Raw genomic sequence first — 236,451 nt, 5'->3', positions numbered from 1 at the left:
CACCCAGCTACTCCCAAGGGCCACACGCTCACTCTACTCAAGTGCCACAGGACTCTCCATTGTTACAAGAAAGGGTCACCTGCTGTTACAAAACGACAGTCCCTTTGGTCTTCTGTACCTTCCCTGCAGCAAGGCAAACTGCTGGCAGTTTTCCCTATACCTGTGAGGAACCAAAGGAACTTGGAAGCCCTCAGTCATTTTCTCTTCAGTTCCTTCAGAGCTCCAATGGGAAAGGGATGTCTCAGACCACAATCCTGCAGGTTTCTGAGCTGGCTCACTCTAGGGCAGGGTTGGCCTTTGGACTGGAAGATATGGAGCAGTAATTAGTTCTTGAAGGCTGGGCTGCTATCCCAAAATATCTGTTATCAACTGCCTAGCAGGCATCCAGGCAGGACTAGCAGAACCTGCAGAACCTCCTCAGCCTGCGACCAATGTTGTACGAACACAGTTCTGCGGAGCTGGCTTTCATAAGTGCTGTTATCTTGATCCCAGCCAAACAACTATAAAGTCACTTTTGGCTTCTTTTACTGCAGCTTCTACTTACAAGAAGTATAGGGACTTGTGTCAAGTGACAAATCTCTACTCATTTTAATTCCCCTGAACGCTAAAATGCTCCTTTCTACATCATCAGGTTACAGATTATCCTTAGTCTTTTTATTACCTTGAGGAGGCTGCTGGTCCTTATTTTCATAGCGAAGGTGCTGACTCCCCAAAGAGAGCAACTGCGTAGTGTACAAACATCTGTATAACTTATTGTTATTATTTTTGGCAAATGGATCTTAAGAGTTCTGCTAGTGGGAGCCATGTTGGTGTGTCTGAACTCTTTGTCTCTAACTTCTTGTAGCAGCAGAGCAGAATAGGAAGGTCCTATCCCTTCCTGCTTCACTCCCTGCAAAAGCCCAGGGACTTTAGTATGAGCAGGTTTTCGTCCCATTGGCAACATCACTTGATTTTAAAGATGGTATTTCTGAATCAAAGTTTAGCAGGCGGTTTTTCAAAAAACCACCAAATGAATAATACATAGAAATAGAAAGAGGCATCTTAAGAAATGTAGATAAAATTAAGCTAGCAGCTGTTAAATATTGCAGCAGTCATTACATCCAGAAGTCATCTGCCATCTAGCCAGGATACTTATACATTCTATGTATAATGGAAATGACATTTGATTTAACCTTGCCACAGCATGATCAGTTTGTGTCTCAGCAAGCCCAGCATTTGACACCATCTTTTGGCTGTGACATTTGCCTCAATAAAATGCAATTAATGAACCAGCAGTGTGTAAAGATGTAATTTGTAGCTCAGATGGTGAAAATGTCTTAAAATCTGTAAAGAAACTGGGTAACAGATGTATCAGTGGATGCTAAAACCTGAGATCTATTTTTTAGAACATCGTCATATGTCGTGTATTCTTCTTTCCCATCTAACAGCTTGCTGGTGCATTCATTCATTGATAGAATATAAATGTGGTAAAAATAAAGCCATACAGGTAGGCTATTTTATACTTATACATTTTTATATTTGTATATAAACATAAATATGTTTGTATTATATATGTAGTATATAAGTATGATGCTTATATTTATACTTATGTATATATAATATTATGTAAGGACTAGGGATGGAAATATCCTGGGCACAAGGGATATATTTATCTCCTTGGGATGGGATTTTGTCCCATCTGTGATGCAGAAACTTGTTAAGGTAGTCAGATTTAAAATAAGAAAGCTTGTAGAAAAACAGCAATTTCTTTTTCTAACATCCTGAAGAAAGGCATTTTGCCTTTGGTTGCAAGGAAGGCTTGGCAGGTTTCTCTGGGCAGGCAATGGCACTATTATTCCCAGATGTGACTGGAGAGGCTGCTTCCAGGTCACATGTTAAATGCAGCTAACTCAAGGGACTTGTCACTTGATTAACAGAGCAGATTCCTGTGTGATTTCTCTCCATCTATGTCCTTCCTGCCTGGTCAGATCTATGAAATATGTTGGCATCAGAATTGGACAATAAGAAAAATCCCAGCCATTTTGATTTTAAAATATTTCCTCAAGTTTATGGTGGGGGAGAGTCTTCACGTTTATCTAGTAGAAAGGATAGTTAAGAACCTGTACTTAGAATACTGGGGAGAGGCAGGGGAAGTTGTATAAAATAGTGGAAAGTTAAAATCAATCTTGTACAGTTTGGTCAAGTAAATTTCTAATTTTTCTAATGTTAATGAGAAAATACTTGGGAAGAATCATTGGATTTTGTAGTCAGATATCTATCAAAGTCTTTCATGCAATTGGGAAAAGAAAAAAACAAAACAAAACAAAACTTCCTGCAGGGCCTTGTCCATGCTAGAGACATTTGTGGTTTTTTTTTTTTAGGTATGTAACAGATGTACAGGAGGTGTTAATGCTTGAACTTTTGTTAGACATTCTAACACCAGTTCCCTTAGTTTCCTCCAGGAAGCTTGTTTAGTGGGCTCAGACTAACACTGTAGTGTAAGCTGTAATGTTCTTCCCTATCTACGTAGGCCAGAAACAGGGGCTCCAGAGGGACTGTGGTCATGTCTGGTTGTGGTAGCACCCACAGGTTCTAGACTGGTTATTAGCCACTTTTAAATAAAGGTGACTGTTAGCATTTTTGTTGGTCAGAGAGAGAGTTAAATTCTTGAACAGTGGCATCACTGGTGGAATAGAGGAGGGCTCAGACTATTCCATGAGAACAAATAAGCAAGAGGAGAGACAGAGCTTAGAAGTGGCTCTCAAGTCAAACTTGAAAATTGTTCAAGGAAGCAATTTGCTAGTAAGCAGAAAATGGTAGGATTTTGTGATGTCTGATTATACCAACTATATTTTGAGTGAACAGGAGGTTGAAATGTAGGTTTTAGGAAACAAAACCTACATCCATTTTTAGATGGAGGGGGGTTGAGTAAAATTTTTGTTGTATTAATACAAAGAAAAATATCAGACATGCAGTCACGACTTATGGAAGTGGACTGATGTCGGGCAGGGGTGCAATAGGAGTTATCAATGGCGCAGTTGTGCTGACTTAAGTTGTACATGCACTCGGTTCTTGCGCAGGAGGGGATGATGGAAAGGGAAGGCAATTTGCTGTCAGTAAGGCACCACAACCCTTTTGTCAGTATACCACAGAGACATTCCTGCAGCAGCCAAGTATTCCTGATGTACACAAAATCCAAAGATGGATGGGAATACTTCTGAGAGGTGTACATAAGGTGATAAGGGGAAAGACATGGAGAGTAAGATAGCAGAGAAACCTGTGTGACCTGCACAGCTGCAGAGATCTGGGAGGGAAGGTATTGATGTGAATTCTGTAACCTCAGCAGGAAGTTAATAGATAGTAATTGTCTTTTCCTGACTCTTTAGTCCAGCAAACATACTTTTGGTACAACCCAACGGCCTTGACATTTGCTTTGATTTGCTGTGATTTTTTCTGGTTCACAACTTTCTCCTCCAGCCCCCTGTCTCTCCCTGTGCCTGGTGCTTGTAAGAGAGAAGGCCCAGGAGAAAGCAGCGCCTGCCTCAAGCTGACCCTGGAGCGCGGTGCTCAGTCCGGAGAGGAGCAAGCTCAGGGGATCCCTTCAGCCCGTGGATCTGCTGCTTGAAAAGGAATGAAAAGAGGAAGGGGGGCGGGAGCAGCGGCACCCCCTCTGCCCCCAGCGGCCGGGGGGGCCGGTCCCTGCGCGCTCCCCCGGGGGTGCATTCCCCAGCGCCGTTTGAGGCCGCTCAGCGCCATAAATGCCATTTGCATCGGGATAGGATGTAACAAGAGCTGTAAATCACTGACGGCGGAGGGAGCTCCTCTGGGGGCAGACACGGCGGAGCCGAGCCTCCTCGAGCCGCGGCAACGTGTGAACGGTATCTTTTGTCGGGGGGCAGGACCGATGGCAATTAGATGATACTTATCTGGCTCTTTGATGTGTATTTACACAAACAACGTTTTCCTGGGGGGCTTGCGGTATAAAGCAGTCGTGCTCCCCGGCACCCTCCTTCCCGGCAGCCCCGAAACAAGGCAGGATGACCAAGGCCCCGTTCTCCGTGGAGTGGCTGTCCCAGAGCAGCCAGGCCCCCAAGAGCCCCACACAGGGCACCCCACGCCGAGCACCCTCCTCGGCCGCGGTCCGCCAGCCCTCCTCGGGCTCCGGCCCCGGCCTGAGCGAGGGGAGCAAGGAGAAAAGCTCCGGGAAAGGCGGCAGGAGCAGGGAGCGTTTGGCAGCATCCCCGGCTGCAGGTAACCGCTGCCGTCGGGGCTTCCGCGCTGGGTGGGGAGGAACGGAGGCGGGCAGACCCCCCCCCCCTCGGGCCCTGGGCCTGGCTGACCCCTTTCTCCCTCTCCCCCGTCCCCAGGAGCAGGCGAGCGGCCGCGGGCAGCGGGGCGGCCCCAGCCGGAGGGGGGACCCGAGAGCGCCGAGGAGGCGGCGGGCAGGGGGGGCCGGCGGCTGCGGACGGCGTTCAGCGCCGAGCAGATCGGCACCCTGGAGAGCTCCTTCCAGCGGCACCGCTACCTGGGCGCCGCCGAGCGCCGCAAGCTGGCGGGCAGGATGCGGCTCTCCGAGGTGCAGGTGAGCGCGGCGGGGACGATGCTGCGGGCTGCGGGCAGCGGCTCTCGGGGTGGGTGGGTGCCGCCGAGACCTCACCTCTCCTTCTCGCCCCTTCCCCTTGCCCTCAGATCAAGACCTGGTTTCAGAACCGCCGGATGAAGCTCAAGAGGCAGCTGCAGGAGCTAAGGCCGGAGGCTTTCTGCGGCGCCCCCCTGCCCTACGGACCCCAGAGCGGCGTGGTGTCCTTGCCGCTCACCTGCGCGGCCCCGCCGCCAGCTCTGCCCCGGCAAGAGGCTGCCCCCGGGGGCTTCGCCTTGGCAGCGCTGCCGGCACCCACCCTGGACCTCAGCAGCACCTGCAGAGCGCAGCCCGTCTGCTTTTGGGCAGCGCCCTGCTTTGTAGGGTATAGGGATCCCAGAGCTTTCTTGCTGGGGGTCTGACCCGCTGGTACAGACTGTGACTAAGGAGGATTTGCACTAACGATAGCTCTCTGGGCTGCCACTGCCTGTAACTGCCTGCTGGATTTACAATGCAGCTCTGAGCCAGGTATAGAGACACGCTGGACAATCCGGATCATCGACCTCAGACCCACCAAATACAAACATAGTGGGCAAATACCAGTATAAATGTAATCTCTTCACAAACATAAACACTTTACAGCTTTCTTCTGAATCCATCACATGGATTGCAGAACTATTTATCCTGCCCTAAAAGAGAGTTTCTCCCCATTAAAGGAAGCACAGACTCCTTATTCTCTAGATCTGTTTCAGCCCTGGTAGGGAATCAGAATAATCTTGCATGGGCTGAAGCTTACAATTAACTGAGGATAAATGCAAAAAGTGTGAATTTATCCCATCCCCTAAAGCAGGTATCCAGTCTCTCTGCTGCTTACCATGTGGCACTTCCTGTGATGGGGCTGTGATTTTAACCAGATATGTGGATGCATCTGGAACTAGCTACTAGTAGTTAATACTGGGTCTGCTATGAAATTGTGTTGGAGTCCTTTAAATAACATATAGAATATGATTTTAAGATGAAAAAAGTTACTTTTAAATAAATATGAAAATATTTTGTCACTCTTACATGGGTGGCCTCAGTAGATTAAGAGCCTCTTGCCTAAATAGATCTTGGAAAGGATCTGGCCTTGCAACTTCTTGTCTGTTGTAGAGTCTCAGAAAAAGAGTATTTCAGCATCACATGTGCTCCTAATGGGGTTTGGGATGGTTATCAAAAGAAATGCAATATTCCAAACCTATTTTTTCCTTAAGTGGCAGTGAAGTTTGTTACCCTGGTGCTATGCACTTTTTATTTGAATAATGCTCTAGAAAACATGATCAAAATGGCCGGATTTCAGGCTGAAGAAAGGGCTCTCTTGAATGATCTTTGGCTGATGTAAGTTGTCATAAATCTTTCAAAGTCGATTGTGAACTAACATGAAAAGAGCAATAAAAATTTCCATCACTTTAGAGTTGATCTCTGGGGTTATTAGAAGATTTCCGGGGCACTTGTAATCGGGGCTCATATAATGAATAGTCTGAAGGTTCTGTCAGTCATCCTTAAACACACTTATTTTCTTTTTTATACAGGGCCCACTCAGTCACTTGAGTACACTTGCCTGGTAAAAGGCAGCATTATGTGCCTCTGAAGGCTGTTGCCTTTGATTTTCCTGAATAGCTCCCACATTTGGAAGACTCCTTAATTATTATGTAATCCATGCTGCAATTGTCTACTCTTTTGAGATTACTAATTGTTTACAATTGCACTATTAAAGTGGCTCTAATGCAAGATTTTCAGAAAACTGAAAAGTTTTCAGAAACTAGTAAGGTTCAAGTGCCATAAATCTTCCTGAGACTTTTTCAGCAAGATGTTGGAGTTAGGGATTAAGGAAATTATTACTAAACAGTTATACTAATTCAAAGAAGAAGAAAAAAAAACCATCCGAAATTCTACCTCTGTCTCTCATGTCATTAGGTAATTGGGGTGCCTCCAAAAAGCTGTGCCCTGGTGAATATTTTCTCTGCTCTAAAGTGGTGACATTTTAAGGAGAGCAAAACAATAAATACACAAGTTACCTGGAAAAAAATACCTAAGACTTTTAAAGTGGGCAGTGGTATAGCGGTTAAGAGGAATGCTCCTATAATCTTGTACAGCAGAGGAGGACCCGACCCCTCCTCCAGATGCCCACTCCGTTCAACGCAGTTTTAACAGCTCTGCGAGGCCAGGCCGGGGGGAAGCGGGGGGGGGGGGGGGGGGGCACAACAAGCCGAGGGGCCGCCGGCCCCTGGACCGAAATGGGGGGAGGAGACGGGGGGACACAACCACAGCTGTGCCTAAGGGAAGCGAGCGGGAGATGAAAGGTCTCGGGGCGAGCAATGCCGAGCAGCTGGGCCGGGCTGGGAGATGGGACGGGACGGGACCGGACGGGGTCACAGACCCAGCTCTGCACCTGGCCGCAGCCAAGCACGGCTCTGGGGGTCACTTTCCCCCCCGTGCAAAAGCGGGCTCCTCGCTAGGGGCTCGGACTGGTCAGCGGGGCTGGCTTGCGTGTATGAGCTGCTCAGCCACTGGCGAGGGAGACGCCGGGCTCTCTTTGAAAAGGTGCTAATGATCACTTAACGTAATGACTCCTTCGCCATATGTACACTTAGCAAGCACGCGAAATGTCTTCTCACTGTTTTGGCAGCCCCAGCTTACAAATATTGACCCGTTCCCCGACAGCTGCTCGAGTGAACGCGAGAGGTGATGCTCGCTTATGTCCCTACTAAAGTTAGCCTGTTCCTCCATGATAATACCTCTATTAGCCGCAAAAATCGGCTTTCTCTAGAAGTTACCAACTACATTCCAGTGGTCTAAAATACCATGTTATGAAATCATTTCATTTTGACTAAAGCGGCACAATTCTACTAAAACGCGGTTTCAAGGTTTTCCTTTGATCTGGGAGAAAAAGTAAATGAAAAGAAGGCATACTTTCATGTTTTATTCTGGCACGCCTGGATTTCCCAACAGCTGTGTTTTACTCCCGGCAGCGAGGGACGTGCGCCAGAGCCAGCGCAGGACCCCCACACAGGCTGCGCCCCCCGGGGCTGGCATCGGTCCCCAAGCAGCGGTCCTGCACATAAACTGGGCTTCTCCTTCATCATTTCTAACACCCCCCTTCTTGTCTTTAATCGCATCACGGCCACCATCAGAGGAGGAATGCTCCCCGGCAGGACAAAGCGCAGTCTGCAAGACAAACGGACCAGCCGAGCCGATTAGCTAGGGAGGAGCAGCCTAATGCTTGTGCGCTGAAAGCTGCCGGCTCTCGAGGAAGGGGCTGTAAAACCTGGAAACTGCACTCCCTGGGGAGGAAAAGGGGGCGGGAGGGGAAAATGGCCGGAGCACCGACTTCAAAGCCGCCTTCCCCTGCAGCGTGTGCGTGCAGGGGGCGAGCCGTGATTGAATTAGCACCGCGGTAATGGCAGGGAGACGTCTGCAGCCCGTGCTCGTTCACGCCTGCCCCACTTTGGGGGGAGCACCCAACAGGGGACTGGGAACAGGGCCGGGGGGATCCCCCTGCAGCTCCCAGACACGGTGGAGCCACTCCAGGCACCTGTTTGCAAACCAGGTGAAGTTATTCGGCGTTGGGTGCTAATCGGGAGAGATCTCTCACTGCCAGGCCATTTCATCTAATTGCGACCCATTATCTCTTTCTTTGATACGCAATTAGATGCCAATTAACTTGATAAATCCCACTGAAGCGGATGGGGAAGAGAGAAAAAGAAGGGTTGTTTCGGTCTCAACTTATCCCTTGTGCAGACTTCACTTCTTTTACTTGATAGTTGTCCTTTAAATTCCTAACCTCGACTTAATGTTATCTTGTAATGGTATTTATTGGGAACTAACCCTGGTAGTGCTTTGGTATTCAGGTAGGTGAAGTGCTTTAATTCTTATTTCAGCGCTTAGTTACTATTCCTGGGCAATTCTGAGCAACTGCGGAGGTGTCACAAGTCCTCAGGCAATGCGGCTATGGTGTGCATGGGAATTCAAGCGCTACTCCGGTTTCATCTAACTTGCATTTACCTTATCTAGGCGCTTTGTCCATTAGTTGCGCAAAGAGCTGAATGAGATTTCCTTGATAAATCGCTTTCATTGCAAAGCGTGTGTTTGTTCCCCCAGTGACTGAATAAGAATATCTGGGCGTGCAGCGTGTGAGCCAGGCGCAGCACGGCCGGGTGAGTCAGTAGCGTTTGCCATTTTGCTATTTATTGGGTGTCAGCCCGCATTGTTCCCGTGGGCAAAGAAGCGACTGGGTGATGGCCCTGTTAGTGTTCACGGGTACTTCAAACAGAACGCATCCATTCCGAAACAATCGATCTCGCTGATGCCTAATTGACTATCTAATAGCACCTATCAGGACATCAAAGGACGCGCTGAATAACCTAGTTAGCATTTCCAAAGGGGAGCAGTGAAGGCTACAAACACCGATCAATTGTCTCACCGGGCAGGGCAGAGCCCCCCGCACCGCCGGGGTTGTCCTGTGGCCCCAGCTGGAGCACAGTATCTGGTCTTCCCGTGCTTCCAGCCGTGTCACCCTCCTTCCTTTCAGCAAACCGCCTTACTCGCCTCTAAAAGGCGAACACGCTGCCCCTGACTCTCCTAGAAAATTGCTGCCTATTTATGCAGCTAAATGCCAATAGAAGGAAAGCTTGGAATCCGAAAATTTGCCCGATTATGCTACAAAACATTTTGTTTGAGAGGGATTGCTTTCATATTTTCCAGTTTCTGGCCATTTTTTTCTTATGCTATTACACAAAATCAGGTGGGACAGTATGTTGATGGACTTAGTATGCCAACACTGTTCTTGGAGAACACAAATAAATACCTCTGCTTCTAATAAGGTGTGAGCTTCTAGTAACTGGGGCAGGAAAAGTGCCAGTGATATATTTTTGATCATGGATATAACTTCAGCGTATCAAGTGACACAAAAGGATTGGGTGAAAGAAAATGTCGCCTATAAGCACCATATTTCGGGGAGGGGGTGGGGGTGGTGTTAACTGGCTGCAGAGGCTCTACCCTCCCAGGACCATCAAAGTTTTTGAGTTTCTCAAGTCGCCACCTCTTCTGATGGGAGCTGCAACACCTCCACCACTTCCCCATCTGTTCAGAGGTTTGTGTTCCACAGATGTATCTGTGGGAGAAAGGAGGGGGATCCTGGAGATTTAAACATCTCATTTAATAGGAAATTCATTTTAAAAACAAAAGTTGCAGTTCTCACTGACTTTCGGCAAACACTGGGACAAGTCAGCTATTTCCCTGTATCCACAGTCAAATGACAAGGGAAACAGCAGCAGGCACAGTTTCTATAAGATGCATAATGTATAAATGCAAAGGCAAGCACTGGTCTCTGGGTATAGCATTGAATAGCTGTCTCATTCGTGGTTTAGTTTTGGCATCAAAGATGAAGTGTCCCTCCCTCGATAATATGTCCTTGGACATTACTGTGTGCCCTAGTGGGGGTGATGTTGGGCACAGGGGTCCAAGGACTGTCCAGCCTGGCAGAGACCCCATCCTGCTGGTGGGGAGGGCCCCTTGAGGGGAGCACACTGCTGGCTGGACAGGGGTGTGCTCAGCTCAGGAGCTGCTGCATCCCTGTGGCTTCCAGGTACTGCTTCCAGACTTGGCTTGCATGAGGCAGTCAAGCTCTGCAGCTATACGTGATGTGTTACTAGCAACAACGTTTAGTGGGTGGATTAGTGGAGCCTGAGCTTCTCTGTTGTGGTTTGTCCATGTGCGGGCCTATTCAGAAATGGCTGCTCTGAAAAAAGGCTGAGATAATGAGGTCAGTGTTTCATTTGTTTATAAAAATAAACACCCACATGGACTTGTTCAGGAATAGTTTCTAAACCTGAAAATGATCAAAATCAAGGTACAGATGCTGAACTCTTTTGGGGAGCTTTGGACCTGTGAAGCAGAGACTCACCTGTCTAACTGATGTGTCTAGGAGGTGCTGTGGGGTTTAAACACCCCCTGGAACAGCAATGTTGGATCAGTGGCACTTGCAGGTATGTATTTCTGTGCCAGGGACGGAGTCTGGTCTCCGACTCAGTGTTCAACTGCTTGGGCAATTGCACTGGCTTAGGCAAGTCAGCCAAAATGAGTCTTTGTGCCAGAGGTAACTCAGCATTCATGGGTGGCTGACCCCAGAGAAAAAAAGGCGATCTTACTGCCAGAGCTGTGCTGCAACAAGTAGAACCTCCCCCAGCCCTGCCCTTAGGGGCTGATGTTGTAAGGGAAGCATAGGGGCAATGTTGACGGAGGGAAGACACAAACGCTCAATATGAGTGTTAAGTATGCTTCAGCTTTAATGGATAGCTCAATTGTCTTTTATCGTGTACAGAATAATTAGCTCATACATATTGCAAAAGCCAAGCTCCTTATTGGTAAGCGTCATCTACTGCCCTATCTGTTAGTTCCGCATTCTTCTATCCGCTAGTTCCCATTTCTAATCTAACTATAACTCCCAGGGCAGTATGCCCTCTACTATCATTGTTTCTAATTGCCTGGGATTTCTCACAAGAGTTCCCAGACAAGCCTTGCGTACGTGTCTTTGCTCTTGTTTCTCTAGACCAGCTGGGTGCGGTAATCCGCCATTTCCTTATCTTGCAGCTGCATGATATCAATGTGATTACGCGCAGCGAGCCAGTCCCCAACAATTCCCCCGTTTTTATTTTGAACCAAAAGCTTTCTATAGATTTTTCTATCAATCACCGCACACACTGCAATAAGCAAGGTACAATAAGCAACAGGGTCAAAAAATCTCATGCAGAACTACGATTGTAAAGTAGTGTGCCTACTAGAATCTACATCAGTCAACAAGCCACTAAGCGCTAGGAATGTTGCTTCGCAGCGATACTGCTTCTTACTCGCACAGCACAATCACACAATCACACAATCATGCAGAGAGGCCTCTTGCACTTCTCATTCATACCACAAGACAATATCACTTAAAATAATTTGTGTGCAGCTTCAGGAGGTCCTTGTCTGCTCCCGTGGTGAGCGGCTGAGAGTGGAGACCCCTCCGAGGAAAAAATGCTCGGGGTGCACCTAGGGGCGTCCGTTCCACAGTCGATCCCACAGCCGAGCAGAGCGGCTCCTGGCGCAAGGAAGGATGCTATTATAGTTTATATAATGACAGCAAAGAGATGCATTGCAACGTGTGGCATTGACCCCCTTTTTTTTTTTTTCTGATGCTCTACCGACTGAGCTATCCGGGCAATTACACCTTACACATGCTATACCGACTGAGCTATCCGGGCAATTACACCTTACACATGCTATTACTGTTGCTAGAAAAACCCTACTAGTTAACTGCTCGAGCCTTTTTATTAGGCAACTAAATACTACTCGCGCCGCTACTATAATTAGGACAATTATTAGCAGTAAGCGTAGCCCTTCTTTTATCAGACCCAATATCCAACCCCCCATGTTCCCAAACCAATTTGCAAACAGTCTATCAAGCCAATTATCTTGGACCACTATCTTCTTGGTGTGGTCTCTCAGCCATTTCAGCTGCTCGTGGATTGATTCGCCATGGTCCGAGAGATTAAAACAGCACATTCCTTCGAGCTCTTCACACCCGTGGCCCTGTGCCAGCAGTAGAAAATCAATCGCCGCTCTGTTCTGTAACACAGCGTGTCGCAAGCTATCCAGGTCCTGGGCCATTTCTGTGAGTACCTGCGTAGTCACATTTGCTTGTTTTACAGCCCAACAAGCTAGTTTCCCAAGACTAGCCATAGCATGAGCCACAGCCACTCCAGGCACAAGTGCCGCCGAAAAGAACCTTTCAGCAGGACCCCAGAGTTCGACCTGGTCATCGCAGTCACTCCCCAAGGTTTTTAGACTGCGTCTCGTCCGGCGTTTCCATTGTCGAGTAATGTTTCGCAGCTCTTGACTATGTAGATCAGGGGCAAACAGGGTCAGGCGTCCCAAATAGCACGGCCCACCGTGTGCATTTGCTGGAATCCCCTGCCAGGCTCGATCTCCACAGATCAGGAATATACCAGGTGGTAAGGCCTTAGCAGTTTGCCTTGGCCATGTGCTTGACTCGTTCCCGTATGCCCCCATGGTGGTGTTGGTGGTGTCGTTGTACCCGCAATAGCTGCTATTAGCTTCGAACCCCCTTGTGTGAGAGGTCACATTAGTCCATTGAATCATATTTTGTTTTCCTTTATTCCACATAAAGCACGTCTGTGTCCAGTTATTACTGGTGTTCCCTACCGCCACTGATCCCAACAAATCCAGTTCCTGGGGATCCCATGGCAAGCTCGTGTTCAGAGCCACTAGCGCCGCCACAACGGCGTCGGAGAGGTTGGACGAAAGATCGAACAAATCAGTACTTGCGGAATATGGTGCTAACAGTTGTTTCAGCTCCTCCTTGTTCCCTATTGGGACCCCGAACAAACAGGTGCGGAAGGGATCAGTCGCTTTGGCAAGAGACAGGCAAAATTGAGCCAATCGAGTTCCCTTCGGTATATGTAGCGGAGGGAACATGGCTGATACCATAATTTGTATCTCCTCAGTAAAGTCCTTATCAATAAGTCCTGTTAACACTAAAGCCCCATTTAATGTCGCCGATGACCTTCCGATCAGAAGTGCTCCAACAGGCTCATTATTAATTTTTACAGGTCCCATAACGCCTGTTTTCACCCCAACAGGCTTATTGTCCATCAAAGTCACATTTACTGCGGTTGCCAAGTCCAATCCCCAGGCTCCCTCTGGTGGCTGGTTGGAGGTGAAAGGATTCGTCTCGGTTGGAGTCTCCGCAGCTGCCGCCGCTGTTGAGGGGAAAGCCGCTTTTTGTGTCATCACGGGGCGGCGGTTCCCGCTGGTCTTCCCGTTTCCCTGGGTCTTCCGCCGGCAAGCGGTTTCATTATGCGTATCAGATCGGCAAGAGGGACACCACACATTAGCCGTCCCACATTGCCTCTTCATATGACCCGCGATGCCACACCGATAGCAGCGTAGTGCAGGTCTTCTCGACGAGTGAGGTCTTTTTCCACTTTGCAGGGGGGCAAGGGCGGCGAGTACCTGCGACTGACTAGCCTGCAGTCCCTGAGTAATACTTTCCCCTACCTTTCGAATAGCGTCAATCAATAGCGCCTGCGAGCCTATCGGTATCCGCGACAGTCGATCAAGAGCCTCTTCTATAGTCCAGGTACTGGGCAGCGTATTTAGAACATTTCGAGAGGTTTGATTACAATTTTGAAGGGCGCATTGTTTAAGAATAGGGCCTTTGAGATATTCGGGTAACCCAGCTACCTGTATAGCTGCGGCAACCCTATCAATAAATGTTCCAAACGCTTCGTCTCGCCCTTGCTTGATGGACATATAGGAGGGCATTCCTCCAGGCTCCCTAATTTGGTCCAGTGCTCTCCTAGCTAGCGTCATGGTCGCTTTTGCCTTATCCGGCCCCATTAGGGCCTGGGCCTCCAAGCGATTGTATGCACCGACCCCCAAAAGCTCCTCCAGCGTGACCCCGTATAATGGATCTCCGGGCTGACGCTGCACCGCAACTGCCTCCTGACAAGCTGAATGCCAGTGGGCATTAAACAGCAGAATCTGATGCTGCGTCAGTATTAGCTTCATGATATTACGAATGTCACCGGGGAGCAGTATATTAGTGGACCACAGATAGTCTAACATCTGTTTCGTTGGCTCCCCACGTATTCCTGACTCATTTACCGTGGCACGCAATTGGGTCAGTATTTTCCAGTCCAGATTCGTCATAGTAACAGTTGTCTGGCCCTGGGCGTTGGGCGGAGAGTACACTACGGGGAAGGCGCCTACAAGCTCTGTCGCTGCCCCCACATCACCTTCACGTAACGCCTCCCCTGCTATTTTCGCCCAGAGTCCTGCTCTCTCCGACCCCCCTGATTCGAGTCGCATATCTTTCAAAAATGGATTCTTATTTCTCCCCTCGCCTGCCGCCTCTCCCTCGGGAGTTTCCAGGGGTAGAGGAGGTGCACTGGGTCGTGCCCCCCCTCCCCATCCCCCGGGGGCCGGGGGTAGAGGAGGCGCACTGGGTTGTGCTCCCTCCTCCCCTCCCCCGGGGGCCGGGGGTAGAGGAGGCGCACTGGGTTGTGCTCCCTCCTCCCCTCCCCCGGGGGCCGGGGGTAGAGGAGGCACACTGGGTTGTGCTCCCTCCTCCCCTCCCCCGGGGGCCTTCATAGTGAATTGCCGGACTGATGGAGGGAGGGGGTACGGATTGGTCTCTTCATCTGCCCTCATCGTTTTGCGCAGCCGTTGTGTCGCAGCGGCTGCCACTTTCTGCTCTACCCGATATATCGTTAAAGCGTTCGTAACAGCCCGCCATGGTTTTGCCAGCTTCTTAGCCGTCTTATTCTCATTAATCATTTCCTCAAACAATATATCACCAAACTTACGCCACTCATCCTCCTCAAACAATGTGTCAGGGTTAACAAAGCAGCCCTTCGCCACCCCATAGGCCACTAACCCCTGTAATTCTTTATGACAATCTATATCTGGCGTCTTACGCTTTTCTAAAAAGCACTTAAGTAAATCAGTTGCCGCCTGTTTCTCCATGCTTACTCACGGTGCCGTTGCCCCCGTGCAAAGCGTGTCTTACGCTTTTCTAAAAAGCACTTAAGTAAATTAATTGCCGCTTGTTTCTCCATGCTTACTCACGGTGCCGTTGCCCCCGTAGAAAGCTTCCATTCGCGGCGTTCCGGCGGGACCCGCTATGGGTTCGTCCCGGGCGCTCTTCCCGAGTCGCCTTCTGCTCGCCCCAATCTTATGTTCCGCGGATTCCAGGTTACGTAGTCAGAACCGGCTTTCCCCTTGTACTCCGTCGCCTAATACCGGCTTACTCGTTCAGGGTTCTCGTCCAGCAAGGCCTGTTCGGGCGCCATTTGTTGACGGAGGGAAGACACAAACGCTCAATATGAGTGTTAAGTATGCTTCAGCTTTAATGGATAGCTCAATTGTCTTTTATCGTGTACAGAATAATTAGCTCATACATATTGCAAAAGCCAAGCTCCTTATTGGTAAGCGTCATCTACTGCCCTATCTGTTAGTTCCGCATTCTTCTATCCGCTAGTTCCCATTTCTAATCTAACTATAACTCCCAGGGCAGTATGCCCTCTACTATCATTGTTTCTAATTGCCTGGGATTTCTCACAAGAGTTCCCAGACAAGCCTTGCGTACGTGTCTTTGCTCTTGTTTCTCTAGACCAGCTGGGTGCGGTAATCCGCCATTTCCTTATCTTGCAGCTGCATGATATCAATGTGATTACGCGCAGCGAGCCAGTCCCCAACAGGGCAATCCAGCTCCTGGGCCCTGTGGGCTTGGTAAGGTGCCTGCATTGCTCCAGTGCCTAGGCTTTATCGCTCCCCTGGGGCCAGAGCCAAGCGAGGTGGCAGGGGCTGGAGGAGTTGATAATGTGCTGCTCATTCTGATGGCCACCCAGTTACAGGAATGCCTGAAAGGATGAAAAGGGGTAGCACAAACATGATTTTCTCCTCCGATCTCTCATTGTAAAATGGGGAGTTCTGGGGGGAGCTGGTTTGTTTAGGGTGTGTGACTTATTTACGGACTTATTTTTATAGATAGAGAGCTGACATCAGCTCTTATGTCTGGGAGCTGAGTGTTGCTCTGGTTGTAGAAAGACGCAGGATCCTACTCTATTCCACCCCTGATGCCCACTGCTTTCAGCTGCACATCCCAGTGGGAACCCCGAAGAGCTCAGAGGAAAATGAGGTCCTGCGAGTGCTTTTGCCCAGGTACACAGGTGGTGACCGCTTCCCCGGTCTGTAGGAGCCTGGTCTTATCCCAGTATCTCTGCTGCCAGTTGGGTCGTGGTTAGTGCGGTCTTTCTGAGCGGCGTGGGTGAAAACGGGACATGGGACAGGACTGGCTGAGCTGTGGAGACACTGCTTTTCCCAGCCGGGCCTTTCTTTTCACCGAGGGGAAAGCTCGGATGGGGACGGAGGGGGGCTTTGCGGTGTCCTCCCTGTGTTACAAAGGCATTGCCCTCCTTGGCTAGCGACGTGTGGATTGGGGACAGCTCGAGGCTGATGAGGTGCGAGCTTCACTGCTCACTGGGTGCTTTGATCGAGAAAGCCCGTGGGAGATCTGGGACATTTTCTGGCTAGACGAGTGGCGCCAAGTCCAAGCTGCGAGGGCCTGCAGCCCTGCTGATCCTACAGCCCAGGTGAGGGTTCAGCCCCGGGGATAGGGACTTCTGGTCAGCGGCCCCCCACAGCTTTTCCCAGGGAGCCCGGCCTCCACGGCTCCCCCAGGGTGACTTTCCTGACGGCGGGGCTGCTGGCCCGTGGGGAGTTGCGGTAGCCCCCGACTCACCGGCCCTGGGCTCGCCCCGGGCCCCGACGGTGCGGGCCGGGCCATCTTGTGGCTGGCTTCGGGTACCTCCGCGCCATGCAGGACCCCGCGGCTGGAAAAGGGAGTGGGTAAAACCCGCTGTTACCGACACCTTCGGTATCTTTAAACGCCCCTTCGTGGGGCTGGGCCTGCCCGTGCCCTGCCCTCCGGGGGAGAGGGGCAGGTTTGCACTTCAAGGGGGTCTCCCCGGCCCCCCCCAGACACGCTGGAGCCAGGGGCTTGCAGACATTTGCCAGACGTGTGAACTTTCCTCCTAGCTGGCAGGCAGCTGTTATCTCTGCTCGATTCCCACTTTGATGTGGGTTCACACTTGCAAACGAGCCCGCCCGGGACCGGAGCGCCCATATAAGAGCGGGCCGAGCCCGGCAGTCCCCTAGCCCCTCTCCGCCATGAGCCAGACTGAGCTTCCTTTGGCAGAGACCAAGCCCCACGGGGTCAGGCCCCACATTTGCTGCGCGCCGCCTCCCCGCGCCCCGACCTCGCTGGGCAGCAGTCCCCTCCTGGCCAGAGCCGAGCCCCGACGGGGGGGACCGCGGCCGAGCCAGCCCGCGGACAGCGAGCCCTGCGCGGCGGAGCGGGGCGCAGCCAGCCTCCGGGAGCCCAGCGACCCCTGCCCGTCGGAGCCAGGTTGGGGGGGGGGGGGGGGGGGGCAGAAGCCGGGAGCAGGGGTGGGATGTGGGGACGGGACTTCTGCTTCCGTTGCTGTGACGGCTCTGCAAGGCAGGGGACGGCGGTGGGGGGACAGAGGCCTCACCTCCGCCCCTCCTTTCCTCTCCGGCAGCCCCCGACGGCGGCTGGCTGAGCGCCGACGAGTCCTCGGGCTACGAGAGCGAGAGCGCGGGTGCGGAGCGCAGCGGCGGGGCGGCGGCACCGGGCGCGACCCGCGGACGGCAGCGGCGGGCGAGGACGGCCTTCACGGCGGAGCAGGTCTGCCGGCTGGAGAAGACCTTCCAGCGCCAGAAGTACCTGGGGGCCTCGGAGCGGAGGAAGCTGGCAGCTGCCCTGCAGCTCTCGGAGATCCAGGTGGGTGTCGGGTTCTCCCCCGCCCCGTCGGGCAGCGCTCGCAGCAGATCCACCTAGGGGTCTTCAGCTGGGTGCGGTCGGGTGGGGCTTCTCGGCAAGGCAAACAGCCGGGCCTCAGTGCACAGCCATCGGAGTGTTTTGTACGTTCTTAAAGCCTCAAAATGATTCCCCTGAAACTGCTCGACACGGTCGTGTGTCTCCCCCCACGCCCTCTCCCCGCAGTGCTGTGCCCTCAGTTAACAAGGACATCAGTCCAACCCCGTCAATTAACGCAAAGTAAACATTGCAAAGGCCCACGAGCTACGGTTTTTCATAATTTGTTTGTCTTTTTATTAAGCGAGGTTACTGATCTGTCTCTTCTGCCCCGTGCCTCTTCCCTTCTGTTACTCAGATCAAGACCTGGTTTCAGAACCGGAGGATGAAACTGAAGAGGCAAATCCAGGACCACCAGCACAGCCTCGTGTCTCCTGCTCCGCTCTACAGTTACCCACCGGGAACCCCGCCAGCCCTCCTTCACGAGGAGGGCTTTCCGCTGTCTTTCCACTATCCCTTTGCTCCACAGCACCAGAGACTCCTGCCCCTTACCCCGGTGCCTGCTGTGCAGTTCAGCTTCTCCTTTCCCAGATACGATGTATTGCAAAGCACCTACCACTTTATGGCAAATGAGCTGCCATACTACCATCAGCACTGGCTTCCTCCTCATCCTTCTTTCCATCCAGTTATTCAGAATAAAATGGACAAGAAATGCCATCCTGCATATGCATTATAGTGAAAACAAAAGGGGGCAGACAAAGGGGGAAATTGATGTATGCTCTAATGTATTATGTCCTGCTCAGAATTTCTTGTCTAACTTGGAATCATATGCTTATTATTTTCTAAGTTAAATGTGAAGAGTAATAATTTTATATTTGTACTGAATAGTATTAAAATTTATTGGATGTGGTGCCACACAGTCATTTTTGGTTTGATATCCCCCCTTTGAAAAAGGCCTATTTTTTAAATGCAGGTAGTCTACCATCTTCTTTTGATTTCTAGATGTGCTGAAGGATTAGGCACTGTTGAAATGAGTAATTATGCTACAGCCATGATGCACTTGCAGTTCCTGTGCCCACAGCCTTTTTTTTTTTTTTTTTGTGCCTACAGCTGCTGTAAGGGAACTGGAGGGAGAAAAACCATGGCAAAAACTCAAAAACTTGCAATTGTCAAATTTCTCACAGTGTAGGATAAACTTATTAAGTTTAGTCTGCAATTGAATGTTAAGAAAGTAGTTTCAATTGCACACCCCCGGTTTCTCATATATATATAAACTGATAAGAGTTACATGTGCAAACTGTTTAAAGGTTGCATTTGTGCAGTGCTCTTTTGTGTAATGGGGAAGAATTTAGATATTTTAATGTATATTACCTGACTTTCCTACACTGATGCTGAGAGGTACATTCTGAGTATTGTGTATTTGGGAGCCTGGACATTGCCGGTTGTATTGTACTGTGCATTTGGTTAAGTGCACCCTGTGAGGCACAACACAGGAGGAAGATGTAGGTGAGTTTCTCTTCTGAATATTAACTTATTGCTTTGCACTTCCACTCCATTTTCCACATGAGAACTTCAATTGTGTTAACCACAAATGGTAATTAAGCCTATGCGTCTTTAAACAGTGATTAAACAGTTCAAATCTTCACTACAGAGTTTTAAAGTGTTAGAGTTACCAAAACCAGTATCTTGTAAGAGATTTAAGAGCATAATTAGTGTTCTGTTAACAGCCATATTATCTCAATGAGATTTTAATCTGCAAATGTGGCCTTTGATTCACCACTAAATGCTCATTGTAATTGCATATTGAACTTTAAAAAAAATACTTTTTACTTAAAAAAAAAATAAATTGATCCTTTTAGGACAAGCAGCATTTAAAGGAAACATCTTTGGTTTTCACTCTAGCAATCCTGAAACTTTTTTTCCTCCCGTGAGGAAAAAGGGGGGTAGTTCTCAGGATCACAGTTTTCGCTTCTCTCTTCAAAGGGGTTAGTTAGCACTCGATCTTTAGACTTTAATTATGTTTCTTTAATTCATTAAACGTTCTTCTAAACGCATTAACTAGGTTGATTGCTGCATTGTAGTCGAAATTTTCCCTTTTCACCTTCTAATTCATTGAGCCTTGAGAGTTTCGATTTAATAGCCTAGGGGCTTCTCACCTGTGAAAGGATGATTTAGAAAGAGAAAAGTTTTCTCAGATTAAACTGCTCTAAATCTTAAAGTTAGACCAGGTTAAGACCTGCAGATTTAACTCCAGCAGGAACCAGGTTGGAGGCAAACCTCTTGGTCATTGGGGAAGTGGTGTCTGGAATTACAGGGTGACAGTGCAGGAATTGTCAGGCTGTTTTCTCTGGCGTGTACAGTCTGCATAGGAAGAGACTGAGAAATTAACACTTTGTCCCTTCAGCAACCTGTATCTCAGCAGAGTTTTGGCGTGGCAGGGAGAAGGAGAGGTGTGGGTGTGTTGGGAGGGGGAATTCCTTTGAATGTCCCCTGCTGCCCCCTTACATCATGGTTAAGGTATGGGTGCTTCTTGACAGCAGGTAGAGAGATAACCCAGCTATGGAATGCTTGGAGATTAGTTTTTACATCAGAGGTTATAAGCAGAACAGGAGCTGTAACAGAAGGTAGGAATGTAGATGTAATTCCTTGTGGTCTCTTATACCACATTATCCCTTGTTGCTACCAAAGATTTGGAATTCAACTTGACTTCCCTCACTCCCAAAACTGGAAGGGGGGGGGGGGGTGGCAGGGGGGATTACCAAGGTATTGCACAAGGTGTTTGTAGGCCATGTTTGTCAACTTTGCACGGTCTCTACCTGAAGGTGGTTTTTTTTTTTGTTTGCTTGTTTGGTTTTTTAAATAACCGCAAAGTAATTTATTTTTCTCCTGACAAGCAGGTAAGGATGGTCGGGGCAGGGAAGATGTAATCACACCTGCTACAGTTTACACTCAAGCTTTATGTTGATGCAAGGTCTGTTTCTCATTATTCTCTATATGCTCGTTTTTTTCATTCTCGATAAAGCTTGCTGTAGGATTTTTAGGAACAGTCCTGACAGCAAGCCTAACAGAAAGCTGCAGCTTAAAATTAGTGAGGCTGCCACATTACACCTGAAGCCGTAGAAGTAACAACTGAAGCAGTTTTCTTTGAGCATTCCCAGAGACCTGAATATGTGTACAAGCACTTTTGTCAGATTTAAGTTAAATTGTTTCACACATATGAAAAAAAGATTATTGCCAATTATTACCTTTAAATATTTTTTAAATGCATAAATGGAGTATTCACAGCCACATAAAGGGGAGACTTTTAGGGAAGGTGTAAAACATACAAATAGAAGACAGTATTGGACAACTTGTTCAGCTTTGTTTATAGAGCCATCACCTTTTTATATCATTTTCATTTTAATGCATTTGCTGCAGTTTACAAGTCTTTCCTTAAAGACTCACAGATCATTAGAATAGTTACATTCTCAAATTATTATTACATTACTTAATTACTGTGTAAACTTCAGCGTAATCAATGCTTCCAATTTTTCATTGGAGAGCCCCACCTGATTACAGGTTGTTTTCTGAAAACAAACTTTTGGATAGGAAAAGTTTCAATACAGTAGAGCAAAGACCATAGGAATAAGGAAAGTTCCAATTCCTTCACTTCCACTCTCAGTATTATTCCTCTAACATTATTCCTCTAACAGATTGTTTTCTCCTCGCAACATTAGAAAAAAATCTAAGTCATCCATATATTTAGTATAAATAAATAAGTATTCTTTAGATATTTGGCAGTTGTTAATGCAGATGGTCTTTGTCATTTTTTAAAAGGAAGGAAGATATGGCTGGAACCTCAGTCTTTTATGGTCGTTGGTTAAAGTCATTGCTGGCATTGCGGTAGGATAAGAGAGTCCTGGGCTGGGAGGCAACAGTAAGGCTGGACTTGGCAGAACTGTCTGAGCAGACTGAGACGGAACCGTGGGTAGCAGCAAGGCAGGGCTCGGCACCGCCGGGTGAAGGGGGACACCACGGGTAGCAGAGACGCTGGAGTCCATCCCGTGAGAAGGGCTGGGTGTGACGACATCTGGGTAACAACGATAGGGCAGAAACAAGCCAGAGACCAGAGCTTCCACCCTCGCATCTTGCGTCTCGCGTTTAAACTTCATCCGGCGATTCTGAAACCAGGTTTTTATCTGGGGATTACAAAGAAAGAGTGAAGAACAAACTCGGTCGCCTCTTTGGGTGATGCGCTCTGAGGCCAGCCCCAGCGGCCGCTTAACGGGATGCCCGGTCCCGGTCCCCCTCGGTGCGGCGCTCACCTGGCTCTGGGAGAGGTTGAGCAGGGCGGCCAGGCGCCGCTTCTCGCTGGCGCCGATGTAGCGCTGCTCGCGGAAACTCCGCTCCAGCTCCTGCAGCTGCGCCGCCGAGAACTTGGTGCGGGGCCGCCCGGGCGCGGCAACGCCGCCGCCTCCTCCTCCTCCTCCTTCCTCCGCTTCGGAGCTGCTCCGCTCCGGACCTCCGGGGGCTGCGGGACGGGAGCGGGAGCGGCCCGTCAGGGGGCGGGCACGCAGGCAGCGGCCGCACGTGCAGCAGAGCTTCCCCGACGGCCTCGCGCGCGGCGGCTGTTAGCCCAACGGTCGTTACCTCGGCGGCCGTTACCCCCAACGGTCGTTACCTCAGCGGCCCCTAGCCCGGCAGTCCCCGCCCGTCGGGGCGGCCGGCACTCACCGAGGTCCCTTGGGCGGCTGTCCTGGGCGTCGCGGAGGTGGCGGTGAGCAGTCCGGGCCCCGCCGCAGCTGCTCTGTGCCAGCCACTCCACCGAGAAGCGGCCCTTGTCCATGGGCGCCTCTGCCACCGCCCGCCCGCTCGCAGCCTGTTGGGGGGGGGGTGGTTTGACTCTGGGGGCAAATATTTAAAGCACCTTCCGCGGCGCGGTTTGAAAAGGCCGCGAAGCATCAAATGAGGCCGAGAACAAAGGAGCCCCCGGAGAGGCGCTTTAATGTCCCCTTTCAGGTGATTGTTACATCCGCCTAATCTCGGAGCGCGGCGGTTAGCGGAGCTCAAGGCTGCCTGACCTGGCGCCAAGTTCAGCGCTGAGTCACCCGCCGGCCACGTAGCCGCGGGTAATCGCATCACGCCCTGCGCTCTTTATTCTGCCCCGGCCGGCCTCTCCTCTCTCGGCCAGCCGTGATTTTCCATCTTTATCTCCCTGGTATGAAGGACAATGATGCAGAAGGGGCTGGTAACAAAAGAGGACATAGAGAGACCTCTTTTGGGAGAGCAAACCCCAGGTGTGGAGTTCTGGAGTGTTTGGTCCAAGGTCTGAAAGAATCCCATTGCCTTTCTAGTGACTCGAGGAAGGAATAAGTATTCCTCGAGCTTAGAAATAGGTGAAAATTACGGACAACCACTGGTACTAATACCTTCCACTTAGTCTATAAACACCATACTGCCCTTTGTGAGGTCAGGGTGCGCAGATGTTGTTTGAACTAAGAGTATTTCACTACTGTCCATGAGGCTGAGTGCCGTGATTAGGGCGTTCTTCTGCCTCTGAAGTGTGCGGTACAACTGCTGGTGACATCCCTTGATGTAGTATCGCCTTCTTAAAGAACTTTCCGTGGAGAGAAGGTTTGAAACTAGATTACAGGGCCATTAGCACGGCAATTTGTTAGGTCTTTTGTTAGAAAGCAGGGTAGGAAGTTCTGAATTACCTAATAGGCAGTAGTGTGAGTTAATTCTTATGAATTCATTTAAGACTGGGCAACGAAGTTATGCTTCGTTGCTTCATTCAGGATGTTGGACAGGATGAGAAACAACGAGAAAATGACTAGTTGGCTCGAAATAGATCTGTTCTTGTCTTAAAACATCTTCTCGTTTCCCCACACCCCAAGAAAGAAGTGTGTGCATTTCAAAGTAAACAATTTGATGTTTTTATAAAGTAGATCAAAGAAGAGGAGTGCAAACTCTGCTCAGAGGCAGCCTGTTCAAGGATGATTCAGATAAGAGTGAGAAAAGAATCACGTTTAGGGTCTGAAGTGGGCCTGGGATGGCACAGTCCTTATCCTCTACAAACACAGGCTAACACATTTACAGGTAGTTTCAGTAAACAGTCGCCACTGCTTGAGTTTATACAGCCACAGATAATGAACTAGCTTTCACGCAGAGCTGAACGTGTTTGAGACATCATGTTAATTCTCAGACTTCAAAGAAAACCATGTCGCGGTGGTGTATTTGCAGTGAGACGGCAAAAGTCAAATAATACTGTCCTTCCAGCTTGTTTTCCTCTGAGGTTGTCTATATTTTCTGAGGCAATAATGGTTTTTCTTTGTTTTTTCGTCTCATAAAATGTAATAGGATTTACCTGCTCTTTTGTTCAGAGTTCTGAAGCTTGACACACCATGTTAGATGCTGCCTTGAGTATGCTTCATACATAGTCTACGGTTATGAAATCTTTTCTCCTTGTAATAAGTTATCCTGAATGTCCAGCTGAGCAGATTGTTTCTCTTTTTCTAAATCAGCATCAAACTTATAAGAGGTTCCTATGTATTCTGAAGAAATCACTTTGCATAGCTGACACATTTTACTGAAAATCCTATCTGAATAGAGTGACAGGGATGGTATTTGCATTGTATTCATAGCTTCTAATTCCACCTACAGCAATCTACTACTTTTAAAAACTACTGAGATGCAACTTACTAGTTACATCTGTCCTTCTCAATGAAGAAAAAAAACCACGCAAAGCAAAAAACTCTGAGAAATCTGAACACCTCTTTTCTATATTTACTAGCTAAAAGCAATCTTAAGAAAATAAAGAAAAATAAAGAGAGAAACAGGGAGGAGACTGTTGCTTTGACGACAATCAGTTGTAATTCAATATTCAGAGTGATTTTTCTGTAATGTACCATTTCATATATTTTCATGTAGCTTGGTTCCTAGTCCTACAAACAATTCTATAATTGTAAGCATGGAATAACTCCACCCCCTGAATTAATCATAAGTATAATAACTTACATGGTTGAATCAATTGATCAGAGAGCTTACTGTCCTGATTAGAATTCTGCACATTAGCCCGGAAAAAATAAACTTTGAAAAAAGGATAAAAGCATAGACAACTTCTTAAGTGAATGGTTACAATGTATTTAGTGTTACAGATAACATCTAATCAGAAAGACCAGTAAAGCATCATTCTTTTATTATGTTATTGTTTCTACTCGTTAATTATTATTGCGTTTATTTTAGTAGAAGAACAGCAAAGGGAGTGCCACTATGATGACAGTTTTTAAATTTGCGTTTTAGTGTTAATATGGGGTTTAGCGTTTTCTTTTTGCTCTTGTTGTTTTAATCCTTCAGTCATTGATCTTCTTATCACCTGACTAGATTGGAACAATTGGTTTTATAGCATTCAGGAGAAAAGCTTTAGTTTCAAAACTCACAGGAAATCAATACGGTGTTTTTTGTAGTAGAGTGATATTTCAGATTCATGCGATGGTAAGGCTGCTGCTGATTCCCCACATTTCTTTTCCATGGTACTGAACCACCTAAGAAAACCTTTCTATAATTTCTCTTTAGGTCCTCTGATGTAGTTTATGTAGTTTGCCTTACTGCTTAAGAGACTAGGAATAGGTGTTTTGACATTGTCCAGCTCTTAATGAACATGTTTTCAGAAGGGGTGGGGGAAATCTCATTTGTTTAATCTGCTGCGAATAAAGGCTTTCATTTAAGTCAGAATTGCTCCTCTTTTTTTTTTTTTTTTCCCCGCTGATGATATTTTTTTGCATTTAATGCAATTTATTTTAAAACAATACTAATATTTTTACTTTATACTTGTAAACAGGACAGCATAGATATACCGTGCTGCTTTTTGGATAAAATAAAATAAATTGGCAACAATATTTTTGTGTTGGTATAACTGTTAGCAGAAAGCCATGAGCTGACATAAAATCAAAGTGGCTGTTGTGGCTTGCCTATGTTTTAAATGCTGATATATTTATTGTAAACAGAAGTAGATGTCACAATGAGCAAACTTTCCTGTATTGTCGTCTAACTGCACTATAAAAATTGCATAGTGTTCTCCTATGCTATAATTTAGATGTTTAAAACAAAATATTTTCTGTGACAAGATTGTCTGTAAGACATTTCTGCTGTGTTTCCTTCAGCTGTTATTATAGCTTTAGTGTTCTTTTTTATAACTTTTTTTTTTTTTTTTTAGACCATTCACCTCTACAGTATTAGAGCAAAACTGAACAGGGACTTCAACAAATGTAGAAGACAGCATATCTGTGGTAAACCCAAGAAAAGTATGTCTAAAATTAATTACATTTTTAAAGGCTAATGTTCATGCATTGAATGTTATTGTGATGGTTTAACAAAGCTACAGAACCTTACTTGAGGCAAACAAAGGATTTCTTCCTTCCATGCTTTTTCCCATGTGTTTCCCCTGTCGAGGAGACCATTTAGGTTTCCAAACTAAGAGTAAACAAAGAGGAGAGTAAAAAAAATCAAGTGGTTTTTTAACAGCCATGAGAGCTAGACCCACTCACTAAAAAGCTGGATGAGCTCTATGACTTGAACAGAGAAAGAAATGGGATGATTCCTTTTAGTACTGAGTACTGTTGTTGCTTTCTATAGATAAATGCTAGTGTCTTTAGAGTCAAAACTATTATTTTTTTCCAGATGGAGACACTAAGGTAAGAAGCATAAATACTTTTTTTAGGTCCTTATTGGTGATACTCAGAGTTGAATTACAGTAGAAATTCAAGTAAATAGTTGTTTTAAAAAGTTGATATCTGTTAAATATCTATGTTCATGTTCCTGTAGAAAGATTTTATGATAACATGTGATAAAATTGTAGATGCAATTCAATATTAATGACTATAAAGTCCTTCTTAGATGGAGAAAAAAAAAAACCACAACTATTTAGACACCCATCCATTAATTAGCTGTTAGCATTCAGTTTTTCAATCAAGTTAAATGTATCTGGTTGCCACTGATCAGTGAAAGATGATCCTTTCCATCTCAATCCAGCTGCTTCCTATGCTCTGAATTTTGTTCATTTTACACTGTTTTGTTATTTCAGGAAACAAAGCTGGCAAAAACCTAATACTTTAGGGAATACAAATATAGCAATAGGGAAGGGAATTTTTCCCTTTTTGCCAGTGGATAACCATCATATCAACTCGTGTCTGTCAGAGCACCTGTTAAATGTTTCGTGAATCACATAGGAAAGCTCTCTGAAACATCCGCTCCATATTTAGGTATGTTCAAAAAAACAAATAAAAATATTACAGATTATTTATGAGAAGAGAACGTGTACATATGGTATTTTTGTGTATCGCAGAAAGGTGTTTTGAATCTGTGCTTGTTAAAATACTGTTTTAAAAGCAATGTTTATATTTCTCAACTACTTCAAAGTAAAAGCCTGTCTGTTGCAATGGTATAAATATAGAATATTTTTCTTTAGCAAAGCTCTAGAAAGAGGAAATTACAATACTTCATGGATTGATATCTCAGTTTCCAGAGTGACTGTATTTTGTAGGAGGGACATGCAGCTGCATGTGTAACTCACTGGTAAATAAGGCACAATTTTTGAAGATTATTTTCACTTTCATGGCTTCCTCTTTGCCAGCTCTTTTGTATATGCTCTGATTAGGTTAGTTTGGCCCTGCAATATATCACCTACTCTTTGCTCTTGTACTTTATCGAAATGAAGGCCACTTGCTCACACTGTGCAAGACCTTTTATGATGGTGTTGAATTATGTCACCTTGTTGCATTTCACAGTACTCAAAGTACAATATGCTAATGGCTTAAAAGCATGCACTTCCATTTGTTACGTAGTCTCTATATATCTGTGATTTAGAAATAGTTAGGTAACAGTTTAGTTTTAATAGTGCATTTTGCTCCTGAAAGGGGATAGTTTATTATCATTTTCAAGATCCCTGTCGTAGTGGGTAATGTTTTTCTTGTGTAAATGAGTACCGGGAAAAGTACTTCTAATGGAAAAACACTACTTATTTAGAATTAAAATTCAAATAGTGCTTAATCTGAATCTCACCCCCCGCCCCCCCCCCCCCCCAAGTTACTGGGGAAACACACACACACACACAGGACAAAAATGCAAGGATATTTATCTTAAAACTGACCCATCAGAAAATCTGAGCCTGACAGAAGAAATAAGTTGATATGTAATTAACATTTCTTTTTCTCTTTCTGCTTTCCCTTCACTTGCTGTATAGTTTTTCATATCCACACTGGTAAAGCTTGATCCTACAGAAAGGAGGAGGAGTCCTATGGGGGATTTTTCCCCAAATAATTCGTAGTACTATGAAGGTTAAACTCAGACTGTATTGTAGTGTATGTGTCTTATGAGGTGGAATTAAGATTTAAATTTTTTTTGTCTGTTTGTTTTAAAAACAAAACAAAACAAAAAAACAAACCGCGAGAATGCATATGTGTATCAAAGCTCATTACATTTTGCTAATAGGAGTAATTAGTCATTCCAAGTTCTGAAGAAGGTTATGTTATAGAAACAGGTTGCTTACAAAAACAGGAGAAGACAGAAACGACTAAATGGCCTAAAAGTTTTCCCTCCCAGCAGCAGCTCTCGTCTTTTCATATGCTTCATAAAATTCCAGCCTTCTTTTTTTTTTTTTTTTTTACTCCATTTCTGCTTTTGCAAGCCGAGTCTCTCCTGGTTCGCCATGCTGTTTCTAATGGCATTCTCTCTCTGTCTGCATTTCTTAATACATCTGCTTCAACTGTCAGCAGGGGGAGCGCTGAGAACGCGGGAGAAACTTGTTCTGGTCTGGGAAGCAATGGTGGGAAAAGTACTGCCCAGCCCGTGCAGTTTCCAGCTGTAGCATACAGTAGCAGAAGGAAAGTCTTTGGAGAACGCTGAATTCTCAACAGGTTGTCTCTGGACTCTGTGTGAAGTCTGATTATTTTGACCTGGCTTTCTGGGGGGAGTACACTTGGGACTTTTGAAAGTGTGAACAATTTTCAAGAGGAAAAGGGCAGATATAAACCTAATATTTCCATGCAGACACATACTTTTATGCTGCATGTCAACTCCAGCTGTTGAAAGTTGGAAGAGCTCATTAATTAAATTACTACAGCATTTGTTTGATACAGTAAAAAAAACAGATTAGTTCCAAACTGAGATTTTTTTAGGTAGGATGTAGGGGTAAGCTTTTTTCCCTGTGCGAACACACACACATATAATGATTCTTATTTAACTGCACTTATTTGGTGAAAAAGTAAAATTGTCAGAGACAAAATATTTGAAGATTTTTTTATTCTTTTAAACCAAGAATTTTCATCTTTCTGGGTGTCTTTGGTAAGAGTTCACTAAGTGTCAGAAAACTGTCCTGAATTGGTGCAAGGTAAGCAGGAGGAGGGAGAGGAAAGAGGAGGAAGGGCTATGGGACTTCATTTTCACCAGTGATCTGCTCAGTTCTTCATATAGAACCTTTCTTGTTTAGAGGTAGTAATGATTTCTTGGTACCTTTAAACAACAAAGGAAAAAAGTTTTATGTGGATGCTAGAATGTAAATTTGAGGTCTTAGCTTTGGTTTCAGTTAAAAATGAAACTAAAAGTTCATGGTACAGTATGTTAGTGATTTTTTTTTTCTTTTCTTAATAGCAAATTACAATACAATACAATAGAAAATTACAAAATACAATACAATAAAATACAGAGCATGATTCCTTATTGTTTTCCCACTGTCACTTATGCCAGTACTGACAGGTAGTCTCACGACCTGTAATCACTATCTGTCACTACCCTTATCACTGTAGGTAAATTAGATCTATACATGCCAGTGAGTTTTTGGAAACAGCTAAGATAAACATATTTCCCTCTTGCTAAGTCTTGGCACTTTTCTCTAGGGCAAATCTTTCATGGGCAATAGTGTGTTAGAGAAAGTGAGTACAGAGAAAATGCAAGCATGTTTTTTCCCCTCAAATTGCAATTTCAAAGATGTTCCTAAGCATTCTTCCAATGTAAGTAGCTTCTTCCTCCATTACATTGATGCAGCTGGTTTTGCAGGTACGAAACAAATCAGATCAGTTAATTGATTTGCTTGGAAAAAAATAGTGTTTTTTTTTTTTTTTGTCTGTTACTTTTTTTCTGCGCAGGTTGGTTCTCTGATCTACTTTAAAGGACAGATACGGTAAAGCAAAGGCAGGAATAGGGAGTCAAGGGAATTGCAGAACAGTGGTCACATGATGCTCATTTTTACCACATATGACAGCATGATTTCTGAAAAAGAGATTGATTCCTGTATCTTGTAAGACTGTTGCATGCAGTGATAATGAAAAATTTTGTAATGAGTTTAATTTAGCCTGACCTCTGAAAGGGCTTTTGTTGTATTGTTTTTGATATATTAAAATGCTTCAAATATAAATAAACCACAAAATATTAATCAGTATCTCTCAATCCAGTTATACATAAGCTAAAGAAGGGATGATTAAAAAAAGTTAATTGTAAGTGGCAAAATGTACTAAAGAGCTAAAGATTAGCTTTTTTTCTACCACCTGAAAACTTGACAAGATTAATTGAGAAGTCATACTCTGTCAGATCCCAGAGACTTGTTTTGAAGTGGTATTATCACCACCATTGTATTTGTCTAGCAACATTCCTTCTTCAGAAAATCTAGTTTCTGCTTCCAGTTGATTTGTCTGAAGTATTTGTGCTCCTTACTTACAGAACGGTTTCACAACTGTAAACAACCTTACCTAATTGCTTATAGTGCTGCTGCACTTCACTTCACTTTCCAGCTCCTGGTTGCACATTCCAGCTCTTTAACTGTTGTTAGGACTGATGCTTTCTGGATTCCTCTGTTGGAGGAAGTCTGAATCATGCTTAACCCACCAAAATAATGGAAAACAGTCCTGGCAGTCTAGGTTTTCTTTTTATTTATTTATTTTTTTTAAAAAACTTCTGCATTACTAGGCTAAAGTCACCCATGGAAGTGTTTCAAAACTGCTGTAGGCAGTGCAAATTCAGGAAGAGACTATAAGGGCAGAAAAAGGGGGACTGAGAGGTTCCCCTTTTATCCTTTTCACAGCTTTTAAGCTGTGAGTGGTAGAAGAGTGTAACATCATAACAAATAGAAAATTTTAGTTGGCCATGAATTATTAAAAGTATAGGTATTGTAACTTAGATTAAATTCTTTATTTGGAGACAGTGGAATAGTTTCGTAATATTTATATTTACTGTGCTAATAAACTATAGCTTTAAAAAAATATTTTTAAGCACTTTTTTTTTTTTTTAAGTGAGAGTATTTGTTCCTGGGGGTGTCTTAGCATTTAGAAAAAAAAAAAATACTCAGAAACTACTAAAGGTTGCTGTTATTTTATTTTTAAAGACGTGTTTTTTTACCAGGTGTTCCTACAGATACCGTGCTATATAGAGTTACTTTAACAACAATATTATGTTTTATTAATATTAGAGACTTAATACTGCCGAAACATTCTTCTGCTTGGCAAAACAAAACTAAGGTTGTTTGGTATAATGAAATGCATATTTTTTTTTCAAATTGAAAATTTATTCTAACAAAGCTTGGAATTAAATTATTATTCTAAGTGTTCATGACTTAACTTTTGTGTGTGTGTGTGCGCGCGCGCGCACTGTGTTTGGTGTCATCTTCTATGTCATGTATTTATTGCCAGAAATGATGAATAGCACATACTCTTGCACATACAGCAGTACATCTGTCCTTACTGTGATTTCTCTCGATATCAGGGATGTGCATACATTGATGTTGTTTATTGAACTGATAATTTTGGTAACTCATATTTATAATTTTATTGCTATTTATAAATAGTTTCGAATTTCAAACTCTTTGCTTCTGTAAAGTCATTTGCTTGTACATCTGATTTTAGAGTTGGGACCTCCAGTATTTTAAATTAGCTTCAAGTATCAAATGTACGTACAAACTGATACTATCAATTTGTGTATAAAATATATACTATTTTCCTAGTTCAAAATCACAACATAGAATCTTGAAACAAATCTTGGTTCAGATGAGTTAAAATGGGGAAAAAAATAATCTATTGCCTATTACAGAATACAGAGGAGCAGTTTTACAGCATGTTAGAGTGAAGCCTGGCATGGTTACACTCTAGTCATTGTATGAAAAAAGTTGTCTTTATTGTAATACAACCAAAGCCTTTTATTTTTAGCGATTTCTTTAATATAGAATTATAATATTTTGATGTTTCTGCTGATAGAAAGGATAACCCATCTTTGAGGAAAAAAATCTGAACATAAAGTTACTTCAAAACCATAAGCTGGTGAATTTTATTAGCTTGCTTCTTTTATTGGAGGTACATTGGAAATTATCTAGAATAATAAATAATCAAAAGGCTGGGAGTCTTTTGGGATTTAGTGTTTCACTCTTCATGTAACTGGTATAGTGGCAGTGCTCATTAGTGTCTTGATTCATACCTGACTTTATTTTAGTAGTAGAGATTTTTTTATCCTTATCTGCAGGTGGAGGTAGTGTGTACCTTCCCCTCCCCACCTCCCCACACACCCTCCCCTGGTGTTCTATTCTTCCCATTTCCCAAAACTTACATGAGAAAAGAAAAACATAATGAAAGTATATTTGTTCAAAGGAGTTTTGTTAAAGCAAACACCCCTTTAACCCAAACCCCTTTACCAAAAACCTTGATATGAAGTCACTGAATAAAGAAACAGTTGTGTATGCTCTTTTTATTGTCTTTTAATTTAAGCAAGAAAAAGTGACATGTAAATAGAATTGTGCTCTGATAGTAGTGTTAGAGACAATGAAATGAAATGAAACAGTAGCTTGTTAAAATAGCAATTTAGGCTGGAATAGTACGGAATAATAACAACAACCCAGAAATATGGTTTGTAATGCACCCAATGTTGCTTTTTCTAAGCATATAGTTTTACAAACCTTGATATAATTTGGGATGTAGGATAACACAAACTTTTGATCTGTGTCTGAAATATTAGATTTTTATTTGACATGTGGTATGTACAGTTACATTGTTTCATAACAATATTTTTCCCAGAGCTGATATGATTAATTTCTATTTAGGCTAAACAAAAGTAGTTGGACAGAAATATAAAAAAATGTTTAATGTTAATGGGGGGGAGGGGGAGTAAATAATTTCTACAGTTCCTCTTCAAAGACACCTGTGGATAAAAGAAAAAGAAGAAAAAAATTAGCATGTTTATTATTTGATTTACTGTTTACTAAACGTCCGTTTTTACGAGATAAGAATTTGTAATTCAACACAAGCTAACAATCATGAAGAGGTACTTAGAATCTTATAAGATCAGGTCCTAAGAATAACTAGTGCATTGCGGACATCTCACTGGGGTGATATTTGGATGACTGGGCCTTGCATGCCTGAGTCAGCACTGAGTTCAGTGAAGACTGACTCCCAGCGACTGAGAGATAGGTTCGGAGCTGCACTTTTGTAATCTCTGTGACTACTTTCCCTGTACTTTCAATTGGAAGTTTATAGGGATGAGGACTACAGAAGTAGCTTCTCAGCAATGCATATGCTTTAGATGGAACTTTTCACCAGGCAATATATTAAATATTATAGTTGAATAGATGATTAAAATACTTTTCCCATAAAAATTAAATCACAATGAAGTAAGAAACATTCAAACATTACTACACAAACAGAGTAAATAACACTATTATCTTTTGTTCAGTTTTTGATGGTTAAGCGAGAGTTTCATAAATTAACCTTTCAGTTCTTCATATGTCTGTGTTCTCTATACCTTTCTGTAGTCATCTTGACAATGCTGTTCGGAATGAATGGTGAAGTACCTCAGTCGCCCCATTTTCCCATGCCTTATGCTTCTTTAGATCCAATTCTCAAAGAAGTATATGCATAGGAAAAAGGAACAACGAGCTGAATCAAGATCAACTCTGCTTGTGTCAAGAGTATAAAGAGTAAACCTGCAATATAAATGTATAGATTAAAAAGTAATATATATATATATATTTTGCACAATGCTTTTTCTTTCAACTCAATATTATAAGCCTGTTAAAAACTAGTTCAGTCTAGAAGAAAAGAAGTTAAAGCATGAAACAACCAGAATGAATGCCTATGATTAAGCAGGGACTTAAACTGTTTAGCATGGTAAAAATTCATCAGTGTAATTTCCTATTTTGAAATATATACAAAAAACCACAGAGCTCTCAGAAAGAAAAAATGAAGTCATCTCTGTATAAGTGATCTGAAGATGAATTACAAGTCAGTAACAATACAGTGTCTTTGCTTTAAGAAATCAGAATTACAGCACAATCCTTAAGGGTATGTGATTTAAAAGTTGCAAAAATACCTATTAGAATTACCCAAAAAATGCATGAGAGAAAAAAAGATTAATAAATTGCAAATATTATAAAATCATTTCTGCAAGCAACAGTAAGACTTACCTGGTTAGCTGTCTGATGCTTGAACTGCAATAACTTCATTTTCATGTGAATTTATGCTTTGCTCAAGACCTTGAAGAAGTATGAACAATACGGTGTAACTGTTTTCACAAGTGATAATCAGTTTGCCCCTTGCCAAGGTCTTTGCTGCACCTGCAGATTGAGTGCACAAAAAAGCACTGCTTTGTAAAACTGCTGAAAACTTGGAAAGTATCATTCATAAGTTGGGGGAGGTAAAAATGGGAGTGCAGTGGACTACAGGACTGATAGTAATAACTGAAGTGTTGGCTTTAAATGTACGCTGAGAATGAAAATTTATCGCCTGTTTTCTTTCACATACGTCAATGGTTTGGAAAATGTAAATCTGGGAGAGGACTTCTTGTTCTGAAAGGCTGTGCTGTGTTTTCTGTCTACCTCCCCTAACCTCCCCCCCATTCTTCCCCAGCACACTTTTTTTTGAGAATCTCTATCAATGTCCTTCACTACAAATATGACTTTACTGGGGAGATATCAAGGTCTGTGTACAAGGCTTTTCTCTGCTTATCCAGGCACCAGTGAGGCTCCCTGCTGGATGCCAAGGCTGGGAAATAACTTTTACCATATTTAATCCTATTTCCTAACAAATTCTTTAACCATTTTCTTTCAAGTTACTTTCTTTCTGTTAGGATCTCTATTACGATAAAACACTTGATCACCTATGTAAAAAGTTGTAGTTTTGAATGAATGAACTTTTCACCTTCTATTTTACGTATTAGAAGAAGTCTGGAGAGATCAATTTAAATTGTTTGGAATTAGTTCAAATTAATTCATAGTACAACAGTGTCAGTAGTACCCACCATGCTAATTTTTATATGCTGGTGATTATACACAATTTTGGGTATGCCTGAAGTTCATTAAGAATACTCTTTCAGAGTTAGAAGATTGGTCAAATTTTTCTTAGATTCTTATTTTTCATCTTCTAATCTCAGGTTCATTTTGTTCCTTTTTATCACAACAAATAGTCATTCCATTCTAATTCATGTACAGTGCCTTGAAATAAATAGATATTATTTTTAGTTTGGAATGAACCTTTCCTTGGATTTTTACAAAAGGTACAGCTGATTCTTTTAGTTTTTCTTCAAAGATGTTCTGTGCTTCTGTGCAGAAACCATCTTTGTTGTGTCCCAAAGCAAGTGTTGTGTGCTTTGTGATTTTTAGTACACAATGCTCACTTCAGCTTTTCTAGGCTTTCTATTTTCAGTCAGTCGCTTACATCACCAGGAAAGAAAACCTATTCTGCACCCAAAAAAAAAAAAAAAAAGACTGTTCAGAGCAGTGCTGAACAGCTTCTCATAGAACAGGCGTGCTAGAGGAATTGTCAGTTTTGGTATCTGTAGTTCTGGTAAATATGTATCTGTAGAGAAAGGGATTTATTTTTCTCAGGAGATTGAAGGCTAAATTGATGGTTATCAGTTGGGATATAGGAAGTATTTATGCTTTAGTCATGAGTCCTAGGCCATCTAATACACAGTGAAAACGTCACGAAACTTGGAAATGTTACGTTTTGATATAATCTGGTGTGTGAAATTTTGTTTAAGGGCTGTATCCACAGAAGACCTTAACAACATCTGGAGTGAGGTCTGACAGTTCCTACTTTGAACAGGAGAGGCTGTTCAGATGTGTTCTCTCTGAGTGTAGTAAGTTTCCTTACTTGTGTGTGAAGGAGCAGTCTCATGTTTTTTCTAATTTTTAATTAGTATTTTAATTTTAATTAATATCTGATATGCAATTTATCTATTTCTCAAGAACAGACTTGGATTGCAGAATTAGACCTTTGTTAAGTGATATATTTTGTTCAGACAGATAAATAGAGCAGGCAACTTTGAAATTTTAGAAAAAAAATAATGACATGAACATACTTGTCAATCTTTTGCCTTTGATGTTGAATACAAAAGGTGATCTGATCCCTTTTAGCCTTGAGGCATGATTTCTTAAATGTACTCCATTAAGGCTTTCCTCTGAAAGCCACATGAAGTCTGTAGTTACTGTTAGATATACTAGTATATCTAACTAGATATTTTATCCATTTTATGTGTAATTTGGTATAATAAATATTTATATTTAAAAACTGTTCCAATAAAAGACCCATGCAAGTTTCACTTCGTGCATGAGTAGAGCTGTGGATCATGGCTGTAAGATTTTTTTTAATTATTATTTCATTTTAAAGGCAGGCAAATGAATTAATGAATTACGTAGCACTGCTGTATCTCGGAGGATATTTATTGTTTCAACGAATTCTGAGTTAACTCCATATACCAACAATCTTTTGATACATTTTCAAAGCAGCAGATTATAGTGCTTGTGAAGCCCTGGGACACTTTGTTTCCACCAGTTTACACCAGAGTTCTCTCAGCTGGTGTCTTAAACAGCGTGAAAGGAACTTTCTATTTCATTTATAAGTGGTTGAGTATAGATCGTTTTGCAAAGGTGCTTCAAGATGCTTTTTGTTGCTTGTTTTATTTTGGGAATGTTTTATTTTTATTGTGACACATAGAGCTTTTTATAGCACCTTTATTTTTAATGTTTTGGGCTTTGTGGGAGCAAGGATGAGGTATGTTGGAAAAAAAGGCCTCATTTAGGGAAAGGGGAGTTTTGGTTACAAACTTTGAGTACTGCTGAATCTACTTTTTTCAATCACATTTTACGCTGATTAAGACTGCCTGCAGGGGTGTAGGGCTATTTGGATTTGAGTTGCTGCTTATAGATCCCTAAAAATATGGAAGTACTGTATTATTATAACTGTCATTTGTAACTTCTAATGTGAATATCTGGATGTACAATGCCTTGTTGAAGCTGAAAGCTGGCACAAGTTTCAGTTTGCAACATAAAATTTCAGTGGAACTTGCAAGTGAAGGCTGAAGAAGGTTTCTGTGCTGTTTCCTTCATGTTAATTTTAAATAAAAGGGTAAGATGCATGGTACCTCAAGTAGGCAGGCAACATTGTGCAGAAATTTGCCTTTACACTGAGTGACTAATAGAGGAAGAACATATCCAGGAGAGTGGATTACTAGAACATATGGCTTGTATGTTCTCTGTATGTGAATTCTGACCTTCCAATATCCAGCTTCACTACAAGCCCCATATATTTGGTTGGAAAGGATAAATCAAGGTCACATCAATTTAAGTGTTTCTCTTCAAAAATAAAAATAAAATAAAAATGTATCAGCTCTCCACTTATTATTGAGAGGTGATTCAATAACTCACTCTCCCCAAAGAAACAGTTAAAAAAAAAGATTTTATTATTGATTTACATATTATTATTTATTAATATTTATATCATACTATATATATTATATTATTATTTATTATATACAATTTTATTATTTATTATTAAAAATAATGATAGCATTACTTTTGAATAGTCTAATGCTGTAATTAGTGAAAATATGGCAGTTACACCTTGGTATGTAAACCCTCCCTTTTCATGTGTGTATAGCAACTGCTATATTTCTAATGAATCTGGATAGCATTACATATGGCAGAATGCTGGCTATTTCAAATGTCTGAGAAGTTCATTTGTGTATTCTTATGCAACTCAAAAGATGGGTGATCACAGGATTGGGAGTACTGTTATTAAAGTCAGTGATCACATTCCCCTTACCTTAAGCATCAGCATGTTTGGCAAACATGTCCAAATTGATAACCATACTGACAGGACAACAGCCTGGATAAATCTGTGCATCTTTTCCATTCAAACCTCAGCAGTTCTATATGGTGCATTTTGTTATTTTTAAGAGGAATTAGCAATTACTTTTTATCACTAAAAGTGGTGTTTGAAAAGAATATTTGGAGTTCTCTTGGTGATGGAATATAAAGATGGGATAATCTGCTGGAGCTGGAATGGATTTGTCAAGGCTAATGAATCTGACAGAAGCCATCTTCGTGTTCTTGGTGTTATTAATTGCCTTGGGGAAGAGGGAAAGTTTGACATTTTTAAACTGATGAAAATCTAATGGCCTATGTAAAGAATATTCTTAATTTTACTTGGCTGCCAGTCTTTGAGCATTCTGTTTGAACAGGCCCTTTCTAATGCTAAAAGCTATTCTAGATTGCTCATCTAAAACAAACACTTGGAACCTGTTCCTCCATGGATGATTGTTAAACAGTAGCTGCAGCCAGAAGAGAAAGCTAACTGGGCTGTAACACACAGATGTGAGGGAAAGCACTAGATTTATCTTCTGTCAGCCACAAATAAAGCTTGAATTGTAGCTTTGGAACAAAGCAGATCAGAGTGGAATTCAATGGGACTGTAGAGAAAGTTGGAAAAGTATGATTGGACTGGGAGCATAGAAGTTGAAGATATATTGAGAGTTTGAGTGGTTAGCTCAAGATAAGGTAATATCAAGGGTAATATCTTTCAAAAAACTTTGGATATGACAGAGATGGTTCTTTTCTAATAAATATTTTACAGATTTTAAAAATAGAAATATTTAATAGACCTTTTGTCACAGCACCTGAATTAAAACGGATTTGATTTAAAAGATGGAATGTTCATAATTGCACATTCTGTGTGACGTCCAAGAGAAAAAGAATCAGAAATAAACCCCTGGGTTTTATGTGAGTCACTCGTTATATTCCAAACATGTACTGAAGATAAATGTTAACTGGAATGGGATCTGCCCACCTGTGGTGCTGGCTTTCACAGTTGAACGTACACACACGTATGTATAGATTCTTCTTTCTTTTATCTTTACTTCCATACTTTTATATTTTTTAAGTTAATTTTATTGGACTATTTCGACCTTAATTGTACTAGTTCTGATTATACCTATGATGATTATGTTGCTAATTTCAGACAGTTGACATGTAACGATGTTTAGTATCTACAACAAATTTGACTTTCTTGATGAACATGTGGTTGTTGTGTGCATATTTGTATACATATGTATGTGTGGTTTCAATTACTTTCTGTCTTTTCTGTTCAGCAGCTATGAATGAGTATAATAAAAATGCACATTCTGAAGACACTTTAAAAAACATTCTGAAGGAAGTATTGTTGCTATATTCTAAAAATACTTTGGACTGAAGTGGCCTAAATTGGGAGTTTTTTTAGGACTAATGTTTTAAGACTAATGCACTTTATGATGTTGGCATGTGATGGCTTACTTTTCTGACCCTAATAAATATTTTTACTTCTTTCTAGTTTCACTTTTTCTGTGAGCTCCTAAGACAGCAACACTCCTTTTTGAATATTATATATTGTTTTAATGTTTCTTCATATGTTGCCTTTATGGAGGGTAAGATATCTGACATCAGGTATAGCAACATTTTTAGAAGAGTTGCTCAAGGTCTTTCATACGTAATTGGCACCTATATCAGTCTCCTTTCATTCACTTCTGAGAAGTTGATTTGTGCCTCTGATTAACCAAGGATGACAACGTTCATTGTTTCTTTTTCAAACAAGAATCTTTGGCTTTCTACTTTAAGACAGGGCTTTACTTAAACATTTATAAAACTTTTTGATAGACTGTCTAGAAATGTGTTAAAATTCACTGTTTGTCATGTTGTCTACAAGAATTTTCTTGATAAGTTTCTTTGGGGATGATCACATTTCTCATTGTGCTGAATATTTTCTCAGCACAAATTTGTGATGCTGCTTGTCTCATTGTTTTCACCCACTCCCTGTCTTCTGCTTTTCCTTAACTGTATGGAGCAAGAAATATCTTTTGTTTTGTTTTGTTCTCTAATGTGCTTATCAGAATACAGCCAGGGTCTGTTATTATGGCTGTAATAATGATGATGAACTTCTTTCAGTGAAACAACAGCTCTGTATTTCCCTGTGTATTTCACACACACACAAAATAATAATAATAAAAAAAATCCATAGATAGACTCTTCACAGATGTTCAGGGGGAGCTGAACTTTTTTCTTTACAGACAAAAGTACTGAATTTAAATTATGGCCCAGTAGAGTTATAAATTCTTAATTTATTTTGTAATATGATACAGTAGCCCAGACAAATAAATGTAATTTAGTTACTGTTATTAGCAGTATTTAGGTAAACATAATGGAAAGCATAACTCAAAGGTATCATTGAGGTATGTGTTACTTATATCTGAGGTTAAGCTTATTTGTAAGTTTCATATAATAACATTCTTCTCATGTTGAGATTTTTAATGAATGCAAAATATTTCATTATTCAGTGCCTAAAGTCTTGGGTACTTTGCTAAAAGTAGGACCTATGTGAGTTCATTTCAGGAAAAATTTACTGAAAGCATAAAAGCAGATGGTGAGTTACTCTGCAAAAAATGCTAATTCGCTTAAACTCTGATTGCATAAGCATTATATAAGCAAGAGAGAATGAGCATTCTTAATTGCAAATATCAAGTAGTAATTGTGTAACAAGATGTATTATTGTTTTCTGCTTTTTTATTAATTTGTCTTAAAATGAAGGTCCATGAACTGTGCTCAGATAGTTGAAGCATAAATGTGAAAAAAAATATTACTGACATGAATGGTGATGGTCAAAGATGTTGGAAAGAAAGCTTGCATATTTTGTGTCTGAAAGAATGAAGTTGGCAAGCATCTTTACTAAAAGAATGCAAGATACAGTAGTTGGCCTTCAAACCTGGGCCAAATAGGGTGAACAAAGTTGATTGTATGCAAACTGCAGGAAAGAGTTCATGAAACTAAACTGAAATAAACTCATATTCAGAGATCTGATTCAGTATTCTCTGAAGTCAGTAAAATATTTGCAGTGAAAACACTGGGCTTTAGAGGACCCTTAGTCTTCAATAATTTTTCTTTCCATTTTGTCTCAGTAGTATAAGAAATGCCAGAATTTTTCAAATCAAAGCTGAAACCTAGCCTGACCATATAGATTAAGTAGAAATTCAGCACAACTAACACAATTACTGTTTTATAGTTCAGGTTTTCCATTTGAGTATTTACAAGTTTTACTCAATGTTTATTAACCAATTCAAGCATTTTTTGAAACTGCGCAAAGTTTTTCTACCTCCCAAGTGCTCCCTGCTGTTGTTTTTGAGGAGAAAAGTGTCCCATTCTTTTAAATATTTTATTTGGTATCTTCTCTCCCTTCCCTCCACCCCCGCACCCATGTGGCTTTTACGTTTTTCCTAAATATTTTTAACCCATGCTTAGCTATATGTTTGCATTGGTGGTCTGTAGTTAGAGTTTGAACATACACAGTTATACTTTCACTTACATGAAGCAGAGCTGTTTTGCAGAAAACAAAAATAATTGGTTACAGTTTTGCACATTATGGCAAGCTGAATTTGAACTGTAATCGTTTGAACTGTAAACGTTGATATTGGCCACTACTTCCTTCACAGGTGCAGTCTCTGTGGTGTTCCATTATTCGTGTGTAAATTGAATTAATCTATCAGATACTGAAGCTTGCAAGATGCTTTTGCAGGCAGGTGTCTTCTCCAGAGTATCAGTGAGGAATAGGCTAAATACTTCAGTATCTGACAATACCCTGCATCCTGAGTAGGACTAACAACTTGTTCCACAGTTCCCTGCAAAAGATTGCTGAGCATATTTTAATATTCTGATTGGGGAAATAAGCTGCCCTAAGCCTTCTACGAAGCATATACAATCAGATGAATGATCTGCAAGATGCAGAGAATTATTAGCTTTTATCTGAACCAGGTCTTCCTGCGTGAGCTGACAAAATCACTCAAAAATAACTCAGCAATGAAGATATACCCTTACATAACTTTCAAGTCCCTGCAGACTTGTTGCCCTGAATGGGAAAAAAAAAAGAAAGAAAAAAAAAGAAAAAGAAAAAAAAATCATGTTTAAGGCTGAGCATTGATAGAACTATTTGAAACATTGGCATCTTTTATTTCATCAGGAAGGAGCACATGTGAACAGTTTATAAAATTCTTCTCAATTGGTCTTTCCAGATGACTTCACCATCTTCATTAATTGTGCTTCATTAGTGCACTGGTTAAATTCTTATGTACTCAGTATAATAGTGGGAAATCTAGCACGTTCAATGCTAAACCTCACTTCATGTCAGTGGAAGAATAGAGGAAGATATCCATGTAAGAAAATCTTTAATTGGGTCAGTTATAAATCTGCCTAAAGATTTAGTTTCTTAACATCAGTTGAGACAATCTAACACTTCACTACTACTTCTTTGCTTTCTCTCTGAATCTGAGCCATGTGATTCTGTACTGGCTCCGGCTTTCACTGGCTCCATGAACCAGCTCAATTCACTAGCTAGTTTCCAATAAAACATTAATTCAATGACAACAACAATAACGAAAATGTAAATTTCAGCCAGATTAGGAAACAGTAGAGAAAAAGAAAGGGAAGTAAGGCCTCCCCATTTCAGTTAAAGTAGGATTGGCTAGCTTGACTGCAGAACCACACCTTCAAAATATAAATAGCTGAAATAATATAATGATTTTTTTTCAGTGTTCTGTCCCATGATGTAACTGGTAACTGTGTGCAATCCCCACAGACTAGGTTTTGTCTCTGTTCTAATTGGAGAGGGAGTGGGTAATGCTTCATGCTCGAGGACATGGTGAAATTAGCAGCTTTATTATTATTTTATTTCCTTATTGTTGTTGTAGCTTAACACCAGTCAATCAGCTGTATGCCTTTTGTTCACATCAGCAAGTATGGATTAGCTTCACAGTCATATGTTTGTCTGTGCTCTTGTTACAAGTAGTGGTATAGTTCCACAGAGATTATACATTGTTAATAGTATTTGGACAAAATTATTGTAAAAGAATGCTTTTCAAATGTGTGTGAAAAAACACCTACATCTTAAGAAAATGTGAGGATTTTTTTCACCTTTAAGTATGTGGACTGTCTCATGAGATTTCTAGTATTCGAAGCATTCTAACTTTGTTTCCTTCTGTCCCCCAGTATTTTTAATTTCTTTTTTTCCCCCAAAAAACATGTTAATTCTGTATTTGAGAGAAATAATAATTTTGTTTATACAGAGAATACACTTTTTTTTTTTTAGAAAACCATATTATTTTTATAATTTAATTTGTTACTTATTAATTGGGAAACTCCTGAGCTTCAGGAATTATTCAGTAGACTGTTTTTCTAAGAAGGATTAGGAAATGGTAGCAGCACATTTAAGTGATCTGTTAGCCTCAATTTCAAAGTAATGCATTGAATTGCAAAGTAATGCAAAGACCAGATTCTCAGCTGCTGTAAATGAGTAAAGAGCTGAAATAATGTTGATTCACAGCAGCAGGCCAGACAGTTTGTGCTGTACCCATGCTGCACATTGAACTGAAGTTCATTTTTACTGTTTGTGAACTTGTTCAGACTTGAAAAGTAGTCATTAATAAAAGGGATTTCTGAACATACAGTACTGTTACATCTAGTCTTTGGCTTAAGTCTGAATCCATTTATTTTGTCAACAGCTATACTGCCTGTTTCTAAAAAGCATCACGCCCCACTCCCCTCCGCCCCCCCCCCCCCCCCCCCCCTTCAAAAATATTACAGGTTTAAACTTAGAAGAATAGTCCTACTGCAATAGAATTACTAAGGTGAGTAATGGAAAACTTTTTAGTGGATATGATCTGAGAAAAAAAATCAAAAACAGAACTTCAAGTCTTATACACTTAATTTACATTTTAATGTTTTGATATTGATTAACATAATATTCTTCAATCTGTTATACAGACACGATGGCAAATAGTTTTATCAGGTTCAAGCAAATCCTCTTCAAATTTATTTACTCAGAAACTGAAAGGTACATCTGCTTGCCCTACAATGTTGTCATGGAAGGAATACAGCATTCTCAGCAATCTCGCTAACAAGAAGTATCCTGTTTTCTACATCCTTTGAAGTATCAGTATTACCTTTTGAATTTGTCTATCTGTTATACTTCTAACAGCGGCCTTGACAAAAGACAAAAACTTTGTTTAGCATGGGTACAAGTTACTGATATCAAATAAGCTGGAAACGAAATTTGTGAGGAGACAGAATTATCTTCTTACTCTGCCGGAGGGAGTAACAGCAAAATTAACCTTGAAAACTGTTTAGAGAGCATTCTTGTGAAAACAGAATGACACGATGTTAAAGTTATGGATATGAAGAGGTCAACAGTTCTGGACTGATTACAGACAGTTATATCTTATTTACTGTGCTTTTAAAGTAACTTTGCAGCAGATCTATTTGTGCTATGACTTCTGAGTGCAAATACAGTTTCTTCTCATTTTCTGTAGCCGGATCGAAGTGTTTGTTAAAAATTCTTGTGGTATTCACCATTCTTAAAAGAGAGGTTTCATTCAGGTATCTTATTTATACATGCCAAAAATATGGCACTTAAATCATGTCATCATGACACACTTAAATTCTTGTTCCTGCCTTAGGCTCAGTTTCAGATTGACCTGCTAGATTAAATAATTGAGCGCAGTAAGAATAATATTCAAAGCTGTTTGATATACATGAGGAGCTTTTTTTCTACTTGTAGTAGCATGCTGGAAAGCTATCATCTATGCATTCTGTATGTTCTGAGTGGAATTTTTATTTCAGAACATAAGATTTTATTGATATATTTAGGTCAGTAGGGCATACTAACTTGAAAATATTTGCTGTAGACTGCTTGCTAATACAATTTGGTTGTGATAAAACTAGTCTTCTAGTCTCTTTGAAAAAGTTCTTTATATATATATATATATATTTAAAGTCCTCTCCCTTAAAAAATAGTGTGTCTTAAGGTAAATTTTTGGTGTCTTCATTGCATATTTTAAGATCTTAGTTTAAATATGGATAACTGATATATAGGATTATGGATTATAATAATCCTATATACCAAGATATACTAAAACCAAATCTAAAATGAGTCATGAAGCATTGCATTTGTGCTCTCATAATAAAGAATTTTAACAAGTAAATTTTAACAAATTTAACTAAGCTTGACAGTTTAAATAAGTTTTACTAAGAAAAAAATATTTTTATCCTATGTTGGTTATGGTAACTAGCACGTAATACTCTTATATAGATATGGTTATCTGTAGTTTCCCTAAAGGTTGCTGGTTTCAGTTAGATTATTGAGGTAAATACTAGGGTGAAGCCAATCTACTAATTTATGTGAACATGTAGAACATTTCAAACTCATTGAACAACATGTTTCAGGTGTGGCTCTATCAGGCTGCAGAACCAACCTAACAGTTCACTGCTATATTGAAAAGTACAGTGTGTTCTTCCCTTCTTTGTTTCTACTGGCTATATGCTTCCTCCCTTATGCATTCTGCTATTTGTATGAGACCTCGAGTTGTCTGACAGTCCAGATCAGAGATCGGATCGTTTTCATGTATGTTTCTTCTGCTGATTTAGTGAACTGAAGTCCCACTTTTAACACGTACTTCTGTGTATTTCTGCTCCTTGCCCTGTGCTAGTGCTCATTGTTCACATGATTCAGAAGTATGTGGCTGCCTGTTGGGTGGGTGGGTTAAATCATATCTGTGAAGGATACGATATATGCAAAAGCTAGCAGATAAGAGGGGTGGAGCCATTTTGACAGGAAAAAAATAAAAACAACAACAACAAAAAAAACAACACAGCCATACAGCAGCAAAACAAAACCAAAAAAAACCACACACAGATGTTCCATAAAACAATTCTTGCAACTCAGCCTGTGTTGTTTGGAGACTATGTTCTTAGAGGAGGTAAAAGAATTATTGTACAAGAATGATTCTGTATTTCACTCCTATGAAGACTATATAATCTCCCCCTCTTCCCTGCAGAATATAGGTCTCGAATGAGTTTTGAGTTATACAGGAATCATAAATGTAGAGCCTTCCTGGTACAGCCAGACAGTTTGTCTAGTACCAGAAACAGCTTTTCTCTACTTGTCTCTGTGTTGTATTGTCAGCAATGAAGACCACAGTAAAACAGAGTGAAGGGGCCTGTATACTTGTTTGCTTCTCCAAAGATTTGTAGTCAGAACTGAAGCCTGATGTTAGGTTTCCAACCATGCAAAATTAGAGTATTGATAGGTGCATATTTTTAATCAAAAAGAAAAGTACTGGTCATAATAAAAATAGGTATCTTTAATACATGCAATCAGAAGTGCTCACTAAGAAAAGTTTGGATTCCCTAAAATGTGCTAACATTTTGCTTATGGAAAACTTTTAAAATATGGATAAAGAAATATATAGTTGTTATAGTGACATTATTTTAAAATGAAATTTGATTAAAGGACCCCAATATGGTGTAAATCTTGAAACAAGTCAAAACACTTAAATTATTGTTAGCAAAATTAAAAATATTTTTGAATTTAACCTTTATAAATATTCCTTAAATCAACAAGTTGCTCTATAACACATTTCAGTGAGACTGCATTTTCTAAACAGAAAACATTTCTTGTAACTTTGTAATATTATTTATTTATTTTGACCAGCTGTAGCTTCTAAAATAAGAAGTGCTGGCTTTGTGAATTTAAGTGATTTCTTTATGCGCAGACAAGAACAGGATGGATATGCACAACTACACTGTCAGGGGGATTATGAATAAATAGGATAGTTCAAATCCCAGAACTACAGTTTCAGACTTTCATTGCCTGAATAACAATCTCACCAAATTGGAAAATACAGTGTATATAGAGATAAGAGTTAAACAGTTATTGAAATAGGAGGACAGGGCTAAACTTCTGTTGCCCCAGGATTGTTTTTGGTTCTTTGTAACAGTGTAAATATTTCTCTGGGTTTTGAAGTCCACCAAAAGTGTTCTGCTGAAGGACAGTTGGCATGTGGTAGGGGAGTGAGATCCATAGAGACTTTGTCTTTACCTATAAAATAATCTACATCATTTTCTGGCACCAAAATAATTGATTTCTCTCTAATAGCTTCATAAAGCATTTCTCCTGTATTCTTTGTGATCACTTAAGCTAGCTATCAGTTCCATTGAGGAGCATGAAATTTGGCTTATGTACAGACAAGGCACTTGTCTAACTTCTTAATAACACTCAATAACTTCTGAAAAATTTTAACCCAGAAGCTCACTTATACAAGAAAGGGTCCTGTTCAACTCTGTAGGAGCTATTTTGGCCCTGTAGCAGATGGTCAGTCAAATGGCTAAGGGTCATGTTTCATGTGATAATATTTATAGTGTGAATGTTTGAGAGCTGTTTAAACTTTGTGTTCAGCTTTTCAGCATATGCTGTGTGTAGAAAAAGTTCAACTATATCTTATTCTATTTTGGAAGAATAGTATTCTTAAAAGCCAACTATTTGGTCTAAATTAAAATTATTAAAATACTCAGTGTTTATAGGTTTGCAGAAATCACATAGAGAAACTGCTTACCTTATTGCACTATAAATGTGCTCACAAGTTGCTCAAAGTTGGTTTGTTTTCTTTGGAGAGCCTTAAGAGGAAATAATACTTAGCAAATTACAGTGTGAACTTTTCTCTCCTGTGTGGGAGATAGAACCTGCTTTGAAGATTGAAGTCTGAAAACTCCTATCTAGTAATTTGATGGTGGTAGGTAGTTTTGTCATTCTGATGAAAAATAAATTTCTCCTGGTACATTCCAGCACTTACTGAAACAGTGATGACAATAAAGCAAGCAAGAAAAGAGAAAAGGCCAATGTAAAGGACAAGTGAAAATGCCTGGATTTTGTATTTAGCCAGGGGAATATTAGATTAGATAGATGTTACTTTATATCAAAGTGAAATGAATTGACATATGACAGTAAAGAAAGAGAATTATTATGAATAACTGAATGAGAATAAATACATTTTGGAGGGATTTTAACTTTCCCAAAACTTAGATAAATATTCTGTCTCTTTGCACCATTTTGATGGCATATGGTCTGAAATTTACTTACTTAAGTTTTCAAGATTTAATCTTGGTTTGTTGAAGAATTAGAGACAATGATGTTCCATGTGAATTTTTTCACAAACTTTTAATTAGAGAGTAATATGATTATCTGCCCTTTTAACAAGACATAAAGCTGGCTTTATTCATAAATTTAACCATTTTCCACAGGCTATGTGGAAAAAAAATCATTATAAGGACAGATAGAAATTGAGGAACAGGAAAAAGTTATTGCTTTACTGAAGTTCAAGAAAAAAAAAAAAGAAAAAATCTGATATAAGTAATTAGGCCAGGATTTTGCTACAGATGTCCATATTGATTTGTTCAGGTATATTATTATTGTCTTTCATGTTCTTAAGCTTAACTCTTCCATAATTATGCAGACTGGTTTTTTTTTGTTTGTTTTGTTTTTCTGTTTCTTTGTTTTGTGGGATTCTTATAAGCAATGCTGGGTAGTGGTTCATCTGTCCCAAAAGATTCATCCAGTGCAGGATTGCAAAAGGGTCTGTTCTATCCTTAGGTGAATTGTGACAGACTTATTCCCCTTCATAGCAGAGTAGTGAGATACTAAAACAGAGAAATAAAAAGAAGCAAACTATTTCAGCCTGTAAACAAATGTAATCTATGTCTGGCAGTATCTACAGCTGAGAATATCTCAAAGCAGACTATGTACCATCTGTATCAACTTTTTTTTCTTCAGAGAGACTGATAAACAGCAAAAGGAAAAATAATTCCCTGTTGTTCAGTGAGTGTTCATTCCTTAAAAGTTGCTTCAAATCTTAAGTTCTGAAATAAGTTGAGTGACCTGCGTGTGTTACAAACATGTCAGACTAATTATGTCAGAATTATATTAACGCTATTTCGGTTAAAGAATTTAGGCAGGGTGAATATTAAAAATGGCTTTCTGACTAGAAGTGTTTTTTTTTTCCTTTTTTTTTTTTTTTCTTAAGTTAGTTTTACTCCACAGGGTTTAAAAGATCTTTTAGTATTTTGTATTTTCCCTATATTTTCCCCCTCTAAGTCTTCACTGAATTTATTTTGAAAAAGTTTGTTCACAGAAAATGGAATCCCTTTTTTAGTACATACAGATCAAAAATAAAAAATACTTTTGTTAAAAATAAGGATTTGAAGTTTGTCAAAATGTATACAAACTAGAGCTTTGACTGACGTTTTTGTGCAGAAAAGTTTTCCTTTTTTTTTTCAAGAAGGACCATTCTATGATTTAGATGGAAAACATTTTAATAAGAAATATATTAATAATCTCAAAAGTCATTTATGTAATGCCCTTGCTCCTAAACTATTGTGAGTCACTTCTCAAATGGGACTCAGGAAAACACAGGTAAAATGCTGGACTACGAAATAAGACCCACAGCATTTCTGTCAACAAATTATTTTTTTGAATGGGATTATTAACATTTTTATTTTCCAATTTATAGCCTCCCCAACCCCCCCAAAAAAGCATCTTATCTGTCAATGTAGTGTTAAGATTCATATCTTGTTACAATGAACTCCATCAGTAGATGTGCCGATGAGGATCTTCACAGGGAGTTCATTGTTACAAGAAGATATGAAGGCATAGAAAGGAAAAAACTCTTGGGATTACTCTGCTTTTCACTCTGAGTTAAGATCTGACTTAATTCTGTTTTGATTCCCTCTTTCCTTTTATAGTTACCCTAGAAAGTGCTAAGTACAATTTTTGTGTTGATGCAGTATGTTGCAAATGATCTGGAACTGAACACAACAAGATCCCCAAGAAGGTTTAATGAGACGGTTACCTAACAGGCTGTTAAGTTTTACGCATTCACCTCTGCTGTTCAGCCTAGTAACTTTGTTTTACCATAGTATGTCCTTCAAAAGATTAGCCATTTTTGACTGAAACATCAAGAAATAGGAGCCTTGTTATTTTTCTTGCTAATTTTTTCCCTGCGATTAATCACATTGTTAAAATCCTGTTTTGTATTTCTTCTGTTTTAGCTTTGAGTTATTGGTTCTTGTTAGTCTGCTCCTTAGGAGTTAGAGAATTCTGCTATCTAATATTTCTCCACCAAAAGATATTTTATATCACTATGTGATGACTGAAGCCCAAACAACTCCTCTGCAGCTGAGTGAGAACAAAAATAAGTCATGCATTCCAGCTGGTCACTGATTGTTACAGTTAGAAATGCAAACTTGAATCAATACTGAGTTCCAAACAAAGTATAAAATGTTGTTTCTCCTTTCACAGTATATTGTTTTAGATTCGAAACACAACAATTTCAGTATTTAAATCTATTTAAATAATTTTTCCATTTTATATTTCTGCCAACTGCCGTTTGTAATGTATTTTCTAGTAAAAATGAAATAATGAAGTCACAAAAGATTGGGGAACTAATTCTGAATATTATTTTGTTTTAACTATTACCCAAGAGAGTGATATGGAAAATTATTTGAAGTGATAATATATCATAATGATATCCTGTTTTTAAACAGTTATTTATATGGGAAATTACTTAACTATAGACTGAGTATTCTCTCTGAGTACCTTGGTCTTGATTTTTATTTTGACCTTAACCCAGTCCCCAGTACTGAGAAGGAGTGTTTGTGAGTAGATAAATAAAATGTAGCTAGTTCATCATACAGTAGAATGTTCCAAGATCAAAACAGTTTTGATCCTACCAGTTCATTTTATCACTTTTTTCAGATGTAGTCTGCCAGATGATTTTGCTGAATTAAATAATTGAGATCCGCTGTTTTCACCTTCATTTTATTTAGATGTACAGCCACTTGAATTTTAAGAGAAAGCTGCTTTATAGATGTTACTTGAACTAGCAGCTGTCCAGAATTGATCAGTTCACTTCTTATGAAGAAGTAGCAGGTCAGGTAAGAAAAATAAAAAGAGAAAAAAATAGCTTTTGGGTGATCTGGCTCTGAGGAATAAAGGTAAAGAAGTGATAAGTATTTCAAAGAATATTTACAAAGGCGTGCTTTGTCTTGTGTCCCTGTAACTGTCCCTGTCCCTGCCTGGTCTCATGGCCACTATAAAAGAGGAAGAGGCTACTCTGCTGTCTAATTTATTTCATTTTTGCTTTTGCCAGAAATCAGACTTTAGGATCTTTTCTACACAGAAGTTCAGCACAATCCTTCAGTGTTGTCACTGTTCAGTAGTGTCTGACAGTATAAAGGAAATTGTTTAGTGGTCCTGTTTAGGATGGATTAGTATTAGCATTGGAGCAGGCTGCCCAGAGGTGTTGGGCAGTCTCAGGCTTTTGGAGGTTTTCAAGACCTAACTGGATAAAACCCTGAGTAAGCAGATCTGATCTCAGAGCTAACTCTGCTTTGAACAGAAAGCAAGATTAATGACCTCTTTACATCTATTCCATCTGAAAGTTGATCCATGTGGGAGTGGTGTTCAATTGATCTGTTTTTTTGTGATGGGGCTGTAACACTGAGCTGTATCTGTAGGAGAAAAGAGGTGCAACTTCAGACTGTTTTCACTCACCAAAGATGTGGTCACAATGATTACACCTGAGATAGCCTAATTCAGATGGGTCGACACACTGGTCAGCAGACCAGTGAGAATTTAAGGTTTGAAGGAGTGTGAATTGTTTTTCATTTCTAGAGGTAGTCACTGCAGACCTGATGTTTTTGGTGTGCTAGTTCAATAGCTGATTGCCTGTTCTGAACTTGCTCTGTAGCTGAACAGTCAAATTGCATCTCCAGTATTACCTGCTGAGAACTTTTTGTGAATGTTACATTTAGCAAAAAGAAAGAAGTAAAGGTGACTTGCCCTGTCTTTTACTTCTGAGCACATTACTTCCCAAACTGGAACAAAAGTTGCAACATTTAATCCTTTCTCCTTTTGGAATTGCTATGTGCAGGTTTATTTAAATATTCAGATTTATAATAAATAAATATTTCCATATACTTTTTGCTGTTAGTTTTTTACGATACAGGAAGATAAATGACCACCTGTGAAAAGCTAAAATTATACTGATGTTTATTTATTTATTTATTTTCAGAAGTTATAAAGACTGTGGTGTGTGTATGTTATTGCAGGATTCTGTAACATAGGTGGTTATTATTTTTGGCATATTTTCTTCACAGGTTCTTAGTTACAATAGATTTGTCTTCGTTACAGCAAATACTGTATCAGTTAAAAAAGATTATACTATTTTTGAAACTTGACACTTAGTCTTGTTTTTGAATTAATCACAATATGATAATCTTTTTCAGCTGAGTTTCTTCAATTGTCGTTAAAATGAAATAATTTAACATGCTGCTGAAGAAATGCTTTAACATGCTTTTGAGAAATTCAAACTGCAAACTTCAGATAATTTCCCAATTGCAGTAAAGATTAGGAGTAGGGTGGGATAAATACTTAGGTTCTAATGATCTTTCTTCCAAATGATGCTCATTTTATCTACTGGTGGCACTGCTCTGTTATTATGAACAACTTAATTCAAGAAAAGATTTATGTAGTCCAAAACATTCACAAAAGGGAAACAGGCTTACTTGGGGGGGGGGGGGGGGGGTAGCCAGGGGAGAACATTTTCTAAGTTTCAGGGAGATTGCAATTTTGTGGTCACTTCCACTAAAGGGTACGGTTTCTGTACACCAGTCTGTCTTCTTCAGGTGCCTTGGTTAAACATTCCTGACCTTTTACTATGTCAGTTCCAGAGTGGCTTGTTTGACCTGGTTTGGATTTATTTATTTATTATTTTTTAAAGCACACCCACCCAGCAAATTTAGTCAGTGACAGTGGGGAAAAAAAAAAAAGTCTTTTAATCATGATAGTGCACTCGATGGACAAACTCCAGAAGTGGGGTGCAGGAGGTAGCAGGGTGGCTTGGAGGTAGAGCTAGATCTCAGTAATAAACACAGCTTGGAGCCACAGCTTGAAGATGAAGTTACACCTCATGGCTGATGCAAGAATAGGTAAATTATTCATCAGCTGTTCCTAGCTGCATGATACCACCTTTTCCCTCACACTAGCTCTAGCACTTAACTGATTATGTAATAAATAGAAACGTCTTTAAACCATAAGGCAAGTTATTCCATCTTTTCTTTGTCAGGTTAGTTTTCTTCTGGTTCAACAAGCTGAATTGTTTCAATGCAGGTGGTGGTGTGTGGGAGAGCCAGAACAAAGGGGAATGTGAAAGAGGTGAAAGTACGATGTATATAGTCAGAAGCAGGAGGAACAAGATCCCCCCCTTTTGGTAGTGACAATCTAGTAGAAAAGTTTGAGACCTAATGTCTAGTTTCATCCCTTGCTGTTATTTTTCAGATTAGTACAACAGTTGTTTTCATAAACAAATAAATTCTTAAACATTTAATGTTAATTTGTCCTGGACCAGTTCTGGGAAACACGTTGATCCGGGAGCACCTTTCTGATCCCTTTAACTAGTTCTAGCAAGTTACAAAATCTGACAATAAAAATTTTCAGCATGAGTATAATTTCCACTTTCTGTCGTTTTGATTTCTGATGCTAGCAAATGGCTTCTTAAAAAGACAATTCAAAATGCATGCTTTTCTATCACTTGAAGTCATGTCCTGGTTTAGATACAATATTTAACCTTTGCTCACAAAACAACATAACTTAGAAATGCCAGTGGTCCGTTGACTTAATTACTTTGACAAAGATCCATTGAATGCAAGAAGTCATAGATGTACTCAAAAGTATAATTTATGTATTTAATTAACAATGCCAAATCCTCCTTGACTTCAGAAGCAGTATTCTCTTCTGGTTTCCCTGAATGTTTGGAAATATGTATTTTGAATGTCTGACTCTAATGTGGTAGAAATTGCATGTTTATTAATAGTATCTTAAATCTGAAGGGATTTAATGAAGAATGGAAATCATCTATACAGAATAGAATGTCTGACTTACTGTTCCTTCTTTCTGATATACGTAGTCAGAGGTGTATTTTCCTGATTGCAGTTTTTTTTTTTTCTGTTGCATTGTAGAAAGTTTTTCTGTGACAGAGCTAGAGGAGATACCAAGAAAAGACAAAAAATAAAGTATAAAAAAATGACTTAGAAACATAAAGATCAGTCTGTGAAGAAATAGTTAATGGAGCTCACTGTCTGAACCCACAGTGCTTGGTCTGCGATGCAGGAACCTGTGATAAGATATGCTAAAAGTCTGAACTGTCCCATAGTTAATTGTGTGGGAAGGTTTTTCATGTGCATTTCAATTAACAATTGAAAACAAATTTTAATATATTGGTTTTGCTTTGTTGGCTTTATATTTCTTATCTCTCTAATGCATATATTTGATTTAAACTCAGGAGTGCTATCAGTTGGATGACCATGCAAAGAAATGAGATAACCTGATTTAAAAAAATGTCCCAGTCCCCCCTCCCCCCCCGCCCCCCCCCCCCCGAAAAAAAAAAAAAAAAGGTAATCTGTCACTGAGTCTTGATAACATATTACTTTGAATGGGGTAGTTCTTATTTATGTAGCCTGACATTTAGGTTATGCTTTATATGTTTTATACTTATCTAAAAGCTTTGTATGCACATAATTACAGAAAATTGCTGTAGTTTGTTTGTAGTTGGTTGTTTGCCGTAGTTTTACTTAGGAACTAAAACAGATGACTGTAACAACCCATCCCTATATGAATTAAAAAATCAATCTGAGATCTAGTGAATTCTTTAGAAAGGTTCACTTTTATTTAAATATATGAATTACAGACAAATATATCATAATACGTTTCTAGTCGACAATTACCTTCGTTATTAGGATTACATGCCTTTATTTTCATTTGAACTTCAGCCTCCAGTAACATTCTAGGAGTCAGTTTTCTCTTCATGCGCTTTCCCACATTTTGTTCTCATATTAGGTAGAAAGGAAGTTTGGAAAGAGATTACTTTTCAAACCAAGATGGGACACTTTCTGTTAACTGAAGAGAGGAAGTGACTAGCTCCCTTTACGTGACCATAATTATTTTAAATATTTATATTAATTATAAATCATTTACTAAAGACAACTACAGTTATAAATAATATGGTCTGTTCAAGGGAAACTTTCCAGGAGAGCAGGAGCCAAGTACATTATAAACTACTACGGCTCTATACAGTTTTCTTCTTTGGTAAGCATATAGGTCTTCTAGTGCATGCTTATAGGGAAGACAGAAAGACTATTAACATATACATAACTGCATACCAGCATGGGTCTTTATATTAGCAAGTAAATGAACCCTAGACTTTATAACGTCCTGCACCTTTCCAAATACATTTGATGCAACATAATTTCTAGATGGAAAGCACTGAAGACTGTAAATTATATCACTAGATGGCAGTAACAGCCAAGTGAAATGAAATAGATATCTAGAGACTCTCAAGGTTTTATTTTGAAATTAACCTCTGAATATCAAATGTAGAAATAAACATTACACATGACAGTCTGCTCTGCCCAAACACAGATCAGATATAAATTATGATTATTTATAGGTCTTAACAGGTTATAAGATATTACAAAAAGGCTATTTATAATTCTTTCTAGATCTTTGGGGATCTTCAAATTGTTCTATCTGATTGGTGTTTTTTGTTGTTTTGTTTTGTGTTTTTTTTTTTTTTTAGAGAGAAAAAAAGGGGGGGGAGGAGGGAGTAAATAACTGGGAATTTAGGTCAACGTCTTAAATTACGTTTTATGATGTAGTAAGTCTCTCAGCCTAGAAGACAGAAAATTAGGTAGTGAATATAAAACGTTGTAAGCAGGAGGTAGTTGGTGTTTCAAAATCTTACTGGATAACTTGCTGACTGAAACATCTAAAGTAATGTTCCTTTGTAGGATATAAATAAGGTTAAGGTAAGAAAATTGTAGGAAAACTTTTGATTACATGGAGGGGACAAATACAGTAATTATGAAACCAAGATGGTAATTTTAGTCATTAGCTGATTTAACGGCAAGTATAGTTAAGATAAGCTAGTATTCAGTGTATTTTTAAAAATCAATAACTGTGTTTTGTCATCACTGTAAAGGGTAACTTCACCCCCAGATATGTCATAGTGCCACTGGAAAAGGAAAGTAATTCATCACAAATATGCTTTGTAGGTCCTTTATGACACTGGAAAAGGAGAAAATTTCTCCACAACTTTGTAGCAGGTTACTTGTAGGTGCAGGGGCATAGCCAGTAGATCAAAGGAAGTGATTAACCCTGTCAAGTCAGTATGCTGCATCTAGGATATTGTGCCCAGTGCTTGACACCTACTACATCAATGACAGTGATAAAGTGGAGCAAGTTCAGTGTAGGGCCACTAAGATGGTCAGAAATGGGCTGGAGCCCATTCCCTGTGAAGTAAGGTCCAACTGCATAAAGCTGAGTAACCTGGTCTAGCTGACCTTGCTTTGAACAGCATGTTGGACTAAAGAACACCTAAGGTCCTATGCAATCTAAATTATACTATAATTCTATATTAACCAGACAGATACAGGCTTAGGACCATGATCTCCTTTTTCCCCACCAGACTTTGGAAGCAGAATGAAACCAGGTGAGAGAAAGCACATTGTCACTCTGTGACAATAAGCTGAATAGCAGATGACATCCTAGATATCTAACCTCTATATCCTAAACTTACTAAAGGTTGTAAAATATCTTGAACTTGAAAGGATGACTCTTTTGCTGTCTCCAATGACTGCACCAGAAGCAGATAATTAAGCAGCTGTTACAACAGCCAATCAGCACATCATTGAGATTAACACCCAATTAATCCTAGAATAAACTAAGGTAAACTCTGGGCTTTCCTCTGACAGTTTTCTGTGACACGTTTAACAACGTTCAGAGAGCTGAGATACCTACTGATTTTTATTTATTTATTTATTTTTTTAAGGTCAGAAGTACACTAACTAGTTTAGCTGGAAAATATCCTACTAACATTAAACTAAACATCAGATTGTTCTATTCTTCTTCTTTGCTTGAATAAATTTGTCAGATGAGGCAAAACAATACATTTTAAGCCTCATGATATTTGCCTTATAAAAAGACTCCAGATTTGTACCAAGAGTTTTCTGTCTTCTCCAAGGGCAGCTATCAGAGGATCAGAAGCTAAAATAATATGTGTATTATCTGCAATAATTCCACTATGATATGGGGGTGGTCTCTCAAGGGGTCACACTCTGAAGAAGTTGTTCTTGTTGATAACAATTCTTCAACTCCATTTCTTAGAAATTCTGCTAGTCTTTTGTGGGACCTAGAGACACTATTTCTTTCCACCACTAATACCTTTTGTGAGTATAGGTGCAAGCACTGTTTATAATTGCATTTATCAGTTTAGCAGTTGTGATAGTAGTTTTGATAATTAAACTAGATATGTCTTCTGCGTTTTCTGACCATATTTAAAGATCATTCTAGACATGAAAGTTAAAGAACATATGCTTCCTGACAGTGTTACTTAAAGTTCTTCATATAGTTGAATTCTATTTATTGGACCATCTGAGTAGATGTCTTGAAGACATTGAAATATTTGTGACTCAAATGACAGTTTAATTGGATTTTACTCCTCAAATCTGCATTACATTAATGTAATAGAATATGAAGTTTTTCTGTTCACTTCAGTGTCTTCAGAAAATGATGTTCATATATATATATTTCAATAATTATTAATATATATATATTTAAATACTTCTATTGTGAGATAACTGCTTTACGTACATTCCTGGATCCAAACTGAACTTCTTGGAAAAAAGCAGAACTCAGTCAGTGAGTCTGCTTTCACATGAGCATAATGACCTTAACAAATATGAAAGTGCAGCAAATAAAGCTTCTGAGAGGACTTTTAATAACAGGAAGGCATTCTGCCAAGTTTAGATAAGAACGCTCTACACAGCTATTCCTCCCCTCCCCCTATAAAAGCCAGTATGTAATTACCAGAACTGAACCTAGCAGCAGGAAGTAACATTTCACAGAGTTTCAAAATGCAACTTGATTAGCCTTTCAATGTTGAAATTAAAGATGTGAGAGCTCAGAAAGGTTTGCCAGATCAGCAGACTCCCAGGTTTGCATTTTAAAAGAAAGAAAGAAAAAAATATATTGTTATTTCTTTTGTTATCATTAGTTAAAATAATGGAAAAATAGAAAAAAAGTTAGGATAGCTTGGCCCTTGTCCTTTTAAGTTGGAAGAGAGTGAGATTAGTGAGAATGAAAGACAGACAAGAAGGCGAGGTTCATTTGTGTTTGCTATTAAACACGTATGAACAAAGTTCTTTGTATACAGGAAGCTGGGTGTCAGAGGCACAGAACCTGTGCTGTTATTCTGATTTGCATTTAAACTGCTATTGACTTTGAGAAGCAGATAGTTTTGTTTTGTTTATTTTTTATTTATTTAAATGTTATAAAGTGTCCTTATATTTAAATATGATAAACTTACCATCTGTCTCCACAAGGTCTTTGGTTTTCTTTGCTCTTTACCATAATCTTTTTAAGTTTTAAGGTTCACACATAAATACTAGTGGCCTGTTTCATATGTCTACTTACTTTGAGTAATACATTACACTTTATTTTTTGGTTTGTTTCCCTTAATAGTGTTTATAAAGAGCTCTGCACTATATATTCAACCACTGAATTCCCTGCTGTCACAGATCTGATACTGTAAATAGTAATTTTGACGACATATCCAGTCTGGATTACCATTTATGTAGAAATTATCACCATAGATGCATGTTAATACCAGAGGAGCTGTAGAAAAGATTTTGGTGTGACAATACTGTATTTTTACCATCCAAACAGCATGAGCACAATGAATTTGTATTTGCTTGTGATGGATAGTGCATATAATGTCAGTGTATATGGTGTATGCTGTCCAGAAAGAGAAATACATTTTTTAGTATCTTTTGCTGTCTTTATGCTAGAGGTTATTTGTATACTGATGCAAGTATTCTTTTACTATAAACACTGACTCTTGAACGTTATGTAAAAGACAAAGAAAGATGTTCCAGTAAGTGTGTTTTCTTTTTCCCACTACCTGAGTCAGTCATTAACATTTTGTTTTAATTAGCAATAAATTATCTTAAAAAATTCTCTGAATCAAAACAATTTTGCCTGTAATAATATTTAATTTCTTCAAATCTGGAGACAGAGCCCACAAAGAAGTTTAGGCTCATAAACTCTGTTATACGTTGGTTTTGCTGCCAAGTTTCCCGAGGACATCCATGTGGTACAGAGTTGGAGACAGCTGGGAACAGCTATTTCCAGGCATTTATCCAGAGATACCTCCAATCAAGTTCACATCCTTAGGTTAGGCCAAATCTCTGTCCTCCAGGTGAAAGAACTAAGTTTGCACACATCTTCATGTGTACTTACTTGTACTCTTAGGAACTGCTTCAGAAGAACTTTCATTCTATGACAACTGTATTATGAAATTTTAATTACCAGACTTAATATTCTGGAAATCCTAATTCTCCACTGGTTTGCACCTTGTGTATTCATTTGCACATGTGCAAAGTGAAATTAAGTGTTAAATGAAAACAATCTAGTTTGGCAAAAAATTGCATAACATTTGAACAGGTGTAAATTATTATGATTAAATGTAAAGGAGTAGAGAATTTAACACTGGCAAAATGAAGTCATTTTGTCTGCTTGCTTTCCCATGATATGGAAAATATATCTTTTTGCCTGTCCTTATAACTATTAAAACCTCTATGTGCATCACCAGATGATACCAGCCAGTAGTCGACATATGAGTTCTGGTATTATCATCTTTCTCTTTCTTAAGATATTAAAAGTCAGCACAGTAACAGTTCTTCAATTTAAATTCTTCATTTAAGTTCTTCATTTAAATGCTGACAGTTCAGTATAAGTACCAAAATTTTTGTCAAAATAATTTTCTTTGTGAGATAATGACCCACTAAACAGAAGTGGTCTCTTGTGTCTTCCAAAACTGATATTCACTGTATTCCGATTAGTAAATTGCACACTTTTTTCCCCCCTATGTATTGTTTTAATGTAACATTTAATATTAGTTTAGAAATTTCACTTAGTGAAAGTAGGTATTCATAGAATTACAGAAATTTTGAAAAGAAATTTTAGGGTCATCTAGTCCAAGCTCTTAATATATATTAAAAAAAAAAAAGAGAGAGAGAGAGAGAAATACAGAGGGCATATATGTAAAGGAAACAGAAATAGGAGTCAAAGATGCAATAAAGGCACTGCTTGGAGTGTGAGATCTCTAAGGTCAAGTCCAGCTGGAGTTAAAACTAGTAAGGGACATAACATGTAGCTATGGTGATAGCAAGTGGGTGCTGCAAGGAAAATGTCAATGAAAAGCTTGAATGTGGTATTACTCTATTCCCGAAGATTTTCATTTGTCTGCAGTTGAGTAGGCAACAGCTTAAGCATTCTTGATTGCTACATTCTAAAAGCAAGGATTATTTTAATGAATCTAATACAACCACATCATTATATTTAGTTGTTTTTCCATCTGCTTTTAATTTGCAATATCATGTTCCATGTATGTCAGCAGGACCAGAAATGGATTTAAATACTTTTTACTTTTCCTTATTCCACCTTTGTGGTTAATTATACCTCAAGTTATAATAGCACTGTACATCAGAGAGAGAAAGAGTTGTTTGTTATCATCATGGCATTACACTGCAGTTATGTAAGTAGTATGTTTCCCGCTGATTCTAGTCTATAGTTCATGAAACTTCATCTGGTTACAGCTAAGTCAGTGAAACTGTGTGAATTTCCATCAGGTAAGGATCTGACCCTCAAAAGATAAACAAACCCTGAGCAAACTTTGCATTGCTAGGTGATAACACATTAGCAGATTTTTATTTAGTAAAATAAACAGTCATTCTCATATTTACAAAGTACTTAGCATTCAGTATGATTGCTACACTAATTCAATTTTTCCCCTATTGTCTCAGCTCCTCTAATTCATTTCTTCCTCTTTTCTGCCAGTAAAAGACCTTCCTCGTACTTAAATAATGAAGGTATCCAAACTTCCTCCTTGCTACTGAGACCACGTTCTCTTTCTCAGTGTTTCCTGTGCCTAAAGAAAATGAGGAAGCAAAATCTCTTGGAATTTGGAAGGAAAGCATCTCTCTGCAGTTTTATGCTGTTCCTTTGTTGTTGCTGTTCCTCTGTTCCTTTTTCCTGAAATATTTTTACAATCTAAAATTAAATCCAAATTTATCCAAATTAATCCAAAATTAAAATATCAAATTTTTAGGACCACAAGTCTATTACTTTTAAAATTATTCCACTTTGCTGTGACACTCAGTGAAAACAGAATCAAGCATTTATGTTGCCTCTAGTGATTAATAAGTTCCTAGTACTGTAACACTGGTTAAATTAATTGTGATAATGCCTACCGATAATGCTTACAACACTAGTGCTTATATTGTTCTAAAACTACTTTCTATGCGAATAAGTGATATGAGCAAAAAACTGTAGATATTTAGAGGACAAATATTTTTAAAATGTGCTATACCGAGTACCATTAAACGCAGCAGGCTTTCTGTTTGTCATTTGAAAGAAGTTTATTAGTTCCAGAGTCTAACAAGACTAAGAGTTGTCATTCCTCATCAAGTCCACCCCTGAAACCCCAAAGTTCAAATAAGCCAAGGTCTTGTTAGAAAAGTCCCTGTGGGCATTTGGATGACTATCAGATTCTGAAGGGCAAGCTATTTCTTCTAGATGAGTAGCTTCCTTAAGATCTTACCAAACTTTTATAAGAATTAGCACAGGTCTCCTTACTGCAGGCTTCACAGTAGATGAAAACATCTTTCTAAGAGTCAATCAGAGCTTTTAAATAAAAACTTGGCAGAAAAAAACAGCTTGATGTCATTTGAGTATTTGAATGAAGATATTAGTTGACATGCAAGCAGAGTAGAAACTGCTGCTGAGACAGGCCTTGGACAAAGCTCCTTTAGATATATTTTAGAAGGTACCTTCTGAATGGTTAATCTTTCAAAGCACATTTTAAATGGGGTAAAAGGAAAGAAGAAAAGAAACATAGAAGACTTTTAGCCTTCTGTGAATTTATGTAAGACATTGGGAGGGCAAGGGAAAGAATGAAAACACACCTTGAAAACTGATATCTGTATATCTGTGTAAGAGAAATACTGTTTTGTTGTTTATTTATTTATTTATTATCTCCTCTAGGAAACCATGCTTACTTAGCAATACTCTTTTTGTTTCCTTTCAGCCGGCCATTGCATCCATAATAGAAATTGAAATTATAGCTACTTTCAAAACTTTCAAACAAATCTGAAATATACTTAAATTCCCATGAGATCTATGGATTGGCATTTAGATGCAGAATTACACAAAACAATGTCCCACTAAAATAAAAACAGGCAGAAAGTACCTGGTTCTATGGCATAAGGGTGAAGTTCTTGTAATGAGTGAGTCAAGACTGGCAGTAGGATCAAAGGATACGAATTCACAGGAAGATTCCATTACTTCTACTGTTAATTTTTTTTTTTGTTTCCATTGAGAAGACTCTTAAATTCTGTGCAAAAACTACGAAGAAAACATATAAACTTTTTGACAATATTCCTCACATTGGAAAGAGATTATTGTGTAAACATTCATTGATTTGGTTGCCCAGAAATTGTGTTTTGGCCTATAATACATATTGCCATATTTGAAGATGGACATTTCTTGGAGTAGGAATATGCTTTCTTTAGAATTTTGATAAATACATGCTTCAGTGAGATATTATTAATAAAGACAAAGGGTGTTTTATCCATTAACTAGTTCTAAACTGGTTTTAACATTTTTATAGACTTAATACAGGCTTATCAGAAGCCACAGCTGTATGTTTGTCTATAACATTAAACTGTGAATCTTCTTTCAGCAATAAATAATCTGCCTTATATATCAAGAAGGTATTACATGAATTTCTCTCCTCCCAGCAAAAGTGTTACCACCAAAGCCTAATTATTCCAGTATATACAGTTTAATAAGTCACTTAAATAAATACATAAAATAATAAAAAAGTGTGATTTCTTGAATAAGAGATATTAGATGAAAAAGTTATTTTGAGAGTTGGTAGGTGTCTATGTTTATTTCTGGAGAGAAGCTTGAAGAAAGCATTGCAAGACTTGACATTAAGACTTTACACAAAAATCGAATTTAAACTAGTCAGTTGTTGGTAATATAATTATTTTTAAATAGTTGGAATAGCTTATTAAGGAGATATCAAAAAAGTTTTTTTCAGCAAGCACAGAGCAACTGACTTGAGTGACCACTTGATGTCATCCTGGTGCCACAAAATTTGTCTAAAAGGTATATAAACTCTGATTCTATGAGAATGATTAAGTTTCAGTGAACTTGTCTCATCTATGTTCCTAATTTTTTTTTCAGTCATCTGCAAACCTTTGATTATTTATTTACTTATTTTCTCCCTGAGGTCATGCATAATCTTCTTTAAGAAGCTTTTTCAAGAAATGCTTAGTCTCCTTTCTCCTTGAAATAGCTGCAAAGTTCACAAGAAAATGTCTCTCACATTTATTCCTCACACAACTGTGTTACTATGTTGATTTAAACAGTTTTGTTAGTTTGGCCCAAATGTTCCATCAACGTTATATGGAAAAACATGGGGGAAATCTTTCAAGAGTTTGAGCAATGGTTTTACTTCCAAGATCATTCAGCTGTGTCATGCCAAATCTGTACTCTTTTCTGACCAACCATAAAACTTTACAAAAAAAACAAAAAAACAGAGAGACAGAGGGACAGACAGACAGAGAACTGGATTCCCTTTGCCTAGTTTTCAAAAGAGCAGCGTAAGATTTAAAACAAAGACTTATGACAGCTGAAAGATACTTGTATGTTTTCATCTTGTGGAGATCTTGGTTCACTCATTATGAGCTCCATTTAAAGGAAACAGGAAGATTTTCAGTCCTGAAAAAAGACTGGAACTAGATATGTCTAGAGCATAATTTGTGTTATCTTAAACAGACGTCTAAAATAGGTCAGATGAACTGTGTTCCAGAATTGGATATTTCTTCCCATGCTGTATATTACTACTTATTGAACAAATCTAGACAGTAAACTCACATGCAGGTTGCTACAACATAAGCATCTAAGGTTAGGTGAGCTGAATCTCATCTTGGTCGTTGTTCACAGTTGCTCACAACTGTCTTTTATTCTTTTATAGTTGCAGTCTTGTGAAATGCTGAGAGATTATCTACGGCCTCTTCTGCTCCTATCTGGCATCTTCGTTCTGTAAATTGTTCTACATTCATTCCAGAAATAGTGCTATTACAGAGCCATAAGGCTTTTATTACCATCAGTGATGGGTTTCATTAGGTATTTATGGAATCAGTAGTCTGTCCTATGTTATGCAGTTTTACAATGGGACTATTTTGGAATGAATCTGCTAAAACCGTTGTGCACAAGAGTTTGTTGTTGTTTTGTTTTGTTTTGTTTTTTAAATTCAGACAGCATTATATTTAACCAATCTTAGTGACTTTCCAGTCAGTGCTAATCCACATGGAGTTGTCATCTAATGACAGTCTGCTTACTGTATGTTTACAGTAGCTGAATTATGTAAAATACATCCCTGTTCCTGCAGAGAATATTAGCTGCCTTAAGACTGAATTTTGTTTTAGTAGTAGCTCTTTTGCATCATCCTAACCATCAGAGGAAGCTCGGAAAACTGTAGGTGCAATTTCCTACTATGGATTTTGCCTGAATATAGATGCAGATGAGAAACTGGAGGGAACTGGTTGAGGCAGATAACCAGCTACCAATAGCATTTTTAATACCATATTGATTATATCTATTTAGACATGCATGGTTAATTACCTGTTTACTTTTAATTTTATGTGTGCCTGATTGCCTTATAATCATGAATGATTCATCCTCACTACCTTTCCATAAAACAGGAACATTGCATTTTCTAAGAAGGGGGCAAAGTATAGTTGTTCCAGACTATGTATATCTTATGCGTACTGGAATGCGGGTGTTTCCTTAGGGCACAATTCCATTCTTCTGATCGAAGCTCAGGGATTCATGGAGGCCTAAGTGACTTGTCCAAGACTGCACACAAAACAGAAGTCCTGCTATGTCAACATTGTTAGCATTGTTAGAGCTATAAAGTTCCTAACTGCATAAAATGTTATTGAGCTGTTATGGCAAGATTTTGCTAGCACTGACGAATCTTACATTTAACCTTTTTTATACTTCAGTGATTTAAAGTACTATTCATCTATCAAGCAAAAAAGTTAAAAAAAATTGGGCATATGTAAATTTAGCTAATTAAAGCATTTAGGTGACTTCAAATAGTTAAACTTTACATGCACTGAATTAATAGAAATTTGAAATTAGATAAGATTTTCTTAGTTCATAGAAAGGAGAATAAAAGCAGAGGAATGACAAATTGATGTATGAGAAGCAATATATGAGATGTAACTGATAAATTATCTTCTGATATTTTAATTAATTCCAGATAGAGAAGTTTGCAATATGATGTTTATTTGGATTTTTAATAAAGTAAATTAAAAATTGAAAGGTAATCTGAATGAGAGAATCCCCAGGAATCTTTTGAAAAAATAATGAGGAGTTCGAACATTTAAAGATTTTTTTTTCTAGGCATAGACCCTGATATTCAAATATACACATTTGCATTTTAAATAGATACATCTGAAAAATCTACAGAGCCTACAGCCAGTACCATTTTTCCTTATACTTAAGTAGAAATAACAATTTTAAAAATACTTATTTGGAAATAAGTGCTCTTGCATGCACTAAAACATCCATATTTAATGCTATATTCCTTTCTGCCACCCAGAAAATCCTGTATTCCTCGTTGACACTAACAAGTAAAGATAATACACTGACACAAAATTACTTGAATAAATCAGGTATTTTTGATTAAAACTTAGCATTAGTCAAAGAGTTAGCTAGCACTTCTTCAAATAAAACTAATGTTGATGCAATATTTTTTTCCTTTTTGCTTTCCCATAGCAAGCATATGCAAGTACCTGCTGAAAAAGATGAGAAACTATTGCTCTAGCATAAATAAATGTAATTGTAGCAGTCAGTTCAGACTGCTAGTCATTCTAATTAAATGGGTGAAACTTAGCTGAGATGTATCTTTAAAATCCAAGAATATTCACTATGGATTTAGTTTGTCCAAAAAATTATTTTATCAGCTTAACATCTGATTCAACATGCTTGGTTGTTAATGTTCATATTGTTATTTCTTATCATTAGAACCACACTGTATGAAGTAAGTGTAATTGAAAGATAATCCTTACAATGCAGAATATTTCTAAACCCAGGAGTATTCTGTTTGCCTAACAGTGTATATTTAAATAGTACACAGATTAATTTTGAGAGGAAAAAAAATATCCAATACATCTAAAAATAACAGAGTAATGGATGAGATTCAATACATTTAAGTAATATATTTACATAAAGTACATGAGAAACAGTACTCTGCTTAATTTTATCTAATGTTCTCATACAATAGGTCATTTTTTTCTTTAATGTTTAATTCATCTTATCTTTTCTCATTTAAAATGAAGTGCTATTTAACATTTGTCCCTTTTTCCTTAGCATCTAAGTAAATCTCCATCTTAGCGCAATAAATTTTAACTCTATCCACATGAAATATGAGCACCGTTTTATATAACCTATATATGACAGGAATACTTATAATGTTGAATTTTAATGTGTGGTTTGAAATTTTACTTAGTCCAGTTGAATGCTTGCATTGGGAATGTATAAATTCATGTCTTCTTTCTTTCTCCCATCTCAGACCTTCCCAGTATTTTGATTTCTGTCATTGTAGAAAGATATGGATCTGGATTTATTTAAGAAATTTGGAAGAGAATCCATCTTCTGTTCCATTTTTCTCTATAAAGGATTATCAGACCTAAATATACCACTATAGAGAACAGAATACCTGTCCCCTGGAGAAGCATTGCCTATAGTTTTGCCCTGTCTACACATTTCAGGGAACTGCCTAGGGAATAATACAGTCTTTGTGATTATGTATTGATAAGTGCAGCATTACGTATGTAAAGGATACTAACAGTATCAGCATTGCTAACAGGAACAGCATTACATATGTAAAGGATATATATCAATAGAGGCATTGTGTGTGAAGGGAGTGGTGTTTTTTGTTTGTTCTTAAATTTTGTAGCATCACATAAAAAACTTGTCCCAACATTGCTTGCCTTTCCCTTTTGCTGTAATGATGGCAATATTTTCCTTGGTTAAACATGCATCCAATATAGCTGCTGCTGAAGGAAGTCACAGTAAATTAACAGCTGGCTTGTAAGCCTGGAGCTTTGAAGAGAAAACCGCTCCTTCCTCTTCTCAAAAAGCTTTGAAAATTTAGTTTCTCTTCAGTGACTTGATCACAGTGATTGAGATAGGATAAACTGAAATAGATGTGAGTTGGATGGAGGAAAGGTTAATGTCTACCAGCATACACTGCTGATTTCTGAAGAAAAGAAGAACATTTCACATTGTAATTCATTTACAAAGTGCCAGAGTACAGGTATTTGGTTGAGGATAAACTAAAATGTTATCCTGAAATTGTTGCTTCCCTCCACTAAAACAAACAAACAACAACATCCATTTGTTAATGAGTGCTAATAAATGCAAATTTGGTGTCATTCCCATCCATAAATGATTTACAAACTTCTAAATATAATTCATCAAGAAAACACACCTGCATTGACTATCAAGTCAGACTTTTATTAAATGAAGTAACTTATGCTTCATTCTAATAGGTAGCATGCCTGGAAGTATTGAAATGCGAATTTAGTTCTAACATAATTTAACTCCTTTTTTTTGCACAAATATCTAGAAAAGCTTTATGGCTAAGTAATATCAGAATACAAACAAAATATCAATAATCCAAGTGTCCAAGAATGCTATGTGGCAGAGATTGAAAATTTAGAGTTTCTGTTTAAAAAAACATTGCCCAAATCGTTTTAAAGAATAACATTTTTTATTATAAGGAAAAAAAAAAGAATAAAATGAATGTCACTGATTATTATAAAAAAATATTTCCTAGATTAAAATGAAAAAGTAGGTATACAACATTATAAGCTACTACCACAAGACAAATTCAAATTAGTAGAGGAATCTGACTTTGAATTATGCCACTTAGTATAAAATTGAATGAGAACCTGATGAGTAGAGGTCGGCCCCCGTGTTGCATCATTTTTCTCTGATACTGATGAAGATCCAGATAGTTTTTCAAGTAATTAGCTAGAAAGAGGAGGTGTGTGATGAATCTCTCTCCAGCTTTGCTGGTTCCCATGTTTGAAGTGCAAGTCTCAAAGTAATTGCTCTTTTCCCCCCGAAGTTTCAGCTACTGGCAACTTGTGAATATGTAAGTATATTGGCTTATTATTTTTTAATTAAAGAATATGCATTCCTGGTTGTAGAGAAAAGCATGGATATATGACACTAGAACACCCTGAAGACAAAAATGGAAGGTAAATTCAAACCAAATAGTTTAAAGAAACACATTATTTTTCTTTCAATCTTACAGTTCTTTGGGAATGGCTTATTTTTTTCTAAGACGCCTGGGACAGCAGATAGTGCCAGCATACTGTTGAACTTAGTTATTTTTTTTGCCTGGTTTTGCTTAGTGTTGTGTCTCATGAAAGCCTGCTTTCGTTCCTATGTCTACGTATAAAGCATATTCTGATTTATCAAGAGTCTGAGAACAAGATGGCCTGGGCTATCATTAGTATGTCTATATCCAGTTGCAAGTAAAGAAGATGTGATTGTTTTCCATTTATATGACTGAAATACATGATAAAAAGACATGAGATTAACTAAGACAGTATCCCCGTATAAATAATTTACTATGTTTGGTTCAGTCAGAAGGCCTGAAGAAAGTGTTATTTCCCTAGGCCTTTTGAATTGTGATGAGGCACTGTTCATGCAGGCCAGCAGGCTATGCAGAGTATGTCCTACTATTGACCATCGGCTGTAATTCAAGGACTTGAAGCCAGTGTTACTTTATTGCGATGAAAACGAGATCAAATTCTCCTTGAATTTCCTCCTGGTAATCACGATGCGAATCTTTGTGAAATGGCAGGCAGATTAAAGAAATACATGCCATACATCAGGCAACAAGCATAAATGATCTGTTGCCTGCAGCTGGATATTGTTGCAAGGGTTGATTAGCAGAAGGGAGTGTGACTGTTCACAATGTTTTGGTATCCATCTCAGCTGCCTGTTAGCCTGTTGAAGATTTTTCAAGTTAATATTTAAAGGCCCAAGAGGATTGCATCCTAAGTGCATTTTTGAGCTTCTGATGCCCGGTCTTCCATTTCAGTCTTGATGGTCAGGAGAGAGAGATTTGGGGGCTGATGTCTTTTTGACACAGAATAAGGTAAGAGTGTGTGGTATCTTGTCTGGAGTGCTGGGTGTGTGTAATATTTTCCTTCCAGAGTTACACATATACTTCCAGAGTATATTTAAAATTTACTTTTTATATAAAACCAGAAAGCCTTGTGCAGAAACATTCTTGCTGTAATTATTTTACTGTTAGTAGCTGTGATTTAAAGTAATGGACTAAGGAAGAAAGACCACTCTTAATGTTGTAATTCTTACTAAAGAGTCATGAACCTTAAAAAAATTAAGTTGGCTTTTCAGTTTTCAGTGTTTTTGAGAATATTTAAGAGGCAAATATGCTTGCTTATTGCTTATTTTAAATAAGATATTAAATACTTCAGACAAGTAAGATTTTCATGCTCTTCACTTGTGAAATGTACAGAGGGAAAGCTATTAAACATGCAGAGACTCTTTTCCTAAAATTATCTGTATTACTATATTTGCATTTCATCTAGCTGTCATAACAAGATTAGTAAGTCTGAATTCATCCTCACATCCAGTGAAATTCTGACAGGTTTACTTACCTTGAGAAGCATATGAGAACATATCTGAGGTCCCACAGAAGACACAGGTAATGTGAATAAAATATCAGAATAAAGCACATTCAAACTTATGGTCCAGATCTCCAGCCTCAGTTATGTGTCTGCTGGTGGGAGTTTTGTCTGGTCAAAGGCTACAGAATCAGTCCTGTTTGTTTTCTTTATTTTGATCTTCCTATTAATAAGGTACTTTAGAAATTTATTCAGATTTTTCTATTGTTCTTTTGACTTTATATTGTAATATGTGCAAATTGGTTAGATATAACCTTATTAAATTTTTCCAACAGTACTATGCTTAAGTCAACTATGTAAAGTTTGGCACTTGCTAAGCCATTACCATTTAAAAAATACTGCTCCACTGGCATTTCTTGATATGCAGAAAAAAACAGACAAACAAACAAACACTATATATATATATAAATGATTATCAGTAAAGAAAAAAGAAATGGTCAGCAAACACAACTTTGAATCTGTAGCAATAAAAAAAAACTTTCAGTAGTTCAGATAAAAAGCTTTCTAAAGTAATTAAAATAATTTCTTTGTGTTACTGTTAGTGCTGAAAATGTTACATATTTATTTTATGAACTGGTGGCTTAATCAGCACTGGAGCCATGTTGGAAAGTGTTAGAATATATTCTGTCATTTGGAACAGCTTTAGGCAATTCTAGGCATAAACATAATTACTGTGGTATTCCTTTTTAAACATATTGGGATCAAGTTTGTGATGAATGAAAATGCAATGTGTTTTCCTGACATCTTTTTGAATTGAATTAATCCAATATTAATTTATATTAGATGTGCCAGAAGCATCATCCTATTACTAATAAGTTGAAATAGACAGCAGGAAATGCAGGTCCCTTCCTAGCATTGCCAGAATGCATCTCTGTGTGTATCCAGCAATCTGGGTGATATGTTGACAGAATGAGGCCAGCGATGCAAATAAAAGAATTTTTCCCCCTTCTCTCCTTGCAGTAAATACACTCATTTATATATGAAATAAGAGAATGCAGTTTATTGCTTGCCATTGACTAACTCACTGAGTAGTATTTCTGCAGAAAGATCAAACTGAGAAATAGTTTCTATGTTAGCATTGCTATCAAATGCTTAATTTGCACATTAGGTGATAAGAAAATTTATGTATTAAGTGATAAGAGTATTTATGTTTCAGAAAGTGAGGTTATTTCGTCTGGCTTATCAGCAACCCAAGACTGAAGTAGCATTCTCTGCACATACACATGTGGGGCTAGATCCTCAGCTACAAATTAGAGTAGTTTTATAGTAGTCCTTATACCTGACTGAAATCAGTGCCACTTCACATTAGAGGAGTGCATGAATCAATGCATCTGATAAATATCAAGTAAATACTTTTTCTAAAATGGAAGGTGAATATTTTTTCCTATCCTCCAAAAAATATCCTTAACCATTATGCTTGTTATTTATGTTAGGATTAGCTATTTTGCCTTAGTTCCTTGCAAGTTTCTAGTCTGACTCTCTGACATCCTAACATGAGAGGCAAAACATTAGTTTTTGAAAGCCATGGAATATGTTTCAGCTTTTACTTTTTTCAAAAAAAAGAAGACAATTTAGGATCGAAACTATGTATTCCATGAATGAGAAAAGCCAGAATTCTTTCATAAACGGAAACTAAATCAAACCAAAAAAACAACCAACACATAAAGGCTGTATAGAAAGAGAAGAAAGTCAAAGATAGTGGGTGACTGATAATGAAGATGTGCTTATGTAAAATAAACATACCTGGGCTTTAATATTAATGTGAAGTAACATAATTCTGTTCCCCTTCGTCATAACACACAGGTAATCAGGACAGGGAGTCATACAAGAACATAACTGTATGCAATACTAGATGGATAAAAAGGAGTCATGCACAAAGGACTCTAGGAAGATAATGCACTTCTGTATTTTATAGTTTATTATCTCTAGCATCTACAGAAAACTTGATTAGTATATTTCATTCATGCTTTTCTGAGTAGCTGTATCTGTGACTGTCTAGAATAATTCCCATCTGTGACAACTGCATTTTTGGAAAAAAATAATGGACAACTAAGCACTTAGAGAATGAAATGAAATGGGGTTTCCAAAGTTAGTGAAATTTGGCAAAGATCTGTCCTGCACGTAATTCAAGGGTGTGTGTGTGTGTGTGTACTGGATGAAGGAATCACTTTTTCCTGCCTATAGTTCAGCTTGCCTTCAACAGGATCACTTGAGTGCAGTTGTAGATTCTGTATGTTTTTGTTTTAGACAGTGCATTTTGCAAGCTGTGTATGATGCATGTGTATGGTTAACTATAGCATATGTTGTTTATGAGCCTTTAATCTTTCTTCACTCAAGGCAGCAATGCACCCCCTGCAGTTTAAAGTGTTCCATATGTGTCACTTGTCCTTCAGTTGTGGATTTGTGTCTTAGCAGAATATAGAAGAGGTATCTTCAATCTTATGATAGTTGCACAGCATTTCAGGCTGACAGTGCTTCTCAAATCAACAACAAAACCTGTGCATCTATGCTACTAATTTTCAAGAAAGGATAACAAAACAAAACAAAACAAAAAACAAACAAAACCCACAAACACTAAACTGTTATCAGTTATACAAAATACAAAATTGTTTGCCGGTGGGGAACGTAACAAATAGAAATAGTATTGTTGATTCTGGTATGATAACTCTGCACTTTTATTGCAGTGCAGAAAACTGTTAGCTCTCATCCAATTTGCCTTAGGTTACGAAGTTTCCAATTACTGCAGCATTTGGCCCAAGGATAGCTATAATATGTTGAACCTGTCCTACAGTATTGTAGTATTCTCCAGTAAGAAGAAATACAGTGTTTTGAAAATGTATATTCACATATGCCGTTAATACCATAATGATTGAAAAATTAATTCAGGGATGTACAATAACTACACAAATCCCTGGAGTAGCCTGTTACTTAGTCTTCTGTGTATCATATCAGCTCAGTCATAATTGTCATTTGGAACTGTGCCATATTACACAAACAAATATTTAGCAGAAGAGGACCTTCATTATATATTTTATTACGTTGTATTTGTCCCTCTCTTATTTTTTCATGTTGAAAGTTTGGATGGTACATTCCAATATGTGTATATATATAAATATTTATATATAGAAAATGTACAATGGATCAAAATGTTCACATCTAAAGAGTTAAACAATTAAAAAAAAAAATCATAGCCAGTCCAAGTAGCAAAGGGATTCTTAGTTATTCATGCTTCCCTTATATTACTGCCCTTTGATTTAAACCTATCAGTGCTTTAGATTAACAATGTAAGCGTTCTGAGTAACATTCTTCAGAGTAAGAAAAATGATAACACGGTTGTATTATCTAATGAAGAAAGAGAAAATATAAAAAGATTATTTCTAAAACTGTTATCAGTTATACAAAATATAAAATTGTTTGCCATTGGGAAATGTAACAAATAGAAATAGTATTGTTGATTCTGGTATGATAACTCTGCTCTTTTTATTGCAGTGTGACTCAAACCACCTTTTTATCTTGGAGGAAACAATATAAAAGCAAAGAAATATCCCTTGACAGAAAAGCTCTGTACCACTGGTAAAACGTTTACATTAAGATATTTTTCATTAAATAGTAATTGAGGTGTTTTTTTTTTGGTAATGGAAATAAAAGAACATATAATGTAAAAGTGTAAGACCATTTTGCATCAAAAAAATAGACTTCGTAGTATCAGTTACATGTGTTAGCACATAAGACATATTACACATGTACATATTATATAACATCTATTTTACTGGAAAAGTATGATTTATTTCAGTCTATTTTTAATCCGTTGTATTTTCCCTAACTTGCAGTTTCAACTTCAACATACGTTCATGCTTTGCAGTTCCACTAGTATCTTGGCTTCCAAAATTCTTTCAGGTATTGTGGTAAGCTCATGTCCCTGTTAATTAACCTTAAAAAAGAACAATTCCTTTATGATCACAGAATGGTACTACAAAGTCTTTATTCACCATTGATTTTAACTTTTAACTTTGTTTTATAAAATAGCAAGACAATTTAGTTAGTCAGATTAAAGCAGGAAATAACTGAAGTGGGAACTATTTGTCCAGTAACTAAATATTAGTTGCTAACTGTTGCTAATGAATAATGTGCTAGGCAAATTATTATTGATTTTAATTCCAATGTGTCCATTTGCTTCTATGATAATATTCAAACTCTTTACGGAACTGAAGGATCAAATCCACAAGTATAGAAAATAATAGTCTATAGGAGCATAATCCTTACTTAAATAATTTAAATTTCTTCTCTCTACAAGGAAATGTTATTTTAACTCTTACTGTAAATTATGCTGGGGGTTGCTTTCTTTTTTTTAACCATGCTTCTATAAAGCAAAATAATAACTCAGGTTTTTGTTTTTGACCACATAAACAAGAAATAATAAAGATCAAGATGATATTCAAATTTTGTGCAACTGACAAAAGCATCTGAACTGACAAAAGCAATAAGCAATTAAGCTTGCTGCAAGCAACCAAAGTTTTACATTTCTTTTTGATGTTCTTTGAAAGATGTGAAGACTGAAAACTCTGTATCCAGATGTGCTTCCCTACAGTAGTCAATCTAATCTTTCTTCAATACATTTTATAAGATTATGTACTGACTTTTTACCAAAGGGATATTGAAGGTGTTGATCTTGTGTAGCAGCGTTCAATGATTTGTACTATACAGAGTCTATGTTCTCTCTAAAGTTCTCAAAAATACTGCCTATTGGTATTTTAAAAATGTCTCTGCTTTCGGAGGCAAGAAATTCATTAAAAATAATTGTAAATGCGCTAAGGCTATGCAGTGAAAGAGAACACTTTTAGCACAGGGCCTTTGAGCAGCTAGATAGATGGGATACAATAAACAAACAAATAAATAAATAACAGTCCTCTTTCTAGTAAAATGCTGCTGGGGGAGTGTGATAGAGGAACATCTCTGATTTCCTTCAACAAGTAATACTAGATTTTTTTTTGGAGGGGAAAGAAAAAAAACAACTCAAGGTTCTCACCTTTTTTGTTTACAGAGTATGCAGAGTTAAAACAACAACAAAAAAAACAACTAAGGTTAGACTAATCTAGGAATTTACAAGGGGTCGTTTGCTTTGCAATGTGACAAGGGCTTAACTGCAGTTGCTTGACAGTGCTAGTCTCAGTTATAGTAGATTAAAGTAACCCTAATTATGGCATTTAAGCTAGAAGAGGAAAAGAATGATATTTAACATTAAACCTTAATATTTGTGGAATGCAAAACAATGTCAAAGAGCCACTCAACTCATCCTAATCTCCGCAGTGGTCTTACACATATGACTGTATCTTGTTTCAGATGCTCTCAAGAACCTTTGAAGCAACTGCATGGTCTCTTTAAGCAACCTTCCCACATGAAACTTATTTCTCCAATAGCCTTCCAAGTATGAGATGTAAGTCCTTTGATGACCGCTTTCTTGAAGAATAGTTTATGGTTTACTACTAATTGTGGAAACTCTTAAGATATATTTGTCATTTTTTAAATTGAGAACTATCTTGTTAATAATTCATTCAAAGTTATGGTGAACATGCAGTTCTTTACCAAATTTAACCAGCTCTTAATTCCATACACCAAAAATTGAGTAATTTTATGTAGAAAATAATTTCAGCATTTTATTTTTAAGTATAGCTCAGTGGATATTCTATTAAGTGGATCTGATCCCTGTCCTGAGAGGATGAGAGAAGGAGGGTTATCTTTTGAAGAAAATCAGAATAGAGGCTAGGCCTGCATGAGATATGTTCTTCAGATCACAAAATGGATAATTTTGATTGGAACAGTTTTTAATGCTAAACTATAGTCTACCATAATCACTGAATTCTGTTATGCAGGTTAAGTTGCACCTGTGTAGATTATTTATCAAAAACTTCAGACAAGAATCTTGATTTATGTAAAATGAAACAAAATAGCCAACCCCCCACCAAAATTATTCTATGTGTAATACATGTCTTCTGGTATTAGTAAACTTTAAAATGATCATCGAATTCATTCCACCAGCTGTGTCCTTCCCAAAAATGCTGAGCAGAACTGAAGAGTGCTAATAAATCAAGTAGATATATGCATCATTAATCCATACAGATCATCAATCCTTGAAATGTAAATTCCAGAAAGAGACCTGCATTTTCAAAGATGTATACAGCTTCTGCCAACTGGTGTTTCTGCATTCAACTCACTTAAAGATTAGCTGTGAACTTCAGAGAAGAGAAAGACTTGATGCCTGCAAGCATAAATATAGAAAGACATTAGCCTATGAAATTGAATGTGATATACAGATATGTGAAGTCTTCAGTTACTAGCAACTACCTGAAATCTTTGTTAAAGTACACATTGATTGGAAATTAGATTCATTAAAAAAAAAAAAAAGACAAAACCCAACCTTATTCAATACTATTAAAAGGAATAGTCATTGTAAAGAAGCAAAACATGAAAAATATAGCAAGTGTTGGAATGTGTAAGAAACAGACAGAGATGCTGAAAGAAAAACTACAATCTATGATATAAACTACTGGTGTGCTGCTATCCTCAGTCCTGTATTTCTGTATTAATTTCAGTGGACTGGATTTCTTTCCAATACTGAGATTGAACTGGACAAAGGGAATCTGGATTTTAATATCAGATAAAAAAGTTGTGGCCACAAAACACTAAGTGCTGGTCCAATATAAAATCACCCTGCTGATTCAGAATTGTCCAGAATTTTTTTCTGGGTTAAGTTTTAATTTGAAAAATGACAAATAAGGTATTGGATTATGCAACTGTAATTATTACAGTTCACCTATCCCCTGCCCTTGTAGAAATGGTATGAGACCAGTGTGAACATCCTGGTCCTTGGCTAATTCGAAAGAAATGCATTCATATTTCCACACCTGATTCAGATCAACTTCTGAGTACCTGAGTACTTCTGAGTAGTGCCCAGACCTGATCAATATTAGCGATTAAGAAGCCACAACCTCAGAAAAAGTGGAAGAAATAAATAACTTTTTTTTTTTTAATCTGTGGAAACCATAAATTTGCTTAATAATCATATTTCAGAAAGATAATTTCAAAGGTTAATTATATTGTATTGAAGAGTTAACAAAAATTTCTGTCAAATATACAAGTAGCAGAAGAATAAAATTTGCTGTACTATTTTTAACATTTTACAGTTCTTGAAGAAATATTTGATGAAAGCTCTTTCCATGTAATCTCACTTGGTTTGATTCTGTCCAGCTTCAGTGGAAGGAGAATTCTACCTGCTTAACATCTTAGTAGCCCCCTAATAAAACAGTTAGAAACCTAAAAATTAGTGGTGCGATAGATCCATACCTTTTAGCCCATAAAGTGGAAGACTGAATCCAACATTGGGAACATATCCTTAGGCTGCACAGTGGCTTAAATAGAAGAACACAGAGATTCTGGATCTTCAACAGGATTAGGTGGAATCTGATGCTGAGATGCTTAGAGTGGGCCCACACTACAGCTCACCAGTCCTGAGAAGCTTAAAGAGTAATGCACCTAAAGAATGCTTCTTCAATGGCGTGCACCAGGATTTCTGGATTGCAAGGTACAATTTCAAACAAGGATATCTGCTTGTATTTATTTCTATATAGTTCTATTTGGCACTCCATTTAACATTTCAAGTTGATTTTCTTCTTTGGTATTATCTATAATAAAATGGTTAACATGAAGAAGGAGAGCAGACTAGCACAATATTGTCAAACAGAAGGTAATAAAAAGAAAAATTCCTAATGCAGGTGTATAAATGGATGTCATTTTTATATATAAACTGAGTATGTCATCCTTAGTAAATGAACACAGTTTGAGATATACAAATATAAAAAGATGTTACTTTTAACTCTAAGCACATCCCATGACCTGCATTAGAAATGACAAAGAATACACCATGATTTGAAGAGCAGGCAAATCAATTTCATTTGCTTTTTAACGAGGTTCACTATGCAAATGGAAATATGTAAACCAAAGTTAGGTGAGAAATAGAGTAACTAGTCACAGAATACAAACGTGATTAATATTGTAGCATTGATGAAGAGCTGTCTTTTTCATTCAAGACATAACTTATACAATCAAACATTTGTACAGCTGCTGATATTTTTTTTTGTGTTCAAAAATTTATTTTTTTTAGTATACAGTGTAACAGTGTAAATTGAGGTTGTCTGGGTTAATTTCTTTACATTCAGATCTCTCACTTCTTAAAGCTTCTTCAAAGAGTTCATATTCTTCCTTTGTTTGGAGATTTTTATTTTTTGCCAACTCAAGATATTAAGATTGTGGCTTAATACAAATGATGTACCGATGGGGAGCTTCTGGTTCACCTATTCAAATTCAAGGATGAAATAGATTCCTTTTATTATTAGTAGATTAAGAACTCTGACATATTAACAGAGGATGATTTATTTACTAGAGCCAATATCTTTGCCCCTGTAACAACATACAATTTAATTTGTATGAAAAATTCTAGAACTCAGTGCCACTAGCCTCATACCTGATATAAAAAAAAATACTAAGAACCAAAAATATGGAACAGTTAGAATAATACCATTTCAAATATGTACATTTTTACACTATTAGAAGCAGTCATTTTTCCAAAACATCACAAATCTTGTAACAGATATATATCTGAAGTAAGTCCACTGAAGTTAACATATTTGCATGACGGGAAAATGATCAAAATATGATTCTATGATATGACCCAGAGTAATTATACAAATATGTTAAACTTATTTTTCCCAAAACAAAGGCTACCATTTTAATGAATTAATGGATATCTTATTCCAATGAAGCAAACAGTTCTCTCTGCTTCTATATAACCAGTATGTAAAATTTTCATAATTTGAATCTCTAGTTTGTTTCAGGCCCTTTTTAAGAAACATTGATTTCAAAATGCATTAATGCCAGTCAAAAGAATGATTAACCATTCTGTAAAATTTTGCATTGTGCTCTCTGAAGTAAGAATAAAGTTGCTCTAAAACAGTGTTGTTAACAAGAGGATGGGGGCGCCCTTTGGATTCGTGTAAACATCTCTCTCTTCCATCACTTCGAATGCAATAGAATCCTTTAGTTTGGTTAAAATAAAAATTAGAAGACATAATTCGGGAAGGAAGATTTAGAAATCTTTCAACTTTTTGTAATTCAGGAAGAGGGTCCTTGATTAAAGTATTGCCGTCCACTATATGAATCTGATTCAAACTGAAATGTTTAAGCCACTTTTCCATATGAACATCATATAGACTTCTCTGAATAGCCTTGTATTTGGTATTAAGTGCTCCATTCTTAATAACAATATCTTCAAAAAGCTGAACAGGCTTGTGGCTTTCTACTCTGTTGTAATATACTTGGGTATAGTCAGATATAACTCTCTCAGTGGGATCTCTTAGAATGAGCAGCAGCTTAATGGAGCTATTCATGTCATGAATTCTTTCTGGAGCCTGTGGTGATGTGAAATAGCCTGGTGTTTTCTCAATTGTAATTTGATTTCCGTAAGAAAATGGCATCAGACTCCTATACCAGTCTAATCCTTTCACATAATTTTCATCCCAGTCAAAAAAGTGGACTTCTGTAGCTGCTACTACAATATTAGGATGAATATCCAACATTTCCAGCAAAGCCCTTGTCCCTCCTTTACGAACTCCTATGATAATTGTCTGAGGTATTCGTCGGCTTGTGCCAGGAGGTCTCACCTGTGCTGAATAGTGTTCGCTTTTATTGCTGAATAATCCTACCTGTGACTTCAGTGTTTCCAACAGTGGCCCATTCTCAACAGGAGCACCCTGAGTATGAGTCAGCAGAAGATAAGCTGACACCAGTAGGAAGGCCATATGGAGAGGAATAATTAGTTCAAGATAACGTTATGCTTGATCAATGAAAAAATAGGTAGGTAGCTTCTTGACTTGTTTGGCAGAACCAGTGGTAAACAAACAGCAACTTTCTGAAGCATCTGCAAAATAAAGTAAGACAAATCAGTATTTCTAAATCCATCACAAATTGTAAATGTAATTTACCATTCAATTCACAAATCCAATCTTCAATTACAACAGAAAATTTATTTCAAAGTTATCTGTTTTCCCGGACTTTATTTCAGAAGAAGGAGAAGGAGGAACAGGAGGAGAAGAAAAAAATAGGAAGAGAAGGAAAAGAAGGAGGAGGAGAACAACCACCACCACATTTTTTTCCTTGACCACAGGTGACCAATCAGGGACACTAAGCTTAGCAACTTTTATTTCCTTGGGGGAGTACTGAGGCTAAGCAGAACGTTTGAATTGTTTACCCGATTTTAAAGTCTTGACCAATATGTACTTGCTCTGATTTTTTTGGTTCTCTTCCTCCCATTTATACCATATCCAATATGGCATTAATAATCATTCCAAAGCATTTTTGAATGTCAGTACCTTTCCTCAGATTCCCTGATGGAATACCATATACCCAATGGTACTGGATGGTTACACATTCATTTGGTTTCCAGTCAACTCTGTAGCATATGAATAAAAGCTGTTTACTCAGATCTGTATCAAAACACAGATTAAGGCAAAATTTTGGAATCTGAGTCCTTCAGAGCAGAAGACTAATAGTATTATAAAGCAATAGTGCAGTGCCTTTGTTGGATCAATGTGAAAAAAAATCGATATAACGGCGTATTCTTTGCAGCTATCAAAGTGCTGTGAAGTGCAGTCACTTAAGTGTTGGGAAATCTTGGCAAAACCAAATATTTAGGTACAATTCTGCATTTTCTCCAAAGCTATGTACAAGAAATAGCTAGATACTTTCTGGTCACCTAAAAATGTTTGCAGGGAAGCAAGGCTGGTTGGAGCTGGAAACATTTTCTTAATCCATTTAGTATTCAATCATGTTAAGGAAGTGATGAATTTTAAACATCCTAAAATTTGAAACAAACAAACAAAAAGTTCTAGGCTTTTTTTTTTCCCCATCCCTGAAAATCTTACAGAAGAAATCCTCATTAAGAAGATTCTTGTCCTATTTCTGAGAAATTACAACATTTTAAAGTTTGCAGGTTAAATCTATTTCCTTAACTTTTTTTCAGTGTGGAAAAAAACTATTTCACACAGTGAAGCAGCAGCCAATAAAAATAACTGGTTTTTGATTCCATTTGAATTATGGCTCATATTGTAAAGTAGTCCCAGAAATACTACAGCTTTAGCTCTTTCTTTGGTTCCACTGTCAGTCTCTTTCTTTTTCTGGATATATTGGTCACAGTACTTTGCCTCTTAGAAACAACCTTAAAGAACACAGTCAATTCCCATTTGTCATGGCTCTGAGGAGCACTTAGTGTTTCTATTCAAAAATTGTTTACCTTCAGTCTTACTTTACAGACTTAAAAAAGTAATATAAAAACATTTTTGATAATAACAATCTAGGCGAGATTCATTGAATCTATATTCTAAATCTTATTACAACCTACTCCAGTTTCCTTTATAACTAGGGAATAACTCTTTTTGTAGGCCTGATTGAACTCCAAACTCATACATAGATAGCAAGCATTAACCCTTTAATTTTAAGACTGCTATTTTAAAAATAAACATTTATTAAATATCGGAAAAGCCCTGGTATAATTGGATTTTTAATCAGAAACTAAAAAAAAAAAAAATAATCAACAACAACAACAAAAAAACTCCTTTACCACCATGAAAGAAAATTTGATTTTAAAAGTCATAGCCTTTTTTCTAAGAACTTCACATAGACGTTCTACTTAGGGTTCTCAAGAGCAGGGAATGAGGGAATGCAAGCATTTCTATGGAAATTAGAGAATGGAAGAATAGCTACATTTATACCAAAACCATTCGTAGTTATGTTTTCAGAACAACTGCTCTTTTGGATGGCAAGTTTAAGAAACAATAAATGTGCTATTTAGAGCTGCTGAGGAATCAAAATGCATTTTGCTGTAAGTGACAGCTAATGTCTGTTGATTTTGAAAAGCCCTCATAGTCTATACAATGCTGAACATGCAATCTGAGGCATCAAAACCTAGATGATGCCAAAAATATTGGCCTTCAAATTTCATGCATGTTTGCAAGCAGTGCCTCTGTTATATAAATTCTGGTTATTTGGTGAATTCAGAATTTTCTGATTCACAAGGTTCCTAAACTGTCTATCTAGAGTAAGGATAAGGCTACACATAAGATGCTGTTGGAACCAATTCCTCTCTTATCTGATGTAGGAGTATATGGCAATATTGCCACTTTCCTGGCCTATGATCCTAGTAGGCTGGGATTTGGGATCGTGGCACAACGGATGAGGGAACAGTTAATCTTTCTTTTAACCTGTTTCAAAACTTCAGTATTAAGTTACATTCTAATAATCTTAATTTTTAAATTAAAATTCTTTCAGGAAGATTTAGGAATTGTTTTTGTAAATCCCTTACAAGTGTTTTCAACTTGTCTTTCCTGTGCTTATCTACATGCATACATAAGATTACAAGTGCTTTGAAATAAAGGCAAGACCAGCCTGAATGTCAGACAACCAAGCATTGTGTCTTGCACATACCAAGGAGTAGACATATAGCTCATTATCCAGTTTAAATTCAAGAGCTATCCCATCTTGAAACAGTTCCATAAACTGATTTTTAACACATATATTAGGCACATATTTAACACATATATTTAACACATATATTAGGCATTCTTGATAAACCAGAAAAAATAATTTTAGAGTTATTAAAATATTTATATAATATTAAATCTAGGCTATATATAATTATATAATTATATATAATATTAAAATATTTATATGAACATATATGTAATATAGGAAATATGTCCACATCCATTGATTTTTATTTTATTTAAAAAAAAAATCACAAATACTGTTTATTCCTATAACTGATGGTTATCTGGTTTCATTCACCAAAGAATCAGGCACAAATACTGTCTCAGAGAAAACTGGAAGCTGAATAAGAAATTTGTACTTGGAACTAAGGAAAGTTTGGTTTTCCAAAATATTTTGAGGTTTGCATGTAATATAAGTGAGTGTCTGTTTAATTTACCATCTGAAATCAGCAGTTTTCTGTAAGACACACTTAGAAACCAAGTAACAGAAGAGATCTTATATTTTCTGATCACCAAAGTATTAGCAATATTTTTGAAAACAGTTATGTCAGGTTAACCTATTTTCAATTAATTAGTTGTTTTATATAGTGGAAATTTCTTAGACTCATTGCTAGAACAAAACCTTACCCAGGAAATATTACCAGAAATAATTTAATTCAGAATGTGCTGCAGAGCTGGTGCCTAAATAGAACAAAATTGCCTTTGGGAGCAATTCCATCAGAACAACATTCCAGCTTCAGCCTAAGAGATTTGATTGATTTTGATGAAGCTCTAAGATGTTAGATCCTGTGGTTAGGTTATAATTGCTACATAAATGTAAAAAGGACTTAAACATGATTTATCAAATATAATTGGAAAGTAATTTGAATAATTTTTGTGTTGCTTTTCTGTCTTTATGCAATTAAATGCACATTTTTAGAAGATATGAACTGCTTTATGTAATGAAAACAATATATATTACATTGAAGCACTGTGTACTCTGAATCTCAAAATATTCCTATTAGCTATATGGAACATAACTGAAAAATTAACCTCATGATACATGATCAGAATTACAGTGCCTTACTGCCTCCCCCCCCCCCCCCCCCCCTTTTTTTATTTGGTAGTTTCATGTTGCTTAGTAACATAAGGAACATCAACAGATACAATACTTAAGCAGATATGAAGCTCAGAAAGAAATGCATGCTGCAAAAAGAACTATTTAAATACATAATAACTTGGGCTTTTGTTGTTTTATTTTTTTAAAGCCTTAGACTAGACTAAAGAAGCTAATATGCTGGCTGAAAAATCATTTTAATATTGCAGAAATGTTCTAAAGACCCTTAACTTCTGCACTCTATTATACAAAAATCTAAGCAGCTTGTGATTTACCTTGCTTCAGGGTAAAATGCAACATCATAGGGTAAACGTAACTATATTATTATTACTCATTTATAATATTATTAATTTCTAATACTACTTCCCACCGCCTGTAATACTTTCACTTGGAGAATTTCACAGCACTTTATATTAATTAATTATCTGTACCTTATTAAGGCACCATTCTCATCTTACAGGAAATTGCAACTAAGCAACATACAGTCAGTTCAGGAGTGCAAATGCTTTGGAAAGTCAGGGTTAATGTGATCTGCTCAAGGTCATACAAAAGTATGTCTAACCAAGAATAAACCTGGAAACCTGGGCTTCCAATTCCCCTTCCAGTTCCAACTTTGTACTATTTCATGGCAGTCGCTCACATCTCTTACAGTAACTTATACTTGGGAAACATACAGAACTGAAAACCAAAGTGATTCCTCAGTGCTTCAGCATAAGACTGGAGCATGAACTCCGGATTTTATTGTTTCAGGACATATTTATGCAAAAATACTGTTTATTACTGAAAGCTGCAACAAGTGGACGCAGTCAGAAAAAATATAACAAAACACCAGTTTTTGTCTCGAATTTAAAAACATTTGGGGGGTTAATAAAAAACATACTGCTTTTCCTGTTTATTCCTGTTAGATATCTCATCCCAACAAAGAGATCAGCTACTGAGAAGAGTGCAAGTCAGTCATTTTAAGACTTGCTGGCACACAAAAATTTGTAACAGCTATATTATACTTCTGTAATTAAGAGCGTCTCTGTCAATATATGTTGACAATATATATATATATATATATATATATAAAAGCTATAGCAGCCTGACTAATCACAGCTAGAGGTCATGTAAGGTGAACTGCTTTGGCAATTAAAAAAAATAAATCATAGTGTGATGACAGTTATGGCAGTGTAAAGTATCTATATACAGACTGGCTTTATGTGATAAGTAACTCTAAGTTAACAACAACTACACACCACTACAACGAGAACATAATTAAGTTTTCAAATTTCTTAAACTGGATTTTTTTTTTTTTTGCCTTTTGGTAAAAGTAGAGCTAGTTACATAGCAAAATAGATGCAAATCTGCTGTCAGCATAGTTTATATGTATTTTAAAAAACCGGCGAATAAATAATCCCATGCATATGGGATGCATTGCTTAATATAATCCAGTACCAATTTATTCCAATCCAATAAAGGAATGACTAAATCTATTATTACTTCTAATATTTCATTGCTAACACAGTCATTGAAAGTCCTTTTCATAATACCTAAATTCTACTTTATAGAATCATTTGAGAAATAATATATATTAAAAAAAACAACACTCGACACATGGTTGAAATGAAAGTATCCTCTAATATGAATTGAAACTAAACAAAGCTCAGCCATTTCTACCCCCACAGGTCAGATATGTCTAGACTGAGTTCAGAAGACAATGAGGGCATAGAAATGTATTCTGTGTGAAGTCCGAAGAATATTTAACATTTTGAAAAATTTTCCTACATAGAAACAATTATGAGTAGACAATTTAATAGATGCAGTGCAGTTGCCTTAGGTTTGTGTTAGAAAGAAACTAGCAAGAAATAGCTACAATTTAATATGTGCAGAGCTGTATCCTGAAAGTGTCACTGTGATCTGATTCAGAAGAATCCCAGATAAAGAAATACATTTTTGTACATATAAGACTTGAAGTAGAAGCTTTCATAGGGCTTGATGTTACAAAACCACATGCAATTCTAACATTGTCACATTTCTGCAAGAATACAGAATTCTTTTCCAGAGTTGTTTAAAATGGAATGCAAGTTTATGACCTTTTAAAAAGAACAAAATCTCATTTTCAGTTTTGCAATCAAATCCCAATCAAAGAGAACTTTATCTAGGCTCAGGCTTCTATGGTGGAGTTTTGTCTCAGCTCTCACTAAAAATATATCAGTGTAATCTGGTTAAGCTTGGATGACTACCAAGGGTATTGAATAGCAAAGTACATTTCCATTCCACACAATTTCAGTCTTAAAGCTCACATAATGTTAAAATTAGAATGTATAAGTGAACAGAGTACTTTTACAAACATTGTTTTCTTTAAATGTGCTTAAATATGTCTTTCAAGGTAAAAAAAATCCAAAACATACTGAAAATAACTACAAGAACAACTGTTTTTATGATAGGTGGCCATTTAGGCTGGGGACAGACTTTTGGGTTAGAGGTGTTACCATCTAAAGACATGATTATACCATTATTATGCTCTTATTATGTTTATCATTGACCAATAGCTGGATTTACTGTTCTTCATCTCTGCTGCAAAGAATTGTTCAAGTGCTCCATTGCTTCCTCTCCTAGCAGGAAAGGCTATCTGTTTGGACAGTATTGGTAACCCATGTAAAATCTGCTGTTTATGTCATTCATGCAATTTCTCCTAACTCAGTCCAAATCAGCTGAATTATTTTAACAGTTTAAATAGCACCACTAATCTTACTCCTTTTACTGAACATAGCCAGAAAGCAAACATGCAAGTAGATGAGTTGGCTAATACAGGAGAGGGGGCACATCTGGTGGAAGAAACAACACCTCTATTTGTAAAGAAAACTTCTGCCCAAGATCTAAAGTGAAAAATACCATTTCCAAAATCATTTCAGTCAACAAATTGAATTTGGACTCTACATAAAGCTTTATACAGGAATGAATCAGTCAAATAATTTACAAAAGTCAGTATGGGACATGGCACTTCACCCCAAAAAGCATTTGCTCAGCTACCCTTACATTTTAAGAGGAGTTGTCTATGCAAATTAACTTAGTTAAGTTTTGCATCAGCTTCATTAGGAGGCTTGCCTTTAGCTTTTCCTGAAGGAAAAGCTAAAGCTGCAAAAAAATGCATTTGAATTATGTGCAAATTCATCAGTGTTGTTTTCCTCTCTCTTTTTTTTTTGTCTCAAGAAAGCAAACCAACAAAAATTACCCTACAATTGTACCCAGATACAGCCAGGCAGAGAAATGTATAAAAAGAATGTTAAGACCAAGAACTTGTACAATAAATGCTACAGAACAGATGGAGATTTGACAATAGATGGGCCAGTAAAATAAGTGAATGGAAAAAAATACATACATTGGCATTAGAGAGAGGCATTTGAAAGCACTAGATAGGTGAACCTGAATTCAATATCCCATCATTACAGGTAAAAGTGTAAGGTATAAAATATATACATATATTATATATATATTACCTCAACTATTCCATGAAACTAAAGAAGTGCGAAAGGAGATTTATCAGCACATGATAACCATTTATCTTCAGAAAGAACATGAAACTATTCTGCCACGTTTACTCTATATTCCACTGCCAGATTAATGGTAATAACAAAATCATGTTCCCATTGTCATTACTGGGCTTTATCAAAAATCTTTCAGGTTAGTCAGTTTCCATGCATATACACAGCTTTGACGTGAAAAGTACCTTCCACATCTGTCGTGGAAAATATCTGATGCAAACTGGAGAAAGCAAGAAAGGGTGAGTAAAATAACACCTAAAGCCTTGCAGCTTTGGAACAGAGTTTCAACTTGAGTTCCACTGGGCTCTGGTTATGCCAAGAGTAGAAGACTAAGAAAGAACAAAAAGGACCACAGATCCCAGAAACAAATAAACATTGCAGTAATTCATATTACTGATAAAGAATGCTAATGTTTTTGTATGGACTTATGTATTTTTATCGCTTTCATTTTACTCAAACTATAGATGTATTTTTAAAAAGGAGATGCACTAAGACACCTTTCCCAAAAGGGGTACTTCCTAAAAAACATGATCCCACAGTCCGTCACAGAATGCTGTCTTGCTGTTGTAACTCTTCCAGAAATGAAAGAGTCTAACGGTGTCTCTATAAGCTTCAACACAAAAACATAAACTGTCCCAAAGAAAGACAAATTAACATTTTCAAGTCCTAATATCAGCAATGAATTTCTTTGGATGAAGCTTTTACAAATGAAATTGCAGTTTTGTAACAGCCGACAGTTACTATCTTTCAGAGTGAAAATAAGAATAAAACAGAAAATAGGTATTTGGTGGCTAAAGATAGGAGCTGCAAAATAACATCAATTGGCTGCAGGCTTCACTTCTACCAGGTACACAGACTATAATGGATTTGAAGAAAAGCTAAGAAAGGTTAGCATAAACTATAAACACATTAAATCATTGGCAGGTGATACTACCAGATACGAGTTTTGAAAAATTTTGTTTCCCTAAGGCTAGCATAATGTTTTCTAATTCCTATTTCTGATAACTCAAGATAGAAAATTGCCTGATGATAATATGACTGCAAATTTATAGCAGTATCTTATATACAGTAATATATACAGTAAAAATAATATATTTCTGTGCTAAATAAACTTTTTACAGATGTAGCCTACAAAATTATATTTTATGGTATCTTTGAAAATATCGTAATCAACCACCCACATAATAAAACCATCCACATAAAGGTTACTGAATTATAATTTCATAAAGGCCCCTCTATAAAACTGGGCACAGTCTAAGCACGCCGCTAAACAGAGATAAAATAAATTCTGTTCCTATTAAGATATAAAATATAGATAGTGGTCAGATTAATACCGATGACAAGGCCAATTTTATGTGTCTAATCACTCTACATATCACATTGGCATATTTTGAATGGAATCACATTATCAATTTATTGAATTAAACTTACACTTGTAATTGTTAATTATGCATCACGGCTAATACAAACAGAAGTAACAAAGACCCCATGCCAGGCCTTCAGCCAAATAAGCAGTAACTGCATAATAATAAAATGATAACTAGCTGATAACTAGCTTCTGCGTTCATTTCTAGAGATCTTACTAAGACAAAACTTCAACTTCTCTATCTCTGTTCTAATTCTTAGAATATTATTCATTTACCCACTTCCATTGTCACGAAGAAAACCTTGATACTGATGTTTAGGAATTCAAATTAGAATGAATTTGCTGCAGATTTATGAGACCTGTCTTTCAAAGGAAAAGATTCCTCAGAACGTGAGAGATGACAGCAGAAGCATTCACGAGGGAAACAAAGCTCTATGTTGTATGAAACAGCAAATTCCTACAGAACATCCATGTCAAATAGATGACCTAGAACCTCTGTTACACTCTCATGTCAGAGCACAGCTTCCTGGCACTATAAAAACAACAACAATAAACACTTGCTAATCTGAACTGATGGGGATTCTGAAGCACTACAACTTCAGGGACTATAAAAAGGGAAAACTGTCTCACAGGAGAGCTTTTTCTGGGCAGAACTTGTCAATATTATTCCTTGAGTTCTTAGTACAGCTCCAGTGCAGGGTGAGAACACTCCAGACAGTGCTTAACAGATGCTGGCAGCTGAACTGGGAGCTACCAAGGCCGCCAGGAATGATGTGGCAAGTTAGCCAGGGAGAGAAGCCACAAAGTAGGAGGCTCATGGGCCAAGAGGCTCCTTTGTTCCCACCTTGAACTCTCTCCCAAGGTTAAACACTTCAGCCACATATGCCCCTTTGTAGCTTACCTACTCCTATAGATACTTAGATCTATTACCTACTCTTACCTACCCTCTAGTATCTTACTACTCTTTTTAGTAACTTCTCAGGAAAGTTTACTAAGGCTCTGGTATTAGTATTTGGGAACCAGTAAAGTTACATGATGCTGACTGATAACAATGTCTGTATTGGGTCTTGTATAATTGCTGTATAGCCCCTATTACACAAGGCATAAAATAAACTGATCCATCCCTTATAATAAGTCATACTTTCCCCAAATCAGCAGATTTGAGACCTTCTGATGTCAAACTCAGACATGAAGATAAACTAATTTCTTGGATCAGGAATATATTGAAAAGTGCAGGAGTATAGTGAGCTGAGAATTCACCCACGGTAGAACAAAGCAGCTGAAAAGCCCATCAGAATTGAAATGATCTGGTCTTATAAACGTTGACTGAACAATGTTTAAGAAATGCTTCATAAGTGCATGAAACCAAAAGACATATTTATTTTTCTGACTATAGCTAGTTCTTAAGTCCTTGGTATTTTAAAAAGTTTTTAGTTAACTCAGGATCATGAAAAATGCCACAGAAAAATAAAACACATCCCATAGGAGTAATTTTTTTATTTATGTTTTATGAGTGACTATAAAACAGACATTGTGAGGAAATATAAAGAAGCTGAAAACATAAGTCATTAAGATAATTGATTTAAAGCTGAAAATCTAATTTTGAAATGTTGGTCCTGATAAGAGGCAAGATCAAGACAATGGTAAGGGACAAAAGGCCCGAGTATTAAAGCCTGATGAAATAATAATGACCTGCCAAACTAAGAAACACACCCAATCCACACTGAATTTAGGTATGCTTAGAGACTTTGAACATCAGAAAATCAAAGATTATATGAAAAAATATCCACAGTCTACCTTTCCTCAAAGTAAACATACAGAACTTGAAGTCAGAGATCACATAAAGCAACTGCCTAACAATTCTTAAAACTGATTACTACAGAAGGCAGTAAAGAGGAAAAACTCTGTCATACTGGTGAGCAAATCCCTGATAACAAAGGGGAAGTTAAATGCAATAGCATTATAGAGAGAAGATACAGAATAGGCAAACACATTGGAAAACAAACAAACATAATACTCTTTTTGAATAAAAACTCGATTAATGCCTTCAACACAGATACTCATTATCAAGTTATATGCATGTCCAACCCAGCAGGCAGCTGTAGAGACATAGGAATGAAAGCAATTGAGGGCTCATTTGAAAACGCCTAATAACCAGAACACAACACAGAAAATAGGCCAGCTGTGCCAAACTCAAGCTTCTTTGGCACTGCTCCTCATACTAAAGCAGAGGGTGAAAGATGACGGTCATTGAGTCACTGGCCTAAAAACACAGATTAAGTACAAAACAGATTATTTTCTGGATAACGAAGACAAGCAGAAATCCTTTGCTTTTTACCAGACATGTTCCCACTGCTGAAGTAATATATTAAAATACAGTAAAAGAATACTTACCACTGAAAGTCTGAGAGCAGATAGCTAATATCAAACATTTCCTATGTTTATCACCAGGATTTCTGAGATTTAGTAAGGGCTCCATCTGACTGTATTTTACACTTCTCAGTTCAGAAAGACAGAATTCAGAAAAGCTTCTCTGCCATCCTAGTCTTATAAACTCTAATGTACAGGATGAACCTGTAGGCATGTCAATACCTCAACTGAAGTCAAAGTATTAAAGATATCCAAATGTATGACAAAAACTCTTAAGCTTCAGTGGAAAACAAAGCAAATCCTTCTCTTTCCCCTCGGTCCAGCCAGTTATTATGACAACTTCTCTGTGCAAAAAGAATCTCTGCATTTTAAGCTTAAGGCAGCTTAAAGTATGCCCACAAAAACATTTTCTTTGGTTGTGCTCTAAACCTGAAAAGCCAGGGGAAAAATAGCTGCAGTACCACTGCATCAAATAACATGGTTAATTCAAGCAGAACATGTTCCCTGCCATACAGCATCACCTCTCCCCTATAGCTCAGTGCTACTTTGCACCCAAATAACCCGTCCACACTCTTCATTTAATGCTGCTTCACTTCAAATCAGTTAAAACTTCTCAGAAAGGCTCTTTGATGGCTGACAGTGCCTACAGCAATTTTTTGGAGCCTCTAAGCTCTGTCTGTCAATTTCCACCTAGGTCTTTAAGGTAAAAATCATATTTAGGAGCCATCACAAACATTCAAGATCTGGACTTTAAGACTTCAAATTTGTGAGACTTGTGACAAATGGTAAGAGTTTGTCACATTAGAAGCTCTAAGTAGAAGGAGCCACAATAGATTTGGTCAGAGACTGAATCAGAGCATGTTAAGATTCCCTCCCAGATTCAACCATTGTGTTTGCTGACTATAATGATAAACTCAATAATTAGTACTTTTCTACCTGAAATAGTAGCATTAAAAATCTGCTGTACCTAGACATACTATAATGTCCTTTTAACAGTTTCTCCTTAAGTTTCAAAGATGTTGTTGGTATTCTGGTAGTTGGCAAGGTGTTTGAAACACTAATAGAGGAGAAAAAGGCAGAGGTAGGAAGGGTCTCTGACACATTTTCCATAAGTAACTGTATATTAATTAGAGCAATAAATGGTCAGAATGTTCAAAGTCATTCTGTTACCAGTGGGTAGGTTGTACAACACATGTACTTTACATCATTATAAAACCTTTACTTTTCAGATATTCAAAAGATACTGCGTAACAGCAGAATGGTATTATATTGCCACAACACTGGGACAATTCATCAAGGATCAGTACCTTAATATGTCATCAAGATAAAAAGTACTTTCATTATCTCTCATTCTCAATCTCCCTCTCAGACTCTCTCCCTCCTAATGAAGTCAGGAACAGCATTCCACAGAAACAAACTAACAAAAGCACATTTTTTTGTTATTTCAGTTCCAGACTGACAAAATATCTTTGCTTTTTGTAGGAGGAGGTAATCAATGTTGTTATCTATCATTGCTGTTTTATAGCCACAATTAAAATGGAACTCCATCTTTTCTTACTGTATAGTTTACAACCCACGCGTTCCATACTGTTCTAGTCCATTTATTTTTTTCCTCAGGAAACGTAAAACAAGTTGAGTACCAGTCCTCATTTCTCTTTTACTTGTTCTCCATCACCACCAAGGCTTTTTTATATAAAGCAAGATTGTGGGTGTTTGTATGTGATGGTATTAAACATAACATACAAAACTTGCATATCCAGTTCCTAGTTTCTTCTGCCCCATAAACACACTTGTCAGCCTCTATGCATGATGCAATTTAACAGAAATAAAAATAAATCAAAATCCCACTGTATTTTAACTCTAAGTACATTTTTTTTTTTCCAATTTTCAATGCATACCAAATTTTTCTGGAGGGTTGACAGAAATATTTTCAGTAGGCTTTCTGGGGCATCCTTTGTCAATAGTTTAGCAGTTACTTTAAACCTTTTGAAAGCTGAAACCAGGACAAGACCAAATAATAATATCTGAATACCAGTTAATTTGCAGGTCCAGTGTGATTCATAGAAAACAAAAAAATAAACAGAAAGTGAAGCACTAAACCAACACTTTCAAATCAGATTGCCTAAAAGAACATAAAATCAGAAACAGGTTCTGTTGCCTTTACTCACAGGGAATAAAGTACTGTTCTATTCCATTAATAAAATGGAGTTGGATAGTGCTGAATGTAAAACAAGAGAATCTTAATTCCCTACATAAAGGGTGATGTAAACTTAAAAGCTATTGAGCATTTGTAGTTTCTGTGTCTCAAGGACGGCTGAGAACTCAACTGAAGGTCAGCTGTTTTTAGACATGGACACATCCATTTTCAAGCTCAGCAAGATATAAGAAACATACCTGAGTATGTGTAATTATTCTCTGGCAAACATTTGCAGGCTACCTATTTGCAACTGTTGATATATGTCGAAGCTTTGCACTGTTTCAGAAGAATATAAAAAACAAACAAACAACTACAAAAAAAACCAACAAAACCAACCAACCAAAAAAAAACAACCAAAAAACAAAAAACAAACATGCAGCATTTTGTAAAGATTAGTATGAAATTTAGGGTAAGAGGATATTTGCTGGAATACCAAAATACCAGCATTACTTATCATACCTTATCTGTCCTTCTCATGCTCTCAGCTTTTAGTATCCCACTGCTTGGTCATTTATACATAAAGTCGTTTGTACAACACATTCATAATACTATTTCCTCCCAGTCCCATTTATGAAAAATATATACGTCTATTTAAAGCAACATCATGTTTAATTTTGTGGCAGTAAAGGACTTTTTTTTTTTTGCCTGTATTCTGATTATAAATGTTCTGTCCTCTTACCTTAAAAATGTCTCCACAGGGGAAAATAAATCTGGATTTAAAATTTAATTTGGAACTATAAAATACAGAATAGTTATTTCTGTTTACAGCATGCTAAAAAAGGTAATGCAAGTAAGCAGTGTAAGCTACCGGTTATTGATGCTAGCTCTGTTTTAAAGCAATGGTAATAGCTTTTCATCTCAGGAGAAGACAGTGTTTCTTCTGTAAACTATAAATTGTATATATTATTTTACATTTTTTAATGCTGAATTTTAATCTTAGACATGTAGTTTGGTATTCCTTAGTTGAAATATTTTCACACTCATGTTCCACTTACTCTTTACAGTATCGATCAATATAAATATATTTCAAGCTAAAACAGCATTAATATTAAAAGCAGGTTAAATTTCTTTCAGAACCTTTCTGTCCAGGGGGAAAGTCTGACATGGATGCACTCAGAAAGCTGTCACACCTACTGATGCCTTAAAGGGAATTGTAGCCAAAAGAAAAACTGAGTTAGTCTGAGTTTATAGACAATGATTACACTTCAGAGCAAATTTTTGAGATCAGAATTAAGTTGTTAGAATTAAAGAACATTGCAGTATGTGCATGAGAAAGAAAGGATTCAGTTATTAAATGTGCAAGAATCAATTCCTATGCTATGAGGCTTACCAATATTATACAAGAAATTAGAGAGAAGCATGTCAAAAACATTCATAAAATGCAACTAAATTTCCCTGACATTAAAAAACTGACTGATATAATTGTGGGTCACAGTCTGAGAATATTTCAGAAATCAGATTTCAGTGAAATTGAAATGTAGCAGGAGAAATAAATCATGAAGTCCAATCCATTCCATAAATCTGTTTTATAGATCTGTGCTCTTAAGTATGTAAGAGAAATTGGATGTGAAGTATTTTAAATTATAACATGTAACCAAGCACTGCTAAGCGGGTAGTGAAAGAGGAAAGGAGTAATGCAATGAAAATTATGAAAGCAAAAAATTATGCATCCATAGACAAAAAACCATATTATTAATAATTGTAATGACCAGAGTTAGATTCTATATTTGTGCAATATGGAACATATATATAGACAGAATATATATATATATATATATACACACATAGGACACAGACAAAGAAAAAACAGTGAGGCAATAATATAAAATAATGCAGCTGGATTCAAGAATTTAGATTACTTGGGTTCATGAGCAATACAGCTGATGCTGATAAATGTAGATTATAAAAAATTATTGCAAACAGATAAATGTGTATACACTGGAAATATGAATGGCCACCCAAGCACAGAAGAACATGGACTTCTTACAACATATGAAACTTTAGGAAAATATAAATTCTACTACAGTTCAGAAAGGTAGGAAGGGAAAAGGTATCACAGTTGTGCTTGAAGTGGAGACTGAATGGATCTGAGTTCAATCTCTACGCTTTCCCGTGGGGGCTGGAGCAAATATACCTTAGACAGTGATGCCATATCAAAGTGAGATAGAATTTGAACTTACAGTTGATAACATGCTCTGCAAGTACAGCAACCATCCTCACACTCTAAGACTTTTCACATGGGGAATGAGAGCTCAGCAGCTAAGGTGTTTTAAAATATACACCTGAGCCTCCTTACAGTAATTTCCCCTTGAAGACAAGCCTTGAGGGTGAACTTTTTCAGAAGCATTTACACCAGCCCTTAATAGATTAGTCCCATAGATGTCATTCATACAATAATTAGTAGCAAAGTTATGACAATCTAAACTTTTTGAAACATCCCCCTCTTACATACCATGTGCTCTTCAGAATTACACTTCTCACCTTGCAGTGGCATTGCAAAAGCAAAAACAGATACTTTGAATGTCCAGGTGATGAAAAGGTGAAGACATACCATAAAAGGGATTCCTTAAGATTGAGTTGTATTGCTACAGTTGAACAATAAGGAAATGCTATATCACCAGACACATGTAGGAATATGTTCAGGTGTTTTGGAGGGGTTTTAAATTACAGAGATGACAAACTATCAGCCCCCTTACTGAAAGATAAAAATTGTAAGGTTTTGAATACTAAAAAGAGTCATAGTCACAGGAGAAACTGGGAGAAATTACACTGAAAAAAAAAATAAGAAAATGTCAGGGAACCCTTATATACAAAAAATATATTATTTAGATGACCTCCACCACCACACAATCCAACACATATCCCTTTTTCTTGAGTGAAATTTTTACAAGGCTCTTAGATTCCACTGATAATACAAGCAAAATAATAGGAGGAAAAGTAAAAGAACAACAGTTTACTTGACCTTTTGACGAAGTATTTCACTATTAGTTTAGGGGCAAAAAGTAAAGGTGGATTAAAAACTAGGTCAGAAACCAAAAGTGTAGGAATTCACAAGAAATTTTCATCATCCAGTTAATTCAGAAACTTGCACCACATAGCTCTTTAGAAAAAGACACAGGCTGAGAGTTTCAAAGGAGCCTAAGGGAGCTTCAGTTACTTATTCCTTTGAAATTTGAATTTCAAATTACGGATGGACACCTAGATCCTTCAGAGTTCTTGGAAAGTCCTACCTCTAGGATTCTTTATGAAACACTCAAAATCTCAATGAAAGCTTCTGCTTGATGCATAGTATTGGACAAAGGCAAGCACACTATTAGTATGCAAAAGTTGAGAGAAAGAATGTCAGGATAATTTTAATGCATTAAATTAATGGTTCAAAGACTAGGAATAGCGCATTTCATTCTGCTCAATCTCTCTTAAAAAAGATATAGTAGAAAGAGGGACTTCGGGGGTGGCTAACAACAAAAGATTGCAGAATAAGTCATTACTATAAGGAGACAAAATACTCATCTTTAGATTTTCTCAGGAGTTTGGACTTAGACTGATTGCTACGTTACACAAATGAACTGGCATGTGACTTGCAAGTGCAGGAAAAAATACGCTACAGTGACATAAGAAGGTAACAAAATTAAAACTGACAAAAGAGTATGTTCGTAACAATGCAAAATCAATCTGGGAGTGTCACTGCCACTGAATACTAGTGAAGACTTACTAATGCAAACAAGGAGGAAAGAAGGGAGGAAGGAAGGACAGCCAACAAAGAAACAAAACATTTTAAATTGTATTTCAAAGTGCACTACTTACTGCCTTAAATAATCTATTATGAAAGAGTTTTACAAGAGCTCAAAGGATAACAATTCAATTTGAGAAATCTGCACTTCTGAGATCAGAATAACTAGGAGGTAGCTCACAGAAATCTGCTCTTCTGGGATCATAATAACTAGAGGGTAGCTCATATAAAATGAATAACAATTTACTAATAATATATTTTCCAAAGAAATTTCATACAAATAAAGAATAAATAATTTTAATAGGTTAGTATGCTTTTATTCACTTTATTGCATTCTATAGAAAGAAGAACACTGACTAATCTACATTTCTGAATAAATGATTTCTACTGTCAGAGTTTTTTGATTTTCACTAACTCTAGTAAAGATCAGGAACTGTATAATTAGAGCATATGGTCTGAAATTGATATTGAAAGTTCAAACAAAGTTGGCTCACTTACAAAAGAAATAAAAAGGAAACCAGCATGAGAGACTGGTATCACGTGACAGAGGAGAAAAGGCTGTTAAAAAAAAAAAAAAAAAAAAGGAAAAAAAAAGGGCAAGCTAGCAGAGAAAGTCAGGAACCCAGACTCATCTATGTATTGTAAATGCAAGTGCATGAGTTAACATGATTAAGTAACAGCTTTTAATGAATTTGAAGATGTTACACTGTACAAAGATAAACTTAAGAGGTTCTATGATAATAGACGAAGTTCATTTAATTTTGGCTTGTCAGTCACATTTCTAGACTTCTCACCACTCTCACTGATATCAAGACTCTCTTGCTTTATATCCAGCTCAATCACACCAATGCCTCTCCCCTCAGGTTGCACAGTTGAGAACAATTAAGTACCCACTTAAATAATCCCTACATTTTTCCAGCTCTTCTGCTTGGATAGCATTAATTCTTGGGCAATTCATAATCCATCAAATCACATGAAATTCTTCTGTGCAGGAGTGTTGGATAGTCAATGACTCCAGACCTGTGATTTGTACAGTTAATTATTTTTGTATGTTTCTACTTGTACTTGTCCTATTAAATTGCAGCCTATTTTACTCAAACCATTTCTTGAATATATCAACAACATTTTGGCACCCAGTCCTGCCCTCCAGTATGCTTGCACCCTTTGTCATTTAGTGTCACCTACGTATGATCTCCTCCATCATTCAGGCCATTAGTAAAAGATATTTCATAGTGTTTTTCTAATGCTTAAAAATTATGCAATCTAAAGTAACTTCCTGCCAATAAACACTGAACTCGACAGCACAAGTCGAGATGTATTAAAAGATGTATTAAAAAGAAAGTGTAGGACTTAAGTACAAGACAGTCAATACGTGCCTAAATGCAGGAAAAAAAAAAAAGACATCAATATATGCAGTGAATAAATTAAAATATAATTAGATGTGAAAGTAGACAATAACAATGAAGACCTTGAAAGGCTACCCCATTTATCTCAATGTAGATGTTAATTTCAGATTAAGTAAAATTAAAACAAACCCACTAAATAAACAAATCCAGCGCTCCATCCCTGAAGTTACAAGCCAACCTACTAGTTTAATTTAATGCTCAATGTCATTGCAGTAGAAAAGCCAGTGAGTTGATAAATTTGTCATATCCTCCTTCAATTTTCTTCTTCCCAGACTGAAAATGCCTGGTTCTACTTCTTCCTTGTTTGAAATATGCAATCATCCTTTACTTGAGGTGAGGTGCATCACTGTGATACTCCTTTGAACCATGATGTTTGCTACTTTGTTCTCTTTCTTTCTAAAAATTCCTAATATTCCTTTTTTTTTTTTTTGACTGCTACTGAGACTGTTTTCATAGCTCAGAGTGAATATATATCTCTATGAATATACAATTTCACAGTGAAGCTCTTGAACTGTAATTATCAGTTTGAAGTCTATTCTTTGGGGGAAAAAGGCTTTTTTTTTTAAAACCTTTGAGAAATACTTGTATATTTATTTACAATGAATTTCACAGGTCACCTTTCCTCAGTACCACTGAGGTGCCACTGAGGTGCTTCTTTGCAGCTGGCTTTCATTTCTCCTGTTCTGAATAATTTAATATCATCTGCAAACTTTTCTGTGTAAGGATGGGCTTCCTGTTCCTGATGCATTCGAAATAACGGTAGTTTTATATCTTTAACAAATTGTTTTGTAAGTTTTTTTTTTACCACCTTTGTTATTTTCTTTTCTATTATCCTTGAATAATGGAATATTGGACATGTTTTCATTTGTTACATACCAATTCGTTGGTGCGTCTTTGTGAGGAGGTTTAGCCAAAATATATTAGTACTTGAAGTCCAAGACCAAAACAAGCAGATGGTTCAAGATACCAATACATTGCCTGAGAGGTGCTAACTTGATCAAAGGGTGGCACACACCTACATTTGAATGTGTGCCTGTGTTTCAATACTGAGAGATACATATACCTTCAAAAAATATACTATATTAATAGTATACAATAATAGTATAATACTAACAAAATACTGGATATATCTACCTATACAATATGCTGCACAAGCAATACATTTCATACTGTATGAATTTAGGACATAAATATGAACATTTATTTGTTGTTAATATCTTGTGTAGCAGGAGCAGTTCTGATCTGTTTAGCTGGAAGCTACTTTAAAGACATGATACTTCCAAAAAAAGTCCTTCAACTGTCTGTTTAGGATCTCATCCCAGAGAACCCTTCTAATTTTCTCGCAGTTGTTATTTATCCACCACAGAGATGTTAATGTAAAAGACAGCCAAAAACATTAAGTTGAACATCAAGCAAACTGCAGATTATGTAAGTCAATCAATCAAACTTCCTTTCACAGAAAGAGGTTCAGCAAGGAATTTAACTGAAGGCAGATGAAGAAGGAACAGACCACAAGTTTGTGTATATGAAAGAAAACAAAACAAAGAGGTGTTCTAGATGTACAGGATATCAGCTGTGCATTCATTCCTAGCAGAATAAAGAAAGGGATATTTTGTAGACTGAACAGGAGAATTTAATTTATACGCTGCTGAGGCCAAATTTATTTTTTATTATTATCAGCATGTGCCAACCATGATATTCTCTATTGCTTCTACGTGCAATTCAGAAAAACACTGTCCAGTGCAGTACTTTAGAGTTAGTGCTTGATGGATTTATAAAGCCTTCAATTGAAACTGACTATTAGCATAAAAATGCAGAAATCAGACTTTGAAACTTTATATACAGTGAGCATAAGTAAAGGACAAAGTCTACATGAACAATTCAGAAATGTAACTTTCTTTGGGCTTCCAAAGTATGTTGTACTTTTTGCTCTGTGAACTATGCAAGTGTAAAGCAAGTTTGTCCTAATGTGCAGCTGGGTTTACCTAGTTCTAAAGAAGAAAACGGATAAAATATTCTGTCACAAAACATCTTCTGGAAAACTATATAAAAATCCCCACAGGGATTTTTTTTATTTCTCTCTCTCTTTTTTTTTTTTTCCCAGTTCTGGAGAAAGAAGACATTTACTTCAGTTTTGAATATTTTTAAGCCTTTTTAATTTTACTGCCATTTCTACCTTTAAATGGAAACTTCTAAGGATTTATTTACTTTCCCATTATAACAAAAACTGCCCAAACAACATTTTTGTAAACTTATTCTCCTTTATATTGCAAAGAAAATCACACCTGCAATGAATTTTTCCTCCCCTACATCCCTGAAGCTTACTTGCTATAACAAAAACTTTACTGTTTCTTTAATAATGCCCTTATTTTTTCCTATGTAATGTATTTATTTGCTAAATGGTTTGCATTCCTAATTTGATACACTAGAAGATTTCATAGAATGTTCCAAATAAAAGGTGTGAACTGCAACAACTGGAATTAGTGAAATAACCTGTTTAATATAGTAGTCACAGTTAAAGCTTGTTTAAAACAGTCATGTACAAAACTTAAGTAGTCTAATGCATAGAGATTTCAGATTCTTCAGAAAGTAAGGAGTACTGACTTTGTTCCTCCCTTCCTAAAATGGAAGAAAATGGTTTATAAACTGCTCTTAAAATGTTAGCAGTTTGTGCCTTTTTCAAGAGAGCTGTGCAGTGTTTTAAAAAGCATGAATATAATACTGACACCAAAAATAGGAAAAGTGCTTATTTGTTGGCATGTGACATTTTAAATGCATACAGTGGTAACCATTTTCAGCATGAGAAGAGTAACCTTAAAAAAATCTCTGTTGTAATGGACATTTAAAGCACAATCCACAAAAGACCATTTGGTAATTCACAACATACTTCTTGAAGATCAGTTGTCAATATCTCAACTAACATTTACAACTACATTTTCACATATTCGAGCTATTCAAAAAAGGACTGAAGAGAGAAATCCAGTACAGCTCTTTACCATGTTCTTGAATTTAAGAACACATTTCAACACACAAAAAAACATACCTAGGTCCTAAAGTGTTTCCCTATAGGATCTTGTTAACGTAGGTTTCATCCCTAACAAAGACATACCATACAAAGACATACACAAAATACATACCCTAATTATTTCCACATCATGCTGCATTTTCAACAACAGATCTCCTAAATCAAGAATATTTTAACTAGATTGTTGTGTCTTGCACTTGGACTTCATCAAATATAAACCTTCGGTCTAATGCTAGTAGCTCATTTTCAAATTCTACTGCAATTGCTCACTTGCTTAGATACTTAGTTAACTGTGACAAATGAACACCCAGAACCAAAAAAAGGCTCAAACTACTCATGTGGTATAAAGATTACAGATTCAGAAATACACGTGTAACATTTCAAGACTCCATAGAGATGGAAATGTCAGGCAACATTTTCAGAAACTTCCAAAACGTTTTAATGTTTCCTTTTTAAGTAGCCAACTTCTAATATCAAGAAGTCCAAGTCTTCAGAAATGTAAGACATCTGCAAATTCAGTTCATGTTAATACAAGCAGCCAGGAACACATCACCTGAAAATAACTATGCAGAACATCTAAGAACAGAGCGCATAAAATTAATAAGTACTTTTGATAACGTACGTTAAATATTTTTCAATGCAACAAAATATACTCTCTCAAACTATTTCATTTGAAAGTGAATATTTGCTTATGTGTTTACCATCATCAATACTTGTATTATTTTAATATGTCTACTCAGAATAGGAAAGCTAGTAGTACAGGTAGATATCTGAGGTAACAAACAGCTTAAGTTACCTGCATGTTAAGGGTTTTCAATGTTACTGATGGAAAATGGTATGTAGTATGACAAATAAAAAGAATCACTTTAGTCCCATGCTGCAGGGACTCTCATTGACCTTTTAGCTATTCCTATATTAAATTGCTTCTTCATTTTTAATGAGTGTTCTATAAATGGAGTAGTTTGTATTCTGAATCTGCAAGTGTTGCAAAAATTACTAAAAATGGGTCAGTTACAAAAACCTAAATCTTTCCGTCCATTATTATTCGGTATTATTTAAACAGAATCCTCAACAACTAATGTTTTATAATAGACATGTATTTCAATAACAGAAATATTAGGCAATGAAATTAAATACTATTTAATAATAAAAAAAAATCAGAACTTGGTAATATTTGTGGAGATCCCATCACCCAAAAGATAGATATTTTCAGTTGATTAAAAAATTACAAAAACTGGCATGAATACGCACAGTACAGTTTGTTACTAGGTTTCAGAGATGACATAGTTAAGGAGGAACACCACAATAGTCAATATATGAAAATTCTCTTCCGCCTGACATACTGTTTCAAAAGAGATTTAATTTCAGCCAGTTGTAACAAACTTAGCCTGGCTTGTATGAAAGAAGCCACACTGTGTTTCTCATGCAGAAACTACGTTATATTAATTGCAGTTGTAATATGTGCTAAAGATCACTACTTCAAAACCATATGAATTTCAGTTTTCAAATTGAATTTCCTTCCATAAAACCCAATTGGAAACATTCAAATGTTTAACATAAATGTTATTTCATTAAAATGTGTTTGATGAGCTTCAGTTAGGACACTAATCCAGGCTTTGGGAGAAAAGTCAAGTACCCGATTCAAACCTGGAACTGGTTTTCCATTTTTAGACCATTCCCACTTCAGGAATAATTCTTATATTTTATCCTACAGCTATTCCATCCTCTTCTCAAAAGGAAGGCATCTTACAAAACAGTATAATTTTTAACTTCAGTTTAATTACTACCTCCCCTGGGCTTTCATTTCTTGAGCTTGGGGAACATTTTGAGTTGGTAATAAATTGCGGGCATAGCTGCACATATGCCAATACGTGTTGTTGCTGCCATCTGCCACCATCTATAGCTTTGAAGAGTAAAGGTAACTGTGCAGTCTCATTCCATCAACAGGACAAGGCATACAATAGGAGACCACAGACATACTTTTTAAGAATTTCACAGAACAGTCTGAACAATCATGTCATTAGTATCACCAATTAGTATAGGCTAACAGTTCTGCCAAACATACCATTGTTGCCAAGAAGAAATGAAAGCAATGTTTTTCAGTATATCAGTTACTTCTTTGCACTATGATCTTTTGAAGTCTAGCTCTTCCACCCACAGTTATAAATGCATGAATAGAAAATCTCTGGGACAAGACAATCCACTCTGCAATGTGCAATGCAGTATTCGTCATTGTAGCTCTTTTACATTCCCTAAGATTGTTTTGCACTTAGTAACTAAGTTATGAATCCTCAGTGCCCTGCTTGGTTGGGACTTCACACTAAGTCACCCCTGCATTGTCAGGTCTAACATTCAAGTCTCCAAAAGTCTGTCAGGCAGTGCTAGTCTTTGTTCCTCATAAACTTGTCATAGGAATTCTTTCTCTTATCCTTATGGATGCATTCCATTTAAAACATATTTCAGAAAGAAAGGTTGATATAGCAGACTTTCAAGTCTTGATCTACACTGATTTTCTTTTTTCTTCCATTCACTCTGTTCTTTATCAGTTGCAAGGTAGATGTTAAAATATAACATCCGATTAAATGATATTTCAAGTTTCCATAATTAATTAGGAACTACTCTCCTTCCAACTCATACACATGGATCTCCTGAGCCTAAGAAAGAGTAGTGGGATGAAACAGTGCAAATAAGCTTTTATATCTGTGTAACTTTCATATACTTATCTATAATACGTGTTATAAAAATGCCACAGAATCACAGAAAACGGGCTGGAGGGAACCTCAAGAGGTCACTTTGTCTGTCTGCCTACCCCAAGGCAGTATCAACTATATTGAAACCATGCTTGACAGATGTTTGTATAACCTGCTATTCAAAAAATTTCTAGTGACTTATATTCCACAGCTTTCTTAGGCAATCTACAAAATTACTGTTACAAATTGCACCTGTTCATAATTAAATATACCAAAAAGGTTTTACTGTCATTGGTCCATAGGATTCTTTGTCAGCTTTAATGCACAATACAGTACTCTTGAATTCATACAGATAAGGACACACGCATATATCTCTGTGCCTAGGCATACAAAATGTATATTGGTTTTCAATTTTATAAAGAGAAATTCTGCATAATTGATCACAAGTACTCTTGCGTTAGTAATTTACAGAGGACTTCATAATTAATCAAGGCACAAATACACTGCATTCTCCAAAAGCATAATTTGTGTGCTAAATACCTTTATGAATCTGACTTTCGTAAGATTTTTATATGTACAGGTAGGCTATTATTTAATACAAATTTATCATGAAAAGTATTCCCACGGGGAGCAGGTCTATTGATGTCAAATGATCTAATGATACACAAATTAGCACACACACAAGTTAGGATTCTGTGGCCAAGACAGCCAGCTCTGAAGCTTGTCTACGCCCTGATTTGCACTGAAGGGTCAATGTAAAAGTTCATTTGCAAACATGATCTGGGAATTTGCTTGTGCCTTCAATTAGGATATAGAATTAATTCTGTATGAACAACATAATGAGAAGCAGAATTTTATTTGCAAACACATCCATTCTTTCCACAATTTAATACAGATTAAATAAGGCTTCTAATATCTTCTCTGTGTATGTGTGCTGCTTATAAGAATTATTTTACTAGACCAATTAAAATTTCCATGGTGTTAGAGAGAAGAACCTGTTGTTTGGGGAAAAGGACAGCTGTAAGGCTATAGTCCTGATACATTGAAGAAAAAAGGTACAAAACAAACAGATCAAAAAGTCTTCTGAAAAGTGGAAAAATGAATGTCTTTTTTTTGTTTTTCTATCTCCTAGGAAAAAAGAAAAATGAACCTGCAGAGTTAAATATTGACAACACTACCAATAAGAGTCTTTTTTTTTTTTTTTTTCAAACAGCTGGAACATTATCTATAGATTTTTGCAGGTTCACGAGCCCTGTGTTCACATTTCCAGTAAAAGCTGCTGTGTAATATACAAAGATAAATACTCCAGGGACATTGAAGTGAACATATTTTTCTGCTGTTTTAAGCACACCAGCAGTCATTTGTAAAGTTTACATGGCTTTCTTGTCAATACCTGCTGGTCACAGTTGGTGAAGAAGCAGTTTCTCTTATGATCTGGTTGCTAATTAAGCATGGCAGTAGCCATTCAGAGAGAAAATTTCAACAACCTTACATACAAAAGGAAAGAAAGAATCAGGTGTATTCTCAGAAGGCTTCAATCTTTAAATATAACATTCGGATTCTGTATTACTGCAACTTAAAGATAACAGAAAATACTATACCAGATTAGCTTGCAACTTTTCTGATAAACTATAAAATACTATTTGTAGGATGGATGCTTTAACCTAATATTCCACCACATAATTTTCTAACAGAAGGAAAGTTAAAAGAATTTGAAGCTATCACAAAATAGGCCAAAAATCTGCATCATCTTGTCCTCCTTTTTTTCAGTGCTTCATAACCTACCCTTGCCTGTTGCCATCTTTCGTTTATCACCATACAACTGTACCTTGTTTCTGCTGCCTGTTCCTTTACTTAGAAGAGGAAAGGAAGATCTTACTACTAAATAAGAACAGGCTGTATCATCTGAGTGGGTAAGGACATGGAATACCTTGTGAAAATGAATCCTTTCTGAGAGAAATCTTCAGATGGTAAAGGCATTACTAGACCTACCAAAAGTGATTGAAAGGCCAATTTCCAACTCAGATGAAAAAGTCACTTTACAAGTAACAATATCACATCCAAGCAAGCTTTTGATCATCTATAAGCCATGCCCAAATTCTTTAAATAAAATGAACATTTATTCATATCTAGTTGGTCATTGCAATTTTTAGTTCTTATCCACCTATACCTGATATTCATCTCCTCCTCTGAAAATGGACATTTTGACATAATTGTAAAAACTCTTACCTTTTGCAATTTTGGAAATATAGCAATAAAATGTAATATTCAAAATATCCTAAGACCAAGAATACAATAGAAGATGCTGCTTATAAATGCAACTGTCATTAAAAGGCTCAGTGTAGTGCTATAAAAGTCTGAACAGTAAAGGAACTTCCCACACATCTGATAAAGGAGACTAGACTGGACACAGTAAGCATCTACCAGCTACTAAATTGCCTTATCTACCTAAGTAAGGCAATAAAGGCATCCACAGATGCTATTGGCAACAGGGTCGTATCCAAAAATGAAAGTTGTACTGAGTAACAAATCAATGAACATACAAAAGACCTGATCCACCACAGTAGACTGTTTTTACGTTACATGGTGTACCCCTTCCAATAAACGGTCTTGGTTTGAGTTATGATATTGCAGGTGGTGAGGTAGCTCTCCTGTCCAGACACCATCTAACAATCTCTTTGAATCGTAACATGCCTCTCACTATACCCTCATCAAAGTGTAGTACTTATATTTGTATTTTAAATGAGCATTTGTGCTAAATAGTCAAGTTCAACTAACAACTGCACTAGAGTTTCTAGTCTAATGTGATTTCTTTTCAATTATAAAGCTGGTACTTACAGGACACATAGAACATACAGCCAGCTAATTAGTTTCTTGAGTAAAGCATGATTAATCAAGGAGAGACGACATGAAAAATGAAAACAATGCCATTTGCTCTCTGAGAATTTTTTAGCTAATTTTATGCCACATTTTTTGGCTTCCACTATTTCTTAAATTAGCAAATGTTATTGATTGTAACAGTTGTCCTCTGTGGAACGTATGTAAAAACAAACATAAAATGACATAAAAATAAAACACAGAGGATGCTAATTTCCATAAATGAAAGTATTCTGGCTGCATCATGCTGAAATGTCTACCAATCCACCTAAACTATACCACAGTCCAAAGAAAGACAGTAAGTATAATGGTGAGCAGTGCTGTCAAATAGTAGTCTCTCACATGAAATCCAGTATCACAGAACAAAGAGCCTCTGAGCTCCTTACAACATCATCTACCACTTATTTAATATCAGTATATTGGTAATCATATTAAAAAAAAATGTGTCAATAAAAAGAGGTCACCAGAAAGGCACTAGTTAAATCTTACATTATTTCTTTACTGTTAAAGATTTTGGTGCAAAGGAATTTTATCTCTGTGCAAAAGCCAATACCTTTTTATGAGGATGTAAGCCTCACACAGTGTTTTGCAGAAAAGATAGTTTCACCCTGAATAAGAACTTTCTGGCATAAAACTAAATTAAAAAGAACAGATGGCTGCAAGAAAAAAAATAAAAAATAAATATTAAAAAACCCACAAACAAAAAACAACAACAAACATATCAAAGCATCACATTCTCTTTCCTTACTTAAAATATTCCCTGAAACAAATAATAAAATAAAAGTAGTACAGGAAACTTTAAGCTGTTTAGATAATTTAATTCCCACAAGACTCAATCCAGAAACTAATATACTAAACACTTTATAAAGAAGTGTCAGATGCTCAACATGAGCTAACTTGGATACTACTAAATGGTCAGTAGAGGTGTTCTCAAATGTTCAGGAACTGAATATAATTATAAGTCTAATAAGTCTTCACTGGAAGTTATTATTTAACACACAATTCATTATCAAACACAGTTTGGTTCTAAGCCTGCCCTGAAGACACAGCATTGCTAATATTTGTTTACCTATGGAACATTTTCTGAGCATTTCCAAAAATGAACAAAAAATACTGCTAGATAAAAATCAAGAGGCATAAAATGTGCAGAAAAACAAATGCATTTTTAAGAATGCATTCTTAATCTCAACTTCTTCACTTGCAGTTATTCAAGGGTATTTTTTGTGTAACTCTCTAACATTGTTATTTTGGAGAGAGGATGGGATTACACTTCCAGTCTGTATCTGGGCTTGTTGAAAACTGCCAGCTACTACAAGCACTAGTGTAAGACTTAGTTTAAAAACAAAACAGCCCCCTAAGAGCTAACATAAGAGCCACAATCATAGCAACATTAGCAGATACGCATGAAATGACCATGTGTGCTCACATCAAGCTGCAATGTGCACCACTAACAGCTTCAATGTGTCCTGCATTAGAGATACTACACATGTGAACTCCTTAGTGCACACACAGTAAGTCTTCTCCCTATGGGCTGCAAACTCTATTTTCATCTTTATAATCTATGTAAAAGCTTAATGACTTACGTGGCCTAAGATGAAGTTTAGCTATCTGCTGTTCATGGATACTGTGAATATTTCCCATTAAAACTGATGTGTTTGGGTATAGAGTATAGAATGGAAAAACTATCAAATGTCAAGACACAAGCAATCAAACAGACAAGTTCACTTCAGGAAAGAAGCTGTAAATTCACGTCTGAAGTTAGTAAGTCTGGCTTAAAAATGCGCAGTTTTTTTTTTTAATAATGAGTTTTTCATACACATAGCTTAATAATGAAGGTTATGTTCAGTATTCTCCAATAAATCAATATTTTAATTAAGTTATAAGGACATAATTTTCATTCTTTTTTTTTTGATATTCATAGAAACAATTATAAAGCAGCAAGAATTTCAGAAAACATCTGGTAGTATTATTTAATTTTAATGAGATCAAAGTTATGGGAAATAGTGGAAGCATCACAAGTTTCTCAGAACAGATGAAAAACCTCTACACCTAATTACTATAGTCATTTATAGTCAATTAGAATTATTATAATACTGCATGCTATACTTCATATCTGTACAGTAATCTTTAATTCCAGCAATGTACAATATTGATAACTCCATCAATAATGACTATAATATACAACCTGTCCTGTAGCAAATTTAAGGCTTCAAAATTACGAACAAGAGTTACAGGTGTGAGCTGGGATGTTATTCAAAATATATGTTACATTACAGAATCTATTACAACTACCTTAAGAGCTTTGTTGGGACACAGCAGTATTTGTAGAGGTCAGTAGTGCTCAGTGACAGAATAAGAGACAACGGGCATAAACTGAAACATGAAATTCAACCTTAACATAAGTAAACACTTTTTAGTGTGGTGACTGGAATGATGTTTGTTTGCTTTCTTGAAGAGTATGGTTTCATCTTTGGACTCTCTCACTAGATATTTATAAACATTGTTAAGATCTCCCCACATCTTCTCTTCAAGTACCCACATCTCTGACAGGGAAGATAAGACAGGGCAAGTTGCCTCCAACACTGTTTTGGCAGCAGAATCACAAAAAAGGAAGCCAGCCAAAACACCTGTGATGCAACCTTCATCTATAATCCTACCAAAAACAACAAAGAAGCTTGTCTGCAAGGAGGTCACTGTGACAATAGAGACAGGCTCTTCATAATGTTGCATGGTGGTGGACAAAAGAAAACAGATGTAAGCTGATACAGGAGAGATATGAGGAAAAGCATACGAGGAAAAGCCTTCTTACTATGAGGACTGTCAGGCATTGGAACAGGGTGTCCATAGTTGTGGTACAGTCTCCATACTTGAACATTTTTCAGGCCAGATTGTGAAAGCCCTGAGTAGCGCTGTCTTTCTTCAATGCTGACTCTATTTTGAGCAGAAGGTTGGACCAAGACGACCTCCTGAGGTCTCTTCCAACCTGAACTTTTTTTTTTTTAGAATCTGACAGAAGTGTTTACAGTTCATTTTAAAGGAATTGAGTAAGATCCAAGTTAGCTCTACCACTGTTAAATAAAAAAAAAAAAAAACATAATCAAAAAAATCCAAACAAAACACACAATATCTGTGTTCTGGTAATATACACAATACGAATGCAAGGAACACTTATAAGGATTGTATGGGAAGTCCATATTACACATAGCTTCAAAGTTATCTCAGTTTATAAAAGAACTTATTAAGCAACATCCCATTAATCTCTTCCCAGTTTCAACATGACCAAGTGTTTTTTTGTTTGTTTGTTTGTTTTTTTGTCTATTATAGTTCTTGTTATTGAGTAGTTGTGTAACAGGTCAGATGTAAGAGGAATGTTCAGCCCTTTCCTCACCCAATACTTACGCTGGGCTCTCCCACATTTCGGTGGAAGCTGATGCAAGTCTTTCAAAAGTTTGTTAGAGTTTCCTAGGCAGATTTAATAAATGCTTCTCCAACAAACAAAAGTGCTCTGGTGCTTTAAAAAAAAATAAATGAGAAAACTGAAGTTTTCTAAAGATCCCATAGGGACAATTACTCATATCGGAGATGGAATGCTGCACAGCATGGTGAAGTTGCTTTTTCCATTTTTAACTCGATTATTTTAGCAGGAAAAGAGTTGGTACTTGCTAAAGGTGGGAACAGCTTCGCTACAGTTGACCTAAACAGCTACATAAAATTACAGTTTCTTCTGATTAAGAAACAGATTATGGAACTCAATGTCTGATGCAACCTTGTTTATTTATAGTCTTTAAGTTCCAGTTTTCCTAGCACAATGGAACATAAGCAGGCAATAGTTTCCTGTTCTGAGTTTACTACTCATCTTCACCTAGCTTTCCAGCTAAAGAGCTCTCATAAAGCAGTGTTTGAATTCACACTTTAAGCAGTTGTTCAAGCAAGATCACAAATATTTGACTCATTTTCACCTTTGTGACATTTCCTCATTTCTCCTAAGAATTATTCAGCAAAACCCCTTAGCTGCATGTACTGTTATTTTACAGAGTGGTGTACCTTTGTTTTGGTGCTTAAATGGAAGGTAGTGTTTCAACAGCTTCAGTTAGCATTGTTACAAATAGAACTGAAATTACTCTGTCATCCTTTGCACCTTGCACTTTTAAGTGCAAAAAATGGTAAGCCTATGCTTCTTCAAGGAAGAATTCAAATGGTATATACCCATAAATGCTAAAGTGCTTTCACTGTTTCCATGTCTGTCCACTTTTCATCACTGTGATTACATTACCCAAGAAGCCCACTAAATGACTGGATCAGTTTGCTTTTTACTCTAAAGGTGCAAGCAATGAAAACAATGACCGCTTGTCTGCGACACTTCAGTTGTATGGAATTGTTCCTTGGTTAGCCTTCCAAAGAGATAATTTTTTCCTTCAGTGAGATCCTATTCTTACTGTCAACAAATTCAAACAAAACTTACAATAAAGGAATAATGGTCATTTGTAGAGAGACAAGAACAAGCTAGTAAAAGCTTGTGTTGTGCTATGCTAATAATCTCCTCTTACAGTAATGCTTCTGACAAATAGGGGAGAAAGACAACGTATACACTAAGATGATACATAAAACCCTACAAATAAAGGTTTCAATTTAAAAATTATAATGGCAGGTGACATTTAGGGTATTCAGGCTGTCTTCCACAAGAAAAAAAACATTCACCGTGCTTGGAAAAAAAAAAATCAGAGAGAGAAAGATAAAAGGGAATAAGCTACTTTATTTAAAAGTGAAGAGCAAGAATTTCAGACGTTAGCAGATGTTATTTCTTTACAATAGCCTTACAACTAAACCCAGAATTTATTTAAGATGGGCACATATGAAAATAAGAGAAAAAGATAAGCCTATGCCACATCGAAAAAAAAACAAAACTGAACTCTTTCCTGTGCTCAAGAACTGAGTATGGCAAGCTATCTGTTGGCACATGGCTGCAGATGGATTTCAGACACTAACTATAGGGTGTTATAGTGTTTATAGGATAAAACACTAGCTTTCCACAACAAGGCTTTGCAGTTGAGCCCTTATGCCCACAGCTGCCGGCAGCATCACAGCAGAAAGCTCAGCCAGTATGACAGTCAGTCTGAGCCCTGTTTCTGATCCACCAATAAAGTTAAGTCCAGTAGATTCAAAACAGATTCTCAGTTCTTGCATTTTCTGTACCAAATCCAGAATCTGATGAAGGGTAGAGAAGACCATACTTAGAAATGGAGTGCAATGTACCCTTACTTTTCATGCTGCAAGAGAGGCTGGCAAGAAAATGGATGGTTCTGCAGACAAAGACAGTCCGCTCTTACACTGGTGTCATACGGAGAAACTGGACTCCCACACATGTTCAAGGAGAGACTATGAGAGCAGGTTGGTACCTACTTTATCCATGGGTAAATCCCAGATGTTGCTCTTACTTAGACTCCATTAAAACAGACATCCATCTTTCCACCATACTGTTCAATCTGTTTCATATTTGCTCCGCCCAGAAAGAAGAGTAAATCAAATCTTATTATTATAGTTTATTTACTCTCCACTACCCTCCTCAAAAGAACAGTTTTGCATGCAGCAGTTAAGCCTGCTATTTGGCAAGAAGTTGCAATAGCATGCAACCTGTCTGCAATTTCACATGGAAAATAATGTGGTTCTGTGACTTGGGCACATGAAGCAACAGTTTTTAGACAGAAGCACATACTACACCTTAATTCATCAGATAAAATGTGAGATCATAGCAGTATAAGAAAATTCAGCAATATTAAAACAAATTAAATCTATAATATATCAATCCATGTGTACACGTATTTCTTAAGAAATAAAATGGGCAGTGAAATACAATGAATGGAGACAAGGAAGAAGGGTTATACGTCTATTGATTGAATACAATTTAAATAAAGATTGTTAGCTCAGTTCAACGTTGAATGCTCCCATGTATATGTGACTTAACAAATATCCAAGACTTCAACATACTTCAACATACAACTTCTCACTCTTTTCTTTTTACACAGCTACAGTACAACTGCACTGAAACAGTGCTTTATACACTAGATATTCTTCTAACCGGTTCTTCTCTGTCTCTACTGGTCAGCATGCTCCAAGATTTTTCCTTTCAGTAGATACCCTCCACCTTAATTTTGCCCCAGAGTAAAATTACTTATCTGCATTTAAGTACATCTGACAGTTGTTAGCCTGAATACTTAGCTAATCTTAATTTCTTTTGTATAAAATGTGACTATATTGTTTCACCCAACTGAGCATAAATTGCAAAGGTGGAAGCCTTCCTTTCAATACTACAATGTAAACATCATCAGAAAGTAATGAAAAGTTTTGCATACGTCAGCTCTGTAAAACAAGCTTAAACTGAAAAAATAGATTTCTATATGCTACTTTTCTTCTGCTAAGGTCCTTTTAAAATTTGATATGCCATGGCCTTTAAAAAAATAAGTTCTTCTGACTACTACTAGAATATATGGAATTGATTCCAACATTAAACAAACACCCTTCTCAAAAGTACTCAATGCAAGCTCAATTTAAGCAACTGTAAGTTCAACCACATACAGCTCCATAGATTCCAGCAGAGTTAATGTCATATTTGCAAGTAGTTGTGTTAAGGTGAAATCTGACATTTAAAAAAAAAAAAATTTTCAATTACTATTGTAAAGAAAGTCTATTACCTGCCTTCACTGAAAGACAAGAGGAAAACAATATCACAGTAATGCCATTTATTCTGTTTACTTGTTAGCAATCCTACAAAAGAGCATTGTAAACATGTATTAAATCATACGAATATGTAAGTTTGACACTTTAAGCATGAAGCCAGAATTGGAAAAAATGAATGTCTTTTTAAACTCAACCTAACTTTCAGAAACAGTAAGTTAAGTAAAACGCTTTTTTTAATATACCGTCTGGCAGAACAAAATTTAGAGTATCCAAAGTCACTAGCCTGTTCTGAGACCATAAGTTGCTTGGAAAACTTTTGTCTTGTGCTGGTAGCAGCAATGTTGGACATTCAAACCTCTACCTTTTTACTTTCCTTGGGACTTCCTCAAATATACTCTACTAAATGGAAAGCTTTACTTCCATCTAAATACTTCCCAGGTCTTTTCCCCAGGCAGCATATCGTAGCAAATCAGATGATTCCCAGCTCTCTTACTGCAAGCCCATTTGTCCAAATGAGTTCACAGGAACTTGACACGACACAGCCTTCCCTCGCCAATGTTTTTTGGCAAGTATTAGTGCACAATTCTCCTTGCTTTTTGGGCAATGTCAATGTCACCATTCTTCTCTGACTGTCAGAGGCTGACTTTCAGGAGACAACAGGAAACCATAAACAACTTTACCTTCGCCTGGAGGGATCAGAACATAAACTTTCCACTATACTTACTCATGCAATTTCATATGCTGTAGAAAACCATGAAAACAAGGTTCATCGTTTATTCATTTTGTGAAACTATTTTATTTTGCAGGTACTAATTAACTAACCCTAGATCAAAATTAAAATTATCTTTAGGGCAACTGCACTTAAAGACAGCAAGATCTGAAGTGCATTCCACTTCTGCCATGGTGGAATATGGACACTACTGCTGCATTTTCAATCTCATTAATATTTAAAATAATAAGAGTGTAAATTTCAATGTAAACATCCAAATCCAACACACTACTACACAATATTCTATGAACTAACAACGTGGACACTCTCCAGAGAGGGAGAGGATGTGAATTCAAAAGCATGTAAGAGACAACTCCAGTGTCAAATCCTGGCTGAATCCTCTGCTCGCATAAGCTGCACTACTAAATGATACACACACTGTCATAGCCAGTAACTATTACAAAAAGTTGAATGGTAATATACTGAAGAACTCTTCAGAAAAAAATGAAATGTAGGCATATCCGTACCTTTTGGTACTCAGTTACTTTCAAAACATTTTACTTGAAGATGTGACAAAAATGTCGCAAATCCAAAGTTTGTTTACATCTAAAGCTGGTCAGCCAAAAATTTGTTCACAAATCACAAAAGAGATGCTATTCTGAATGGATAGTTTATTCTGAATCATAATAAAGACAAGTTTCTCAGCAGTAAGTGAAATATTTATATATACTTACCCAGTGCAATGTATAACCAAAATGTGGCAAGATGAAGTCCTGAATCTACCCAATTTACTGCAATACAAATACCATATGAGCACCCTATGCACTGAATTGTTGATTTTGTCAACAGGTAGAGTTTTGAAAGACTGGTATCATCTACTAAAGACATTTCGGAACAAAATTCCATGCCAAGCAGTACTAATCAAAACCTGCAGCTCAACAGGGTTTGAGGTTTCATTTTAGAACTCATAAAACCAGATCTGGGAGACTGGAAGATGGTGAAGAATGACAAGTGGAGAGCAAAAAGAGAACTGGAAAGCAATCATGGGGAAAATAAAATAAAAAGAAAACTGAAAAAGAACAGAAAAGCCCCTTCCTCCCCCGAGAGTGTAAATATGTGCCAAGGGAACCATAGATATAAAAAAAAAAAAAATCTGAAAAAACAGAATACAGAAAATGAAGCCTGCAACTGCGTGTAAACTGTTGAATATACTGAACAATAGACAAGAAAGTCAAATGAACAAGAAATTAAAACATTTAAGAAATGCAGAAACTGTAACTTGAAAATAAAACTGTTAAATTACACTGAATGTTCCTTCCTCCTCAACACAGAATAAAATGTCTTCTAAAAAATCACAGAATCACAGAATCGTCTAGGTTGGAAGAGACCTCCAAGATCACCTAGTCCAACCTCTGCCCTAACACTAACAAGTCCTCCACTAAACCATATCACTAAGGGCTACATCTAAACGTCTTTTAAAGACCTCCAGGGATGGTGACTCAACCACCTCCCTGGGCAGCCTATTCCAATGCCTAACAACCCTTTCAGTAAAGAAGTTCTTCCTAATATCCAACCTAAACCTCCCCTGGCGCAACTTTCGCCCATTCCCCCTCGTCCTGTCACCAGGCATGTGGGAGAATAGACCAACCCCCACCTCTCTACAGCCTCCTTTAAGGTACCTATAGAGAGCGATGAGGTCTCCCCTGAGCCTCCTCTTCTCCAGGCTAAACAATCCCAGCTCCCTCAGCCACTCCTCGTAAGACTTGTTCTCCAGACCCCTCACCAGCTTCGTTGCCCTTCTCTGGACTCTCTCGAGCACCTCCATGTCCTTCTTGTAGCGAGGGGCCCGAAACTGAACACAGTACTTGAGGTGCGGCCTCACCAGAGCCAAGTACAGGGGGACAATCACCTCCCTAGACCTGCTGGCCACACTGCTTCTTATACAGGCCAGGATGCTGTTGGCCTTCTTGGCCAGCTGAGCACACTGCTGGCTCATATTCAGCTGCCTGTCAACCAATACTCCCAGGTCCTTCTCTGCCAGGCAGCTTTCCAACCACTCATCTCCCAGCCTGTAGCGCTGCTTGGGGTTGTTATGCCCCAGATGCAGGACCCGGCACTTGGCCTTGTTGAACTTCATGCAGTTGACCTCATTCCATCGGTCCAGCCTATCCAGATCCTCCTGCAGAGCCTTCCTTCCCTTGAGCAGACTGACACAGGCACCTAACTTGGTGTCATCTGCAAACTTACTGAGGGTGCACTCGATCCCCTCATCCAGGTCATCGATAAAGATATTAAAGAGGACTGGCCCCAGCACTGAGCCCTGGGTGACTCCACTAGCAACCGGCCTCCAACTGGATTTGGCTCCATTCACCACAACTCTTTGGGCCCAGCCATCCAGCCAGTTTTTAACCCAACAAAGCGTACGCCAGTCCAAGCCACGAGCAGCCAGTTTCTTGAGGAGAATGTTGTGGGAAATGGTGTCAAAAGCCTTACTGAAGTCAAGGTAGATCACATCCACAGCCTTCCCCTCATCTACCAAGCGCGTCACTTGGTCATAGAAGGAGATCAGGTTCATCAAGCAAAAAACCACAAACCTGCATTATAAGTATTGTAACTATATATCAAGTAAGGATAAAAAGCCTTATCATCAACAAGGAGTAGGTAGGACCTTCTTCTGTGGTATCTGAGTAACACTGAATGGGCCCTAGAAAGAATTATCTAGTTATTTCAGGAGAAAACAACTTACAGCCATTCCCATGTCACTGAGCCTTCCTGAATTCATTCCCTTGACATAAAATAAAAAGGGGCCAATTTATAAAACTTCAAGTAGGCAAAATTTTCCTTATGACTTTACACACTGGACTACAAAATTCAATATTCACTTTTCAGAGCCATCCCAAGTGATACACACATTAAACAGGAATGCATTAAAGCTAAGTAGGTATTTACTCAACATCAAAATTAGAATGTTAGACATTAAGAGGTCAGGATGAAGATATTTTATGCTTGGATACTCAGCTAAATGGAATACAAATTCTTGTTTTGAAGAATCCTGAAGATTCAGTAGTACAAGAAATGATTCCACTTAGTTTTCCCTAAGCTCTTTGTTAAAGCAAAATGCAAAAGTATGACAGGAAAGTTGCGACAGCTCTGCCTTACAGTGGGGATTCCTGAGAACTGCCTCTGTAGCTCCCTTAAAGTTTGTTAGGATTACAAAAGACAGTATTTCTGTTACACAGAATTCACATTTTTTTATGAAATAAAATAAATCTCCAGTACAGACAGGGTGTTCAAGCATTGGAACAGGCTGCCCAGGAAATTGGTGGAGGTATTTAAGAGACACGTGGGTGCAGCACTAAGGTACATAGTTTATTGATGGACTCAGTAGGCCAGGTTAACAGCTGGACTCAATGAAGATCTTTTCCAACCTAAACAATGATTCTGTGATTCTATGAAACATTAAGCTGAAGCAGTGCTTCAGCTTAGTGCCATGCAATAGTTTCTGACCAGCTCTACACTGATACCTAGAATTCCTTCATTCCTCATGTAAGCACATTTTAAAGCAGTAAAACCAAACTCACATCAGTTATACACTGCAGTAATTTAAACTGTACATGAGGCATACCTATTCAGTGAAGACTCATATTGAACATCTCTCATTCAATAGCTACAAAACCAGAAAATTCTGAGCCTTAGCCAAAGCTTTCTATATAACAACTTACCATGTACATGGTTTCTCCATCTGTTTAAAAATAAGATTATAAAAATAAATATTATTATAGTCTTATTCTTCTCATTAAGATCTACAATGAAATGATAAAGAAGTATTTGTTGTTATTATTAACTACACATAATGAACACATTTCACAGGAACAAGACCAACAGAACATGACTGCACAGCCAGAGATTCAGAGATTGTGTCAATATACCATTGCACATACATAATAAGCTATATGAACAGATAATTAGTGTCTTTAGATTCATGATTTACACAGATTACTCTGCAATCTTAACATTCTTCCTTTTTTTAAAAAAAAAAAACATGAGGAATATTTTGTAGATAAATGGAAAATCATGTCCACCAAAACAGCTAAGTGCAATTTAAGAATGAGGCAATTATTTCCTTCCCCACATATGTAAACACAGCAAACATTGTTATTTGCATTTCAGAAATTAGACTACTTTACAATCACAAAATATCAATTAGCAACAGCATAAAGAGGCCATATTTCTTTATCTACAATGTAAAGTAACATGATCATTTTGTACAGAAATGTTAATATGTGCACTTTTTACTTTAGATTGGCTGAGCAGTATTCTAGATTGGCGTTATTCAGTATATATGATATTATCTGATTTTCTTCAGTTGAAATTTTATATACTGTATATTAGAGTTTTTACAGAAAAATAAACAACACACTTTAACAGCATTTCCTTTTACTGCAAGCTAGCACAAATTCAAGTATCTCCCAGTGGGCAACAGAGAGCTTTATGAGATGCTTGCATATTCCTATTGGCTTCCGTTTGATTAAAGGAAGCTGCTACATTATAGAAGCAAAGTAGAACAACTCCATTGAGTATTAAAGCACAATATTCTGTGCATAGGACCGCACAAGGATTCAGAAGAAAAGAGATATACTGCTCTTCCCTGAATATCTGGTTACCTGACTTTGAGGAACAACTCTTTAGTTTTAATCAATTCTTTACATAGTTTTGTTTTCTAAAATGTCATTCATAATTATCATAACAGTCCTCTTCTCAAGATGCATTTTTGAAATTACAAGATTAAATTTCAAGCTTTACAAGATATTTTTTTTATTTCTCTTTTCTATCATTGACACTTTATGCTATCAGGGTACAGGAGATAAAGAATGAACAAAAAAGCTAGGCAGCAAATATTTAAATAAATGTATTAAAATGCCATAATTTTGTTGAGGGGAGGGTAAAGAAAGGGTAAAAAAAACAGAAGCATTCAGCTCTCTAACCTGTTAAAGAGGTCTAATCTTTCAGGATTTTTTGAAGTGCACAAGAATGGGTCTTACTTTAGGATCCAGAATCTTGGAGCTAACTTAAGATTCAGTAGAGTATGAAAATAACATGCCCTTTCTTTTTCTTCATTCTCCAGTGCACATGTCAGATTTTGAACTTAGAAACCCCTAGACCCACAAAAGAATCTGTGTGTTGTGAGTATATTTTATTAATCTACTATACGAGGGGACAGAAAAATATCATAGCCAGGATGTCAGTGATGAACAGCTACTGCTACGGAAGACTCAATGTTTAAAAAATACAGAACAAAATCAAAGCCATAAAATAGAATCTGTAAATTGAGTGAGCAGATAAAACAACAATAACAATAATAATAAATAAAAAAAAAACAATAAAAAGACACCTAACTAAATTGAGCTATTTATTTGTTCAATAAACTAAAGGTAGTATGTTGTAGAAAGGAAGTAGAGTCAGATCTTTCTGGGACTGACAACCTAATTTTTGGGGATAAGGTCTAAAAGATGCCTAATTTGCAACCTATAAATAAATAAATAAATAAAAATCTGAATTGCTTATTTTCATACTTCATCTTAGGAATCTATCACTAGAAAGTGTCAAAGCTGACAATTGCAAATGATTTTCCTTCTTCAACCTGACAGTGCCTTCCTTTATAAATGGTACAATGGCAAACATGGATATGTTGGAATTAATGTGAGGCAAGTCTGGAAGATACTTGATAATATGGTTGTTATACGAATGCTTTTTATACTGAGAATCGCCTATGTTTTCTATATATGACAAGATCACAAGATAAAACATTTTATTATAATATCTGCATAAGGCTTATTTTAAAGAATTATATCATCTAGAAACAAACCAACAGCTAATTCTGAAGTTACAGTCAAAATTTATTTTGTTGTACTTTGTGTTACAAACCACTGTCTGCAAGGGTTGACTGCCTTTCAGTTAATGAGGTCTGACTACTGTATAAAATGTTCCGTAATATGGCATTTTTATGGCTATGATTTTAACTAGTTAAGCCAGGGAAACAGATGACAGCTACTTTTTAATCTTACTGTTGAAGTAGAGCTGTAGACCTTTTCCTTCCAGAAATAATCCTCAAGCTGATCACTGTCAACTGATTGCTGGAGGGAAAGTTTGTCAGCTGAGGAGTGTGAATGCATGAGAGTCAAACCTCCTCTTTCCATGTGTGACCATTCTTCCATAGAAATGGGAGCTAAATCAGACATACTGTTTGTAACTTAAAGATCTATTCTGTAGGAACCTTTAAAATTTCTTCTGTATACTGGTAAACAGATTAATTTGGGGAAAACTGTATCTGACTAGATTCCATTATCAAAGAGACAAAATCTTATTCAAGTGCTCAGAATGAAATTCTTGTATATTTGTTCCTTTAAAATAAAAGCATATGTTGTAAGACTTGAATTTGGATTCTGGGATATAGCTTTCCCTGTGAACACTTCAAACAAATTTGTATCACAATTGAAACTGCTATCAGATTTCTAGGTCTAAAATATATTGGCCCAATACTGGTCATTTGTAGAAGTAACACCGCCAACCTGCTGCAGAGGATGTAATGAAGATCATTAACGTCTACAGACTTTTATACCTAGTAAGCACTATATAAATGCTAAATTATGACAAGGGCAGAACTAGTCCAGTTTTGCACATCCAGAAACCAAAAATCTATGCTCAGTATTTGGATTCCTTTATTCAGTTACTTATGAAAAACAGTGTCTCTACCAACTTCTATTTTGTCATTTATCAGGACGATCTACCTCCTCATTATTTTGCTTTTGCACTTACAAATGTTTCAGGTATTCATTAATATCCCACTGTAAATAAATACATTCTTACAACACATTTTCTACGGTTGATTTTTGCAAAAAAAAAAAAAGGAAAGTCTTTTGTTTGCAGTTTATAATGTTTAATTAGGCATCTTTTTTCCCTTTTTCTTTGAACACTTTTTAAGATGATGAAAAGTTAAGACTTTACTTCCAGAGACTTAAATGTAATATGCAAAATTGTTTAACACTCTAAAGAACAGTAGTAGGGGGAAAATATGAAAAAAAATCTCTGTAGTTCTGTAGGTAATATGCAACATTTTAGCGAGTAACTATAACTTCACCCTTTATAGCACCAGGGAAAAAGGACTTCCTCTGCCTTTCCAAATAAAACAGATGCTCAGAGTTAACAGAAACTTTTCAACAACAACAAAATCAAACAAACAAACAACAACTAACAACGGGAATTACTTTTCTGAAATTCAGATAATGCATATACATTTTATTGATTTTGGAAATCAAGGTAAAGGCAAGAGTTGCAAACCTGCACAGGTGCCCATCACCAATTTTTTCATCCCTAACTATCCACTTCAACTTAGAAGCCAAAAGCAATTTCTCTCCAAATTCTAGAGGCATCCTCAGATGCCTTATTATCACACAGAGAAGTAAAATTCTTCCATTTTTCAAATGGAGTTCCCACAGGAAGTGAATTAAGAATGAAACTGAGAAAACTAGATTTCTTCTTGAAACCCATGTCAAGGTATTTAAGCTGAAAGCATAGTTAGCTCATCACTGTGTCCCTAGAACACAGTATCTTAATTTCCAGGGAAAAAGAAAAAAAAAAGAAAAAAAGCATTTTCAATATTTTAAGTATTACCTTTTACAATATTCTGTAAATTGAAAGCCTTCACTTCATGAAAAGGTTCCTCTACCTCACTCTTCTATGAATATACACACAAAGAAAATACAGCCTTTTAGCTAGAAGTGGATGCACTAGTGACTTCATAAGCCAACAGAAAATGTTCTCTATTCAAGCAACATTGAATTAGTTTTCCTGAGGAACAGCTTGACTGTAGACCACGCTTAAACAGCACATTGAGTATCACCCTAGAAACCTTAAAGTTTGCTTATAATGAGGGTAGTCCAGTGTCTCTTCTGCTGGTAAAGCAGATGAGTGTGTCACAGCAAGAGAAAATGTAGAATACAGATGCAATTTTTATCAAGGTTTTGCCACCACCTGCAGCAAGCCGACTTTAAAAAACCCTTGCTTCAGAAAGGTAAGAAATTCCATTTGAACACTAGGAAAAACAAAAACAAACAAACAAAAAAAGCAAACAAACAAACACAAAAAATTAATATGAAGGTGGTTAAACACTGAACCAGGTCGCCTAATGAGGCTGTGTGTCCATCCTTGGAGATATTCAAAATGCAACTGGACATAGCCCTGAGCATCATGTTGTAGATGAGCCTGCTTTGAGGAGCAGGGGTCTCCTCCAGAGGTCCTCACCACCACCATGAAATAATAATACACCATTGCATTTCCACTGATATCTTGTTACACTTTGGGAATTAAGTAAAATCAACACTACTGAAGTTTTTTTTTTTTAAAAAAAAAAAGTTGTGATGTCAAAACAAAATAATATGGATGCAAATCACTATTTATATTAAAAAAAAAAAAACACTCAAACATTTAGACAATACAGCTGTTTTAAAAACCACACTTTAACTTAATTAATGCAATGTACCGTGTCTTGCTCCAGCTCCAGTTATTCAAGCCATTGCAGAACACTTCATTTTAGTAGCTTTTCCACTTACTTCACATATCAGTTAGAAACATCTCTTTCCCAAGTATAAAGGGCTTATCTTCATTCTGTAGTCTTAAAAACTTCCTAATCTATATGTTAGTTTTAGCCAAGGGGGGCTAACTGCAAGGGGGGGGCTGGGGATTGCTATAGAAATTGGTCAGTATTTGGAGACTAGATTCTTACATTAATGATTAGAAAACCTAAACTTCTAAACATGCATGAAAGGGTAATGCTTTTGGAGGCTACAGATGAACATGTAGCAACATTCTGGTCAATTCCACAATTTCCATTTAAAACTTAGCGGGCAGCACTGATAAAGTTCTGATACTGTCACTTGTTTCACTGATACCAGGAGAAATAAGGACTGGACTGAAAATAGGAACCTGCTTTTAACAGGCAGGAAAGTTCTACAAAAATAAGACAGACACCTCAGCAAAAACAAAGAATTCAGAGAATGGAGAGATTCTTCACTTTTGAGGTCTAGGTAACCTGGATGAGAAAAAGGCTTCAAAGCCCTTCCAGCAGAAAGGCATAATATTCTTTATGTCGAGCCATATGAACTACCTGTCTTCATAAAATTGCATTCAGAGAATTACAATATCTTCGTATCATTTCAACAAGTTTACCCATTGCAGACATAGGTTAGTCTGTTATTAAAAATTATAGAACCTAAGTAAAATTTAAATTAAGCTTTAACTTATTACTTTCCAACTCTGTAGCAAATTTCTACAGGTAATTCAATGATTCCATGGCCAAGGGTTGCCCAAGTTATGACAAGAATCCCAGGATATTTCTCCCCTATCTTTTTGACTGTTAAGTCTCAGGAGAACATCTACCTGAGCAGCAGAACAAAATGGACAGTAATTGTAAGTGGGGAACAGGGAAAGAAAGAAGCAATAGGGACACAAAGCTGACCTAGGAAATTAAACGAGGTACTAAAAAAAAGTGTTTCGTTCAGGTTCCTGTTCTTACCAACTAAGAATACAATGGCTTTTGTATTAGATTAAGCTTCCTCCGTGGATTATTAATGGACAGGCACAAGGTAGGGAATTTACAAAGGACCTAGCATCATCACCAGAAATCTGTAGGGTTCTACACTTTATAAACAGTGAGTTGCAAGAAGAATCTAGATCAGAGTGGAGAGTAGACTCAAGAGTATAAAATGTTCTGCTTAAGATAAGAGGAGGAAGTGGCCTAGGCAAATGTTATCCTGATTTCAACGTATAAGAAGCATTATAGGTTTTTTTTTCCAACTATATCAACTATAAAGAGGACCATTAAAAAAAAAAAAAGCAGGATAATTTCAACATAATTTAAAAAGATACATCAGGCTGGAGCAAACAAGTTAACCTTAAAAGAAAATATTAAGGTAAAGGATATCTCTTCAAATTTCAGCAAATAGTTTGACATGGCATCACCCAGCAATTATTTATTGATTTGAAAAGGGTGTAATACAAAAAAATAAAGTAGATATAAAACCAACTACAAGTGAGATAATGAATGGACTTCTTTAAAAATCACTTTTCAGATGGATTTTGTCATGTGCTCATTTGTGAACTTGGCAAAATGTAGAGGTGTTTTGATAAAAACAGGAGGTATTCTCGATACAAGACTCTCACTATTCTACAGTGGACATTGGAGGACCTTTGGGATAGATGTATTAGAAATGGGAAAACATTTAGCAAGTCTTCAAAGCCACATGAATGCAAATAGCAGAATTTCTGATGGCATGGTATCTTATAATTTCAGAACTACAGGAAAAAAGAATTCACATCTCTACTGCAAAACTAATCCAATTAGGTATACCTGTAGAACAAACTTTATCTTCACCAGTATCCGATATGGTATTTTTAGTAGACCAAGTAGAGCATTAGAACTGTTATTTAAGACATAGGGGAGACACTTCAGGGACACAGCATTGGATGCAGGTGAGATATGTTCAGAATTCAGGAGAATCAAGTTACTAGTCTCTGTATGTATCTTGTTTTATTTGACAGATTTGCTCTGGCTCCTTTGATCTTAGCACATGAAAGGCACATGATCAATGTTTATAATTTACTGAGGAATATACACAAAAGAAGGAATTGCCTTTAAGTAACAAAACTGAGACACTACAAATTAGGAATCAAAGAATATATTTAGGCTGGAAGTTAGAAGAAAGTTCTACATATTACAAGAGAGGTTTCAAAACTTTTAACCAGAAAGAGCAACAAGGCAAAGTACTTAACTAGCTTTAAGGTAGACTGTAGTCAGCTTATGTCTGAGATTAGATAATGCTGTTGCCTAACCCTGAAAAGGCCTCTTCTTCAGCCCTGAATTAGTATGGTGAAGAACTGCTCCCTGTTCTGCTCCCCTCCCTTCCCAGGTTTTTTCTTCCAACTATTCCCACTGAAGTTCAATTTGGGTTATAAGAAGACTGAAACAAACTTTTCACCTTTAAGAGAAAACAGTCTTAAGACTTAAACCCCTACTCTACTACCTTACATTTTTATAGAATATTGCATCAAAGTAGATGACTGGAAGCTGTCCTTGAGATCGAAAGATTTAATCAGCAACTAAATAGAGCAGTGCATTGTAAACATACTGAAATGATACAGCTTCTTTCAGTTTTCATTAAATATTTGTCATCCTTGCTAGTTTAATAGATTTCTGCTTACTATATAAATAGCCAAAATAGGAATTTGATTGCACTCTATGCATATAAGTCTGAAATCCTGGCACTATCCTTTCTATAATGATGTTGCTATCTGAAAACCTCTCATAAGATTCTAAGACATAGATCTAATCATCCCCCACGTAGCATACTGCTTTGATGTTAATCATTGACCACTCAAAAGTTTTCTTATGTCAAGCACCAAAGAGTGAATCAAAAACAGCTACAGAAAATAGAAAGGGTATATTCATATGACTACAGATATGGACCAGTTGCCAAGTAGTTATTTTTATAGCACTAAGAGAACATCAAGCAGTGGTGCAGTCAGCTAACTCTGATCCATTCAGCAACTTTTGAAGCCATGTCTATCGAGAAGCATGCAGCATTATGGTCTCATCACAGAAAAACATACTCAGCCTGTTGCAAATATTGAGAAAGTAGGCGGGTCCATCATTCGCTGAAGTCACCATGCCTGCAATCCATTGTATCAAACACAATCATGTTATTATTGTACACACAGTGAAATGCCGTGGCTGTAAACACATTTCCCAATGTCCTGCTGGTTGACCAATGATTTTTTTCATTTTAGATTAGAAAAGAAGCAAATGCTTTTCTGATGTAACTTGAACCACACTCTGGCAGCCAAACATAAATTTCACTTCAGAATCTACACAGGATGGGAACTTAAGCTATGACAGAAGTTGGTCAAACCCCTATTTTTTTCAGAATTTCCTTGTTATTCACATGTAATCTACATAGTTAAAGCACTGTGACCCAAACAATGCTGTTTAAAAAGAAAAAAAGTATTTCTATTGCAGTGCTATCTCAGACCAGTAAATGGCTACTGCTTAGTATACTTTGGCCACTTCGGGGACCATTGCTCACCATAGCATTTTCAGTTAGAAGAATCAGAGAAGAAAATAAATTGCTCTCCTGTTTCAAATTCAAAGATAAAGCCACCTTTACTGACTGCCATTTGACCTCTATCATCTCTTTTTCTGTGGTAAATTAAATCCAGAAAAACAGAATCCTTTTTAATTGGTAGACTAAACAGAGGATTCCACCTTAAATGACATAAACTGCTATATATGTGAATATGACTTAGTTCAGCAATGACATGAAGTACTGGAGAAAATGAATTTGACAGACTGTCAAAATTTCAAAATGTTTCCCCCCAATCTCTCTAGCCTCCTTTACATTTTTTGTCTTTTTTACTTTCAGCCTGTGCTTATTTTTGGCTCCCTTATTCTATAGCTGTATAACAGTGATAGGACAACCACTGCAAACATCCTGGTCTTCAAAGTAAGCATATTCAGTGGTTAGCCTAGCTCATATGTTCTTTCCTACCTCTTAGGCTTCTGGATTAGTATTAGTATATTTTATTAGTTTAGCCCTCTGCTGCCACTTGCATCCATACACTTTTACAATAAGCCTACAACCGATGAAACTTTCAAATCACATGTGCCACCACTGTTGAAGAACACAACCTCCTTCATTCCTTCAGTCTGATGACATGACTTAATGCAATGTACAGTCTCCAACTACAACACATGCAATCTTTTTAATTAGAAATTAGTATTTTTACATAATTGAAACAACATAGCAATAATATTTGTCATTTACAGTATTATCAAAAATATGTTGGGATACTAAAGTAATTAACTCCAATATATTTTAGTTCTGAAATGACAAAACCTCAGACTAGTTTTGTCAGCAACAAAACTAGTCATATATTGCAAAATTCACTTGTGCAATAAAACTAAATTGGAAATTAGAAATCAAAGAATTTTTATAATATGAAACCATGATCTCACCAGTCTGAAAAAAAAAAAAAAAAACACACCACATTTTCTAATATATGAAGAAATATCTGACACAGGAATAACTATCCCTAAAAACAAGAATCTTACTGAACAGTAGTTCGCCCCAGTTCAGCTCATTTAACAGACAAGTGTCAAGAACTATTGTAGTATTGCCTTAGAGGCAGCAAGCAGAATTCGTGGAAGGAGCTTATCGCATTTTTAATGGTTCCCTCAAAAGATGGAAATAATCAAAGCAGTCATCACACAGATTTCAGGTGCTGTAGTTGAGAAAGTCAGCCTTTTCAATGGAAGCTGTGGTCTCCCTAGTCCAAGTTCTCTCCCTTCTGTATATCAGAAAATACAGTTTTGTACAGACAAAAAACTAAAAGTAAAATTTAACAGCCTGGTCATTCTCAGTCTTTCCATGTGTAGCAAAAATAAGAGGGCATATGTGAAACTAAAGCATCATCCTTACACTGCCAACCATTTCCAAGTCTGCAAGAGATTTCAGGCTATAACGTGTAAATCATTATTATGTGCTCCGATAGTACTTTCTATTTAATCTGGAGAAAAGAAAAATCCCCTTTAGAATTACAACAAATAACTACAGTTTAGTTTTAAATGAAATGATGTAGTTTATATCTGACCTGAGTTTCAGTCTTTTCCTAGTGGGAAATATAAATTCAGCATTTGGATACATAATCCTACAGCTCTCAGGAGCCGATTTCACCGCGAACACTTTACATGATTTACAGCTCTCCTCCAGATCCAGATGACAAGTCTCGACGGAGCAGGTGCAACGGGGTATATTTCCTTCCTTCAGAGATAATTTCCTCGTGTGTAAATTAATTAGCAACTCTTCATCACTCTCGCGTAAGCGGGGAAGATGAAGCTAATGGATTACCAGCGGTTAATTTCTCACGCGGAGCGGGTGACCCGGCAGGCTGCCGGAGGGAGGGGGCTCGGCGTTGTTACCGCCGAAGCCACGACGTTTTTGACAGCGTCAGCGGCGGTAAAAGTGAGCCCGGCTCCCGCACAGAGATGCCAAGAGAGCAATTTTTAAACCACGGGCAGGACTTGTGGCGGAGGGGGGGAACCTCAGGGACGCGAGGCGAAGCCCTCCCCCGCCGTAAGACACGCGATCCTGCCTCCCCCGCCCGGCAAGTTGAAGCCGCCCGGCAAGTTGAAGCCGCCCGGCCAGCGCCGCCAACCCCGCACCCTCCCCGGCCCTGCCCCTTCCCTCACGGCCGGGGGGACGAGGAGCGCGGCGGGTGTCTCCCGTTACCTCCTGCGGAGCCATGGAGAGCGCTGCGGGTGCGGCCGCGGCCTCGACTCCGCGCGTCTGGCGGCGGCGGCGGCTCGGCGCCGGAGCTCTCCTCACGCCCTCAGCCCTTCGCGCTCCGCCGCGAACCGGTGGCACGGCCCGCTCGGCGTGAACGCATTAACAGCGGCCGCATCATGATTAATGCATCAGCCCCGCCGGCCGGAGGAGGAGGCGGCAGGCGGGGGGCTGCGGGAGGCAGGGCAGGGCGTACGGCAGCCTCCCTTCTCCCGGGGTTCATCCCCAACCCGAAGAATGCCCGGCAGGCCAGGGGGCGCCCCTCGCGCGGCAGCCGTTGGGATTTAACTGCCGCGGCTCGCGTCCCCTCAGCCCGCGCGCAGGGCGCTGGGGCCGGGATCCGCGGGCAGCACGGTGCGGTCGCGTGAGGGCTCGCTCCGGGCCAGCGGCGCCACCGGCTCCTCGCCCAAGCCGGCGCCGATCCGGGCACGGGGCTTTCTCACTGTACTGCTGATCTGAGAGGCGCCCTGGATTCCTTCACATCCCGGTCGTTTAAACTTGAGGTGCACTGGACTTGGAGTTGTTTCCAATGGGGGGTTAAGCAAGCAACGGCTCGGCTTTTAAGGCGGTCAGACAGCTGCTACGCGAACTGCCACAAGAAACGTACCGCTCTAGGCAGGAACCCCCTTGCATGTCTCTGACTTTATTTTTCCATTCCACAAACAGGTGGAAGTCCTGCAAGTCCAGCAGGCCTCTGATGCTCACTACCAGATGTACTAAGTCTACAACACCAAGGAGACACTCGCTCTTCCAGCCTCCTCTCTTCTTCGGCAGCTCCCTAATCGAGCAATGAAGTTTGTGTAGAACATGATTTAGCACCGATTTACTACTTCCTCACCTCATCTATAAACCTGGTCTGCCTACCTGGTAGCATCTTCATGCTTCAAGGAACTGTACTTCAATAGGAGATTACCAATTCTTTATTGATCATGTGCCAGGAGCAAAATTTTCTTCTGTCACCTCTTGTGGAAGCAAAGTATTGTCAACCTGACACAGCTATATATAGAGATTACCGAGTATTAAACAGAATTCATAAGCTGTACATAGAGAGATTCCCCAAACTGTCACAAGTCCTTACTTAGATAATCATAGACAATGAGGATTAAAGCGGTGTAAGGAGGAAGGAACAGAATATATGATGGAAAGGTGGAGCTGTTTTGTGGGAAATTTTCATTTCCATGACGTGTTATTTTTATTTTTCCTTTCCCATTATGCTGTAGATTTTGTGTTACTTGCATACAAAAGAGTAATTACTTGCTACTCCACAGCTGAGGTTGCATTGTAATTTGCACTTATAGCAGGACTAAAACCTTTGTGTTTCATACTTGAGTGATTGCAGTTAGACTACACATTTGGCACAATAACACTTCAGAATTACAGCTCAATTTTCTTTTCCTTTTTTCATAATATTTGTTTGCCTCTTGTAAAGCGAAGAACTTAATTGCCCTCTTTTTCAAATGTTTCACATTTTCTTCACATTTCTGAACTCTTATAGAAGTAATTCTGAGGGTTCCCATGTATTGCAAGCCATTCTTCCTTTAGAATAAGAACCCAGGTAAAGCCAATTTTGAAGTGTGTGTCTTTACAAATTTGTAAAGCTTGTGTCCTGGATTAATATTTTGATGATTTTTATTTTTTTTAAAATCTGATGTCTGTTTTTCATGTTGTTTTCATTTTCCTTATTGTTTTCTGACGGCTTCTAGCTATAGTCACTGTATTACTTCTTTGTATTTAGTACTGGTGCTCCAACATCATTAAATAATATTAGATGGAACTGTTCTGTCTGTTTTTATTGGAAAAATAAAGTTTGTCAGAATCAAATTTTTCATACGATTACATCAGTTTTAGCACAAAAAGGTAAAAAAAAAATCAATTAAAACTTTGAATCACCAAGCTAAAACTCTGATTTTCAGCAAACTACGTTATCTAACATCTTCTATAATCGAGTGGTTTATTTTAAAATCAGTTCATTTCACTGTTCCAACTGAAGGCAGTTCCTGAACATCACTACTCTGACTAGAAATCATCTCATTTTTTTCTCTCTCAATCACATCTTTGAGTGATATTCTCTTCTGTACACCATTTGATTTATTTATATAAAACACAGTTTTTATGTAATTCAACCAGGTCCTCTTCTAATCTCTTTCCCTAAAGCGAGTTCTCTATATCCCTGATGACCTCTGTAACCTATTACAGTTTGATTTAATGTACCTTAAACACTGATGGCCAGATTTTTACATGCCATTCTTCTAAACTCTAAGTAACATGCAAAATAGCCATTGTCTCATCTTTATTTAAACATTGATACAGACAGTATTGGCCTTACTTTCTTTCACGACTTTCCAGTGCAGATAGCTTATAGCTTCTCTGTGCTCAGCCCTAACGACATTTTTTTGTCATGCTGTTTGACTTCAGATTCACAAACTACCAAATGTTTTTGTTAGACTCTAGTTCATAGTGATGTTTGTTATCCTATAATGTAACACCATTTCTTGGCTCCAATATCACATATGTGCTATTGGCAAGTTGGGAATCAACAGTAAATTTCATTTTTTTTCCCCCTAAGATTACTGGTGAAACTATTAAGGGATACTGAAATAATAAGACTGATTCTATGAAGTTCCATGTTATGCAGTTGTTCTCTTTTCAACACAAGCTGTCTTTCTTTTGCAGCTCCTTATCCACCTCAATTCTTTTGTGCTAGTTTTTGTATAGTCCATTTAAGTAATTGTCCATATGGAGATGTCTTCTTGTGGGCATCTAGCATTAAACTCTGGAAAAAGCATAGGTGTTTAATGAGGTAGTGGATGGATTGTCATATGTTTGAGAGACAGGGATAAAGGTAGAGTATAGAGATACTGAAAGGCTATAGATGAAGAACACGTATGGCTAGCAAGGTGAGAAAGTCCAGTGTCCCTGCTGTGCTAGAATCTCCTATTTGCAAATAGCTTAAGACCATGACTCAAAATAAAATCCACATGGCTAATTTGGAAAGAGAAAGGACATATTTTTACTGCTTTCCACCTGTTCTAAGTATTTTTGGAAATTCTCCAGATTCCTGTTCACAGAACTCCGTTGCATGGGCAATTTCATTCATGAGTCATCTTGATGACTTCTGAGTAGCTATGTACCTAAAAAAAAGTATTCAAAATGTCAAACACTGGATCTGTTCTATTGTTTTTATTTATTGAAGTACAACTTTATAATTCTAATAGATGATTAACATCCTTCCTGATGCCTTGCTGATATTATAAGAGGGACAGATTTATTACATCTGGATGCATAGTTCCAACTGCAGCACCTGAACTTATCTGGACACAGAATCATTGGAAGTGTTTCAAGTCATATGTGTGTTAACATTACAGATCACTCTGAGTTTCAGTGCTGCCACATCCAGATATTTCTTCTTGGCACATCTCTGCCAAAGACTTTAGTCTAAATCTTGATCACATAAAACTCAAAGAAATTATGCTATTTTTCTTCAACAGGGCTAGGATTTCACTCACTGAATTTTCTCTGAGGATTCACTGTATTTGACATGAAATCCCTAAATAAAGTAGTTAATATGAAAATATAAACATCAGAAGTTTTCTAGATTTCTTCTGGAAAATTAATTATATTGAAGGAAGACAGAATTAATCCTGATTCGGTAAAATTAAAGCAAATTATAATAGCACAGCTATCTGAAATATCCCTGTCCTGAAGGCCATAAGACATTTGCTTGATTCAAGACTCAATACTCAAATTCTGGTCACCATTATTCATCCACTAAGGTTCATGAAGTCAGTCTGATTTATGACTAATTCTGGCCACTACACAGAAACTGTGGTTTCAGTTGAGCCATGACTGAGTGTTTATTTCAGTCTGAAGCACAGACTAAAACTCAAGTCATAAAGGGTATCTTTTGCCTTGATTTTCAAATAATTTTAAAGTGAATTAAACATTTGACAAATAATGGGGAAAATCTATCTTTCTGTACTCAAGTCACTAGAGTTCATTTGGAGTGAATTTGACTCAACATTTCCTTGTTCTGCAAAGACATTTTCTTTGCAGCTTTATAACAAAGTGAAATTATCTAGACAAATGTGAATTTCAATTTACATAAAACTTACGCAGACTTTATCATATGAAACCTCGGGGCTTGGCATCTGCAGTACCAACCTTTGAAAGATTCCATGTTTATTTAGTAATTGAGTATTGTAATTCCTGACCTCTTAATTATCATGAAATGACTTTTTACTCACTGAATTTGTAAAGACTGATAGAAATCCTTATGAATACTAAAGTGATAGACACAAGTTACTGAGAGTACATCAGTGTTTTCTCTAAGATAACTGACACTTATTTTAAAACAGTGGGGTGATTCTATAGTTGCTGAAGGATTACTGAGGGCATTCCAAGAAAGTGTAGTTAATTTTTGAAGCTGAAACACTTTACCACATACTCTATTTCTGATTTTTAAAATTGCCTTTGATTTGAAATATCCTCACTTATAAGGCCCTTGCACTGCACTAGGTTGCATCACCAGATGCAGTAAACAGAAGAAAGGACAGCAACTTGGAAGGGTGAATGAACAGTCAGAGCAAGGATTAAGATGATCCAAAAGGCAATAACACCCCCAAATTACTAGTCCAGCTGAGTTTTACCTTCTGCAGACTCAGAGCAGACTGTAACTAAAATTGCTTTTGTAGTTCCCTTACCCTGAAAACATTCCAAAACTAACTACACAGCCAGGGTATGTTGCACACATGGCTGGTGCGTATAGTACACCTACTCTGAACATCCTCCTTAGCCAAAGACAGCATTGCAGATGCCCTTCAAAATCTCGATGCATTTCTTGCTTCTGGCGCAACAGATGTGACATCACCAGAAGGAAAACTCACTACATCATAATGCTGAACCAAGACCTTTACTGGTTTGCTGGTCCTGAAGTTTCATCTGAAATGTGGTTTATAATGCTGTAAAATTATAGGTCAGATAAACCTCACTGCAGCTCTTGGGTATAGCTGTCCCTCTTCATTTAAGATAGATGTGAGAAGTCATTATGCTCCTTTGCAGAAACAAGTAGCTGGAATGACCGTAGTCTCTAAACCCCAAACACAATTACACATCTATGTACAAAACAAAAGCTTGGAAAAGCCAGCTCAGAATGTGAATGAGGTGGGTGGAGTGTTTTTGCTCTTTTAAGAAGGAAATAAATACAAGTAAAACAAATAGGGGATAAATATGGAGGACATAAACATGCAGACACAGCCAATATATAAAAAAGGAGCTAATGTCAAATTAAAGCCAAAGAACAGGTACCTTGAAGATAACTTGAATAAGTTTTGGACTGCTGGTGAAGACTGATATGGGTTGGATCGCTGAAAAATGAAGCTTTCTCCATATGTATAATTTCTGGAAATGGGATTTTTTTATGTCACTTTTTAGAAACAGGACTGCACTGAAGAAAGATCAATCTCTATTAATAGTTCCTCCATCTAGTGGGAATATTCTCCCCCCTCTCCCCCCCTCTTTGACCAGCCTTTGGGCACAATAAAAAGCTGTGTGACAGATAGCGATAAATCTCAGATATAAATACACATACTGTTATTAAAGTGATAAATCTTGTATATAAAAATATATACTGTTATTAACTGACTTATGCAATTCCCACCTCCCATTTTCAAAGTAACACCTTTCTTTAAGGTGTTCGTAGGAATAATTTATACTTTGGGATTTGAAACTGGTATATCTAGCTATCTTTCAAAGACCACAAAGAGTAGCTAAATCAAAAAGACATTCCTATACATAGGAAAAAGTCAGGAATTAACGACTTTTTTTTTTTTTTTGGTGAAGATTTAGGTGCTTAGAACCTCCTCAGCACACCTACACACCCCTCTCTAGGACGTCTAGGAAAAAAAGAGGGAGAGAATGTAGCCAGGTATGTTTTGAATTTGCCCCTGGAGCCCTGAAAAAAAGTTTAGAGATGGACAGAGCCTTTGGGGCAGTGGGCTGACTGTGGCTTAGAGCAACTGGTGAAGGAATATTCTATTGCTTTGTTCAGGAAATAGAATTTTATCGTTTCTTGTAAACAAACAGAATCAACTCAAAGAAATAGCCTTGCAAGAGGACAAGCCCACTTTGTCCCACTGTTCAACCTACTGAAGCACACTCACACATTCCTGATTTATACAGAGCAGTAAACTGTTTTCTCAGATTATCTTTTCTAAAGCAAATCCTGAGGATAATCTATAGAGCAGAAATGATTTCCTTAGTGCACATATAACTGGTGACTTCGTTATTAATCAATGCTTTTTTTTTTTTTTTTTCCTATACGTGGAAATAAATGAAATGACTTACATGGAAGATGCAACACATTCATGAATGAAACATACGCAGTGTGAAAGAATGAAACATAAATATTTAAAATGGACATCTCTGAGCTTTCTAAATCTCACAGGAGATTTGCAAGGACTCCTAAGCTCTTTAAGGTTAACACCCAAGTATGGAATGATTTTTTATTTTTATTTTGCTACATAACTGTACATGATATTGTGTAAAGGCCACACTAGGGCAGATGATGATTACTGTAAATATGGTAAGTATAGATGTTTAAAATAAACATGCACATATGTATTTTATTCAACAGCAGACAGAAAACATCACGAAGAAGAAAACAGTAATTTCTTAAGTGCTTAACACACAAAACAATTCAGGCTGTTAAAAAACATATGAATACCATGCTGGATCTGATCGAAAGTCCAGTACTCTGTCTCCAATGTATAGCTCATCTATTTTCCTATCTAGGACACTAGAAGATGGTTGGAGAAGACTACAAAAAGAGTATGTACAAAGATGTCCTTTGTCCAGGAGCATCCTTCTACCTTCTGGCAATAAGCAGTATTAAGATTTTCAGTAACAGGGGTTACATACTGATTTACTGTGTTTAATAGCCACTGATGGACTGAGTGAAGAAAGAACAACATAAGCAATGTTTTAACACTTACTGAAAAGGAACAGTGGCGGCTATTGAATCTTCAGTGCCACCACATACAGCACCTGGGTTTTCCTCAGAGGTCTCCTATCTAATTACTCTCCAAGTTTGACCTGCTTAGTTTGTGAGATCTGACAAGATCACAGCCTGAACTGGAGCAGCTGGGATTTAACTTTTATTTAGAAAACTTAATTAGGAGTTTTTATTTATTTATTTATTTATTTTTCTATGTTATTGCTGTTAAAAACACACATACATATGCACATGCAAATACATAAAAAGTAAAAGCAAACCACAACAATCGGTAATGTTACTTGCTATAGAAATAGCAGTGTTGGCATTAGCACTTCAAAGGGAAGAAGCTATTTTAAAATTTAACTGCCTGGCAGATGCAGCAGATACAGAATAGGAACCAACGAGAGGTAAGGAGGGAGGAAGACTAGGAAGAGAGGAAAATGAGTGAGTAAGGGCAGGAAAGAAGATGAACTGTACACTAATTCAAGGTAAAAATAGCCAAACTCTGTGTACTGACACTGAAATGTTGGCAATGTGGAACCCGGTAACAAAATTCCCATTGACTTCAGTGAAATCTATCTTTCACGCTACATCAATAGTTTTACATACTACAGTGTGTCAACACAACTCCTCTATGTATTTATTTCCTTTTTGTTTATAGTTGCCAATCATTAATTCTACAGTAATTCTGCAAAGGTTGTCAAATCAAGAAGGAAACTGACCTTCACTACTGATTTCAGTACTAGATTGGAAATCAGAATAGAAACCTGTAAGTTTTTATGGCAAAAATTGCAATTCACAGCCAGGGTATACAAACCATAAATAGCCATTCATAATATATTAAGCTCCTGTATTTTGAAGCAACTGGTACAGAATTTCAGCCCCCTGACTCTTGGACTGGTAATCATCTACTACAATGCTGAACTCCAGACGCAATAATAATTTCAAAGGGAGGGATTTAAAACAGTATGTTCAGTCTGTAATGAAAGATGCATAGAATGGTTAGACAGTCTGTATTGTTGCAAAACTGCATTTTCTTCAGGCCAAAAAAATATTAATAGAAAAATATTTTATATACAGTCAGTCTGATTGCAGTGGCAACACTGAATAACCTTAACTGGCTCATTAAATCCATCTATGATAGAATTTTTCCTTAATCTGTTCTTTGACAATAGTAGAAATAATCATGTAGATAATTTATTAGATGATTACGATTTTGTCATTTATTCTTAGATCTGTTCTGAACGGAGTTTAGATAGCATGGTTAAAAATCTTCTGCCCTTACCACTGCTGTTCCAGCAGATTGTTCAGGTAAAACATATTACAACCAGGGTGAAGAAATATTCCTATGTTAAAATAATTTACAGGACAGCCTTTGCCTTGATATCACTGATCCATTTTGGAAGCATTGCAGGACATCATTTCACACAGAGTTTTGGAGGAAAGTAGATGTATTCTTCTATTGCTCCTAAAACAACTATGGCAGATACATTTGCTTGTATGATGGGAAACCAAACTCTGTGAACCATGTCAGGTTTTCTGAGTAGCATATCGGTAACTGTATCTACTTTGAGGAGAAGCTAGGAATGCAGGAAATGACAGAGGGTGATCCATGAACTTCCAGGATCATACTGGAAGAACTGTACTTGGCCCTCTGTAAGGTCCATGAAAAGAAGGATACATACAGCTTTACTGAATAGGGCACAATTCCAGTTTAGGCTCGTGACAAATGATTTTCTCTGTTTTTCATAAACAGGAAAATGAGAACAAATTAGTCTGTTAAGAAAAATGCTACCAATTTTTTGGTTGTTTGTTTTCCTGAAAGTAGTACTTAAACTGACCTTTATTCATGTAAATGCTCAGAAGATGTTAGATGGAGATTTGATTTATTCAGACATTACAGAATGGTCATTATCCATTCTCAGTTAAAAAATTCACTGTGGTTTAAGAGATGACAGTAAAAGACACAGAAAAGATTAATGCAAAAACAGGGTAAATCCCCTATTTTAAAGGGAAATGTGAAGTCTTATCAATCATCCTAGTGAAACAGACAGATAGATGGTTGTTAACAGTAATCATATCTCATATCTTTATCTTATTCACTCTGTCTTTTATGCGTTTTCTCCAGTTTTCCTTTCCACATTTGTAAAGTTCAAACCATTTAAATTTCTTTTACATGTTTGGTTTGGTTGACAGTCATTTAATTAATTTTGTAAAAATCAGCAGTTTTGCTCCATGGCCTCAACAGCTGAAGACCTTGACAGAAAAAAAAATCTTGTTATAAGTTAAGAGTTCTCGGCATCTTAAAGCTTGGCTTTCTTGTGGAAAACATTTTCAATTGTTTACACATGTATCATGAAGTGGACCTTTCACATCTGCTCCTACATTTGTGGAAGTCAATGGAGTCTTTGCCATTGATCCATGACAGAGGAAATTGAAAACATCTGACTGAAGTGTTTAAAAATTTGCATCACAAAATCAAAATCAGTGTCTGTTTGAAGCAAACTGTCCTTGCCTGAAACAACCTAACTACAGAAATAAGACAAGAGGTGAACAAGGAAATACACACTTTTTATAAGTGAGACATTGAGGAAATTATGGTAATTAAAACAAAGGGTGGCCCTTGGCTTCATCTAGTTTGCTGATTATTTGGGATAGTTTTTGATATTTCAGTTAGATGTTTCCTTGATAAGTATATACAGTAATTGGGTCACTTTAACACATCAGAGCACCATGGGACATTTTAGCTAAACAGAATCTGCTTCTTTTGGACTCTAACCTATTAAAGAAGCTTATTCAATAATTATATTAATTTTTAAAAGATCAGATTGACATTAAAAGAACAACTTAACATACCCATCAAGAAAGAAATAACTAAAATAAGGCATTTATATTATTTCTATAAGAAAATAATGGTATCTGTGTTCTTCTGATGTTAATTATCTTTTGTTGTGGATTTTACTCTAAATAAACCTAATCTATTGAACAACCTTGCCTTCATTTTAGGATACATAACTCATATGTCACAGTCAATTCTTTCACCACCGTGTGTGTAACAGTGGAGAGTTGCTTAATTAGACCTCCTTCCCTCCCAACACCATACAACAACAAAACACAAAAAATAATTGTATTCCTGTGGTTTTAGGTACCACTTAATGACCTAAAAAGAAAACAAAAGGCATATGAGCAAAATAAAGCCTATGTTATTAATACAAGAGCACAGGCTACACTATGCAGTTTAACACAGAAAACAGTGGAACAATTTGCCTCAGAAGTTTTTGTGGATTGACTTAATTGTATATCAACTCTACAGGTAGAGATAATTACAAAGATTTAAATATGTCTTAAATTCTGACATTTCCAACCTATGCAAACCATGGAACCTAATTTTTCAGAGTGGATTGTAATTTCAAAAGCTAGCAGATGATGATGTGGTAAGTACAGGTACTCAACTGCTTAAAAATATTCCCATACTCAATATCCAGTATATGAGACACCAAAAGCAGAAGCACTTTTAAAAAAATGTTGTTTGGTACAGCAAACCACTTTTTGTGAACTATATTTTACGTAATCTAGGTCTTTGGGTATCGTTATACAAGGAAGATAAAAGGAGCACAACAACAGCAAAAACCCTCCTAAAAATTGTCTTTAGTCATTCCGTAGATTTATTTTGCTGTTTTAAAATAAAATGGTCTTTAACTTTTTTTTTTTTTTGAGTTTGTTTCCAAGAAACAGTTGCCACACTCTTACTCAGAAAACTTCATAGAAGACATTCTAGAGATTTCAGAATGCATGCACAGTCATTTATCACTGGGGATCCAAGATATACCTTTTTTTTCTGTCTGCTGTGGAAGCAGACACCAAAGTTGAAAGTAAATATATTCATGTGACATTTTGGTCAAGTTCTAATTTGGGTCATTTTGTAAAGTTGTGGTGGTTTTACTGTGCTAGGCAGCTGAACACCACAACCGTTCTCTCACTCCCCCTCCTTAGAAGAGGAGGGGAAGAACAACTCATGGATTGAGATAAGGATAATTTAATTAAAGGGGAAAAAAATAATGATTAAGGAAAGATTAATTAATAATTAAACACTTTAACTAAAGGGAAAAAAGAGAAAGGGGAAAAGGAAGGGGGAAAGGGAAAAAACAAAACAAAACAAGTAAAGGCTGTGTGGAAGTGCAGAGGAAAGAAATTACTCTCTACTTCCCACAAATGAGCGATGCTTGACCATGTCCTTGAAGCAGGGCCTCAACACACGTAGCCGGTGTTTGGGATGACAGACGTTTTCGCAACGAGAACCCACCCCTCCCCTCTTCTTTCTTTTTCCACCTTTTATTGCTGAGTGTGACATCATATGGTATGGAATATCTCTTTGGTTGGTTTAGGTCAGCTGCCCTGGTGATGTTCCTTTCTCACTTTTTTGCCCACCCCCTAGGAGGGTTAGAAAGAGTCCTGATGCTGTGCCAGCACTGCTCAGCAGCAGACACAACACTGGTGTGATACCACTGCTGTTCTAGCTACAAGTGCAGAGCACAGCATTGTATGGACTGCTGCAGGGAAAGTTGACATCCCAGCCAGACCCAGTACAAAAGTTTATTCATAGATGTTAATTTCATGATGTACAGAAAACTACCATCTAATGAAGTATTTAGAAACTTAAAACAGAAACTTAAACAAACAAACAAAAAAACCTAGAAAGTAGATTTTTTTTCAAAAAAATAGCCAAGTTAACAAATGAGAAATTGAAATTTTTCTTTAATATGATAATAGAATTTATGATGCAAAGAACATCTATCGGCTGTTGATAATGACCAGAAAGATAACATTTTCAAGAACATAACAGCAATTAGAATATTACTAAAATGCACAGAATACAATGGGCAATTATGGTAATTACTTAGATTATCACAGAACAGTACTAACACTATATCTGTGCAGTTCCATAGTATGAGATGTTGCAAGCAATGAAGAGCTGATACTCTAGGTAGTCAAGAGCAGGAAAGAAGAGCTTATTATTTGGGTATTACAGATGAAGTAGTGAGGTCCAGAATGTCCTTTGTAAGGCTACACAGCTTTCTAGACAAAATAAGAAATAAACCTTGTTCATGTTTCTTCTGCGAATGTTAAGTCACTTCTGTTATTTACTTGATGAAAATCACTCAAAGCCTTAACAACAGGTATGAGATCTTAGTATTCTATAACAGAGTGTCCCACTTTGGTACTTCTACCCAACATTTCCTGAAATATTCAATGAGAGTTTAATCATTTTCTGAAATGAGAACAAGTTTTCAGCCATTCAGTTCATCACAAAAGTTATTAGTGTGCTAATCTTTGAAAAGAAAGATCCTCCAGTATAGAACTATGTTTACTGTTAAGGGCTTGAGATGCATCCTTGCTGGTGATGCACCTACCCTAATACCTTGGATCCAAACATCTCTACACCTACACAGTAATCCTATCCAGAATCAAATCTTGTCTTCTTGAGAATTCAAGAATCTTATATAATACTGCTGCTAATAGGATGTGGAAACTCAAGACCATTAATCTGACTGATAGGTCACTTCATTGAGAAGTAGCTTCAGTGCTCCTACTAACACAACGCAATTTTTGCCATGACTTCAGTGGTCTTGTGCCTGTAACTTAGACAGTTTTCTCCAGCATTATATATCTTGTTTCTCTGTTTCTTATATATATAAATTGCAGTCCCATAGATCATATTCTGTGCTGTTGAAAGATGCTTATGAAGAAGGAATGAAAGCTTACAAAAAATAATTTACAGAAAAGACCTGGGGTGCAGATATTCGGAAGTACCTTCCTTTTTCCTTCATGCTCAAACACAATTGAAATGCTGATATAAAATCTTCATTGATAATTGCCATAATAAAAGCACAACAGACAGAGTTAGATGGGCTTCCAAGTCACTGAGGTCCTGAAAATTTATATTCACCCTTAAGCATGCAAAGGTATGGTTTAAAAAAATAATCATAATTTAAAACAGGCTTAAAACAATTTTGCACATGCACTCCATATATTTTTCCTAGCATTGTTGCTTTCGAAATTTGTAATAATGTTACAATAACTCCCTCTTATGCATATTTGATGTGAAAAAATACCTCTAATAGACTAGTTGAAATGATCTATGATAAGCCTCTTTTCAGATAATTTTTTCCATTTTGCAAAGTGACCCAGAGCTACAAACTACAGATTAAGTTAATTTAGATAAGATGAGTTCACATTTCAAGGCAAAAATAATCAGTCCCAAAGTTTAGGGGAAAGAAGGAGAGAGAGTATTTTTTGATTTATTGCTATTTCTGTCTTTGTGGTTCAGCTAACTAGAAGGTTCAAGCTCCAAGGCTGAACCTTAATCTGTCTTTTATTTTATACTCCTGGGTTCTCTAGGAGGGATCTCCACAAAGAGAGCTTGCTGATTCTTCAAGGACAGCTTCAAGAAGTCAGAGATCTCAAATATTGGCCACACTATTCTGTGGTCAATAAACAAAGGGAAAAACCCTACTCCTGAGCCAAGTTCCTCTTTTTGATGGTTTACCCCTGTAACAAAAACCTCATCGTGAGCCCTCTTCTCTGAAACAGCTGGTGTCAGGAAATACTTTCCTGTCTTCCCATTTTTTCCAGGCTTGAGTACCTTGTCAAACTTTACAGCTACGCAGGCAAGGCAGCACCTTGGCCCTGATGATGTAGGAAGTGAGATAGATGTTCATGAAAAAGCCCAAGAAAATTCCAAAGAACTTTTGTGATGTATCATGTCAAAGCTCCATTTATATGATGTTTTGTGAATCTGTACAAAGAACTCAGCTTCAGTAGGGTTTGATGTACCTTGAGGCATTGTCCTAGAACAAAAACATACAGTCCAATAGAACTTCCTTGCAGGAATTATTTTCTCCTTTGTAGAAACAACACCTCAAAATGACTCCCCAGATTGAGCTGATGACTGTGTGGCCTTTTTCTTGTTAAAGTCAGAATCTTAACATTTTAAAGCTTCTAATAAGCATTTTAGTACAGTTTGCTAGCATGGAAGCTGCTCATTATGAGCTAATTGTTTCAAAGAGTTGCTGAAAGTGCTTAAATGTTAAATACATGCTACTGTAAGCAAATATTCACAAGTCTTTCAAAGCAGATGTTTGGGAAATGGTAGGCTGTCTGCTCATGGTAGCAGTACACAAAGGACATGAAGAAGTGGGATTTAATAACAAATATGCTCAAAGCTACATGGATGCTAATCCACAATGTTTCTTTTTAAAATTTCAATTAAATGCATTAGGCAGCAATAACCCTAATAGTTTCTGTAAAGCCAAGTTCACTGCAGACACCAGTAATTCCTGGCTTTCCCCTGTTCTCCCATTCACCTCTCTCTGCAGCTTTCCTACCCACTCTCACCCCTTGTTTTCCTCTGTCAGCTAGGGCCTTGTGTGCTTTAATCTGTGGCAGACCACTCTATCATGGCATGTCTCCCACATTCCCTTTCCGCTCACAAAAGGACCCTCCATTTTCTATGCTATTTGCTAAGTGAGAACTACTATCCCCTGACAGCTCTTTGATCCACTTCATGGAAAAGTCTGCATTTCCCCACCTTAAGGGTGCCTTCCATTACAGACAGCTGCAGAAATACAAAAGCTGAGATTCTGCCAAACACATGGCAAAAGCTCCATTGTCTTCCCTCTTGCCTTTTGTTGTTTTTCCCTGGTACACTCTTAGTTCAACAGGATGACTAGGACATTCAGAATGGCTAGGACATTCAGTACATAGCGTGTTACAGGCAGAGAGATGCTATTACGTTGTTCTTCTAGTTTTACAAACTTGAACATTTTTACTTTAATATTTTTACTTTTTTTTTCCCCCTCTTCTTTTGTACTACAGTGTTTACAGGCAGTTGCTCTTTGGAAGTCTGAATACCATATGGTTTTATTTATGGTGGTATTTATGGTGAATATATTTGATAGAATTTAAATATGTAGCACTTCATAGCACTCTGTTGTCATTAAGACATCTGAGGGATCTTTGCACTACTGAGCTCAAAAACTAGGTAACAGACAGACCCTTAAATCTGTACAGATTACCATTACAGCAAGACCAATCAGCTGCTAAATGAATGTCACATTGTTCTTAATGCATTGAACACAAGATCAGAACAAAACCCATTGCTGTACTTCAGATCTGAGCTTAAGTTGTATCATGAAGTTCCAAGACAGTAAATACATTACTACAATATTATACTTAGCCTAAGCTTATTTTTTCTGCTTGTTGATCCTTGAGTTTATTTTTTTAAACACATGATTTCTTATCCATTTCTCTTCCCTCAGAAAGTCTCTCAGCCTTTTATTATACTGAATTGGAGCTAAAAAGACCCTTCTGATCTGGTTCCAAGAGTGAATTAGAAGAGAGCTCTGCACAGACAAGCAAAACCTGACATCCAGTCTCCCTTAGCTACATTTTTCTGTACTTCTAAATTTTAACCATTATCACTCATTTATTGTAACCTCCTGTGGCTTTTGATATACACAGAGCTTCTTCGCTTGTCTCCACAGATTTCTCATGACTCTCTACTTCTGCTCACAGTTGTGCCCCTCCCTTCTTCCTTATTATTATACCTTTTCTTTTCATGGTGAACCACCCACGAACTATGTCAGAATCTCAAAATAAGAAACTGAGTTTGTTGAATCAGCAAGTGCCTTGGAAAATATCATTGAAAAGTACTTTCCTGCTAGGGCAAAAATGAAAAAAGCTTATTCCTCATCCAAACATCCAGATTACACTTCTTAGGCTCCTTATGGTTACATTTATTCATCAGTTGTATCTGTTTAATGTTTCTATTGAAGTATGGCTTGATTAAATATCCCTTCAGTTAACTCTGTTTGGTATCTCTAGAAGATTGGACTGGACTCTTACAGATTATTCCTGTACCTGATGATTTGTGCAGAGGGTATGCCAGGAGGGCTTTACTCATCAACATGGCATGGGGACTTCCTTCTGTCTTTGAAAATACCTATGTTTAAAGCAGAATTTGAATGGCAGAGCTGAATCAAAAAGGCCAGTCATTGTCTCCCCATGGGCCTAGCTCTATTAAGGAACTTTGAGAGCAGACTGGAATTTCAGTGACTGCAGAGCTGAGCCCTTAGCACTTTTTACTATCTCACAGAGTTATGTTGAAGAAAACATTCTCTAATTGTTAGCTTACTTCACCAACCTGTTTTGCCACCAGAGGGCAGAGGCTTAAGTCACTCAGTTTCATGTACTGTCATAAGAGAATGTCACAGAACTTTAATGGGGAAATTTATCATGGTTTAAAAAACAGGGTGAAAAATGAAATCCTATTAACTATTTTTAAATGACTTTAAGCTAAAAATCCAAACACAACAACAAAACTCTGTCATCTCTCCTGCAATGTATACTGCTGCCATGGTTTGTTTATAAGGCTTTAATTACTATGCAGTTATGCAAAATGGAGGCTATATAGAAAAAAAAACATGTATATATTGCAATTTAAGTAAAGCATATTCTAACACAGTATAGATTTCTGTATAGTGATTTGTCTGCCACAACTTTTTCCAATGCCTTCTTAAAGATAGTGGTAGACATGGTGGGAAGAGATAGAGCACATTTATAAGGCTTTGTTATTTTGAAAAATGTGTCAAGCCAAGATACTGGAACCTTTATGTAAACAGGGTCAGTTGTTTCAATGCAGTAAACAGGTAGATTTTGAAGGGGGAAGGTGTTAGGAATCCAAAACTATTATGCTAATTTTATGACAAGTCACACTTTGAGTGTAAAATACTTCATGGCTCTCTTTTCTTTGTATTATTATTATTATATTATAAAGATAGAGCTAGAATTGTTCAAAAATTATCTGGATTTGATTAGCAAATGTTTTTTGTGAAATACACATTGTTAGACATTTACCAGGCTGTACTCAGTATAAAACTTCACACCTATACAGTCTCTTTAATTATCGCTTGTACTTTACTGGAAAAAGAACAATGACTTGAGTTTGTATCCTTAGAACAGCAAAAAGATGAGAAAAAATTTATCTGCAACTTGATCTAGTCTTAAATGTTCCAGAATTTTTGTCATCAAGGAGTTTAAAAAGCAGTAGTTTAGTAGTAATATTGTTTAGCTGGCAGAAATGAGTAAATCTGCCACTATAGGCATAAATAGGCCTTCTTTTAGGAGATACAGTATTAGAAACAATGCATATGTGATGCTCTGACCTGCTGTCATTACAACACGCTGCTGGCTCGTGGCTGATTGGCTAGTAGAGAAACTCAAATCAATACAATAACATTTTATATTTAAATTCTGCACTATTACAATCGTTTTGATGAAAAATGATTAAATGAAAAAAATCAGGCTCCCTGTTTTCACACTGGGGTACCTTCCATTTGCATACACTGACTTTCACCACATCAAAACTTGCTATAAATGGAAGTTGATAGAACTATGATTTAATGATTTGTCAGTTCGGATTTTTTGCCCTCATTTTCTACTGCTGCTTCATGAAAGAAGAAAAAAATAAACACAAAACAACCATAATATGTTCTCAAAATAGCAGCCTGTATATCTTGGCTATAATTAAATTCAGAGGTAAAAAAAATAAAGTTTCCATAGATTATCAACTAACTTAACTATTAAAATAAAACCTCCCATACACATAAGTGATACATTTGTCATTAACATACCTTGCTTCAAAAGAGCAAGAATTTCTCTTTCCTCTTCCAGATATTGCAGCTGTAAGCCAAAAGCAGTTCTTGCCTTTCTCAGACAATTTTTCTTAAGCATCAGCTTAGTAAAAAGCTATACTATATAAGCAAGCAAGAGGGGAGAAGTTAATGCTCTTCGCAATTTAGTTAGAGCACATTCTAACAAAGTACAGATTTCTGTATAGTGGTATCACTGTCATGTCCTTTCTCCCATGCATTCTTAAAGATACTGGTAGACACAATTGGTAGGAAGTACAGCACAAATTCCTGCACATTTGCAAGCTTACCAAACTGATGGTGATAATTGCAGTTATCAAGGACAGCATGAAGGAGGTAGTATAAAAATTCTATTAAGATAACTGAGTTTACACATTGATCTGTCAAAAATGAACCCATAAGAGCAGGGGAAATAAACCAACGGCCTTTTCTCTGCTTTAAAGATTTTGAGAAAAAGTAATCAGAAAAAAATTCTTCTCTCGGGGTAAGCAGATTTCATATTCTAGAAGCTGCTATTACAGGTCTCCCAACAGGTGCCTGTATATGAAAAGTATTTAAATGTTCCCAGAAATCTCAGGAACAACATTAAATGCAATATGAAGGCCTATGAGATATAGTCTATAGAAGTTAATTTAGCATGGTCACACATTACCATTGAAATTTCAGATGGAATAAATACCACGCTAAACACATTTGCATAGCATGGGTACTACTGCTTCATGTTAATCTAGCTAAAGCAAGCTGAATATAAGCAACATACATTATTTTGGTATTTACAGTACTACTCAGGATGGTATACCAAAAAATAGCTTGTACAGGAAATGTTTGAGATAGCTATGTCACTCTTTCAGAAAAAAGTTATTTTCACAATTGCAAGGACAAACAGTTTACTACTTTCACATCTAACACAGATCTTGAATAGCATATTTATAAAGCAGTGCACATGTGGTTCACAAATATTATTTGTTGACAGGTGTCACACACTGCTACAAAATACTACTGACTTGATTTCATAACTATCTTGGATAGAAACAATTTTCAATATATTTTTATGCAGCCACAGTCGAGGTTACAGCAGCACAGAGTATTTCCAACAAAACTCTAGAATATCAGAAAATTCAATCCTATTATTACTACATCTAAAATCAGGCCAGTTGGATTTACTAGCACTAGTGAATTTGCAATTCAGGATTTACCATGGAAATTTCATGAGTTTTACAGGCCTAGGTAAAGACAGAAAAACACAGCTAATATAGAGGTTCCAGAAAATCAGCTTTCCCCCTTTCCTAAGTCCAAGTTTGACTTACATGAACACAGGCCTGACCCAAAACACAACATTTGGAACATAGTGGGAATGGATGACTTGAACTTATACTACTATTTGGAGAATGTGTGTTTACAACAGCCAGGACCATGGACTGACTGGGCTGCCAGTCCTTAACTGGTCCTTCTTAAAAGGGTATTGGTCTTAGCTGCTTCAAAGACAGCTGAGGTTCTTGTTCTTAGCTTGTGCAAATTCAAATCTATCACTCCCACTTCCCAAATGTACATCCTATCCACCAGAGTGTGGAAAAGCTACTTATAGAAATTACAAAAATCAGGCCCAGTATATGTTAGTTTTGGATTAGAATGAGTCAGGAACTATTTGCATAGCTTCCAAATATAAAACCTTGCAATAGACACCTGAAGCTCTTCAGTCACTGTTTTTCTGATGTCAGGAGGTAGCACATTTAGCTGTAAAAATCAATTGTGAATTCCCACAGATTTCAACTGGGACAGGTTATCACTGCAGCACAGTAATACCAAAGACAAAGAAATGATATACTGTATTTTCCTTTTATAGCTGGATTAATTTGTACTTTATTCACATTTTTAAATGTCATTTTTCTACAGAAGGTCAGCTATCATTCTCATACCCTTTGAATAAGACAGCTGTGAAGGGGACCGATGAAAAAAGCCTGTCATTTTAATGAAGTTTCCGTTCTTGATTAGTTTTCTCCAAGAATCTTGCACATGCAGAATACCTTACAGCTAGGCCTGACTCCTGGTCATTAGTTCTGCAAGTATAGAAGACATCCATAACCCCTCACAACAATGTAAAAGACATTTTTCTGATTAATAAAATCTGACAGTTTTATTAATCTTTTGGCCATTTAATATGCCTTTATATTAGCCATTTTCTCCTCATACTACTCTCTTCAGACTTGCTAATTTGCAAGTACCATTTGTACCATTTGCAAAAATCTAAGTTGTAACCTTCCTTCCAGAAAGATTTAATATCAATGAGGCTGTAAACAGCAAAGAAGGACCTGTTACAAATTTGGGGAAGGGAAAGGGAAGATACAGATACTGCTGTGAAAAAATAGTGGGTAGTTTCAGTGAGAAATAAAACTATGTGAGAGATAAAACTAGTGAGAACTAAAACTATGCCAGTATTACAGCTCAGCAAATTTGAATATAAGTCATTCAAACAGTGTTAGATAACTCATATCTGTATTATAATACACATAAATTTGAGCATTTTCAAGTAATAAATTGAATTCATAAAGTGCTTTATAAAATTATTTCTACTGCAAAGCTTCTCTTTATGGGAAGTGATGATTTTAGACATTTTTTGCTATGTCAAATTAAACTGAAACAGTTGAAATGATTTAATTTTGACAAGATCCTGCCAAGACTGTTAGGTCTGTGCACTTGCAAGTTCTGACCTGATATCATTTTTATCCTTTCTTGTCATGCTGTTAGTTCCACTGAAAAGATTGAGAAGTTTTTACACTTCTATGTTGGATGAATTTTAACAACGAACTTCAGGGCTGTTGTCTTAAATCTTTCATTGCTTCATCCACAGATAAATTAACGTGATGCACTAAAAAATGTCAACAATTGCTGGTTCAAGAGGCAATATGGAAGCTATATGCTAATTGGCATAGCTCATGCATTTACCTAGCGCATTATTCATATCACGACAAATGAAAAAAAACAACAAAACAAAATCACAAACAAACAAACAACAACAACACCACAACAGAAATCATCTAAATGCAGAATAAAATATGCAGAATAAAATTAAGGCAAAATAAACCTCTTAAATCCAAGCTGTTCTGCATAATAGCATAGAAGCATAAACTACTAGAAGGATCATTGAGAAATCTCATTTTTTTTTCCCAGATTTGGTTTTACCTAACTTATAGGTACGCTTTCAAAGCAAAATATATCTAATGTATTCACCTCAGTTCAATAATTTACTTTTTATAGCTGGAATATATTTAATTTCACAAGGTACAATTAGAAACAATGCAAGAATGAGGCATCAATGGCTAGCACATGAGCATTTTAGAAAACAGAACATTAAGAAGATTCCAGGTAGTTTCTACCTCCAAGAATTTTCAAAACTAAAAACGAACCAGAAATATAATTGGATGCATATTTTTCAAACTTACCTAAACAAAGACTTCTGCCTGAGAATAATAGCAATTGCTGATGTTCACAACACTATTCCTTTTAAACATCTCATGAAAGAATCAATTTGAGATTGCAAGGCAACTCCAGTTATAAATCCTTAATTTGCAAGAATTTCCCTTGAAAATCTGGAAAATGCTGACCTGTTACAGCTTTGAGCTTTGATGCGTTAGGAGTCTATAATACAATACTATAATCTTTTTTTTTTTTTTTTTAAAGGAATCACTCATAATGATGTAGACCAACAATGACAATAATTTTACCAAGAACAGAAGATAGTTGGGAGATTCTATAAAACATTAGAAGATGATAATCATGTGGCAAATGTCACATAAGGACAAGAAAAGCAAGTCATAACAAATTTCACCCATCACTGAATTAATTAAAAAAAAAAAAGGCAAACAAAAAAACAATGAATCATTACAGCAACTTCTACGCAGTACAGTTCAGAAGGTTATGTTTCAGCAGCATGTGTTCTTGTCACCCTCGTTATAAGTCTCCTTGTAAGAATATGACATTCATTTAAGGTTACTATGCTTGTGTTCCTAATTACAGAAATTCACATTTTCTTTCAAAGTTTGTGCAATATGAGCTTTTAGCTTTCTAGATGTTATTCTAAGCAAAGAGAAAAAATTGGTGCCTGAACTTTGGTGGTAGTTGAGACCATAGTATCCCTAATTTTACAAATAAAAATCTACAGGGTGATTAAATCTACATTTAATCAAAGCAAAATTCACTGTGATTAAGTAAACTGGGACAAAATATCTGTTGTCCTCCAGAATTTAAGAATAATTTACCTCTGTGCTAAGTCGGCCTAATGTATCATCAAAAGACAAGTTTTAATATTCCACAGAGCAACAGTGACTAGAGTATGTCTGATAGTAGAGACCGAGGCTGACTGAACTATGTTACGGCTTTTAGGCTATATATAAGTTGCACACAGTAGCTTCTGTTTTAATTATTAATTCTGAATTATCCCACATTCTTTGACAGTGCTTTGTCAGCCCAGTATCATTATCAAAATTCTACAGACCTGGAGTGGGTGCCCATGAAGGATTTGGGGCAAGGATCCTAGGTGTGCCTAAACGCCATGTAGGAAAAGACCCCCAAAATAAACCAGGTCATGCCATGCTCCTGATCTTTTGCTAGACTAACCTGTAACACAGAATTGCTTGAAAGCTTGTTCTCTAATCTCACCACTAGCTGGGGATTGGCAGAGCTGTTAGATACCTCCAAAACCTCTTGGCAAGACTTTGGTCAACCAAAGATATGACCTAGTTTAGCTCTCATTTTCTTTTCTGCTGCCAGAACAATGCAAAGAGTACAGGATCATTCCTGATCTTTTTGGGGGGCTATTTTCTGCTACGAATGCTTCCAAGAATGGTCAGAAAACAGATCATTCAGGAGATTCTGTTAAACCAATGGGAAACGGATGGCAGGCAAATGGTCAGTCCAGTAACTTCTAAATTACCTGTAGCCCTCTATTTTGGAACAGTGAGTGGCCAGAGGCTCCATTCAGAATCTCAACTTCCTTTTTTATCTTTGATGCAGTTAAATGTGATCTGGTAAGCAAACATAAGTGAACTCTGTTCTTTCCCTGCAGCATACGTTTTTCTTCCTTGGCGGGCAAAAGACCCAGACCCAGCAAACAAAGTAGAATGTATTATTGTTTTGCTCCCAAAAATGTTCCCAAAAAGAAAGTAGAAATGGAATAATTTTTTTTCTTCAAATTAACTATAAACATTCTTGAATAATCAAAATGCAGCTCTATACAAAATGTTGTCACATTACCATTAATATTCATATAACATAGTAATTGATGTTCCCATTCAGCAAGGTTAAGCATATGTAAGATGAGATTTAAGTCTGAAAATAGCAGCAATTACTATAATGGTGCTTGTAAATCCATATGGTAACCAATGCTGAGATACAAGTTGTTTAGCCTCTTTGCATTTCACCATATTACTCATTTACAATCACAGATTCTACTTTTCCCTCTTATATATTTAGGCTTTATCTATAATTACAGTTTTATATATGACGGTAAGTTTTCAATATGAAAACATTTTTGAAGTAGCTACAGCACTGCGTTCATTAGAAACATGGGTTCATATTACAAAATAAAAACAAAATATTTGCATTTTCCTTAAGAAAAAACAAGTGTTTATCAATTTCTGTAATAAAAGTAAGTTTTCGTAGATTTCTCCGCTGAGTTAAATACCTAATTGTCATGTCTACCCTAGAAAATCTTCCCTTAAATTCTTAACTAATCTGCATAGAGACAAGGTGTCGTATGTCAGCGGGGGAGGAAGTCATATAGCTATCATCTGTAAGTCTTGTGCACCAAGCAAAGCAAAACACTGGAATCTTTAGAGAAAGAAAGAAAATAAGGACAGCAGAAGCAACTTGGGCTTATGCAAAAGTATTGCAAACTTCATAAAATATAAACAGCTCTCTGGAAACAAAAAGTACCCCCCTTTATAGGAATTTAACATAACAAAACAGCATAAAACCTTATGGAAGAGGAAGGTGATGTTCATTTTAAACAGAACTGATTCTAGCCATTCATTATCATTCTCTTGAGTTTCACTAACATTCTCATATTTCCATACTCACAAGCACCATGATGGGTGTTTATCTGTGGTCTAGTCAAGATCCTTGTATGGAGGACAAGTGATGGCTGGTATCAAGACCTTGCTACATCCCTTCAGTTTCTATTGATTGCTGGCAATGAACTGTTTTTTTGGGCTAGTGTTTTAATCCTTTTACCAGTTACACAACAAATACATCACAGTCTTCACTATTGTTTTGATGCCAGGTTATGGTCCACTGTTACTGTTTCTTCATCTTGGGTATCTTTATGGGTACCGCCTGTCTTCCTGCTGGGATAAGAAGAAGGAAGTACTCATGCGATGAGCTCTAACCATGTTTCTATCTTCCTGTTATCAGAAGTTTTCTGCTGACAGTTCATCTGTGGTCTGACCTTACAGAAGCATAAGCCTTCTAGTCATGCTGCAAAAAACAAATTCCTTGGTGTTTACTAGTTTTAACGCTATCCGTCAAGTCCTTGTTTATTGACACAGACCTTTTATTTTATTCTTATTTTTAGTTTGTTTCTTGTGGTGCTTTCAAGATCAAGTATTTTCATTCACATTAAATGCTTAAATCTTGGGAGCTCTAAGCAGATGATAATAATGTTCAAAAATTTGAATCTCATTCTATGTAGTTCAAAAACAGATCAGAGTTTAAATGAAAAAGGAGTAATCATCTTAACAGACATCTTTGCAGCACAGCAGTTACCTTTCTCCATGTGCACATCAAAACCCAAATCTGCTTGCATTTAGAATCACATACCTAAAAAGACTCAGCCTCATACAGTCACATTAAACATCACATGGGTCCCTCACACCACTTCTTACAATGTGGAATGAAAGAGCAAACAAGGGAAAAGGATCAGCATACAGAAGCACATCCCAGGACAAAATGACAAACTATTCTGCTCTGTGTAAAATTTGAACTTTAGTTAATTGTTAAGAGAGAACCATTCTCCTAATGAAAACCCTAATCGAGTTACTCAAAAATACGATCAACCTACTTACTGATTTAAAAACAAAACACTAGATATCTGGCTAGTGCTGTGGACTAAGCTTCACTGATTTCACTGATTTTAGTGGGCCTAAATAATTTTAAAATTAAGTAGGATATGTAACAAAACACTTAATACCTAGACATTGATCCTTTTTTAAAATACAACTTAAAATCTAAACACTGTCCCATTTATACCTGTGTCCTGTGCCAAATGAATGGAACAACACAAGTATGATTATTGTTATGGTAAAGATTTCAATTTTAAAATTTAGACTCCAAATTAGTTTAATATTGTAGACTAGAGATGTTAAATTTCTGCTAGCTATATCAATTGTCCACAAGCATGTTTAAGTGATTATACAAGGAAAAAAGATAAAACATAGCACATCAGGTCAAGCATTGTGTATAAATCTATTACAACCCCAACAAGCAATTATTAGCTAATATTTCTTGTTTACTACTACCAAAGAAAACAAATTAAATGGAAAACATTACTTCCCACATTTCATACAAGTTTATATAAAGAGGAGATACCTATCTATCTTGTGCAAAGAAAATCCGATTAATGAAATAACCAAACAACAATATTATATGCATCATGTGGTCCTGCATGTAACTTTCTCTTTAGAAGGGTAGGGGGAAGAAAGGGAATAAGGGAGGTATGGTTTCTCTTAATTTACTTTTGCTGTAAGGTCTAATACATGGTTCTGTGGATGGCAGATTGCTGCAGGGTGCTCATTCTTTATGTTGCTTATGCTTTTACATAATTGCCAAGGACACCTAGGGCTCAGCATAGGCACTTCTTCATCTAGTATGAATTTAAATAAATACATGGATCTCACAAGCCTGTGACTTTGCACTCTCCTGAGAGTTTCTCCTTATTGTTCTTTATGAAATGTGTATTCTTGTAACCTGTAATTCAGCATTTTGCCTGTGTACATTTTTTGCATTTTGCAGCAGTATGTCAATTTAGCTTAGCTCCGAAGATCTCTATATTTTAGAGAATGTGAGATGTTATAAAGAGTATTATTTATACAGTGCCTCCATGGATTACTTTGGTCTACATCCACTAAGGCAAATGAGAAGTCTATGAGGGACATTAATAGTAATGGAATGAAAAGATAGTACCTCATATCAATTCCTATGGTGAGACTTTTGAAAACAGCTTCCCCCGAAACTTCTTATGTCCCCTTCAGAAATGCAAAAAACCCAAAGACATGATATTTTCCTGAGCAAAACACATATTTCTTCTTTCAATATATTTTAAAATAAATACTCAGATGTTTTTAGTCTTCAAATTATGAAAAGGATCCTGACCAAAGTACACAAGGCATCCTGACAATTTGCTGTGCAGAGCTCTTAGGAGGAAGGTCCTGTTGCAAAGCATGTGATCACGGCCCAGAAGATAATTCCCTATCCTATGAACCTATCCAACATGACAGAGTAAACAAAACTCTGAAATGAATTTTGTAGAAGGAGGGCAAAGAAAAGCTCTTTCCACTATCTTTAGGCCATCTTTGCCACCATCAAGAACTTCTAACTTCAGTCAAAGGTGCTGAAGGCTTGGTCATGGGAGAAAATGAAAGATGCACCAATCCTTAGTACTCCTGTAATACAATGGACACTGTGTTGCTGGGTCAGTGCTAACTGCACTAAAACAAAGCATCACACACAGAAGACTTAACGATGGCTCCGTGTTGAAACTGAGAACAGTAAGGAAATTTGCATATATTTCCATCTTTTTCACTGGCATTTCATTTTTATTCAACTGTCAGTCTCCCACAAGCCTTATTGGCACTTTTATGGGTTCCAAAATTTCAGACTAGTTCAGTGCAATGAATCTGTTGCACATCTAACAGGTTTACAGAAGAGGAAAATAATATAGGGTAGAGCTTTAGCAACACAGTAAAAAGTGATGTCTAATAAATTAATTACTTTCTGTAGTAATCATTTGCTGTGTACACAGCAATGAGCTTAAATACAAGTGTAAAAAGCTTGGGATATCATTTAATGGAAATTGATATCTATTGTCAGCTTAGCTAATGAAATTTTGTTTCTGGTTAGTGTTAATATAGGTCAAAGAAATAAGCTAGAAAAGATAATTAAACACTGTGGCAGTTTATTTAAAGAGAACAAAAAATTAAAATTCAGGCAGCTTGTAGTTTTGAAGTTGGGTATTTCATAATGATTGCCTTTCTTTGGGGGGCATATGCCCATGAGTATCACCTTAGTGTTGTACAGTAAGGCCTAGAGCAATAAACGAAAAGAAAAATCAGTGTAGGAAGAGACTGCAGCTAATAAATATTTGATCAGATACACAAATTCTCACAGTTTGATAATGCCCTGAGGAATTTGCCATCATTTATTAACTCCTGCAATGTAAATGTATGGTATTATGTTTCTTTAGAAACAGCAAGACAATAAACAGCTATTAATCTTTTCAATCAAATATTTTTTTTTTCCAGAAGATATACATCTGAAATGCTATTGGACTTATTTGTGTGGATAAAAATGATAGAGAGGTGCTCCTGGAGTATAGAAGGTGTAGAGTTCTTCATGCTCTTCTGAAGAATTATACAGTTTTAATATGGGAATAAAAAGGTTTTCCACAATTAAATTACTTTGCAAAAAATCAGTTCTACAGTAGAAAATATCATCTGGACCAGGAAAACATCTGGGCAATTATTTTGATTATTTAGATATTAAATACTACTTTAACAGAACACATATAGGGTAGCATTGAACTCCTGAGTAGTCAGAAGAGTAGCGTCACTCAATTAGATTGTAAACCACCAAATACATTTTTCATAGTTAGCTCACAACACTGGAATACTAAGCTACTACTGTGGTAACAGAACCTTTTTAGTTTCTAGCTATGATAGTGTAGGTCAGATAGTGCTCTTGAATATCTTACCTTGCTGTAAAGTAGTCATCACACTGAAATGTATGAGCCTGATACGAGAAAAAAAGTACTGCTTAGATTGATCTTAAGAGAGAGAATAACTGTTTGTGATATGGGACACATCATCACAGAAAGACACTGAAAAAAACTGTGGGTGTTAGGCAGTAAAGTGAGCTTAAAGAACTTTCTATTACTGTTTTATTGGAAGGGGAAGGAAAAGACCTTACTTGTTCATTAGTTCTTAGGACGGATTAGAATTTAAGACATCTTGCATTACCACATGTAGCATCTGGGAGAATCTAGGGAGTCTTGATGTTTTAATGTGGATTTTTCTCTACGCCTTTAAAGATATACAGTAGCTACACATATCACGATACTTGTTATCCATATTATGTCACCTTTTGCCCTTTTAGTTATTCCTTTATGGGTGCTTTAAAGAGGAAAGATTTTTCTTTTGAGTCATTCTAAAATATAGTCATGAACATAAATGCATTCCTGTCAGAATAAATCCATTGTAAACTGAACAGCACATAAAAATATTCATCATCTTCATATTTCTGAAACGTACGCTTTTCTCCCTACGAACCCTGTATGGTCTATAAAGCAAATAAAAATATTCATCATTTTTGCATTTCTAAAATGTATACTTTTCTCCCCATGAACCCGCTATGGTCTATGTCTGCAGGAAGCAACATAGTAAATACCCAGCTTCTGTGAAACTAGAATTGCTATACGTGGCTGGACTTCTCTTTACAAATCAGATAACTTTGGGAAATCCTAAATGGTGTTAGGTAGAACTTACTGTATGAATCGGTGTATATATTAGCAAGTTTTCATACAACTCAAATTACAATTCTGATATTAAAACTTAGTTAATCACATGCCATTTTTTAAGAAAAAAGAATGGTTAACATTTTCTTCACAGTATCTAAGTTACTGAAGCCCTTAGGCAGAGCATTTTAGTTTGTTAAATTATGATCTATGAAATTATTTGAATATGGAGTTTTTCCTCCAAATTGCACCTCTGTCAGAACTGGTATTAGCGCAAGAGACCTTAAACATATTTTATTTCATTGTACGTAGGGTAAAGGTTTTAGGGATTAATATTAACTAAAGAAATTGTAAATGCTTTGAAATATTTCTACTCCTGTTAAACTTGCAGTAAAAAATCTGACTACCAATGATGAAATAAAAAAAATTAAAATCTGGTTCTACTGATCATCATGCACAGAAGAAAGGAAAAATTAATGCAGATGAAACGTTCCTATTTGAGCTGTGCAAGCTTCATAGACTAATTCTTACAAATGTCTTCAGATATTATATTGGTATGGTTGGGACACAGGTACATTCTGAAGTATTCTTCGTTTGTCTTAAATACAAAATATTTATATTTTGTCTGGGATTGAAATTTTTGCAATCATTTTTCATTTAAACTTTTCTTGGCTTCATGAATGAGTTGGAGTCCATGATTATTGATATTCAGATATTGAGGAATCTGCCTTGATTGGTTACCTCAAGTATGAACAGGAATAATTCAAAGTTTGAAATAGTATTTTAAAGGGCATGAATTTAAACTGGTTAAAAATATTAGTATTTTGTCAACTCCCTGTGAATACTATACAAATAAAACATCTGTCCATTTCATTTTTCCTAGAACCATAAATTACATTAATAAATACCTTGTCACATATTGAAGATTAATTCCTAAATTTCTCAAAAGCACAGGAAAGATATTAGCAGAGACGTTTACAAGCACTTTTGTGACTGAAGAACCCAGCTCCCACTGAAATTCAGTATCTATTATGTACTCCTTTTAATTCCATTGAAGATTCCTCTAGAACTAAATGTATAATTCAGCACTATTTACTGAGACAAAAAGCAATGTGAGAGTTTAAATACCCATGCAAAACCTAGTCCTACAAGTTAATTAAACAGTTTAGTAGCACAAGAGTACAAGAACCTACTGAGGCCCTGCAAAACAATATTTTAAGGAAATACTACATGAAGGAGCTAATAGATTTGAACATCTTGTAAAAGATGGCATTGCCATTGTCACATCCATAAGTATACCCTGTATGAGCCATAATGAACTGATTATTTAGAGAGGAGATCCTTTCACATGAAGATGGATGGTGCAACTCTCACTGAGCTTATATGCAAAGAAGTCAGTCAGTTCCCCACCCTGCTTAACAGTCATACAAGACAAAAATTAAACTGGTGATAGGAGGAGGCACAACAAATGGATTGAACACTTTTTAAAGGTTAGTAGCAGTCTCAGGGCCTAAAAATACTCTTTAAAAGTCACTGTACATGATATGCAATTAGATGGATGAGATTTTGCATAATTTGGCATATGTCAGAGATAAGATTCCCTGCAGAGCTGCTTTGACTTCAGAATATAATAGATATGACCTTTTAGGGTCGTAAAGACAGTAGTACTGTTAAAAATCATATATTTCCAAGTATTTAAGAAAAGCTCTAAACACATGAAAATAGAAAAATGTGCCATCCCAGTAGCAAATCAAGTTTAGTCAAGAAAAATATGAAACCAAACTCATTTTGATCAGCTAGGTAGTGTAAGGTCCCTAGGGCCCTAGATCTAGCTTTAAACAGGATAGCCCAACACAATCCAATACTTTCTTGTGATTGAGCTTTATTTCAATAACATTTTTAACTGGTTTTCTGGAACTCAAAAAAGCAACAGATAATATAAGGAAAGACTAATCACCATCCTGCAAAAATCTTTACATTTTCTATGCACTTGAGCAAAGGGTGCAAACAATGTGGTTTTAAATTAATATAAATGACTGTACAAATATTAATCTAACTTATTGCCTTCATTTGCCTGTTTCTGGTAAACTGCTAGGTATTCAGAGTGAAAAGTCTTTTTTTTAAGAATACTCACTATTGGTCAAATAAGGACTTGTAGAATTTGATCACAGACATTTCCTGGTTTGTTTCCAAGGAATTTTGCATTAGTAGCAAGAATACCTATATACTTTAGTGAAAATCCCATAGTGATCGGACAGACTGGCTAAGGACGATGAAAGCCCGCTGAAGCTAATTACAGCCCCTCAGCAAACAATTCAAGAAGAGCAAGTGCAGCTGAAGCTCTCAACTCCACCTGAATGATAAGCTATAAGATTTACTGTGTAAGGCTGGAGAGCTGATAGGAAGATATTGAAGTTTTCAGGGCTATACAGCACTTATAAAACAGTTAGAGTGGAGAAAGTTAAGTTTGAAATCAGCTTTCATTTGCTATCTTGTATGGTCTTTATTGCATAATTAAGTGAACAGAACATATCAAATAGGATTTCAGATTACTGTCAGACTATGAGAGTTCTTTTTACGTTGTTTCTCTTCTTGGCATCAGCAGGTTGATAATTATCTGAACTACTCTAATAAGTAAAATTCACTGTCTTTTCCAGCTTAGTAATGAGATGTGTACAAACTGTGAAAAGGAAGAACACGCTGATCATCTGTCTACCCAATGTGGAACTCAATAACGGTAGTGGAAAGCGAAGGGTAAACTACAGGATCCGAGGAGTTTGAAAAAATGCATTGACATCTTCACTGCTGCAGCTTCTGCAAAGGCATCATTCTCTCAAAAAGCACATTAAAATGAAAGAAGTGTCAAGACATAGATGATACGTTTGGCCTGAGGGCAAGTGCCATCTGGCATTCATGTTTAGAACGAGTGTGAACCAGTTAAATAGAGTGTTTCGGAAATGAATGTTGTAACAAGAAAAATTGTAATGCATTTCAAGAGAAAGTGTAAGAGTGAGAGGCTTTAGATATTTTGTTTTAAACAATGTGCATATTTGTTAAAAGGTTACTGTATGATTTTCAAATATCACTGCACATCTGTGCATCCATGCATTTTTTCATAAGCCCTGGTCTTTTTCACTTAGTGACCTATCAGTTCTGGGAACTTCCTTTTTCTTCAAAGGTTTCTGAACTGATCTGAACTACTGGTAATTGAGATGCCTTTGAAGACATCATGATGGGAAGAGGATGTGTGTTCCACAGCCTGAAAGATGTTTGCCAGTCAGTGAAAATATGGAAACTTTACTGTTGATAGTGGAACTGGTGTGAAGCAGAACGCTCAAGTTTGTAGGTCAAGTTCTTTTAAGAAATCATACAGAGAATGGGTCAAACAGCGGGAGGGCACTAAATAATCAATGCTATGAAGTTAGGAAGCAAACAGAATGCAATCCCAATTTCAAGTGAGCTCTCAATATGTGAGTATATTAGCTTAAGCTGAATTTTTGCTGTTGCAATTTGACTGCTTCTGATACCATAGTTAGCTTGCTTACAGATAGCTTGGATATCACTGTACTAAGTTTAAGTCTGTATCCTCATAACTAAACTAAACTGATATGACAAAAAAGTAAAAGTAAAGAAAAAGACATTTTTCAGTTGCTTGTATGCCAGTCCTATGAGACTCCATAACAACTGAAAGGAACTGGAAATTCTCATTGTGGAAAAGGAATAATTGGCATAACTGGCATTCTTGAGACTTGATGTGGTGATTCATGACTTGAATGTTAATATAACCGGTTATTATAAATTCAAAAATGGTAGACTATGTAAAATAGAAATAGATAGGAGAAAACATTCCACATATTCAACATCATACATCTGTATATTTTAGAATAACTGGTAAGTCAGAAGTATAGGTTTCATCTAAATGAAAATAACAACAACACCTAGGTAGAAATCTATTAAACACTATCAGATCATAAAGTGAGATGAGTTCCTTTTAAACTGCTTGTCAATTATGTATTCAAATTAAAGAAAAAAAAGAAACATTTTTACATAAATTGGGAACTACACATCTGTCTACCTGGTAGTAAAGCAATTCTTTTTTTTTTTTTTTTTTTTAAAAAAAAAGGAGAAATTCACCCAACTCAACTATTTTGATCATCAAAATCATGAATTAAAATGGATTAAAATAGGAGGTTGATGGCTGCCTGGGAAACAACCTTCATGACCTAGATTTAAAAGCATGACAAAGAACAGGATGCAGCTTTTTCCCCCATCATCTGACAGAAAAAAAAAACAGTATGTAGGGCAGTGTTAACGTGAGGAAGAAAGTCTGCTTGTCAACTTTCCTAAACTGCTGGAAATTATTCATAAAGTAACTACAAGGAAAAAAAATCAATGAAAAATGATCCAATTGAAATATCTGTGAAATTAAATAGTGGAAGGCCAAAATAATGAGTACAACACAAACTAGTTACTTTAACTATGGCTTCAAATTTGATGAAAGTCCACCCTGGCTGAAGTCAGCAATTTCTAATGCAAGTCAATGAATCAAACAGTAGAAAAAGGAAACTATCAACAGCAATAGGCATCAAGTCGGAGTTTACTGATAAGAAGTTAGAGAAACATATGACTGACAATCTAAAAGAAAAATAAGATGGATCTTTTAATCTACTTTAGGAGAAAAAAAAAAGACCTCTTTTTTCAGATAAACTGTGGGATTTTCATAGACGAGGTATAAAACATATGAACATTCAGTAAATTTATTTGTGCTGTATTTTGGAAGAAGTTTGACAATATAATTCAATCACCTAAGCAGAATGTAGGAAGGGATGTTAGACAACATTTACTTAGAGCTGGTATTTTATAATCAAGATGCCCAGAGTATCCCTGTCCAAAGGACTTACAAAAAAATACTAAGAATATTAAAGATCACTAGTTCCTAGTGTTTCTAGTGCTCCTATGAAATTTCAGATGCCTGGAGGAATGCTAATGTTGCATCAATATGAACTAAAAATAATTAGAGGGGGCGATAGTATTCTTTTAGTCTGGCATGAATCCCATGGAAAACATGGAAACACTAATATGAGAGTCAGTCGTCAAAAATTACAGGTATAAAATAATATCAGCCTTGTTTACTGAAATGACAGTCATTAACACACGTTCTGTCTCATCTAATTATCTGGTTTCATTCTTCAACAAAATTTCTGGTTTAGTTGATAAAAGTAACTGAAAAGATGCAATGGCTTTTGTAGAGCATTTGAATTAGTGCAGTAAAATAATCTGACAGGAAGTTAATGCAATATAATACCTATAAAGCTTACACTAAATAGAATGAAAACTGAGTAACTGAAAGACAAACCAAAACATTTCTGGTGGAGCTCTGCAGATATCAGTACAAATCCTGAAGCTATTCAGTACTTTCACCAATGAAGAGAATAAAAAACAGTTTCTGATATAATCTGTGGATGATGAAAAGGCTACAGAAGATAACTAATAATAGGAGCATGGTAATCTTGTATCAATGTACTAATATTCTTTTTATGATAACACTATAACCTCCAAAGTGGAGTGGGGCACATAAGCATATAAGACTGGAATAATACTGGGACTATGCAGATATAACAAAGCAATTTTCAATTGATTCTGAAAAAAAAAAAGAATGATGAAAATGTTTGTATTTTTATCCTACCCCAAGCTTGCTCTTTTCAGATACAAAAATGTCAGTTTCATTTTGATATGCATGGCATTTCAAGTAGTCGGATGTTATATGTTACATGGTTTTGCTGAATTAGAAATTCAAAATATAAAATGCAAAAGTGTGGATATAAAATCTGTACTATGTTTGAGAACAATCCAGTATAATATTTTTTTGAAAGGTTAGTTGCAGATCAACTATATAATTTTTCACAAAATTCTCTAAAATGTCCTAATACTGTGAAGTTAAGCAACTGCAAATCTCAAAGTTTAAGATTCATCCTTACAGCATTTCTATTTCACACAAGACTATTAGCCTTGAGGACCATTAGTGCTGCATGGGATATTATCTTCTTTTGCTATTCATTTTACGCCAGCAAAATGTCTTTTGGCACAGGTTGCTGTCTAATAGCATTTATATATTGTTATTACATTTAGTTAACTTCAGAGTAAATGATGTAAGTAAATATGCAACTCTGAATTTTCTAATGTATTTTCCACTGAGGGCAGAAGCATCATTTGTCTTCACATTTATTTACACAGCACACATATCAGCTTACCCATCCAATACATCTCTCAAAAACTACAAACATATCATACTTCGATAGTGTCCATGAATATCGATACTAAACCTTATCCTAGATATGGCATCCATAGGTGCCAAAGTTCCATTCTCCTCTTTTCCCTTCTAAAAACTGTCAAACAGAAGACCCAGGAATCCCATACTTAGGATGGAGATGCAAGTGCCTTTTTGCTTCTAGCTACCTGCCAACTTCCTTGTAAACTGAGGACACCATGGACAGTATGTACTTGTGAATCCAACTCTTGTGGCCTATCCAATGCTCTTGTGGTGCAAGATAAAGGCATACCTGATAAGCAAACAAGTCCTTCTGGGATTCTTTATCTGAGTTCATATCATTTGCACATTCTGTAATCTTGAGTTGTGAAATCAGTAGAGTGATATGGATCTTCCTCATTCTTTATTTCCACTTCTACATATCCTTGTAATTTCCTTTGCTACTGCCTATAAAGATACACAGCTAAAATCCAGTCGTTCTTAAACAAAGAGAATTCTGTACATCCTATCATGAAAAAACATAGGTCTGGCACTTGCATTGTATATGGAGCAGAGAGTTAAGAAGGAATAAGACTGACTATTTTTAAAAACTCATACAAAATCCTCAAACTGAGAAGACTATCTGTTCACAGGAATTGATGTGGAAATAAATTAAACAGACATTTTTCTCTCTTGCTTACAAGAACTATGAAAAGTGTATTGCTAAAGACACTGACAAAACCCAGCAGATTACTCATCCTGACAGCCTCTTTCTACTATTTGGTCTTATTTTCCCAGATGTCTGCTGGGAAAATCCCGTCTGCCATACCTCTTCCCAATCTCCCTTCATTTCCCTTTAATATCCTTGGTCCTACCCCATGATTACAAATCTGCAATGTCAAATCTACAACGTAGGTGATGTTTTGTGCTAGTCATTTGCCTAAGAGTCCCTACTGCCAAAAGTTGACTGACAGCTTTGGAACAGAAAAAGCAAACTATAGTAGCCATATGTATTTGTTGCTGGCTACAAAAATATCCAAAGGGAATAAGAAAAACAAATTGGTCCAGTTTTTCATCAATTTTTCAGGTCCAGTTTTTATCAACATTCTCTATAGAAAACCATTAATGGAAGAAATGGTTTTCCTAGTCTTTTAAATCACTCTGACTATAATACAATTTCAGATTAATTTCAATGAACATAAACTATTGATGCTCCAATTGCCTCACAAATCAAATGCTCTTGTTTTAAATTGGCGAGTTTAAACCAATATTACATCTTTAGGTACTATCACTGTTCTTACTGTCCTGACAGAAACAAAAACAGGAAAAGCAACCTGCCCACTGGTCAAGAGCTGATTCTCTGAAGATGCCCTATTTTATTTGCATTCATCGTGCAATCATTTGCATTTATTCACATAGAACCAATACTATTTACATGTTATAGATATGGACACAAAACATCCAGATTAATCTTTGGGGTATATTTTGTCCATCTACGCCACCATGCTTTCAAATTCCACTTCACCATGACATGCCTTTCACATTTTGAATTTAGACACAAACAAACAAACAAAAAAAGCAGTTCATGAAAAAAATGCCTCATAGTGGTGATACACCCATCCCTCGTGGACTTTTTTTTCCCCTCCATTTTCTTTATAGACAAAAGCAACAGAAATTACTCAGTACTGCAGATTCAGCACCTGAAATACAGCACCTGCAGGAAAGGACAGGAACAATCCTAACTAAGGGGTTATTGAGAAATGACACTTTGCACCAGGTAGCTGTCTCTTTGACAGATCAAAGATCAACGTAAAGAGAGAAAATATATGCACCTTTCTACTGTTTTGCAGTATATAGGTCTCTCTGTAGAAGTCCATAAGTGAACTGTGAAAAATATTACATAACATGTCTATGCAGTGTCTTAAGTTCTTCGCAGTGTTTTTTTTTTCTGCACCAAACAACCAGATAACTTCCTATATTAACATATAAAACAGAATCACAGAATCATCTAGGTTGGAAGAGAACTCCAAGATCATCTAGTCCAACCTCTGACCTAACACTAACAAGTCCTCCACTAAACCATATCACTAAGCTCTACATCTAAACGTCTTTTAAAGAGCTCCAGGGATGGTGACTCAACCACTTCCCTGGGCAGCCCATTCCAATGCCTAACAACCCTTTCAGTAAAGAAGCTCTTCCTAATATCCAACCTAAACCTCACCTGGCTCAACTTTAGCCCATTCCCCCTCGTCCTGTCACCAGGCACGTGGGAGAATAGACCAACCCTACCTCGCTACAGCCTCCTTTAAGGTCAAACCTTACAGACATCTGTCAACATAAGGGATCTTATAAATTTATCAGCCTGTACAGAATTCTGATTTGTCCAATTCTTCCTTATCTTCTCACATATTTCTGTCTTCAGTCCTTCTTTTATCCGGCTAGATGGAAAACACTAGGAATAAAAGTACATACATTGATTTTTTTGAAACAAAGTCCTGAATATTTACTGTGTATTTGTAGATAATGGGCTGTCCTTGGCTGAAAAGTAATTGCTTAGAAGTTAGTTTATGGGGAATAAGAGTTGGTCTGAGACTTACTACTTGGTACTACCTACTAAAAGCCATATTGCCACTATTAACCCTTGTAAGGAGTTACATCAATTTAAGTTACTCAGGATAAAAGATCTACTAAAGGGCAACCAGGCTGAAGTCCAAACAATAACAATATAATCTATATACAGTCATCATCTCCTTTAATTTTTGGTCATCAAGCTAAATTACGCTTTCACTTTATACCAACGCAGCTTGAGTTGACCAATATTAGGTGACAGAAGAACTTAGCTGATTGAAGTACTTTAGGGTGATTCATGTGGTGCTAATAGCGTAGGCACCAACAAGGGATGGTGAATAATTAAATGAAAAGAGACAAGCAACATTCAATTAGGCTAATTTTGATAACAAGTGATAGCTACTATTGATAACTATTATATAACTTCATGAAACATGTACAGTAAATGCTTCAAAATGCTACAGGTTACTGCATATTACTTAAATTGTATGTAGGTATCCTGTACTCTGAGATGTTAGTGGCACCTTAATTGCTATCCATTTGCTCAAATATACTTAAAAATGTAGAAAGAACTATGCATGGAGGCATCACAGAGACGTCATAGGTACTTAGGAGTATTTACTATCAGCTGAATTTAGTTTCCATCTGTGTGTCTTATTGGCATTAATATTCTTGTACCACCATGATCAATTTGATAAAAATTTGATGAAACTAACATCAATATAAAATACAGATGTAATCTGATGGTAAGTAAAATTCGCAGATGGGTGACTGGCATTTTGGATCTGGGTAGTGTTCTGACTTCTAGATATCACATCAACAAGGGTAATTAGGTACGTAATTCTCCTGGGTTTCAAAGGCAGTTAAGTTTCCCAAAAGATAAATGAAGAATTGGGCCAAAATTTATTACATAAAAAAGTGGCATTGCTACTACTACGTTGTCCTTCTTGCTCTACTCCAGTGGTTGAATTTTGAACAAAGGGTAAATGAAGACATATATTGGTTATTGGTCTTTCATGAACGAAAGGCGCTTAGTTATGAAAGCTTAGAAATTATATTCACCTTCTCAATGTTTCCTTCTTGGATAATTTACTCATCACATTGGGATTCCAATTGGAGGCTTATAGCTTATTTACACTATATATTCACTATAAGTCTTGCAGGTATCATGGCATTTCACTTACCATTCAGAGTCCACTCTGGAGTCCAGGTATCTAAATGCCTACATATAAACTGCAGTTACAAGAATCTACACTCTGTGGCAAATAGTCTGACTTGTTGTAGCGAGAAAGTTTGTAGTAAATGGATCTTCTTTACATCATTTTATTTTTTCTTTCTTTATCACACTCTTATTCTTTGTCTGATGGAAAGAAAAAATAAATAAACCTTTGTTTTAGGAGTGTAATGCTAACTGTTGATTATGCTACTCAAACCCCAAAGTTGCCAAAAATAGATGAGCTATAGTTGATCATAATTCATAGGATAATTAGTGCCTTAATAACCAAATACATAGATGCTTTAATTTCTACTTGTAGATTTTTCCCCCCCGTCTCATAAATATATGTGATATTTTCTGTGGAGTTCTATTCTCAAGATTCTGTATATTTTCTAGTGCCATTATTGTTCTCTAAGATTTTAGTTTGTAATGCCAGTTTACCGTTGATGGTGGCAACAAAGTTTATCAATTATCTATCCAACATTTCAGATGTCACAGGTAACACTGTGAAAAAAATCACTGCTTTAAAGTCAATTTTTTATTCTCATTGCAATTGATTGAAAACTAGGTCAACAGCCACTCGAAATAGACAGTGATATTAAAAGTGGGAGAAATATTATACAGAAATAATTAAGCACTTACTATCTTAAATTGTGATAATATTCTTTCAATCGTTCCTGCTGACATAATTTGAAAGCAAACTCTTTTGCTTCATGTAATATCCAGTTTCAGGACTACAACACAATGAAAACATCACTTTTCTTTGGAGCCTCAGTAATTGCAATGTGATAAACATTCAGGCATGCCACATGCTAATGAGTGGGCTTATATATAGTAACTAGTAATTAAATTTTTCTTTTTTTTTTTAAACTACCTTAATTGGTAGTTAATTTATGCACCTGATTTTTCAGGTGCTTTTCCATACTCATTAAAAATGACCTCCAAGAAAAGCAGGCATGCTGAAAAAGGAGACAGAATGACAGCTTGGTTGCTACTAAGTGTACTACTTCTCTTTCTCTGTGTAGGGAAATGCTTTTTAAGTACTGTAATTACATATGATGGAAATGGTAGAACAGTTTCAGAAACTTTTTGTATTCAACCATATTACAGTACTAGTTACAGAGCTATCAGTATTTCCTTTCCAAGTTCCTGTTTACCATTTCCTAACAAAATTCACTACTGGCTGAAATCTGGTTTGTACTGTTTTAGACTGGAAAATTTTGCATTGTTTTGTTATATCACATCTGTCTCTTTGTCTGAATATTAAGTGTTGTGGTTTAACCCCAGCAGGAAGCTAAGTACCTACCACACAGCTGGTCACTTGCTCTCCCCTGGTGGGATTGGTGAGAGACTCAAAATGGTAAAAGTGTGAGAACTCATAGGTTGAGATAAAGTCAGTTTACTAGGTAAAGCAAAAGTTATGTCTGCAAGCAAAGTAAAACAAATATTTGCTACTTCCTATTGGCCGGCAAGTATTCAGCCACCTACAGGAAATCAGGGCTCATCACTTGTAAGGGTTTCTTGGGAAGACAAATGCCATCATTCCCAATGTCCCTCCAGTTTTACTGTTCAGCATTAGGTCATGTGGTACAGAATATCCCTTTGGCTGGTATGGGTCAGCTGTCCTGGTTCTGTCCTGTCCCAGCTTCTTGTGCACCCCCAAATTCCTCACTGGCAGGGAGGAGTGAGAAGCTGAAAAGGCCTTTGCTCTGTGTAAGTGTTGCTCTGCAACAACTAAAACTTCAATGTGTTATCAATATTATTCTCATCCTAAATCCCAAACACAGCACCATACTGAGAAGAAAATTAACTCTATCTCAGTCAAAAACAGGACATAAGAAACTGCTTATTATATTCTAATTTTATGAAGTAAACTAAAGATGTTTTTTTAAATTATACAATGCAGAATAAGTGGACTAAAATGTGGTTTTTAACAAAACTGTTAGACTACATAAAATTAATCACAACACGTGTGCAATGACTTCAGCTCAATACTTTAATGTCCTTAAAACTTTGCACAGACTGGGAAGCTGTGAAGCATCTGCTGCCTTGTTAAACAAATGCCTCTCACTGGGGAGAAGTAAACATAGGTTTTCATTTTATGCAATAAATGCATTGATAATGTTTGAGATCTAAAATATCCATGTACATAGCAGCCACAATGGCTTTACAGATATAGGAATACAAAAGGTAAATTACTGTCTTCTAGGAATAAGTCTGCCTCGCTATACATTCACAGGCATATTAAAAATTCCATGGGCATCTGGTGTCAGGGACAACCACTTTTCTCACTGGTGATCCTGCTAAACAGTTACATAAATGCACTGACAGACCTATTACCTGCATGTTCTGGCCAAGACAAAGTGTGTCCAAGCATTTCAAAATCTTAAGTGACGTTCTCCAACCACTTATCCACCCTTGCTTTGCCTCTTACGTAGTTTGAAATATCCTTTTCACATCAAGAATATCTATGGGGACAGATGTGTGCTTGGTAAAAGTCACTCCCACTATTTTTTTTTATTTTTTTTATTTTTTAAGTTTTCATCTATCTGTGGCTGAATTCATCACTGCTAAAACAAGGTGCTCAACTCTGCAGAATATTGTGAAGACGATCTTTTTAAGCTGTCTGAAGTGTTATAATACTCTACTAAGTCATGTCAAAGGTCTTTAGAATCACTTCAAAAACATTAATTACAACAGAATGATTTCTTAGGTATTCTGCTCTATGATTTGATACAAGAATGCTAAAATGGTGCGGTGATCTCAATCTCTGAATGTTCAGAAGACATAATAAGAAAAAATAATAACCAGGCCACTCTAATGTGTTTTAACTGTCTTTCTAAGCTTACTGAAGCTTTATAATTCAAAGACATGGTGAACTTTAGATCAGGAGCCACGTCTTCCTAAGTCCTTGTATGGTAGCTAATACAATGGCCCATAATCAAGGTCCTACTGAAAACTAAGTATTAAATAGCAATAGCAATTCAAAAAATACCACCATCTCTCTAGAGCATAGTACATTGATTGCCTTGTACTTTTCACAGAATAATTTTAAAAGCAAAATAAAATGTGGATTGATTGTACATCAAATATGGAATAACATTATGTATAGTATAAGTGTGGTGAAATGTTCTCTAAAGGAAAATGCATACTAATATCTAAAGCCTGCTCTGTTCTACTTCCTTTTTCATTATAGCTGATGTTTCATTTTAACATAGACATTTGAAACTCACTTTATGTTTTAATGGAATGCTCTGGGCCAAATTGATCCCCAGTGTAATGTTGCATGTGCATGTCAGACAATTATTACTATTTTTAATGGCATGAGTTTGGGGTGGCTACATTATTCATGTGGGGCATATTGTTAAGAAGGTCATTAAGGTCATTGCAAGAATTTAAAATACTTCTGCAGTTCAGAAATGTACTTTTTACGTACATACTTTTAAAATGTATGCTTACTAGCTTTTTTTTATTATTATTGATGAGTACTAATATTATTTATTTCACCCTCTGTCTATAAGATCAAATTTCATTAGCTACTATTTGCAGGCTTGGAATGACTACAATAAGCCTTAAATTAGAAAATCTCAAAAGAAAATTCCAGTGTTGTAGCAGATTCTCACTCTCTTAGAAGATTAATGGAGCAGACTTGTAGTACATTTTCTGTATCCTGTGGCTATTCATTTAACATATTCATTATGCCAGACACCATGTTATGTTTGAGCATTTTCAAGAACCTGTTCTATTTTTTTTTTTATTTTTAGCAACAAAGCTCTGAATTATCTTCATTATGAAAGTATTGTTAGGTTGTGCAGGGCTGTCTATAAGAATTACTTGAAAGAGTTCATTATATTTCTGACATAATTTATAACACTAGCCTGGAGTTATGTTTTATCTGTTGTGGTGACTCTATGCCCTTTTTTTCTCACAGCTCCTGCCATAGGGGATGCAGCCAAGGTAAAACAGCACTACATCTATATTGCTAATAAGTAATTTCTACTCCTCTTAAAGTTGTTTTTCGGCTGTGAACTGGAGAAACACAAATAGGTCTTGTAACTTACATTATGGACTAGGCCACCCACAGGCAGCTCCCAGTATTTGGGATGCAGAGACATGGTATGGAAATTTATCCCAGAATTTTATAAACTAGCAACTGAATAGTATGAATGCTTACTTTGACTGGAGGTGTATAGAAAATGTCCTTCATTTTTACATAGCAACATCATATGACTTTGCCTTGACCAAGGGCTGAGTGATTCAGTATAACTAGTCATATTAAACAGAACATTGCTGACAAGGCCTAAACAAAATGAACCATGGCTGACATGGCACTGCAAGTAGGAGCTGAGTGTAATGAGCCTTGGTGTGGGCCACAGATTGACAACTGACAGGAGAACAGTACCTGAGACTGCTGGAAGTTTGTACCACAATCTGATTGGCAGCTTGTGCCAACATCCAGCTATAAAGAAGACACTTGGCAGTAAAAGCTGGGGCTGGGGGGAACATTGTTATGGGGACATCCAACATTGTGTTGAAGAAGATTACCTGAGGTGAAATTTTTATGTGTTGGTGCCGAGCCTCTGACCAAGAGCTTGACACTGTGCCTGCTCAGGAGGAGTATCACATTCCCCTGCTCTTGACCATGCTGCCTCACTGGGCTGGTAATTGGGGTTGGTTTCAATTAGTCGTGTGTTTGTGTATTTGCATGAAAAGCTTTTTCTGACACAGTCTATTCATTGCTTATTGCAATTAAATTGACCTTAGCTCTGTCGCAATGCATAGTGTTCCTTTTCCCTCAGTGACATCATTCAATTCCTGTTTGCAGTATTCAGGGATGAACATATTATTTAGGTATTGGTCACTTTTAAGAAGCACTGAGTATCCCTTGCCTTGAACACCTCAAATCAAGTTAAGTAGGAATACTATGGCCTATATAGAGTAAGTACAAGCACTCTAAGTAGAGCTGGAGAAACCTGAGTTATCTTATATGGTTTGCAAGCATTTTGTGACATACAGATGCAACAGTGTTTGGAAAAGGTAACTTCAAGCAGGAAAGTTTTGAAAACTCCTAGTAACAGACATAAAGCTATGTTTCATATGCTTAGAGAACTGGAGCAAATAGTAATAACACTGTATTGCCAGAGAGCAGACTTCATTTATTCTGCTTTGAAAATTCTCCTTGCTTTCAAAGTATCCAGAGATAGCTAACCAAATCCTCTGCAATCAGGAAAAAAAAGCCCCTGCTGATCTTGCTTTTCAAGAAATTATCCTGTGTAAATTATTGAAAAGATGAGTCACTATTTCCACAATTTCCTGTAAACACACATATATTTCATGAGATTCTGTGGGAGAGGAATATTTTAGAAGCATAAGGCCATAAACTTATAATTCTGTACTGTAGAAATATCTGACACACATGGGTCAAAAAAATCATTTTTGAACTAAAGGTTTATATTTTCAAGAAAAATATCAACTTTTTTTTTATTGCATAGTATTATATTCTGACCATCTATTCTTTAGCTGTGCTTTTTTCAGCAGATTTTCCTCATGCTTGCTAGTGTTAGAATAGAGTATACCAAGACCAATTTGTTAACTAAATCCCTTCTTCCTCCTTTTTTTTTTTTTGTTTTTTTACTGTCCCCTGCATGTTCTTAATATTAATTATGAAAAACCTAAAGAGTGTTTCTTGCAAAAATTACAACTCAAGAATTCGGCAGTGCCCTTTTACATCTAGACCCTGATTTAAGAGCCAACACAGATAAGAGCATAAGATAGTATGCTGTTCTAGCACATTAAAAGGTCAAATTTAAATGAGTTCAATATTGAGATACTGTTTTTCATCTCAGGAAGTAACCAGTTATGAACTCAAGTTAAATATATATGCCATTTCAGAAAAAAAGTCATGTGAGTTATATTGATGAATTTACGCCATAATTATGCCAGTATTAACAAATACTTAACATCTGACTCCTAATCAGTCATACCAGATTTAAGAAATATTTAAGGTTTGCAACACAAAATTATGTATTAATGTTTGTACTTCTTTCTTCTACTGTAAAGGTTTGCTATGTGTGGAACAGTATTTCCCAAACTGTTTAGTCCAAAGGACATTCCTGTTCTTCTCATGCAGAGTAACTTTTACCTTGGTCTGATCACTTATGTTGTTTTTAACAGTTAAGAGATACTGAAAGAAGTCTGATAATTACCTTCAGTGCTTCTGTTGTGGCCAGGTCTGACTGTGAACACTGCATTCAGGAGCCATTTTCTTAAATTTCTTCATGTGAGGTATCTGCATTAGATACAAGGCAGGCAGAGTACAGGATCCAGGTGGAGCCTTTTCAAGAGCTTTTTCTTCACTGTTGCTAAGATCATTTATCTGTGTGACAATGTCCTATTCAGATCTTGCAATGGGATCCATTTTGACTATGGAAGTTCACAGTAACATCAGCATGTCTCTCTAGAAGTCATTCTTCATGAAGGAATGAGTTCTGTATACCTAAAGTCATACATTAAAAAACAAACAAATATATTTTACTCTTCTGCAAACCACCGTCTGTGTGTGTACATGTATTTATGTGTGTTTATGTATATATATGTATACACATATACACACATCAAGTCAGATGAAATATAAATAAAGTGAATAGGGGATCTAAGCATTGTTTCAACTTGTTTATTCTGAACAGCTGTATTGTGCTTCAGTGGAATCTGTTGGACTTTTGCCATTGACTTCAAAGGAATCAGATTCAGGCCACTAAAACCAGCAATTTTTATAAGCCAATAATATTTAAAAAGCCTGGCTTTGAAAGTCATGATATAAAGCTCAGAGCTTACTCTCCCCTATGTAGAAATAACCTGTAGGGGGGAGAATGGGACCTTTAGATAATTAACTATTTGGTAATTCTTAAGCTGCTCAATAGTGCTTTTTATCTTCAAAGTGTTTTATAAACATTAACTAAGTAATCCTCTCAATCCTCTGAAGTAAATAATTTGATATTTTATATCCTGGTGAAGAACTGCTATAAATTAACAGGAAGTGCTGAAAATAGTACTTTCATTTACTTTATTTTTTTTTTTAAGTAGGAAAATGAAAAAAATGCAAAAATCTCAGGCTGTGAATCTGCATTCCTTTGGTACTTACTCCATTTCAACAGTTACTGATCCAAAGCAAAAATATAATCTGTATGACTTTGTCCATTGCCAGAGATAGGAAACCTACTACAGAAAGCAGCTGCCTCGGAATTCCACATCTCTTTCAAACAATCGTACCCTCTCTTAAGTGAACTTTTCTGGCACGTGCTTCAAGTAGACTTTACTGTCATAGAATCATTTAAGTTAGAAAAGACCTTCAAGATCATCCTGATTTGTAGAAAGATGGTTTGACTGTAAACTCTCAATGCAGAGGAAATTTAGTGCTGACAGCTGCGAAAAAAATAAACAAACAGCTACAAACAGAACATTGCCACTCACAAAGAAATCCTGTGGCTATGAAACACAATTTGATGAAACCATCAGCTAGATGCTCAATAGCATTAAAAATATAAATAAATGCAATACTACAAATGATTAAGAAAGGTTCACTCGGGCTTCATTTTCAGTATATATTTTAGTTGATAATCTATTAATTCCTATATATTTACAGTTATGTACATAAGTGGACTGGAGAATAAATGTCTCCTAAGCTTTCAGGTTTTGGTGTTCTTTCTTAGCGTGTGAATTAAGCATGTTTTCTACAATGTTTTTCCAGTAAACTATATTTCTCTAACAATTGACAGCCTACCACCCACATCAAAGCCCTCCCAGATTTATGATTGTGTTAAAAAGACTGAGAAACAAGGTAAGCCAACATATACATCAACAGATAACATCATCCAACAGGTATATTTGCATTGGAGATCAGCAACACTAACTTAACCAACTTTACAATCTCCTACAAAATGCTGAACACAATACCAAAACACTGGCTAATAGAGTTCTGATTGGTATTAGTGGCCATGAAAAAATGAAAATCTGAATGAGATAGCTAGAAACACTTATGATAGTTACATCAGGAAAGATGTGAATTTACTTTATGGTATGAATTTTTACATATTTTTACATATTTTAAATTATTTAGAAAGTTTATTCTGATAAAGAGTAAGATATTTTTCCTTTCTGCTGATTACTGAGGAAAAATGTCAAAGAACATCTTTTCCCATGGCAATATGACAAAAGTTTCCACATTTTGAAAAAATAGGATCTTGATCAGAAACAAAGAAACAAAGAAACAAACAAACAAAAAAAAGTGGAAGGAAAGAAATGCCACAGTCTACGCCCATTCTTTTCTTTTCAGGGACTCAGAAGAGTCCTTCAAATCTTTCTTTCACCACAGCTTCAGACAGCAACAGAATCTACACTGCAGGTTAATGACACCAGTCCTGCTTTGTCCTAAATATCCAAAATGAGTGTGCCCTAAAATGCTTGTAGGAACTTTTGACACAAATAATAAGTGTTATGCAACATAAACACATGAAGAGCCCTTACAAAAAGATGCAGCCTCTACATGATTTGGGGATGTCCTTCACTGTATGTTCTTGTTGAGGCATCATCCTTTGTGTTCTCATAGCTCCAACTCCCTGTTTGAGCTAACATTGGTCTTTTCCAACCTTAATGACTCTATGATTTGTATAAATACCAATATTCGTTCTGTTTGAGTACTCAAGATGCTCTAGGCAGTGCTGTCAAATGTTTTTCTTTTTCATTTTTTGTTCAGTCCAAGGATAATGTAAAACCTCAAAAAGATCCAAGAATTATATTTTTGAAAAAAATAATTTATTTTTTGTCATATAAAAAGTTGAACTATTAATAATTCCATGTCTCTTCTCTTTGTCCCTCTTTTGCAGCTATGTATGTAGGATATTTTTCAGGATCTATTTTCATGATCTACTGTTATGTATATAGTTTTCCTTAAAGCTGTCATTTTTAATTCAACATTTATTGCTATTTCGACACACGGTTTTCACCAAAACCTATTTTCCCAACGTTATAGTTCTAGTAAATGAAACAATATTTGGACTAAGATATCAAAAACCTGTGGACATTTTAGTAGAAATATAAAGCACCCCACCTACCTAAAATCCTACAAAATGAAAGCAGTTTAAACGTTAACAGTAGGAAATGTCTTATGTCTTCTTTTCCCCAAAGATTAAATTGTTAGCAATTGTAATTGATAACAAGTAAGATTCTAATTAAATGTTAGCTAGTAAAAGGAGAACTATTAAAAAGGTTCAGCACACATCTAGAGTTTATCCACAGTTTATTTTCTATTCCACAGTTGATTTACAAGCTAATTTTCCTCAGATTCTAAGTGTTCTAAAAGAAAGAACAGAATGAAGAATTTCTTAGAGGCTGTTGTTCCTCTCAGTCTGCTGATCCAAATCTTACTGCAGAACCTAGTTACTGTACTCTTAAAGGCTGTACTATTTGAAAGTTTTAGCTATTAAATTTTTTATCGCTAATACACATTTAAGGAATGTTTGCCAACTGATAAAACTGTTAAAACTATATCTTAGAACTTCAGAGCACTGAGAATCAAGGTTTTGAAAACGTTCAGCCATAGAGTATTTTTATATATATATATATATATAAACAGAATTAAACGTAAACAATATGAATAGTATTAAATCCACAAATTCAAATAACTGAATTTTGAAACAAGAAGAAATCTGAAAACAAACAAACAAAAAAAATTAGCAAACCTGTCTCATGTCACCTGGAATAATTTGATGTTGGGAGAGAAGTATACTTCCTAAACTTTTGGAGACAGGAAACTATTTTAATATACTTGGGTTTGAGATATGCATGTCAGTTCAAACCTTCCACATATACATCAAAGACAAATACAACTAATGAAATATTCTGTTCGAAAAGGCATCAGGAGTAGTTAGAGGGTGGTCTAAAAATCAAACAGAAAAATATTAATGTATAAATAGTAGATATGCTGCATGTCAAAAAGCCAGTTAATGCTTGACATGTTTAACAAAAAAAACCCTTTCACTTTGAACTACCATTTCACTCTCCCCTTGAAACTACTATTTGAAGCATCTGACACTGCCTGCTGTGAGAGTTATGACACTGAAGTAAAAGGACTCACCAGTACAGTTACTATTAATTTCTGCTGCCCAAAATTAGCATTCCCACTGGCCTTGAAAAAGTTCAGATCTTGACCAAAACAGTAACATTACGGACAACTCCTCCCCCCTCCTACCTCCTATTTATAGATATCCCCTCACAAGAAAAAGTGTATATTTATACACTTTTTTATTTAATATAGTGTACTCTTTATACAGTACATTTATACTGTAGCAATGAGAGCTGAGGCTTAGAACTAATAGAACCAATGATAATAGTTAAAAAGAACTTGCTCAACAATTGGACAATTGATTCACCATGAAACTAATATATAAAAGACACTTTACAAGGATCTTCCATGAGGAGTGTTATAAAATATTCATGGGGTGCCTCTACATCCAGCATGTAACTAGGATACTGTTTCTGGAGATACCATTACAGAAATATGATATTCAAAATATGAACATCTGGTAATCAAATGCATGGCAGTGTTGTACTTACATGAGAAGCATGATTTATTCCCAAGGAAGGATATTAATTCTAAACACAGGTCTTCCAGACTTTCTGGAAGACAAAAATATGAAAGAGACAGGGGGAAAGTTGAACTGTGTGTATCAGGAGGAAAATCAGAACTGAAAAATTGCTGTAGTGAGCCTCAGAGCAACATAATGAATCAATCTGGGATTAAACTACTAGGCAGGAAAGAGAATAAGGATAGCACTAGGGAGGTTATACAGACCTCCAGGGCAAGACAAAACATGAGAATAAAATTCTGCTTAAAGTTGAGGTGAGAAAAAGAAGGTTTAAAAAAAAAAAAACCTGTAAGAATTGGTCATTTCAACAGTAATAACAAAAAAAAAAAGAAAAAAAAAAGAAAAAAGAAAAAAAAGAAAAAAAAGACAGGAGGAGAAATACGGCAATGAAAATATAGCGAATGATTACATCTAAATTAATAAATTAGGGACACAAAGATGTGAATCTAAAGACCCTATTGCCAAACATATTTGTTTAGCATTAGCTAGCGACAAGGATAGCATTAATGTTTTTATAAAATTGAGATAATTTTGCAAAATACATTTAGTGTAAGGAATTGACAGACCTTATGTATTTCAGTACAGTAATGCAGGAAATAAAACCTTCAGAGATATGCCAGTTCTACATGAATTTACACAGGCTAGCTGGAAAAAAATGGGAAGAGAAATGCTGAGTAATGGACATGAAAGACAAATTCTTTGTCCCTGTAAAATGGTGCGGCTCCATTAACTTTTTCATACAGTTCAAGGCAGGAAGAATCCATTAGATCATCTATTCTGACCCTGTATATCATAGGTCATTAAATTTCATTTTCAATTGTACTCGGCTCAGTAGTTTATGTTTAACATATTACACAAAAACATCTAGTCTTGATTTGAAGGCAGAGAGATGGAGAATCAAACAGTGTCCTTGGCTTTTTGCTCTGAAGGTTAAATACCTCTGCTGCTGTGAAATTGTGCCTTATTCCTCATTTGAATTTGTTTGGCTTCAGCTTCCAGTCAGGAGTTCTTATTACAAGACATTTTTTTCTGCTGGCTTAAATAGTCTTTTAACTCTTCGTATATTTTTTATTGTTGATCTACTAGATCATAAGCAAGTCACTTCTCTTGCCTTGGAAAGCCGTACAGAACAAGTTATATTTTTGTTCATGCGTCTTTATAAAGCTTTTTCTCCTGCTTTAATTGCTTTTCACATTCAGACCCCACAATACTTGCACTGGTCAAGGTAAACTTACCTCTTTATCCATATTTCTTCACCCTTTGCATATACCTTTCGGTAATCATTTTGACAGAGTATCATACTGACTCCAGCTTGAGCTGCATATCTACTGTGTTTTTTCGAGGCAACAAAGCTCAGAGTTTTAAGTGGTGTACACTTCCTATATAATTAATATACGGAGATAGGTTCCTTTAGAAGCCAAACAATATTTTACCTCATTTACCACAGTGAGAGGACATAGCGACTGAGGTCCTTATTTGGAAACTTTTTGGTATGAATAAAACACTGCAGGACTGAAGATACACACAAAGATGATTCAGCTCTCTAAAATGTACCTGGAATTTTGTTATTTTTTCTGGTAATTTCTGCAGCCACTAAGGAGAAAAAGCAAATTCTTCTAATCTTGTTATCTGATTCTTCTCCTGCTCTGTCTGCTCTCCACCATTTCTTCTGTATTTCATGCAGGAGCTGTCTTCAAATTCTTGGAAACAGGATGTCTGTCCTCACCAAAGTGAGGAGTTCAACAAAAATTCAGAACACTTAGTTAACCTCCTCCTTCTTATCAATCTGTCATTGTTTCCTCTTCACCTGTACTACTAATGAAAGTTTCAGGTGCAAGGGTAAAAAACACAACCCAAGCCTTTACTTATCTTTATATGCATGCTTATTTCTTATTTCCAAAACACTTCTGCAACCAAGCACTCACACTTCAACAAAAGCCCTAATGTTGCTTCAGCACTTAACATAAAATATTACAGTCCATCAATGCAGTCTACAACAAAAATTGGTGTTCCATAAACAGAACTTGTAGAGCAGGCTGATTCTGTATACACCATTTATTTTTACTGATGACTTTCCATAACTCACTTCCAGGTCTGTTTTGCTCCATCACTCCTGAGTTATGAGGACACCTATAACTCATGGAAATAAATGATATATCACAAGTTCTCTTTTTGTAAAACATTGTGTTAAATATATTAACTTGTATCATTTGGATTTTTTCCTCAGAAGAGGATATAAATTTACAACATAACAACACATTAATTTTTTTGTAGACTGGGTTAAAGTGACAATAAGGCATCTCCTCTGCTCCTATTTCTATCACCAAACATGTAAATAAATATTTATGTAAATAAATATTAGACTGTAATTTTAGATTTTTACAACATTGAACTCCAAAGGAATGTACATCAAGAAATCTCTTATTGAACTGGAAAAAATTGCTACCTGAAGCATTTTTCCTAAACAACCTTGAATAGAATAGAATAGAATAGAACAGAACAGAACAGAACAGAACAGTTCAATTGGAAGGGATCTTCAAGATATCTATTCCAACTGCCTGACTACTTCAGGGCTATCCAAAAGTTAAAGCATATAAATGAGGGCACTGTCCAAATGCCTCTGGAACACTCTTCTTATGTTCTGGTTTTGTCATCTAGAGTATTTTCCTCCTCCTCTTAGGCACCAAACTAAATGGTACTGGAAAATGAATAAAGCAAAAAGCCAGTCCATTTTGTGATTTCTCCTGCACCATCTTGGTTGATCAGAGGCTATTTATTTATTTACTTAGGGACACTATTAAATGTGCCAAACACTATTAGGTTGCCATCTCATAAACTAAATGACATGGTATTTACATGCCCTGCAACTAACCTTTGGTCCTACCCAGGCAAAAATTTGAATTTTCTAATAAATCTGTTACAGCAATGAGACCAGATGGCTCAGGTCAAGATGTTGATCTTGAATGGCATTTATGATCCTGGGTCACTTTCTGTTGTCTCATAATTCAACTCAAGTAACCTCTGGATGACCACAATTTCTGAGTGCCAACATAACAGGAAGATTGATGAGAGTAAGAAGGATAGGTAAGTACTCTGCCTATATGGTGGGTGTTGCTTTTGCTTTTTCCCATTGCAGGATCCCAGTTCAACAGCCAACCCACAATTCACAAAGGGTGCACAGCAATGTAGGTAACAGGGAAATAGTCTGTCTCAGAGTTTTAAAAACTTATTTAATGATAAAGATTGACCTCCAAATCCCCATAACTCTATCTACAAAACCCTATGTAGCTGACCTCAGCTGATGTGATAGTGAAAGGAAAAATAGGATGGTGCTGAGGTGACTTCTGTCCAAATCAGATCTTATAAATAAAATTTCTTGAGGAATAGTCTCTGCAAATTTCTCCAGTGAAGATGAGAGAAAAGAGTTGTACTACTTTTTTTTTTTTTTAAAAAAAAAAGACCCTTTCTTTGAGAAGACAGCATATGTCTAAATATTTAGGCAAAGTACTAGATAAAACATCAAGAATAACAAAAACTAAAATTGCAGATAATTATAAAATGAACTTGCTTATTCTCAAATTTACAAATACATTGAAAATCTTATTTTTTCCTTAAAATGATTATCAGAATAAATTAAGTAGCTTTATTATAATGATACTGCAACTGATTTCTATAAAGTTATTCATTTTTGTGAAATAATTTTTAATTGCTTTACAAACATTAAGTATTACTTAAAGAGTGTTTTTCAAAGACTGTCAATAATGGCACAGAGCATCATTATGTAGTGCTAAAGCTCTCACTTTTTTTTTTTTTTTGTCCTTGATTTCATAGTAGATTTTTGAAGGGTGCTTAGACATTGTTTTCTTTCTTTCTGTTGGAGAAAAGTATCATTTCAAAAACAGCAAACTTTATTCACTGGTAGTCTACACAAAGCCAGCTAAGATCTGTAAGATGTAAACCATGAGTTTTGGTCACATTTTTAGTTATTTTCCTCAATAAATTTCTTGATTAGCATTGCTTAGAGCAGTTAGTGAGTTATCTGAAGAATTCTGAAGGCAAGTACTAGAAACATTAACTTGGTGAAATAGAAAAGTGTCATTTTCATTGTGCTAGTATTCCTCTCTGGAGAGAAGAATCAGGAATAATGGGCTTCTGTCTTTCAGCAAAGAATGCAGCTCTGGATAGAGTAGAGGCTTTCACTCATGGGACAAAAGTCAGATTTCATTCCACACACTAACCTCTCTGTAAACAGAAAAGCAATTATTCTCACTGGAGGAAAAGGATTTGGGGGTAATGGTTCTGCTGATTTACTGGGGGTGTAAACTGCATGTGTTTACATCTTTAGCATGCACGGAACATTTCTGGGTGACCATGGTGCGGGGAGGACAATGCAGGTGGCACTTCTGTGATGCCCAATCATGTAAGCTGCCTTGTTAGCTATTGTAAGTTGTGTAGGCTGTTTCATAGCCTGTGAAAATTGTAGACAAAAGTGCAAGTAGCTGACTTTTGAATTCACTCCTTGCCCTTTCCTTTCTCCTCCTTTTTCTCCCCATTTGAACCGTAAAGCATTTGATCTATGGTTCATGTACCTTTTGAGGCTGTTTCACCATACAAAACATAAAATTTCATGACAATCAGAAGAGAGCCACATGTTTCTTTTTAAATATTGGAAAACACCCCCTTTTATTCTTATGATTTGGGTCAGATGTCACCTACATCTTTCCACATAATTAGCAATGAGAGATAGCATTGAAAAACTAAGTAGGTAGGAAGTATTTCAGACCATGCCTCTAAGGGATAGCAATAATTTAATAAGGGATAACTAGCATAGTACAGCACAGGGAAAATTCTACCCATCTAACTTTGTGGATATTATAGTGGAACTTACAGATTTTAACAGCAGATGACATTACTTATTTATATTTTTTTAGAAAGCCTTTGATGAAGTTCCTAATGACAGACACCTATTAACTATAGAGTTCTAGAGTCAGACACAGAATCCGTTAGTAATCTAATTAAAACATACTAAAACACCAAGTGATTTAGCTCACTGGACAGAGTTCTTGTTCCACTAAGGTCAATCTTCAAGACTCTTTTTTAAGCAAACATACAAAAGCAGAAGGAATTTTTCCTCACCTAAATTTGGTCATAGTTAAAACAGGCTTAGTTCATTGCCTAGAATTCCTCTGTAGGTATCTAAGATGAAAGGGATGAACCTTCTGGCAGCTCCTATCTGTCTCTAATGATTATCGTGGGAGTCTTGGTGACTAGCAGAGTGACAAATAACTTCTGATGGCTGAATTAAATCAGACAATGAATCCAGGGTTGCAAACTCTTCCTTAAATAAATACTCCTCAGTTATTCAACAGTCAATTAGTCAAATTAGAATCAATAATCAATAATATAGGAAATCAATAGGGATAGTTGTTTGTATAACCATCTGCCACTTTCACATTTGGGGATGCGTATGACACTAGTTCAAAAAAAAAAATAACGCACATACTGCAAGATGCAATTGAATTTAAGTGGAATTATTTAGGTGAACAAACAGTATACTTTACATTTATCAAACTAGAGCATATTCCACTAATACTTGAATACATCTGAATTTAAAGGAAGTAAGCATACTCCCCTCTTTTGTTACACAAAAATATATTTGCTTTCAAGGAATAGGTGCTTCTAGGAAGAAAAGAATTTGTTTACTCCTTTCTTTTCCAAAGAAAGGAATAAACAAAGTAATTGTATCACAGTTGTAAGAAACAACATCTCAATGTTTTCTGTGATCACATATAATAAGCACAGAAGAAAAATTATCTTGGGCCACAGTTTACATAGTGCTTTATAGATCACCCTGAGCAGTACAGTGCAAATAAACAAATTCTGATTCTAGAACATCTTGTCTTGAATAATCTACCAGGTTTTGACCAATCTAAAATTTGTTTTTAAAAAAGCTAGAATACAAAAAAAAAGAAAAAATATATTGAACTGAGATCATAAACATATACATACTCTTCAGAAAATTGGAATCCTTTATGGAAAGTACAAACAGCAACTACATGCAAAGTTGTGCAAATTACTGGTTTTCATTGCAGGGAAAGAAACTTTTTCAGAATCCTTATGTAAAACTAATTATTGGTACTGTCCATTTTGTCTTTAACTTGAATCTGGAAAAAAAAAAAAAGGAAGAAAGAAGGTAAGTACCACAATACAGAGAACAGACAACATCTTAATCTCAGAGAGACACATGATTTCTTCTGTGATCCATATTCACTGGTGGATGACATCTACACCATCTCATGAAAATGGTTTGATTCTATTGATAAATTTACTAATCATTGATGACAGTAGTATTTTAAAATTTGTCAGAGGAAAAAACGATAACCAGCCTGGAAGTGTATGTTGAAAACTTGCAGTTTCATACAGTATCACAAGAAATCGAGACATACGAGGTTATATTTAGAATGAAAAGATGATCCAAAGCCCTTCTGAATTACCAGTAGAAGATTTTGTTATTTTCAAAATTCTAATTTATTTACATGCATCCTCTTGTAATTTTTTGTTATGACAGGAAGAAACTTCAAAAGACAAGTGTCACCAGTCATGATTCAAAGATGAAGTTTACAGCTGTAAATTCAGATGTATTTCTGGAAACTTTCCTTTTACATCCCAAACTATTTCAGTTTTTTCACTCAGTTTTACTTCGCATTTCTGAATATCCAGAATTACCAAAAAGCTCACTAGGTACAATATCAGGAAAAGCAAATTTCCAAATATGCAAACCAATCTAATGTCTAGGCGGTGATCTGACAAAACCGTCCAAACATCAACATTCTCATAGCTAAAGCAGTCCTATACACAGTTAAGCAAATAAACCATTAGAATTCTGTTACACCTCTAATTCACTTCAATTATTTGGTGCAGTGTCAAATTATATTGAAAAACACCTAATGGCAGGATGCTACGGAAAGGGACATCTCTGCCTGCACTTTTTCCCTCCTTGGCCTAATATTCATATCACTTCTATCCAGTTTGTTCAGTTGGTGACTACACAGGGAGTAACCCTGCAACCAATTTAATAGGAAAAAAAAGCCCCCAAAACATTTGATTTCCATCAGACCTCCAAGTTGTGTGGGACGCAAGGAGAAAGGACTGTCTATTTGGGGAAGGCCTATTGATAGGTACGTGCATGCATAAAATCGCCCCTATCATTCCTCAGATAGGATTAATCTTTCCCAGTGTTAATATTTAGATATACAAAGTGATCTGGGCATTTAAATTTTTGCTGATACCTGCCATCACCTGCTGAGCACCTTTCAACTCTTACTGAAGTCAATGCGAGATGAAGAAACTCAGTACTCCACAAGGCAAAACTCCCACTGAGCCAAAAGCTGAGATTTGAGACTTTAGACACAGCAGGCACTCATGGACTTACAGGCTCTAGCGACTCTGATTTCATCACAAGTTTTGCCTGAGTTGCGGAGAAACAGGATGAATTGGTAAGCACATCCTCTGAGACACTGAGCACCTGCATCTCCTTGTAAACTTGAGCCATGTTGAAACACCACATATTATTTATGCTTCCTTACAACGTATACATTTGCAAACAGGAAAAAAAATAAAAAATTGAACCCTGAATCTTTGCTATTTGAACAGATAGGCAGGACCTGTGAAGAGGTATTTGTATGAATATCTGTGCAAACACAGGTTTACGTAGAGAGAGAAGCAGGTAATGGGAAATAATGGGAAAAAAAAAAGTTTTTGACTAACTTTGTTAGCAAACTAAACACATGCTGTTACTTTTATGGAAACATATCCACAAACTAATGAGATCTAGCACATTATTACACAACACCCCAAGACTGCAGACAGTTTGCAAAATAAATTAAGATGCCAAACTTACCCCCAAGGAATTTACAGTGTAATTTTAGATATGACACAGGCACAATGACAGAGAAGAAAACTGAGGACAGGAATGATAACTGTTAGATGGTGTCATGGTGTGCATGTTTTAATGATTGCTTCAGATACTTTAAATATAATCATGTCCTTTCTCCTCTAGCTCTTTTAATGCTGTCCCTCATCTTTGACTGACACTGTTCATTCAGTATGCACATACAACTGAAATAGAATGTTTTTGCTGTATATACTCAAACTGGTGAGCCAATTGTCTTCAGACTCATTATTGTTTTGATTTCCGGTTGTTTTTCTTTCAAAATTAGAACTCCAACATCAGCATATCATGAATATAATTACTAAGGAAAACTAGAGAAAAGTTTAGCATATAGATGCACTAAGTAGGGTTTAAAAACTCTGACTGCATAACATAGGATTCACAACAAATATTTTAGTCACTATCGATTTTCAAAACTTTTAAAGATTGGCATTATTAGCTCTTAAATAACAATTCAAAGAGAAGTTAGAAAGTCCAAAGCCACTTTTAACCAAAGTCAAGGAAAACATGGAAATTCTCTGTACCACTGTAAGAGAACTTGCAAATGCTAAATGAAAATTATTACACTTCTGGTAATCTGGTAAAAACACATTATAAATAACTTAAAGGAATTAAACTTCTTGTTAGCAATTTTAATTGCAAAGACATGATTGACATTAAAATAGGAAATATTATTAGACCTGGTAGGGTGGTGGTTTTTTTTTTTCTCCCAAGAACACGTACGAGAGTAGTCCTTTGAAAACAGTAGTTGCTCCTTTGCCAAAGAAGCCAGATAATTTCCTCCTAGGAAATGTCATATATTATCGTTAGGGTTTTTTTGGTTGGTTGTGAAAATACTGCTGTCCTGTTCTGAAATCTGATGCCTCTGAAAATGCTTTCAGCTAGTATCAACTATTAATCACTTGCATTAGAACTGACACTTTCTGATGAAATTTTGAAAGACAGATTTTACTTATTAACCTGGATTGCCTTAGACAATGCCTTAAGAATGGTCCATGACACTAAAGTGATATTTTGATTCAACAAGGATTTAACAAAGATACATGCTCTGTTAGTGAGTTCTGTGATTTGTATAGAACAGCTTTATTTAATTAGACTTTTACTGCATTGCTTTCATGCTCTTAAAGCATTACAAATTCCAAAAGGCATAATATTTAACAATATATATAAGTAAGCTTTTAAGCAAAGGCTTGACGTTTCCTACATGAGCCAACATCAGTGTGTTGTGTCCCCCCCACCCCCCCCAAAAAAAAAAAAGTCTAAAAACAATCAAACACAAAGCTTGTAAGCTATGCAGATCTGATGAATTTACCTTGGAAGGAGTGTTTCTGAGCCACCTATTGAAATACTCTGGCACCCTGAAATTCTTAAAATAGCTATCATATCACCATGAAATAGTCCTAAACATGGTGCTTCCAAATCACATAGGACCTTCTAAGGCTAATTGACTCCTGATATGTCAGTTGAAAATTTCCAGTTGATTTATAGAACACAAATAGGAAAGTCCACTTATGTAAGCTGCTGCATTCTTTTATTTCTCTTAATATCATTATGCAGGTCTTCATATCACAATAGAAAAGGCAAAACTACAGATAAATTTTAGGGGTAAGCGAAAGTAAAGGACAGAATCTCCTTGCAGACCATATTCAAGAAGCAAACTAGGTAAAATATTCTCAAAGTATCTGGGCATCTAACAGGACCATTAGAAACAAAGGATAAGAATTTTTCAGACATGCCAATACTCCCTACCCGACACCTACCTGTGTTTTTTGAACATTTGGCAATTTATTCTCCCCCTGCACAGACGTGAAGATAACTAATGTCATCATCCCACTAATAAAAGCAAAATCAAACAAATTCTAGACCTATTCAAAATCTGACCTAATTTTAGAAACCAGGCATCATAAACAATCCTATCCAGAAATGAACTACAGTTGAGAAACAAATAAAAAAATTCTTATACAGCTAAGCAGTAACTACATCCAGATCCAAATTTAATAACTGCAGCCCCTTGCTTAGATAAAGACATAAATACAGGACTACTTAGAGCTGAATTGTCTATCAGAGTTTTTTATGTTGCTCCCCCACACCTCCTTGAGATCTTACTACTGAAGTACAACGCAGGCATTTGTAATTCAGATGTCAGTATCCTTTCTAGAGGACTGCACCTGTGTAGGAGTGAATGTTTTCAGAAAGGCATTCTAAAATTTTCTTACTTTAAAATTCTAAGTTTCTAACATTCCCTATACTTTTAAACTGTTTGCTAGCATAAAATTAAATGGTTCAAATCAGTAATCTATCAAGTGGACTTGGCAGGTTTGGTATTTAGCAAAAAGGTTAATAGCTGAAAAATTTAAGTTTAAAAAGGACTTCCTTATGTATGTCAGTGAAGTAACTACTTTTCATAAAGATTTTTTATTGTATACATTTTGTGATTAATCTATATTTCAGAAAAATGCATAGTAACCTACAGATGTGTCCAAACATTAAAACGCATTACCACCATACCACAGTGCATTGTAGAGCTGCTGCTTGGAGCAGCTTTAGGATATTTAATAGTGATATGTAATAATGGAATCTCTCTTGATGCAGCAGGTTGGTTCAGGCTTACAGGAGAATATTAAAGACTGTTCTTTTTAACGAACATCTATTTCCTATATTTTACGGGGGTTGTTCAGCCTAGAGAAGGGAAGGCTCTGGAGAAAATTTAGAGTGGCTTTCCAGTATTTAAAGGGGGCCTACAAGAAAGGTCGGAAGAGACTATCAGGGAGCGTAGCAACAGGACAAGGCATAATGGTTTTAAGCTAAAAGAGGGTATATTTACATTACACATTAGGAAGATATTCTTTACTGTGACAGTGGTGAGGCACTGAACAGATTGCCCAAGAAGTTGTGGCTGTCCTGTGCCTGCAAGTGTTCAAGGCCAGGTTGGATGGGGTTTTGAGCAACCTGCTCTAGTGGAAGGTGCCCCTGCCCATGGCCGGGGGGTTGGAACTAGAAGATCTTCAAGGTCCAACCCACAGCATTCTATGATACTATAATTTCATAGTGCAAGATCATTACATTTTCTACGCAAACTGAGAGAAGGAAATGACAGAGATTTGGCCAAGCCAAATCCCCTGAAAATAATCAGAATCATAGTATATCCTGAGTTGGTAGGGACCCACAGGGGTTAATGAGTCCAGCTCTTGGCTCCACAATAGACTACCCCAAAAATCAAACCGTGTGTCTGAGAGCATTGTCCAAATGTTGTCTGAACTCTGACAGGCCTGCTGTGGTGACCACTTCCCTGGGGAGCCTGTTCCAGTGCCCGACCACCCTCTCAGTGAAGAACCTTTCCTCAACACCCAGCCTGACTCTCCCGTCCCAGCTCCATGCTGTTCCCTCAGGTCCTGTCTCTGTCACCAGAGAGCAGAGCTCTGTGCCTGCCCCTCCTCTCTCCAATTGAGGAAGCTGCAGGCCACCATGAGGCCTCTCGTCAGTCTGCTCTTTTCTATGCTGACGAAGCCAAGTGACCTCAGTCACTCCTCATACGTCTTGCCCTCACCATCTTTGTAGACACTCTAGTAAGCTACAATCTATTACCTTCAATGTATTCTATATTAGATTCCTTAAACGGCTTTGGTGAGAAGGAGATTAAAGATAGCACAGGATAAAAAAAAAAATCGACAGGAGTTTATAATAAAAACAGAAAATACCTAATGGGTACTGACAGGAATGTACAGTAATGTACAGGAATGTAACAGTAGTGACTAATGAAAATTGCTCATTGTTTACAAAAAAATACAGAAATATGAGATGCTTATTTTTCTTTAATCCACAGGATTCACATATGAGAGATAACCTTTAAGCATGTGAATATATATACTTCGTGTGTAATAACACATATAATACATATACTTCAATGTGTAATAACACTTCAATTGTCATCTAGCCCCATAATACAGTACTACAGCCATTGCCACTAACAGGCTATAACCTTTGTACTAACTTAGAGAAGGCCTCAGCACTGAGGCTTGCCAGCCAGTCTTTCTGTCTGAACTTTTCTTCTCCTATCTGCAGCTGTCTTTTACTTGTGACAAGTAAAAAACAAGAGTCATGTTTAGCTGTGACAGCAATTTCTCCAGTTGACTGTGTATAGCTAATTTGTCTGTTTTTTACCTTTGTGTGACAGTACTGTTTTACATATATAGTCATAACAAACAGTTATTCTATGCAGAATGAAATATTAAACAAAAAGTAAAAAGGTATAAGAAGAAATCTCATTGTGTTTATAGGCTTGTCCTAGAGTATATAAGGCTGAAGATTACACATCATCATTCTATTAATTGTAGTCCAGCCTTTTACTTCCAGCTCTGAAAGTGGTGGGGTGATTGACAGATCAAATAAGCAATTCCAAGCAAAAACTGGCATAAAGTGTACTTATTTTGGAGAACAATTTTCTCATTCTTATCTTACCAGTAAAATAAAGGGATAGATATACTTTGTGATAGCTTAAAAATGGAAGGCAGACAAAGATAGAAGATCAATAAAGAAATCAGTAACATTAACCAGAAGTTAATATGAGACCTTTGCATGCTGGAAAGCTTCCAAAAATATCATTTTCAAGTGATGTACAGAAAGTGTTAGATAAGGTAAAAGGAAAGGATAGGAAAATATAAAATCAGAGATATTGTTACTTATATACGTATTTTCCAATAAGAAGGGAAAGAAACAGAAAACAATTTAAGTCAAAGCTACAAACGTACATAAAAGAGGGAGAAGGGAAGGGATTATCTAAGTGAGAACCCTTTCTAGTGAACTCAGTTGTTATGATCTTAGACTTCTGCCAGGATCATCATAAGCCCCTGCTCTTAAAAATGAAATTGCTGATCTTGACTCAGCTGTGATTAGTTTGAAATCCAAAGCAAGCAAGACAAGACAATGACAGGACATCAGTTCAGTGTTCTGGTCTCTTCCGTGGTTTTCCTCTGAATACATGAATTCTGTAAATAGAAATTCAGAGAGAGGTTGCTCACCTCCAAAGCACTCTGTAGAGTTGGACCATATTATCTGAGAGTTCATCTGTTTTTGTAAGTATACATACATAGTAAAATAAAAAGCGATGCTTCGATGATCCTTGAGACAGAAAAAAAGAAAGGTTATAAAGTGAAATAGCGTAGATTTTCCACCTCTGATTTGGAAGTTAATTAATCACTCAACACTACGAGAGTAACATGAAAATCCTGTACCATTTTGAAAATAATTTCTACATTTCAACAGTACAACAGGCACACACCACAGCCATACCAATAGGTCTGACCTGCCGATCATTCAGGGAAAATTTATTGCCTGGAGTGTACCATAGCTGCTAATTGGCTGTTTTATGCAGGTTGGATTCCTACAGAAAGGTCATGTGAGAAGAGTATGGTATGCCCTGAGCTTATCTAAACAAGCAGATAAACTATAATGGATGTCTGCACTAGCAGCCAACTGCTACTGAAAACAGCAGTTTTGATACTAACCAACTGACTTGGATGTAACACATTTTATACTCTCTCTTCTGAAAAAAAATATATATATATATATATATTTAGTCACAATTAATAATGAATTTTGGAGGGACCTTTATATGAATTTAAAATTGCACACATGACTAACTAGTTTCACTAGTAGAAATCTGTGAACTATAGAATTCAGTCAAAGTTACTGAATGACAAAATAATTACAAAAATAATCCAAAGGCACTTCCAGGAGTGAAAGCCTTTATTTTTATGGCAAAAATAATTTCTCCAAAATATTGATCCAGTATGAAACTGAAACACTGCACTGTGAATACCAGGTAGGTAATTCACAATAAAATTCAGGCAACCTGTTGAAATGATAACATAGAAAGCACACAAAAATAAGCGTTTGGGGTATCATTTAAAACACGTTTGGAGTATCATTTTAAATGCCTGATTTTATTCGCAAATAAAATTGGGAATGAATACTTAGCAGAAAATGAACTTGTCTGTATTTGTAGCGTTTATTGGTCCATGAATATAAAGATGTGCAACATCTTGCAGCATTTAATGTATAAAGCCTGTAGCCAAGTATAGCTTGCACATAACAGACAATACTGGTGATTTCACACCCTTCTAACTTCTAAATCAAATGTTATTTCTTTAAAATACTGTATTGGGAAAAGCTTGAATTGTGTGGCAAATCTAGTCCATCTATTTTGACTCTTCAGCTACAAGCTCCTATTTTTTATGTCCTCCAATATTTAAATATTGCAGTATAATCTAATTCTTTCATCTTGTCTTTTTCCTATATTTTTCTCAGGTGGTATTAACTTTCACATGTTCTGGGTCGAAAAGAATAAGATCTATACTGTTTCACTGCCAGACTGAGAAAAGTATCTCTGTGTACTCCAGGTCCTTGGCTAATAAGTTAATTGTTCAAAGGTTGTTAGGTAGAATATGATGACATGGAACACATGTCCACAAAATATTTGAATCCTACCAGAACTCTTTCTTAGGCGTAGCAGTTTGAATTCAAAAAAGCTATGCCAATTGAAACAAAACTGTGATTTTGATTATACAAAGGGATAACGATGGAAGTTCAGGATAGCACATGACATTGGTATTCATTACAATTAACTAGAATAATTTTCCCCACCATAAAATTGAATACCTTTCCATAAGTATTACATACAATATAGTATAAAGTTCATTTCATATAGAAATCAAATCTGAATTATTTAAATATTGATAGAGTAGTCAGTGGAACAGCAATGCAGGCTACATGCTAAAGCTCAGTCAATAGAATTAAAAACCAGGGGTGGGTGAGCTGGGAATATATTCCACCTAGTGCTCATATAACACTTCCTGTCATTTCAAGTTGCAAATAACCAAATGAATTTTCACAGGCAATTAGTTGTTAGAAATACCTGTGAAAGCAAGTCTACTCCCAGTGTCTCTAAGTAATTTAGACCAGCAGGTGTTGAGGAAGCAGTACATCTTCAATAATAAACAACAAAGTTTCATGTTACCACTGGTAAGACCAAAAGAAATTAATTTCAGGAGGATAAGCCTATTGTTTCTATCTTATATTTAGCCAAAAACAAAACAAAACAGAAAACAAAACAATACAAACAATAAAACAACCAACTAGAAAAGCTACTCACACAAAACTCATAACGCACTTTGGAGCTTTGTAAACTGTTCTCCTCAATTGGAAAACTATTTCAAAATGCAGTACTACAAGTGTTAATTACACCATAAAAGAGTAACCCAATAACACACACAACTTTACTGCAAGACCCATAAACCATTAGAATATGATTCTGATTTGTGTCTTTCAGTGTAGGAAAGTAAAAAGCCTAGAATATTTAATTGAAAATTGCAAAGTGGCATGGAGGTGTCACATAACAGTGAAAAATGATGAAAAATATACTTTTCATCATAGACTTGCATTTAAATATATGTGTACTTGCATATAGAACACTTTTAAGATGAGGACTGTTATGATCTTGTGGACTGGGAAATAGCAGATAGATGGCAACATTCTTAAGTAATCCTGCTTTCTGTTATACTACCTATTTTAAAGGAGAAAGGCACTTCAGTGTGCATCTACAAGATATCTGTTATTTTGGGGTGACTGAATTTGAAATTCTATGATTCTATGTTAGTCAAAATCCAGAATTGTGCCAAGAAATCTTTCTATGCCTCATGTTCAAGTACAGAAATATTGGGGGTTGGGAGGAGGGAAATCAGGCTTATCTCAAGGTAGAAAGTTTATTCTCTTTGTACATGGACATTGTTCTGTTAAAATATTGAAAGGTTGCAAAAAAAAAAACAAACACCACTTTTCTAATTATTTCCATTAAAAAGTTTAAAACCATTGTGTTTCTTTTGGAAAGTTTTAAGGGAATACTCTTTGAATATTTAATGCAAATATATTTAAAGACATTCTGTTTAGAAAAAGAAAAAGCTTAAACTTTGATGTGGATCTTGTAGATCCCATTTACTTTGAGATACAAATAACAGATATGGGCAGGATGAATAGCTTTTTGATTGAATAGAAATAAAAGAGTCAAATACAATTTAGATATAGCACAGATGATCTGAAGAAAAATTACAATCACTGCTTCACTACATGACTCTGAAGTTCCCATGTAATTTCATTATGGATTATGGCCCTGGTGTAATGTAAACTAAGCATTAACTATATTTTTACATTATGCAAATGGTTTGAGATTTATATCTATAAAAACACTAGAGTTTGCTCAGTGATTATAATATTCATAATCTCTATGATCAGTCCTCCAGGAAGAAAGCAGCTCATCTATAGAAAACGGAAAGAATGTAGGAAACAAAGAATATAAAGATTTTTTTTCCTATTTATTTAAGGATTTATCTGAGATATCAGTACTAGAAACTAGTACCCATAGTTTTCCTCTGTAGTTGGAAAGAGAGATAGAAGGCTTATATGTCTGTGAGTCTGCTTATGCATGAGATGACTACCTGGCAAGCATCAACAAGGATCTCATTCTGGTGGGGGTCTCACTTTAATGTCTAAAAGTGGGTAGACTTTTGCTACCCTGCTGCTGAAGATCTGGTATGCCTGTGTGGAGATGGTACAGGCAATCTCAGCTGCTGAGATTGTGCAGAGAGCTCTCCACAGAAATTGTACATGTGGTGAGGCTACAATTTACCATCTAGAAATAGCAGCTTATATTACACAGTTCTCTTCTGTCCTGTGAAGTGTCATATAGGACCACTTTACCATCTGAAAAGGTGCTGAAACATTCTTAAGAGCTTACTTTAAAGTCATAAGCTGATACTTGCTCCATAACTACATTCTGTGTATTTTTGAAGAAGCAAGTTTAAGAAATTCATGGAATTAACTAGTGGGCTCTTCTGAAATGAAAAGCTCGAGTTTAAATGTAGAGAAGTTGCATGTGAAAAATGAAAAAGAAACCTTTAACTAACAAATAAATGGTGTTACAAGGCTTCAGCTCTTAAATAAATGAATAAATAACTGTACCCTGAAATTCAAAAAATATACACAAAAAAATGAGAGCTGTCGGAAGTCACACTGAACTTGACTTTGCATCAAAAGTTAAGGCTCATCGTTAGGAATTTGTTCATCTGGAAGTCTAAAAACACAAGGAAATAAAGAATTTCTATGGAAGATGAAAAGAGTGCAGATTAATAAAACCCTTGACATTTGGGACAGCAGGGACCTAGAACTAAAATTCCTTACATTTATTTCCGATAAGACTGCTATAAGCCTGATAGCCAAATAAAAACAAAAAGAGATGGATAGTAGGAATAAGGACATGAAACGAGATGCTCTTATTTAACATAAAAGCATAAGTAGGCTCGGCTCAGTTCATCCATTTGCATGGTGGTGGTAAACAAATATTCATCATACTAGAATTTTTTACCTACTCTATCAGATGAGCGTGGTGCTTAACAGTAAGTGTATAGCAAATAAGAGACCTATATTCAAGGAGCGGTGAGGAGAGAAGAGAGAGGAAAAGAGAGAGGACCTAGGCAATTACAAACTTGTCAGTCAGTGGTACACACACACACACACACACAAAGAAATCAGTGAAAAAACATTTATATAGCAAAATACAAGCAGAAGAAATGCAACATTGCTTTACTGTAATAGATGTAATGAAATAGATTTTTCCACAGGTTTCTTGAAGTGGACAGTTGAAGGTTTTGACATAACAACCACAGGAGACTTCAGGTACATTTGAAACACATGAGTTGCTGTTACTTAGAAAACATACTAGTGGAATCAAGCTCACTAGGAACTAGTTAATAAGAAAACAAGAAGTAAAGTTCCTCCCATATCAGTTTTTCAATGACATTTACACCAACCACAGCTCTGCTAGACTTTTATAAATTGCGCTGTGCACTGAGTATAAAAAAAAAAGGCAATAAAAACATACTATTGTGTAACAGAAAATCTGTGTTGTGCTGGTAGTACTCCACTAGCTACAGCAATGGAACAAATAGGAAAGGATTAATTGCCTTCCTTGCCCAGGTATAGTCTGCACACAGCTTTTCCTATCAAATCACATTGCATATATTTGTCTAATGAAATGTTCCTTCCTTTGTTTTCCTTTCCTACTTTCATTCATCATGATATCTTTCTAACTACTTATTTCTTGGTATTTTTATCTTGCATTCATTTTTTCATCCTTCATTTCTTAATTTGACTTTTACTGTATTTCCTATTTTTTCTTTAAGTTCCTTACTCCTATCTTTTCACAAAAAACACTAAAGCAAATTTTGCTGATTTATGTAATCAATTTAATCAAAATTAAGACCTACTGCCTAAATTTGTTTACTAAAACCTTTTTTTTTTCTTGTTTATTTTATAAAAACTGAAACATATCAGGATGGAGAAAATGAGTTTTAAATGAATAAATTCATCAGGAATGTAAGAGTTTAATTCTGTGGAGAGTGGATTGTTATGGCAACAGGATTTAGCTGTGTTTAACAAAGCAGGATGAATTTACAAAATTAAACAAGAATCCTGTTCAATTTTCAGATGAAGAGAGACTTATGACAGTCTTCTAAAATTATTCCATTTAAATCTTTGAGTCATTTTCCTCCAAACAATATTAATTTACCATTGACATCTACATAATATCATTGACATCGACATCTAAAATAAGAAGGTTATCATGTAACAAATACATATTTATGTCTTTACTTAAGGTATAAATTAAAACTATATTCTCTTTCAAGAACTGTAAAATAAGCATGTGAGTTATTCTTACACAGAACTTCCAAGCAGCTTCTGAAGTGTAATCAGAAAATCCACATCAATGTGCTGTTGAGAATTTCACTCTGCTCTGTAAGCGCGGTCAAGTATTTGACTAGCTGGGTCACAGATATATAAATCCAAAGTAACATCATTGAGAAAAAAATGCAGGAGAAAGAGCCCTCTTCAAATTTAGTAATCCCTGCTCTTTTCTTCTGTCTTTCTGAGGGTGAAACTGTATGTCAACTCAAGCACACAAGAACATGCTTTTCAAAAGAAGGTAAGGATTTATTGATCAAATGATGAACAACATCTTAAGAGTTTCAGCCACTCCAGTACCTGTTGTTAAAGAGAAGTCTGAATTTTTCTGGTATTTTTGTGAAACACACAAGGCTGTATTTCATGTAGTAAAATATTTAAATACAGTATTTTGTTACATGCATTACCTTTTACCAGGAGGTCTATAACAGCCACTGAACTTGGTAGAAATTTCACTTGATATCTGTGGTTGTTGGATTGGACCCCTAAGAATGTATGCTAGAAGTGTCAAGATTAGTTAGGTTTTGCCATTTCTGTGAAGCTGACTACAATTTTTATATGGTATATTGTTATCAGACTACACATTAAGAAGAGCAAATTAGAGAAGTCAAAAAATAATGGATTTGACTATAACAAGCTGAGGTCAGAACCTAGCCCACATTCAAGAAGAGATGTGTCCTGAATTACTAACGTCCTAATAAATTTTATTTTAAAAAGAAAGAATAAAAAAAAAAAAACAGACCCCTCACAATGCATTGATCAGCATATTAGAATGGACTAAGAACAGATGAAAAAAATGTGAAAAGAACAAAATTATCAGATCCACCCCTCTCAAATATACAGTTAGGATTTTAGTGTTAATGCTCTAAGATATCTTGAGAGTGCTTCAGTTAGAAAAGTATAAAGCTGTAAAGCTTAGTTAATTTATTTTTTTTAAACAGCACCAACAAAGCTATGAAGATTATGTAAGTCTTTAAAGTACCTGGAGAAAAAGGTTGAGAATTTAATATCAGTTAAAACATTCAATTTCTGTATCACTAATATAACATTTTGTCATCTGCACAAAGACTCCTCCATCAAATTAAGATAGATACAATTAATTCAATTAAGTCATTAAGCATTATGAATCATTGACATATTTCATTTCGATCTAGTTCTAATCACACAATTTACATATGATTTCTAATAACAAAAGATACATTAATATCATATGTAGGCAAAAGACTTTCTTTGTACATCTTAGATTTAATCAATCACAATTTGTAATCCATTTGAATTTTTGTATGAATGTTATTTAAAAACTTTTTAATAGACGTTTTCTGTAATTCATGACAAAAACAAACAAACAAACATGTTGTGCAACCCAAATAAATACAAGGATATTAACTGGTTTGTCTGCTTTCGTGAGGACAGTACACCTGATATGAGAAGTTTTTTTTCTGTAATATAAGCAAGTTTTCAACTCATAGGTGTGTTTTCAAGCAATTATTTCTCAAAATTAGATGGCTTTCTCCCTCTCAGTTATAGCAAGACTCTTCCTTTACAACTGAAATAAAAGCGTAAATATCTAAGTTATATAATCCATAAACTATATTTAAAAGGGAAAAACCCCTTAGTTTCATTTAGTATCCTTCATTTTCAAAACCTTATAGCAGTATGTAGGGAGATGCAAGGTACACTAAATTTTAAAACTGAAGTTAATGATCAATAGGGAAATATATTTGGAAATAAAGCAAAGAAGTTCTAATTTCTTCTGTTATTCTACACATACACCAGCTTTGACTCCTGTATCAGCAAAATTGCTGTGAGTTTACAGAGGAACCTTAAAAAAGATAATAATCTGGTATTAGGGAAAGAAAGGGCAATCCTCACATCACTTGACATAATTTTACAGTTCATCTATAAATGTAAATCAAATTTATCAGTAAGCCAAGATATCTTGCAACAGAACAATTTTATAGGAACTTACACCATAAGCCAAAAAGCCTCAAACATTACCTAGGAACAGAAGAAGCCTAAAGAGTGTCTTGAACTCGAACTTTATTATATGTACTTCATTTTGAGAGAGTTTACCTAACTGCTTTTCCTCTCCATTCAGTAATGTTGTCCTTAATTTTGTTCACTTTCGTGAGCATTCTTGAATGCTTTTTTAAAAAAAGACTATGCTTTTTGTCAATGCCATAATTTCTTTCTCAGCTAATCTAATTAAAAAAAAAAAAAAGACATACATAAAATAATTCCCAGATCTCAGCCTAGTATTGGTCGATCTCTATGTAGCAATAGAAGCCCTACTGCACAACAGAATGATATGATCAAGATGCAATGTACTCCAAAGATACAATGATATACTACAATTTGGAATTTCCTTTCACTAGTGATTTTGTAACAGCAAAATCCTATTGAAATATCACCTTCTGCTCAGCTTTTAAGATCATTTGAAGTGTTTGGATAAATTACAGCTTACAAGCATTGTTATGGTGTATAGGGTCTTGTCCTCTGGAAATTTCCTGATAGATTAAATTAGCCATGATTAAGGCCAAATACATGCTTTGGAATTCTCTTGTTATTGTAATATGGTAACTTTCAATAAAACAGTAAGAATTTAGCAAATAAAAGACTGTGATGAAGGGTTCATTCTACAGACTTTATGGTACATGTGACATTATAATCACATTATATATAATTTTATAATATTACATATGTAACATTACAATCACACATTTAAATCATAAACATTTCACAAAAGAAAACTGCTCAAGAGACTATGCTCCTAGACTGGTCTAGCACAGGCAGAAAACAGATGACATACTTTTGAAGAAGTATATGCAAACATGATGCAAAATAAGAGCTTGCTTTTTTCCTCCCTGTTGTGGCATTGTTGATAGAAGTTTGCACACTTGAATATTCAGTTTGAGCATTACATCATCCTTGATCAGCCTTTGTCTTTAACCTTCCCTCTACTCTCAGTACATTCTGTTTTGGAACTTTTCTTAATATGAGATATTTCAGATGTGAAAAGAAGACTTCCTTTTTACCCATGTTTGTAGCAATAGCTCTTCTCACAGGTTGCTGCATTTATGAAAATAATATAAGCTGATTAAATATACTCCATAATGAAAGAGAATCTAGGGACCAGTCAAACTAGGCAATGTTATTTATATGAAAATTGTTTAGAAAACTTTCTGTTTTGTCATAAATGCATTTTGTTTTCTGACTATTATTAGCAAGTTCATTTTAAGTTTAAATAGAATAAAAGACAAATTAAACTATTTCTGAAAAGCACTCAAGCATCCTAAAATGTTTTCACAAACGTGAATCAAGTAATAGTCTTCCAGAATTAATAACACCATTAAGCAAGTTTATCAAATAATTAAGGTTATTGGAGTATGTGACATTGGTATGGGTAGTAAAGGTCTGTCCCAAACATGCAGGTCAGTGCACTGAAAGACTGCTGAATGTCTATGGTATTTCAGACTACTTTGGTCACTGAGTCAAGATTAACAGTATTAAGTTGAAAATCAGAGTTATGATTTTATGCAAAGTGATTGGTAGTAAAGCTCCACTGCAATTTTCTAGAGAGATAGATCAATAGTCCAATACACTAAATGAGTAAGTTAATGATATTAGCCATTATTAATATTGTGTGAAAAATATTGGCCATTATATGTGAGCAACTGAACATTCATCATAAAGAATTTAAATCTGAAATATTACTTAAGTGCTTTAGCTTCTTTTCCTCAAGAAAGGTAGCATAAGCTAATTACAATATGCTACATTTGAATATGAACAGTCATATTCATCTTATTTCATTTCTTTGCGATAGGAACCTTTTTCTGACAAATTATTTTCTGAGATCTATATTTCAAGCACCCAGTTTCACTATAATTTAGAAAATTAGTTATCTGCAACAGTATATTCAGTGAAATAATTCCAGTAATCTAAAATCTAAAAAGTTTTCAGTAGTTAATATTATTATTTATTCTATTGAATTACCAACAATTCTATTGAATTACCAAAAACAGTCGACCAAAAGAGGAAGTAGAAGGATATCAAATGTAGAGAATAAGTAACCACACAATTGTAAATAGTGCGTATGGTTGGGATTTATCTGGTTGAGTTCTGAGTATCTCCAAAAATGGGGATTTCACAACCATAAATTTTAGTCCAACTGGTGAGCCTGTAACTCCCTCTGTCTAGAAGGATCCTACAAGAGACTGTATCATAAGGCTTGACAAAGTCAAGATAAATGAATCTAATGTTCTTCCTTCATCCACAAAGCCAGTCATCCATTGTAGAAGGCAATCAGGTTGGTTAGGCAGGATTTGTCTTTGGGAAATCCATGCTGAATGTTTGCTGTCACTTTCCTGTCCTTCACGTGCTTGAAATGTCTTGCAGGAGGACCTGTTCCAAAATTTCCCTGTGGTCTGAAAAGAGAATGTAATTCCCCATCTTCTGTTCCTTCACCTTGAATGGGTGTGTGTGACACTTGCCTTTTTTCTTTTTTTCTTCTAGTCATGGGGAACCTTCCTTGATTGCCACAATCTTCCAAAGCTGATAGATAGTGGACAGATACCTCAGCATACTCCCCCTCTTCTCCAACCCGCCCCCCCCCCCCGCAACCTGTATGGTCATATGAACTTGTATGTTTTTTAAATACTTTTTCCTTGCTGAACATCAAAACTTTTATTGTGCAAATAATAGTAACATTTACCCACTTAAGTGGATTTGAATATTTCGACTATACAAGTATTGAGTAGTAAGCCCATATTGGCATATTGTATGTCTGTGTATAACAACGTATATTGGCACTAAATGGTAAACTACTGAAATATCTGAAATATCGATATTTCTAGTAATTACCATAATCATCTCTTGCTTCAGGATTCAAAGGTTCATTTTCAGGTCTCTTGGGTGTCTTAATTTTAAAGCCTAAAGTTGCATTCAGATTGCAGCTTACTTCAGCTTCTGTGTTCCTTGAAGCTTTGAGAACAACAGTGTCTTCCTTCCTTGTGACTGCAATTGTATGGGAGCAGGAACTTCAGCTTTATTTCTGAGATTCAGGTGAAAAAATATACAACTTTGCATATATAAAAGAATGAGGGGATTCTAAATCTCCTTGTCAGCTACTGTTGTATTTTATAGAACTTTGCCAGACCACATTTTGTTGCAGAAAAGCAATTCAAAATATATGTAAAACTTTTCTACCTATGACTACCTTCACACTTAATCTCTATTTAACTGCAGATTCCTAGCTACAAATAAAAATAAATGTATTACAAATTGAAGCAGTAAACTGAAATTTGCAGAACAATTGTAAAAATACATTTTCAATGAGTACAAAATTAAGAAAATTATACAAAGTATATACATAGTCACATGTAAAAACAGTAGGCATTTATATATCACTTTTCCTATTATACTTCTTATCTTTCAGTTTATTGATGCTTCATAAATATCCAGTATTATATGTGAAAAAAGCATATATTATGACTATATTGCACTACATAATATAAATGCATTCCAGATTCCAGTTGTAGTTACCAAACATATCTGTTTTATACTGATAACCATGTGGACTTTGAACAGAAAAAATGATGGGATTCAAAATGAACAAGAAAGACCTGCAAGATCTACAAGGGCCTGCAAAATTCTTGAACTAAACTCTGAACAAATATTGTAAAAGATGTACTTAAGAAGAAAATTGCCTTCTTTCAGACTTTCATAACTGAGTCAAAATAGAGCAAATATTTGTCAGGTCTGTTTATGAATCTGTGCCTAATTTATAATGGTATTAGGCTTGGATTCTGAAAAAGAAATTGAGCACAAAAAGATGCAAAAAATTACAGAGTTGTTTCCTTTTTAAAAAACTCCTTCTAGGAGAGCTGGAAATGACCTAACTGTATGAAGAATATACTTTTCCATAATAGACTGCGCATCTTTGGTAATCTGTATTAAAATGAAATGCAACACAACTTCTGTACTAGAGCAGTAACATCACCCATAATTGCAGCTTCCAGACATTTAAAATTTAGGTTGTAAACAATAAAAAACAACAGAGTATGTGCAACACCTGTAAAATAAACTATAAAGCAAAGTTTGCAAGGTCTATCTTTTTAAAATCACATGCCTTTTCTTTACTTCTTTTACTTAAAACATGTACGTATTACTGTGTCCTTTGTGTGAAAAATAAGTATGAACAGTCAAGGAAATGGACTGTGAAACAAAGACCAGTAAACAGAAGAACTGTTCCACTGGAAACATTCCATCCAAATTTTGAAAAAAAAAAATCACTATTTTATTTTTAACAGAAATACCTAAAAACTTGATTTTGCACAAACTCAGTTTAAGGATGGGGGGGGGGGGGGTAGGAGTGGGCACAAAAAAATGCATTTCTTCTGTATCAGCAAATCAGCAAAACATTGATTTCACCATATTGGGGACAGGAGGTTTTTTTTTTTTTTAAATATAATTCAAGTTCAAAAAGTCAAAGAAAAATACTTAAATTTTAACAAAGCATAATGCTTTTAGCCACATATGAATTTTCATAACTTTTCATAGGAAATTTAAATTGCTTTCATCCTATATTCCACTAAGTCTGAATAGAATAAAAATCTGATCTCCTTTTTTCTCTAGCTAGCGTCCTCCTTGATAGTAACCTTGTGTATGACCTTGGGAAAACTTTTTAATCTCACTCAGTTCTGTCTGGGAAAATAATAGTTCCTCAGATGAGTGCTATGGATTGTAAATTAATTGATTTTCTGAGACGTTCTGATAATACAGTGGTATCAGTACAGCATACCAGAAATCATCTGAGGATAACTCCTCAAGAATTCTAGTCCCATAATTTTTTAAATAAAGCCATGTCATAATAAGTCTCAAGCAGAATTTAACTGGAGCAGTCTCCTATTCCTGGCTTTCTTCCAGGAGTGAATTGAACCCTTGGTGAATCTTATTTCTTTCTACATGCTACCAAATCCTTAAGACATTGCTATATAAAGAAAGCAAAAAAAATATTTTTGCCACTTAATAGTATTTTAATTTGCAAATTACTAAGATGATACTTGAAGATCTGCAAAAGTAAGATCTCAATTCACTAGAGAAAGCAAAAAGCAAATTAAGGAGGTTTACACTGTACTAAGTATCACCCAAGGACTCATTACCATGATTTACATGATTAGTTAACCTGGGTAAGTGTGAACATTATGAAAACCATGACTTTCTATTTGTTTTTAAATGCAAATGGGTTAAGTGTCCTTGATATCTGAGTCACAGTTTCCTGAATTAAGTATAGAACTTTAGTCACATATTGCAGTAATTGAGTAAGCTCAGAGCTGGATAGTGAGGTAGAGTTCACAGAAGTTTAGCACATTTTCACTTCCCCAAAATTATTTCAATTGTCTACGGATTTTGTGAGTGATAGATTTTATGAATTCAATGTATAGGTACAGGTAGCTGAGTACAAGTCTTCTGTTCATCGGCAGCCTAGGATTTGAATAACTGGAAAACTCTAAGCCATAAATTAAATATCATAGGCTATGTATATGTTTAGTAAATGTTACGGTATATTTTATCTATCTTCCCTCTGCAGACAGAGCAAGCAAATCTGAAGATCATTTACATGTTTTAAAATCTTGTGCTGTTTAAGTAGCTCAAAGAAATATTAGAACTACCAGACTACTCAGTGAGATCACTATAGCATGAACCTGAGCACAGAAGGAAACAGTGCAGTCCCTGACTCTTGTGCTCTAATGAGAATACACGCTATCTTCCTGCAAGCACTATTCCTTTCTGGCAGAACTGTAGCTACAGATGAGCAAACTCATCCCTTTATTATCCACAGATAAGTAGGTTGATACCCTTTCAAACATACACGAGAGCGTTACAATATTTAACTGAAGCAAAGATTGACAAATCTCTAGAACAGAAGCAATGTTTTAGTATGCACAGGTCTAATGTTTAACAGGATAATACTCAAAATTAAAGTTTGCCTTCTCTTGATGCTATCACAAGCCACATAGTAAAAAATAAATCATTTGTGGAACCTAAAGGTAAGAAAGGAGGATTACTGTCATTTGTTGTGACGCGCATCATATAGCCTATAGTTCCACAATAGAATACTGGTATCAACCCTGTAAGGTTTTTTGTTTTTGTTTTTAATGTCATAATAATTAAAAAAAAAAAAGAAAGAAAAGCCAGCCAAAAACACCAAAACCAAACTGCCAGACACACACAGAAACACCCTGTGGATTTAAATACTTGAAGCAGTGAAAAGTACACCCTCTGTTTCGCTCTTCCAAATTTCCCGGATAAAGTATGCATTAGATACCTAATCTGAATTTGTTTGGTTTCAGAGTCCAGCTATCAGGTCATTTTTATACCTTTATCAGATATATTTAAGGGTTCTTTACTATCAGAAATTCTCCCTTCGTGGGAATACCAATAGATATATTAAATTGCTTCTCCCCCCCCCCCCACCCCAAATAAAATAACTAAAATAGAATTTCCTGTCTTTCATTCCAAATCAGGTCTTCTGACCTTGAATCATTGTTGTGGCTGCAGGGGAAATAATGCAATTTTTCAGCATGTATTTTAAAGCATGGAGGGCATAGCTATAATTGTCTCATTAATGGAATGTAATAGAGCATCACTTATTTTACTCAGTATTTTCCTATTTGTATACCAAGGAACCTTGTCTGTTACAGCATTACTTCGTTAGGTCTTATATTTCTGGCTCTGAATTATGATCTCTAAACCCTTTTGGTATCACTGTTACCTCAGGAATAGCTCGCAACTGTAAGTCTTCCTCAGAGTAAACATGTTAGAAAGAATTGAACAATTGGAGGCAAATATCATCTTATTGGCCATCAAGCTGGAAATTCACTTTCTTACTCCCTTAAATATTTCTTGTGTAACTTTGGATATGTCTCTTCTGGTTCAGATTCTGAATGTTACTTGGGTGTGGAATTCAAACTAAAATATATCAATGAGAGATTCTTACCTCAATTGTTTCAGTGTAGTTATTTAGTTGATAAAGGATAATTATAACCACATTGTTTTGTATCACACAAGCAGAAGGATTTCCTTGAATTAAGTCCAATTAGACCTTTAAAGTCCTTCCCTTCCAATCTTCTCACCACAATTGTTGGTCATCTCTGAAGCTCTCTAATATTTTAGCATCTTCCATGAATTATGGCTTCCAAAAGAGAACACAGAATTGGAACACAGAATTCCAAGAATAGTTACTGTCCTGTTCATACAAAGGCAGTATTAATCATTCCACCTCTTTTTGGTATCCTTCTGCTTTTGTCTTTAGTCACTCTAGCCCTTTAATTCCAGCATTGCTATGATCTTCTACCAGTTTTCTGCCCTGACTCCAAATCATTTTCTAAGTCACTGATTTCCAGCATAATATCTCTCTTATATATATAATATATAATATAATAATAAATATATGGGCTAGCATTCCTGGTTCCAGATGATTTTGCATTTGGACAAAAGGAATTCATATTACTTGCTTCTCCTAATTGACTATGAAATACTACAAAAGCTTTGGGGGATACTAGAATTTCAAACAACTATCAGTGATGCTTATTGTAATTATTCAGTGGACACTCCTGAGTTAAAAAGTACTGTTAGAAAGCTTTCTAAAATTTATTTTACTTACTTGATTTGTTTTCTGAAACAACATAAAAGTGATACATAATTAAACAGGATCAAAAATTCTGCTAGGAAAAGAGCATTTTGTGCCTGTTATACAGTGATGAATTAATGTTAAAACAACCTGCTGAGCAGTTACCTTTTTTTCCTTTGTAATTCGTAATAAAACGCAGTGACATTATGTCTCCCAACAGCCTGAGTAAGTTTAACAAATTGTAATAGGAACACTAAATCAATCCAATTCAATTTATTTAAACAAGACAAAAACACCGAGGAGACCTTCATGCATTCATTTAAATGACAACCTCAAAAGTTAGGACCTAAAATAAGCAGTGAAAAAAAAGTTTAAAAACCATATCCAATGTGTGAATGCTTTATGTCCATTTTGGTACATCCAGGACTTCATAAAAATGAAAACTAAAATGTCAAAATGGAATAAAAACTGAGTATCAGCGAGTTACTGTTTAAATAAATTATAATTAGGATTTCCTACCTCGGAAAATTTGCATTCTGAATGTTTTAATGTATCAGGGTCTTTAGAGTGTTGACGTTAGACTTTACTAGACTTTAGAATCTTATCTATAAGTAAGCATGCTTCTATACATACACGTGAGTTTATAAGTAAACATAAAGTAACATAAACAGAATCTTCATTTCAGCTTAGTCAGTTCAGTCTATGCATGGGTCCCTGAGGAAACAAGGACAAAAAAAAAGGAAAAAGAAATGTGGTGCATTGTTTGAATTTAATTAAAAGTGGCAAAAGAGTTGCATTAAAATTTACATGATCACTGGAATTAGTCTGTGGCATCGAAAGACGGGAAACTAGCCCTTAATGCCTTTCATGAGAACATCATATTACTAATGTTGAGAAAAAATGCATTAAAAAAAAAAAAAGACTGGTAGAAAAAGAAAAAAGTATTTTCCAAAAAGGACTATGTTCAAATGGCATATTTTGCAAAAAAACATTCCAGAATTCAGATTACAAAGTCAGGATGAAATAAGAACAGCCTGTTAAATCTATTTTTTTTAGGCAATCAGTTGCACAAGGCTCAAATTACGTTGTACTTCAACTGGAAGGTCTGTGGCAGATGGCCCGCAAACACAGACTGCAAAGTCATCTGCATAAAAGCAACAGCACAATCTACAAGGAATCACAAAGACCACTAATGTGCCTAAAGAGGAAAACGTATCACAGTAAAGGGAACCCTCTGGGGCACCTTGTTAATTATTGCAGGGTCACATTTCTGTGTAAGATGATGTTGATTACTCTAGAGCTAATTTACACTCAGTTTGGTGTATGGTTCTTAAAGCCCAAGGCCAAAAGAAGAAATTATTGTAAAAATTTGTGAAGGACAATTTGAGAGTTTTCATCAGTAGAAATAATTTTCCCATTATTGGTGATTAACTAGAGACTGAAAACCATTCCAATCAGGAACCAGTGGATCCTGAGGTCTAAATTCCAGCCTATAAAAAAGGCAAAAAAAAAAAAAATCCCAGTCAAGATCATGGCAGTTGTGCCATTCACTCCTAACCTAAATTCAGCCTGCACTTCAAAACAAGAATTTTAAACCATAATATATCATTCAGACCTTTGATTTGAGGTAATGTGTTCCCTGCTTCTAATCTACTAAAGTTTTAGGTTAAATACTGTGAGGAGCACTAGAACAGGTTTGCCCAGAAAGGTTGTGGAGTCTCCTTCCCTGGCGATATTCAAAACCCGCCTGGATGCCATCCTGAGCAAGGTGCTCTAAGTGATACTGCTCAGCGGGGGGGTTAGGATAAGAAGTAACAAGATCCAAATATTCCACACACTCTTTGGCGTAGTATGCTGCTGATTTCATATTGTATCATACCATTGAAAACAGTGTTCTTCTCCCCAGAAATATGCATCCTTAAACGGCCTTCAAACAAAAACAATACAGGACATCCAGCTATCCTGTTTAGTATAAAAGATAAGAAAAAAAGTTGCACAGGATGAAACAAGAAGAATGTCCAGAGTTTCCAGGGAAGGAGCCAAAAGGAACAAGAAAGAGACATTAACAACAAACATCAACTACATACATAAGCATTGGATATAGCACTAAAAATGTTTTGTCTTAGTGTCTATAGCTCCCCATGACCTACAAGCGTTTTTCCCCTAAGCAGGAGAGACCTGCATATACAACACCAAGTCAGAGCCTTGACTTGAGACTCGGTTTCTTTCCCAGCTTCCTGATGAGAGACAATTTTGTAGTTGAAGTTCAGAGAAGCCATATCAAGACTGAATTCAAATCACACTCTTTTGCAGATAAAACCTTTCTGAACATCAACTGTAAAAACAAACCTTCCTTGTTAAATTGAAACCAATAGAGCCTTATCACTTACTTCACTGGCAGCAAGATCAGACATATAAATCTTCCTTTACTAACAGATAATTTGATTATCCATCCAATTAGATCACACAGTCTGATTTGTAAGACATCAAGAGCTATGTGTGACCCTCTTCTAACACTCCTACAAATAAATATTTTCTTGACTTTCGGTTTCAGATGATTTTTCAAAAACAAGGTTATTATGTACTGGAGACAACCACATAAGAATATTCTTGACAACATTCTGCCTATGAATCTTATTACAAATGTTTCCTACTGCTTATTTCCTCTCTTAATATCAAGCTCATCCTATCCTCAACACAATTCCTAGTAGTGCTTCCTTTATTGTTAACCATATGGTTATAATATATGGCACTATTTTTCCAACAGCTTACTGTTAATTGTGCTTTTGTAACATCATTTTCAAAAAACAAACAAACAACAGCAAAAAAAACCACCCTTCATAATATCAAATGTAAAGCACACTTTTTTTTTTTAATTTTTGTCTAAGATTCACAGTTGTCTTTCACCAAAACAGACTTCTTGTGGACCTCCTTCGTTATTATCATAATATCATCAAAAGCAAAGAGCACAAAACTTGGATCTTTTTGAAATGGAGAAGAGAGAACTTGAATTTAGTTTTTAAATAATGATTCTCACATTCATAACTAACAAAGATGCCTTATTGAATATCTCTGGATTTCTGTCTGCAGGACAGCACTGGAGTGTTACCCTAAACAAGAATCATTCACACACTTCTGGATTCAAAATAGGGGCCTCAAAATATTTTTATTTTAAAACAAGTTAAAAGTGATGCTGTGTCAAGCTGCTTTGACCCAGTTGAGTCTGACCCCCACCCTGTTGTCAGTTGAATTGATGAAACAACTGCACTTTAAAGTAGAATGCAGAGCCAGACTGGCAGCCTACCAACAGAAAAATATAAAGAATATTAACTACTCATATTAAGAGTTCGATTACCACTAACTAATAAAATAAGCTGAAATGTCCTTCTTACCATAATTAAGGAGAATATTTCTTAACAGAGTATGCCTCTCTAGTCTATCTGTTATTGTATTTTAGATAATATTGCTAGATAATACAAACAGGAAAAAGGAAAAATTTATTCTTATTGCTCTCCTCTAACAACAATAAAGAGATGAGGCATTTAAGAAGTAACATATTCCATCCAAGTTCTCCTAAATTTTGAGTATCAGTTCTCTGTTTCCTTCATTTTCCTCAAGAATTCTGGCAAAGTCTTTGGAGTTCCTAAATAGTAATACCACATGCAGCTTATAACTTCACAGGTTAAGAGCTCTGAAAAAGGCCAAAGTTATCTTTCACGTTATTTATAATAATATTAGGTGTATTTTTAGCTAGACATTTTTAGCTTAGACCTTTTTCTAGAGGATTAGAAGCAGTGACTGAAATGTACTATGATGAGAACTTTTAAAGGTCATTACTAAACGCAATCAACCGCACCTGAAAGAAAAAAAACATTTAACTGTTGTGTGGTGGATAACTTAAAGAGGATATCTTCTAAGCCATAATGGGGAAGAATTTCTGTGATAAATGTTTTAATGGGAAAGTAGAATAAAGAAAATACTACAGGAAGCTGAAGTGTGGCCAAAGCTGTGATTTCAATTAAGTGTACATAGTACACTTTGTTGATACTATAAAAGGGAGAATCATTTGATCTCTCTTCTTCTTGAATAATATGCACTGCAAAACATGTGTGATAGAGCTGGAAAATAACAGGCTATTGCCTTTGACAGATTTTAACTGAAAGACTGTATACGGATTGGAAAGTGGAATGCTGTCTATATGAAAATGTTATGCACTGACTACTATGTAATAAGAGTAATAACATATGAAAGAGGTCTGTGAAAGATGGAGAAATGCACATTTTTAATTGGTAGATGGGGAAAAAAACAACTTTGAAAGGGTTAATCCTCATTTGCAACAATTTAATTATCCCTTATGAAACTGATGAAAAAGAAAGTTTGAAAAGCTTGTAGGTGTGTTTATAAGTCTCAAAATAAACCTGGGAGGCAGCTGACTTGAAATACCAGAGGGCTCTCATGCCTCAGAATTATTGCATATTAAAATAGCTAGTGGCAGACATGAAGGGATAGGCAGGAGCAGAACGATCTACTGAAATCCAGCAGGGATCTAACCCAAATGGAAAATTTGTGCATTCCTTCTGGGCTTCCTTCCATGCCCTTGGGATGCCAAAATAATGTCATCTCAAGTCACCAAACCACCAGAGGAGGAGCACAGAAAGAACCAGATCCTCATGAACGCAATTCTCAGAGGCCCCTCCTCATTTGTATCTCTGATGCATGAATATGGGAAAGCCTATATTCCACAGTCTGTATCCCCAGAGTCTGTAAAGACTATTTTCAGTTACTCACGAGAATAAGCTCAGTATTATTCTGCTGTATTCTCTCAAATTCATACGGCATTCTGCAATTCAGTCTCCACACAATCCTTATTCTCATTGATTAAGTTTGCTGCCCGTGTGAATACTGAGTGAGAGAGAACTTCAGGAGTTAACACAGTAATTACACTCCTTGCTATAAATCAGGAACTTCAATAGAGAAGGTACACCTCACTAGGGAGGTAAGAACAGATCAGAAGTTAAATGCTGCAGGACTCCTGCCCCCACCCCAGTTTCCTCTCCCCAGCAGGCACCTGCTTACTGGGCACAACCAGGCAGCCCCACTCCAGCAAGCGTACAAAACCCCGAGCCTGCCCTTCCTCACACAGCCAAGATATGGAGCTGAGATCAAGCAGAAGGTTCGTGTCCTGCACTGCAACAGACGTCCTGCCTATCACTACCTCTTCATAATCCTGGAAGGCCTGCTGCAAAACCTTCTTTAGCACTGGATTTTTGCTACAGCTCCACTGTGAACCACCCCTCTTCCTCAGTATTCAATATGACCTTTTCCTCCAATCTCTCTCTGCAAGTCACTGTGACATCTCCTTTCATTCTGGCCCAGATGTACTGTCCCCAAAACACAGCAGTAATGGTATTTCAGCTGAGAACAGGACAATTAGAGGACAGAGGTCAATGAATGTCCATTTTTTCTGCTCAGGTAACTAAGAAAATACAGGGTTCATGAAATTGGTTTACTCAGAGTTAGGAAGCTCCATTTACACAAAAGGTTTGCTGTATGAAGAAGTAACCATCTAACAGAGTAAAAGTCTTATTAATAATGTATTAACAATCAATTACTAGTGAAGTGCATGATTGCCAATTTTTCCAAAGTCAGCTGGTCTAAGTTACAAATGGGCTGTAACATGTGACAGGGTATAACAGGGCAAATATGACATATGACAAGGCAAATTAAAAACATTTCAAAAATAATACAAAGTATTTGGGTGCTAGAAAATTAGTCGTGACTGTTGACAGCTAAGGGGTCCAGGGGATGAAGCATAATTTAAAAATGTATGCAGAGCTCTCCTACAATCATCTTTGGTTTTCAATGAAGAGCTTCAAATCACTTAATAGTTTAAGAGAAAAAAAAATATGTATTGATGCAATTCACAGATAATTTGTTATTTATGAGACAGTAGTACAATCATTTTGTGCTTCTCTCCAAACGTTGTCCATGAAATAATTATAATACAGATAGGTTTTTATGTCAAACTAAATTAAAAAGAACTTTTCTAGGTACAGAAGAATTCAGTGTATTACACTCATACGTGAATCATTTCATCTCAGTTCATGGTCACTGTACTGTCTTAATATCTATATAACCAGAGATTTGTAGCCTCTGCAAAAAGGTTAAAGCACATGCTCAAGATAAGCTAGATAGTACCATAACAGTAAAATCACAAGGTGGTTGTTTGATGCCAGTGGCAGAAACACATAAAAAGTTACATGTTAAAAACTTGAAATTATATTTTAATCGTGTTTTATCTACAGGTGGAGAACTTGAAGGAACATCTTCCAACCTCATGTATGAGTTCTCAAGTTGCCAAAAGAAATTACAGCAAGTGTGTTAATATCTTACTTTAACATTTATGATAACGATTCCCTGTTTTCCTGCCATTGCAGATCACATTGCTTTTTCTGGTAGCATTCATGGGGCACACACTACAGCACACCCTCCAGACACCACACCTACTGCTTACACAAACCACAAACCAACACTTCCCAGAATCACCACATTTAATGATCACACTAAGTACAACACACTGCCCAAGTAAATTCCTAACTGATTCTGGCTCCCACCAGAAAGGCCAGAGGGTAGGAACATGGCCAAATGTAGATCATGTGAACAGTTCTAGCAGCAGCTATGCATTCCTGAATAACAACTTGCCCAAAACTGCACCAAACTATTATTGGCACGTGAAATTCACATTTCTTATCTTTCATTAATTTTTATGTCTTCTTCAAAATTCCTACCATCTTTTGCCTTCCAGGAGAAACTGGTCCCACCAAGAGGCTATGTAAATAATACTAGATCTAATCAAGACCCCCCAAAAAATCACTGAAATAAGTTCTGTGTGTTGGAAGAACAGTTGATAGTGGTTCAAGAGGGTGACGTTCATCAGCCCATGACCATAATAGAGCATTAACTAATTAAAATGGTGCTACTGGATCGGTTATATATTAGCAAAACACCAATGAATTTCAAATACTATTATGCTTGCTGAACATTGTGCCATTTTTTTTTCCAATGTGTTACAAAATGTGATAAAAGTACTTACATTTGGTACCCTAGTTTTACATAGTTATTTATTTAGTGAATTGTCTTCTATTCTGAACCTTGCAAAGGACTGTTGAGATTGATTAAAATCTTGCTTAAAGGCTACTGATTTCTAGTGCAGAGGAAGTGAGAACTATTTTCTAAGCTTTTAATCAGACTGAAATTTCTTGGGTGCTTTATACACTGCAGACAAAGGGCTTTGATTCAGCTTGTTAAATTCACTAACAAGGAAAGATTTTAGTAGTTTACTGAACGTTTCCCTTCAAGGTCAATGTACAAGCTTTGTTTTTTCTCCTTTTCTTTTCTTAGTATAAATGTTTAGTAGTTCCAGTAAAAAGTTCAGAATATGATTATGAACCCTTTGCTTCCCCATCTTATTTGACGATATTAAGAACAGTTTCTAATAGAAGCATTACAGTAGATGCCTGAAGTTAGCCAGTGTGAAAATTTCCTTTAGCATTTATTCTTTGTAAAGTATATTTGAAGGGGCAATAAATGAACATACAGTATTTGCTACTCATTCTTTGGTGTCCTCTTCAAAAACTTTCATTCACAGAGGAAAAATAATACGCAAGTGAGCAGTAACACTTGATAAACATTCAAATTAACGTCAACTAGACCACAGTCAAACACACAAATTATTATAGAATCATGGAATCTTTTAGGCTGGAAAAGACCTGTAAGATCACATACATATTAAAGTATAACTTTTAATAATTATATTTATTATTATATTTAATTACGATAAAAGAAATCTTAAACTTGTAAAAGTAATCCTTTTTCTCTATTTATTTTATTTATAATAATTTTATTTGCCTCAGTTGCTCTGACTGGACAATCAGTATCTGGAGGCAAACTAAACTAGGAAATAAAGTGGTTTTGCAACAGGATTGTGGATTGTCTAATTAACCATGAAGTGTGAAATAAACCTCAGATGAGCATTTTTTAATAATATAATAATTTCCCTATGATTTAAGTACTTGTGCACTGCAAGAAAAAAAAAGGATAAGAAAATCCTTGAATAACATAGAAGTTAACATACTTCTGATCTAAAGAGTATCTTAAATATGTGGTTGTGCACAGAATACAATAAAACATGAAGAGAAAAAATATGAACAAATATGCCATACCAGGCATACCTATTAAAACATACATTCAGCATTGTCAATGCTGAAATTAAAGATTATTAAAAGCTGTCTAAAAACCCTTTACCAAGTGAATACGCAGTATGATTCAAGTGAGTACTCAGAGTCAAAGAATAAAGGCAATCTTATAAATACATTCAGACAACATACTTGAAAACTAGTCTACACACACAGATTGATGACATCAGTGAACCATGCAACAGCATTTTGAGGAAGAAAAAATCTACATTAAAAACATTTTACAATAAAGGACAAATCCTCTATGACATGCTCAATAAAGCAAAAGAGAAATTTGTCCCTGGTTATACAAAGTATTTGGACAAAATGTCATTCTTTGTCTATGATGATGAATAGGTTCTTGCTAGCTAGAAGAGAAAAAAGAAAAATGAAACAAGGATGTTCAGTAGGAACTGAAAACTTTTCCCCTCAGAAGATCCTTCTAAGAGTGTGATCTTGAGGTATGTGAACTCTACGCCTAGTTCATTTATCCAGAGAAAGGGGGCATATTCTTTACATTCAGTAAGCATGTAATAACATAAAGATGGAATAAAGTAATAAATGTACAAAATAAAAAACCACACACAAATAGTCCAGCTGCACATTACAAATAGGTTTCTGATAATTTAATGCTTAAGCAACTACTTTTTCAGTTTAATGCTTATGGCACTGATTTTCTACTTAGGCAAAAGCATACAGCTTTACTACACCTTTCATTAGGTAAACATGCACTGAGTGGTGAAAATACAATATAAAGTCTTTAAATGAAAGATTACCCAAACATGCTTCTAACAAGCAGAAAATATGAAAAGTTGAACTAAAGAGGAAAAGAGCTATGAACATAATATCTAGAAGCACAATTTAATTAGGAAATTTGATGAATTTCATATTGTTTACAGCTATACTCCCATACCATCACCAAAACTGATTTTTAGCCAACCAGCCTGTCTGCAAGTCAAGTAAAGGCATGACAGAAGTCCCTGATAAAGGACAGTAGAAACATCATGGCTGAACGGGAAAGAAAACATTTGGTAACCTCAGATATAACTAACCCAACCATGAATAAAACGACAGGAAAACAGATGCCAACTGCTCTGCCAAGGTACAAGTATTTTTCTAGAGTACTCAAACAACTATATTTGAATAAGTAAGTAGTTGAAAATCATGTAGTTCACGTCCCTTTACATGGCTATTGCTTCTAGCAATAAAATTCAGTAAAGCATTGTTGTCAGCATTTAAGCATTATCTAAACACGTCTAAGTGAGATGTTTCTTAACACATAAATTATTAAAAAGAATTATGTAGAAATTCAGCATGCGAACATATGTGTCATATGAATATTTAGATTCTTTGGGAACTCATCCAGACCCCTAGAAGAATTTTCTACACTGGAAGGAACATGTTAAATAATACACAAAATGAATGCAGTGCTTTAAAAATTTCTTATTATTTAAAATTTAAATGTGCTCTAACTGCCGCCCCTCTGCCACCATGGTCTTCCCATTTTTAATTTAATTTATCATATAAATTGACATTTAGCATATGTAAGGTTGATTTTGTTATTTACTTCTGTGAACTCCTTAAAGTAGCTCACTGCCCCACAAGAATCTGTGGGCAACAAACTTGCTCCTGTAGTTACAACACACACAATATTTATTTCAGTTCAGTGAAAACTCTTCATTATTAAAAATCAAAATCAAAAAAAACCAGGGCCTTCCAATATGTAAAGTTACTGACAAAGAAATTGACAGAAATTCCCTTGTTCTTCCTTGAAATTCCCTAGGCTTCTGTTCTCAAAAATAATAATAATTTTAAAAAGTGTATTATCAACACATATTAATGAGCTACTCACTTAAACTCATTAATTACTTCTGTAAATATGATTTTTGGTCCTGAATACACTATTTTCTTTTCTGAGTAGAAGACTTAAGAGCCCCGTGAAATGAAATAAGCTCAAAGATTCAGGCTGTCTCTGCAGGTCTCTGCTCTGAACTGTAAACCAATAATGTCAGGCTTTGCAGCAGTGTAAAGTGGAAAATCACAAGAGAGAGTTATTATATTCTATACCTTATAGACAGCAAGGTTGTTAGATGGAGCTATATCTCAGGTTATCAGAAATAATACAAAATTTTATGCTAAAGAGTAGAAGACAAACTGTCCATTATTTTAGATTGTATGAAAGAATATTCTTCAGAATATACTTTGTACTTTCACCTGATGAGAAATACACCATTGGAATTCCTAATATATACTAGTTTATTTACTATATTTTTATTGTGATTAATAACTCATATAATAATAATACTCACAAATAACAATTATGCTGAAAATGCTTTCAGATAGCTATGATCTGGCACTAATTTTTAAGTAACTCAATAAGTCCTAGCCCCTAAACAGTATACACAGGAGGAAATAAATGACTTGGCAATGTAAAACATCACAAGAACAAGCAGGGAATTCCTTCTTGTAGCCTACCTTTTCTTCTGTTTTCTTATTGCTATTTGATTTCAGTCAACTGTCTGAAACATCACTTTAATAAAATCAATTGGGAGCATGCCAAAATAAATTTATTGTTAGATATTCTTTCTCCTCTCTAATCAATTTGAAATTTAATTCAAATTTAATCATCTACTATTTCCAATTGCCCTCAGGAAGCACAATAGGAGAGCGTAACAAAGACTATGGGTTTTTTTGGTGGTAGTCTCATTTCTTGCAGATTAAAATGTAGGTTATTATCTGTTCAAAAAACTTGCATTAGGTATAAATCACACTGCATCCACTTTCATTTTAGGTTATTGATCATTCATCTACTATTTAGTCCACATATTTGTGTTTTGTGTGAATGTCATTTAGTCATCTTTATATGTCTGCTGACGCTGGTAGAGAAAACGATAAGTTTATTTACATAAGTTGAATTGTTACACATAGAATTCTCTGAAAATCACTGCAGGAAAGGCTGTTCTTCCCATTTGCCTAATTTTCAGATGCGCTTCAGGAGAAAACAATAAAACTAACTAAAAAAATCCTTTTTGAAAAAAAGATTATTTTTTTCCATTTAAATTTACTCACATTTAATTACATAATTTCTCGTGGATATTCTAAATGAATGTTAATCAGCACAGTAGTGAAAATAAATGATATTAACTAAGCTGCATGGTGGTAAAAAGGCAATTTAAAGATCTGCACAAATGTACCTAAATCTGTTTGCTTAAGCTGGAGAGAACTTGCAAAGATTATTGCTGAGCAACAGAATTAATTTTACAAGATAGAAAGTTTGTTGTCTCTGAAAATCATGGGATTGTTTTAATTATATAAAAGCACCATGAGGTGATAGAAGAGCTGAAGGAGACTGTGAAACATTCTTTAGCTGTAGCATTCATCCACACCTTCTTCCAGTTCCTGCACATTAATCACTCACAACAGGCTGGGAAATGAGTTGTGTCTTTATTTACAATTAAAAGTGAACATGGCTGAGAAGCAGAATTATCATCAAAGATGCTAGGAGAATACCTGAGAAGATGATAAAAGTTTTTCCTTAGGCAGACTTAATTCTACTCCCATTCTCACCAGTGGAAATCAGTCATCCTCCTCTGGAAATATGGGTCAGTTAAATAAAAAACAAAAACAAACAAAAAAAACAAACAAAGAAACAAAACAAAAAACCCTCCCTGTGTGTAAAATACATTCAAAAGTAATATTGTAGACAACTGACAGTAGATTCCATTTTCCAAAATCTGTTCTGTTCATGCCCAGTCCATAGAACCTTTGTTATTTCTTAGTTTTATTATTTGCTGGATCTTTAACATGAAACCCTGGCAGAGCTTCTGAAGCACTAAGTTTGTGGAGTCTTCTGGGTTTGGAAATTTGTGGAGAAGTGGTTAAATTCATACAAGTCCAGCAAATTCAGTAATTTCTAAGAAATAATTATTGGAAATTATCATTTTCAAAATTGAAGGTGAAGATGAAAATAGAGCTTGCAGTTTGCTAAAATTGATATATTTCTAGAATAACCTCTGGGAAAACAAAACAAAAACCAACTAGTTATCTCAGGTGACATATCAGTTTCTGCCTAAAATACTTCCAGGTAAACTAAAAATCAAATAAGCAGAGAAGAAAATCATCACTGAAGGGTACTCATATTCACATTTCCTGGAAAATGTCCTTTATTCATCACTTTTAAGCAACAGAAATTATTTTGACCTATGATAAGAAACTGGTAAGTGGCCCGTAATTATAGGACAGTGATTTCCAAAGGTTTACTTTATGACTTGCAGACCATGAGATTGAGGAAATAGTAATTTTGAATAGCTGGCCTCAGATGTATTGGTATTAATCCAATGAAAGTCCAGTTGTCAGTTAAGAAAGTAAAGGCCTGAAGTTACAAAGCCAATGGTATGGTCCACTGCTGTAGTAACATCCACGTCACATAGTGAGTCCTACAGGGTGGTGTTATCAAGCATCAAACTAGAAGATTTGAAAAACTGAGCTTCTTACATCTCTTCAAAACCCACATATACTTATTGTATCTGTATACTGCTTCTTCATGCACTCTAGTGACCTTACATCATGTTCATCAGGAGACCATAATGGTGAGTGCCAAGTTGTTTAAAAAGGACATCTAGGCATACAGCATAAACCTTTTATAAAACACCAGGTTTCTCAGAGAAAGAGAGGGTCTTGCTGTTTTCTTGAGCAAAACCTACTGATTAGTTCTGACCAAACTAATCAGTTCAGTCTCTTTGTACACACACCAACCCACACAGACTCTAGACACCCCACGCTCCCTTTGCTAAAGTAGGGTAAATGAGTTCAGTTGCAAGTGAACATGATCATTATTTGTCCACTGGGAAGAGCTGAAAGATTTTAAGCAAAACACACAATGTCTGGAATTAGTAATATAGGACCTTTAGTCTGCCTTCTGTAATTCTACAGGGTGTTGAAGAGGAAGCATGGGTGAAAAATGTAGCAACTGTGAAGAGGCCATGGACCTCACACCAATATTCTGCACAACTGGACAGGCAACCTGATCTTCAGCATATCCAAACATTGCCAATGTAAGGAATGGAATCAAAAACCAATGCTGTGTATGAACTGAATGTGTGGCGCTTTTTTTTGTTATAAAAATATATATATAAATAAATATATATATGATTATATATATATAAATAAAGCACCTATCACCATGTTGATAAACACTCTACGGAAACATTCTGATGGCAGGGGTAAAACAGGAGTTGGCCTGTTAGTACCTCAGCACTTCTGCTTCCAACAAATTAGAGAAAAAAAAGCCACACATACATACGTGTGTATGTTCTGTTCTTGTAAGCTTTAGGAGACTAAGAACTGAGCGCCTGAACATTTTGTAGGAGCCAGGGATCAGACAAGTCACAGTTAGAGGACTGACTCAAATAAGCAAGCACACTAACATTTGCTAGCAAAGTTATAGAATCATAGAAAAATTAAGGTTGGAAAAGACCTTCAAGATCATCTGGTCCAACCATCCCCCTACCACCAATGTCACCCACTAAACCATGTCTCTAAGCACCATGTCCAACCTTTCCATGAACATCCCCAAGGACGGTGACTCAACCACTTTCCTGGGTAACCCGTCCCAATACCTGACCACTTTTTCTGAGAAATGTCTCCTAATTGTTTTAATTGTTGAAGAGTAGTGCTCTTTGTTCAACTATTTAATTGCTGAAGAGTAGGGACACGACATTTCCCTTTTTCCACTCACCAGGGACATCACCCAACTGCCAGGACTTTTCAGCTATGATGGATAGAGGCTTAGCAACTCCATCAGCCAGTTCCCTCAGGACCCTGGCATTCATGTCATAAGGTCCCATAGACTTGTACGTGTTTAGATTCATCAGGTGGTCTCAAACTTGCTCTTCACTTACAGTAGGTGGGACTTTGATCCCCAGGCTCCACTTATGGGTTCAGGGAAATTAAAGACTTGGGAAGCCCATCTACCAGTGCAGACGGAGGCAAAGAAGTTGCTGAGTACCTCAGCCTTCTCCATATCTGTTGTTACCAATCACTCAGCTATAGAAACCCACTCCTAATATAAGAAATTAGCCACCTATGATCGCTTACACACTACTATTTTCACCCCTCAGTCTATTTTAATAAATGTTAAAGGCGCATGGTGGCCCTTGGGGACTCCTCCTGTCACTCCAACACAGCAGCCCAAAGGACGCTGGGTCCTCTCTTGTGCTCTTCCTCGAGGCTCTGTGCAGAAGGGCTACCACCTCTCGCACAAGGGCTGGGGGATGGGAAAGAAGCACTCACGCAACCCCTGAGAATCGGCAAGAGTTCTTTATTGCCGGGTGTTTGGTGGCTCCAAGCTAATGCTTGGGATGGAGCCTGTGCGATGACGAGTAGGGAGCTCGCTGGGCCCTGCTGCGAAGCTGTTGGTGTTCCCTGATGGCACAGAGCAAAGACCTGCCGGGGTAGTCCCAGGTCTGATGTGGCCGAGGTGGATCCACTTCCATGGGTTCCTCTGCCTCTTCTTGTGGACCCAGCTCCATAGGCTCCACAGTGTTAGGCAGGAGGACAAGCCAGTCCTTGCCCGGGACTGCCCAGATGGGATGCCTTCCATCAGGTATGTTTTCAGGCCAGGATGCCGAACCAGGGGGACGCCCAGTTCCACGTTTAGGTCCCATGCCGCTGTCCAGTTCATTTCCAGGCATGGAGTCAACACTGCCATCTGTTTTAGGGCCACGGCTGGGTCCCACACTGTGTTCTGGCCGATAGACACGCCTCTGCTCCCCACAGCTCTCTGCCTTACGCTCCCGCCTTTGCTCCACACCACCACTACACCACTGGTTAGGCCCAGGCCCCCTGCTGCTGTATGTCTGAGAGGCCAGCCTATTCCCCACGTTGCTGCGGTGCCAATGATATCGCTGATATGTGTCTGTGGGCCGGGCACCAGATGTCCCCCAGGCACTGGTGTCTTTTGTGCTAGAGGTGCTTTCCCTCTACCCATGACACATCTGCCTCTTGTTAGCTGCCATCCTTCTCGATGCTTCCTCAGACAGCTTCGCTGTCCTCACACTGAGGAGGGCTGCCGCTCGCCTTGCTCCTTCTCTAGCCTTCTTCCTGCCACGTATGCTGGCTCTTAGAGGACCAAGTAGCTGAGCAAGTGGCGGGCTAGCTGCAGCGGTCCTGTTTTATAGGGCCCAGGGCAAAGTCGGGGCAGTGGTGGCCACTGTGACCTCAGCAAGCCTTTGTGATGGAGTGGCCCATGTGAGGCCAAAGGCGGCTGTGTTGGCAGAGGCCTGGAAGATGCCCTCATGTGGAGGAAGGAGGAGGGTTGGGGGGGTCTGAGGGCCCCCTTTTCTGGGGCTGGCTCCCCTAGGCCATTTGGCTTACCAGAGAGAAAGGCTGCCCCATTCAATCCTGCCTCAACCCGCTTTTTCTCCAGATCTCCAAGGGTTAAAATCTCTCGTCAACAAAAGAAAACACCACCAACGAAATCAAACCAGACCAATTCAAAAGGCTAAAGCAGTCAAAACTGAAGTACCCATCGTGACTGTTCATACCTTGCAGAAGTTTTTACTGCACATTTGGTAAAATTCTGCAACACACACGTGGTGTGTGGGGAATAGAAATTACTTTCAGAGTCTGAGTCTGGAAATTTGTGCCTGAACAGGGAAAAGCAAGGGATGTGTTTAATCAACAGGCTCAAACACTCTCTTCTTATAAGAGAGAAAAAGACAGCACTTAAACTTGATAACTCCTTACAAATAACAAGTGAGGAATAAAGATAGGACACCAGCATTCCTCAAGAGGGAGAAGAAACGTGAAATGGAGTTAGAATTAAACACGTCCTTTACACACACACACGCACTGTGTATTGTAGAGTACAACATGAGTGCACGTCTAGTGATTTCCCTATTTGCACTCCCAGTTGGATTACTGGTGTCTTATCTCCGTGCCCTGCAGTACACCCTTTTATAAACCATATGCTTGATTCACCAGGGGGGTTAGGAGCTTCAGCTGAGAGTAGGGTCCTCTGGTGGGAGTCATTAGATATTCCTCAACCTCTTAGTAACACAGCAGCATTGAAATGAGTAAGAGAAAGGAGACTGAAGTGCTAGAAGGGGGAAACTTTTGTTTAAAAAGGCTTTGGCAAAGCCAGGAACAGCAGTCAAGGTGTCTGATCAGCAGCCTTGTGCCCTCAACAGGAGAGATCAAGCAAGCAAGTTTGGTCTTGTGTCATAGCCTGCCAGGGCTACAAGAGCCACTGTGAAACACCCAACTGGATTTTATTTTAAATGGGAGCAAAAGGGGCAGGATAATGAGGAACTAAAAACTTCCCTCCCTCCAACTGGACATCAGAGTGGGATTGAACTCATCCTGGAGAGCACCCCCACCTTGATCAGCCAAGAAACAAGCCACCAGCACACTTCTGGGGCTCTCCCCAGCCTTGGGGACCAGGAGCCAGACTTTTTCACTGGGGTCTTCTATCAAGAGCTCAGCCATCTGTCCTGCCACAGCTCCCAGGCAGCACCAAACACTTTCCCAAGCTGATACCAATGCTGTCACCAGTGGGTATGGAGGAATAAAGGCATCCATCGACTAGGGCTTCTGGGCAAAGGTGTTGGCCCACCTCCTTCATAACAGGCTTCACCAAAACTGGCTGTGTTCTTGTGTGCCCAGCATCAACAAGATCAAGCCAACATCAAGTGCTTCGCATCAACATAACTGTAAGAGCTATCAGGTAGTTACAGTAACAGGTGCAAAAGAACAAATTGTTTTGAATAGCTTGGAGGGAAGGATATAATTTTTTTTATAATAATTTATTTTTATGTTTTTCTTAGTTACTTCAATTTACTGCTAAGATTGACAATCCCTGCAACATATGGAAAGAAGCAAACAAGCATAAGCGAGAACCTATTAGACTAACGCTGCTATGCAGTAACAGGCAGAGCGACTGTCTAATTCAGAGTTTACTGTGGCACCCTGGCTCCTCCATTTCCCCAGCATATTCCATCCTTCCTTCCCAACCATTCACCTGATTTGGAACTGTCCTTTTTAAAAACTCTCTTTTCCCAGGAAAACCAAGTGTTCTAAAATAGATTCCTTTATCTAGATCAAGAATAGATCCTCCATATCCTATGACCTTTCCATAACACCTATAAAATGATCTGCCACTTAAACCTTCATGTCTGCCATCCCCAGGAAGAGACAGCTGCTGCAAGTATGAGAGCACAGTAGAGGGTGAACAGGCATACTAACAACAGGGACAAGCCATGAGACTGCAACACATGTAGCTCAATTTTAACATTTATTCCACTGTGCTAATCCTGGAATCTTTTTTTTTTTTTTCCAGGAGATATAAATGATCTGTGTAAAGGGCTCCATGAGAGACCACTGCCTTCTCTATAAGAGATCAGAATTATCCTGTCTGGTCTTTGTTCCACCCCAGTAGAAAACCCAGACCGTTAATGATATTACAGCTGTCTTTGGCAGAAGGTAAATGATACAAGGCAAATTCATCCATAAATGTACTTCCTATAAGATCTTTACTTTTTGTGCCCTCTCCCTACCCAAACAAGTTTATACTTTTTTGTGTGTTACGCTGCTCTTTGTTTTCTCCAAAAGCAAAAACTTGCTGCTATGGCAACATGCTTTGGGGCATAATCTGAGAAAAGCAAAATGAAAACAGGAATTAAAGGAAAAAGAGCCCTTAAATGTAAAAACTTTCAACCAAATTGCATTAACAATTTGTCCATTAACACTGGACTGTCAGATGTATTTCCTCAGCTTAAAGGTCCTACACAGGCATACCAATCGTGACAGTCTAATCAGGCAGTTTTGCTCAGCTGTATGTCATTACTACATTTACAGTCCTTTTAATTTCAAGAAAAGAGACAAAGAAATATCATGAGAAAGAATTAAAATAATGGTTCAACAGAGAACTTTTCGGTGGCTATGCTGTAGCATATATTCAATAATCTGAGGGTGAGAGAGACAGGGCAAGGTCATCTGAGTTAACACAAAAAGAACTTGGTTTTGCAGTTCTTATCCTTCTTGGAAAATAGCAATAAATGTAGGCACTTGCTGGATGCATGAAATATATATATAATATACATACCCAAAACTGAGAAAGGTATTATAAACAGGAAAATGAGTACTTTAAACTAAAAGAGAGGACACCAAGTATGTGTCATAATGAACAATTAATACCGAAGTGCTGCAGACTTGAAATTTAAAAGGAACTTTTAGCACTTAGCTTGTAGCGAATTTTCTGAGCAATACTGCTGTTGATGAGATGATTGTTACTTTACATTTTCATAGCAAGGAAAGTTACATTATGTCAGTCATGGGGAATGTAATTACGCAATTTTACAAAATGCCCAAGCCTGAGAAAGAACTCCAGAAACTTGAAGTGTGAAAACTTCTAATTCAGATCCATTTTTCCAATTTCCTATATTGCTGTCATCTTTCAGAATAAGCTTACTGAAAAATAAAAGGTAGATTCCTAAGGAACAAAAGTCCTAGAAGTCTAGAAGAGTATCTAGACAACATATTATTGAACAGTTAGATTATATTTAATGCAGCTCAGCAAACCATTTTATTGCATATTTCTTGGTTAAAATAATCAAGAAAGTAAGATGTTTTCTTTCATAGAAAAGATACATTTTATGGCTGTGACTATGCAGTTTTCAAGAATATATGGTATATGGTATTTTATATAGTTAAATGCAGTATTTTAAGCTGCTTACAGATACAAACAAATTAGTTAACACAGAAATGCTTCTCATATTTGCTGGTAATTATTTAAATTTATCAGGTGGACAAGCAGAGACACTGAAAGCAAAGCAACTTCCTTTATGTCATAGACCAGGAGAGAACATAAAACCACTCTGCCTGCAACCCCAAGATCACTTCCTTTATTCTTTCAATACTATTCAGAAAGGATTACTTTTCTTTAAAGAAATCTACAATAACTTGTGACAGGAATTCCACATTTTTAATGTTGAAACTAGATTTCTACTTAACTGGAAACTTCAGAGCAAAAATTGTACTGTCATTAAAAAAAAGTTAAAGGTTTCATGCAATACAGATTTTTAAGCAACATTAAAAATGTCATCATAATCAAATTTTGGACTTTTAAAATAAAAAATTCTCACACATTATTTCCAATAGTCATTCACTGTATTAATAGGCATTTTAATTTTTTTTCATTTGAATGAAATTGGCCTTTTTTTTTTTAGTTGAGTGCAAGGGTAAGATGGAAGCTTTTGTATAAGAATGAACCCATAAATAGTGAATTCCTAGAGGCACAAGCCATTATAAACAAGTATCAGACATTAAAATCAATATAAAAACCCAAGGAGCTCACTTACATCACATATTTGAAATTAAGATCTGATACAGGTGAAGCATCCCATCAGTCAAAAAAGTGAACAATTCCAAGTTAATACCAAGCAAAATGCCTAAGAATAAGAAAGAACATTTGAAAAAAATGTGAGAAGGAAACCAGTAAAGAAAAACACAGTGCGTAATGCAATGGTACCTAGGTCCTACATAATTCTTAGCTTCTACGCAAAAGCAACGGCACACAATTATCATAGCCATGTTTGGAGTACAGCCACTGAATAATTCAGAAAGTTCCTCAGGACAGAACTGGAGAACCCTGAAGAATGAAACCAAGCCAGCAACAGAAAAAGAACTTGCTTACAGTTTAAAGAGAAATTATAAGTTATTCTCTTATTTTTGAAGAGATTACGCCCCTTTCTTTCCTAAAAGCAGAAAGGCAGAGTACATTGACTATGCCACAACCATGGTAAAATATTCAGAGCCTTGCAGTTCTAACACTCACCAACCCAGATACCTAAAGTTAAGAAAAACCCTTGATCTGCTCAAATTTAATGATAAATCTCTGCTGCAAAATTAAAAAATAAAAAAAGAAAAAAAGAAATTTCCACACAATGGTTAACTTGGCATTAAAACCTAGTTGGATTCATAAAACATCTGTCAGAACACACCAGCCAGTAGCCAGAAGCTTAGGTTTTATTCCCAGGTAGGTCATGACTCATTTTATAGTGTTCTACCTCACATATACTAAAAATAAGAAAAATATACAGCTGAGTTGTACAACTATCAAACTAGATCAAGCAAATACAGACTGGTTTGATTTGATTTATTTTCTGACTACACTTGGCATGACTGAATGGACAGAATGTATCCAAAAGATTTAATGAGAAGAGCTTTGGAGAACTGGGGTTTCATAACCTAGAGAAACGACTAAAGGAGATTCCTTCCACCATGTAAAGGAAACTCGCAAATAATAGCAAAACAAGATTCTCTAAGGGAAAGGACAAGACAAAAGCTACAAACTTCATCAAGAAAATTTGAAATGGATGTAAGGGTGGGGAAAAATGTCACAGCATGTTGAAGCAGTGGAGTATTTTCTAAGAGAAGTTGTAGAATTCTGAGCTCCCGGAGACAGCCTAAATAGATGGACACCCTGCAAGTTAGACCCGCTTCCTTCTACACTGTGGCTAGAAAAATTCCAGACATCTGTACTAACCTGAATTTTTGTATAATTTTTGTTTTATGGTAAGTGTTGTTTTGTATATATTACAAAAGTTTATGGAATTATAATGGTGAAACCATTTCAGACCAAATCCAGAAGGTCAGCAGTTGGTACAAATTCACTGCACAACTGTTTGGACTACAGTTAGAGCATTCCAATTATTAGCCATCATGTTAACAAGTAAAGATTTCAGTTAACTTTTGGAAGCAAAAGTTTAAAAATATACATACAAATCAAAATTAAAGATGAAAAAAATGAAAGAACGGTGAGGATGCATAACATGGAGGAAATTGCTATATAAAATTTAAACTGTCAGTAGCCCTTTGCAATTTTGGAGAGTCTGAAGAATGTGCAGATTTGTGAAAAGGCTGAGGCACAGATAGATTGAAAGCACTCACATATGAAATATTATAAAATCCAACCTTCCTTAAAAAAAAATAAAGAAAAAAATAATAAAAGATTAGGTCTGTCAACTTTAAAAGGGCATAAGGAGCTTCAAAGCACTCATTCACAACAGCAGGAAGCAAGCCCATTTGTCATGGTCCAACCAGTCACTGTGTCATAGCAAGCAATAAAGGCAATTTTCAAAGACAAGTGAGCTAGTGCTGCTAAGTTAGCACAACACTGTTGTTTGAAAAAGGTGTTATCAACATAGAGCACAGTATCTTACCAAGCCTTTGTTAAAAAGTTTAGTAGGGTGTGGACAAGTCACATAAATATTTGTCAACAATTTTGACAAAATAAAATCTGACTGAATCATTGTTCATATCTACTCAAGACTTTTTTCTTGTGTTCTTAACTACTCTAGATATTAACTTACAGTTATAAATTTCTATGCCAAGCAGTAGAAATCCAATAACTGGGATAAATGGATAGCATATTTCATTACAGCTCAAGTGGGAGTACCCTCCCAGTCCCCAGAGTGATGCACTACAGGCCACCATCATTGCTTTGGAGGAAATGGCAGTGAGCGCTGTTTGAGGAGCACACACGGCCCAAGAACTGCATGGCTCCAGATGTCTCAGAACTTGGCAAATAGGTATTTTTTACCTCCTGTTCCTGAATACAGCCAGTCACATAGAGCAAAAAGCTACTACAGCTAGCTGCATCACAAGAAGACAGCCCTAAAAATGGTATCCAGCCTCCTTCAGTGAGGAGGCTAGACTAGCCTGTGACTTACATTGATCAAAAGGCAACCAGCACTGATTTGGAGTCAAAAAAAAATTTTTTTTTTTTTTTGGAGCTGAATGCCAGATTGTGGTGGATAGAGTAACCTGCAAAAGGAAAATTAATCTGCTATTGAAGCCAATGTGGTCCTCTAAGTAGTCATTCCTACATACACACACTCCTAAAGGTAGAAGTCACATTGTGGTCAGTGGGACTAGAAAATCTAGAAATTAGAAAATTAATTGTAACAACGCAAGCAAGCAATCCTTCGGGACTTATGGTTAAGTCAAAGATTCTCATTCAAATACCTTCTTCAAACCACAGAAGCTTTTCAGCATTGCAGACAAGTAATTAAAAGATAACAGGTGCTCCCTAAGTAAAAAACTACATTTTACTTTACCCAGGTTAGGAACTGGTATTAACAGCCCGTAATGGGCCACAGAACAAGGAGCTATTCCTGCAAGAGGAGAGCACTTCCGCTACTTTCCATTGGCACTTCTGCACAAGTGGACAAACATGGAACGGAGAACTGCAACTCACTCCTCACATTGCATATTTTTGAGATATTATGTTGTGCCTTTGTTTTCAGGCTTAGAGAGAAACTTCCTATGACAGCCAGCACATGAAGTTATTTTGTCACTGTTGCCAAACGCAGCAGGAAATTGCAAATAAGGAAACAGATCTGGCTGATTTGCCTATCAAGAAGCACAAAGCCAACTTCACAAGAATGATTTAGTAGTGATTTCAAATGCAGTCACAAACAACCTGTGCATCCACCTCTGTTCACTCCTCTCAATTTACTGAATGAGGACTTATACATATATTTAACTCTTTTGGATACTGTGGCATATGGTGTACCGGATTTTTGGGGAGAACCTCTATCAGACAGGTTTGTTTCACTAACAAATATAATGAAATTTACACCTGAATTTTCTACAGTTTAGGTTTCTTCCATTCTAGAACATTCTGATGCAGGTATGTAGTTCAATAAATCATAGCAAGGTAACCCATGTAAAAAATTACAGCTTTTCATTACAAAACAGAATAATATTTCATTGCTCTCATATTTAACAACTGTTCTTCAAGACACAGAAGAGAGATTCAGAGCATTTCCCAATGCGGTATGAATAGAAGATTTTTCTTTTTCCCCACAAATTATTTTAATGGCCCCACTTGTAGAATCTGCACCTCTTCTGAGGTCCACCACAAGTAAGCAATGTCTTGTAACTCATAGCAAGAGTACACATCTAGAAGCCATCGTGGCCTTCTCCCAGTTCTTTTAATAGGATTTTAAAAACACAGAAGAGTTTCACTCAGGATTTAGTACCACCATATTGCATGTATCTGTGCAAATTCCCTCTTTTAGTATGCGGTAAAGAAATGGGGTGAGAAAAGAAAAAATAAAATAAAAAAATGACCACCCACAATTGTGGTTTTCCTTGCTTTTTGCTTTCCAGTCCTCAGAGGTCACCTCTTCTCTAGACATCACCACATAGCACTTAAAAACACCTTCTCAGGTCTGAGAAGTGAGTACGATAAGCCGAGTGGAGATTTACTCAGCTTTTGCAATTCATTCTCTGCAGAAACTGGGGTCAAGACAGGTTACTGAAGGCAATGTAGGCTACAGAAAACGACCTTACAGCAAAAACTACCAGAGTACTACAGTCAAACTGTATGGTGTTAAACCTAGCTTTGCAGGGTCATCTGGAATAAGGTAAAAAGAGAAATTGTGTAGAACAGATTGCATAAAAAAGAAAGTAGGTTTTTTTCTCCTCTGTTTCCTCAGAGGAGCTACTTTTGTAGTAATGCACTGAAAATATGAAGGTAACAGCAAAATAATGGGCTCATCGAAATTAAGGAATCCCTGTGGATTCCTTACTAAGTGGCATATAGCAAGAAGAGATTGGATATTGCTTTACAGGAAAATATCTCATTGCATCAATGTGTGGTGAAGAACACAATTTAGTATAACACAGTAGGCGAAAAGCTGGTTGCTTCATGTGAAAGGAGCACAGCATACTAGAGAAAACAGAACTAGAAAAGTGCTAGAGGAACTTCAGTGACTTCCACTCCTATATTACTGTTGAAATCAGTGAGACCTTTTCCCAGTTACAGTGAAAAAATGTATGTTAAATAATAAGCCTGCCTTTAAATAGCATGGCTTTTTATCTGTGATTTTAAAATTGTGTGTGTGTGTATGGACACATGCTCAAGACAGTTGCATTGTTTAAAGCCTATTCTCCCTTTAATTATCTGAATGAAATTATAAATTATTGCTAAGCATACCTATTAAAATAATATAAATGCATTAAGGAATAATACATTACATGTGAGTCTGACATTTAGAAAAAAAAACTATTTCTAAAAATTTTCCTCCTAAAAAAAGTAGGGCAAAGTTTAATCCTAACCGCAAAGCTGCAAAATTCATGTATCACATGCAATTAGGTAAGTATCAGTTAGAATAAAAGATAAGTTTCTCTAACTACAACTGCACATCTGACTTTCCTGGCCGCATTAGGATGCATCATGTTAATCTGTGACAGAATATACCATAAGTGACAAAATACGAGGCAAAGTCTAGGAAAACATGCTGCTTGTTGCTGCCAGCTTTGTTCCATACTAGATATTACAACACGTAGAATGTTTTACAAAATCTCCTCTGCTCTTTGAATGACCAACCAGTGCAGAAAACAGAAAATCCAAATTTAGACCTGGTACCTCATATTACTGATACTGATTCTATATGGTTTATTACTAGGCAGCATACTTAGACAACTCTTGTTATAACACAGTACTATTTCAGTGAGCTTTTTCCCCTGAACTCTAATAATACAGATTGCTTTTAACCAAATTTTATTTTTATTAGAAAAAAAAAAAAGGAACATCCACCATTTGCAGTTCACTCTGACCAACTTGCTATCAATAGGAACAACTTTTATTACAGAAGTTATTATTTTTTAAACAGTACCTTCAGGAACATCTTGGACATTAGTGTTTTACAATTAAACGTTCTAAGTTCAGAAATACATGTAAGAATTTATTATACACCATTCAGTAGCTGGAAATTCAGATCTGGTTCCTTGCTTAGAAAGAAAAAATTCAATTTATCAGGTATCTGGAACTGATCTGACATGTTAAAAAAAACAAAGTCAATTCTAAGTTATCTGGTGATATCATATGGTCTTTTCTGTCCTTTGTGCTTTTTCTCTATTGGGGTAATTTTTATTTACAAAGCAAGATAATTAAAAAAAATAACTTTTATAAGGCTAGTAATTTGACTTCTCAATTTACTCAGTTTAAACATCTGAAGATAAATACACTTATTGCTTAGCTTTTCAAGAGTGTACATTTGGCCCCTTAGCAATACAGTTAAACAGGAAAACAATGAACTTGCATCCCTAACAATTATATGAGGACTTTCATTATAAAGGTATGTCACATTAATGAACAGTGTGGTTCATGCCACCTGTATAGAAACATTATCAGCAACAGCAGCCCTGCAGGGCCTCAAAATTTGTTGTCACTTTGGAATGTAGAATCAAATTAGCAAAGCTGTGCTCAAACGATGAGATTCTGTAAGGTTTTTAAACATCTCAGACAGAAATTCGATTAAGATTAATTCAAGCCAAGCAAGCAATTTTAGAAGAGTTGGAAGCAATTTCCTTTCACATCATGGTTGTGTGCTGTTTACATGAATGCCTGGAGAAAAATGTGCCAAGTTACCAGAGACAAGATCTTACTGTGGAGAGGGAACTATATCATGTCCTTGTAAGTTTAGTTTTCATAATAATACTATGGTAACAAGTCTTGTAAGGAAACATACAAAATATTCATCATGCATCATAACTGACTCTAGAGACAGGGCATTTCAAATACCACAATCACATTTTCAAGCTGGTTTGTGTCATCAACTTTTAAAGGTGAGTCTCTTCAAAAGAATTTGCTGGATGAATAAGATTTAATCTAATGCCATTTAAGAAAAATGATAGCAGTGCTCATCAAATTATTAGTGCACTGGAAAAGCATTTTGAATCTAAATCCTTCACCACTTTCATTTATTTTATGATGTTGAAAAGGTTATCCTTCAAAAACTGTCAACCAATTCATATAAAAGATTTAATGTTTTAAGGATAGATAAGAGGAAAACATGTCATTATATCTTTGAAAGAAGATGGATTCTAACAACTGTAAAATTATCATTTTTCAGAAGATGGAAGAAAAAATACATGGGCTTTTCACTTCATTCTTAACTCAACAGAGGCAGCCTAAAGCTATGTAATTATTTTCTAGACATAAAGAAGTTCAAGGAAAAAGTGACTGAGTTTTTCCCTATTGAAATAATCTTGTGAATTTAAACCTAGCAATAACTTTCATCCATTTTCAATTTATAACCACACAGTGTTTTTCTTCATGAATAAAGAGGTAGACTTCTGCATAGCTACTTTTAAGGGTGTTAATAAGTTCTTCGATTTTCTTAGTCACCAGTAACAGACCTTTTTATTGTAGTATGTGGACCAAAAAAAGAATGATAAAGCAGCTAAACCTAACAACTCAACAGTCATGCCCATTTGGATGTAAGAGTCTGACTCCTTATGCAAGTTTTAAGGAAAGAGAAAAAACCATGAAAACAGGAGAACATATGAAATGTAAAGACTGGAATTAATAACAAATATGAACAAAATTCCAAGGAAATCTTAAAACATACTAATAGTATAGCCATACAAGTTGGTTTGTATAAGGTTTAGCAAGGTTACAACAGACAAAATGTTCCATTTCACCTGCATAATGAAATCATTCTAATAGTATTTTGTTAGTTTAGCATACCCTTCATGACAGGGACATGTTGTTGTGCTTGCAGATTCCTTGTTCCAGTTTGTAGTGGTTGAGAAATTCTAAAGCAATTTCTTAGCAAACTCAAGCAATTGACCATCTTCACCACAAGCACAGTTGAAGTGAGAAATTAAATTGCTATGAGTAATGATTTTTCATTCTGGACTACTGAGAGATCACATTTGCATCTTTTACTTTCTTTGATCAGAAATGACGTACAGTGACAGCAGTAGATTCTTTTTGCCCTCAAATGATTCTGTGAGCAATATTTTTAACTCAGCATAGTCTCTGCTGCAAAAAAAAAATAAGTAAAAATAAAATAATTCTTCTGATTTTGTAGGTCTTGCCCTAAGGTTTAGATCTCACCACTCTTAGTGTGAAACCACACAGATCTTTATTAGAACTAGCAAAACAAACAAAAACAAAACAACAAAAAACAAGAACTGTAAATGGACAAAAGTATTCAAATTCAAGCTTTACAACTGTGGAAAAAATACACTCGTCACAGCTTTTCCATTTTAGTCTTTTACCTAATGAAGAACAAGCTCTTGATACACAAATACTGCTGATAGTTCTCATTCAGAAGACAAAGGATCAACCTTCTATTTTAGACTGATGGAAAGATGTAGTGTCCTGCTCAACTCTGGAATCCCCTGCCTCAAAAAAAGGAGAATTAATCCAATAGTTCTGATGGTTTTTAACAGTTTTAAGATGGTCGTAAAAGCTTGTATACATCATCTATTGTCTATAATCTTTTTGCAGCATCTAGAAAAATCAAGTGGATTTTGAATGACTAGAGTTAGCCGTCAAACGCTAAAATGGCAGCCTCCTTGTTGTTCCATATAGTTTCAATATTATTGATGTAAAGAATGTTTTTTTTCAACCACCAAAAAGTTTTTCCTTTGTTGAATTTCAGACCATAACCCTTAATCGATAATGGGGAAATCACCTGTCAGGCAGGGTTTCAAGTCATAATTCAATGAAACGAATGCAGACCAAGCATGAAAGCCTTAGACAAAAGAATGCCCAAAGATTATCTTGCTGGTTAAAATGACCTCAAAAACTAGCACCAGCCAAGCTGTTGTTGACAAAAAATACAATACAGATTTCTTTTACTGGCTATCAGTCATATAAATTGTACCCAGAAATTTTCACCAAAAACAGAATAAAAATCCAGTAGAGAGTTTGTGATGTAAGTTACCGAAAGACAAGGAGGAGGGATGTTGGGTAACAAACATGTTAAAATGTCTCATACAAGGCAGATGGAGAGAACCGTCAAAAACTATAGGCAGGGAGTAAAGGAGATATTTTAAGACAATTTACAGGAAGATGGCAAACTGTTTTGTAAAGCACCTATAAAAATCCTCTCCATGCGTAGAAAAGATATTCTTGAAAAATACCACAGTGTCAGACAAGCATGAGTTTTTAAAAACAGTTTTAAAAAAAGATTTAGTTCCTCGGCTGTGTCACATCTTGCTCACAAACCCAGGGTCAAACTGCTGCTCAGATCTGAGATGTAACAATGCAGTTTCCATGCAAGAACAGAAAGAAAACTGGCAGTTTGGCTTTCACCTATGGTACTACACTTTTCCATAACCCACCCCCCCCCCCACACCCCCCCAAAAAATCAGTCATTTGTTGCTCTGTCTTCTCCCATTCTTTCCCTTGGGCATGGCACAACTTAAGAACATAATTTCTGCTCAAACTACAGAAAGATTTAGACTAGTCCAAATTCTGAGGTTTAAAATAGGTAGGTAAAACTGAATGATGCATGATACACTGGACTAAATTATTGAATGGGTCCTTCTGGCTTCTATGGCATCATTACAAGATTGTGGATAGAATGACACTAAGTAGAGATCAATGTTTAAGCAGAGCCTGACAGAAAATTTAAAAGTTGCTTAGTATCAAGAGACTATGACCAAGATGAGAGTAACAAGCTATGGATGTGAATGTAAATGAAATGAGGAGGACATGAGTTATAGGTTCTTGTAAGAGTTTAGACAGCAGTCAAAATCAACAGTGTCACACACGGGTGATCAGCAAATTTATGGGCATAAGGAACACAGGAGGGTTCAGGATCAGGGAAAATTCATAGCTAAAAATAACTTGAATGAGTCTTTATTATTGTATTCACTTTAAGTGTGACTTCACACATGCTATTTGCTTGAACTCCATCTTCCTCCTAGTTTATGTTTTTTTGTACACCGTTTCAACATCCTCCAGTTCCACAAGAATAGCACCACTTGTTAACCCATTTAGGAGCAGCCACCACCTCCAGAAGTTCTGGGCCCTCTTCTCTGTATGAGTTTTTCCTTTCATTTCCACAGAGCAAAGTAACAAAACAAGGAAAAATAAAAACAGCAGAAACACTGAATAAAGGTGAAATGAGTAAGGATGCAGCCTTAATTAAATAACAGCAAGCATGAATGGTAACCCTCTTCAAACACCTGAGGGCTGTGCACACCTGACAATGAAATCAAAGAGCAAGAGAAATGATATTCCAGAGGAAGTTTTAATAACTTCTTGCAGAAATACTAAGCAATGCCACAGGAAATACATTAACTTTATATTACGGAGAACAATCAAAGTTTAAAGGATAGCGAAGTTGTTTTATAGGAATCACCAGTTCTGGATTTCTATTTGTCCCCTTTACTAAATTCTCCAAACTCACTTGTATGGAAGCTGTTCCATCATTTTGATTATCCTCCTCATCTTTCTCAAACTACGTTCTTTTTGAAATAGCAGAAGCAGAACAGTCCACAGTTACCAAGATAAAGCATGGATTTATACTCTATCATCATAATGTTCTTTGCTTTGTACCCCATTTCTTTTCTAGAAATTCATAGAACTTTTTTGGTGAATATTGAAAGCTGACATTTCCAGGAACTGCCATCATCCCAAATTCTCACTCCTGAATAGTAATGGCCAGGTCTGAGGCCCCTATTTTGAATGTGATATTAAGACTTCTCCCTTTCTTGTATGATTTTGCATTTATTTGGATTGAATTTCATCTGTCTTTTTATTGCTCGGTCTTGTGTCTTGCTATATCCTTCTTAAATTACTTAATAGTCAAAGTTTTTTTTTGGTAATACACTGGACAACCAAGAAACCAATAAAGCCATCAAAACCTTTTTACCTCACTGTTCTTGCTTTTTCATAAAGCCATTTGTGAACATTTTTGAAGAGTAACGGTCCTAGCAAAAATCCTTGACAAATTCTACTGGTGACCTGCCTCCACCACCAAAATAGCTCCAATGAAATAATTTCAGGAATTTCTACCCTGCAAATGAATTTTCAGATGTATACTGACAGAAGTTTGTGAGTGTAAAAAAGTAACCTTAACTGTTCCCATGTATCTATAACTTCTGTTATTTGAATAAGCTTTGACATTAAAAGCTGATTCTCACTTGTGGTTAAATTCTTATTTTCAACAGAAGATACAGGCTTACTGTAAGTTATCTGAATATCTAGCTTATTCTACATGGGAAAAAAAACCAGAATCCTT

General features: G+C 36.5%; 5 protein-coding genes and 2 long non-coding RNA genes across 16 annotated transcripts; 2 read left to right on the top strand and 5 right to left on the bottom strand.

Moving 5' to 3' along the window:
- The first annotated feature begins 3,714 nt into the window (after window positions 1-3,714).
- On the top strand, window positions 3,715-17,331 carry LOC308197657 (uncharacterized protein). Its single transcript, XM_080598521.1, has 6 exons — window positions 3,715-4,230; window positions 4,347-4,561; window positions 4,669-8,445; window positions 10,521-10,581; window positions 16,145-16,318; window positions 17,195-17,331. The coding sequence occupies exons 1-3, from the start codon at window positions 4,017-4,019 to the stop codon at window positions 4,978-4,980; spliced, it is 741 nt and encodes a 246-aa protein (XP_080454647.1). The 5' UTR covers window positions 3,715-4,016; the 3' UTR covers window positions 4,981-8,445; window positions 10,521-10,581; window positions 16,145-16,318; window positions 17,195-17,331.
- Window positions 9,589-13,210, bottom strand: LOC308196976 (uncharacterized protein; the record flags this gene model as incomplete). The annotated part of the gene is made up of 3 exons (XM_080596714.1): window positions 9,589-9,707; window positions 11,734-11,749; window positions 11,822-13,210. The coding sequence occupies 3 exons, from the start codon at window positions 13,208-13,210 to the stop codon at window positions 9,589-9,591; spliced, it is 1,524 nt and encodes a 507-aa protein (XP_080452840.1).
- Window positions 17,327-76,776, top strand: LOC308197656 (uncharacterized protein; the record flags this gene model as incomplete). The annotated part of the gene is made up of 5 exons (XM_080598520.1): window positions 17,327-17,564; window positions 17,719-17,960; window positions 18,352-20,617; window positions 26,188-26,275; window positions 69,326-76,776. The coding sequence occupies 3 exons, from the start codon at window positions 17,327-17,329 to the stop codon at window positions 18,727-18,729; spliced, it is 858 nt and encodes a 285-aa protein (XP_080454646.1). The 3' UTR covers window positions 18,730-20,617; window positions 26,188-26,275; window positions 69,326-76,776.
- On the bottom strand, window positions 20,908-24,046 carry LOC308196975 (uncharacterized protein). Its single transcript, XM_080596713.1, is given in 4 exon segments — window positions 20,908-22,171; window positions 22,298-22,503; window positions 22,536-22,818; window positions 22,821-24,046. Coding segments are annotated over 4 exon segments (1,149 nt in total). The 5' UTR covers window positions 23,112-24,046; the 3' UTR covers window positions 20,908-21,802.
- LOC308197658 lies at window positions 32,679-36,071 on the bottom strand. Its single transcript, XR_013953205.1, has 2 exons — window positions 34,405-36,071; window positions 32,679-33,924 (listed from the first exon to the last, which is right to left on the bottom strand). It is a non-coding gene; the product is annotated as an uncharacterized lncRNA (long non-coding RNA).
- Window positions 74,009-128,780, bottom strand: LOC308197655 (heparan sulfate glucosamine 3-O-sulfotransferase 1-like). Of its 8 annotated transcripts, none has more exons than XR_013953198.1 (3): window positions 128,642-128,780; window positions 77,383-80,011; window positions 74,009-76,297 (listed from the first exon to the last, which is right to left on the bottom strand). XR_013953198.1 is itself a non-coding variant. In XM_080598519.1 (2 exons), the coding sequence occupies exon 2, from the start codon at window positions 79,890-79,892 to the stop codon at window positions 78,963-78,965; it is 930 nt and encodes a 309-aa protein (XP_080454645.1). In that variant the 5' UTR covers window positions 79,893-80,011; window positions 128,642-128,780; the 3' UTR covers window positions 74,009-78,962. The 8 variants fall into 8 exon arrangements, 1 of the variants encoding a protein (XP_080454645.1); XR_013953199.1 differs by lacking the exon at window positions 128,642-128,780 and adding an exon at window positions 128,261-128,383; XR_013953200.1 differs by lacking the exon at window positions 128,642-128,780 and adding an exon at window positions 128,004-128,327.
- Window positions 128,781-144,468: 15,688 nt separating this feature from the next.
- On the bottom strand, window positions 144,469-168,812 carry LOC308197659. Of its 3 annotated transcripts, XR_013953206.1 has the most exons (5): window positions 167,789-168,812; window positions 167,115-167,290; window positions 163,676-163,830; window positions 156,357-156,394; window positions 144,469-152,866 (listed from the first exon to the last, which is right to left on the bottom strand). It is a non-coding gene; the product is annotated as an uncharacterized lncRNA (long non-coding RNA). The 3 variants fall into 3 exon arrangements; XR_013953207.1 differs by lacking the exon at window positions 163,676-163,830 and having other exon boundaries at window positions 144,470-152,866; window positions 167,789-168,084; XR_013953208.1 differs by lacking the exon at window positions 163,676-163,830 and having other exon boundaries at window positions 144,470-152,736; window positions 167,789-168,076.
- Window positions 168,813-236,451: the final 67,639 nt, after the last annotated feature.

Source organism: Anser brachyrhynchus, assembly GCF_964034855.1.
Source record: "Anser brachyrhynchus genome assembly, chromosome: 6".
NCBI classification, from domain to species: Eukaryota; Metazoa; Chordata; class Aves; order Anseriformes; family Anatidae; genus Anser; species Anser brachyrhynchus.
This window is presented reverse-complemented; position numbering and strand designations above follow the sequence as displayed.

Coding starts and splice junctions, on each gene's coding strand:
- LOC308197657 (XM_080598521.1), top strand. CDS start 4,017: ATGACCAAGGCCCCGTTCTCCGTGGAGTGGCTGTCCCAGAGCAGCCAG. Junction 4,231..4,346: donor GGCAGCATCCCCGGCTGCAG/GTAACCGCTGCC, acceptor CCCCGTCCCCAG/GAGCAGGCGAGCGGCCGCGG. Junction 4,562..4,668: donor TGCGGCTCTCCGAGGTGCAG/GTGAGCGCGGCG, acceptor CCTTGCCCTCAG/ATCAAGACCTGGTTTCAGAA.
- LOC308197655 (XM_080598519.1), bottom strand. CDS start 79,892: ATGGCCTTCCTACTGGTGTCAGCTTATCTTCTGCTGACTCATACTCAG.